Here is a 288,358-nt window from a genome sequence, read left to right on the forward strand (position 1 = left end):
GATTTCCACACTCATTAACATCCGTGGACCCACTGTTTCCGATTTGATAGTGAAGTGGAAACGAGAAGGGACACGTACAGCACAAAAGCGTACAGGCCGACCTCGTCTGTTGACTGACATAAACCGCCAACAGCTGGAGAGCGTCGTAAAGTATAATAGGCAGACATCTATCCAGACCGTCACACAGGAATTCCAAACTGCTTCGGGATCCATTGTAATTACTATAACAGATAGGCGGGAGGTAAGAAAACTTGGATTTTAATGGTCGAGCAACTGCTCATAACCCATACATCATGCCGGTAAATGCCAAACGACGCCTCGCTTGGTGTAAGGAGTGTAAACATAAGACGATTAACAGTGGAAAAACATTGTGTGGAGTGAAGAATCATGGTGCACAATGTGGCGATCCGATGGCAGGGTGTAGGTATGCCGAATGCCCGGTGAACGTCATCTGGCAGCGTGTGTAGTGCCAACAGTAAAATTCGTAGGCGGTGGTGTTATGGTGTTGTGTTTTTCATGTAGGGGGCTTGCACTCCTTGTTGTTTTGCGTGGCACTATCACAGCACAGGCCTACATTGATATTTTAAGCAGCTTCTTGCTTCGCACTGTTGAAGGGCAATTCGAGGATGGCGAATGCATCTTACAACACGATCGAGCACTTGTTCATAATGCACGCCCTGTGGCGGAGTGGTTACACGGCAATAACATCCCTGTAATGGACTGGCCTGCACAGAGTCCTGACCTGAATCATACAGAACACCTTTGGGATATTTTGGAACGCCGACTTCGTGCCAGGCTTCACCGACCGACAGCGACATCTCTCCTCAGTGGAGCGCTCCATTAAGAGTGGGCTGACATTCCACAAGAAATCTTCGAACACCTGACTGTACGTATGCCTGCGAGAGTGGAAGCTGTCATCAAGGCTAAGGGTGGGACAAACACCATATTGAATTCCAGCGTTAGCGATGGAGGGCGCCACGAACTTGTAAGTCATTTTCAGGCAAGTGTCCGGATACTTTTGATCACATAGTGTATGCGGTTCGGAGACAAGGGTACAACATCTGCTATAACGCTGGTGGTCGCCACATCGAGCCGCTGCTGTAAAGCATCAACAGTACTGCTCTGTACATACAGTGTGCTGGCTTCTTTCTTGTTCTGGAATAATTTAAACAAGTAATGTTTAAGTGTTAAGGCAAAGAAATTTGTTTAAGTGATAAACGGATGTTCATTTTTAAATGTCACCTAAGAAGTATACTAATTCACAATTAATTCAGTTCCTCAGGCAGAAGTGGATGACTTAAGCATTTTAACTGAAACCGTAGTAGAACGCAGACGGTACATTTCCGGACATGGGTTCTTATACAAGCTATCATCTACTCACTCCCCTCCACAAATCCTAGGAACTTCTAACGGGAATTTCCGTATACCCTGTACATGCAATGGTCGCATGTAACTTCACAGCCGCCTGAACTGTGAGACGAAAATATTCCAATGAAAACATATTAATACTGTGATATGTGGTGAATTTCTGTTTTTTTATTTTTCTGTGTAAAATGCGTTTTGTAATTAAAACCATAATAAAAACGTTTGGACCGAGGCTTTTGCTGAAGAAGTCGAACTGAAACGAAATGTGCATATCTTTTGCTGTAAAACAAATGAAACTGCGCTTCTCTTATTGCCGTCATTGTGTGCCTCTTGCAGAATACGCACACGCTTCTATGAACCGTAACTTTAGATAAAATGTAATTTTTTTTAACGAGGAAGTGGAGTTTAGTTGCAGTATCAGAACTGATCATGTACCATGATAATAACAATAAGTTTACTAGAGGTTGAAAATACCGCTTTAGTTGTAAATTTCTTTTAGTATCACGATTGGTTTCGGGCTCTCATAAGCCCATTCTCAGTGGTCGCACTGAAAATAGCAAGAGGCGGGAGATAATTTATACACGCCGCAACACAAATAAAAAACATAAATTTCATAATAAGTTTCATATCGCTTAACGGTTTGTACACTAGTGGCCATTAAAATTGCATCACCAAGAAGAAATACAGATGATAAACACGTATTCATTGGACAGATATATTATACTAGAACTGACACGTGATTACATTTTCACGCAATTTGGGTGCATAGATCCTGAGAAATCAGTACCGAGAACAACCACCTCTGGCCGTAATAACGGCCTTGATACGCCTGGGCATTGAATCAAACAGAGCTTGGATCGCGTGTACAGGTATAGCTGAACATGCAGCTTCAACACGATACCACAGTTCATCAAGAGTAGTGACTGGCGTATTGTGACGAGCCAGTTGCTCGGCCACCACTGACCACATGTTTTCAGTTGGTGAGAGATCTGGAGAATGTGCTGGACAGGGCAGCAGTTCAACATTTTCTGAAACCAGAAAGGCCCGTACAGGACCTGAAACATGCGGTCGTGCATTATCCAGCTGAAATGTAGGATTACGCAGGGATCGAACGAAGGGTAGAGCCACGGGTCGTAAAACATCTGAAATGTAACGTCCACTGTTCAAAGTGCCGTCAATGCAAACAAGAGGTGACCAAGACGTGTAACCAATACCATACCATCACGCCGGGTGATATGCCAGTATGGCGGTGACGAATACACGCTTCCAATGTGCGTTCACCGCGATGTCACCAAACTCGTATGCGACCATCATGACGCTGTAAACAGAACCTGGCTTCGTCCGAAAAAATGACGTTTTGCCATTCGTGCACCCAGGTTCGTCGTTGAGTACACCGTCGCAGGCGCTCCTGTCTGTGATGCCGCATCAAGGGTAACCGCAGCCATGGTCTCCGAGGTGATAGTCCATGCTGCTGCAAACGTCGTCTAACTGTTGCTGCATGTGGTGGTTGTCTTGCAAACGTCCCCATCTGTCAGGGATCGAGACGTGGCTGCACGATCCGTTACAGCCATGCGGATAAGATGCCCGTCATCTCGACTGCTAGTGATACGAGTGCTTTGGGATCTAGCACGGCGTTCCGTATTACCCCCCTGAACCCACCGATTCCATATTCTGCTAACAGTCATTTCAGCAGGATAATGCACGACCACATGTTGCAGGTCCTGTACTGGCCTTTATGGATACAGAAATTGTTCGACTGCTGCCCTGACGAGCACATTCTCCAGATCTCTCACCAATCGGAAACGTCTGGTGAATAGTGTCCGAGCAACTGGCTCGTCACAATACGTCAGTCACTACTCTTGATGGACTGTGGTATCGTGTTGAAGCTGCATGGGCAGCTGTACCTGTACACGCCATCCAAGCTCTGTTTGACTCGATGCCCCGGTGTATCAAGGCCGTTATTACGGCCAGAGGTGATTGTTCTGTGTACTTATTTCTGAGCATGTATGCACCCAAATTGGGTGAAAATGTAATCACATGTCAGTTCTAGTATATAATATTTGTCCAATGAATACCTGTTTATCGCCTGGATTTCTTCTTGGTGAAGCAATTTTAATGGCCAGTAGTGGATATCGGTGATTTTGGCACGTGCAAAATATGTACCAAATTACACTGTAGCGCAGAAAGAAACTGTTATAGGCATGTGTATTGAAATAAAGAGATATGTAAACAGGCAGGATACTGCGCTGCCGTCAGCAACGCCTATATAAGACAAGAAGTCTCTGGTGCAAATTTTATATTGGTTACTGCTACTACAATGGCAGATTATCAAGGGATAAGTGAGTTTGGGCGTGGTGTTATAGTCGGCGCAGGAACGATGGGACATGGCGTCTCCGAGGTAGCGATGATGTGGGGATTTTCTAGTACGGCCACTGCACGAGTGTACTGTGAATATCAGGAATACGGTAAAACATCAAATCTCCCAGATCGGTACGGCGGGAAAAATATTTTGCAAGGACGGGACCAGCGACGACTGAAGAGAATCGTTCAACGTGACAGAAGTGCAACCCTTCCGCAAATCGCTGGAGATTTCCATGCTACGCCATCAACGAAATATGATCGATATGGGTTTTCGGAGCTGAAGATCCAGTTGTGTACTCCTGATGACTGCACGACACATGTTGACTGGTCGGACGACTCCCGTTTCAAATTGTATCGAGCGGATGGAGACAACCTCATGAATCCATGGACCTTGCATCTCAGCTGGGGACTGCTCAAGCTGGTCGAGGCTCTGTAGTGGTGTGGGGCGTGTGCAGTTGGAGTGGTATGGGACCACTGACACGCCTAGATACGACTCTGACAGGTGGCACGTCCGTAAGCATCCTGTCTGATCACCTGCATCCATTCGTGTCCATTGTCCATTCTGACGGACTTGGGCAATTCCAGCAGGACAATGCGACACCACACTCGTCCAGAATTGCTACAGAGGCGCTCCAGGAACACTCTTCTGAGTTTGAACACTTCCACTGGCCACCAAACTCCCCAGACACGTTGAGCATATCTGGGATGCCTTGCAACGTGCTGTTCAGAAGAGATGTCGACCCCTCGTACTCTTCGGGGGTTCATGGACAGTCCTGCAGAATTCATGGAGTCAGTTTTCTTCAGCACTACTTCAGACATTAATCGAGTCCATGCCACGTCCTGTTGCGGCACTTCTGCGTGCTCGCGGGGTTCCTACTCGATTAAGGCAGGCGTACCAGTTTCTTTGGCTTTTCAATGTAGATACGGAAGGTGAAGCTTGCAACAGAATGGCCTGTCTTCTCCAGCCGGGAGGAGATAGAGAAAAGGGAGAGAGAGAGAGGGAGAGGGAGGGTAGGATGGAACGAGAGTGCGGGGAGGAGGAATGAAGAGAGAGAAGGGGAGATCAAGACGTACATCCAGCTGTTACTTATTTAGCAATTGCGATGCTCTGCCGCTGGTCACGCGTATTGGCAACGGTCCATTAGTTTCATAAGCAGCGCTCTTTATTATGTGCACCGCCTTCTCAGCGTGTACACTTGACTGGAGTCGGGCGGGTCGGCAACAGAGCATGAATGAAGACGCGGCCCTGGGGGACGCACCGCTGCAGAACGGGAAAACCGGTTTCCGACGCGCGGCCGGCAGCGCAGAACGGGACGATGGAACTCGCTGTCCGACCTTCGCCGGCGGACGCCTCAGATCTTATCTCTCGCCTGGAGCAGCGACTTGTTTACAAACCGTCCTTCTGCTGCTCCGTGCGTGAGTCACGGGCGGTGGATCCCCGTTCCTCTACCACAGCTGCGAAGCTCCCCAGTGGGCGCTGGGAAGTGAAGGATACTACTGGTGTTCCGCAGGGTTCAATGTTAAGGACACTTCTTTTATCCCTATACGTGCATAAACGTCCCTCTACCTTACACAGATAATAAGAAATAGTGCTGATAGATATACAGGTCTCTCCTAAGTGTCGTCAGTTGCATTTCCTCTGATATTTTGGCAGATATTTGAATTTTATTTTTGCGCGCACACACACACACACACACACACACACACACACACGCACGCTGTTCCATTTGTCGCAGCCATCGTGGATTTTCCGTTGCCCAATAGTGCGTACGAGGGCAGTTAAATAAGTAATGCAACACATTTTTTTTCTGAAACAGGGGTTGTTTTATTCAGCATTGAAGTACACCAGGTTATTCCCCAATCTTTTAGCTACACAACACTATTTTTCAACGTAATCTCCATTCAATGCTACGGCCTTACGCCACCTTGAAATGAAGGCCTGTATGCCTGCGCGGTACCATTCCACTGGTCGATGTCGGAGCCAACGTCGTACTGCATCAATAACTTCTTCATCATCCGCGTGGTTCCTCCCACGGATTGCGTCCTTCATTGGGCCAAACATATGGAAATCCGACGGTGCGAGATCGGGGCTGTAGGGTGCATGAGGAAGAACAGTCCACTGAAGTTTTGTGAGCTCCTCTCGGGTGCGAAGACTTGTGTGAGGTCTTGCGTTGTCATGAAGAAGGAGAAGTTCGTTCAGATTTTTGTGCCTACGAACACGCTGAAGTCGTTTCTTCAATATCTGAAGAGTAGCACAATACACTTCAGAGTTGATCGTTTGACCATGGGGAAGGACATCGAACAGAATAACCCCTTCAGCGTCCCAGAAGACTGTAACCATGACTTTACCGGCTGAGGGTATGGCTTTAAACTTTTTCTTGGTAGGGGAGTGGGTGTGGCGCCACTCCATTGCTTGCCGTTTTGTTTCAGGTTCGAAGTGATGAACCCATGTTTCATCGCCTGTAACAATCTTTGACAAGAAATTGTCACCCTCAGCCACATGACGAGCAAGCGATTCCGCACAGATGGTTCTCCTTTGCTCTTTATGGTGTTCGGTTAGACAACGAGGGACCCAGCGGGAACAAACCTTTGAATATCCCAACTGGTGAACAATTGTGACAGCACTACCAACAGAGATGTCAAGTTGAGCACTGAGTTGTTTGATGGTGATCCGTCGATCATCTCGAACGAGTGTGTTCGCACGCTCCGCCATTGCAGGAGTCACGGCCGGCCCGCACGCGGGAGATCAGACAGTCTTGCTTGACCTTGCGGCGATGATGACACACGCTTTGCCCAACGACTCACCGTGCTTTTGTCCACTGCCAGATCACCGTAGACATTCTGCAAGCGCCTATGAATATCTGAGATGCCCTGGTTTTCCGCCAAAAGAAACTCGATCACTGCCCATTTTAACAGCTCCCTACAGCGCTGCCACCTGTCGGAAGTCAATGAAACTATACGAGACGAAGGGGGAATGTTTGAAAATATTCCACAAGAAATTTCCGGTTTTTTCAACCAAAATTGGCCGAGAAAAAAAATGTGTTGCATTACTTATTGAACTGCCCTGGTATTATGCCGGTTTACGTTACCGCTGTTGGTGAATGACGGTTCGTTGCTAAACAGAACGCGTGCCAAAAATCTGTCATCGTCCCGTAATTTCTCTTGTGCTCAGTGGCAGGACTGTACACGACGTTCAAAGTCGTCGCCGTGCAATTCCTGGTGCATAGAAATATGGTACGGGTGCAATCGATGTTGATGTAGCATTCTCAACACCGACGTTTTTGAGGTTCCCGATTGGCGCTCAGTTTGTCTGCTACTGATGTGCGGATTAGCCGCGACAGCAGCTAAAACACTACTTGGGCATCATCGTTTGTTGCAGGTAGTGGTTGACGTTTCACATGTGGCCGAACACTTCCTGTTTCCTTACATAACGCAACTATCCGGCGAACGGTCCGGACACTTGGATGATGTCGTCCAGGATACCGAGCAGCATACATAGCACACGCCCGTTGGGTATTTTGATCACAATAGCCATACAGCTACACGATATCGACCTTTTCCGCAATCGGTAAACGGTCCATTTCAACACAGGTAATGTATCACGAAGCAAATACCGTCCACAGTGGTGAAATGTTACGTACTTATACGGCTGTGACTATTACAGCGCCATGTATCACAAAGCGAAAAAAGTGGTCCAACTAAAACATTCATATTTCTTTACGTACTACAGGAATATGTAATAAGAAATGGGGGTTCCTATTTTAAAAAAACGCAGTTGTTATCCGTTTGACCTATGGCAGCGCCATCTAGCGGGCCAACCACAGCGCCATCTGGTTTCCCCCTTCCAACTAGACAAGTTTCGTTCTTTGTAGTTTTTTCGTTTGATGCTTATTTCGTGAGATATTTGGCCCGGTCACTATCAATGGACCACTCTTAAATCTATTGACGGAAGAAAACCGCAACGCCAAGAAGGAACTGTCGACGTAACCGAAGACGATGTCTACCCACACATTTCGCGCTATTAGGATTCAAATCACGTTTGCTTTAAATATAAGCTGTGATGGTAGTGAGCATTAGTTATCTCTGAGACTGGAAATGGTGAGTTGGTGTTAGTCAAGACTGCTTTAAGGCGAGAAAGATGCCGTTGTCAGCACCTCACTGAGTTTGAATTACGTCGCGTGATAGGACCACAAGTAGCTCAATGTTGCTTCTGGGATATTGCAGCAAGACTTGACAAGAATGTAGCGATTGTCCAACATTGCTGGCACGGTGATCATGAGAATGTACGGTCTCAAGAAGACCGGGTTTCGGACGGCCACGTGGCACTACCGAGAGGGGGTTGGGTTGTTTGGGGGAGGAGAACAAACTGCGAGGTCATCGGTCTCATCGGATTAGGGAAAGACGGGGCAGGTAGCCGGCCGTGCCCTTTGAAAGGAACTATCCCGGCATGTGCCTGGAGCGATTTGGGGAAATAACGGGAAACATAAATCAGGATGGGCGGACGCGCGATTGAACCGTCGTCCTCCCGAATGCGAGTCCAGTGTCTAACCACTGCGCCACCTCGCTCGGTCTACCGAGAGGGAAGACCATCATGTTGGGCGTATGGCGCTGGCGTGTCGTACTGCATCTGGAGCAGCACTCTGAGCAGGAATCGGCACTAGAGTGGCACAAAGAACTGTAACAAGTCGGGTATTTCAAGCAGTTTCAAGCCAGACGCCCTGTAGCGTGCACTTCACTTACCCAAAAATTTGCGTCCATTGCGTCTTCAGTGGTGTCAAGCAAGAGCTCACTGGAGGGCAAGGTTGTTTTTTGATGAAAGATGGTCCCGCCTCAGTGCCAGCGACGGCCGTGTGTTCATTAGGAGGAGGCCAGTTGTGGACCTGCAGTCAACCAGTCTGCCTGCTAGACGCATTGGTCCCACACTTGGAGTTACGTCTCGGGTGTGGTTTTGTATGACAGCAGGAGCTCTATCGTGGTTATCCCGCGCACCCTGACTGAAAAACTATACATTAGTATGGCGGTTCGATCTGTTGTGCTCCCATTCATGAACAGCTCTTTAGGGGGTGTTTTCCAACAGGATAACGCTCACCCACACACCTATGTCGTAACACACCATGCTCCACAGAGTGTCGACATGTGTTGCCGTGGCCTGCTCAGTCACCAGATCTCTCTCCAGTAGAGCACATACGGGACATCATCGGACGAGAATTCAAGCGTCATCCACGACCAGCATTAACTGCCCCTATATTGACTGACCAAGTGCGACATCCCGCCCTGTACGACACAATGCATGCACGTTTGAATGCTTAGATTCGCATTGTAGCAGTTACACCGCTTAGTAATGTACCAACACATTTATTTTTTTGGTGTTGCTATTCTTTCCGTCAGTGCGCGCGCGCGCGCGCGCGCGCACACACACACACACACACACACACACACACACACACACACACACACCCATATTTGATTGTCAGAAACAGTACGAGATGCTTGTAAGGGTGTTGTAAGCCCGCCCGGTTAGCCGTGCGGTCTAACACACGGCATTCCGGACTGGGAAGGAGCGCCTGGTCCCCAGCACGAATCCGCCCGGCGGACTTGTGTCGAGTTCTGGTGAGCCGGCCAGTCTGTGGATGATTTTTAGGCGGTTTTCCATCTGCCTCGGCGAATGCTGGCTTGTTCCCCTTATTCCGCCTCAGCTACAGTATGTCGGCGATTGCTACGCAAACAAGTTCTCCACGTACTTGTAAACCACCGTTACTCTACCACGCAAACATGGGGGTTACACTCGTCTGATGTGAGACGTTCCCTAGGGATTGGGGGGGGGGGGGGGGTTCCACAGGGGGCCGAACCGCACAATAACCCTGGGTTCGGTGTGGGGCGGCGGAGGGGTGAAGTGGAGTGCGGTAGTCGTCGGGGGATTGTGGACCACTGCGGCTGCGGCGGGGACGGAGCCTCTCCGTTGTTTCTAGGCCCCCGGTAACATACAATACAATACAAGGGTGTTGTAGGGTAGGTTGTGCTAAGAAATAATTGTTACAAAGGAAATTCGATACGTCGTGCCGTTTCCGAGTTAATTAACGTAGAAGTTAGTCAATCGGGGCGTTGCGAGCTCAAACTCCAGGGCTCGTTAGAGACGGTGTCGCTAAACTCGTTCTTCATTTACTTTGCCAAATCCGAACAAGAGAGCGACACAGAAATTGAACATGGGACGGTAGTAAGGATCGAACCCGAGACAAAGGCTGGGCAGTCCCGTGCGCTATGAGAACAACTGACATAATCTCATCTGGCGGGCCACTCGAATCTGCGCTCCAACGACCTGATTGGCTAACTTCAACGTCAGTTAACTCGGAAACGGAGCAACGTACCGAATTTTTTTTTCCTAACATTTATTTATCAGCACAACCTACGCTGAAACAAGCTTACAAGCTTTTCAGACTGTTTCTGACCACCATCTACATATATATTTCTCAATGTAACGTAGGTGACAAAACCTGTCATGCTCCTTCCTGCATTGTTCTACAGCGTGTACTGTTCCACCGACGTAAGACAGGTCACAATCGCAAGGTACCTTGAAGACCACATAGGTGTTCTGAGAGCGGCTGCATCTGTAACTGGCCTCAGTAACTGCCGGATTTTTAGCTGCAGGGCAGAAGATCGATTTTATCTCTTTTTAGCCGTCAGGTTATCTTGTCTGCCACGGAGCCACATAACGGGAAGAAACCAGGTTTCTTTTCCTGTTCCTCTTCGGTGGTCTTGTTATGATTCTTGCTTTAAATCACATTTACTTGGTGAAAATTGTAGCCGTTGCTCCTGAAGACATTGCGTAGGTGGCTCAGCTCTTGGGGCAAGTAATCAGTTTCTGGCATCATTCTTGCACGATGCACCACTGTTGTAAAACAGGGAGATTGTGTGTGTGTGTGTGTGTGTGTGTGTGTGTGTGTAAATCTTATGGGACTTAACTGCTAAGGTCATCAGTCCCTAAGCTTACACACTACTTAACCTAAATTATCCTAAGAACAAACACACACACCCATGCCCGAGGGAGGACTCGAACCTCCGCCAGTCTGAGTTAGTATACACGTAGTAGCTAAAAAAAGTTTTTCCGGGGGGATAAAATTTCTGGATGCGTATTTGTTCCTAGGACACACACACACACACACACACACACACACACACACACACACACACACTGAAATAGTTTGTTGACTTCTGGTTGGGGAGGGAGTCAATTTCTCATCGAAACCCAGACGCTGTTGCATGTGTGGTGAAGGTTGTAGGAACAAATAGACACAAATTTAAGTACTTCTATAGAGTATGATGCATCCAAAACGGGTAGTATCCTAGAGTGGGGGTCCATCTCTTTTGGAGGTATCTCAGAGTGACATGGAGCGAGGTGGCGCTGTGATCAGCACACTGGACTCGCATTCAAGACGACGACGGTTCAAACCCGCGTCCGGCCATGCTGATTTAGGTTATCCGTGGTTTCCTAAAATCGCTTCAGGCAAATGCCGGGATGTTTCCTTTGAAAGGGCACGGCCGATTTGCTTCCCCATCCTCCTCTAATCCGATGGCGCCGTTTGGTACTCTCCCCCCCCCTCCCCAAAGCAACCAAGCAACCAATCAACCAGGATGGCGATGCATGCATCACACACTTTAATGACAACATGTGTGATGACGAATGCTGTGTTGGATATTATAATGGTATGCGTCATGTTACACGACGTGACGTCACGTGTCATTTTGCTTTCCTTGACACGATGCATTGTCTTACATGACACATGTACTAATACTAGCAAATAAAAAGGAGCGAATATGACAAAATGTTTTAAAAATGGCTCTAAGCACTATGGGACTTAACATCTGAGGTCATGAGTCCCCTAAACTTAGAACTACTTAAACATCTATGCCCGAGACAGGAATCGAACCTGCGACTGTAACAGCCGCGTGGTTCTGGACTGAAGTTCCCAGAACCGCTCGACCAAAGCGTCCGGCCAAAATGTTATGATTGAAATGTCCTTGAAGCTGGCACGAGTGTCAAAAAGCTAGTTCTCTTCTTTTAAACCCCCATTTGGCCCAGGACATATTTGCCTTTTTTGTGCTGGTTTCGTAGTGTTCGAGTACAGTTTTTGTTCCATACGCTGGCGGCAGCAGAATTGCCCCACAGCCTTCTTCGAATAGAATTTGTCGAAGTTCGCTCAACTGCGTTTCGCGACAAGTACGCCGCCTCTCTGGCGAGGATTCCCGTTTAACTCCGCCGAGTTAACGCTTTTTGCTGGACCTCCGGCGAAACCGAGAGCTAATGCAGGCGATCAGTTTTCGCCGCTGCTCTCCGCACTGCTTGCTCCGAGGCGCGCCGGCTCCACGCCGCCCGCCGTTTCTCCCTGGAGCGGAGGTCGGCTCTGGAAATCGGATCGGTTTCCACAGAGGCGGCGCCGCCCGCCGAAAGCGCCGCTCGCTAGAAACTCGCCTAAAAACCACCGGCCGTGGCCCCCTGATCTCGCAATTAGTTCCCTTTTTGTCACTCTGCTGCCGGCTGCAGGTCCCACGGCGACCGACCGAACACTATACTGGAATGCGCTACACTACCGTCGTCATCGCCATAGGCATTTACTCGTTGACGAGTTTGAAACGTCTTTTGGTAGCGCCGGCCGGTGTGGCCGAGCAGTTCTAGACACTTCAGTCTGGAACCGCGTGACCGCAACGGTCGCAGGTTCGAATGCTGCCTCGGGCATGGCTCTGTGTGATGTCCTTAGGTTTAAGTAGATCTACGTTATAGGGGACTGATGACCTCAGATGTTAGGTCCCATAGTGCTCAGAGCCATTTTTTTCTTTTGGTAGCGTTATCTGTGCGTTCTTTGCTGACTAAACAGTCCTATTCTGGAGCCACAGATACTACCGTAGTAATGCCATACCCAATTGCTGTCAACTGTTCCTCTCAAGAGCTCCTGTTCTCTTCTACTATCTCTCTTCCTATTCTCCTGCAATTGTCTGTGCTTTTCCAAACTGTTCCTTGAAGAACAATGTGTCGCCATTTGAATCTATCTAGGGCTGAAGTTTCCCAATCATTTATGTTTATTAGACATATTTGACTTGAGGACATCTTTATAACGTTATGTTTGTCCTCCATGATTGCGTTGGCCATTCTTCAATTGGGAGAAATGATTTGCAATGGGAGTTCGGCATTCAGATGATATGACCAACCCAGCGAAGTTGGTGTATGACAATTTTTGCTCCAATGTTCGGGTATAAGGACTTTTCTGGAGACTAAGAATCTACTCTGCAGGAATCAGCATAGCTTTCGAAAAAGACTATCGTGTGAAACCCATCTCGCGCTATTCGTCCACGAGACTCAGAGGGCCATAGACACGGGTTCCCAGGTAGATGCCGTGTTTCTTGACTTCCGCAAGGCGTTTGACACAGTTCCCCACAGTCGTTTAACGAAAAAAGTAAGAGAATATGGATTGTGTGATTGGAAGAATCCTAAGGAAATGGAGTCCGAAAGGAAAGGAAGTAGGTTACAGTACACTTGTTCGCCCACTGCTTGAATACTGCTCACAGGTGTGGGATCCGTACCAGATAGGGTTGATAGAAGAGATAGAGAAGATCCAACGGAGAGCAGCGCGCTTCGTTACAGGATCATTTAGTAATCGCGAAAGCGGTACGGAGATGATAGATAAACTCCAGTGGAAGACTCTGCAAGAGAGACGCTCAGTAGCTCGGTACAGGCTTTTGTTGAGGTTTCGCGAACATACCTTCACCGAGAAGTATATTGCTCCCTACAACGTATATCTCGCGAAGAGACCATGAGGATAAAATCAGAGAGATTAGAGCCCACACAAAGGCATACCGACAACACTTCTTTCCACAAACAATACGAGACTGGAATAGAAGGGAGAACCGAAAGAGGTACTCAAGGTACCCTCCGCCACACACCGTCAGGCGGCTTGCAGAGTATGGATGTAGATGTAGATGCTGGTGGAGGTGGTTTCTTCAAAAATACTGTTGTCTGATCGTTGATCCTGCCACTTTACTTTCAACAGTCTCCTTAGGCAGCGTTGGTGGTATTTTTCTAAGGGCTATCGTAAGAACCGAGTGGTGGATGGCAGTTGGACAGTCGGAAAGTAATTCTTACCAACGGGTGTCCTCACAGTTCGATTTGCGGCCCCATCTTCTGGGACTTAACAGTTTAACCCCTCCCACAACTTCCAGATGAGGATGACAAGTCAGATGGAATTGTCGCTTACGCAGATGACCTTTTAGCTCTACTCACTGCAAACAGAGCCCCGCTACAAAAAATCCAGTGGAATACTGCAACCAATCACACATAGGTATCACAACAACAAACTCGGGATCGCTCCAGAGGTATCCATTAGGGGACGCAAACATCAAACAAGCATGTACGCACAAGACGCTCTCTGGAGTTACTCATAGACGAGAAATTCAATTTCCACGAACACGTACACTGTGACAAAAGTCGTGGGATCGCGGTGGTATCGGATACAAAAGGTATGAAAAGGCCAGTGCTTTGGCGGAGCTGTCTTTTGTATTCGGGTGATGGTTTCCCACGTGATTATGGCCGCACGACGAGTATTGGTTCAAATGGTTCAAACGGCTCTGAGCACTATGGGACTTAACATCTGAGGTCATCAGTCCCCTAGAACTTAGAACTACTTAAACCTAACTAACCTAAGGACATCACACACAACCATGCCCGAGGCAGGATTCGAACCTGCGACCGTAGCGGTCGCGCGGTTCCAGACTGAAGCGCCTAGAACCGCTCGGCCACTCCGGCCGGCACGACGAGTATTAACAGACTTTGTACGCGAAATGAGCGTTGGGGCTAGGTGCGAGGGCTTTCCATTTCGGAAATCGTTAGGGAATTCAGTATTCCGAGACGCACAGTGCCAAGAATGTGGCGAGAATACCATATTTAAGGCGTTACCTCTCATCACGGACAACGCTGTGACCGACGACCGTCACTTAACAAACGAGAGCAGCGGCATTTGCGTAGAGTTGTCAGTGCTAACAGACAACCAACACTGCATGAAATAACCGCAGAAGTCAATTTGGGACGTACGACGAACGTATCCGTTTGGACATTGCGGCGATATTTGGCGGTAATGGGCCATGGCAGCAGACGACCGACGCGAGTGCCGTTGCTAACAGTACGACATCGCCTGCAGCGCTTCTCCTGGGCGAGTGACCATATCGGTTGGACCCTAGACGACTGGAAAACCGTGACCTGGTCGGATCAGTCCCGATTCCAGTTAGTAGTAGCTAATGGTAGTGTTAGAGTGTTGCCGAGGCCCAACGAAGCCGTGGACCCAAGTTGTCAACAAGGTTCAAAAATGGTTCAAATTGCTCTGACAAGGGAACCTCCCCATCGCACCCCCCTCAGATTTAGTTATAACTTGGCACAGTGGATAAGCTTTGAAAAACTGAACACAGATCAATGGAGAAAACAGGAAGAAGTTGTGTGGAACTATGAAAAAAATAAGCAAAATATACAAACTGATTAGTCCATGTGGAAGATAAGCAACATCGAGGACAATGTGAGGTCAGGAGCGCCGTGGTCCCATGGTTAGCGTGAGCAGTTGGAGGTTCTTGGTTCAAGTCTTCCCTCGAGTGAAAAGTTTAATTTTTTATATCAACTTCGCTTTCCAAAATTCCAGGACATGTTCAGATTTGCTTGGACATATGTAGGATTTGACGGTCTACACACGGAAAAGTTTGAAAACGTTAAAGACACATGTTTTGACAGATCACAGGGAAAACTGTGCGACTGTGAAACTGTTGCATTCATTTGTTGCAGTTTATGTGACAAACTCTTATATTTTCATCATTTTTTTGGGAGTGATTATCACCTCCACAAGAAAACCTAAATCGGGCAAGGTAGAAGAATCTTTTTACCCATTCGCCAAGCGTACAAGTTAGGTGGGTCGACAGCATATTCCTGTCATGTGACGCACATGCCGTCACCAGTGTCGTATAGAATATATCAGACGTGTTTTCCTGTGGAGGAATCGGTTGACCTATGACCTTGCGATCAAATGTTTTCGGTTCCCATTGGAGAGGCACGTCCTTTCGTCTACTAATCGCACGGTTTTGCGGTGCTGTCGCAAAACGTAGACACTAAGCTTATTACAGTGAACAGAGACGTCAATGAACGAACGAACAGTTCATAACTTAGCGAAAATAAAGAAAGTAAACTTTTCACTCGAGGGACGACTTAAGCCAAGGACCTCTCGTTCCCCAGCTGCTCACGCTAACCACGGGACCACGGTGCTCCTGAGCTCTCATATTCCTTGATGTTGCCTATCTTGCACGTGGACTACTCAATTTGTATATTTTTCTTATTTTTTTCATAGTTCCACACAACTTCTTCCTGTTTTCTCGATTGATCTGTGTTCAGTTTTTCAAGGCCTATCCACTGTGCCAACTTATAACTAAATCTGAGGGGGGTGGGATGGGGAGGTTCCCTTGTGAGCACTACGGGACTAAACATCGGAGGTCATCAGTCCCCTAGACTTAGAACTACGTAAACCTAACTAACCTAAGGACATCACACACATCCATGCCCGAGGCAGGATTCGAACCTGCGACCGTAGCATACATGGAATGGATTGTGCCCTCTTGTCTAACTGAAGCGATTATTCACTGGAAATGGTTATGTATCGCTACTTGGAGGCGATTTGCAGCCATTCGTGTTCCCAAACAACGACTGAATATTTACTGATGACAGTCTGCCACAATTGTTCGCGATTGGTTTGAGGAACATTCTGGACTATTCGGGCGATTGATATCCACCCAGAACGTCCGACGTGTATCCAGTCACACATTAATGGAGATATACGGAGTATTTAAGAAGTCTGTCCGCAGTGCCGTATGATTGTTAGCCGCGCGTGCCGTATGCCACAGTGAATATACCGAAATAAAAACGTAAATGTCGTGTGACTAGGTCCTCCCGTCGGGTAGACCGTTCGCCGGATGCAAGTCTTTAGATTTGACGCCACTTCGGTGACTTGCGCGTCGATAGGGGATGAAGTGATGATGATTAAGACAACACAACACCCAGTCCTTGAGTGGAGAAAATCTCCGACCCAGCCGGGAATTGAACCCGGGCCCTTAGGACCGAAATGAAACTCAGTGAAATACAAGTTATTAATTTACTGAATATTCATGTTTACTTACAAATTTTAACATTAAATGTTGAAAGTGCCCCCCCCCCCCCCTCCGCCCCCATGTTGTTGAATACACAATTCAATTTGTCTAATCATGTTTCCAAACACAAGCTGTGACATTTTTCTGTAACAGAAGCAGTGAAAGTGGATATTGCAGTTTTCAGTTCATCGATGGGTTCTGCACGGTTTTTGTGCACAGTTGCTTTCGCTGCACCCCAGAAGAAAAAGTCGGGTGGTGTTAGGCCAGGCGATCGTAGAGGCCAAAGTCCCTGCGAAATTATGCGATCACAAAAATCATCGGTGAGTAGTGTCATTAAAGCGCGAGCAGTAGACTTGGCCACTGTTTCTATGTTTCGATGCAGTGTATCGATACGTGGAACTGTTTCAGTGTTTCGGAACGGCTACGGTTCACTGTTTCGAAACAGTGGTGTTTCATTCCGTCCCTGTCTCGGATAACTGGACCAGATTCGATCTCGAGCCAGACACAGAAACTGTATCGTTGCTTCAAAATAAGGCTGTTTCAGTCCACCTGTGCTAGGAACGGACTAATTGTATCGAAACAGTGATGTTTCATTCCCCTCTGTGTCGGACGAGATTCGGGCTCGGCACAGGTACTGAAACACATTTAACATAACACTTCATGAAACACTTTCAAGAGTGTCGAAATCTTTTTGACAAGCAATAGTATGAAGCTTAAGATATCAGAAAATAAAGCTTCGTTTCTAGCTGACTTTCATATTCCAAATGGCGTTAACAAAAAAATGGCTCTGAGCACTATGGGACTCAACTGCTGAGGTCATTAGTCCCCTAGAACTTAGAACTAGTTAAACCTAACTAACCTAAGGACATTACACACATCCATGCCCGAGGCAGGAGTCGAACCTGCGACCGTAGCGGTCTCGCGGTTCCAGACTGCAGCGCCAGAACCGCGCGGCCACTTCGGCCGGCAATGGCGTTAACATCTGCTTTATAAACACTAACCAAACAATAAAACAACGCATACTATTCACATTCAAAATAATAAATATGTGAAAATCATTCAGTTAAGTTACACTTTTTGATAACATACGCTTCTCTGTTCATGTACAGCAATCATATTAAGAAACGTATGTAAGTCTACAACATTCTGAATAAAAAAAAAGGCGTAGAGTGACAGTTATTAGACATATACATAAATTTGATGTAGGTATAATTGCAAGCAATCTGTTTGACATATCACTGATAGACTAATTGTGAACGGGAAGGAATAATAAGGATGGTGAATTTATAGTAACGGTTCGAAACACCTTGAAAGACAAAATTTTTTTCTGTTATATTTTGTTATTTATTCGAATTATTTGGCGTTATTTGTGAGTCTATAGTCACTGTGCCTATTATCCACAATGATTCCTTTTGTGTGCATGGAAATTAGCAGGATGGGTATATTAACCATACTAACGGAATGTGGGAATCCCAGTAGCATATCCGTTGTTTCTGCAGTTTGCTCCCACCTCCAGTTCCGTTCGTGGTGGTTCTTCTGTCTTCAGCTATGGCTGTCCTCAGCCAATTGAAAAGAATGAAAGTCACACGACACGAAAGCAGCGCATTTGCTGCAGGAAATACGAAACTGCCAAGACGCCTAAGTGATAATTTCATACTTTCTGCGATATGATCAGCGCTCCCGCACCTCATTTGTGTTTATGTGGACATACTTACACAGTAGACAGTCAAGATGCCCTCCTTTACTTTGGAATCACTTAAGTAAGGGAACTTTTGCCGTAAGTTCTTAAACGCGTCACCATCTTTGTTCATTTCCCTTAACAAAATTTTTCATGAGACCCAGCTTGATATGCAAGGGCGAGAGCAGAATCTTTTTAAGGTCTACGACGTTCACATTATATCTGGTTGAACAGATTTTGTGGTGGACCATTCGTGTTTACTGTAATGAAATGAAAGGGCTCGGGCCCGCATCTCGTGGTCGTGCGGTAGCGTTCTCGCTTCCCACGCCCGGGTTCCCGGGTTCGATTCCCGGCGGGGTCAGGGATTTTCTCTACCTCATGACGGCTGGGTGTTGTGTGCTGTCCTTAGGTTAGTTAGGTTTAAGTAGTTCTAAGTTCTAGGGGACTTATGACCACAGCAGTTGAGTCCCATAGTGCTCAGAGCCATTTTGAACCATTTTGAAAGGGCTCGGCTATCTCATTCATAGAGAAAGCAGCAATATTTAGTATAGCCTAACTCCATTCGTAATAGCAGTGCAACCACTTTAAAGTCACGAAGAATCCGCCATTGAGAGTCATTATACTTGATGGCTTCTAGTAAAATTTCCATTTATTGAATGACCCTCGTACATAATATTCAGTGACTAATTGGAGAATATTATACATAGTATCATTAGTAAAACAAATGGTTGGACTGAACCTACGCTAATACTGAAAAAGAAAAAGCACTCCGTCGTCAGGCCGCCAGTGGCCCATCGGGACCATCCGACCGCCATGTCATCATCTGCTGAGGATGCGGATAGGAGGGGCATGTGGTCAGCACACTGCTCTCCCGGTCGTTATGATGGTTTTCTGTGACCGAAGCCGCTACTATTCGGTGGAGTAGCTCCTCAATTGGCACCACGAGGCTGAGTGCATCCCGAAAAATGGCAACAGCGCAAGGTGGCCTGGATGGTCACCCATCCAAGTGCCGGCCACGCCCGACAGCCCTTAACTTCGGTGATCTGATGGGAACCGGTGTATCCACAGACATATATAATGTATTACATGAAGATTAATAATGAACTAATACGGCAATTTATTAGTTTTACTCTTAGTTTATTCTTAATCTTTATGTAATTTGTTATAAGGGTCTATTCGTATCCATGTGTCTAGGAAATGCAGAGTTTTTAATTATGAAGGTTTTTTTTTCTCCATAGATGTTCCAGTGCTAGTGTAGGCTGAATGCAACCACTTATTTTACTAATGATACTATGTATATATTTTCCAATCAGCTTTTAAAATTGACGCGTAAGTCAGGTCTAATCAACTCCGTTTTAAAATGTCACCTTGGTTTTCTTTAATGCTTGCTCGTTCTTCAGACTGATTAACGTTGGGGATAGGCTACAGCCGTGCCTCACTCCCTTCTCAACCTCTGCGTCCCTTTCACGACCTTCGACTCTTAGAATTACAGTCCGGTTTCTAAACGAGTTGTAAATAAGCTTTCACTCCAAGTACTTCATCTCTGCTACCTTGTGTGTTTAAATTAGAGCACACGTATTAAATTTTATTTTCATAGTCGAACTGTTTGGTCTTGAAAGAGATCCCGCGTTAATTCATAGGCGCACAGAATTTTTGCTGTGCCAATTAGGCGAGATTTACCATTCTTAACACTCTTCTGTATTAAAATCCGATAGCAAAACTAGAACCTAAACTAAAAGGTATAAAAGAGGGACCTACAATTTTACTTCAACCCCGGAACGACTCGCAGATTCTTTGTCTGGCAGACGGTTCATCGAACCACCATCAACTTCTCTTTCCTCCCATTCTCGAAAAGCGCGTGAGTAAAATGTGCTCTTTAATCTTTCCGTACGAGCTCTGATTTATTTTGTTAAGATGATCGTTCTACACCTACATGCATACTCCGCAAGCCACCTGACGGTGTGTGACGGAGAGTACTTTGAGTACCTCTTTCGGTTCTCCCTTCTATTCCAGTCTCGTATTGTTCGTGGAAAGAAAGATTGTCGGTATACCTCCGTGTGGGCTCTAATGTCTCTGATTTTATCATCAGGGTCTCTTCGCGAGATATACGTAGTAGGGAGCAATATACTTCTCGGTGAAGGTATGTTCGCGAAACCTCAACAAAAGCCTGTACCGAGTTTATCTATCATCTCCGTAACGCTTTCGCGATTACTAAATGGTACTGTAACGAATCGCGCTGCTCTCCGTTGGATCTTCTCTATCTCTTCTATCAACCCTATCTGGTACGGATCCCACCCCGGTGAGCAGTATTCAAGCAGTGGGCGAACAAGCGTACTGTAACCTACTCGCTTTGTTTTCGGACTCCATTTCCTTAGGATTCTTCCAATGAACCTCAGTCTGGCATCTGCTTTACCGACGATCAACTGTATATGATCAATCCATTTTAAGTCACTCCTAATGCGTACTCCCAGATAATTTATGGAATTAACTGCTTCCAGTTGCTGACCTGCTATATTGTAGCTAAATGATTAAGGATCTGTGAATCTTCAGGTTTCCGCGGCGCAAAGACTGCTCCATTAAATTTCGGGAATGCAGCCGCATAAATTCTGCTTCTTCTTCTAATATTTCGACTGAAAGATATACAGCCGATATATTAGAAGAAGAAGCAGAATTTATGCGGCTGCATTCCCGAAATTTAATGGAGCAGATTAAGGATCTTTCTACGTAATCGCAGAACATTACACTTGTCTACATTGAGATTCAATTGCCATTCCCTGCACCATGCGTCAATTCGTTGTAGATCCTCCTGCATTCTAGTACAATTTGCCATTGTTACAACCTCTCGATATACCACAGCATCATCCGCAAAAAGCCTCAGTGAACTTCCGATGTCATCCACAAGGTCGTTTATGTGTATTGTGATTAGCAACGATCCTATGACACTCCCCTGCGGCACACATGAAATCACTCTTACTTCGGAAGACCTCTCTGCATTGAGAATGACATGCTGCGTTCTGTTATCTAGGAACGCTTCAATCCAATCACACAATTGGTCTGGTAGTAGATATGCTCTTACTTTGTTCATTAAACGACTGTGGGGAACTGTATCGAAATCCTTGCGGAAGTCAAGAAACACGGCATCTACCTGGGAACCCACGTCTATGGCCCTCTGAGTCTCGTGGACGAATAGCGCGAGCTGGGTTTCACACGATCGTCTTTTTCGAAACCCATGCTGATTCCTACAGAGTAGATTTCTAGTCTCCAGAAAAGTCATTATACTCGAACGCAATACGTGTTCCAAAATTCTACAACTGATCGACGTTAGAGATATAGGTCTATAGTTCTGCACATCTGTTCGACGTCCCTTCTTGAAAACCGTAGTTTTAATAACTGCCAACCAAACTCGCGTCTGCATCTACATCTACATCTACGTCTACATACATTCTTCGTACGGTGCGTGGTGGAGGGTACCCTTTACCAAACTAGTCGTTTCCTATCCTGTTCCACTCGCAGACAGAGCGAGGGAATAACGACTATCTATATGCCTCCGTATGAGCCCTGATTTCTCGTAACTTATCTTCGTGATCCCTACGCGAAATGTATGTTGGCGGCAGTACTGCAGTCAGCTTCGAGCGCCGTTCCTCCAAACCCTCTCAGCAGTGTTATTTGAAATGAATGTCTTCTCTCCTCCAGCAATTTCCATATCAGCTCCCGAGGCATCTCCGTAATACTTGCATGCTGATCGAATCTACCGGTAACAAATCAAGCAGCTCGCCTCTGAACTGCTACGGTGTTTTCCTTCAATCCGACCAGGTGCGGATCCCAAACACTCGAGCAGCACTAACGTCCTATATACGGTCACCCTCCACACTTCCCTAAATTCCTCCCAATAAACCGACCATTCGACTTCCCTTCCACAATCCTCACTTCTTGTTCCATTTCATATCGCTTCGCAAAGCCACGCCCAGATATTTAAACGACCTGACTGTGTCAAGCAGGGAACTAATAATACTGTATCGGAACATTACAGGTTTGTTCTTTCTACTCATCCGCATTAACTTAGATTTTATTACATTAAGAGCCAAACTATACATTTTGTCTTGTATCAACCTACAATCACTTATGATCGCCAACTTCCTATGCATCATAGCATCATCAATCAGCGAACAACCGCAAATGACTACCTACACTATCTGCCATATCATTTATGAACTGTATATACAAAATATCACACTTTGCTGGGGCACTCCTGATGCTACCCCTCTCTGATGAACACTCGCCGTCGAGGACAACATACTGGGATCCATTATTTAAGAAGTCTTAGAGACAGACATATCTGGGAGCCTTTCCGTATGCTCGTGCCTTCGTTAGAACTCAGCAATGGTGCACATCCGCGGCAGTCTCACTCATATTTCGCTACAGTACAACACGAGCTGCCCTTCTTTGGAATTTTTCGATGTCCTCTGTTAATCCTATTTGGTAAGAATCCCATACGGCAGAGCAATATTCGAGTAGAGGACGGACAAAGGTGGTGTAGGCAGTCTCTTTAGCAGATATATTGCATCGTTTAAGAGTTCTCCCAATATAACGCAGTCTTTGGGTCGCCTTGCTCACAACATTAGATATGCGCTCGTACCACTTAATCGCTAAGTAGTTGGTTGAATTCACACTCTTTACATTTGTATGATTTATATTGTAAATGAAAGGGATTTTTTTGCTACTCATGCGCATGACACTACACTTCTCCCTGTTTAGAGTCAGTTATCACTTTTCGCGCCATTCAGATATTGTGTGTAGACCGTTTTGCAATTGCTTTTTATATTCTGATGACTTCATCAGACGGTAAATGAAAGCGTCGTGTAGAAACAAGCTAGGAACAGCACAGGCCCTGTAACACTTCCGTGGCGAGCGCCACTTTTACTCGATGACTTTCCGTTGATTTCTACGAACTGTGACCTTCCTGAGAGGAAACCACGTCTATATAACACTCGCAGGACACGTAATGGTGTGTGGCGGACGGTACTTCCGGCACCACTGATTCCCCCCTCTCGTATCCCACGCCTCGATGGCGCATAAGAAAAAAGATTGTCACCAAGCCTCTGTATTAGCTCTAATTTCGCGAATTTTCCCGCCGCGGTCATTGCATTGCCAGACTCTTCGCGGAAACTACTCCCTCGAAATGTGAAAATTAAACCTCTCAGTGACGCACAACGTCTCTCTTGTAACGTCTGCCAATAGAGTTTGTTCAGCTTCTCTACTGTAGTCGCACCGTCTAAACAATCCCGTGGAGAAACGCGCCGCTCTTCTTTCGATCTACTCTGTCATCATTCCTCTGCAAGTCACGAACCCAGTCGCACAACTGATACGATAGTCCAGGCATACAATTTTACTAGAAATGTTTTATGAGGAACAAAACGGCTGAAAGCAAAATACAAACTAAACTCCGTCCGAACAGGCTTTCAAGGCCCAAGAGCACCGACAGACCGCCGTGTAATAAAACCCCACAGGCGCTACTGGATGCGGATACACCAAGAAGAAATGCAGATGATAAACGGGTTTTCATTGGACAAATATATTATACTAGAAGAGACGAATGATTACATTTTCACGCAATTTGGGTGCATAGATCCTGAGAAATCAGTACCCAGGACGACCACCTCTGGCCGTAATAACGCACTTGATACGCCTGGGCATTCAGTCAGACAGAGCTTGGATGGCGTGTACAGGTACAGCTGCCCATGCAGCTTCAACACGATACCACAGTTCATCAACAGTAGTGACTGGCGTATTGACGAGTCAGTTGCTCGGCCACCGTTGACCAGACGTTTTCAATTGGTGAGAGATCTGGAGAATGTGCTGGCCAGGGCAGCAGTCGAACATTTTCTGTATCCAGAAAGGCCCGTACAGGAGCTGCAACATGCGGTCGTGCATTATCCTGCTGAAATGTGGGGTTTCTCAGGGATCGAATGAAGGGTAGAGCATCGGGTCGTAACACATTGGAAATGTAACGTCCACTGTTCAAAGTGACGTCAATACGAACAAGAGGTGACTGAGACGTGTAACAAATGGCACCCCATACCATCATGCCGGGTGATACGCCAGTATGGCGATGACGAATACACGCTTCCAATGTGCGTTCACCGCGATGCCGCCAACACAGATGCGACCATCATGATGCTGTAAACACAACCTGGATTCATCCGAAAGTATGACGTTTTGCCATTCGTGCACCCAGGTTCGTCGTCGAGTACACCATCGCAGGCGCTCCTGTCTGTGATGCAGCGTCAAGGGTAACCGCAGCCATGATCTCCGAGCAGATAGTCCAAGCTGCTACAGACGTCGTCGAAATATTCGTGCAGATATTTGTCTTGCAAACGTCCCCATCTGTTGACTCAGGGATCGAGACGTGGCTGCACGATCCGTTACAGCCATGCGGATAAGATGCCTGTCATCTCGACTGCTAGCGATACGAGGCCATTGGGATCCAGCACGGCGTTCCGTATTACCCTCCTGTACCCACAGATTCCATATTCTGCTAATAGTCATAGGATCTCGACCAACGCGAGCAGCAGTGTCGCGATACGATAAACAGCAATCGCGAGAGGCTACAATCCGACCTTTATCAAAGTCGGGAACGTGATGGTACGCATTTCTGCTCCTTACACGAGGCATCACAACAACGTTTCACCAGGCAACGCCGGTCAACTGCTGTTTGTGTATGAGAAATCGGTTGTAAACTTTGCTGATGTCAGCAGGTTGTAGGTGCCGCCACCGGCGCCCACCTCGTGTGATTGCTCTGAAAACCTAATCATTCGGATATCACAACATCTTCTTCCTGTCGGTTAAATTTCGCGTCTGTAGCACGTCATCTTCGTGGTGTAGCAATTTTAATGCCCAGTAGTGTATGAAGGGGCATGTGCTCAGCACTCCGCTGTCCCGGCCGTTGTAAGTTTTCGTGACCGGAGCCGGTACTTCTCGGCCAAGTAGTCCCTCAATTGGCATCAAAAGGAGTGAATGCTCACCGTTTGCTTACAGCTCTCGGCCAACCCGGACAGTCGCCCATTCTTAGGCTACCTAAGCCCGACATCGCTTAACTTCGGTGATGTGACGAGAACCGATGTTAACACTGCGGCAAAGCCGTTGGCGAAGAAAAAGGCAGCGATCCAAAATTCCGCGGTAATTCCAGCTCCAATAGCGTATATTAAAGTTGTTGCGGTTAAAAAGCTCGTAGTTGGATTTGTGTCCCACGCTGTTGGTTCACCGCCCGTCGGTGTTTAACTGGCATGTATCGTGGGACGTCCTGCCGGTGGGGCGAGCCGAAGGCGTGCGACCGCCTCGTGCGTGCTCGTGCGTCCCGAGGCGGACCCCGTTGAAATCCTACCAGGGTGCTCTTTATTGAGTGTCTCGGTGGGCCGGCACGTTTACTTTGAACAACACCTGTAGCTCTGTCAGTCTTTTGAGTGGAACGAACCATAAGGCTGTCTTCCAGTATTGGAGGTACCTAGATGACCCGATCTAGTTCGGGAGGACGAAAACAACTTCCATAATGACTCGGCTGTTTGTGCTCGCGCTAGTTTGTGAGCGATAGATTCGTATCGATTCTGAAACGGCTGAGTCAGGTGCAGCGGCATACCTCTGTGTGTGGCGGAGCAAATAACCACACGAGCCGTTGTGGGTCCACACAATGAGTCCGCGCTTTCCTTTCCCCGCGGGACGGACATTCACTGCCCAGCCGGCGCCTCAAGGGCGCAGGTCCGCGGATACAACGGGCGCTGAGTTTAAACGGCGCACGTTTTCAAGGGGAAAAAAGGGTACCGTGAGGACGGTGCAAGGTTTCAGCAGAAATGTAGTATAGTCACGCTAAGCAGGAGACAGGTGACAATGTGAAGGTCTCTGGTTCATTCCTTCTGAATGGGAGACCAGTATTTTTTACTGGTCTTCCACAGGGGTCAATAATGGGACCTCTGGTGTTTTTTTAATTTCCGTCTTATAGTGATAAAGCAGAAACCTCCTCACCAATGATGCAGATATCGCAATCAATCATGGCGAGTGTTCTGAGAGGGGGCAAATACTGTCGCCGCAGGACACGCGTTCACTGGACAACTGGGCACCCCAAGGTCACAGGGCTAAAGATACAGCTGTTTCGGAGTTGTAGACGGAATCACTGGTAATGGCGCAAGTGTTCAAGGGAAAAAAAGGGTACTGCAAGGGCGGTGCAAGGTCTGAGCAGAAATGTAGCGCACAGGTTGGCAGGCTCCCGCTCAGACATTGCAGGCAGGTGACAATGATGTTTGGTTCATGGGGTGCCCAAATGTGCGGTCATCAGTGCCTGTACAAAGCCCCAAGGTGTGAAAGTGGAAATGCGAAATTTACTGCTGATACTGAATCATGACAAGATTTATTGGCCATCTCTAAGGAATATGGAAATGAAGTCTGAAGTATTTAGTACAAGATGGGGTCCTCATGGACAGAGAGGAGCGGAAGGCCCAAACTTGGCCATGGAACCCGTTCGGAAGAACGGACTCCCCGTACTGTGTAAGAGGACAGGAAGATGATGTTAACCATGTGGTATTTGTGTCTCAACGAGGGAGGCAAGCTACAGACGCCCTACTCCTGCAACTGAGCAGCGTGGGACGTACCGGAACTTTCAGCGTGAAAAAGATCCTAGCAACAAAGAACATCAAAATTTTCAGATGGTTGTCGAATTATCCTGCAAGTCGTACTTTGGCTGCGCGTAGCTCTTCCACTGAAGACAGACTAGATCTTATGGAGTTTTAGTTGATTAATTCATTCACATATCATTCAGATATTATTAAGTGTATGCAGGCTGAAGCGACGAGTGAAAATTTGTGCCAAGACTGGGAATCGAACCCAGGTCTCTTACTTACGGGGTAGGTGGCTTAGACTCCCCTTAAAGATTACCCTGGTCCATCTCCCTCCTCTATCCAAATTCTCATTGCTGCCGCAGTCTACTTTAAATTCCTCCTTACACACGAACAGAATTGCGGAGGCTCTCCACGTTCTGAAATAGCATCTCAGCATCAAACGTTAATGGGGCGTCCAACCTGAAACCAAGGTGCAGGTACTTACACAAATGAAACTATACACGTGATGTGTGAGAGAGTAATCCGTGAAATTGTGTGAATCGCTGTGCTGATGCGCCTGCCCAGTAAGCAGGCGACTCGGGTTCGATTCCCGGCCTGGCCAAAAATTTTCTCTCGCAGCTTCAGCCTGTACATATAAAAGTTTAATCCATTGTGAATGTATGCGATATTCTAGTCAGCAGGAGACCCACGTTTGATTCCCGGCCTTGTTACACATTTTCACTCGCAGCTTCAGTCCATACACATAAGAGATTAATTAATTCTGAATGTATACGATATTCTGTGATTTAGGACCGTGTAATTATCAACTCGCCATAAGAATTTGTGAACGGAATTATGTTTTATGACTTGAATATGTGATAATATCGTATTTTAACCAGCGTTGTTCAAGCTGTCATGCCAAACTCGCCGTAAAAATTTATGAACGGAATGATGTTTTCTGGCTTGAATAGCCGACACTGTTAGCGAGTAAACTAGAGCAATAATGACACATCTGCAGGATCGTAAAACTCAAAGCCAACAAAAAAACAAACTGCCTAGATTGTTTGTATAGCTGGTAGTGCTTTATATGCCAAGACACTGAATCCACAACATTCTGGTGTGTAGCTTATTGTTATTGTTGTTGTTGTGGTCTAGAGTTCAAAGACTGGTTTGATGCAGCTCTCCATGCTACTCTCTCCTCTGCAAGCCTCATAAATTTCTAATAACTACTGCAATCTACCGTCAAGTGAACTTTCTTACTGTAGTAAAGCCTTCGTGTCCTTTTACAATTTTTACCAGCCACACTTCTCTCCTCTACAAAATTGACAATTCGTTATCTGACGATGTGTAATCTCTTCTTTTAGTCAAAGTCTGTGTCGTAAATTTCTTTTCCCTCCGATCTGATTCAGTATCTCCTCGTTAGTCATACAGTCCACCCACTTAATCTTCAACATTGTTTTGTAGAAACAGATTTCAAAGCTTTCTAACCTTTTCTCGTCTCAAATGTTTGTTGTCCACGTTTGACTTTAGTACTAGGTTAGATTAAAAAACAAGTACCTTCAGAAAAGACCTAAAACATTTGTATTGAATGTTACCAAATTCCTCTTCCTCAGAAGTGCTTTCCTTGTTTTTGCCAAGCTGCATTATATACACTCCCTGTTACGGTTCACATAAGTTATTTTACTGCCCAAATAGCAAAACGTATCTATACTATTAGTGTCTCATTTCGTAACCTAATTCCCTCCGTATCACCCGAATTTAATTGGACTGCATTATTTGTGCACTTTTACTTTCGTCAACCTTCAGCTTACAAGCGCCAGAGAGACTGATATAACCATGCGTATTCAAATAAAGAGATATGTAAACATGCAGAATACGGCGCCGCCGTCGGAAACGCCTACACCTGCATCTATTCAAATCCATTGTGGATACCGATGGACTAAGGAAATTCCAGCAGGACAATGCGACACCCCACACGTCCAGAATTGCAGCAGAGTGGCTCGAGGAACACTCTTCTGAGTTTAAAAACTTCCGCTGCCACCAATCTTTCCAGACCTGAGTATCGTGAGCAGGGATGCCTTACAACGTGCTGTTCAGAAGATCTCCACGCCCTCGTACTCATACGGATTTATGTACCGTCCTGCAGTATTCATGGTGTCAATTCCTTGCAGCACTACTTCAGACATTAGTCGAGTCCATGCCACGTCGTGTTGCGGCACCTCTGCGTACTCTCGGGGGCCCTGCACGGTATTAGTCAGGTGAACCAGTTTCTTTGGCTATTCATTCTTCAAAATGGTTCAAATGGTTCCAAGCCCTATGGGACTTAACATCTGAGGTCATCAGTCCCTTAGACTTAGAACTACTTAAACCTAACCAACCTAAGGACAACACACACATCGATGCCCGAGGCAGGATTCGAACCGGCGACCGTAGCAGCAGTGCGGTTCCGGACTGGAGCGCCTGGAACCGCTCGATCACAATGGCCGGCTCTTCAGTGTATATACTCGTACTCTGCAGCAACCCCCTCAGACGGAAACTTTTTGATCAGCACTTACACTACTGGCCATTATAACTGCTACACCACGAAGACGACGTGCTACAGACGCGAAATTTAACCGACAGGAAGAAGATGCTGTGATATGCAAATGATTAGCTTTTCAGAGAATTCACACAAGGTAGCCGCCGGTGGCGAACCTACAGCGTGCTGACATGAGGAAAGTTTCCAACCGATTTCTCATACACAAACAGCAGTTGACCGGCGTTGCCTGGTGAAACGTTGTTTTGATGCCTCATGTAAGGAGGGGAAATGGCTACCATCACGTTTCCGACTTAGATAAAGGTCGGATTGTAGCCTATCGCGATTGAGGTTTATTGTATCGCGACACTGCTGCTCGCGTTGGTCCAGATCCAATGTCAGTTAGCAGACTATGGAAATGATGGTTTCTGGAGGGTAATACGGAACGCCGTGCTGGATCCCCCTCCTATCACTAGCAGTCGAAATGACAGGCATCTTGCCGGCCGCGGTGGTCTAGCGGTCCTAGGCGCGCAGTCCGGAACCGCGCGACTGCTACGGTCGCAGGTTCGAATCCTGCCTCGGGCATGGATGTGTGTGATGTCCTTAGGTTAGTTAGGTTTAAGTCGTTCTAAGTTCTAGGGGACTAATGACCACAGTAGTTAAGTCCCATACCGCTCAGAGCCATTTGAACCATTTTTTGACAGGCATCTTATCCGCATGGCTGTAACGGATCGTGCAGCCACGTCTCGATCCCTGAGTCAACAGATGGGGACGTTTGCAAGATAACAACCATCTGCACGAACAGTTCGACGACGTTTGCAGCAGCACGGACTATCAGCTCGGAGCCCACGGCTGCGGTTACCCTTGACGCTGCATCACAGACTGGAGCGCCTGCGATGGTGTACTCAACGGCGAACCTGTGTGCACGAATGGCAAAATGTCATATTTTTCGGATGAATCCAGATTCTGTTTACAGCATCATGGTGGGCCCATTCGTGTTTGGCGACATCGCGGTCAACGCACATTGGAAGCGTGTATTCGTCATCGCCATACTGGCGTGTCACCCGGCGTGATGGTATGGGGTGCCATTTGTTACTCGTCTCGGTCACCTCTTGTTCGTATTGACGTCACATTGAACAGTGGACGTTACATTTCCAATGTGTTACGACCCGTGGCTCTACCCTTCATTCGATCCCGCCGAAACCCTACATTTCAGCAGGATAATGCACGACCGCATGTTGCAGCTCCTGTACGCGCCTTTCTGGATACAGAAAATGTTCGACTGCTACCCTGACCAGCATATTCTCCAGATCTCTCACCAATTGAAAACGTCTGGTCAATGGTGGCCGAGCAACTGGCTCGTCACAATACGCCAGTCACTTCTCTTGATGAACTGTGGTATCGTGTTGAAGCTGCATTGTCAGCTGTACCTGTACACGCCATCCGAGTTCTGTTTGACTCAATGCCCAGGCGTATGAAGGCCGTTATTACGGCCAGAGATGGTCGTTCTGGGTACTGATTTCTCAGGATCTATGCACCCAAATTGTGTGAAAATGTAATAACGTGTCAGTTCTAGTATAATATAGTCGTCCAGTGAATGCCCGGTTATCATCTGCATTTCTTCTTGTTGTAGCAATTTTAATGGCCCGTAGTGTATATTTTATGACCCTGACTTATTAAACTGAACTGGCAGTTGCAAGTCACCTCGGGGGACAATAATATTTTGGGTAAACATTCCCCCTCTCATGCTCTGTCCGTTTAGATAATAGGCAATAATGATCACCAACCAATAGCGGTAGCAGGAATTTCAACCAATAACCCTTTTCCAGCGTAAGTGTGGAATATTGCTTTTCTATCCAATGACGATGGGCCGCCAATGGTATCCACAGGAGATGAGCTACCAACTCCCATTCTTCTGAATCAGAGCGGGAATATTAGGCTATGACTATGGCCCACCAATGGTAGCCATATGAATGTTAACCAATACTATCACTTCTCCAGCACGAACGCGTGAAAACCTCCCTTTATAAGAGGACGCGACACTCGTCTCTTACAGTGTTCCAGCAGTAGTGGACATCAGAAGATCCTGAGGAAGATCCCAGCAGAGGGGTCGAAACGTCGCTCATTTTAAAAGATACATGACGCGGCCTAATAACCCATAAGATTTTAACTTCAGTTCAATAATACTTTGAAGCGAGAGCAACTGCTATTTTTGGAATTCTACGTTCTTCTTGAGGTCTAATTGTCTTTCGCCTTGCCGGTGCAAACCGCGCAGGCAAGGACACGAACCAGCGACCTCGGTGCCCACAGGTGGAAGCTTTCAGCAGTCGCCGTCGCCCACTCGTTGCCAGTGGGAACTGTTACACGGTTCCGTTGCTCGAGGCTAGATCAAGAGGTGTCCCCGACTCCATGAGCGATGACTATCGACCCAGAACTCCGACTTTCGCCACGGCGCTCGATTGTCCGGCCGACCGGACTCTGTTGTATAACCGGGCGGTCACAAAGCGAAAGCAGGGTCGCCGTACGGACGTGGAAGTCGTAAACAAGCCCGACTACGTTCCAACTGAGTGACGCGTTCCGCACTATATTTAATGCCTGGCTGAAACAAATGACATAAATTTCGTAATACGAGCTGGAAATTGCTGGACGCCGTAACACGCCAGGAGAAGCGCAAGGGCAGTCTGGAGTAAAGGAAACCAATGACCTGTTCGAGTTTTCCTCATTTTGTAGAGTATGGAGGTCCCGCTCACACAAGAGCAGTGAATAGTGCAGCGGTCTGATTCCTGAGGGACATCTGTAAGACTTTTTTGTTCGACGTCTGCATCTACACAGATACTCCGCAAGCCACCGTGCGGTGCGTGGCGGAGGGTACATTGCACCACTACTAGGCATTCTATATCTACATCTACATTGATACTCTGCAAACCACATTTAAGTGCCTCGCAGAGGGTTCATCGAACCCCCTTCGCAATTCTCTATTATTCCAATCTCGTATAGCGCACGGAAAGAACGAACACCTATATATTTCCGTACGAGCTCTCATTTCCCTTATTTTATCGTGGTGATCGTTCCTCCATATGTAGGTCGGTGTCAACAAAATATTTTCGCATTCGCAGGAGAAAGTTGGTGATTGGAATTTCGTGAGAAGATTCCGTCGCAACGAAAAACGCCTTTGTTGTAATGATGTCCACCCCAAATCCTGTATCATTTCAGTGACACACTCGCCCATATTGTGCGATAATACAAAACGTGCTGCCTTTCTTTGAACTTTTTCGATGTACTCCGTCAGTCCTATCTGGTAACAATCCCACACCGCTCAGCAGTATTCTGAAAGAGGACGGACAAGCATAGTGTAGGCAGTCTCCTTAGTAGATCTGTTAAATTTTCTAAGTGTCCTGCCAATAAAACGCAGTCTTTGATTAGCCTTCCCCACAACATTTTCTATGTGTTCTTTCCAATTTAACTTGTTCATAATTGTAATACCTAGGTATTTAGTTGAATTTACGGCTTTTACATTAGACTGATTTATCGTGTAACCGAAGTTTAACGAATTCCTTTTAGCACTCATGTGGATGACCTCACACTTTTCGTTAATTAGGGTCAAATGCCAATTTCCTCACCATTCAGATATCTCTTCTAAATCGTTTTGCAGTTTGTTTTGGTCTTCTGATGACTTTATTAGTCGACAAACGACAGCGCCATCTGCAAACAACCGAAGACGGCTGCTCTGATTGTCTCCCAAATCGTTATCTATATAGATAAGGAACGGCAAACACTTCCTTGGGGAACGCCAGAAATCACTTCTGTTTTACTCGACGACTTTAGGTCAATTACTACGAACTGTGATCTCTCTGACAGAAAATCACAATTCTAGTCACATAACTGAGACGATATTCCATAAGCATGCAATTTCACTACGAGCAGCTTGTGTGGTACAGTGTCAAAAGCCTTCTGGAAATCCAGAAATACAGAATCGATCTGAAATCCCTTGTCAATAGCACTCAGCACTTCATGTGAATAAAAAGCTAGTTGTGTTTCACTGGAACGATGTTTTCTAAACCCATGTTGACTCTGTGTCAATACACCATTTTCTTCGAGGTAATTCATTATGTTCGAACACAATATATGTTGTAAAATCCTGCTGCATATCGACGTTAATGATAAGGGGCTGTAATTTAGTGGATTACTCCTACTACCTTTCTTGAATATTGGTGTGACCTGTGCAACTTTCCAGTCTTTGGGTAAGGATCTATCGTCGAGCGAACGGTTGTATGTGTTAAGTGTGGAGCTAATGCATCAGCATACTCGGAAAGGAACCTAATTGGTGTACATTCTGGATCAGAAGACTTGCTTTTATTAAGTGATTTAAGTTGTTTCGCTACTCCGAGGATATTTACTTCTACGTTACTCATGTTGGCAGGTGTTCTCGATTCGAATTCTGTAATATTTACTTCGTCTTCTTTTGTGAAGGCATTTCGGATACTGTCTTCGATAGTATCTCCATTGCTATCGCGCAGAGAAGTCATTGATTGTTCCTTGCCGCTAACATACTTCACATACGACCAGAATCTCTTTGGATTTTCTGCCAGGTTTCGAGACAAAGTTTCGTTGTGGAAACTGTTATAAACATCTCACATTCATGTCAGCGCTAAATTTCGAGCTTCTGTAAAAGATCGCCAATCTTGGGGATTTTTCGTCTGTTTAAATTTGGAATGTTTGATTCTTTGTTTTTGTAGCAGTGTTCTAACCCGTTTTGTGTCCCAAGGAGGATCAGCTCCGTCGTTTGTTACTTCATTTGGTATGAATCTCTCAATTGCTGCAGATACTATTTCTTTGAATTTAAGCCACATATGGTCTACACGTATGTTATTAATTTCCTGTTCTGTCAAATAGAGCGAGGGAAAAAAGACTGTCTATATGCCTTCATATGAGTCCTAATTTGTCTTATGTTCGAGACCCTAACGTGAAATGTACGTTGGCGGCAGTAGAATTGTTCTTCAGTCAGCTTCAAATCCCTGTTCTCCAAATTTTTCCATCAGCACTCCTCGGAAAAAATGTCTCCCTCCCTCCACGGATTCCCATTTCAGTCCGCAAAGCATCTCCGTAAGGTTTACGTGTTGACCGAACCTTCTGATAACAAATCTAGCCTTCCTTTAATACGACCTCGTGGGGATGGCTGACACTCGAGCATTACTCAAGAATGGGTCTTATTAGTGACCTATACGAGGTCCCCTTTACAGGTGCATCACGCTTTCCTATAGCTCTCCAAATAAATAGTTGCCTACAGCGGGCTGTGGAAGAACTAAGGCGATTATCTTTCACCATCTGTGTGTAATGGCGACCACCCTCTTATGTAACAGACTGCACGTTGCGCGAACTGTGGAGGACAGAACAAAAACCGTGTTGTATCGGGAATGTTAGTGGCATTGACTGACTTAAACCGGTCTGACAAAATGGAACACTATTTCCCGGTCACTGGACATTCCTTTCTACTCTGTGACAAGGATTTCAACACAGTCAAACGAGAACTTAGAAAGCATGACAGGTTGTATACGATACACGACCTAGCAGAGCTCATAATAAATTCCTCAAAAATGTATTGAGGTCAACTTTGTAATTACTGGTCATTATTAAATCAACTGTTGAACGCATTTATGAAGAGAAAAAACAGTATCTGCTATAAGGAACCCCGAAACCAGCTAAATGATTCTAAGTCACCGAATCTGAAACTTATTTACGTGCACGATTTTTACTTTTTTATGTGAAACGAGCCCTGATATTCACATCGATAATTTGCGTTACTGATCTTTTTTTCAGGAAAAAAAGAAAGAATGGCTTAAGTGTAATTACGTTTTTATTAGTTTGCTCGAAAGTAGGTTGGATTGAATAAGGCCCATTTAGCGTCTGTCGATTCCTTTGTAGGCACCAGGTAAACTAAAAACGGAAAGAATGGAAACCAGCGCTCCTGTCAGTTACAAGGTGGACAGACTGTTTGTTGCAGTGTTCACAGTACGTGACTTCCTTATTCCCTCGTTTCAAATCTACAGATGCTCTACAAGTCGCAGAATTCTTCAAGTAACGCTCCTGGCTTCTCTTCCATTTCTGTTATCTCTCCCTTGTGTAACTAGCACTTATTACCATAAGAGCTGGCCGCTGTGGCCGAGCGGTTGTAGGCGCTTCAGTGCGGACCGCGCTGCTGCTGCGGTAGAAGGTTCGAATCCTGCCTCGGGCATGGATGTGTGTGATGTCCTTAGGTTAGTTAGGTTTAAGTAGTTCTAAGTTCTAGGGGACTGATGACCTTAGATGGCAAGTCCCATAGTGCTTAGAACCATTTGAACAATTACCAGAAGTAGCGATTTTATGGGGGTGTCAGGAGAAACTTGTGACTAGATTGAGAATTTTTTTGGTAGGGATGAGGCAGCAACCTATCTCGGTTGGAAGGTCATCGACAGATGTAGAAGTAACTTAGGGTGTGCCCCAGAGCAGTGTGTTGGGACCCCTGCTGACGAGCCAAAACATCACGACCACCTGCTTAACAGCTTGATTGTCCGTCTTTGGAAGAAAATATGTCACCGATTCTCCGTATCAAGAATCCGACAGTTTGTTGCTAGTTTTGTGGAGGTGTGTGGCAGTAGATGTCTACGTACAGTTCATATAATTCGCGTAAATAACGGGATGGTGATTTGCGTCCGAGGTGATGGCGGCCGATAGCTACCCAGATCGGTTCCATAGAATTTGCATCAGGCGGATTTGGTCGCCGAGGCATTAATGTGAGTTCACTATGATGCTCCTCAAACCACTGTAGCACGGTTCTGGCTCCGAGACACGGACAATAGTACTGCTGAAAGACCACATCGCCGTCGCGGAAGACATCAAACATGAAATGATGCACGTTTTTCCCATCTGTCAAAGTGTATCTGCTACCACAGATCCCTTGCAAGTGCAGGAGAATGTCTGCTATAGCATAATACAGCTCCCACGAGCCTGCGTTCGTGGCGCGCTTCACGTTTCGAGCCACCGTTCCAGTGTTTGTGAAATCTTATGGGACTTAACTGCTAAGGTCATCAGTCCCTAAGCTTAGACACTACTTAACCGAAATTATCCTGAGGTCAAACACACACACGCCCATGCCCGAGGGAGGACTCGAACCTCCACCAGGACCAGCCACACAGTCCATGACTGCAGCGCCTGAGACCGCTCGGCTAATCCCGCGCGGCGAGCCACCGTTCCGTCGATGACGGAGTTTGTGGAGACGACCAGCGACCTAGAGTAGTAAAAATGTGATTCACCCGAAGAGCCGACACGTTTCCATAGATCGAATCCCGAAGGTCCCGTGCACATTGCAAACGTAACTAACGATATCACTGGGTCAATATGTTTACACGTGCTGGTGGTCTGCTCCGTAGCTCCATGTTCAACAATGTACGGGGAATGGCGTGCTCTGAAACACTTGGGCGTGCACCAGCATTGTGCTCTTTTGTCACGGTCCGTGCGTCTCCCCCGTAGGAGATTCGAGTCCTCTATCGGGCATGGATGGGTGTGTTGTCCTTAGCGTAAGTTAAAGTTTGATAAAGTAGTGCGTAAGCTTAGGGACCGATGACCTCAACAGTTTGGTCCCTTAAGACCTTACCACAAATTTCCACTTGTCCAGATCACCATCTATCCTACTCTACAGAACAGACATGCGTCCGAATCCCACGTTCTGTGAAGAGTCGTCGGCGTCCAACCAAGTAGCACCTACTGGTAGTTTCACTGTCCTTCTACCTCTTTCCGTAAATGCTCACGACAGTAGGACGTGAACATTCGGCCAGCTTAGCCGTTTCCGAGATACTGGTTCACAGGCTATGCCTAATACTAACCTGCCCTTTGTCTAAGGTGCTTCCCTCAGTGGATTTCCGTCAGTGTCTGCTCCGCTTACGATCTTTTGTTAGCCTGTCACGAGCCCGCAACGAAACCAGGCGGCATACACCGTCGCGGTGGGCAGTGATCATAATGAAACTTCCTGGCATGGCAGATTAAAACGGCGTGCCGGACCGAGACTCGAACACGGGACGTTTGCCTTTCGCGGGCAAGTGCTCTACCAACTGGACTACCCGAGCACGACTCACGACCCGTTCTAACAGCTTCAATTCTGCCAGTACCGCGTCTCCTACCTTCCAAAATTTACAGAATCTCTCCTACGAACCTTGCAGAACTAGCACTCCTGAAAGAAAGGATATTGCGGAATCATGGCTTAGCCACAGCCTGGGGAATGTTTCCAGAATGAGATTTTCACTCTGCAGCGGAGTGTGCGCTGATACGAAACTTCCTGGCTGAATAAAACTGCGTGCCGGACCGAGACTCGAACTCGAGACTTTTGCTTATCGCGGGCAAGTGTTCTACCAACCGACCTACTCAAGCACGACTCACGCCCCGTCCTCAGAGCTTTACTTCTGCCAGCATCTCGTCTGCTACCTTCCAAACTTTACAGAAGCTCTCCTGCAAACCGGTCCGGCACACAGTTTTAACCTGCCAGGAAGTTTCATATCGTCGCACGCTCCGCTGCAGGGTGTGGCTAAGGCATGTATCCGCAATATCGTTTCTTCCAGGAGTGCTAGTTCTGCAAGGTTCGCAGGAGAGCTTCTGTGAAGTCTGGAAGGTAGGAGACGAGGAACTGGCAGAAGTAAAGCTGTGAGGACGGGTCGTGAGTCGTGCTCCGGTAGCTCAGCCGGTAGAGCACTTGACCTCGAAAGGCAAAGATCCCGAGTTCGAGTCTCGGTGCGGCACACAGTTTTAATCTGCCAGGAAGTTTCACATCAGCGCACACTCCGCTGCAGAGTGAAAAGCTCATTCAGTGATCATAATGTTTTGGCTGATCAGTGTATTAGTTGGCTCTGAGCACTATGGGACTTAAAATCTGAGGTCATCAGTACCCTAGAACTTAGAACTACTTAAACCTAACCAACCTAAGGACATCACACACATCAATGCCCGAGGCAGGATTCGAACCTGCGACCGTAGCGGTCCCGCGGATCCAGACTGTAGCGCCTAGAACCGCTGGGCCACCCCGGCCGGTAGTGTATTAGTTACCTTGCGGACAATATTATTAGTGACCTCATACTTTTTCCTGTTACCATGAGCAGGAAAACTTGAGCTGGTTCCCAAATAATTCAGGATAGCGATTTTAATTGCTTACGGTTTCTATCTGAAAAATGTAAGATCATCATACTATTCTGCCGAGTTGTTCTGCACTATGTGAGAATTCTCTGTACAATGTCTGATAAGTCGCAAGTTCTCTGATTACGGATTTGAAGGTGGCCATTGAACAGGCTAAAACTGGTTATCTACTCGTATGCAACGAAACACGTGATCTGGACGATAAAGTGTTCAAAATGATACTAGAGTCTCAATTACTGAAAGGAAGCTGATTTTCTCCTACAATGTTCAACGGACTCGCGGATCTTTGGAGTTAGATTTCTCAGAATCGGTTGCGCAGCACAACACACTACAGTAGTATTTGTTGTGTCTACGTAAGGATGTAGTACAGTCGTCATACAAATGTGCAAAACCGGTGACGCGTTGAGTTTGTGCTCCCCCTGGGAGCCTTCGGGTCATACTGCAGATCTGAGGTTTGTAAGACTATTGCGCAGCTCAGAACACGGTTTCGACCTCGCAGGGTCCGTCCGGCGTGACGCAGAGGACGAGGGAAATTTTGTGAGCGGCCGCCGCCTTCCCTTCATACCGAAAGGGCGCGGGACCTGCCAGGTGTTTGTTCCCACGGCCAGAATATCCCAATGGTATGTACGCCCTCCTGATTCGAAGCGCAGAGCGCCGTTCGCACTGTGGGGTCAGGTCAAATCCGACCACTCGCTACGTTGGCGGCCTTTTATGCTTTTACAAAAACGATGCAAAAAAAACTTTTTATACAAATCGTTTTATTGTTTCTTAGAATGTTCGCCTTTAAATGAAATACTATTTTGTATGCTTTAGAAGCAATCCTGGAAGTATTATCATCTCTGTGAAGCAGCTGCCCCAAATCGAAGACGAACAAGGTTTATTTAATCGTATGGTGATTTTATACAATATACAGTTGATATAAGGCAAATGAGTTTATACCATGTACATATGATATAAGACAAGATTAAACCTTAAAGTCCGTGTTTTTCAACCAGTTAATTAAGCTGGGTGTGAGAGTGAACAGGTCATCGGGAATTCCAGGGTATGAATGAAGTGTACAGCGTTGGACTGAATGTTCATTTGTCTGCTCTTCTTGATTACATTCACACATTGGTGAACTGATCCAGCCCCATTTGTACCTGAAGTAGTTAGAACAACCATGTGCAGTCCTTAACCTGTTGAGGCGGCACCAAAGTTTCCTCGGTAGGTCAAAACCTTTTGGCTTCTTTGTGGGATCAAGATGATGGGCTCTTGGTCCCAATGTTTTTGTTGACCATTCATGCTTCCAGCTTTCATTTAGATCAAAACTATCCGCGATGAGTTGTCCTGCAGTAACACTTGCTGGTCTTCTTGATCGCAATCGTTGCTGTGGCGGATGACAGAATTCCTGGTGCAGTGGTAGGGAGGTTGATGCAGAGATTTTCTTGGCCTCTCTCAGTAGAGCTTGTCTCCACCTTAAGTGAGGTGGAGGGATGTGACTCAGTACAGGTGATTAGAGGTAATGGTTTTGTGTGCTCTTTAAGGGCAGCTAGAACGGAATTTTTTTTTTCCACATTTTCAGAGTTTTATCTTATTATAAAATTTGCAATTTTCGGAATAAATTGAATATATATATATCACTTATAAACTCAAATGGGAAGCATTTTATTTTATTTGTTAAATATGATCTACGCCGGTTGAAAATGTTAAGATTTTTACGTGCATTACTTCAAGATCTAATAAAATGGGTAATTTTTTATATAGAAGGCTGTGGGTTGCTGGTCATGTGCGGAAAAGGATGGGCCCCAGGTTGAGGAAGTTGAAACAAGGTTTGAGAGACAAGACACTTTCTGATGGTAAAACCATAAGAGGCAGGCTGACAGACAAAATGATGAACTACAGAAGTATTATGGGATGGCCATTAGAAATAATCAAGGATTTGTTGAAAATGGAGCAGGCAGTATGGGCTACCTTCTTCCACAGACTGTGAACTGATGAAAAACAGTCCGCAGCTCGTGGTCGTGCGGTAGCGTTCTCGCTTCCCGCGCCCGGCTTCCCGGGTTCGATTCCCGGCGGGGTCAGGGATTTTCTCTGCCTCGTGATGGCTGGGTGTTGTGTGCTGTCCTTAGGTTAGTTAGGTTTAAGTATTTCTGAGTTCTAGGGGACTGATGACCATAGACGTTAAGTCCCATAGTGCTCAGAGCCATTTGAACCATTTGATGAAAACCCAGTACACCACCTTTTGCCCTCCTGGACCTGATTCATGGTGCAATTACCGCAATGCCCAGTACTCAAACAGTCCGTACAGCCATAAACATTCCATCCCAGCAGCAGTCATGGATATCATAAAAACTATTTACAGAGACTTGGCAAATCCTGAATTACTGAAGAAGTGTCTGCATGGTCAGACTCAATATACCAATGAGACGTTCAATATTCTTATATGGACCCGCTTCCCAAAAAATGTTTTTGTTGCAATGAAGTCTCTAAAGTGGGGGGCCAGTGATGCTTTTAATGATGGCAACATTGGTAGGGTGAAATTGCTACAGCATATGGGAATTAATCCTGGAGCAAACTGCATCAGAGAACTTGAGCGCATTAATAAAGCAGAGTATGCAGCACAGTTTGCCACTAAGGAGTCGAGAAAGAAGAAAAGAAGAAAAAACTTGTAGAAAGATCAAGAGGATGATATACAGCATGGTACAGGGAGCTTCTGAGTGACTAAAAACAAAAAAATAAGTGAGTTACAGTATCCTGAAACTATAGAAACCATTCCTGAAAATTTATATTTTCCGTTGCATTTTTCCCTAAATCTCTGAAACCACTTAGAGTAGAATATTCAAATTTTCAGAGAGTAATAACATACGTATGCTGAGTCTACTTTACTAAAACAAGAACATAATGTTTTGTATAATTAAATTTGTTTAGGATAACGTACAAAAAAAGTAGACAAAATTTTAGCCGTGTAATTAGAAACTATTTCCGAAAGCAGTCGCTGAAATGCAATTATGTAGTTCAGTAGACTGAGAACAAACAGTGTAATGTGCTGTAAAAGTCCGCAGCTCGTGGTCGTGCGGTAGCGTTCTCGCTTTCCGCGCCCGGGTTCCCGGGTTCGATTCCCGGCGGGGTCAAGGATTTTCTCTGCCTCGTGATGACTGGGTGTTGTGTGATGACCTTAGGTTAGTTAGGTTTAAGTAGTTCTAAGTTCTAGGGGACTGATGACCATAGATGTTAAGTCCCATAGTACTCAGAGCCATTTGAACCATTTTTTCCTGTAAAAGTTTCATTTCAATGGCTACAGTGGTGCCAAGTGACATAAATTTAGCATTGTCGGGATAGGGCGTTCCAACTCCCCTTAACGCGCCAAACGAAATGATAAATCAAGCTTATCCATTACGAATACTGTACACCACATTATTGTGTAAATCTGACATACACTGACGGAAAATAGTCGTAGTACCGAGCAATAGTTAATGTAGAGTAATCAAATTTCGGGAACACTTTTGTCTAGATATTATACGTGGTTGACATTGCGAGATCACAGGTTAATGCAAGCGCGAGATAAGCCATTCAAAACGCGAAATTCTGATACGTTAATAACCGGTGTAACTGCCACATTGTTGAATGCAAGTCTGCAAACGCGCATGCAATGTGTTGTACAGGGGCCGGATGTGGGACGGAGTTCTATTCCCGTTGTATTTGGTCGGTCAATAGACAGACAGCGAAAGCTGTTCTTGGATGACGCTGGAGTTGTCGTGCGATGGTATCTCATATGTGCATCAATGGAAACAGATCTGTTGATCGAGCATGACAAGGCAACATGTCGACACTGTGTAGAGCATATTGGGTTACAACAGCGGTATGTGGGAGAGCGTTATCCTGTTGGTAAATACCGCCTGGGATGTGTTCATGTACGTCAGCACAACACGTGTCCGCCCCCGGTAGCTGAGTGGTCAGCGTGACAGAATGTCAAATCCTAAGGGCGCGGGTTCGATTCCCGGCTGGGTCGCAGATTTTCTCCGCTCAGGGACTGGGTGTTGTGTTGTCCTAATCATCATCATTTCATCCCTATCGACGCGCAAGTCGCCGAAGTGGCGTCAAATCGAAAGACTTTCATCTGGCGAACGGTCTACTCGACGGGAGGCCCTAGTCACACGACATTTATTTTAACTCGTCAGTATTGTGGAGCCGCCGCGAGAAAATTTTGCCCTTGAGATGGCCGCCGAGAAAAAATGGGAGTCTGTAAGGTAATGGGATACGGTCGAACTGGGAGAGTAATCGACGTGGAAAATGGCTCATCAGTCTTGTCATGCATTACAGAACGTATATGCTTAGATCCAGTTTGTTGAAACCTTTGGACGGCAATGTCCGTGGAGCAGTGGAATGAAGAAATTGGTAGTCGTGTCCACTATTCTTTTGGAGCTGAGACTCACTGGCCGGCTGTTACTGTCTTAAAAAAAAAAAAATGCTCCAAAGATTGCAATGGACAGCCCACTAGCTCACCAGACGACGATCTTTGGGCTACACTCTTTTCATGAAGGGTGTGTTTCCGAGTGGTATAGAAAGCTTTATTTACCGTCGAACTCTATCAGAGGAAAGTTTTTCACCGGACATTACAAGATTTAACAAAAATGCGTCATCCTGGTGCGTTCTGTCAAATAATGTGTCGGCATTGCATCTACCTACTTAGTCTCTTGACCGTAACAGTTGAGCCACCTGCAGGTAATAAAGATGAAGCTTTAAAACTGTTTCATAATGCGCTGTGAAGACGTGGGAGAGACTAGTAATGTTCTGGAAAGCAGACGGACAGATTGCTACACGAACTCGTGTGCTATTTTCCGGCGTTAGAACAGTCGTTTCAGGTCCCTGCTGCAGAACCCATTTCGTGCTGTTGTTTCGTTCAGCTGTGGCCTCTTCCACAGTACGTTGCACAGCATGCGACATAGTTCCTCCACTGGTTCAATACTCACCCGCACTGGACGACGTTCTCTCTGAACTAAATGTCATACCTTGTGGAAACGATTAGATGCGGTACCGCACGTCATGCGAGCACATCTACACCTTACCAGGATGGCCATCGAAAATTGACTTTCTCGTGGACCACCCTGTACTAGTAATAATGATAATAATAGTAGTAGGTTCGTGTGTAAGTTGATAGCGTTTTTTCCCTGAACACAACAGACACAATTAACAGATTTTAGTCATCAATAATACATTCTCCTTCACTATTTACAACATTCTCCCAAAGCCGGGGTAACTTTTCGACTCCACGAGTATAGGAATCACATGGTTTTGAGGCGATGAACTCGTCGAGCTACGTTCGGAGCGCATTTTCATCCGCAAAGGTACACTACTGGCCATTAAAATTGCTACAACACGAAGATGATGTGCTACAGAAGCGAAATTTAACCGACGGGAAGAAGACGCTGTGATATGCAAATGATTAGCTTTTCAGAGCATTCACACAAGGTTGGCGCCGGTGGCGACACCTACAACGTGCTGACATGAGGAAAGTTTCCAACCAATTTCTCATACACCAACAGCAGTTGACCGGCGTTGCCTGGTGGAACGTTGTTGTGATGCCTCGTCTAAGGAGGAGGAAAGCGTACCATCACGTTTCCGACTTTGATACAGGTCGGATTGTAGCCCATCGCGATTTCGTTTATCGTATCGCGACATTGCTGCTCGCGTTGGTCGAGATCCAATGACTGTTAGCAGAAGATGGAATCGGTGGGTTCAGGGGGGTAATAGGAACGCCGTGCTGGATCCCAACGGCCTCGTATAGCTAGCAGTCTAGATGACAGGCATCTTATCCGCAAGGCTGTAACGGATTGTGCAGCCACGTCTCGATCCCTGAGTCAACAGATGGGGACGTTTGAAAGACAACAACCATCTGCACGAACAGTTCGACTACGTTTGCAGCAGCATGAAATATCATCTCGGAGACCGTGGCTGCGGTTACTGTTGACGCTGCATCACAGACAGGAGCGCCTGCGATGGTGTACTCAACGACGAACCTGGCTGCACGAATGGCAAAACGTCATTTATTCGGAGGAATCCAGGTTCTGTTTACAGCATCATGATGGTCGCATCCGTGTTTGGCGACGTCGCGGTGAACGCACGTTGTAAGCGTGTATTCGTCATCGCCATGCTGGCGTATCATTCGGCGTGATGGTATGGGGTGCCATAATTACACGTCTCGGTCACCTCTTGTTCGCATTGACGGCACTTTGAACAATGGACGTTACATTTCAGATGTGTTACGACCCGTGGCTCTACCCTTCAAATGGTTCAAATGGCTCTGAGCACTATGGGACTTAACATCTATGGTCATCAGTCCGCTAGAACTTAGAACTACTTAAACCTAACTAACCTAAGGACATCAGACAACACCCAGTCATCACGAGGCAGAGAAAACTCTACCCTTCATTCGATCCCTGCGAAACCCTACATTTCGCAGGACAATGCACGACCGTATGTTGCTGGTCCCGTACGGGCCTCTCTGGATACAGAAAATGTTCGACTGCTGTCCTGGCCAGCACATTCTCCAGATCTCTCACCAATTGAAAACTTCTGGTCAATGGTGACCGAGCAACTGGCTCGTCACAATACTCCAGTGACTACTTTTGATGAACTGTGGTATCGTGTTAAAGCTACATGGACAGCTGTACCTGTACACGCCATCCAAGCCGTGTTTGACTCAATGCCCAGGCGTATCAAGGCCGTTATTACGGCCAGAGGTGGATGTTCTGGGTACTGATTTCTCAGGATCTATGCACCCAAATTGCGTGAAAATGTTATCAAATGTCAGTTCTAGTATAATATATTTGTCCAATGAATACCCGTTTATCATCTACATTTCTTCTTGGCGTAGCAATTTTAATGGCCAGTAGGGTAGTTCCTTGAAGGTTGTACGATGGAGAACGGAAAAGATGATAATCTAAGGGCGGAATGACTTTATAACCGAACTCCTGTACAGTATTCTTTGTCAGTCTGGCAGAATGTGGGTGCCGCGCGGGGTGTCCGCGTGGTCTCGGGCGCCTGCCACAGTTCGCGCGCCTCCCGCCGTCGGAGATTCGATCCTCCCTCGGGCGTGGCCGTGTGTGTTGTCGTAAGTTAGTTTAAGTTAGATGGAATAGAGTGTAAGCTTAGGGCCCGATGACCTCAGCAGTTTGGTCCCTTAGGCTCTTACCGCAAATTTGCAAATTTTCCAGAATACGGGCGGATGTTATCGTGTGGTAACATCACTTCACGCAGTGTTCCTGGCCGTTGTAGTTGGATTGTGTCTGGAAGACGTCTCAGATGTTGACAATAAATATCAGCTTTGATGGTTGCACTTGGGGGAAGCAATTCGTAGTACACCACCATACCGCCGCTGTTCCACCAGATGCGAAACATTATCTTTGGTGGGTGCGCGCGGGTGTTTGTACGGGAAGTTGCTGCTTTGTTTGGCGCTCAACCATTCCTTTCTTTTCCTTATTTTAGCACAAAGATACTATTTCTCGTTACTAACAAAGACACTGTATAGGTATCGGTGTTGTTCACGATCCAAGAGCAAGCAGAGATTCCACCCGCTGATTTTTGTGATTTCAGCTTAAGAGTATACAATATCCGCACAACTAACTTTTGAAGTAATTAATTAAGTTTTTATACCTGAGCTTCACAGTCATGTAGAACTTTATAAAAGACATCATATTTGCGCCAGTGACTATAACACTTTCATTATTTCACCATCGCAATTTCGGCCTTAGGCCATTATAAAGTGCAGGTATTTGTGGCTGAAAGCCATGTCAACTGAAAATGAACTGACACATTAATATGTCGTTCTCATTACTATTAAATACATTCGTGATGCTGTTACATATTGCGAGCACACATATCATGTCTATATCTCAATTATGACATAAGCCGCAAAAATCTGCACTTGATAATGGCCTAAGACCGAAATTGCAATCGTGAAATAAAGAAAGTGTTACAGTCACTGGCGTAAATATGATGTCTTTTGTAAAATGACTTTTGTAGCTACCCCGTTGCATGCAAATATCGCACGATTGTGGAATAATCATACTTTATCAGTTCTAGAGTACACTTACATGGATAATTGTGAATTAATGCGTCCAAACGATCTTTATCAAACGCCAAAGGTCTTCCCGAACGTGGGGAGTTACTAATCTCAAAACGATGCTCCTTAAAACGAGAAGATTTTCTTGCCGTGGTCTGTCTAACGGCATTATCCTCATCCATGACGCAAACGTTTCTGGGTTCCTCCGCTGCTGTCAGCCCTCTAGTGAATCGGAACAGAAGAAATGTCGGAAATGTTCAGATTTCTCCACTTGGCACTCCATTTTCAACATCCACAGCTCCAGTCGCTACATCCAACGGTCAAAATGACAATATGGGAGCTCAAATAGCAGCAGTGAACTACAAATAAAGAATGACAGCCGACAGATGAATCCACAGCAACCGGAATACCAACATGCAAAATAAAAACGCTACGAACTTTCACACCAATCTAATGCCGGCCAGTGTGGCCGTGCGGTTCTAGGCGTTTCAGTCTGGAACCGCGTGACCGCTACGGTCGCAGGTTCGAATCCTGCCTCGGGCATGGATGTGTGTGATGTCTTTAGGTTGGTTAAGTTTAAGTAGTTCTAAGTTCTAGGGGAGTGATTACCACAGCAGTTGAGTCCCATAGTGCTCAGAGCCATTTGAACCATTTTTGAACCAATCTAACAATAATAATAACAATAAATGAAAGGAGAAACGTTTATCGTCCGCTGTTTATGCGTTAAAACTTCAGGACCAATGGTTCGACATATTATTTCTTTACTAGTCCGCCCCCCTTAGTTAAGTGGTCAGCCACTCTGGCTGCCATGCAGCAGGCCCGGGTTCGATTCCCGTCCGAATCGGAAATTTTCTCCGCCTGGGGACTGCGTGTTGTGGTCTTCTCACCATCATTTCATCGCCATCGACACTCAAGTCGCCCAATGTGACTTCAACTGAAAAAAAAAATAATAATTCGGCAGCACAACTTCCCCAGGTGGAGACTCCCAGCCATCAAATTCACGTATGTTACTGAAGGTAACGTATGTTACTGAAGATATTAGCCTTGTGAAAAAAAAAGAAAGAAAGAACTGAGTTGGGAGTTTCGATTTCAAACATCCCCTTGGAAAAATTATAATTGACTGTACTTAAACTGACACACAATATTTTTGGCGCAACGCAATCTGAATTTCAATAATCCCTACAAAAGAATGGCCCTGACTAACAATAACCTATACCTTTCACAAATCACTTACCTCACAAAAATCTTCGTTACTCGAACTGCTGCAATACAGCGAGCGCCACTACTGCCAGCTGAATAAAAGATTCTAGCTACTGAAGGCACTAACTACTGATAGGCATAGTTAGCAAATGAAAGATTTTGATAGAGAACAAACGATGTATTTACCTTACGAATGTTCAAAATTCATTATATATATATATATATATATATATATATATATATATATATATATATATATATATATATGATCTGGACGTGTGTCCATCAGAAAGAGTAAATTTGTTAGACTGGATGTCATGAACTGATATATATATATATCAGTTCATGACATCCAGTCTAACAAATTTACTCTTTCTGATGGACACACGTCCAGATCATCCGCTCTCAAAACTCCGCCATCTCTCTCCCCACATCCACCACTGCTGGCGGCTCACCTCCAACTGCTTAACGCTACGCGCTGTTAACAGCCAACTGCCAAACACTACAATAGCAAATTCCAACAATGTAAACCAACCACAGACAGCACACAGCACAGTCAGTGATTTTCATATAGAGCGCTGCATGGCGTTACCAACATAAAAACCTAAACAGCCTACTTACAGATTTTGACTTTTCATTACTTGATGGGTGAATAATCCGAACGTAATAATACCAACATAATTGGGATATTTTCGTCTTCAGTTACAAATTACATGCATTAATATGCAAAATATTTAACACATTAACTCATTTACAGTCAGACGTTTGAAGCTGTTTTATACACGGGAGCTCGCTTCGTTAACGAGCTGACTGTGGCTTGGGGGTTACTCTTACATTCTAAACGTCCCTAGTATTGTCACTGTAGTGCTAGTTTAGCAAGGTATTCACCAGTCTCGCCGACGTTTAGCCGGCCACTGTGACCGAGCGGTTCTAGGCGCTTCAGTCCGCCACTGTGCTACTGCTACGGTCGCAGGGTCGAATCCTGCCTCGGTCATGGATATCCTTAGGTTAGTTAGGTTTAAGTAGTTCTAAGCCTGGGGTACTGATGACCTCAGATGTTAAGTTTCATATTGCTCAGAGCCATTTGAACCACTTTTCGGGTGCGAGGGCTTGCATTGTCATGGACAAGGAGACATTCGTTTGCATTTTTGTGGTGACTAACACGTTGAAGTCGCTTCTTCATTTTCTGAGGGTAGAACAATAACTCCAGAATTGAGCGTTGCACTATGAGGAAGGACGTCAAATAGAAGAACCTGTTTGGAGGAGAGGTGGTGTCTCGCCACTCGATGGACTGCCGTTTTTTTCCGGTTCGAAGTGATGAACCCATTTTTCATCGCCTGTGACGATGTTCGACAAAAAAATTGTCACCGTCAGCCTCGTAACGCGCGAGCAATCCCGCACCGTTGAACCCCATTGTGGTCTTCCATTACGGGTACACACCTCCGAGTATCCCATCTGGTGGACGAGTGTTTCAGCGCTACCAACACAGACGTCGAGTTGAGCAGCGATGTGTTTGACTGCGATCCATCGATCACCTCAAATGTGAGAGTCCACACGTTCCAGCATATCGCAGTCACAGCTGTGTGTAGCAGAGGATCAAGTAGGTAAAAAGACGAGGGCTAGTAGAAATCCTTGGGTAACAGAAGAAATATTGAATTTAATTGATGAAAGGAGAAAATATAAAAATGCAGTAAATGAAGCAGGCAAAAAGGAATACAAACGTCTCAAAAATGAGATCGACAGGAAGTGCAAAATGGCTAAGCAGGGATGACTAGAGGACAAATTTAAGGATGTATAGGCCTATCTCACTAGGGGTAAGATAGATACTGCCTACAGGAAAATTAAAGAGACCTTTGGAGAAAGGAGAACCACTTGCATGAATATCAAGAGCTTTGATGGAAACCCAGTTCTAAGCAAAGAAGGGAGAGCAGAATGGTGGAAGGAGTGTATAGAGGGCCTATACAAGGGCGATGTGCGTGAGGACAATGGTATGGAAATGGAAGAGGATGTAGATGAAGATGAAATGGGAGATACGATACTGCGTGAAGAGTTTGACAGAGCACTGAAAGACCTGAGTCGAAATAAGGCCCCGGGAGTAGACAACATTCCATTAGAACTATTGACGGCCTTGGGATAGCCAGTTCTGACAAAATTCTACCATCTGGTGAGCAAGATGTACGAGACAGGCGAAATACCCTCAGACTTCCAGAACAATATAATAATTCCAATCCCAAAGAAAGCAGGTGTTGACAGATGTGAAAATTACCGAACTATCAGTTTAATAAGTCACCGCTGCAAAATACTAACGCGAATTATTTACAGACGAATGGAAAAACTCGTAGAAGCCGACTTAAGGGAAGACCAGTTAGGATTCCGTAGAAATATTGGAACACGTGAGGCAATACTGACCTTACGACTTATCTTAGAAGAAAGATTAAGAAAAGGCAAACCTCCGTTTCTAGCATTTGTAGACTTAGAGAAAGCTTTTGACAATGTTGACTGGAATACTCTCTTTCAAATTCTAAAGGTGGCAGGGGTAAAATACAGGGAGCGAAAGGCTATTTACAATTTGTACAGAAACCAGATGGCAGTTATAAGAGTCGAGGGACATGAAAGGGGAGTAGTGGTTGGGAAGGGAGTAAGACAGGGTTGTAGCCTCTCCCCGATGTTGTTCAATCTGTATATTGAGCAAGCAGTAAAGGAAACAAAAGAAAAATTCGGAGTAGGTATTAAAATTCATGGAGAATTTGAGGTTCGCCGATGACATTGTAATTCTGTCAGAGACAGCAAAGGACTTGGAAGAGCAGTTGAATGGAATGGACAGTGTCTTGAAAGGAGGATATAAGATGAACATCAACAAAAGCAAAACAAGGATAATGGAATGTAGTCTAATTAAGTCGGGTGATGCTGAGGGAATTAGATTAGGAAATGAGACACTTAAAGTAGTAAAGGAGTTTTGCTATTTGGTGAGCAAAATAACTGATGATGGTCGAAGTAGAGAGGATATAAAATGTAGACTGGCAATGGCAAGGAAAGCGTTTCTGAAGAAGAGAAATTTGTTAACATCGAGTATAGATTTAAATGTCAGGAAGTCGTTTGTGAAAGTATTTGTATGGAGTGTAGCCATGTATGAAAGTGAAACATGGACGATAAATAGTTTGGACAAGAAGAGAATAGAAGCTTTCGAAATGTGGTGCTACAGAAGAATGCTGAAGATAAGATGGGTAGATCACGTAACTAATGAGGAAGTATTGAATAGGATTGGGGAGAAGAGAAGTTTGTGGCACAACTTGACCAGAAGAAGGGATCGGTTGGTAGGACATGTCCTGAAGCATCAAGGGATCACAGATTTAGCACTGGAGGGCAGCGTGGAGGGTAAAAATCGTAGAGGGAGACCAAGAGATGAATACACTAAGCAGATTCAGAAGGATGTAGGTTGCAGTAGGTACTGGGAGATGATGAAGCTTGCACAGGATAGAGTAGCATGGAGAGCTGCATCAAACCAGTCTCAGGACTGAAGACCACAACAACAACAACAACAGCTGTGTGTAGCCGGCCGAACGCGGGGCATTAGGCAGGCTTAAGCGACCGTCTTGCGGTGATGGCAGACGCCTCGCCCAAAGACTCACCGTGCTCTTGTTCAATGCCAGGTGTCCGTAGATATTCTGCAACCGTTTATGAATACTGAAACGTCTCTGTGAAGTCGTTTCATAAGACAACTTATTCACTTTATTATCTGATTTTAGCTCAGTTCATGAACTCCTGGAGAAAGACTGAACACTCAGATAAGGCCTATTGTAAGTAGGCTGATTACATTTTTATGGTGGTAACACCACGTAGCGCTCTGTATGAAAATCACTGGCTGTGCTGTGTGCAGTCTGTGACTGGTTGGCGTTGTAATATTCGCTATTGTAGTGGTGGGCAGTTCGATGTGAACAGCGTTATAGCGTTGCGCAGTTGGAGGTGAGCCGCCAGCAGTGGTAGATGTGGGGAGAGAGATGGCGGAGTTTTGAGAGCGGATGATCTGGACGTGTGTCCATCAGAAAGAGTAAATTTGTTAGACTGGATATCATGAACTGATATATATATATATATATATATATATATATATATATATATATATATGATGACTTTGGAACATTATTAAGGTAAATACATTGTTTGTTCTCTATCAAAATCTTTGATTTGCTAACTTGGCCTATCAGTAGTTAGTGCCTTCAGTAGTAAGAATCTTTCATTCAGCTGGCAGTAGTGGCGCTCGCTGTATTGCAGTAGTTCGAGTAACAAAGATTTTTGTGAGGTAAGTGATTCATGAAAGGTATAGGTTATTGTTAGTAAGGGCCATTCATTTGTAGGGATTATTGAAAGTCAGACTGCGTTGCGCTAAAAATATTGTGTGTCAGTTTATTGATGATGAGAATAAGTAAAGAGAGAAATGTCTGAGCACGTTCAGTTTTGCTCAGCTGTTTGAAAATGAAATAACGTAAGAGGTTTATCAGCACAGTTCAAAAAATGGCTCTGAGCACTACGGGACTCAACTGCTGTGGTCATCAGTCCCCTAGAACTTAGAACTACTTAAACCTAACTAACCGAAGGACAGCATACACATCCATGCCCGAGCCGGCCGCGGTGGTCTAGCGGTTCTAGGCGCGCAGTCCGGAACCGCGCGACTGCTACGGTCGCAGGTTCGAATCCTGCCTCGGGCATGGATGTGTGTGATGTCCTTAGGTTAGTTAGGTTTAACTAGTTCTAAGTCTAGGGGACTCATGACCTCAGGTGTTAATTCCCATAGTGCTTAGTGCCAATTTTTTTCGGCAGATGTTTATACCGACGGTGTCACGTTTTCGTCTCAGAACTGCGGTCGCAGCCTCTGCCTTAATCGGATCGCGAATCACATAACGAGCTTTCGCCGTACTCTCCTGCGTCCAGACCGGCCGGCCAGCTACCGCCAGTCGGCTCCTGTCATTAAAAAGCGAAAACCACTTTCCAGCTGCCGGATATCTCCGAAATCTCCGCCCGCAGGCGAGCCTTATATGGCGGCGGTAGCGCTGGATGGAACGCACGTGAACGACGTAAGAAACCCGAAATACACCACAAAGGGGCTTTGCGATATGCCGACGCGCGAAGCAGCACGGGACATGCCGCACCATTCCACAATAATAGCATTAGTGAGACATGTTGCTTCATGCACGTTCTTCATTTTCCGATCGATTTCTACCGGTGTTAATCCTTTGGCAGGCAAGAAAATAATGTCAGGACTTTGGTCCTGTTTGGTAATAACGTCGGCATTGCTCACGTTTCGTCATCTACCGCACGCACATTGGAAAGACACGAATGCCATACTCACCTAAATGTCGGTGCTTATACACAATGGTTCATTGATCGTGACCGGGCCAAAATGAACTTGTCATTTCTGAGAACGCATGCTGTTACAGCGTGATTACCTGTAAATACGACATTAATGCAATAAATGCTCAAAATAAAGTCCGTCAACCACAATGCATTTGGCAATACGTGTAACGACATTCCTCGAGTAGTTCGCCTTCCGTAATGTTCGCAGACGCATTGACAATGTTCTGACGCATGTTGTGAGGCGTTGTCGGTGGATCACGGAAGCAAATATCCTTGAACTTTCCCCACAGAAAGAAATCCGGCGACGTCAGATCCGGTGAACTTGCGGGCCATTGTGTGGTGCTTCAACGACCAATCAACCTGTCATGAAATATGCTATTCGATACCTCTTCAACCGCACGCGAGCCACGTGCCGGACATCCATCATGTTGGAAGAACATCGCCGTTCTGTCATGCAGTGAAACATCTTGTAGTAACATCGGTAGAACATTACGTAGGAAGTCAGCATACCTTGTACCATTTAGATTGCCATCGATACAATGGGGTCCAATTACCCTTCCTCCCATAATGCCGCACCATACATTAACCTGCCAAGGTCGCTGATGTTCCACTTGTCGCAGCCATCGTGGATTTTTCCATGCCCAATAGTGCATATTATGCCGGTTTAAGTTACCGCTGTTGGTGAATGACGCTTCGTCGCTAAATAGAACGTGTGCAAAAAATCTGTCATCCTCCCGTAATTTCTCTTGTGCCCAGTGGCAGAACTGTACATGACGTTCAAACCCGTCGCCATGCAATTCACGGTGCACAGAAATATGGTACGGGTGCAATCGATGGCGATGTAGCATTCTCAACACGGACGTTTTTGAGATTCCCGATTCTCGCGCAATTTGTCTGCTACTGATGTGCGGATTAGCCGCGACAGCAGCTAAAACACCTACTTGGGCATCATCATTTGTTGCAGGTCGTGGTTAACGTTTCACATGTGGCTGAACACTTCCCGTTTCCTTAAATAACGTAACTATCCGGCGAACGGTCCGGACACTTGGATGATGTCGTCCAGATACCGAGCAGCATCCATAGCACACGCCCGTTGGGCATTTTGATCACAATAGCCATACATCAACACGATATCGACCTTTACCACATTTGATTAACGGTCCATTTTAACACGGGTAATGTATCACGAAGCAAATACCGTCCACACTGGCGGAATGTTACGTGATACCAGGTACTTATACGTTTGTGACTATTACAGCGCCATCTATCACAAAGCGAAAAAAGCGGTCCAACTAAAACTTTCATATTTCTTTACGTACTACACGAATATGTAATAGAAAAATGAGGGTCCTATTTGAAAAACGCAGATGATATCCGTTTGACCTATGGCAGTGCCATCTAGCGGGCCAACCATAGCGCCATCTGGTTTCCGACTTGAAGCTAGACGAGTTTCGTTCTTTGTAGTTTTCGCGTCCGATGTTTATTTTATGAGATATTTGGCACGGTCACTATCAATGGACCACACTGTATACCCGAATCTGAATCACGCCGCGTTGCGTAATCGCTGCAGCAACGCCCTGAACGGAAGATTTTTGATTGGCCCTATATATTTTCAAAAATGGTCCAAATGGCTCTGAGCACTATGGGACTTAACTGCTGAGGTCATTAGTCCCCTAGAACTTAGAACTAGTTAAACCTTACTAACCTAAGGACATCACAAACATCCATGCCCGAGGCAGGATTCGAACCTGCGACCGTTGCGGTCTTGCGGCTCCAGACTATATATTTTCCTTCGCTCATTACACTAATGGGACGTAGGAAATTTTGGTACGAGGCACCCTCCATCACGCACTTTGGAGTGTATATACAGACGTGAGCGATGCTGGCTGGCTCTCGTTCTCAGCAGAAAGTCGGTAGGCCAGCGGGGATATCATTAGTCCACTCATGGCTACCCTTCAATCAGGCGCGGCCCCAATACGCTACTTTTTTTTCCCCTTTGTCAGAAGGCGCAATTACAGATTTGCGTAAACTTTAGCCGGCGGCGTCGCCTTTCCACATCGACCGTTTTTTGCCTGTTTTCCCAGCCACTACTCCCCGTCGAGTGGCCCCCTCGAAACACAGCCGTTCCGGCGTTGCCCGCCTCTCATAGAGGACAAGCTGTGGTCAGTGGGAGCGGCGGTGTGTTGCCAAACAGATCTCGCGCCGGTGGTCTGGAAATATCCGCGGGAAAAAATTGTGGCCCCTAGCTCCAAGGGGAACACCCGCCGACTCATCCGCGCCTGCCCACATCTCAGGGGCCGCCTGACGAAGGCCGCCTCAGACAAGTTAGAGTTAATTTTATTTTTTTACTTTGGGTCATTAGTCGTATGACTGGTTGGATGCCGCACGCCACGGTTTTCTCTCGCCTGCCTCTTCGCCTTGCACCCGTAGTCGCCAACTAATTGATGTGTATATATCCGAATCTCTACCTATCGCTGCACGTTTTTGCCTTCTAGGTTCCTTCAACATCTACACAAACCCAAAGATAACAAGAGCAAATAAATGTGAGAATTATCGCACAATTACCGTAATGGCTCATACGTGCAAGTTCCTGATAAAAATAATATATGGAAGAATGGAAAAATCTTTAAGATGGGGGTTAGTTTGGGTTTCGGAAAGATAAGGCCGAAAACAGAGGCAGTTCTGACGTCGCGATTGATAATAGAAAAAAAAGGCTAAAGAAAAACAAAGACCCTTTCGTGGGATTTGTGGACGTGGAAGAAAACACTGGACGAAGTAAAATGGCGCAAGGTATTTGAAATCCTAGGAAAAATATGAGAAAACTACAGGGAAAACCAGGTAATGAGTAATATTTATCTCAACCTAGAGCGAACAATAAGAATGGAAGATCAAGTACAAAATTCTCGGGTTAAGACGGGTGTAACACATGGAGTTAGTCTTCAGCCCCTATTGTTGAGCATACTGGGTGTTTCTGTTCAAAAAATGGCTCTGAGCACTATGGGACTTAACTGCTGTGGTCATCAGTCCCCTAGAACTTAGAACTACTTAAACCTAACTAACCTAAGGACATCACACACATCCATGCCCGAGGCAGAATTCGAACCTGCGATCGTAGCGGTCGCGCGGTTCCTAACTGAAGCGCCTAGAACCGGAGATAAAAATAGTAGAGGAAGACAGAGATTGGAATACACCCATCAGATAATAGAGGACGTAGGTTGCAAGTGCTACTCTGAGATGAAGAGGTTGGTACGGGAGGGGAATACGTGGCGTGCCGTATCAAAGTAGTCAGACTGTGATGAACGAAAAGTGAATAAATAAAGAGAACAATCGGCTTCCTCTGGTAACACGGCAGTTATTCCCTTCTGTCTTAAACAGAGTCCGCTATGACTCTGTCCTGTTTTCTTCTCAGTGCTTTTGAGGCATTCTTTTCCTCGCCGATTCTGCGGAGAATCTCATTTCTCGTCCTATCAGCCCACCAAATTCCATAATACTTTTACAGCACCTCATCTCAAACGCTTCGACTCACTTCTTTTGTGGTTTTCTCCACAGACCTGGGTTCAGTACCAAACAATGCTATGTTCGAAACGCACATTCTCAGGAATTTCCTCCTGGAATTAACGACGATATTTGATATAACATCTTCTGACCAGGAATGAGCCGTTTGCCTGCGGTAGTCTGGTTTCTAACTCTCAGCGTTAAGCCCGTAGGTTCTAAGGGCCGCACTGCCTTCCAAAAGCAACAAGTCCGTAGGTTCTATGTGGCAGCGTCTTTTGTTGATTACACTACTGGCCATTAAAATTGCTACTCCAAGAATAAATGCAAATGAAAAACAGGTATTCATCGGACAAATATATTATACTAGAACTGACCTGTGATTACATTTTCACGCAATTTGGGTGCATAGATCCAGAGAAAACAGTACCCAGAACAACCACCTCTGGCCGTAATAGCGGCCTTGATACGCCTTGGCATTGAGTCAAACAGAGCTAGGATGGCATATACAGGTACAGCTGCCCATGCAGCTTCAACACGATACCACAGTTCATCGAGAGTAGTGACTGGCGTATTGTGACGAGCCAGTTGCTCCGCCACCATTGACTAGACGTTTTCAGTTGGTGACAGATCTCGAGAATGTGCTGGCCAGGGCAGCAGTGGAACATTTTCTGTAGCCAGAAAGGCCCGTACAGGACCTGCAATATGCGGTCGCGCATTATCCTGCTGAAATGTAGGGTTTCGCAGGGATCGAATGAAGGGTAGAGCCACATGTCTAACACATCTGAAATGTAACGTCCACTGTTCATAGTGCGGTCAATGTGAACAAGAGGTGACCGAGACGTGTAACCAATGGCACCCCATACCATCACGCCGGGTGATACGTCAGTATGGCGATGACGAATACACGCTTCCAATGTGCGTTCACCGCGATGTCGCCAGACACGGATGCAACCATCATGATGCTGTAAACAGAACCTGGATTCATCCGAAAAAATGACGTTTTTCCATTCGTTCACCCAGGTTCGTCGTTGAGTACACCATCGCAGGCGCTCCTGTCTGTGATGCAGCGTCAAGAGTAACCGCAGCCGTGGTCTCCGAGCTGATAGTCCATGCTGCTGCAAACGTCGTCGAACTGTTCATGCAGATGGTTGTTGTCTTACAAACGTCCCCATCTGTTGACTCGATCGAGACGTGGCTGCACGATCCGTTACAGGCATGCGGATAAGATGCCTGTCATCTCGACTGCTAGTGATACGAGGCCGTTGGGATCCAGCATGGCGTTCCGTATTACCCTCCTGAAACCACCGATTCCATATTCTGCTTACAGTCATTGGATCTCGACCAACGCGAGCAGCAATGTGGCGATACGATAAACCGGAATCGCGAGAGGCTACAATCCGACCTTTATCAAAGTCGGAAACTTGATGGTACGCATTTCTCCTCCTTACAGGAGGCATCACAACAACGTTTCACCAGGCAACGCCGGTCAACTGCTGTTTGTGTATGAGAAATCGGTTGAAAACTTTCCTCATGTCAGCACGTTGTGGGTGTCGCCACCGGCTCCAACCTTGTATGAATGCTCTGAAAAGCTAATCATTTGGATATCACAGCATTTTCTTCCTGTCGGTTACATTTCGCGTCTGTAGAACGTCATCTTCGTGTGTAGCAGTTTTAATGGCCAGTAGTGTAGTTGCTTCCCAACAATCACGTAGTGATGCTGTATCTCTACTGACTTGGAACAGGCATAATATACTCCTACCGACACACAGTGAAATGTTTTACAGAATGCAACTTACTTGCTTCAACTTCTGTAGTAATACAGGGTGCGGCAGCGTTCTTAGTAGGATATTAAAAACACACCATCAGGCAGTAACTGTAATTGATTTATTACCTCTTATGTCAATCAATAGTTGACGGTATGCCATTTACTAATGTGTAAGTTATTGTCCATTGCGTGCATTACTTTTTGAATATGACTCCTGTCAAATTATGCCCCCTCTGCACTACACATTCGTCTAGGCGCCGTTGGAAGCTTCCCATAACTCGGCGTAACGTATTCCCTGGGACATTGCCGACGGCAGTTCTGATGCGATCCTTCAACTCAGGAATGGTGGCCAGAATTTGCATGGATTCCTTGTAGCAGAAATTCCCGGTAGGTTAATTTCCCGTTTTGGTGACAATTCCTGGCCGCCTCGCTTACCTGACCTCTCATGTGCAGACTTTTTCTCTTGGAGCTACCTGAAGCAAGAAGTGTTCCGAACACGTTGTGCCACCGTTCCTGTATTACGCATCAAGAAAAATCTTCAGTCAACACGAGCCATCGTGGAAAGTGCACTACATGGAGCTTACAAAGCCTGTTCCAGACATCAGGGGCATACAGATCTAGAGAAGAGTCGAGGGCAGCGACAGGATAACACAAGGAAAAAGGAGGACTTACTGGATATGGTAGACATTTTGCCAGAAAAAAAAACAAACCACCAAGAGTCTTATCGTAAACTTTGAACGTAACTCGGTGTACCGGTTTTCAGTGCAAAATGTCATGAGGCATTCATTTTAGTAAGAAAAAAATGAAAGATGTGCTATAACTGAAGACTTTACATTAGATTGAAGAACATAGTTGCAAGAGGTAATCTATGACACTTAGCAACTTTCACAAAATTTATTTTTGATATTGTCATAACGGGTGCTGCTTGCTGGTTCATATGATTTTTGATGATAATTTCCTTGGAACAGCTACATGTTGAATATATAGAGAGTCAGCTATGTGCATAATCCATACAATAACTAATTAAGCAGTTTTTCTCGAATAACTCGATTTCTTGTTTCGGCACATAGGCCCTGTGATAATTCAGGGCTTCAGTTACAAAGAACTGCATCCTTTGCGGGTGAGATTAAGTGCCAGTGGAAACCATAAAAATGCGAATGCAATGTTAAGCGATGCAAGAAGAGTTTTTATACTCTAAACAAGCATTAAAAGGTGACGCTATAATTTTCAGTGAAGCGGTGTAGTAGATGCCGCCACAGACCGCTGAATAGAGCGGATTGGAGCGCGACGATAGCGAGTGAAATCAAGAATGCTCGAAGAAAATGGCAAAAAATGGCAAAAAAATTGCCGTGACTCACCTCGGTGAACTTGTTATTGTAGTCTGCGCTAACAGCCACCAGCGAAGCGAAGAAAAGTTCACGCCTGCGAACAACAAAATTCAATATATTTTGACGCAGTGTTTTTGTTGTGTGAGAAACGGTAATACAGAATGATCAAAATACACTACTGGCCATTAAAATTGCTAGACCAAGAAGAAATGCAGATCATAAGCGGGTATTTATTGGACAAATATATTTTACTAGAACTGACATGTGATTACATTTTCACGCAATTTGGGTGCATAGATCCTTAGAAATCAGTACCCAGAACAACCACCTCTGGCCGTAATAACGGCCTTCATACGCCTCAAACAGAGCTTGGATGGCGTGTAGAGGTACAGCAGCCCATGCAGCTTCAACACGATACCACAGTTCATTAAGAGAAGTGACTGGCGTATTGTGACGAGCCAGTTGCTCGGCCACCATTGACCAGACTTTTCATTTTGTGAGAGATCTGGAGAATGTGATGGCCAGGATAGCAGTCGAACATTTTCTGTATCCAGAAAGGCCCGTACAGGACCTGCAACATGCAGTAGCGCATTATCCTGCTGAAATGTCGGGTTTCGCATGGATCGAATGAAGGATAGAACCACGGGTCGTAACACATCTGAAATGTAACGTCCACTCTTCAAAGTGCCGTCAATGAGACCAAGAGGTGACGCGAGACGTGTAACCAATGGCACCCCATACCATCACGCCGGGTGATACGCCAGTATGGCGATGACGAATACACGCTTCCAATGTGCGTTCACCGCGATGTCGCCAAACACGGTTGCGACCATCGTGATGCTGTAAACAGAACCTGGACTCATCCGAAAAAATGACGTTTTGAGATTCGTGCACCCAGGTTCGTCGTTGAGTACACCATCGCAGGGGCTCCTGTCTGTGATGCAGCGTCAAGGGTAACCGCAGCCACGGTCTCTGAGCTGATATTCCATGCTGCTGCAAACGTCGTCGAACTGTTCGTGCAGATGGTTGTTGTCCTGGCGTTCCACAAGGTAGTGTCATAGGCCCTCTGCTGTTCCTGATTTACATAAATGATGTAGGTGATAATCTAAGCAGCCTCCTTAGACTGTTTCCAGATGACGCTGTAATTTAGCGTCTAGTAAAATCATCAGATGATCAATTCCAATTACAAAATGATCTAGAGATGAGTTCTGTATGATGCGAAAAGTGGCTGTTAGCACTAAACAAAGAAAAAAGCGAGGTCATCCACATGACTACCAAAAGAAATCCGATAAATTTTGGGTATACGATAAATCGCACAAATCTAAGGGCTGTCAATTAGACTAAATACCTAGGAATTACAATTACAAGCAACTTAAATTGGAAATATCACATAGGTAATATTGTGGGAAAGACGAAACAAAGACTGCGCTTTGTTGACAGAACACTCAGAAGATGCGACAAACCCACTAAAGTGACAGCCTACATTACACTTGTCCGTCCTCTGCTGGAATATTGCCGCACGATGTAGGAACTTAGCAGGTAGGGTTGACGGAGGACATCGAAAAAGTGCAAAGAAGGGCAGTTCGTTTCGTGTCATCGTGCAATAGGGGTGAGAGTGTCATTGATATGATACGCGAGTTGGGGTGGCAGTCACTGAAACAAAGGCGGTTATCTTTGCGGCGAGATGTATTTACGACATTTCAATCACGACTTCTCTCTTCCGACTGCGAAAATATTTTGTTGACGCCCACCTACGTAGGGAGAAGTGATCATCATAATAAAATAAGAGAAATCAGAGCTCGAACGGAAAGATTTAGGAATTCCTTTCTCGTATGCGCCATTCGAGAGTGGAATGGTAGAGAGGTAGTATGAAAATGGTTCGATGAACCCTCTGCCAGGCACTTAAGTGTGAATTGCAGAGTACCCATGTAGATGTAGATGTAAATATGAAACGTTCCCTTAGAAAATTTAATGAATTACTGTGCTGGAAAAAGTCTTACTATATTTGATTTTCAAACAGCTGAGCAGAACTGAACGTACTCAGACAGTTCTCTCTTTACTTATTCTGATCATCACTAAACTGACGCACAATATTTTTTGGCGCAACGCAATCTGACTTTCAATAATCCCTACAAAAGAATGGCCCTGACTAACAATAACCTATACCTTTCATGAATCACTTACCTCACAAGTCTTCGTTACTCGAACTACTGCAATACACCGAGCGCCAATACTGCCAGCTAAATAAAAGATTCTAACTACTGAAGGCACTAACTACTGATAGGCATAGTCAGCAAATGAAAGATTTTGATAGAGAACAAACAATGTATTTACCTTAACAGTGTTCAAAAGTCATTTTATATATATATATATATATAATGTCATGAACTGATATATATAATGATTTTTGAACACTGTTAAGGTAAATACATATATCAGTTCATGACATCCAGTCTTACAAATTTACTGACTCTGATGGACACAAACGTCCAGGTCATCCGCTCTCAAAATTCCGCCATCTCTCTCCCCACATCCACCACTGCTGGCGGCTCACCTCCAACTGCGCAACGTTTCAACCAGCTTTCTGTTCCCAATACTATCTGTGCTAGAGATGGGCAAACTGAAACACGTAACTGTTTCGAAACAAATGAAACAGTACAACGTAATGTTTCGATACGCTGTTTCGAAACAGTGAAACAGTTTGTGTTTTGTAATCTAATAAACCTAGACATTTTATCATCTTGAATGTCTACTGTATAGGTATGTCCATATAAACACAAATGAGGTGCGAGAGCGCTAATCATATCGCAGAAAGTATGAAACTATCACTTAGGCGTCTTGGCAGTTTTTTATTTCCTGCAGCAAATGCGCTGCTTTCGTGTCGTGTGACTTTCATACTTTTCAATTGGCTGAGGACAGCCATAGCTGAAGACAGAAGAACCACCACGAACGAAACTGGAGGTGGGAGCGAACTGCAGAAACAACGGATATGCTACTGGGATTCCCACATTCCGCTAGTATGGGTAATATACCCATCCTGCTAATTTCCATGCACACAAAGAGAATCATTGTGGATAATAGGCACAGTGACTATAGACTCACAAATAATGTCAAATAATTCGAATAAATAACAAAATATAACAGAAAATTTTTTTGTCTTTCAAGGTGTTTCGAACCGTTGCTATAAATTCACCATGCTTCCCAGGCCTTCCCGTTCACCATTACACTATCAGTGATATGTCAAACAGATTGCTTGCAATTATACCTACATTAAATTTATTTATATGTATAATAACTGTCGCTCTACGCCTTTTTTTTTATTCAAAATGTTCTAGGCTTACTTGCGTTTCTTACTGTGATTACTGTACTTGAACAGAGAAACGTATGTTATAAAAAAAAGTGTAATTTAACTGAATGATTTTCACATATTTATTATTTTGTATGTGAATAGTATGCGTTGTTTAATTGTTTGGTTAATGTTTATAAAGCAAATGTTACGCCATTTCGGAATAGGACAGTCAGCTAGAAACGAAGCTTTATTTTCGGATATCTTAAGCTTCATGCTATTGCTTGTCAAAACGATTTCGACACTCTTGAAAGTGTTTCATGAAGTGGTACGTTGTGTTTCAGTACCTGTGCCGAGCCCGAATCTCGTCCGACACAGAGCGGAATGAAACATAACATACAATCAGTCCGTTCCTAGCACAGGTGGACTGAAACAGCCTTATTTTGAAACAACGATACAGTTTCTGTGTCTGGCTCGAGATCGAATCTGGTCCGGATATCCGAGACAGGGGCGGAATGAAACACCACTGTTTCGAAACAGTGAACCACAGCCGTTCCGAAACACTGAAACAGTTCCACGTATCGATACACTGTATCGAAACATAGAAACAGTGGGCAAGTCTATAGAATAGCAAATTCCAACAATGCACACAGCACAGTCAGTGATTTTCATATAGAGCGCTACGTGGCGTTACCAATATAAAAATCCAAACAGCGTACTTAACAAATGTCCGCGGTTGCGTGTGGAGTACTCCCCTGTTCGATATGTCGGAGGAATACAACGTTGCGAATGGGGATCCCAATTAGAAGTTACGAAGTACTGGCCTGTCCTACACTCGCAGCGTAGGACTGGAGTCCCATTTCCCATTGGATATTCCAGGGCCATTGAGAAGCATGTCGTAAATTACGATTGTCTACCGATTTCTTTTTCTGCAATTGCAGCGCCATCTGTGGCGAAACCAAAAAATTCGTTCAGACAAAACGCATGTAGATTTTGCCGCAGAATCGTAATCTGCAATAAAAAATCGGAGGTTCCCATCGAAGATTTCAAAGTTGCCCACCACCAGCCACGTAGCAGTGGGGTGGCGGATTGAGTGTGGCATCGTTGGAATTATAACTTTTTTTGATCCGATGTGTAGTCCTCGAGACGTTTCACTGTCTTCAGTTAAACTGAGCACCCCGTATATACTTAGAAATGACTTACCCAACTTTCGGAGACAAAAGTAGTAAAAAAAAAACAACGAGTCGCAAAAATGACAATTGATTCTGAAAAACTGGAAAGCTACTTTTCGGTTTCTCGCCCACGCTGATGGCGTAGCGCGCTGACGGCCTGCGGAGAATGTTCCAACCGGTGACGTCACCAATCACAGGCAGACAGTAGCTGCTGCCCGGTGACAAGTTCGACGTGGCTAGGTCCGGGAGACGATAGAAAGTGAGCAAGGTGTGGCAGAGAGGGAAAGAACCCCCCTCCAAGGAAAAGCTTAAATAAAAGCTGGCTTCTGGAACGCGTGATGACGCAAGAGAAACCATACCCGCAGGTGGGCATGAAATAAATGCAAAGCTGCAAGTGAAAATTTGTGCCGGTCCGGGACCCGAATCCGGATTTCGCGTTTTACGTGAGCAGTCGCCTTTAACCGCTTCTGTTATGCGAGCACGCTTTCTCTCCAACCCAAATTCACAACTTGTCACAAAGTGCACCCGTAGCGTCCATCGTCCATTATCCACATTTCTCGCAGCTTCACCTGATACCGGTAAGACGAGGATATATACTGAAGCCAAAGAAACTGGTGCGCCTGTCTGATATCGTGTACAGCCCCCGCAACACGACGTGGTTGGACCGACACCGACTCAAAGGAAGGCCTCGGCGCTTGTTGGTGACGTCACGTCAGCTAGGCACGGCCAACGCTAGGTCTTCAACACACAGTTCTGAGAGATTTCTGCAATCAATTAACTGTGCAATTCACTACACTTCTTAACAAATAGTGTACTCCTGAACTTAAATTTCCACCTGTTTTAAGGGCTGACATACAAAAACAACTTCATGGTCCAGCAGCAACAGAATTCGTGCTTCTTAACCTTATTTGTAAATCTGAAGAAGTTACGTTTGTACTGGGTTGCTTTTACAGAAAACTGTGAACATATTGGTGCTCTTCTTTAGGTATCTTAGTTGACTATGGGGTGAGGAGCACTGAATGTTAATGAAATATCTTGGATTGTACACAATGGGGGAGGGGTGGGGGACAAAAGATGAGGCAAAAGAGAGATACTTGTTTTATCAAATAAAATTTTTTTACCTTATAAAGTTTCTCCTTTCAATTGCAAGAGGGGAATATTAATATTTTCTAATGTACATGTTTAAAAAAGTTTAAGCCCAGCAGTATTTTAAATGTATGAAGCTATTTTGTTTCCTGTTTAGAACTACTTTCGTTGAAAACGACTGTAATCTAATGACTGGCAACAGTTGGACATTTACACATGTAAATTAGTTCACATTTCCAGTGACGATGTCAAACGAAAATAAATAAAAGAAACGAGTTCATTGTAAGGGGATTGGGGTAAGTTTCGATAACACAATGGATCAAGTAAATATAGTTACTTGAATGTAAAATTTCCCGAAGCTTGCAATGGGGCAAAGCATCTTCTCATATTGATCTACGTTTGTTTCGACAGAATTCAGTAATACAGAACTATGATCTTCATTTGTAGCTTTACGATAGTACGAAAATCTTTCATCTAAATAAAACTGCAGATTCCAAAACAATACCAAACATTTGGTCCAAAGATAAGAGATTTATAGTAATAAGCACGCACAGGCGTTTCTACCTGCAACAGACCTGGCGTTCCCCGTGCCTATCTGACGTGACGTCACCAACAGACGCCGAGGCCTTCCTTTGAGTCGGTATCGCATGGACTCGACTACCGTCTGTAGTGCTGGAGGGAACTGGCACCATGAACCCTGCAGGGCTGTCGGTAAATACGTAAGAGTGCAGGGGGATGGAGATCTCTTCTGAACAGCACATTGTAAGGCATCCCAGATATTTTCAATAATGTTCCTGTCTGGGGAGTTTGGTGGTCAGCGAAAGTACAGGGTGATTCAAAAAGAATACCACAACTTTAAAAATGTGTATTTAATGAAAGAAACATAATATAACCTTCTGTTACACATCATTACAAAGAGTATTTAAAAAGGTTTTTTTTCACTCAAAAACAAGTTCAGAGATGTTCAATATGGCCCCCTCCAGACACACGAGCAATATCAACCCGATACTCCAACTCGTTCCACACTCTCTGTAGCATATCAGGCGTAACAGTTTGGATATCTGCTGTTATTTCTCGTTTCAAATCATCAATGGTGGCTGGGAGAGGTGGCCGAAACACCATATCCTTAACATACCCCCATAAGAAAAAATCGCAGGGGGCAAGATCAGGGCTTCTTGGAGGCCAGTGATGAAGTGCTCTGTCACGGGCTGCCTGGCGGCCGATCCATCGCCTCGGGTAGTTAGCGTTCAGGTAGTTACGGACGTTTAATACACCACCTGTCAGGAGGTTTAACACCACACTTCGTTCGAAATGCGCGCTGAACAACTATCGTCGATTCACTTCTGCCGTACTCAATAACACAAAAAGCTTTCTGTTGAGCGGTCGCCATCTTAGCATCAACTGACGCTGACGCCTAGTCAACAGCGCCTCAAGCGAACAAATGTACAACTAAATGAAACTTTATAGCTCCCTTAATTCGCCGACAGATAGTGCTTAGCTCTGCCTTTTGTCGTTGCAGAGTTTTAAATTCCTAAAGTTGTGGTATTCTTTTTGAATCACCCTGTATTTAAACTCTGAAGACTGTTCCTGGAGTCACTCTGCAGCAATTCTGGACGTGTAGGGCTTCCCATTGTCCTGCTGGAATTAATCTGTCGGAATGCTCAATGCACATGAATGGATGCAGGTGATCAGACAGAATGCTTACGTACGTGTCACCTGTCAGAGTCGTATCTAGGCATATCAGGGGTCCCAAATCACTCCAACTGCACATGTCCCACACCAGAGCCTCCACCATCTTGAGCAGTCCTCTGCTGAAATGCAGGGTGCATGGATTCGTGAGGCTGTTTCCATACCCGTACACGTCCATCCGCTCGATACAATTTGAAACGAAACCCGTCCGACCAGGCATCATGTTTCCAGTCATGAACAATCCAATGTCGGTGTTGACGGGCCGAGGCGAGGCGTAAAGCTTTGTGCCTTGCAATCGTCAGGGGTACACAAGTGTGTCTTCGGCTCCGAAAGCTCATATCGATGATGTTTTGTTGAATGGTTCGCACACTGACACTTGTTGATAACCCAGCACTGAAACCTGCAGCGATTTGCGGAAGGGTTGCACTTCTGTCACGTTGAACGATTCTCTTCAGTCGTCGTTGCTCCCGTTCTTGCAGGATGTTTTTCTGGCCGCAGCGATGTCGGAGATTTGATGTTTTACCGGGTTCCTGATACTGACGGTACACTCTTGAAATGGTCGTTAAGGGAAAATCCCCACTTCGTCGCTACCTCGGAGATGCTGTTTCCCGTCGCTTGTGCGCCGACTATAACACCACATGCAAACTCACTTAAATCTTGACAACCCACCATTTTAGCAGCAGTAACCGGTCTAGCAACTGCACCAGGCACTTGCTGTCTTATACAGGCGTTGCCGACCGCAGCGCCGTGTTCTGCCTGTTTATATATCTCTGTATGTGAATACGCATGCCTATACCAGTTTCTTTGACGCTTCAGTGTACAAGGAATAAGGAGGTATACTGTAAAGATATACAGGGTGGTCACAGTCCGAAAAGCTTGTAAGCGTGTTGCAGAGAAGGTTGTGCTGAGAAATAATTGTGAAGAGAAAAATGTCGATGGGTTGTACGTTTTCGAGTTATTTAGCATTGGAGTTAAGCAATCAGGCCATTGTGAGCGCTGAAATACAGGTACTCGCACGTGTTGAAAGGCGATATTGCTCAGATCTCTATGAGTTAATCGTTACCACTTGTTAGAATGCAGATTACCAGTTAAAACGTTCCTTCTCCGGAAGTGATGATTTTTAAGCTAGGTGAGCAGATGCCACGTTTGTTCTCTTTAATGCGACGAAACGAAGAACACGTTTGGAGACACCGTCCCTGGGAGGCTGCTTGAATTTGGCCGGCCTTGGTGGCCGAGCGGTTCTAGGCGCTTCAGTCCGGAACCGCGCGACTGCTATGGTCGCAGGTTAAAATCCTGCCTGGGGCATGAACGTGTGTGATGCCCTTAGGTTAGTTAGGTTTGAGTAGTTCTCAGTTCTAGAAGACTGATGACCACAGATGTTAAGTCCCATAGAGCTCAGAGCCATTTAAACCATCTGCTTGAATGTTCGCGCATCGACCTGATCAATTTAAGCGGTAAATCGAATTTTTTTCCTGACTTTTATTTCGTACCACAACCTCCCTTGCAGCACCCCTAAAAGCTTTGCAGACTGTTTCTGAGCACCGTGCATAGACATATTAACCAATGGTATTTTTGTCTGCGTCCAGTGTTCTTCCTGGTAGGCCGAACGTGGCTAAGTGAGAACGCTACGCACTTAGTAGTCATCAGAAGATCAAATCAAATTGCGAAACAATGTAGAAAAGATATCTGTATGGGGCGAAAACTGGAAATTGATCCTAAATTTAAAAAAAGTGTAAGGTCATCCACATGAATGCTAAAAGAAATCCGTTAAACTTCGGTTACATGATAAATGAATGAAATCTGAAGTCCGTGAACTAAACTTAATTACAATCACGACCATCTTAAATTGGAAAGAACGCATAGACAATCCTGTGGAGAACGCAAAGCAAAGACTGCGATTTATTGCCAGAAAATGTAACGGATCTACTAGAGAGACTGTCCACAACGCGCTTGTCCAACCTCTTTTGGAGTAATGCTGCGCGGTGTGGAATCCTTACCAAACAGGACTAAAGGACTACATCGAAAAAGTGCAATGAAGGGTAACACGTTTTGCAGTGCCCCGAAATAGGAGAGAGAGTGTCGCGGACATAATACAAGATATGGGGTGGACATAATTAAAACAAAGCCGTTTCTCGTTGCACCGGAATCTTCTCACGAAATTTCAGTCATCAACTTTCTCCTCCCAATGCGAAGATATTTTGTTAAAGCCGACTTACATAGGGAGAAACGATCTTCATGATAAAAAGGGAAATGAGAGCTCGCAAAGAAATATTTAAGTGTTCATTTTTCCCCTACGTAGCGTTAGAAAATGGTTCAAATGGCTCTGAGCACTATGGGACTTAAAGCTGTGGTCATCAGTCCCCTACTTAAACCTAACTAACCTAAGGACATCACACACATCCATGCCCGAGGCAGGATTCTAACCTGCGACCGTAGCAGTCGCGCGGTTCCGGACTGCGCGCCTAGACCCACTCGGCCACTGCGGCCAGCGTAGCGTTAGAGACTGAAACGGTAGAGAAATACACTACTGGCCATTAAAATTGCTACACCACGAAGATGACGTGCTACAGACGCGAAATTTAACCAATAGGAAGAAGATGCTGTGATATGCAAATGATTAGCTTTTCAGAGCATTCACACAAGGTTGGCGCCGGTAGCGACACCTACAACGTGCTGACATCAGGAACGTTTCCAACCGATTTCTCATACACAAACAGCAGTTGACCGGCGTTGCCTCGTGAAACGTTGCTGTGATGCCTCGTGTAAGAAGGAGAAATGCGTTTCCGACTTTGGATTGTAGCCCATCGCGATTGCGGTTTATCGTATTGCGACATTGCTGCTCGCGTTGGTCGAGGTCCAATGACTGTTAGCAGAATATGGAATCGGTGGGTTCAGGAGGGTAATACGGAACGCCGTGCTGGATCCCAATGGCCTCGTATCACTAGCAGTCACGATGACAGGCATCTTATGCGCACGGCTGTAACGGCGAAACCCTACATTTCAGCAGGATAATGCACGACCGCATGTTGCAGGTCCCGTACGGGCCTTTCTGGATATAGAAAATGTTCGACTGCTGCCCTGGCCAGCACATTCTCGAAATCTCTCACCAACTGAAAACGTCTGGTGATGGTAGCCGAGCAACTGGCTCGTCACAATACGCCAGTCACTACTCTTGATGAATTGTGGTATCGTGTTGAAGCTGCATGGGCAGCTGTACCTGTAGACGCCATCCAAGCTCTGTTTGACTCAATGCCCAGGTGTATCAAGGCCGTTATTACGGCCAGAGGTGATTGTTCTGGGTACTGATTTCTGAGCATGTATGCACCCAAATTGGGTGAAAATGTAATCACATGTCAGTTCTATTATAATATATTTGTCCAGTGAATACCCGTTTATCATGTGCATTTCTTCCTGCTGTAGCAATTTTAATGGCGAGTAGTGCATTTTTGAGCTGGCGACCCTAGGAGCAACAGGTGTTGCTCAACATGTGTGTGTATGGGGAGCTGCGCCGCGGTAACCGTGTGATGTCATCCAGCCGGCTAACAGTGAGGCGTCCGCCCCTGAAGCAAGTAGCCGGTTACGTCTGCCGCCACACCAGGAAGTGACCTCTCTCTGCAGCAGATCGGCAAGTCGGCACAGACAGGACCCAGCAGGACCACTCTGCCCGAATTTCTTTTCGGCTTCCTGGAGCGACCAACGAGCGACCCCTGGGTCGGGTATAGCGACTGAACACCACAATGGACCTCATTATAGACACCTTGATGGCGAGATTCTTTTGTGAGAAATCTGTCTTCTGAGCGGTTTGATGCAGGTCGCCACACCTTCCTCTCCTGTCTCCTTTCAACATTCCACGATTTGGGCCCACTTCGTTCAAACGCCGCGCACGTGAAACCAGCATGTTTATTTCATTATTCTCGTTGATGGACGGTTGTCCTTCCTTGTACATCACGATGATTAGTGTGCTGTGGACATTCCCGTCTCACAAGGTAACAACAAGAGATTTATTGGTTTCACTAATACTTCGATTCGTATCGCAGCTCGATTAGTTTCCTAAATTACCTGATTTTATTAACGAGTAAGCTATCCGAGAGCATTTGAACAACTTAGCAAACGTAGTGATAAACATCGCGACAGTTTGGTATGTCTGTGGGATCTAATCATCAAGGAGTTGCTTCAGCTAGATGTCGTGTACCTGGAGACATTTTTGTACCCTCTTCTTCACCGATTTGATGGCAAGGCTGTTACACGGTACCAGTGTGACGAAACCGGGAGGGACTAATTTGTCTGGGTGCTTTGTCAAGTGAAATCACAGACAAGAGAGCTTCAACGGTCGCTACAACACCTTCAGCAATTCTACGCGTAATGTGTAAAGCAACTTCCAGCGACTGGCACTCGCAGGATATTCTAGCCGGTAAATCGCTGCTTCTCCATACGCGTAACCGGTTTCGACTTAATTGCGTGATCGGCAGACGCTATTTCGCCGTTATTCTAGTCGAACCAGCATGCGTCTCGACGTGTAAAGTATGAGAAATTCATGTACTATCTTGTGAATTGGCATGAGCCAATTCACGGGGTTTGGAGGAAGCCGAAAGGCACGCGTTTAAGCTCACGCAGGCTGGCGTGAGGTCTGGAACAGGTAAAGTAATTATACTATCAAGAAAAGTACGTAGCTTCAGGAATACTTAACTTTAATCCATAACTGGTAAACATCGCTCGTGACGGTACATATTTTACAGCAACAATAGTGACTGGTAATGGCGCCTTGCTATGTCGTAGCAAATGACGTAGCTGAAGGCTATGCTAAACTATCGTCTCGGCAAATGAGAGCGTAATTTGTCAGTGAACCATTGCTAGCAAAGTCGGCTGTACAACTGGGGCGAGCGCTAGGAAGTCTCTCTAGACCTGCCGTGTGGCGGCGCTCGGTCTGCAATCACTGATAGTGGCGACACGCGGGTCCGACGTATACTACCGGACACCGGCCGATTTAAAGGCTACCACCTAGCAAGTGTGGTGTCTGGCGCTGACACCACATACTGCACACATCAAAAAAAGTTTTGCATCACCCCAGTTCCCGTAACTCCTGAAGACAGACGTTGACTTTGGATATTGTATTACAGACACAGTCCCTTTGACTGCTTAGATATGTCGCTAAATCAGCCCAAAGATGTAACGTTAATAATATCTATGTGCTGCTTTTTTAAGTGCAGATTTTCTTGCTTAACGAAGACCTCCCAAAAAGCAAATATACATACAAAATTTAAAAATAAACTGTGTTTAAGAATAAATGGAAAAACGTGAGCCTTTTACAGTTCTCTTTGACAGATCGGACCCCTCCACTCTCCCCTCCCCCCCCTCACCCTCTCCTCATCCGCCCCTCGGCACAACAATCCAGGCTACTTCGTCGCTGGAGCCGCTACTATTCAGTCAAGTATCTCCTCATTTAGGATCACAAGGCAGAGCGCACGCCACGTTCCAGACCTCTCACAAAGGAAAAATCGTTGGCAGTACCGGGAATCGAACAGAGGCCAGTCTCATTGCAGTTAGCAGCCGTGATGACTTTTAGCTACGGACAGAGCCAGACAATTATTTAATACTTCCTTTGTTTGCTTCGACGAGCAGTATAAGATGAAACGATTCCGCTGAGGCCACACATCGTTAGAATAATATGCTTCATTCACTATTATTGGATATTTTCAAACTTACGGTGACAATCATTAGACTGAAATCGGGCAGTGTTGGTGAATAAAGTATCATTAATCTCTTCTGGGGTAATCAGACCAGTGCCGATACTTGGGCAGAGTTTTATTGACATCCGGTGATAAGGATGAATATGATACCTTCACTTTGTACTCGTATAATTTTTTTTATGAACCATGGAGCGTGATAAGGTGGGTTTGGCTTGCGTGTTGCAATGATATGGGGTAACCGTATTGTAGACGCAGTCACAACTCCAAGGGATGTCAGTGGAGAGGGACGGCAGCCTTCTTAGTAGTTTCCGGGACCGCAGTCTCAATGACCGATCTGGCCTTCCAACATCGACCAATATAGCCTTGCTGTGTTGACACTGCGAACGGCTGATATCAAGGGGAAACTGCAGTCGTTAGTATTTCCGAGTGCGTGCAGCTCTACAGTATGGCTATTTAACATCAACAATAGCATAACAAGGATAGTGCAATATACTCGAATTAAATAAGATGATACTAAGGCCATGTAAGGGGCAGTCAAATGAAAATGAGACACATGAAAAAAAAATTGCTTAAACTCTTTATTATTTCAAAAGTAATCAGTATAATTCTTAATACATTTATCCCACTTTCTGACAAGACGGTCAGTGGCTTAACGAAAAATTTTAGTAGTTGTCTCACGTTTCCATTTTACATATATTTATATCCCAGACATCTTTAAAAATATGGCCTTCCGATTGTCTATTAGACTATCGCATAAAAAATGTGAAGTAAATCGGTCAAGAGCATTACGTGATTTTTATTGACAACGTTTTCTCTTTATATACAGGGAGATCCATTGATTGTGACTGGGCTAAATATCTCACGAAATAAGCATCAAACGAAAAAACTACAAAGAACGAAAATCGTCTAGCTTGAAGGGGGAAACCAGATGGCGCTATGGTTGGCCCGCTAGATGGCGCTGCCATAGGTCAAACGGATATCAACTGCGTTTTTTAAAAATAGGAACCCCGTTTTTTATTGCATATTCGTGTAGTACGTAAAGAAATATGAATGTTTTAGTTGGACCACTTTTTTCGCTTTGTGATTGATGGCGCTGTAATAGTCACAAAAGTATAAGCACGTGGTATCACGTAACATATCGCCAGTGCGGACGGTATTTGCTTCGTGATACATTACCCGTGTTAAAATGGACCGTTAACCAAATGCGGTAAAGGTCGATATCGTGTTGATGTATGGCTATTGTGATCAAAGTGCCCAATGGGCGTGTGCTATGAATAATGCTCGGTATCCTGGACGACATCATCCAAGTGTCCGGACCGTTCGCCGGATAGTTATGTTATTCGAGGAAACAGGAAATGTTCAGCCACATGTGTAACGTAAACCACGACCTGCAACAAATGATGATGCCCAAGTAGGTGTTTTAGCTGCTGTCGCGGCTAATCCGCACATCAGTAGCAGACAAATTGCACAAGAGCCGGGAATCTCAAAAACGTCGGTGTTGAGAATGTTACATCAACATCGATTGCAACCGTACCATATTTCTACGCACCAGGAATTGCATGGCGACGACTTTGAACGTCGTGTACAGTTCTGCCACTGCGCACAAGAGAAATTACGGGACAATACAGATTTTTTGCACGCGTTCTATTTAGCGACGAAGCGTCATTCACCAATAGCGGTAAAGTAAACCGGCATAATATGCACTATTGGGCAACGGAAAATCCACGATGGCTGCGACAAGTGGAACTTCAGCGACCTTGGCGGGTTAATGTATGGTGCGGCATTACGGGAAGAAGGATAATTGGCCCCCATTTTATCGATGGCAATCTAAATGGTGTACTGTGTGCTGATTTCCTACGTAATGTTGTACCGATGTTACTACAAGATGTTTCACTGCATGTCAGAATGGCGATGTACCGTACTTCCAACGTGATGGATGTCCGGCACACAGCTCGCGTGCGGTTGAAGCGGTATTGAATAGCATATTTCACGACAGGTTGATTGGTCGTCGAAGCACCATACCATGGCCCGCACGTTCACCGGATCTGACGTCCCCGGATTTGGTATGGTGATCCACCGACAACGCCTGACAACATGCGTCAGCGCATTGTCAATGCATGTGTGAACATTACGGAAGGCTCGTTGTTGAGAGGAATGTCGTTACACGTATTGCCAAATGCACTGAGGTTGACGGTCATCATTTTGAGCATTTATTGCATTAATGTGGTATTTACAGGTAATCACGCCGTAACAGCACGCGTTCTCAGAAATGATAAGTTCACAAAGGTAGACGTATCACATTGGAACAACCGAAATAAAATGTTCAAACATACCTAGTTCTGTATTTTAATTTAAAAAACCTACCTGTTAGCAACTGTTCGTCTAAAATTGTGAGCCATATGTTTGTGACTACTAAAGCGCCATTTATCAGAAAACGAAAAAGGTGGTCCAGCCAAAACATTCATATTACTTTACGTACTACACGAATATGTAATAAAAAATGTGGGTTCCTATTTTAAAAAACGCAGTTGATAAAACACAGTTGATATCCGTTTGACCGATGGCAGCGCCATCTAGCAGGTCAACCGTAGCGCCATCTGGTTTCCCCCTTCAAGCTAGACAAGTTTCGTTCTTTGTAGTTTTTTTGTTTGACGCTTATTTCGTGAGATATTTGGCCCGGTCACTATCAATGGACCACCCTGTATACACTCTTCCACTGCACTTATACTCTGATGAGCGGAAACTTTGTATGCGCTTAATAGCTTGTTGGTCCGTCTTTCGAATAAAATACATCACTGGTTGTGTGTGTCAGGTATCCTGGTGTTTGTTGGTAGATTTGAGGATATGTTTGACATTAGATGTCAACGCAGAGGTGATGTAATTGGTGTAAATTCCGGGCCGCCGATTTGAGTACGCTGTGAAGGCGCCCATAACCACCCAAATGGGTCCATAGTCGCAGAGACATCAACATGAGGTCACTACAATGCTTCTCAAACCAATGTAGCACGGTTCTGGCTCAGAGACATGGACAGTTATAATGCTGGGTTCGAATCGTAGCTGTGGCACAAATTTTAGTTCATTGCTTCAGTTGAGACTCAGATATCTTCAAAAAATTTTATTTCGTCTTTTTTTTTGTGGTTGTGCCAACGATCTTGCCGCAGTGGTAACACCGGTTCCCGTCAGATCAGCGAAGTAAAGCGCTGTCGGGCTTGGCTAGCACTTGGATGGGTGACCATCCGGTCTGCCGAGCGCTGTTGGCAAGCGGGGTGCGCTCAGCCCTTGTGAGGCAAACTGAAGCCGACATTGCCGGGAGAGCGGTGTGCTGACCACACGCCCCTCCATATCCGCATCCAGTGACGCCTATGGGCTGAGGATGACACGACGGTCGGTCGGTACCGTTGGGCCTTCATGGCCTGTTCGGGAGGAGTTAATTTCAGTTATTTTGTTTGTGGTGTGTGTGTGTGTGTGTGTGTGTGTGTGTGTGTGTGTGTGTGTGTGTGTGTGTGGGTGTGGCTGTGACAGCTGTAATTATTTACATACCCGCCGGTGGTATGTTCATATGCAAAGCCACATTTGGGCCCCGCCTTGCCTTCTGGATGCTTCGTAAGGCAGTACAATACGATCGCAAGTGGTGCTGGAGTAGACAAAAGCCGCGGCAGGTCTAGGTGTCACCGCGCGGCTGGTATGCTAACGGCCAGGAACGGCGCGGCGCGACAGATCGGCGTTCTAGGCGAGGTCGGGGAAAGGTGTGTGTTGTGTGCGGGTATCAAGGCCGACGCCGACACAGCGGCCGGCCGCGGGTCGTAAAGACCAGAAACCGGCGCTGGCGGAAGCTGGGCGCGCGTGTCTCCCGTAGAGAGAGAACGGCGCGCGCTGCGATAAAGCACCGACCGTAGCGTCCAGCCGCTGGTTCCCGAGTGGGGTCCCACACAGACCGGAAAGTTACAAACATTCCGCCGTATTTCCGTCATGTTATCGAATGTCTTGGAAAGATATTATAGGCTCCACGACTACGTCATTACACTGCAGTGCACAGTTGTTTGACAGAGGGTTCGAATGTACTCAGCTCCCACAGGAAAATAACTGAGAACAGTTAGTTTATGAAGACATTTCAGAGCAGACGGCTTCTATTTTGCATTCCGAATTCATTTGAAGAGGCGCACGTTCTACTGCTGATTGCACTTACTTAGTTTCTTGGAGGATGACTCCTTCGGTTGACCTGGTCTTAATTTCTACTACTTTACAGCTATTAACCCATGACGTTGTTTAAAATTGTCACCAAAAATCTCGAAACGTTCTTGACCGATTTACTTCAAATTTTTACACGTTTACGGTGGGAGATAGGCTACATATTTTGTAAAGTATATCGTATCTAAACATACATAAACTACGTAACTGGAAAAAGTTTTAGCAAAAATTTCGAAAAGTTCCTCATCGATTTACGTCAAATTTGACACACACACACACACACACACACACACACACACAAAGTAGGAAAATTTATTAGCCAAAATCTCACAAATTTCTTGAGCGATTTACTTCAAATTTTGACATGATAGTCTAACAAACATTCGGACACACTGAAACGTCCCCTTAGAAAAATTAATGAATGACTGTGCTGATAAACCTCTTACGTTATTTGATTTTCAAACAGCTGAGCAGAACTGAACGTACTCAGACATTTCTTTCTTTACTTATTCTCATCATCACTAAACTGACACACAATATTTTTTAGCGCAACGCAATCTGACTTTCATAATCCCTACAAAAGAATGGCCCTGACTAACGATAACCTATACCTTTCATGAATCACTTACCTCACAAAAATCTTCGTTACTCGAACTACTGCAATACAACGAGCGCCAATACTAAATAAAAGATTCTAACTACTGAAGGCACTAACTACCGATAGGCATAGTTAGCAAATGAAAGATTTCGATAGAGAACAAACAGTGTATTTACCTTAATAGTGTTCAAAAGTCATAATATATATACACTCCTGGAAATGGAAAAAAGAACACATTGACACCGGTGTGTCAGACCCACCATACTTGCTCCGGACACTGCGAGAGGGCTGTACAAGCAATGATCACACGCACGGCACAGCGGACACACCAGGAACCGCGGTGTTGGCCGTCGAATGGCGCTAGCTGCGCAGCATTTGTGCACCGCCGCCGTCAGTGTCAGCCAGTTTGCCGTGGCATACGGAGCTCCATCGCAGTCTTTAACACTGGTAGCATGCCGCGACAGCGTGGACGTGAACCGTATGTGCAGTTGACGGACTTTGAGCGAGGGTGTATAGTGGGCATGCGGGAGGCCGGGTGGACGTACCGCCGAATTGCTCAACACGTGGGGCGTGAGGTTTCCACAGTACATCGATGTTGTCGCCAGTGGTCGGCGGAAGGTGCACGTGCCCATCGACCTGGGACCGGACCGCAGCGACGCACGAATGCACGCCAAGACCGTAGGATCCTACGCAGTGCCGTAGGGGACCGCACCGCCACTTCCCAGCAAATTAGGGACACTGTTGCTCCTGGGGTATCGGCGAGGACCATTCGCAACCGTCTCCATGAAGCTGGGCTACGGTCCCGCACACCGTTAGGCCGTCTTCCGCTCACGCCCCAACATCGTGCAGCCCGCCTCCAGTGGTGTCGCGACAGGCGTGAATGGAGGGACGAATGGAGACGTGTCGTCTTCAGTGATGAGAGTCGCTTCTGCCTTGGTGCCAATGATGGTCGTATGCGTGTTTGGCGCCGTGCAGGTGAGCGCCACAATCAGGACTGCATACGACCGAGGCACACAGGGCCAACACCCGGCATCATGGTGTGGGGAGCGATCTCCTACACTGGCCGTACACCACTGGTGATCGTCGAGGGGACACTGAATAGTGCACGGTACATCCAAACCGTCATCGAACCCATCGTTCTACCATTCCTAGACCGGCAAGGGAACTTGCTGTTCCAACAGGACAATGCACGTCCGCATGTATCCCGTGCCACCCAACGTGCTCTAGAAGGTGTAAGTCAACTACCCTGGCCAGCAAGATCTCCGGATCTGTCCCCCATTGAGCATGTTTGGGACTGGATGAAGCGTCGTCTCACGCGGTCTGCACGTCCAGCACGAACGCTGGTCCAACTGAGGCGCCAGGTGGGAATGGCATGGCAAGCCGTTCCACAGGACTACATCCAGCATCTCTACGATCGTCTCCATGGGAGAATAGCAGCCTGCATTGCTGCGAAAGGTGGATATACACTGTACTAGTGCCGACATTGTGCATGCTCTGTTGCCTGTGTCTATGTGCCTGTGGTTCTGTCAGTGTGATCATGTGATGTATCTGACCCCAGGAATGTGTCAATAAAGTTTCCCCTTCCTGGGACAATGAATTCACGGTGTTCTTATTTCAATTTCCAGGAGTGTATATCAGTTCATGACATCCAGTCTTATAAATTTCCTTTTTCTGACGGACACACGTCCAGATTGTCCGCTTAGATCTCTGGCATCAGTCTCTCCCGACATCCACCACTGCTGGCGGCTCACCTCCAACTGCGCAACGCTACGCGCTGTTCACATCCAACTGCCCAACACTACAATAGCCAACAACAATGCAAACCAGCCACAGACTGCACACAGCACAGCCAGTGATTTTCCTACAGAGCACTACGTGGCGTTACCAATAAAAAAACCTAAACAGCCTACTTAGAAGACATACTGTACCGAACGTGGGGTTCGGAGGCTTTTCTGTAGGATAGATGGTGATCTGTACTTGTAGGCGTACGAAGTTACAATGAGACCAGACCGTCTCCTCTGCGTGCTTCAGTTTTGTCGCATGGCAATAAATACGATCGAGAGTGTCACTGGGATATATATGCCAAAAATAGACTTGCAAGACGTCATATTGGTTGAAAAAAAATAAATTACATATACACTGAACAACAAGAACATTGTGAAAACTGCCCATCGCAACGTTGGATGCCGCCTCGTAGAGTTGCGGCCACGTGACGCAGTAAACAAAAGAACGTAAGCGGATCAGACGCGGACGGGGGACCACCGTACAGAAGATATGGACCAAACATTCTTCTTGTTGTTGTTGTGGTCTTCAGTCCTGAGACTGGTTTGATGCAGCTCTTCATGCTACTCTATCCCGTACAAGCTTCTTCATCTCCCAGTACCTACTGCAACCTACATCCTTCTGAATCTGCTTAGTGTATTCATCTCTTGGTCTCCCTCTACGATTTTTACCCTCCACGCTGCCCTCCAATGCTAAATTTGTGATCCCTTGATGCCTCAGAACATGTCCTACCAACCGATCCCTTCTTCTAGTCAAGTTGTGCCACAAACTCCTCTTCTCCCCAATCTTATTCAGTACCTCCTCATTAGTTACGTGATCTACCCACCTTATCTTCAGCATTCTTCTGTAGCACCACATTTCGAAAGCTTCTATTCTCTTCTTGTCCAAACTAGTTATCGTCCATGTTTCACTGCCATACATGGCTACACTCCATACAAATACTTTCAGAAACGACTTCCTGACACTTAAATCTATACTCGATGTTAACAAATTTCTCCTCTTCAGAAACGCTTTCCTTGCCATTGCCAGTCTACATTTTATATCCTCTCTACTTCGACCATAATCAGTTATTTTACTCCCTAAATAGCAAAACTCCTTTACTACTTTAAGTGTCTCATTTCCTAATCTAATTCCCTCAGCATCACCCGACTTAATTCGACTACATTCCATTATTCTCGTTTTGCTTTTGTTGATGTTCATCTTATATCCTCCTTTCAAGACACTGTCCATTCCGTTGAAATGCTCTTCCAAGTCCATTGCTGTCTCTGATAGAATTACAATGTCATCGGCAAACCTCAAAGCTTTTACTTCTTCTCCATGAATTTTAATACGTACTCCGAATTTTTCTTTTGTTTCCTTTACTGCTTACTCAATATACAGATTGAATAACATCGGGGAGAGGCTACAACCCTGTCTCACTCCTTTCCCAACCACTGCTTCCCTTTCATGCCCCTCGACTCTTATAACTGCCATCTGGTTTCTGTACAAATTGTAAATAGCCTTCCGCTCCCTGTATTTTACCCCTGCCACCTTCAGAATTTGAAAGAGAGTATTCCAGTCAACATTGTCAAAAGCTTTCTCTAAGTCTAGAAATGCTAGAAACGTAGGTTTGCCTTTTCTTAATCTAGCTTCTAAGATAAGTCGTAAGGTTAGTATTGCCTCACGTGTTCCAACATTTCTACGGAATCCAAACTGATCTTCCCCGAGGTCCGCTTCTACCAGTTTTTCCATTCGTCTGTAACGAATTCGCGTTAGTATTTTGCAGCTGTGACTTATTAAACTGATAGTTCGGTAATTTTCACATCTGTCAACACCTGCTTTGGACCGAACATAGGGAAATCGATTGAGACAAGCGCGCAGATTATTGTTATTACGCAGAGCCTTTGAAAATGGAAATTTGTGGTAACGTCTTATGGGACAAAACTGCTGAGATCATCGGTTGCTAAGCTTACGCACTACTTTATCTAACTGAAACTAAGTTACACTAAGAACAACACACACCCGTATCTCGGAAACGGTTGAGCTGTCGAATGTTCACGTGCTACTGTCGTAAACATCTACAGAAATAGGTAGGACAGTGAAGCTACCACCAGCTAAATGGTTGGACGTCCATGACTCTTCACAGAATGTGGTGTTTTGTGGCTTTTCTGTAGGACAGATGGTCATCTGTGGTATATCTGCCGGAAAAGCACATTGCTGGTGCAGGGACAAATGTTTCGGAGCACGCCGTTCGTCGTACATTATTGCACGTGGAGTACCGCAGCAGACCACCCCTACGTGTTCAATGTTGGCACAACGACATCAGCAATTACGTTTGCGGTGGGAGCAGAACCATCTGGATCCGACCGTCAACCAAAGGGAACGTGTCGGATCTTCGCGTGAATCACATTTTTGCAGCACTAGGTCGATGGTCGTCTCCTGAAAGGCCGTCACTGAGGTGAACGGTGGCACACTGAGCGATATGTCCTCGCCCTAAAAAAAAAAAAAAAAAAAAAAAAAAAAAAGGTATGTGTCCTCGGCGTCATACGCGGTGGCACGCCTGAATAAAATCGTTTCGACTTTCAAACGCGGGAATGCATCGACAGAAATTACGAAGCAGAGATTCTCAGGGATGGAGGGGGACGAGCAGCAGCTGACCTGCGACTGGATGCCACAAACAGGTTCCGCAGACCGGCGGAGTGGCACGCAATGCCAGGGACGGTAAGGGGCTGCCCGCTGCCGCAACTATACTGCCGGCTGTTGGCGGTTGGCAGTGCTGGACGCCACCAGCAAGCAGAAACGCTGTCATTGTTCCCCACGACGGGCCCAAAGCGCGACTGTTGAGCAGTTGTGTCTCTGCCGGGGCAATTAACCACTCAATCACGGAACCGTTTTTGTCGGCCAGTATGGCCGAACGGTTCTAACCGCTTCAGTCTGGAACCGCGTAACTGCTACGGTCGCAGGTTCGAATCCTGCTTCGGGCATGGATGTGTGTGATGTCCTTAGGTTAGTTAGGTTTAAGTACACTACTGGCCATTAAAATTGCTACACCAAGAAGAAATGCAGATGATAAACGGGTATCCATTGGACAAATATATTATACCAGAACTGACATGTGATTACAAAAATGGTTCAAATGGCTCTGAGCCACTGCTGTGGTCATCAGTCCCCTAGAACTTAGAACTACTTAAACCTAACTAACCTAAGGACATCACAAACATCCATGCCCGAGGCAGGATTCGAACCTGCGACCGTAGCAGTCGCACGGTTCCGGACTGCGCGCTTAGAACCGCGAGACCACCGCGGCCGGCATGTGATTACATTTTCACGCAATTTGGGTGCATAGATCCTGAGAAATCAGTACCCAGAACAACCACCTCTGGCCCTAATAACGGCCTTGATACGCCTGGGCATTGACTCAAACTGAACTTGGATGGCGTGTACAGGTACAGCTGCCCATGCAGCTTCAACACGATACCACAGCTCATCAAGAGCAGTGACTACCGTATTGTGACGAGCCAGTTGCTCGGCCACCATTGACCAGACGCTTTCAATTGGTGGGAGATCTGGAGAATGTGCTGGCCAGGGCAGCAGTGGAACATTTTCTGTATCCAGAAAGGCACGTACAGGACATGAAACATGCGATCCTGCATTATCTTGCTGAAATGTAGGGTTTCGCAGGGATCGAATGAAGGGTAGAGCCACGGGTCGTAACACATCTGAAATGTAACGCCCTTGCCGTCATTGCGAACAAGAGGTGAGCCACACGTGTAACCAATGGTACCCCATATCATCACGCCAGGTGATACGCCAGTATGGCGATGACGAATACACGCTTCCACTGTGCGTTCACCGCGGTGTCGCCAAACTCTGATGCGACCATTATGATGCTGTAAACAGAACCTGGATTCATCTGAAAAAATGACGTTTTTTCCATTCGTGAACTCAGTTTCGTCGTCGAGTACACCATCGCAGGCGCTCCTGTCTGTGATGCAGCGTCAAGGGTAACCGCAGCCACGGTCTCCGAACTGATAGCCCATACTGCTGCAAACGTCGTCGAACTGTTCGTGCAGATGGTTGTTGTCTTGCTTAAGTCCCCATCTGTTGACTCAGAGATCGAGACGTGGCTACACTATCCGTTACTGCCATGCGGATAAGATGCCTGTCGTCTCGACTGCTAGTGATACGAGGCCGTTGGGATCCAGCACGACGTTACCTTCCTGAACCCACCGATTCCATATTCTGCTAACAACGCGAGCAGCAGTGTCGCGATACGATAAACCGCAATCGCAATAGGCTACAATCCGACCTTTGTCAAAGTCGGAAACGTGATGGTACGCATTTCTCCTCCTTACACGAGGCATCACAACAACGTTTCACAAAGCAACGCTGGTCAGCTGCTGTTTGTGTATGAGAAATCGGTTGTAAACTTTCCTCATGTCAGCACGTTTTAGGTGTCGCCACCGGCGCCAACCTTGTGTGAGTGCTCTGAAAAGCTAATCATTTGCATATCACAGCATCATCTTCCTGTCGGTTAAATTTCGCGTCTGTAGCACGTCATCTTCGTGGTGTAGCAATTTTAATGGCCAGTAGTGTAGTTCTAAGTTCTAGGGGACTGATGACCTCATATGTTAAGTCCCATAGTGCTCAGAGCCATTTGAACCATTTGAACGGAACCGTTTTCCTCCTGCTTCGCTCAACGGCACGTGGCCTTGCGTATCCGCTGAATCCTTCATCTTGTCCCCTCTTCTCCACTCCTCGTCGATTCTGCGGAGAACCTCCTAATTCTTGTCTTATCTGTACTGTTGTTATAGGACCATCAGCTTCGGTTCAGGAAAAGTAAAGACATCAGAGAGGCGGTTCTGATCTTGTGCTTGACAATACGAACAAGACAAGTAAGATCGGGACACGTTAGAAAGCGTTCGTCGATCTAGAAAAAGCCTTGAGAGTGTAGGCTCGAGCAACAAATTCAGAATTCTGAAAGAAATAGCAGTACGTTACAGGAAAAGATGGGTAATCGGTACTTTTCACGATTGTGCATGTTTCAAAAAGCTGCTCGCAAAAATACTATGTTTCACGGGGTCATATTTCGTGTTCTGTTGATGACAGACATAAATGGTCAAGTGTTTTGGATACCTACGTACTTAACATATGTCATCAGTCCCCTAGAACTTAGAACTACTTAAACCTAACCAACCTAAGGACATCACACATGTCCATGCCCGAAGCGGGATTCGAACCTGCGACCGTAGCGGTCGCGCGATTCGAGACTGAAACGCCTAGAACCGCTCGGCCACAGCGGCCGGAGAATCGAAGCATTTGAGATTTGGTGCTATAACGGCACGTTGAAAATTATTTGCACTAATTAGATAAAGAATGAGGAGGTTCTCTGCAGAATCGACGAGGAAAGGTCCGTAAGAAAAACACTGACAAGGAGGAACAGGATGATAGGATATGTGTTCAGATATCAGGGAATAGCCCCCTTGCCACTACAAAAAGCTGCAGGGGGAATAAAAATTGTTGTGGCAGACAGAGAGTGGAACACACCCAACAAATAATTAAGGATAGAGAGTGCAAGTGTTACTCTGTCGCTCTCCCACTAGCCATGAGCAGTGGTTAGGCACTGGACTCGCATTCGGGAGGACGACGGTTCAATCCCGAGTCCGGCCATCCTGATTTAGGTTTTCCGTGATTTCCCTAAATCACTCCAGGCAAATGCCGGGATGGTTCCTCTGAAAGGGCACGGCCGACTTCCTTTCCCATCCTTCCCTAATCCGATGAGACCGATGACCACGCTGTCTGGTCTCCTCCCCCAAACAACCAACCGACCAACCAACTAGCCATGATTAACTTCCAAACACCGTTTTGCATCCTCAGAAAAATCTTCCTCAGGTTATAGACAGGCGTTTGATACAAGTACACTTCTTCTGCCCAAGAATGTCTTCTGGGCTTTTGCTAGTCTGCTTTCCATGTCCTGCTTGCGTCGTCAGTCACGTATTATTTTACTTCAAAAGTAGTGGAATCCCTTTACTTCCTCTACTTCGAGTTGGACAACTTTGATGTGAAGTTTGCTGCCAGTCTCATTTCTGCTTTTCTTCATTACTTCCGTTTTTCTCCGGTTTACTCTCAATCCATAGTTCGTGCTGATTAGGCTGTTCATTCCATTCCGTATGTTCTTCAATTCTTCCTCACATTTCCTGGTGATAGAAGTGTTATCAGTGAATCTTATTTCCTTTTACTCTGAATTTTATTCCCACTCTTGAACGTCTCTTTTATTTTCATCATTGCACCGTGTTTAATCCGAGCCTTCATGTTTTGCTTCTTGGTATTCTAGTTGCTATAGGTTTATTTATCGACTGCCGTTTTTTCTGACATTTATTGTCAAAAGTGAGACGTCTTGCAGACACAATCCAAGGACAACGACCAGGAAGACTGGCTGAAGTGATGCAACGATTACGCCCGCCATCATTCTGCTACACAAGCAAAAGACGCCATACAGGAGTTGGGTTGGGAGGTCATTCCGCACCCACATTATTCGCCTGATCGCGCGCCCTCAGATTTTCACCTTTTCCGCTCTCTATCGAAAAAAATTCAAGGAACTTCGTTCCCGGATGAAAATGCACTCCGAATATGGCTCGAAGAGTTCTTCGCCTCATAACCACGTGATTTTTACAGTGGCGGAATCGAGAAGTTACCTCAGCGTTGGCACACTGTTGTAAATAGCGAAGGGAAATATACACTCCTGGAAATTGAAATAAGAACACCGGGAATTCATTGTCCCAGGAAGGAGAAACTTTATTGACACATTCCTGGGGTCAGATACATCATATGATCACACTGACAGAACCACAGGCACATAGACACAGGCAACAGAGCATGCACAATGTCGGCACTAGTACAGTGTCTATCCACCTTTCGCAGCAATGCAGGCTGCTATTCTCCCATGGAGACGATCGTAGAGATGCTGGATGTAGTCCTGTGGAACGGCTTGCCATGCCATTTCCACCTGGCGCCTCAGTTGGACCAGCGTTCGTGCTGGACGTGCAGACCGCGTGAGACGACGCTTCATCCAGTCCCAAACATGCTCAATGGGGGACAGATCCGGAGATCTTGCTGGCCAGGGTAGTTGACTTACACCTTCTAGAGCACGTTGGGTGGCACGGGATACATGCGGACGTGCGTTGTCCTGTTGGAACAGCAAGTTCCCTTGCCGGTCTAGGAATGGTAGAACGATGGGTTCGATGACGGTTTGGATGTACCGTGCACTATTCAGTGTCCCCTCGACGATCACCAGTGGTGTACGGCCAGTGTAGGAGATCGCTCCCCACACCATGATGCTGGGTGTTGGCCCTGTGTGCCTCGGTCGTAAGCAGTCCTGATTGTGGCGCTCACCTGCACGGCGCCAAACACGCATACGACCATCATTGGCACCAAGGCAGAAGTGACTCTCATCGCTGAAGACGACACGTCTCCATTCGTCCCTCCATTCACGCCTGTCGCGACACCACTGGAGGCGGGCTGCACGATGTTGGGGCGTGAGCGGAAGACGGCCTAACGGTGTGCGGGACCGTAGCCCAGCTTCATGGAGACGGTTGCGAATGGTCCTCGCCGATACCCCAGGAGCAACAGTGTCCCTAATTTGCTGGGAAGTGGCGGTGCGGTCCCCTACGGCACTGCGTAGGATCCTACGGTCTTGGCGTGCATCCGTGCGTCGCTGCGGTCCGGTCCCAGGTCGACGGGCACGTGCACCTTCCGCCGACCACTGGCGACAACATCGATGTACTGTGGAGACCTCACGCCCCACGTGTTGAGCAATTCGGCGGTACGTCCACCCGGCCTCCCGCATGCCCACTATACGCCCTCGCTCAAAGTCCGTCAACTGCACATACGGTTCACGTCCACGCTGTCGCGGCATGCTACCAGTGTTAAAGACTGCGATGGAGCTCCGTATGCCACGGCAAACTGGCTGACACTGACGGCGGCGGTGCACAAATGCTGCGCAGCTAGCGCCATTCGACGGCCAACACCGCGGTTCCTGGTGTGTCCGCTGTGCCGTGCGTGTGATCATTGCTTGTACAGCCCTCTCGCAGTGTCCGGAGCAAGTATGGTGGGTCTGACACACCGGTGTCAATGTGTTCTTTTTTCCATTTCCAGGAGTGTATTATTGATGACAGTCTCTGTTGTATAGCTAGAGAAGGCCGAAATGCACGCGTTAAACTCAAGCAGGCTGGCGTGAGGTCTGAAACAGGATACGTAATGAATGCTATAAAGAAAAGTACGTAGCTGCTGGAATACTTAACTTTAATCCATCATTTGAATACATCGTTCTGGACGGTACGTTCAAGACTATAAACTGTCAATGGCGCCTTGCTAGGTCGTAGCCATTGACTTAGCTGAAGGCTATTCTAACTATATTCTCTGCAAATGAGAAAGGCTTCGTCAGTGTAGTCGCTAGCAAGTCGGCTGTACAACTAGGGCGAGTGCCAGTACGTCTCTCGAGACCTGCCTTGAGGTGGCGCTCGGTCTGCCATCACTGACAGTGGCGACACGCGGGTCCGACATGTACTAATGGACCGCGGCCGATTTAAAGCTACCACCTAGCAAATGTGGTGTCTGGCGGTGACACCACAGTCTCTGTCTGTTACGTGTTAATCGTATGGAAAAAGGATACACCAACTTGTACACCAACCTGATAAATTGCCTGTCTTTCCCTATAGCTTACTCCTATTTTTCTTTGAAATGCGATCATCTTCAGCCGTTTTACATTGTGTGTCTTTTTCCTAGGTTGGTAATAAATCGTATGAACATGTCTTGATTTTTCTTCAGTCTTGCTTCCATTATCAGCCGCAACGACAGAACTGCCTCTCTGGCGCCTTTGCCTTTCCTAAAGCCAAACTGATCGTCGTCTAACATACATCCATCTTTTTTCCCATAATGCTGTGTATTAGTCACGTCAGCAACTTGGTTTGATGAACAGTCAAAATGATTCTGCCATAATTCTCGCAGTTACCTGTCCTCGCCATCTTTGTCCTATGGGTATCGTTCTCACAACCCCAGTGTTACGAAAAGTGCCTTCCAACAAACACAGTAGCTTACCGCGGCTTGCGGCTGTGTCCAGATGCAGATCGTGTGCGAAGCGGGTTACGTCAGCTACGTTGTTGCTCTACACCACCGTTAGCCGCGGCTGCCGGTATCCCACAAACGAGATAACTATCGCCTACGTTCTCCACTGTAGTAAACACCATTTGCAGGGAGCGGGCAGCACGCAGACGCCCGTACTTCCTTGTCGGCCGCAGTCTCTGTTGGTTACTACGCGGAAGAGATCGAACCTACTTAGTTACTCACATGTCCCATACATTATTTACACCGTTTCCATGGAAATAACGTGGAAACTAGTCAGTTTACACGCTCTTTGTTATTTATAAGCCTCAATAAATGTTTAAAAAAGTATGTTCGTAATCGTCTCAGGCACCACAATTCCTATCTTGTACAGGAGTATTCTTGTAAAGATTCCTTAGAGCAGTTACGCCACCTGTTTAGCAGTTTATGACGTCACTGGCTGTCTCTCTTCTTGCATACTTGATCTATTCTAAATCTACATCTACATGTATACTCTGCAAATCATACCCAAGTGCCTTGCAGAGGGTTCATCGAACCACCTTCTACTATTACTGTACTCTCAAACAGCGCGCGGAAAAAATTATCCCTTCGTGCGATCACTGATTTCCCTTATTTCATTATGCTGATCGTTTCTCCCTATCTAGCTCGGTGTCAACAAAATACTTTCGCATTTGGAGGAGAAAGTTCGTGACTGGAATTTCGTGAGAAGATCCCGTCGCAACGAAAAACGCCTTTGTTTTGATGACGTCCACCCCAAGTCTTGTATCATGTCACTGACACTCTCACCCGTATTTCGCGATAATACGACACATGTGCTCTTCTTTGCACATTCTCGATGTACTTCGTTAATCCTATTTGGTAAGGATCCCAGACCGCCCAGCGGTATTCCAAAGTGTAGGCTGTCTCCTTAGTACATCTGTTATATTTTCTAAGCGTTCTGCCAATAAAAGGCAGTTTTTGGTTTGATTTTACCACAACCTTTTCCGTGGTTTATTTCCAATTTATTTTATTCGTGATTGTAATTCCTAGGTATTTAGTTGAATTTACGGCCTTTAGATTTGACTGATTTATCGTGCAACCGAACTTTAAGGGATTCTTTTTAGCATTCATGTGCATGACCTCACACTTTTCATTATTTAGGGTCAATCGCCAATTTTCACACCATACAAGTATCTTTTCCAAATCGTTTTGCAATTTGTTTTGAGCTTCTGATGACTTTAGTAGGCAATAAACGACAGCATCATCTACAAACAACCTAAGACGGCTGCTCAGATTGTCTCCTAAGGAACAGTGTGTGTGTGTGTGTGTGTGTGTGTGTGTGTGTGTGTGTGTGTGTGTGTGTGTGTGTGTGTGTGTGTGTGCGTGTGTGTTTGTGTGTGAAATCTTATGGAACTTAACTGCTAAGGTCATTAGTCCCTAAGCTTACACACTAAGTAACCTAAATCATCCTAAGGAACAGCAGAGGACCTATAACACTACCTTGGGGAACGACAGAAGCCACTTCTACACTCCTGGAAATGGAAAAAAGAACACATTGACACCGGTGTGTCAGACCCACCATACTTGCTCCGGACACTGCGAGAGGGCTGTACAAGCAATGATCACACGCACGGCACAGCGGACACACCAGGAACCGCGGTGTTGGCCGTCGAATGGCGCTAGCTGCGCAGCATTTGTGCACCGCCGCCGTCAGTGTCAGCCAGTTTGCCTTGGCATACGGAGCTCCATCGCAGTCTTTAACACTGGTAGCATGCCGCGACAGCGTGGACGTGAACCGTATGTGCAGTTGACGGACTTTGAGCGAGGGCGTATAGTCGGCATGCGGGAGGCCGGGTGGACGTACCGCCGAATTGCTCAACACGTGGGGCGTGAGGTCTCCACAGTACATCGATGTTGTCGCCAGTGGTCGGCGGAAGGTGCACGTGCCCGTCGACTTGGGACCGGACCGCAGCGACGCACGGATGCACGCCAAGACCGTAGGATCCTACGCAGTGCCGTAGGGGACCGCACCGCCACTTCCCAGCAAATTAGGGACACTGTTGCTCCTGGGGTATCGGCGAGAACCATTCGCAACCGTCTCCATGAAGCTGGGCAACGGTCCCGCACACCGTTAGGCCGTCTTCCGCTCACGCCCCAACATCGTGCAGCCCGCCTCCAGTGGTGTCGCGACAGGCGTGAATGGAGGGACGAATGGAGACGTGTCGTCTTCAGCGATGAGAGTCGCTTCTGCCTTGGTGCCAATGATGGTCGTATGCGTGTTTGGCGCCGTGCAGGTGAGCGCCACAATCAGGACTGCATTCGACCGAGGCACACAGGGCCAACACCCGGCATCATGGTGTGGGGAGCGATCTCCTACACTGGCCGTACACCACTGGTGATCGTCGAGGGGACACTGAATAGTGCACAGTACATCCAAACCGTCATCGAACCCATCGTTCTACCATTCCTAGACCGGCAAGGGAACTTGCTGTTCCAACAGGACAATGCACGTCCGCATGTATCCCGTGCCACCCAACGTGCTCTAGAAGGTGTAAGTCAACTACTCTGGCCAGCAAGATCTCCGGATCTGTCCCCCATTGAGCATGTTTGGGACTGGATGAAGCGTCGTCTCACGTGGTCTGCACGTCCAGCACGAACGCTGGTCCAACTGAGACGCCAGGTGGAAATGGCATGGCAAGCCGTTCCACAGGACTACATCCAGCATCTCTACGATCGTCTCCATGGGAGAATAGCAGCCTGCATTGCTGCGAAAGGTGGATATACACTGTACTAGTGCCGACATTGTGCATGCTCTGTTGCCTGTGTCTATGTGCCTGTGGTTCTGTCAGTGTGATCATGTGATGTATCTGACCCCAGGAATGTGTCAATAAAGTTTCCCCTTCCTGGGACAATGAATTCACGGTGTTCTTATTTCAATTTCCAGCAGTGTATTTTACTCGATGGCTTTCAAATGGTTCAAATGGATCTGAGCACTATGGGACTTAACATCTGAGGTCATCAGTCCCCTAGAACTTAGAACTACTTAAACCTAACTGACCTAAGGACATCACATACATCCATGCCCGAGGCAGGATTCGAACCTGCGACCGTAGCGGTCGCGCGTTTCCAGACTGAAGCGTCTAGAACCGCTCGGCCATTCCGCCCGGCCTTCGATGGCTTTCCATCAGTTACTACGAATTGTGACCCCTCTTACAGGAAATCACGGATCCAGTCGCAAAGAAAAAAGAATGTGTGACGCCTTAGGTTTACAAGAAATCTAATTTTATTTTCAGCCCTGACGGTTTGCCTATTCGGAAAATAAGATCCGATTTCTTGTAAACCTAAGCAGTCACACATTTAAATAAACTGCTTTTATATAATTCCTTACATGTTTCTCTATCTTTCTACACAGTTTCCATATGTGATTAAACTTTGGCCTTGAAGTTCTACAAGCTTTTGTATCCTTAAGTTAGATATGTCTGCCGTCTGTGAGGATAAACAGCATACTGCTTTTTTTACCTCGTTATTTTCCGCCGAGAAACTCCTTTAACGTGGCGAAACAAGGAAAAATCGCTGGAACATCTGAGGTCAGTGATGGTCGGCCTGATTGCGGTTCATCGCGGACATTTTCCCGTCCGTCCTTGGAAGCTCTCACCTATTTACTCCTTTTGCAGTAGGGCCATACACCACTCTCATCCGTCGATGAACTTCCGCTGCTGAAACGTTTCTCGCTCTCAGAGAACGAATCACTGCCAGTGTTTAGCAGTCAAGAGGCTGATGAATTGTTCTAAGCGTTTTGAAATGTCACGGTAGAAAGCACGCTGCGACAAGACCACTGTAAATGGCGTGGTTTGACGAGCAAGGCATGCCGGGATTCGGTGCGCATGCGCGTTCAATGTTGGCGCGACATTCGATTAGCCACGGACCTTACTTTCCGCATAACCCCAGAACGAATCATTTTCGCAGTTTCTACAGTTTTGCTGTTGATTTGGGCCACGTAATACTGAGAGTTGTCATATTGGAAAATTTTATTTCAACATAAAACCTTCAAAACTACGACATGGGTGTCCTCACACTTTGCTCTTGCATTGCTTGTGGCATTTAATCTTCATCCCCGCCTTTCGCCCCTTTCTCTATGGGGTCGGCCTTGTTGTACAGGTTTTGGCAATGTTATCGTTAGTGCGTGATCTATTGCTGTTTGTGACGCCATCTGTCCCGCCAGAACCGTATCTGTGTGCCTAGAAAGTACGTACATGTTCCTAATTGTTTATATAGCGTGTATGTGAGATGTGACGTGGATACCACCCTGGCATTCACCTATTAGGCTGTGGGTAACCACTTAAAATCACATCCAGCCCTATTCATCATTTCTCATGGCAAATTGCTTCCGGGGCTGGTTCGCCTTCCCGAATGCCACTAGCGGCCATACGGAAGGACATCACACAGAACAGTGTCTTCAGAGTCCAGAAGATGGTAGCCATGACTTTAGCAACTGAGGGTGTGTCTTTGTACCTTTACTTCGGAGAGGTGTGGCGCCACTATACGGATTGCTATTTTGTTTCCGGTTCGAAGTGATGAACCCAAGTTTTACCGACTATGACGATCATTGACAAAAAATTGTTACGATCAGCTTCGTAACGCGTAAGTAGTTCCGCACAGGTGGTCCTTCGTTGTTCTTTATGATCTTCCGTTAGGTGGCGAGGAATCTAGTGGGCACACAACTTTCAGTACCCCAGCTGGTGGACTATCAACAGAGACATTCACTTGTGCAGCGAGATGTTTGATTCTGATCCGTCGATCACCCCGAATGAGAGTGTCCACACGTACCAACATTGCAGCAGTTATAAATGAGTGCGGCCGGCCGGCACACGAGAGATTGGACGGGTTTGTGCGACCCTGTTGCGATGATGACAGACACCACACCCAACGACTCACCGTGCTTTTGTTCACTGCCAGGTCTCCGCAGACGTTCTGCAAGCACCTGTGAGTATTTGCGATACTCTGATTTTTCTCCATGAGAAACTCAGTGGCAGCCCTCTGCTTGGAACGTACCTCCGCTACAGACGCCATTTTGAAGGCTGCATATAAGGCCGCCACCTGTCGGAATTTCATGAAACGAAAGGGGCTGAAGCGGGAATTTTTTCGCCATACCCCTCAACCGAAACTTGCTGAGAAACAAATGTGTTGAATAAGAATAAGAATCTTTATCAGCCGTTCAGTATTATAGAATGGGCTTTGTCAATAAGTTCAAGATGGTTATATTCTCAAAACAATCTATATATAAATCATATGAATGTTAGTGTAGTACAACAGCACACATTTGGAATTTTACATATCGTTAATTTCACAATAAAAAAGAAAACATTATACAAATTTATATTAAGCGGGGAGTATTCATGTTGATGACACAATGTCATTATCATATACATGTTGATAACACTATGTCATTATCCTAAGATATTGATACAAATATAGAGCACTCGAAATAGGTCTATGCCTATATGTTAGATATTGTTTTTCCAAATTAGGTTCTACTACAGGCAGAGGTGACTTTCTCTATGTTAAAACAGCAAATCTGTCATATTACAATTTTTATATTCATCGTTACTGCATCACCATATTAATGGACCTTGTCGTTGGTGGGGAGGCTTGCGTGCCTCAGCGATACAGATGGCCGTACCGTAGGTGCAACCTCAACGGAGGGGTATCTGTTGAGTGGCCAGACAAACGTGTGGTTCCTGAAGAGGGGCAGCAGCCTTTTCAGTAGTTGCAGGGGCAACAGTCTGGATGATTGACTGATCTGGCCTTGTTAGAGTAGATTAGATTAGATTAGATTAATACTAGTTCCATGGATCATGAATACGATATTTCGTAATGATGTGGAACGAGTCGAATTTTCCAATACATGACATAATTAGGTTAATTTAACAACATACTTAAGTTAATATAACAACTTTATTTTTTTGTGTTTTTTTGTTTTTCTTTATTTTTTTTTTTATTTTTTATTTTATTTTTTTTAATATTTTTGGTTATTTTTCTTAATTTATATCTAAAAATTCCTCTATGGAGTAGAAGGAGTTGTCATTCAGAAATTCTTTTAATTTCTTCTTAAATACTTGTTGGTTATCTGTCAGACTTTTGATACTATTTGGTAAGTGACCAAAGACTTTAGTGCCAGTATAATTCACCCCTTTCTGTGCCAAAGTTAGATTTAATCTTGAATAGTGAAGATCGTCCTTTCTCCTAGTATTGTAGTTATGCACAATGCTGTTACTTTTGAATTGGGTTTGGTTGTTAATAACAAATTTCATAAGAGAGTATATATACTGAGAAGCTACTGTGAATATCCCTAGATCCTTAAATAAATGTCTGCAGGATGATCTTGGGATCTGGCCTTGTAACATTAACCAAAACGGCCTTGCTGTGCTGGTACTGCGAACGGCTGAAAGCAAGGGGAAACTACAGCCGTAATTTTTCCCGAGGGCATGCAGCTTTACTGTATGGTTAACCAAGAGATGAATACACTAAGCAGATTCAGAAGGATATAGGTTGCATTAAGTACTGGGAGATGAAGCAGCTTGCACAGGATGGAGCAGCATGGACAGCTGCATCAAACCAGTCTCAGGACTGAAGACCACAACAACAACAACACATATTCATCAACTGAACAAAATGCTTTATCTTTAAACCATTGACCCAATGTTGGCTTAAATATATTTTTAGATACTGTTTGCACAATTTTAGGGAGCTTATTAAACAGTTCAAGGCCTACATATTTATAACTATTATGTATCTTGGACAATCTAGAGTATGGCAGACCAATTATGTGGTTTCGTCTTGTATTATGGGTTTGGACAGATGATGTAAGGGGATATTGAGCTATGTTTTCTTTTACGTGTAATAAGCAATAATAGATGTACAAACAAGAAACTGTCATGATGTTAAGTTTTTTGAAATGTTCCCTGCATGTATCCTTAGGAGATAAAGCCACTATACATCGAAGAGCTTTTTTTTGCGATATGAAAATTGATACTGAATTGGGATAATTTCTCCAGAGCAGAATACCATATGAAAGATGGTGTGCTTATTGAGTGCCCCTCGTAGTTTGAGAGCCAGGTGCGAACGCGTAGCAGTGCAAAGGTTGCCCGAAGCGATGGAAAGCAGAGCTCGCCGTGCGAGGCACGGGGTTTGGCTGTTCTCTTGTTGCTGCTCTGCGGAAGGGCGCCACCCACTGTTGCCTGGTGCCGGGACGTACGCCGCCCCCATCGTGGGGAAAGCGCCGCCAGTTCGGCTCAGTTCAGGGCGAGGTAAATTCCGGCCGATGCGAGTGTGGTGCGTCCACAACGCAGAAGCGTTAAGCGCCGACACTTAGCTTTCCCTGCGGTACCACCCGCCGGCGGGAGCCGCGTCGCCAGGGGGGAAGCGAAACGAGGAAAAAAGAGAACACGGCGGGCCCGACAGCTGAGCTGTCTAGCCTGCGGTTCTGCTTCTTACGGGGCGCTCACAAGAGCAAAAGTGACTCGGCAGGAGTACACTGCTACATGCAGTTCCGGGCAGACTTGACACTGTCCGGAATGGTACGTAGCGCTGAGCGCGTTACAGTGTGACAATTGCTGAACTATATGAAAAATAAACGTAAATTATTTACAAACTACGTAGTGCACACACTTTATTCAACATGTAAACGTCACTACAGATATTCCGATTTAGGTTATGACATGTTCGACATTCCTGCCATTTTTGGCGATGTAGCGCAGACGAGTACAATGGCTCTCAGCACTATGGGACTTAAGGGGCTCCGGAACGCCCTATACTTGCAATGTTAAAATAACGCTTATAAATTACATCTTTCCTCACAAAGTATTTGAGGTAGGAAGTTGAACTTTTTACAGATTATTTATTGGAATATGGGCTACAACTTAACACAGGGATTTTACAAAATTTTAGTTCAGTTATTAAAGATGATTTTTTTTTTCAATTGTAATGAAAATTCAGAACATTTTTTTGCAATTTTTTATTTATATATTCAAAAATATACAGTTTTTTGGAAAAAGGCTGTGTTACATTATGCAGAAGGTACTGTGTAACATTTACTGAAAGTTTGAAACAAATATGTTTGGAAGATCCTTAGAAAACATGTAATTAGTATGAGAAAATAAAAGTTTTGGGAATCGAGCGACAAAGATTGGACTAACTTTTTAGTGCATTCCAGGTCCATAGGATGGATTATCTTCATCCTCTGCAAACTCCTCCTCCAGCTTCCTCTTGTTCCTCCTCCTGTTTACTCTTGCTTGTATTTCTAGACTCTTTACAGCCCTGTCTGCAGCCCGAAGGCATTCCTTGTCTAAAGCAAGCATTGCTCGTTGTTGTGTTCGTAGATTTTGCTACCATTTTCTTCAGTTGCAGTTACTGCAACACTGTTCCAAAAGGTGGTCATGTATGAACACTTATCACATTTCAGTTGTATTTCACTAGCAAGTCCTACGTGCTTTATTATGGAGAGGTCCAGACCAACTTCACTACAATGAATACATCTTACACAGTTTGAAAAAATTCCTTTGAGAACCGACAAAACAAATATTTCATTCACATCCGATTCGCCCATAAAACATTCATAGTTTTCACTATTGAACCAAGCTTCTTCTGTGAAGTATTTTGTTTCCCACTTTGACTGCTATGGGCAGGTGTACTTGAGAGGTTAGGTTCACTCACTTGGCTATCGTCTTTATTGTTTACAGTAATAACACATACCTTTGTCTTTCCAACATTTCTCCTTTTCTTAAAAGCCTTCAGAGGATTTCTAATAACTTTACTTTTACTCATTATTATACTTCAACGAAACAGAGACTCAAGAAACAGAATTAATTACGAATATTTTCGAGATAACGACAGAGTAAATAAACATGAAACAATCGACAATCACACCAGCGATATGTATTGAACCATCACAGGTTAGCCACAACACATACTTTATCTCACATCACTAAAATGTACCTGATGAACACGGACGTTAATAATAACACCATTTGACAGCAGTTTAACAGCGCCCATGTAGAACACATTTGAAAAAAAATTTAAAAATAGTTGTAGTCTTCGGAATTGAACAAATTATATATCTATTAAAAGGTAATAGTCTGCAGATTCAGAAAACGCAAAGAGGTAAAAATTGAACTTTTCATGATTTTGAGCCTTTCCGGAGCCCCTTAACATCTGTGGTCATCAGTCCCCTAGAACTTAGAACTACTTAAACCTAACTAACCTAAGGACATCATACACATCCATGCCCGAGGCAGGATTCGAACCTGCGAACGTAGCGGTCACGCGGTTCAAAACTGAAGCGCCTAGAACCGCACGGCCACACCGGCCGAGACGAGCACAGAAATTCTGCGTGTCCCGCTGAAGTGTCGGAACATCGATGCTGTCGATGACCTCCTGAATGGCTGTTTTCAGCTCAGCAATGGTTTTAGCGTTATTCCTGTACACCTTGCCTTTAATATAGCACCACAAATCGGATGTGTTCAGCCCTTGCCACTGGCCTCTGTGTACCCCGGAGCCAGAACGCGGTCCCCAAAGTGTTCCTCCAGAACATCAAACACTCTCCTGCTTTGATGTGGTCGAGCTCCTTCTCGCATGAACCACATCTTGTCGAAATCAGGGTCGCTTGGGATAACGAGGATGAAATCATCTTCCAAAACCTTCAAGTACCGTTCGGCAGTCACCGTGCCATCGAGAAATATCGCGCCGACTGCACATTGCACACCACACTGTCACCCGTTGAGGGTGAAGAGACTTCTCGATCGCGAAATGCAGATTCTCAGTGCCGCAAATGCGCAAATTTTGATTCTTGACGAACACATCCAAATGAATGTGTGATTTGTCGCTAAAGCAAACTATACTAATTCCTATCATGCACGGCAGCCAACCATGCAGTTTGAATTTCTTAACGCAAACCGTTCAGAAGTTATGACGATTTTATTTCACATAGTTCAATAATTGTCACCCTGTATCTTGGATGGAGAGTCGCCGACAGAAACACAAGGTGATTCGAAAAGAAAGAACGATTTCAGTGTTTATCACAGACAGACTGTGAAATACAGAAATACGTCTTTGAATTTCCGTCAATTGTCGGGGGCGATCTGAACGTTATATTATTCTTGAAGAATAATTATTTTTATTAATAATACTAGCTTCCACAGATCTACGCAGTCGTCATTGGATCTCGCAAAATTATTAGACGTACATGCTTCTTGCTACATCGGAAGTCACATAGCGACGTTACGTCAAATTTTAATAAAAAAGTGACAGGGAATACCAGCATTTCACAAATAAAATACTACATACTTAAAACATACAACATGTCATATGATTAGTGTATGCTGGGAGATCAGTAAAACATGTTGTATGGTACTTTATTTGCGACTTGTTAATATACTCCTCTAATTTTTATCACAAATTGACGCAATATCACTATGTGACGATCAGTGTTGTAAAAAGCATGTAAATCTAGTAATGTTACAAGATCCGATTATGAAGGCGTAGATCTGTCGAAATCGATAACAGTAATAAAACGAATTACTAGCGATCTTGGCAAAATTGATTCTTCAAGAATAATAGAAAGATAGAAACTCTTTGCGCATATCACTCGCTAGAGGAAGTTCCAAGGTATTCCGTTCGCACAGACCCTATATCACACACTAAACACGACACCATGCCCGCTGCTACAGAAATATTCGAAACAGTACACTATTTCATTCCACACAGTAATCAACATGTCTGTGTTTACTGAATCGACAGCTTCAATAATTCAACACACATCAAAAAAGGTTTAGCATCAGCCCGGATCCCAGAACTCCTGAAGATACACATTGACTTTGGTTATTCCAAAAAAAAAAAAAAAAAAAAAAAGACAAATGGTTCAAATGCCTCTGAGCACTATAGGACTTAAGGACTTAACTTCTGAGTTCATCAGTCCCCTAGAACTTAGAACTACTTAAACCTAACTAACCTAACGACATCACACACATCCGTGCCCGAGGCAGGATTCGAACCTTCGACCGTAGCGGTCACGCGGTTCCAAACTGAAGCGCTTAGAACCGCACGGCCACACTGGCCGGCGGATATTCCATCACAGACACAGTCCCTTTGACTTTTCAGAGATGTCACTAAACCCGCCCAAAGATGTAAACAACCATGCATGAGCAGCGTCTATTAGACGGATGGGGTCCGACAGCCGATCAGTTACAGTCATTCCATGACGAAGGAGGTACACACCTCGTGTTGTCTGTAGTTCAACCATGCCTAGGCGGTCAATATCGCGGTCTGATTGCGTCCGCATTGTTACTTTGTGCCAGTAAGCACTCAACAAGGGAAGTGTCCTGGCGTCTCGCAGTGAACGAATGCGATGTTGTTCGGACATGGAGGAGATACAGAGAAACAAGAACTGTCGATGACATGCCTCTCTCAGGGCACCCAAGGGCTACTACTGCAGTGGATGACCGCCCTACGGATTATGGCTCTGAGGAACCCTGACAGCAACGCCACCATGTTGAATAATGCTTTTCTTGCAGCCACAGGACGTCGTGTTACGTCTCAAACTGTGCACAATAGGCTGCATGATGCGCAACTCCACTCCTGACGTCCATGGCGAGGCCCATCTTTGCAACCACGACACCATGCAGCGCGGTACAGATGGGCCCAACAACAAGCCGAATGGACCACTCGGGTTTGGCATCACGTTCTCTTCTCCGATGAGTGTCGCATATGCCAACCAGACAATCGTCGGAGACGTGTTTGGAGGCAACCCTGCCAGGCTGAAAGCCTTAGATACGCTGTCCTGCGAGCTCAGCAAGGTGGAGGTTCCCTGATGTTATGGGGTGGCGTTATGTGGGACCGAGGTACGCCGCTGGTGGTCACGGAAGGCGCCGTAACGAATGTACGATACGTGAATGCCATCCTCCGGCCGATAGTGCAACCATATCGGCAGCATATTGGCGAGGCATTCGTCTTCGTGGATGACAATTCGCGCCCCCCATCGTGCATGTGAACGACTGCCTTCAGGATAACGACATCGCTCGACTAGAGTGGCCAGCATTGTCTCCGGTATGAAGCCGGTCGAACTTGCCTGGGATTGACTGAAAAGGGCTGTTTCTGGATGACGTGCCCCACCAACAACTCTGAGGGATCTACCTCGAATCGCCGTTGAGGAGTGGGACAATCTGGACCAACAGTGCCTTGATGAACTTGTGAATAGTATGCTACGACGAATACAGGCGTGCAAGAATGCAAGAGAACATGCTACTGGGTGTTAGAGGTAGTGGCTTGTACAGTAATCTGGACCACCACCTGTGAAGGTCTCGCTATATGGTGATACAACATGCAATGTGTGGTTTTCATGAGCAAAAAAGGGCGGAAATAATGTTTACGTTAATCTCTAGTACAGTTTTCTGTACAGGTTCCGGAACTCTCGGAACTGAGGTGATGCAAAAGATTTTTTGATGTGTGTATATTCATGTTCCTCATTTCGCAGCGAACAAATGTGTGTCAACACAGGCTGTTCGGTATGCCACCCGTCTTTAATAGTTGTTTACCTAACAAAAACTCATCCCAAAGTGTTCCCTTGGGTTCACGTCAGTCGGCCTGGGTGGCCGAGCGGTTCTAGGTGCTGCAGTCTGCAACCGCGCGACCGATACGTTCGCAGGTTTGAATCCTGCCTCGGGCATGGATGTGTGTGAATAGCTTAGGTTTAAGTAGTTCTAAGTTCTAGGGGACTATGACCTCAGCAGTTAAGTCCCATAGTGCTCAGAGCCATATTTTGGTTCACGTCGCGACTATGGGCAATCCAGACCATTTCAGAAACCTTAGTGCATTGTCATGCTGATAAAAATCATTATCTTTACTCCGGTTTTCCGCTACTTCGCAAAATGCTATAAAATATGTTTATGTCCTTCCGCAAGTGATGTTTTCGAAACGGCAATAAGGTGTCCAGACGCTAAACTCCCCTATACCCTAACAACGCCTCTTCCATGCATCATTGTTGGAACTGGACACAATGGCAGGTTACATTCTGAAGCCATTTCCCAATCACATTCGTTTCTATGAAACTGCCACAGAGTACAGCATGATTCATAACTCCAAAAATACGGTTTTCCACTCATCCACTATCTACGGCGTCGTTCTTCGTCATATCAAGCGTCACTTGTCCCAGAAAGCAGAAATGCATCGATTATGAGGAACTGCTCGATCCTTGTACCCCATTATTTTTACCTCCCTACGCTCAGTCACTGTGCTAGCTGAACTTCTTGATTCCTTCCGCTGACTCTATGCGATTTTTTTTACAACCAACCTTCACAATGAAACTTCCTGGCAAATTAAAACTGTCTGCCGGACCGAGATTCGAATTCTGGACCTTTCGCGAGCCAGTGCTCTACCATCTGAGCTATCCAAGCACGACCAGATCTCACAGCCTCAATTCCGTCAGTATCTCGTCTCCTACCTTCCAGACTTCACAAAAACTTTCCTGCTGACGGCAGAGTACTTGCCCACGAAAGGCAAATGTCTCTAGTTCGAGTCTCGGTCCAGCACACAGTTTTAATCTACGAGGAAGTTTCATATCAGCGCCCACTCGTCTGCAAAGTGAAAAATTTCATTCTGGAACTTCCATAACGTTAGACAGTTGTTCACCTGCAGCACAGGAGGTCTGCCTGGTCACGTTTCGGGTGTGACTGTTCCTTCGCGTTTCCACTTCTGAATCACAACTGTTGACCTGGGCAGTTTTAGAATTGTTGAAATGTCCATCATGGATCTGTTACTCATGTGACATCCAACACTCTCTCTGCCACCATTTATACTGCCGGGACCGTCTCTCACGACATGTAGTGGTCAATTTCGCCACACATGGGTCTTCCCAGATACTTTTGTTTGGGGAGCGTATACAAAGAAGGGTAGCACAGATGATGATAACGTCACGGTCACGCCGATCAAGCTAATTAGCAGATATTTAAACACAGAGGCTACATATTGGACCCAGGCCTGTCCAACAAGTTTCCAATAAAGTTGACTCTACGAGGAGCGATTAGTAAGTAATGCAACACATTTTTTGTCCGCAGATTTCGGTTGAAAAAATGCGGAACTTGCTGTGGGACAGTCCCGATTCGGCCCCTATGAAGTTTCATGAAGTTCCGATGGGTGGTGGTACTATATGTATCCTTCAAAATGCCGTCTGCGACTGAAGTGCATTGCAAGCAGAGAGTTGTCATTGAGTTCCTTTTGGCGGAAAACCAGAGTGTCGCAGATATACATAGGCGCTTGTAGAATGTCTACGGAAGCCTGACAGCGAACAAAAGCACAGTGAGTCGTTGGGCAAAGGCGTCAGTCATCATCGCAACAAGGACACGCAGACCTGTCCGATCTCCCGCTTGCCTGCCGGCTACACACCGCTGTGACTCCTGCAATGTTGGAACGTGCGGACACTCTCATTCGAGGTGATCCACGGAACACGTTTGGTGATGTCTGCTGCACGTCTCTGCTGGTGCTGCTGACACACTCGTTCACCAGTTGGGTTACTCAAAGGCGCCACACTACCTCTTCTCCGTAGAAGTAGTTCAAAGCCGCGCCCTCAGCTGGTAAAGTTAGGGCGTCGGTCTTCTGTGACGCTATGTTTTAATGGCCTTACTCATGGTGCGACGATGACCTGTGCAGTATACCGTGCTACGTACAGGGTGCTAAAGAAGGTATTTAAAAATTTGTAATAGTTTTAACATAAAAATTCGGAGGCCTCAATTTTTAGCACGGCCTTGTAATTACTAAACATTTTTTCGTTTGGTGATGTCAAATAATTTATTTTTGACTTATTATAACTACGAGTATTGCTAGTCATACCTTATGATGAGTAATAATACTAGAAACTGTAATAAATGAAAAATAAATTATTTCACAGCTCTAAAAACCTCATGAGTCAGCACCGCTACTAAGTAGGATTTAGAGAAGAACTAGAGAAGATCTCAAGAAGAGGAGCCCGTTTCGTCATAGGTTCACGTAGAAGGCGCGAAAAAGTCTGGGATATGTTCTCCCAGTTCTAGTGGCAGATGCTGCAAGAGAGGCGCTACGCATCACAGTGTGGTTTACTGTTATAAGTTCGAGAGCATACGTCCCTGGAAGAGTGAACAAGTATAACGCTCCCTACAGCGAATATCTCCCGAAAAGACCATGAAGGTAAAATTAGAAGGATTTTACCCCAGACAAAGGTTTACCAGAAATCGTTCTTTGGCGTACTATTCCCCACTGCAACAGGAAGTGGCGGTTGACAGTGGCACACGAAGTACCCTCCGCCACACACCGTAGGGGGACTTGCAACGTATGGGCCAGAAGTGTCGCCTCGTCAACTCCAAGATCATTTGAGTCGATATCTTGCGAAAGGATACAAACGTCTCAAAAATGAGATCGACAGGAAGTGCAAAATAGCTAAGCAGGCATGGCTAGAGGACAAATGTAAGGATGTAGAGGCTTATCTCACTAGGGGTAAGATAGATACAGCGTACAGGAAAATTAAAGAGACCTTTGGAGAAAAGAGAGCCACTTGCATGAATATCAAAAGCTCAGATGGAAACCCAGTTCTAAGCAAAGAAGGGAAAGCAGAAAGGTGGAAGGAGTATATAGAGGATCTATACAAGGGCGATGTACTTAAGGACAATATTATGGAAATGGAAGAGGATGTAAATGAAGATGAAATAGGAGATATAATACTGCGTGGAGAGTTTGACAGAGCACTGAAAGACCTGAGTCGAAACAAGGCCCCGGGAGTAGACAACATTCCATTAGAACTACTGACAGCCTTGGGAGAGCCAGTCCTGACGAAACTCTACCATCTGGTGAGCAAGATGTATGAGACAGGCGAAATACCCTCAGACTTCAAGAAGAATATAATAATTCCAATCCCAAAGAAAGCAGGTGTTTACAGATGTGAAAATTACCGAACTATCAGTTTAATAAGTCACGGCTGCAAAATACTAACGCGAATTCTTTACAGACGAATGGAAAAACTGGTAGAAGCCGACCTCGGGGAAGATCGGTTTGGATTCCGTAGAAATGTTGGAACACGTGAGGCAATACTGACCCTACGACGTATCTTAGAAGCTAGATTAAAAAAAGGCAAACCTACGTTTCTAGCATTTGTAGACTTGGAGAAAGCTTTTGACAATATTGACTGGAATACGCTCTTTCAAATTCTGAAGGTGGTAGGGGTAAAATACAGGGAGCGAGAGGCTATTCACAATTTGTACAGAAACCAGATGCCAGTTATAAGAGTCGAGGGGCATGAAAGGGAAGCAGTGTTTGGGAAAGGACTGAGACAGGGTTGTAGCCCGTCCCCGATGTTATTCAATCTGTATATTGAGCAAGCAGTGAAGGAAACAAAAGAAAAATTCGGAGTAGGTATTAAAATCCATGGAGAAGAAATAAAAACATTAAGGTTCGCCGATGACATTGTAATTCTGTCAGAGACAGCAAAGGACTTGGAAGAGCAGTTGAATGGAATGGATAGTGTCTTGAAAGGAGGGTATAAGATGAACATCAACAAAAGCAAAACGAGAATAATGGAATGTAGTCGAATTAAGTCGGGTGATGCTGAGGGAATTAGATTAGGAAACGAGACACTTAAAGTAGTAAAGGAGTTTTGCTATTTGGGGAGCAAAATAACTGATGATTGTCGAAGTAGAAAGGATATAAAATGTAGACTGGCAATGGCAAGGAAAGCGTTTCTGAAGAAGAGAAATTTGTTAACATCAAGTATAGATTTAAGTGTCAGGAAGTCGTTTCTGAAAGTATTTGTATGGAGTGTAGCCGTGTATGGAAGTGAAACATGGACGATTAATAGTTTGGACAAGAAGAGAATAGAAGCTTTCGAAATGTGGTGCTACACAAGAATGCTGAAGATTAGATGGGTAGATCACATAACTAATGAGGAAGTATTGAATAGGATTGGGGAGAAGAGAAGTTTGTGGCACAACTTGACCAGAAGAAGGGATCGGTTGGTAGGACATGTGTTGAGCATCAAGGGATCACCAGTTTAGTATTGGAGGGCAGTGTGGAGGGTAAAAACCGTAGAGGGAGACCAAGAGATGAATACACTAAGCAGATTCAGAAGGATGTAGGCTGCAGTAGGTACTGGGAGATGAAGAAGCTTGCACAGGATAGAGTAGCATGGAGAGCTGCATCAAACCAGTCTCAGGACTGAAGACCACAACAACAACTTGTGAAAGAATTGCACCCGTAGTTGGTTGGGAAGTTACAGGAAATCAGTAACCTCGCCTACATTATTTCTGGGGCTAATCAACAACTCACCTAGTGGTATTCTCACCCATTTGGTTCTCATCGCAGAAAAAAGAATTTCTCGCCACTTGTCGAAAAAATGATGTTCGCAACTTGAACTGTTTATGAAATACTATCACCGCCGGAGTTACAGAGGGCGTCCTGTAGGCCTTGTCGTGATCACGTCATAGTAAAGGCGGCCCCTGCTTTCCCCCGGGAGAAACCAGGACGTGATAGTTCGGTGGTTCACGCACGCAGTTCTGTGGGCCACGTGTTGTCAAAACGTAATTCCCCCGCGTGTGAAGAGAAAGACATTCGGGACATGTGACGCAAACATTTACAGCACCGCCACGCGCTGAGAAAGTGGATAGCATCGTAACAGGTTTGGGAAATGCGGTACAATTCTTTGCAAAACACCACCCCAGAGTCGCAGGCACCCGGTAAAGGAGCATTTGTAGATAATTTACTTTTATTCCTTAAGAGTCAATTAGAAGAATTGTATGCAGTCTTCGGTTTAACCCTCTGAGTACCAGTTGTTACTGCCTGAAACCACCATTTCATTACTTTTGTTTTGAAGAATCAGTGCCGGCTGGAGTGGCCAAGCGGTTCTAGGCGCTTCAGTCTGGAACCGAGCGACCGCTACGGTCGCAGGTTCGAATCCTTCCTCGGGCATGGATGTGTGTGATGTCCTTAGGTTACATAGGTTTAAGTAGTTCTAAGTTCTAGGGGACTGATGACCTCCGATGTTAAGTCCCATAGTGCTCAGAGCCATTTTGAAGTATCAGTGCCTTACACGTGAAACAACTGGTGTTGTTGCAACACAGAGACATATAGTGGTACACAGAGATATTTCTATGAATGTAGTACACTGAAGCAGTTACTTACAGCATTCAAAGCTACAGTTGGCAATAATTGTAGAATATAAGTGTGTTTTTTGTTTTGTTTTTTACTTTGGTGATCATATTGAGGAGATCATAGAAATGAAAGTAACGTATATCTTAAGTTATTCTACTGCCTTTATAAGTGGTTTCGAATTGGAATCACTAATGCAGTACGTACTTCCGATATAAATTTATTAAATTTTAGACTGGTTTTTGCTTGTTATTTTGTTTTAGGCATTATAAATTCATGGAGGTTTCGAGATGTGGGATTGTGTATAGGAAAAATGCAAAATTGCTTCCAAATATATCTCATAAAATGATGGGTAGTTGAAAACGGTGTGTCCAAGTGGTTCTAGAGTGAAACTACGTCCTTGAAACAACTGACGTTTTAGTTTTGCCAATTTCTTCTTTTATTAGTTGCTTACTCTGATGATAAAGGTTTACTTTGCGAAACATTTTAAAATTATATACCGAAGTGAAACTATCTCCTTCAAACAGTTGATTTTTTTCTTTTTGACAATTTCTTCGTGCAATCATTACTTACTGTGGTGATAAGTCAATTTTGTGAAAAATTTTAAAATGTATTTTTTGTATATACTGGGTGGTTATAATTAAATTACATCTACTCAGAAAGGTTCAGTGTGGCCTGTAATTACGGTGTGGCAGCGAAATTTGATAGATATCTTAATGCATTAATACCGAAACGGTTTACATTGCGAAAAGAATTAGTTACAAATTTGGCCACCAGGTGCGAATCTGGCGCTGCACAGGATCACGTTGACGTCCCCGGTGCTCATACTGAACAAACCACGTAAGTGGCAGTTAATAATAAAATCAAGATTGTGCCTTTATCACTTGTTTCACCTTTCCGCCCTCATTCCGTTCCAAAGTCATTACGTAAGGCAACGTTTCTATACGTCTTTCTGGCATTCACAGGGCCAGATTTGCCCCTGGCGGCCAAAATTGGAGCTAAATTTATTTCCAGCGCAAATATGTTCCGTATTAACGCATTAGAATATCCAACAGGTTTCGTTGCCATGCGATAATTACGACCAATACTGGATCTCTGTGCGTAAGGCACTTTAATTATAACCACCACGTATTATCGAGACTCCGTCGTGTCGACCACGCCATACTTTTGCAGTGAAGTACAGCTTGTCAGAGACTACTTTTGTATCTAAAAACTACGAATATGATCGCGAGTGCTACCAGTTAGTGGGAAAGATCTCAGTAGGGCACGGGTGGTATGAAGTGAGTGGTGTTCCATAGCAGATCTATCTCGAAACATGCAGGGCGTTCCATTCATCTAACAAATCTAAATAACTTTTTGGTGAGAAGCAAAATAAAAAAATGTTTAAACTAAATGTTGTTTAGCTGCCAGGGGGAACTAAACAGTATTACTACCTTTCTTACAACTTTGTTCGTTACGAAGATATGAAGACCAGAACGTCATTTTTAAATACGAGGAGCGTTCATAAGTAATGCAACACTGTTTCTTCGCTAGCTGCGGTTGAAAGAATGCAGAATTTGTTGGGGAGCACCATGGAATATGTTGTGGACTGGCAAGACAGCCAATCCACAGTGACGGGTAACCGAATGGCACGCGCTTAAACTCCCGCAGGCTGGCGTGAGGTCTGGAACAGGATACGTAATGAATGCTATAAAGAAAAGTACGTAGCTGCTGGAATACTTAACTTTAATCCACAATTGGTGAACATTGGTCTTGCTACTGTACATGCTTCATGAGATACATAGCAAAGAATAAATGGCGCCTTGCTAGGTCGTAGCAATTGACTTAGCTGAAGGCTATGCTAACTATCATCTCGGCAAATGAGAGCGTAATTCTCAGTGAACCTTTCCTAGCAAAGTCGGCTGTACAACTGGGGCGAGTGCCAGGACGTCTCTCTAGACCTGCCGTGTGGTGGCGCTCGGTCTGCAATTACTGACAGTGGCGACACGCGGGTCCGTCTTATACTAGCGGACTCTTATACTAGCGGACCGCGGCCGATTTAAAAGGCTACCACAGAATATTTCTGCTTCAGCCCCTACAGTTTAATGAAGTTCCTATAACTGGCGGCGCAATACATATTCAAAATAGCGTCAGTAACGGAGGTCCATTCCAAGCTGAGAGTTGTCATTGTGTTTATTTTGGCGGAAAACCAGAGTGTCTCAGTTATTTATAGGCGCTTGCAGAATGTCTACGGAGACCTGACAGTGAACAAAAGCACGGTGAGTCGTAGGGCGAGACGTCCGTCATCTTCGCAACAAGGTCGTGCAAACATGTCCGACCACCTGCGTTCCGGCCGGCAGCACAACTGTAATGTTGGAACGTGCGGACACTCTCATTCGAGGTGATCAACGGTTCACAGTCAGACAACTCGCTGCAGAACTAGACGTACATGTTGGCAGTGCTGACACACTCGTCCACCAATTGGGGTACTCAAACGTGTGTGTCCACTGAGTTCCTCGCCGCGTAATATAAAACGATAACCAGCAACGAAGGACCATCTGTGCGTAATTGCTTGCTCGTTACGAGGCTGATCGTGTCAAACTTTTCTCGAACATCGTCACAGGCGATGACACACGGGTTCATCGCTTGGAAACGGAATCAAAACGGCAATGCACCACACCACATCTTCTCCGAATAAGAAGTTCAAAGCCAAACCCTACAGCCTGTATATCGCACCTTCCGACTTCCATCTGTTTGGCCCAACGGAGAACGCACTGCGCGCTAAGCAGTACGTGAATGATGGGGAGGTCATTGATGTAGCAGGACTTCGGCTCCGACGTCGAACTGTGCGTCGGTACCATAGGTCCTCCCAGTAAGGTGGAGTAAGGCCTTCGCACTGAACAGAGATTATGTTAAAAAAAAACAGGGTTTTCTAGCCGAAAGAATGGGAAATAATATGGTATATCGGAATCTTGAATAAAACCATCCTGCTTTCAGAAAAAAAGTGTTCCATTACTTACTAAGTGCCTCTCGTAGTACTTTTTATTTTTTATTCGATAATATGTAAGAAGATGTATTCAAAAACGTGTCACAGTGTACCAATCACGTGAACATGGCGTTATCGAAAACGAAACTCAAAATTGACATTGACTGTCGCGTTCTAGCGTACATTGTAGGTACACAGAGTAACGTAACAAGTCCACACACTGGAGTTGACGGTAAACAAATGGGAACGCAAGCTGTCGTGTGGACACGTGTGGATTCATTGCAACTGTGGAGGCTTCGCCTGTGCGAGATGTACAACGATTGGGTTGCGTCGGGTTGAAACTTCCGGGTTTTCTGAAGAGCCACAGCAAGACGAGAAAATATCCGGGGAGGAGGTGGGTTCTTGTCAGTGCATCGCTCTGTGTAGAGTTTCTTTGACTCAGTAGTTTTCCGCCTATCCTCTACCACAATAAAAGTAATGATAATGCAGTTTTTAATGATGGACTGTATTCACTGCACACAACACATCGTTTAAAAGTACTGGATACTATACGAGATGTATCATATTGTAAGTAAGAAAACAGTATTACAGTTGTTGTTTTGCTACCTTTCGTTCTGCATAGACGACTACCTGTTCTCCGTTGGTGTAGAATGCATCGGAGGAGATGATGTGGTGGGCATATGCTGGTGTTACTTTATAACGGTATAGCCTCCCCCAGGACTCATATGAAATGTCCGATACCACCTTTTTTACATCCATCCGGATAGTTATCAGACAATTCAGTGCTTCCTAAGACCTGGTATGTGTATGTGTATTTGATAAAAAAACTTCATATTCATTGTGAAGAGATGTGGAATGCTCTGGAAGTACGTGCGTTGTCGTAATTATCGGTGGATTGTTGTCATTGATAAAATTATGTATGTATACTAAATTAAGTAACTAATCAGGAAATTGAGGTAATAAGTCCTTAGAAATAAATAACTAGAGACTGCACAGATGTTAGCATGAAAAATAAATGCTTCTAATTATCAAAATGTTAATCTAAAAATTTAGTAACCTTAGACTTCACTATCTTGAGAAACAGCTTAAAAGTTATTACCGAGCGATGTATTTTCATTTGTTATTTATTTTTATGTCTCCCTCTGTAATTAATATTCTTTGTAATTACATTTCTAATTAACTCTCCAATTGTTTACATCTCACAGTTATCTAATTTCCAGAATGAGGCATTATTTGAGCATTCTATGTATCGGATAAAGTACATGCCCTATACTACCATTACATGTTAGTACCCAATTCCGAACTGTAATTAATTACGTAACCAAAATAATATGAGAGACATTATTGTCTCTCATATGGTCTCCTCTATTGTTCTTGTAATTAGCGACACCTTCTGCCAAGTGCGAGTCTCATTGTTCGCAAAGTTCCCTGCCCTGCGTGCAGATGCATTTCCTTCTGGTGGCAGTTAGCGGTGGAGGACAGTGCACCCATCTCGACTAGTCTGAGGAGGGCAAGGTCGCTGTCACGTTCTCTCAGCCTATCTCTCGCACATTTTGTTGCCTCTATACCAGGAAACCAGTCCGTCTACGAACACTGAAGCTCAGATAGGCAACAACATCAGGAATTGGGCAGATTCCGAGTGCAGTTATGAGCACGTGAAACTGTAATCGCCCGCATCTCGTGGTCGTGCGGTAGCGTTCTCGCTTCCCACGCCCGGGTTCCCGGGTTCGATTCCCGGCGGGGTCAGGGATTTTCTCTGCCTCGTGATGGCTGGGTGTTGTGTGCTGTCCTTAGGTTAGTTAGGTTTAAGTAGTTCTAAGTTCTAGGGGACTGATGACCATAGATGTTAAGTCACATAGTGCTCAGAGCCATTTTAAACTGTAATCAAAATACACTACTGGCCATTAAATTTCCTACACCACGAAGATGACGTGCTACAGACGCGAAATTTAACCGACAGGAAGAAGATGCTATGATATGGAAATGATTAGCTTTTCAGAGCATTCACACAAGGGTGGCGCCCGTGGCGACACCTACAACTTGCTGACATGAGGAAAATTTCCATCCGATTTCTCATACACAAACAGCAGTTGATCGGCGTTGCCTGGTGAAACGTTGTTGTGATGCCTCGTGTACGGAGGAGAAATGCGTATCATCACGTTTCCGACTTTGATAAAGGTCGGATTGTAGCGTATCGCGATTGCGGTTTATCGGATCGAGACATTGCTGATCGCGTTGGTCGAGATCCAATGACTGTTAGCAGAATATGGAATCGGTGGGGTTCAGGAGGGTAATACGGAACATCGTGCTGGATCCCAACGGCCTCGTATCACTAGCAGTCGAGATGACAGGCATCTTATCCGTAGGGCTGTAACGGATCGTGCAGCCACATCTCGATCCCTGAGTCAACAGATGGGAACGTTTCAAGACAACAACAATCTCACGAACAGTTCCATGACGTTTGCAGCAGCACGGACTATCAGCTCGGAGACCGTGGCTGCGGTTGCCCTTGACGCTGCAGCAGAGACAGGAGCGCCTGCGATGGTGTACTCAACGACAAACCCGGGTGCACGAATGACAAAACGTAATTTTTTCGGATGAATCCAGGTTCTGTTTACAGCATCATGATGGTCGCATCCGTGTTTGACGACATCGCGGTGAACGCACATTGGAAGCGTGTATTCGTCATCGCCAAACTGGCGTATCACCCGGCGTGATGGTATGGGGTGCCATTGGTTACACGTCTCGGTCACCTCTTGTTCACACTGACGGCACTTTGAACAGTGGGCGTTACATTTCAGATATGTTACGACACGTGGCTCTACCCTTCAGTCGATCCCTGCGAAACCCTACATTTGAGCAGGATAATGTACGACCGCATGTTGCAGGTCCTGTACGGGCCTTTCTGGATACAGAAAATTTTCGACTGCTGCCCTGGCCAGCACATTCTTCAGATCTCTCACCAATTGAAAACGTCTGGTCAATGGTGTCCGAGCAACTGGCTCGCCACAATACGTCAGTCATTGCTCTTGATGAACTGTGGTATCGTGTTGAAGCTGCATGGGCAGCTGTACCTGTACACGCCATCCAAGCTCTGTTTGACTCAGTGCCCAAATTGGGCGAAAATGTAATCACATGTCAGTTCTAGTAAAATATATTTGTCCAATGAGTACCCGTTTATCAAATGCATTTTTTCTTGGTGTAACAATTTTAATGGCCAGTAGTGTATGTAAGTGGGTCACAGACGAATGGCGAATGATTGTAGTGAAGATACGGGCCGCGCTACTGTAGTGAGCATCTGTGGAAAGAGATTGAAGTATGGTGAAACCACAAATAAGAGACAGTACGTGGAAAGTCCACGCCTCATGACAGACGTGGAGGTCGGAGGATCGCCAGCTCTCTGGAGCTGGTTGGCAGCCGTGTGTGACGATAGAGTACGGCGCTGGCACAGGCAAGATTGGTTCAAATGGCTCTGAGCACTATGAGACTCAACATCTGAGGTCATCAGTCCCCTATAACTCAGAAGTACTTAAACCTGATTAACCTAAGTACATCACACAACACCCATGCTCGAGGCAGGATTCGAACCTGTGACCGTATAGGGGCACAGGTAAGAGTTCAACGCAAACTGTTGAACATGTGGCTTCGCACCAGACACCTACATCTATATGGACACTCTCCTAATCACACTTAAATGCCTCGCCAAGTGTTCATCGAAGCACCTTCAGAATAATTCTCTATTATTCCAGTCTATAACAGCGAGCGGAAAATGCGAACACCTACATCTTGCCGTGACAGCTGTGATTTCCCTTGATTTATTAGAATGATTGTTTCTCCATATGCAGGTCGGGGTCAACAAAACATTTTTGCATTCGAATGAGAAAGTTGGTGACTGAAATTTCGTGCCGAGATTCCGCCGCAACTAGAAACGCCTTTGTTTCAATGTTGCCCACCCCAATCCCTGTATCATGTAAGTAACACTCTCTTCCCTATGTCGCGATAATACAAAACGTGCTGCTCTTCTTCGAACTTCCTCGATGTATTCCGTTAATGTTATCTGGTAAGGATTCCACACCGCGCAGCAGTACTCGAAAACAGGACGGACAAGCTTATGTAGGCAGTCTCTTTAGTAGATCTCTTGCATCTAAGTGTTCTGCCAATAAAACAGTCTTTGGCTTGCCTTCCCCACAACATTCTCTGAACTATGTGATCAAAAGTTCAAGCGGCATAAGTTCAATCAGGTGCTGGAAGGTTTCTTGGGGAATGGCAGCCCATTCTTCGCGGACTACTGCAATGAGGAGAGGTTCCGATGTCGGTCGGTGAGGCCCGGCACAATGTCGGTTTTCTATAGGATTTTGGTCAGGACTCTGTGCAGGCCAGTCCATTACAGGGATGTTAATGTCGTGTAACCACTCCGCCACAGCCCGTGCGTTATGAACAGGTGCTCGATCGTGTTGAAAGATGCAATCGCCATCCCCGAATTGCTCTTCAACATTGGGAAGCAAGAAGGTGCTTAAAACATCAATGTAGGCCTGTGCTATGACAGTGCCACGCAAAACAACAAGGCGTGCAAGACTCCTCCACGAAAAACACGACCACACCATAACAGCATCCCTCCGAATTTTACTGTTGGCACTACACACGCTGGCAGATGACGACGTTCACAGGTCGTTCGCCATACCCACATCCTGCCATCGGATCGCCACATTGTATACTGTGATTCGTCACTCCACACAACGTTTTCCCACTGTTCAATCGCCCAATGTTTACGCTCCTTACACCAAGCGAGGCGTCGGTTAGCATTTACCGGCTTGATGTGTGCCTTATGAGCAGCCGCTCGACCACGAAATCAAAGTTTTTTTCACCTCCCGCCTAACCGTCAAAGTACTTTCAGTGTATCGTGATGCGGTTTGGAATTACTGCGTGACGGTCTCCATAGATGACAGCCTATCACACATTATGACCCTCTTCAACTGTCAGCGGTCGCTGACAGTCAACAGACGAACACGGCATGTACGCTTTGGTGCTGTACGCGTTCCTTCACGTCCCCAGTTCACTATCACATTGAAAACAGTGGAGCTAGAGATGTTCAGGAGTGTGGAAATCCCGCATACAGACGTATGACACAAGTGACACCCAATCACCTGATCACATTCGACGTCCATGAGTTTCGTGGAGCGCCCCTTTCTGCTCTCTCACGATGTCTAATGACAACTGAGGTCGCTGATATGAAGTAACAGGTGGCAGCAGAATGCACCTATCATGAAAAAGTATGTTTTTGTGGGTCTCCAGATACTTTTGATCACATAGTGTATGTGTTCTATTTAAGTTGTTCGGAATTGTAATTCCTAGGAATCTAGTTGAATTTACGACCTTCAGATTTGACTGATTTATCATATGACCGAAGTGTAACAGGTTTCTTTTGGCACTCATTTATAGTAAATTGCCATTTCTAGCACCGTACACATATCTAAATCGGTTTTACAGTTGCTAATGATGTTCTGATGACTTTACTAAACGATAAACGGCAGAATCATCTGCAAACAATCTAAGGCTGCTGCTCAGATTGTCTGCTAAATCATTTATGTAGATAAGAAACAGCAGAGTGCCTGTACCACTACCTTGGGGAACGCATGAATTCATTTCTGTGTACTCGGAGACTTTACGTCAATTACTACGAACTGTGACCTCTTTGGCAGGAATCGACGAATCCAGTCACATAACTGAGACGGTATTTAATAAGCACGCAATTTCACTACACGACGCTTGTGAGGTTGGCCCAGGACAGAGCAGTGTGCAGAGCTGTATTCAGGTAGTCCACGAACTGAAGGAAGGAAGATTAGAGTTTAACGTCCCGTCGACATCGAGGTCATTAGATACAGGATACAGAGCACAATTTCGGATTAGGAAAGAGTGAGGAAGCAAATCGGCTGTGACTTTTGAAGGAGCCATCCCAGCATTCGCCTGAAGAGATTTGGGGAAGTGAGGTAAATGCGAGTCCATTTTGCTGACCACTGCGTCAAATCGCTCTGTTTTCGGACTGAAGAACACAGCAACAAGAACAACAATAGCGTCAAATAATGGCTGCCGCCCAGGATATGCATCAAATATGGGTTTAGGTTCCGATGTGGCACGAGTTTCGATCATGCACGCCATGTTCATAACAGACAATGGGTTAACGTAGTGGCAGATCCCATGCCGTGTCTCCGTAGACGCGGTCGAGTCAGCGGAAGAGCTCAAGTGCACGGTGATCGGACAGAATTACGAAACAACTGGCTCTTGGTTCACACAAAGTAACCAGTGCTATGGACAGGCAAAAAATGCATGATTGTATTCGTTTATTACTACTATCGCCGGCCAATGTGGCCGAGCCGTTCTAGGCTCTTCAGTTCGACACCGCGCGGCTGCTACGGTCGCAGGTTCGAATCCTGCCTTGGGCATGGATGTGTGTGATATACTTCGGTTTAAGTAATTCTAAGTCTAGGGAACTGTGACCTCAGATGTTAAGTCCCATAGTGCTTAGAGCCATTTGAACCAGTTTGTTACTACTATCAGTTTCTGTCATAAACGATCATCTTGGTATTTTAGCACGAACAATACCATTGACATGTCACATAAGTAATAAATGTAAACGCATTTCCCGAATATTCATTACAGCTGTGTGCATAAACCGAAGCGAAAATTGACAAATATGAATGTGAGCGACATTTAATAGAAACAGATTAATTAATTGTAATGAATATCCAATAACTCCTTCCCATTTCCAAAGAAATCAGATGTTAACAGGTGTGAAAATAACCGAACTATCAGTTTAATAAGTCACGGCTGCAAAATACTGACACAAATTCTTTATAGGCAAATGGAAAAACTGGTAGAAGTCGACCTCGGTGTAGAGCATTTTGGATTCCGTAGAAATATTGGAACACACGAGGCAATACTGACCCTACGACTTATGTTAGAAGGTAGAAGATAGATTAAGGAAAGGCAAACCTACGTTTCTAGCATTTGTAGACTTAGAGAAAGCTTTCGACAACGTTGACTGGAATAGTCTCTTTCAAATTCTGAAGGTGGCAGGGGTCAAATACAGGGAGCGAAAGGCTACTTACAATTTGTAAAGAAACCAGATGGGAGTCATAATAGTCGACGAGCATGAAAGGAAAGCAGTGGTTGGGATGAGAGTGAAACAGGCTCGTAGGCTATCCCCGATGTAATTCAATCTGTGTATTGAGCAAGCAGTAAAGGAAACAAAAGAAAAATTTGGAGTAGTAATTAAAATCCATGGAGAAGAAATAAAAACTTTGCAATTTTACGATGACAAGGTAATGCTCTTAGAGATAGCAAAGGACCTGGAAGAGCAGTTGAACGGAATGGACAGTGTCTTGAAAGGAGAATATGAGATGAATATCAACAAAAGCAAAACGAGGATAATGGGATGTAGTCGAATTAAATCAGATGATGCTGAGGGAATGAGATTAGGAAATGAGACAGTTAAAGTAGTAAATGAGTTTTGCTGTTTGGGGAGCAAAATAACTGATGATGGTCGAAGTAGAGAGGATATAAAATGTTTAGTGGCAATGGCAAGGAAAGCGTTTCTGAAGAACAGGAATTTGTTAACATCGAGTATAGATTTAAGTGTCAGGAAGTCGTTTCTGGAAGTATTTGTATGGAGTGTAGCCATGTATGGAAGGGAAACATGGACGATAAATAGTTTGGACAAGAAGAGAATAGAAGCTTTCGAAATGTGGTGCTACAGAGGAATACTGCAGATTAGATGGGTAGATTACGTTACTAATGAGGAGGTACTGAATAGAATTGGGGAGAAGAGGAATTTGTGGCACAACTTGACTAGAAGAAGGGATCGGTTGGTAGGACACATTCTGAGGCATCAAGGAATCACTATTTATGTATTGGAGGACAGCGTGGAGGGTAAAAGTCGTAGAGGGACACCAAGAGATGAATACACCAAGCAGATTCAGAAGGATGTAGGTTGCAGTAGGTACTGAGAGATGAAGAAGCTTGCACAGGATAGAGTAGCATGGAGAGCTGCATGAAACCAGTCTCTGGACTGAAGACAACAACAACAATCACCAATACTTTAGTTTCTAGAATGAAATTTTCACTCTACAGTGGAGTGTGAGCTGATATGAAACTTCCTGGCAGATTAAAACTCTGTGCCGGGCCGAAACTCGAACTCGGAACCTTTGCCTTTGGCGGGCAAGTGCTCTACCAACTGAGCTACCCAAGCACGACTCACGCCCCGTCCCCACAGTTTTACTTCTGCCAGTACCTCGTCTCCTACCTTCCAAACTTTACAGAAGCTCTCCTGCGAACCATGCAGAACTAGCACTTCTGAAAGAAAGGATATTGCGGAGACATGGCTTAGCCACAGCCTGGGGGATGTTTCTAGAATGAAATTTTCACTCTGCAGCGGGGTGTGCGCTGATATGAAACTTCCTGTCAGATTTTCACTCTCGTGGAGTCGTGCTTGGGTAGCTCAGATGGTAGAGCACTTGCCCGTGAAAGGCAAAGGTCCCGAGTTCGAATCTCGATCTTGCACACAGTTTTAATCTGCCAGGAAGTTTCAATACTTTAGTTATTCTGTTATTATTGAATGAGCCTCGGTTTCATATTTATGAATTTTCGCTTTGCCACATGCCAACAGCTGTAATAAATATCCCGTAAATCAATTTGTGTGAAATGTGAGTTACGTTGATCATTGTTCCCTACCAAAATGATTCTTTATGATGGAAACCGGTACTGATGATAAAAGAATACAGTAGAGCTTCGTGTCATGAGTTTTTGATAACATATTACGTCTGTTGGCAGCCGCATGAAAGAAAATGTTTGATCCCAGTTTGGTTCCATGTTTCCAGGTTTTCCGGAGACAGTTGACACCGTTCCTCAAAAGATGCTTTTAATCAAATAGCGCGCCTATGGACTATCGTCTCAGTTCTGCTACTGGGTTCGTGGATTCCCGTCAGAAAGATCACAGTTTATGGTAACTAATGTAAGTTATCAAGTAAAATGGAAGTGATATGTGGCGTTTCCCGAGCAATCTGTTTTTAATCGATATAAACGATTTAGGAGGCAATATGATCAGCCTTTTTAGATTGTTTGCAGACGATGCCATTATTTACCGTATAGTAAAGTCAGTCTCGCGGGAACGTGGGAGGAGGCTAAAGAACAAATCGCCGAGTTACAAGAGCAGGCAGGGAAGACAGTAATTAAGATTTCTCACGAAAAACGAAGATTATGACGAATAGACGAGATACTCCTAAGAGACTTAAAGTAGGAGCTCAAAAAATAGAGGTGGTTAGGAGTTTCAAGTACCTAGGGGAATAGATTGAATGGAACAACCTTGAAGGGAAAGCAATGGGAGCAAGAAGGAGCAAAAAAGAACTAGCTTCCAGAAAACCAAAACACATACAATAAGAAAGCCCTCCCTTGCAACACCAAAATAAGTCATTATAACGCAGTAATTAAGCCGGAAGCATTCTATGCAGCAGAAACACTAGTCACGAGGAGGAAAGGGAAAATGGCGAAATTGGAAATCAAAGAGAGGAAAATTTTGAGAAAGATCATGGGTCCCAAATTCCAAAATAACAAACAAGTTTTCTATACAAACGAAGCCCTCTATGCAAAGTTGGAGAGACTCTCGGAAACCATGAGGAAAAGGAGGATTGATTTCTATGGGCACGTACTCGAAAGAATCCCAACAGACTAACTAAGCAAATCTTTGAATTATTTTTTTTAAAAAAAGATTAAACCCAATGGCTTAAGAAAGTGGAAAAGGATTTGAGAGAACTCCAGATTACAGGAGTCATGTTAAAGAATGGTACAGCCAAGACCGTGACCAAAGACAAAACTAAGAGGTTCCAAGTTAAGATCAACACCAGGGAACCGATTCAGATATCAGAGTAGGAAAGAAAGAAGAGATGAGACAGAACGAAGAACAATTGGGAGGAAAAGAAGTGCACAAGCATCTAAGAAGTGATTGATCTGACTTACTCCAAAGATGGGTGATTGGAAACGAAAAAATAGTCATCAGAAAATCGAAACGAATTACAAAATTATTTAGACAAGATACACGCTTGTTGTAAAATGATGTGAATTACCTCTTAGGAACAGAAAGACTAAGGTCCTCATCATGAGTACTAAAAAATAACTCCGACAAATTTCAACTACACGATAAATGAACAAATTTAAAGTTTGTCGACTTCATTAAATACGAAGCGTGAACAATTACGAAAAAATTGAAATCATCACATAGAAAATGTGGTAATGGCGAATGAAGCATTATGGTTTTTAGTGGCAGAACACTTGGAAGGTGCAAAAGATCTATTAAAGAGACGCAACTACCTTCACTACGCTTTTCCATCCGCTTGTGGATTATTGCTGTGAAATATGGACCCGCATCATATAGTATTGGTGAAGGACATGGAAAAAGAAAGGGACAGCTCGTTTGCTAAGTCGGGGAGTCACGGATACGATACGCGAGTTGGGGTTGCGATCTTTAGAACAAAGGCGTTTTTCGTTCCGGGGAGATTTTATTCACTAAATTGGTCTCGATCTTTCTCCTCCGAATGACACGGTACTGGGTGGTCAAAAAGTCACGAAGGAGCTATAACTGAATAACTATTTTATTTGTTCTTGTTTCCATTTTTTCCTGAGATCGTATTACATACATATGTGTACACTATTTCTCATCCTTGGTTTTTAAGTAGGTGAAATATCGTTAGATACTAAAATCAAACCTCTTTATGACTTTCGGCCCACCCTGTATTTTGCTATCTCCAAGCTACACAGGAAGAAATGGTAATGAAATAAGAGAAATCAGAACTCACGTAGTAAGACATTGACGTTCATTTTTACCACATGTTGTTAGAGTGTGGAACGGTAAAGAAATACTTGTAGAGCGAAGGTGGTTCTTGGAACTCTCTGACAAATACTTAACGTGTGAATTGCAGAATAGTGACGCAGGTACAGATGTTGATTTTTCAGAGGAGGTTATCACCGTCCATACCGTTCTATGATTAGTTTCCATTGATATTCGACAGAATTAAAGACCGAGCATGGGAGATTATTTACACTTTTCTGTGGGATAAAATGTCAGGAAAGATAGCAGAAAAGAATAAATAGTTATTCAGGGTTCGTGACTTTTGGACCATTCTGTATTATGGCGTTCAGAGAAGAAAGCAGGTGATTGAAATTTCGTGAAAATTACAGCCACGAATAAAGTGAGAAATGTAGGCTAGTGTGAGCAGCTGACCTGAGATGTAGTCCAGGCGTGCGGCGCTGGTCTTGTGGTTCGGACGAGATCGGTCACTGTGCGGCGTGTGGTGGCGTGCGACCGGCAGCGGGTGGAGTGGGCTAATGCGAGCGCCCGGCTCAACCAAGGCGTTTATATAGCGCGCCCACCTGCGAGCAGTCGGCGGCGGTGGCCGCACAAACAGCGCTCGGGGGAAAAGGCGGCTGCGCTGCGGGCCTGCCGACATCCAGGCGCTACCTGCCGCGGGAGCTGTGCCTACGTCACGCTTACGTCACCGCTGATGGGCGAGCGTGGAGAGCGATGAAAGAGGGGGGCTCCCTCACCAACCTCCTGCCACCTGATAAACCTCTCTCGCAGTCCTCATCCTTCCCATCTATCAATCTCACATCATCTACATCTACATCTATACTCCGCAAGCCACCCACCGGTGTATGGCGGAGGGCACCTTACGTGCCACTGTCATTACCTCTCTTTCCTGTTCCAGTCGCGTATGGTTCACGGGAAGAATGACTGCTGGAAAGCCTCCGTGCACGCTCGAATCTCTTTAATTTTACATTCGTGATCTCCTTGGGAGGTATAAGTAGGGGGAAGCAATATATTCGATACTTCATACAGAAACGCACCCTCTCGAATCCTGGACAGCAAGTTACACTACGATGCAGAGCGCCTCTCTTGCAGAGTCTACCACTTGAGTTTGCTAAACATCTCCGTAACTCTATCACGCTTACCAAATAACCATGTGACGAAACGCACCGCTTTTCTTTGGATCTTCTCTATCTCCTCTGTCAACCCGACCTGGTACGGATCCCACACTGATGAGCAATACTCAAGTACAGACCGAACGAGTGTTTTGTAAGCCACCTCCTTTGTTGATGGGCTACATTTTCTAAGGACTCTCCCAATGAATCTCAACCTGGCACCCGCCTTACCAACAATTAATTTTATATGATCATTCCACTTCAAATCGTTCCGCACGCATACTCCCAGATATTTTACAGAAGTAACTGCTACCAGTGTTTGTTCCGCTATCATACAATAAAGGATACTTCTTTCTGTGTATTCGCAATACATTACATTTCATCTGTCTATGTTAAGGGTCAGTTGCCACTCCCTGCACCAAGGGCCTATCCGCTGCAGATCTTCTAGTACTTCGCTGCAATTTTATAATGCTCCAACTTCTCTGTATACTACAGCATCATCCGTGAAAAGCCGCATGGAACTTCCGACACTATCTACTAGGTCATTTATATCTATATTGTGAAAATAAATGGTCCCATAACACTCCCCTGTGGCACACCAGAGGTTACTTTAACGTCTTTAGACGTCTCTCCATTGATAACAACATGCTGTGTTCTGTTTGCTAAAAACTCTTCAATCCAGCCACACAGCTGGTCTGATATTCCGTAGGTTCTTACTTTATCAGGCGACAGTGCGGAACTGTATCGAACGCTTTCCGGAAGTCAAGGAAAATGGCATCTACCTGGGAGCCTGTATCTAATATTTTCTGAGTCTCATGAACAAATAAAGCGAGTTGGGTCTCACACGATCGTTGTTTCCAGAATCAATGTTGATTCCTACAGAGTAGATTCTGGGTTTCCAGAAATGACATGATACACGAGCAAAACACATGTTGTAAAATTCTACAACAGATCGATGTCAGAGATATAGGCCTATAGTTTTGCACATCTGTTCGACAACCCTTCTTGAAAACTGAAATACCGGTGCTCTTTTCCAATCATTTGGAACCTTCCGTTCCTCTAGAGACTTGCGATACACATACATTAGTGCCGTGTCTATACCGGATGTTTCAGCAATAAATACAGAATTTTGGTGTGTGATAGAGGCACTCATTTTAAGTAATCGAACATGGGGTCGCTGATGCATATTTACGATGGTAGGCAAACTCAAAAAGTCATCCGTCGGCATGGTGGTCCCATAACCACTGGTATCTATAAGTCTGGATGTCCAGTGTCATCTGTTTTCATTGGTACCAGCGCCCTAGAGAGGAAACTCTGTAATACACTACTGGCCATTAAAATTGCTACACCACGAAGATGACGTACTACAGACGCGAAATTTAAGCGACGGGAAGAAGATGCTGTGATATGCAAATGATTAGCTTTTCAGAGTATTCACACAAAGCTGGCGCCGGTGGCGACACCTACAACGTGCTGACATGAGGAAAGTTTCCAACCGATTTCTCATGCACAAACAGCAGTTGACCGGCGTTGCCTGGTGAAACGTTGTTGTGATGCCTCGTGTAAGGAGGAGAAATGCGTACCATCACGTTTCCGACTTTGATGAAGGTCGGATTGTAGCCTATCGCGATTGCGGTTTATCATATCGCGACACTGCTGCTCGCGTTGGTCGAGATCCAATGACTGTTAGCACAATATGGAATCGGTGGGTTCAGGAGGGTAATACGGAACGCCGTGCTGGATCCCAACGGCCTCGTATCTCTAGCAGTCGAGATGAAAGGCATCTTACCTGCATCGCTCTAACGGATCGTGCAGCCACGTCTCGATCCCTGAGTCAACAACAGATGGGGACGATTGCAAGACAACAACCATCTGCACGAACAGTTGGACGACGTTTGCAGCAGCATGGACTATCAGCTCGGAGACCGTGGCTGCGGTTACTCTTGACGCTGCGTCACAGACAGGAGCGCCTGCGATGGTGTACTCGACGACGAACCTGGGTGCACGAATGCCAAAACGTAATATTTTGGGATGAATCCAGGTTCTGTTTACAGCATCACGATGGTCGCATCCGTGTTTGGCGATATCGCGGTGAACGCACATTAGAAGCGGGTATTCGTCATCGCCATACTGGCGTATCACCCGGCGTCTCGGTCACCTCTTGTTCACATTGACGGCACTTTGAACAGTGGACGTTACATTTGAGATGTGTTACGACCCGTGGCTCTAGCCTTGATTCGATCCCTGCGAAACCCTACATTTCAGCACGACAATGCACGACCGCATCTTGCAGGTCCTGTACGGGCCTTTCTGGATACAGAAAATGTTGGACTGCTGCCCTGGCCAGTACATTCTCCAGATCTCTCACCAACTGAAAACGTCGAGTCAATGGTGGCCGAGCAACTGGCTCATCACAATACGCCAGTCACTACTCTTGATGAACTGTGGTATCGTGTTGAAGCTGAATGGGCAGCTGCACCAGCACTCGCCATCCAAGCTGTGTTTGACTCAATGCCCAGGCGTATCAAGGCCAGATGTGGTTGTTCTGGGTAATGATTTCTCATGATCTATGCACCCAAATTGCGTGAAAATGTAATCACATGCCAGTTGTAGCATAATATATTTGTCCAATGAATACCCGTTTATCATATGCATTTCTTCTGGCCTTGATAAACCTGCGCAGTGTGTCAAACAGAGCCTGGATGGCGTGTACAGGTACAGCTGCCCATGCAGCTTCAACACGATACCAAAGTTCATCAAGAGAAGTGACTGGAGTATTGTGACGAGCCAGTTGCTCGGCCACCAGTGACCAGACGTTTTCAGTTGGTGAGAGATCTGGAGAATGTGCTGGCCAGGGCAGCAGTAGAACATTTTCTGTATCCAGAAAGGTCCGTACAGGATCTGCAACATGCGGTCGTGTATTATCCTGCTGAAATGTAGGGTTTCGCAGGGATCGTAACACATCTGAAACGTAACGTCCACTGTTCAAAGTGTCATCTATGCGAACAAGACGTGACCGAGACGTGTAACCAATGGCACCCCATACCACCACGCCGGGTGATACGCCAGTATGGCGATGACGAATACACGCTTCCAATGTGCGTTCACCGCGATGTTGCCAAACACGGATGCGACAATCACCATGCTGTAAAGAGAACCTGGATTCATGCGAAAAAATGACGTTTTGCCATTCGTGCACCCAGGTTCGTCGTTGAGTACACCATCCCACGCGCTCCTGTCTATGATGCAGCATCAGGGGTAACCGCAGCCATGGTCACCGAGCTGATAGTCCATGCTGCTGCAAACGTCGTTGAACTGTTCGTGCAGGTGGTTGTTGTCTTGCAAACGTCCCCATCTGTTGACTCAGGGACCGTGACGTGGCTGCACGATCCGTTACAGCCATGCTCATAAGATGCCTGTCATCTCGACTGCTAGAGATACGAGTTCGTTGGGATGCAGCACGGCTTTTCGTATTACCCTCCTGAACTCACCGATTGCATATTCTGCAAACAGTGATTGGATCCAGACCGAGGCGAGCAGCAATGTCGCGATACGATAAACAGCAATCGCGATAGGCTACAATTCGACCTTTATCAAAGTCGGAAACTTGATGGTACGCATTTCTCCTCCTTACACGAGGCATCACAACAACGTTTCACCAGGCAACGCCGGTCAATTGCTGTTTGTGTATGAAAAATCGGTTGGAAACTTTCCTCATGTCAGCATGTTGTAGGTGTCGCCACCGGCGCCAACCTTGTGTGAATGCTCTGAAAAGCTAATCATTTGCATATCACAGCGTCTTCTTCCAGTCGGTTAAATTTCGCGTCTGTAGCACGTAATCTTCGTAGCAACTTTAATCGCCAGTAGTGTACATACTTATTTTCTGCTGAGAAAAAAATGTGGTGCATTCGTTTCTGGACAACTCTCGTAGAAAAGTTGTTTACTCTGTGTTATCATGCGTAGGGCGTGGAACGCTTCACGTGAAATGAAATTGCAGACAGGCATTTGGTCAATGGTGCTGCAGGCTCTATGAAACGACAATGGCATTTGTCACAGATCGTTATCCAAACAGACGAATACCAAATCAGAGGACATTTGCTGCTGTGGATCGTCATGTGCCGTGTGTGCGCAGTCCTGGTTTTGCGGAGCGTGTACTGCAAATGTTCGTCAAGAATCCAGCATATAACGTACTCTCCGTTGATCATGCTCTAAATGCTAGTTCTAGCAGCGTTTAGAAAACTTTGCGTAGTGATTATCGCCATCCCCAGAAGTTGTGTAAGGTACAAGACCTTCCACCCACTGATTTTACAATTCGAAACATCTTCGCCGTATGAAATTTGTAGCAAAGAATGCTACATCTACATCTACGTGATTACTCTGCTATTCACAATAAAGTGCCTGGCAGAGGGTTCAATGAACCACCTTCAAGCTGTCTCTCTACCGTTCCATTCTCGAACGGCACGCGGGAAAAACGAGCATCATTTCTCCCTATGTAGGTACGTGCTAACAGAATGTCTACGCAATCGGAGGAGAAAACTGGTGGTAGAAATTTCATGAGAAGATCCCGTCGCAACGAAAAACGCATTTGTTTTAATGATTGCCACTCCAATTCGCGTATCATGACTCTGACATATCTCCCCTATTTCGCGATAATACAAAACGAGCTGCCCTTCTTTGTACTTTTTCAATGTCATCCGTCAGTCCCACCTGATGCGGATCCCACACCGCACAGCAATACTCCAGAGTAGGGTGGACAAGCGTGGTGTAAGCAGTCTCTTTAGTAGAACTGTTGCACCTTCTAAGTGTTCTGCCAATGAATCGTAGTCTTTGGTTTCCTCTACCCACAATATTACCTATGTGATCGTTCCAATTTAGGTTATTTGTAATTGTAATCCCTAAGTAGTTAATTGAATTTACAGCCTTCAGATTCGTGTGACTAATTGCGTAATCGAAATTTAGCTCCTAACTCACAACTTCGCAAAACACTATTCGGTAATTTCTAAAAATGTTTGCCTATCAACGCTGAGGGCTGCAAATGATAGCTATCGAACGTGCGATTCAAAATCGATCACGCGACTGTGGTGGCGGGCATTATGAGCATGTTTACAGAAGTCATTACAGCAACGACAAAATTCTAATTGCAAACTTCTAATTGCAAAGAAAACGACTTACCCCACTCGACATCGACGTTGTCATCATGTGAAAGTCCATTTGATGTGTATGCTACGGGAAGAATTCCCGTTTTGCTGTAACCTGGGTAGACTCTGCCAATTTTACGCAAAATTATGGGCATAGTGTCAGATGCGTCAACTTTTCCTTGCCATCGCAAGTTATGTAAATACAGAAACTGGAACAAGTATATTTGGTCTCTTTCGCCTGGACCCCCTTCTCTTGTAATGGAAGATTTGACAGATTTCCACAGCAGCTTGATGTTCTGCGTGTGCACACTGAGATAATCGGAAGACGCGAATTCTACACGGTGGTCCACGAACTCATGGTTGAATCCTTCTGCTTTTAGTGTGTTGTAGGATGGAAAGCCGTCTGTAATCACTTTGCTACCGAGCGGTATGAAGTGCTTTATAAAATTGACTAAAGTTACCTTGTCTCTGTAGGACACTCTTACCACAAAGCACTTTCGGAACTCCCGTTCTATACCACCGAATACCCAAATATGTTCGATTTCATTCTTTCTCTCTGGTTTCTCCTTCTTGCAATGTGCGACTCGTCCACTTCAATAACTTTATTTGGTCCTCCGATGGTTACACTGTCGTTCGTCACTATTACATAACAAAACCCGAAATGAAACTTCCTGGCAGATTAAAACTGTGTGCCGGACCGAGACTCGAACTCGGGACCTTTGCCTTTCGCGGGCAAGTTCTCTACCAAATGAGCTACTGAAGCACGACTCACGCCCCGTCCTCACAGCTTTACTTCTGCCAGTACCTCGCCTCCTACCTTCCAAACTTCACAGAAGCTGTCCTGCGAACCTTGCAGAACTAGCACTCCTGAAAGAAAGGATACTGCGGAGACGTGGCTTAGCCACAGCCTGGGGGATGTTTCCAGAATAAGAGCACTTGCCCGCGAAAGGCAAAGGTCCTCAGTTCGAGTCTCGGTCCGGCACGCAGTTTTAATCTTGCAGGAAGTTTGATATCAGCGCACGCTCCACTGCAGAGTGAAAATCTCATTCTGAAAACCCGAAATAGTCGCACACGATATTGGTAGCTAAGTCAGTTTCCGATGACGTTGCTTGCAGAGTGTAGTCCCAGAAAGATACAAGAACGATGCTGGTTTGGATCGATAATTTAAACTGTCAGACCATGTATTCTTCCTGATAGTCGTTTTTTTTTACCACAGTTTGCACAATGAAATTGTAAAGGTATTTCACTATCAAAACTCTTCTTACGAACATTTATAGACTTCGCCCCACCGCATTCTACACAGCCCCTTCTTTCGTCATTCGGTATTGGTCCATATTTTCAACAAAACTTCGAACAATTTTCTACGTTGCACAAACATGGAACTAGATTCTTTCACGTGATGCAATCGGCTGAGGACACGTTTACGCCGGCCGGTGTGGCCGAGCGGTTCTAGGCACTACAGTCTGGAACCGCGCGACTGCTACGGTCGCAGGTTCGAATCCTGCCTCGGGCATGGATGTGTGTGATGTCCTTACGTTAGTTAGGTTTAAGTAGTTCTAAGTTCTAGGGGACTGATGACCTCAGATGTTAAGTCCCATAGTGCTCAGAGCCATTTGAACCATTTGACACATTTAAGACACCAGACATCCCAACTCACTATCGATATAAATCGTTTCCAGCAACTCACAAATAATTCATCATAACGCCCGCCACCACTGTCGTGTGGTCGATATAGAATCACACGTTTGATATCTATCGTTTGGAGCAAACATTCTGGGAAATTACCCATTGTTCTGTTGACTAATGAAACGACTTTCACCCTCCAATGAATGTTCAACAGTCGCAACTCCCACGAATGGTCCTGTGAAAACCCTCGAGGTACGGTTGTCCACCATTTTCAGAAATGATTTTCTGTTAATGTTTGGACTGGAATTAAACTCAACCAAGCAGTCTTCCACACCGTCTAATGGTTGTTACCGTGTATTTCTCGAACACGTACTTTTCTGTCCTGTCGAAGATATGCCGCTTCAAACAGGAAGATGTATGTTCTTTCAGCATGATTGGGCACGTCCTCATTTCCCAAATCGAGTGTGAAGATTCTTGGGCAGACAATACCCTGAACGCCGCTTTGGACGTAATAGACCTGTTCACTGGCCTGCAAGATCCTCAGATCTCACACCATTTGACTTTTATTTTTGGGGCCACGCGTTTTCTGTATCAAAGTTCTGTAAACACAGCGGACGAACTCGTAGCCGCATTGCTGTTGTTGCACGAGACGTCAGAGGCCAACGAAGTGAAAGATTACCCAGTATCCACCGCTTCGTTTTCGGATGGCTTGGCTTCTGCCACCAAGTCAATGGGGCACACTTCGAGTTTTTACTGCAGTAACGAAGGCGCACAGCGAGGTTTCCTCCAAGGTAAACCGAATGTGGTTTGGCGCTGGTTAGCGCACTAACTATGAGTCAAAGACTCCATGTACGTCCACTTAAAATTATTGTCTATGTCCACCCTATGACCCCACGTTCTTCAACATATGACAGTGTTAAGTTCGATATAACGTCCCTTCGGACGTGCAGGAACTGCTGACGTTTTGTAGCCGATTAACTCGGGAAACGTATTCAGAAACTGTGAAAACAGTACCACCACAGCTACAAAATTTAATGGAAATATGAAATTTATTCTCTTTTGCGAATATGTACAACTATCCGTTGTGTAATGGAATGACGACAGAGAAAATTTGTGCCCGACCGAGACTCGAACACGGATTTCCGCCTTATTGCGAAAATTTCAATTAGAATGTCTCCCCTGAACACGAATATACATAATGAATGTAGTAGACACATGATTGACGACATAATAGAGGGGACCCAAAACAAAAGGGGAAATTCGTCATAACGTCTTTATTTCTTAATATTTTTGCACCAAATTTTGATCACCTTCAAAGTATTCTCCATTGACCATGATGCAGTTAATAAAACGAGCCTTCCATTGTTCAAAACAGTTTTTAAATTCACTTATCGGGACGTTTTTTATGCCTTCCAGCGATTTTTGTTTTACCTCCTGCACAGTGGGAAAATGCTTTCCTTTCATGTCCCTTTTGAGTCTGGGAACAAAAACAAACCACAGGATATAAGATCCAGTGGGTAGGAGGGGGTGGACAATCGATGTTTTGGTCAAACACGTCCCCTTTGAAAAATTATGAATGACTGTGCTGGTAAACTTCTACGTTATTTGATTTTCAAACAGCTGAACAATACTGAACGCACTCAGACATTTCTCTCTTTACTTATTCTGATCATCACTAAACCGACACACAATATTTTTTAGCGCAGCGCAATCTGATTTTCAATAATCCCTACAAAAGAATGGCCCTAACAAAAACCTATACCTTTCATGAATCACTTACCTCTCAAAAATCTTCGTTCCTCGAACTACTGCAATACAGTGAACGCCAATACTGAAACCTAAATAAAAGATTCTAACTACTAAAGGCACTAGCTACTGATAGGCATAGTTAGCAAATGAAAGGTTTTCATAGAGAACAAACAATGTATTTACCTTAACAACGTTCAAAAGTCATAATGTGGATATCAGTTCATGACATTCAGTCTTACAAATTTCCCTTTTCTGATGGACACACGTCCAGATCATCCGCTCTCAAAACTCCGCCATCTCCCTCCCCACATCCACCACTGCTGGCGGCTCACCTCCAACTGCGCAACGCTACGCGCTGTTCACATCCAACTGCCCAGCACTACAGTAGTGAATATTCCAATAATGAGTTCAACCAGCCACAGACTGCACACAGCGCAGTCAACGATTTTCATACAGAGCGCTACGTGGCATTACCAACATAAAAACCTAAACAGCCTACCTGCAACTGCTTACGGAGAGGGCGGTGTGGATCGGCGCATTGTCGTGATGGGAGAAACAGTCGCCTGTGCGCCAAAGATCTACCCTTTTCTTCCAGATACTCTCCCTCAATCTTTTCAAAACCTCCAAGCAGAACTGCTGGTTGTCAGTTTGGCCCGGGGGAACTAACTCCGAGTGCACAACACCTCTGCAATCGAAGAAACAGATGTTTGACTTCACTTGGCGAGATTTTATGGAACTAGAGGAGACACTTGTCTCGCACTGGCTCGATAGCTGCTTCGTTTCGGGATCGTATACATAGCACCACGATTCATCACCAGTAATTCAGGGTCCTCTTTGAGCTGATTCTGAAGGTTAAAACATCCCTGAAGTCGGCACTCTCTTCGGTCCGTGAGGAGACGAGGGACACATTTGGCTGCAACCCTCCACATGTGCAAAACTTCGGATAAAATCCTCTGAATTGAACTCCATGACATCGCAGACATCTCACAGAGTTGATCAATGGTTCGTCGACAGTCTTCACGAACGAGGACATTGTTTGTCGACGTTTTCGTCACTTCTTCATCTTGAGAGTCATCCTAAACGGGGTTGGTCTTCAGTTGACATTTCTCCATTTTTAAAGTAGGAAAATCACTCTTAGACTCTGGTTTTACTTCGCGAGTATCCCAATAAGCAGTCTTGAGCATTACAATAGTTTCCGCGGCCGATTTCCACTAGGAAACAAAATTTCACAGCCGGCCTCCGTGACCGAGCGGTTCTAGGCGCTACAGTCTGGAACCGTGCGACCGCTACGGTGGCAGGTTCGAATCCTGCCTCGGGCATGGATGTGTGTGATGTCCTTAGGTTAGTTAGGTTTAAGTAGTTCTAAGTTCTAGGGGACTGATGCCCTCAGGTGTTACGTCCCATAGTGCTCAGAGCCATTTGAATCATTTTTTTGAAATTTCACAGCCGCGCGTTGCTCTCGACAATCTGCCATCACGTTTTCGCCGAAATGGAAAAAGTTTTACTAAAAAGACACTACCGGCGAACCGATATACTCACAATGACCGTAGACACCTGATCGAACAATGGGCTCCTCCCCACTGCAACCCAATTCCCGTTACTTTTGGGTATGGAAGTATCTGGCTATCAGTCGCGCTCAGATAGCCTAAAGGTTGGTTGGCTGATTTGGGAGGGGGGGGGGGGGGAGGCCGGGTGGGGGCGGGGAGGGGAGGGGAAAAAGTCCAAACAGCGAGGTCATCGGTCCCATCGGATTAGGGAAGGATGGGGAAGGAAGTCGCCCGTGCTCTTTCAAAGGAACCGTCCGGGCATTTGCCTCAAGGATTTAGGGAAAGCACAGACAAACTAAACCAAGATGACCGGACGCGGGTTTGAACCGTCGTCCTCCCGAATGCGAGTCCAGTGTGCTAACCAATGCGCTACTTCGCTCGGTAGCCTAAAGGTAAGGCGAAAATCGTGACAAACACAAATTTTAAGTGCCGTAATTTCATTCTACAGTGCATATACAGTCCATATTCGCAACTGCGAATACCTCTCATGTACTCCATGATGGCTCTAGTCACCGCACTGTTTTTCCTCACCTGCAAACATCTTCTGAACAACACAGGCACTACAATATCGTCCTAGCGGAAATAAATGAAAATTTGCCCCGGACCAGGATTCGAACCCGGTCGTCCCGCTTTACGCTGCCTTAACTGCTTCTGCTATCGCAGCAGGCTTCACGGACAGACTCAGACTTCCACATGTTCCAGTGTCTTCCATCCACAGTGCTCGCACAGTTATGTGAGTCCCATACAGGGAGAGACTTATTTAGTTCTCTCGTCAGGTTGCCTTGGCTTTGGCATGAAATACGTTAGTGCAGTGTCTGCTGTTTCGTACATGCGTGGAATGTCCGAAGGAACATTGCAGGGTTCTTCGTTACAACGCAGACACTGCAGTATCGTATGTATTCGCCACTACTGGCACTGACTTTCAATTAAAATGTCCTCCCCTGAACGGGAATTACATAATGTGTGCACGTGGACAGGTTGGCAGGAACGACGATATGTGGAAGCTTTGCTCTGGCCGTGCTTCGTGCACGGCTAGTCAAAGCAGTTAAGGTGACAGCTAGCGTAAAGCGGGAAATCCGAGTTTGACTCCCGGTCTGGCACAAATTTTCATTGTCGTCATTTCCTTATATAACTGAAGGTTGTCCATAGTGGCCACTGCGAATACATTTCACGAATATGATGTATTTCATGCCACAGCCAAGGTAACGTCACGAGAAAAATAAATAAGTCTCTCACTGTGTGGGAGTGACATAACTGTGTGATGTGATAGATTTTGTTCCCTTTGTTTAAAGTTGTTGTGGTGGTGTGTACGTGTTATTGTAAAACGTATGAAAATGTAGCAGCAAGAATAACAATCCTATTTAAAAGAAATAAATAATCTCTGATAATTCTTATTTATGTGCTGCTGAGACCGACTGCAATGGATTATTTTCTCATACCTTATCACTACAAATAATTATTGAAATGCTGTTTCATTAATTCAGTGAATGACATTGAAATGTATGCACCAAATAATTAATGACTCACTCCACAACCTGTTCCCATAACACACTGGTGTCGTAAATATTTTTTTTTAAAGTCACTGATAAATTACTGTCAGAAAAATTAATCTTACGTACCAGCCACGGAAGTTATTTCATTTGCGTAAAGTCTAAGAGTGTTCTACTGAATGTTATTTTCACTGTTAGAATAGAAAAATAATAAATTCCTGTGGGTTCTTGTCCTCGGAGTTCAAATATTGTAATATCGATCGAAAGAATTAATGTCTGATTATTTCTGCAGTTTGAAATTGCCGCTCCATACGCTCACGTAATGGCGGGAGACAAAACACAATCTGGACTGGGTATTCTTACCAACGTAATTTTTCGTAGAAAATCAGTAACATCAACGTTTCCCTTTATGCTGGATTAAATGTCATAATCCAACACCGTTCTGACAGTTCACAATATCAATATTATTCACCAGTTACCAATAATTCAGTATCGCCGTACCAGGCGCTAATACCCGCTTTCCTGTTTGCTGCGGGCGCAAAACTTAACATTCATACTAGGTAATCTAGTTACAAATAAAGTTCGTACACTAGAATTCCATTTCGTAAATTGTACGTTATATTTTAGATTTCTTGAACCTCATAGAGCACTGTTATTTTCTACAGTATTTAAGAGAACAGACCTCAGCATAATCTTTGATCTCAACCGCTTCATACTTCATAGAGGATAGCATAAGGAAAAAAATTTCACAGACAATAAAATGCAAATACATTCTTTTAGTGTTATTATCTTTTGTTATATAATTACTCTTTATAGAAAATTATTTGTAAAAATAATAAAACATATTGTTGTTGGAAATTAATTACATTTTACAATATAACAATAAGTCTTTTCTTTATCAGTTTTCACATATAGGCTTAAAAGTTATTTCTGGAAAAATTTTCATCACTTCATAAATCTCGCGCACTGTCGCATACACTGGTGATTCAAAATACTTACTTGACATTACAGAGAGCACTAGGGATGGCAGACACTGGGACACGTGGAAGTTTGTTACCCTCCGTGAAGCGTGCTTGGATAGCAGAAACGGTCAATGAGACTGCTCGCATAAAGCTGAAACTATGGTTTCGACTCCAGGACCAACAAAAATCGTCGTTTGTTTCCAGTAAATTCTACAGCAGTGAAGGTACCATATTCGCAGTTTGCGAAAACATTTCCTGAGTCTCACGTCAGTCACCAGCAAGACCCTTCAAACCATCCTTGCCCAATGAATCCATCAGCAGCTTTCAGCATACCTACAGATAGCTCAATTTCTTACATCTCTGACATTATCTCCTATCCACTAAATGTTCGCAAATCCGCATTATTTGTCACCCTGCACATGCAAATAGGTTTGTAGAACATAAAATTATAAAAAAATTTAAAAATTTTCGATTAACTTTTTAAAAATTTCACAAGTTTTATACATATTATCTCAATCGATTTGAACATTAATTTTTGTCCATAGTGATGACGAGTTTAGGTAACTTAACTACCATCTTCACATCACACGTAGTATTATAAATGCAACTAGCAGTGTACAACACCAGTGCATTGCTCAGACCATTCTTATTTAAACTCTTCAGATAAAATCTATTATGTACAACGACGTTATCTGTCACAACAATCGAAACAAACAGGCAGTACAGTTTATAAATTGTATACATTGAAACGTCTATGTAATTATTCTCATTACACTCAGTATCTGCAAACAGAGATTTTGCCATGTAAGTTTGCAAAACATAGTATTTTTCCTATATCTAGGTAAATTTAGAGAAGAAAGAAAAACCAGGTGTGTAAGTAGGCTGTTTAGGTTTTTATGTTGGTAACACCACATAGCGCTCTGTATGAAAATCACTGACTGTGCTGTGTGCAGTCTGTGGCTGGTTGGCATTGTTGAAATATTTGCTATTGTAGTGTGGGGCAGTTGGATGTGAACAGCGCGTGGCGTTGGGCAGTTGGAGGTGAGCCGCCAGCAGTGGTGGATGTGGGAGAGAGAGATGGCAGAATTGTGAGAGCGGACGATCTGGACGTGTGTCCGTCAGAAAAAGGAAATTTGTAATACTGGATATCATGAACTGATATATATATTATGACTTTTGAACACTATTAAGGTAAATACATTGTTTGTTCTCTATCAAAATCTTTCATTTGCTAACTATGCCTATCAGTAGTTAGTGCCTTCAATAGTTAGAATCTTTTATTTAGCTGGCAGTAGTGGCGCTCGCTGTATTGCAGTAGTTCGAGTAACGAAGATTTTTGTGAGGTAAGTGATTCATGAAAGGTATAGGATATTGTTAGTCAGGGCCATTCCTTTGTAGGGATTATTGAAAGTCAGACTGCGTTGCGCCAAAAATATTGTGTGTCCGTTTAGTGATGATCAGAATAGGTAAAGAGGGAAATGTCTGAGTACGTTCAGTTCTGCTCAGCTGTTTGAAAATCAAATAACGTAGAGGTTTATCAGCACAGTAATTCATTCATTTTTCTAAGGGGACGTTTCAGGTGTCAATAAGAAGTAAACACAACAGTGTTGACTGAGTATTGCAGGTTTACTTCGGAAGGTCAAGATATTTGTATCGACCTACTATTGTTCAATTTCAGTACCTATAATCAGAACTCTCTTCGCAGTAACACAAAGAATAATCACCAGTCGAAGAGTTTGTAGAAATGTGGAAAGACAGATGATATACGAACTAAAATTCTCAGAGCTAATAATAGTATTATTATTAATACAAAATAATGCAACATGGAACATCAGATATGTGGAACAAAACTAGTAAGTGCTGCAAAGATACCCTGCCTTGTAAAAAGTTACCCTGATTTATTGTACGACTTTTGGTCGATCTTGTGTTGTTGTGGTCTTCAGTCCGAAGACTGGTTTGATGCAGCACTCCATACTACTCTATCTTGTGCAACCCACTTCATCTCCGAATGACTACACTCCTGGAAATGGAAAAAAGAACACATTGACACCGGTGTGTCAGACCCACCATACTTGCTCAGGACACTGCGAGAGGGCTGTACAAGCAATGATCACACGCACGGCACAGCGGACACACCAGGAACCGCGGTGTTGGCCGTCGAATGGCGCTAGCTGCGCAGCATTTGTGCACCGCCGCTGTCAGTGTCAGCCAGTTTGCCGTGGCATACGGAGCTCCATCGCAGTCTTTAACACTGGTAGCATGCCGCGACAGCGTAGACGTGAACCGTATGTGCAGTTGACGGACTTTGAGCGAGGGCGTATAGTGGGCATGCGGGAGGCCGGGCGGACGTACCGCCGAATTGCTCAACACGTGGGGCGTGAGGTCTCCACAGTACATCGATGTTGTCGCCAGTGGTCGGCGGAAGGTGCACGTGCCCGTGGACCTGGGACCGGACCGCAGCGACGCACGGATGCACGCCAAGACCGTAGGATCCTACGCAGTGCCGTAGGGGACCGCACCGCCACTTCCCAGCAAATTAGGGACACTGTTGCTCCTGGGGTATCGGCGAGGACCATTCGCAACTGTCTCCATGAAGCTGGGCTACGGTCCCGCACACTGTTAGGCCGTCTTCCGCTCACGCCCCAACATCGTGCAGCCCGCCTCCAGTGGTGTCGCGACAGGCGTGAATGGAGGGACGAATGGAGACGTGTCGTCTTCAGCGATGAGAGTCGCTTCTGCCTTGGTGCCAATGATGGTCGTATGCGTGTTTGGCGCCGTGCAGGTGAGCGCCACAATCAGGATTGCATACGACCGAGGCACACAGGGCCAACACCCGGCATCATGGTGTGGGGAGCGATCTCCTACACTGGCCGTACACCACTGGTGATCGTCGAGGGGACACTGAATAGTGCACGGTACATCCAAACCGTCATCGAACCCATCGTTCTACCATTCCTAGACCGGCAAGGGAACTTGCTGTTCCAACAGGACAATGCACGTCCGCATGTATCCCGTGCCACCCAACGTGCTCTAGAAGGTGTACGTCAACTACCCTGGCCAGCAAGATCTCCGGATCTGTCCCCCATTGAGCATGTTTGGGACTGGATGAAGCGTCGTCTCACGCGGTCTGCACGTCCAGCACGAACGCTGGTCCAACTGAGGCGCCAGGTGGAAATGGCATGGCAAGCCGTTCCACAGGACTACATCCAGCATCTCTACGATCGTCTCCATGGGAGAATAGCAGCCTGCATTGCTGCGAAAGGTGGATATACACTGTACTAGTGCCGACATTGTGCATGCTCTGTTGCCTGTGTCTATGTGCCTGTGGTTCTGTCAGTGTGATCATGTGATGTATCTGACCCCAGGAATGTGTCAATAAAGTTTCCCCTTCCTGGGACAATGAATTCACGGTGTTCTTATTTCAATTTCCAGGAGTGTACTTCGACCTACATCTATTTGAGTCTGATTACTATGGTTATCCATTGGTCTCCCTCTGCAACTTTTACCACTTACACTTCCCTCTATCACCTAACTGATGCCACAGGATGTCCACTACCATTAGGTCCATTTTTTAGTTAAATTCTGCCATAAACTTCATCTTACCTCATTTACATTCCTCCCAATCAATATGTCTGCACTCCAAATCTTGTGTCCTTCTTCTATGGCTCCACATTTCAAGAGCTTCTTCTCTGTTCTTATCTGAACTAAAAGTCTTGAATGCTTTGTGCCCCATAGCTTTCCAATATTTATTAAAATACATTTTCTATACACCATGAGCTGCTCTAGAAATGTTTTTATTTGTAAAAACCTGTTTTTGGTTTTATAATCCATCATCAATGACATCTGATAAAGAGGAGCAAACAACTATATGTTCACTGTTTTCTATAAAATAATAAGTGTACAGACATATCAATAATATAAGTCGAACTACATCATGCACTTTATGGCAATGATGTGCTTGTCAATTAATACGACAGGAATATGAAATTTGTTCTGTAACATAGTATTCAGTTTGTCATGTACGTTACTGCCGTCATATTTTAGACAGCAATAATTCCTGATAATGTTTGACATAACTGTCACATGTAGTAACATGGAGCTGACAGATCAAAGTATCCACTTTACCTGTCGTCTCTCATTTCTAAGATCATATGTATATATGTGTGTGACTTGCATTCATATAATCACGTAAATTACAATTTGTTTAACAACTGGCATGTGTAGCTAAAATATACAAAAGATATAAGATTACAAAATAATTGTCAGTAAAAATTATAATTTACATAATTATACGAATTCATGTCACCGATGTATATAAATATGATCTTAGAATTAACAAACATTATTAAGAATTGTCTCTGCCTAAAATATGACAGCAGTAATGCACATGGCAAATTGTGTATTGTGTTATAGGGCATATTTCATATTCCTGTCGTATTAAGTAACATGCATGTTGTTGCTACAGAACTGCATAATGTACATAGACTTATTTTTACTGCTATATATGAACAGTTACCATTTGTAGAAATCATTGCACATATACACTCCTGGAAATGGAAAAAAGAACACATTGACACCGGTGTGTCAGACCCACCATACTTGCTCCGGACACTGCGAGAGGGCTGTACAAGCAGTGATCACACGCACGGCACAGCGGACACACCAGGAACCGCGGTGTTGGCCGTCGAATGGCGCTAGCTGCGCAGCATTTGTGCGCCGCCGCCGTCAGTGTCAGCCAGTTTGCCGTGGCATACGGAGCTCCATCGCAGTTTTTAACACTGGTAGCATGCCGCGACAGAGTGGACGTGAACCGTATGTGCAGTTGACGGACTTTGAGCGAGGGCGTATAGTGGGCATGCGGGAGGCAGGGTGGACGTACCGCCGAATTGCTCAACACGTGGGGCGTGAGGTCTCCACAGTACATCGATGTTGTCGCCAGTGGTCGGCGGAAGGTGCACGTGCCCGTCGACCTGGGACCGGACCGCAGCGACGCACGGATGCACGCCAAGACCGTAGGATCCTACGCAGTGCCGTAGGGGACCGCACCGCCACTTCCCAGCAAATCAGGGACACTGTTGCTCCTGGGGTATCGGCGAGGACCATTCGCAACCTTCTCCATGAAGCTGGGCTACGGTCCCGCACACCGTTAGGGCGTCTTCCGCTCACGCCCCAACATCGTGCAGCCCGCCTCCAGTGGTGTCGCGACAGGCGTGAATGGAGGGACGAACGGAGACGTGTCGTCTTCAGCGATGAGAGTCGCTTCTGCCTTGGTGCCAATGATGGTCGTATGCGTGTTTGGCGCCGTGCAGTTGAGCGCCACAATCAGGACTGCATACGACCGAGGCACACAGGGCCAACACCCGGCATCATGGTGTGGGGAGCGATCTCCTACACTGACCGTACACCACTGGTGATCGTCGAGGGGACACTGAATAGTGCACGGTACATCCAAACCGTCATCGAACCCATCGTTCTACCATTCCTAGACCGGCAAGGGAACTGCACGTCCAGCACGAACGCTGGTCCAACTGAGGCGCCAGGTGGAAATGGCATGGCAAGCCGTTCCACAGGACTACATCCAGCATCTCTACGATCGTCTCCATGGGAGAATAGCAGCCTGCATTGCTGCGAAAGGTGGATATACACTGTACTAGTGCCGACATTGTGCATGCTCTGTTGCCTGTGTCTATGTGCCTGTGGTTCTGTCAGTGTGATCATGTGATGTATCTGACCCCAGGAATGTGTCAATAAAGTTTCCCCTTCCTGGGACAATGAATTCACGGTGTTCTTATTTCAATTTCCAGGAGTGTAGTTGTTTGTTCCTCCGTATCAGATGCCCCTGACGAAAGACTATAAACCTGAAAACAAGTTTTGGCAACCAAAACATTTCTATTGTAGCTCACAGTGTATAGAAGATTTCTTTTAATTAATACTTATCTGAACAGTTTATCGTCCACGTTTTACTTCCGTACAAGGCTAGGCTCTAAACCAATGACTTCAGAAAATACTTTGTATCCAGTTTATATTCGATTTTAACAACTACTATTTTTCAGAAACGCTTTTCGCCACATCACCAGCCTACATTTTATATTCTCTCTTCTATAATCATCATCATTTATTTTGCTGCCATAATAACAAAATTTCTCTACATTTCATATCTTGTTCCTTAATCTTATTCTCCTAGCATCGCCTGATTTAATTCATCTACATTACATCACTCTTGTTTTACTTTTACTGATGTTCATCTTATAATCTCTTTTCAAGACGCTTTCCATTCTGTTCAATTGCTGTTGCTAATACTTTACCGTTTCTGGCATTATTACATGGTCATCGACAACCCCAAAATTTTCATTTCTTCTTCCTTTCCAAATATGTGCTTGGTTGCCTTTACTGCTTGTTCATTGCACAGATAAATATCATTGGGGACAGGCTATTATCCTATATGATTCCATTCTCAATTACTCCTTCCATTTCGTACCCATCGACGCTTATAACTGCCGTGCGGCTACTGTATAAATTGTAGATAACTTTTTGCTGTCCGTATTTTGTCCCTAATAGTTTCCGAATTTCAAAGGTGATAGTCCAATCAACAGTGTAAAAATCTTTCCCGAGAGCTACAAATGCCTTTTCTTAACCAATCTTCTACGGTCAGTCGTATGGGCAATAGCGACTACAATCGCTTAGTAGTCGAAAGGCATCAGTACCGGATGAGATACCAGTGAGATTCTGCAAAGATTACGTGAAAGAAATTGCTCTACTTCCAGCAGCAGTTTATCGTTGATCGCTGGAGCAACGAAGGGTACCTAGCTACTGGAACAAAGCCCAGGTCATTCCCCTTCTCAAGAAGGGTCGTGGAATAGATGCACATAATTATATACCTATATCGTTGACGTCAGTCTGTTACAGAATTATGGAACACAAGATTTCCTCTATAAAAATCAACAAAGATTCCGCAAATAGAGGTCCTGTGAATCTCAGCTCGCTCTGTTCCTTCATGAGATACTTAGCGCTGTATACCATGGCGTTAAGGTTCATGACGTGTTACTTGACTTTAGAAAGCATTTCACACCGTCCTGCACTGCCGTTTACTGAAAAAAAAACGTGCATACCGAATATTGGACCAGATTTGCAACTGGATTCAAGACTTTCTTGCAGACAGAACTCAACACGTCGCTCTCTTATTATTATTACAGGATTAATCAGTACAAAGATCAATTAATAACATCTTGTTGTATTCCTGTTATCCTCCGCCAAGCCTATTTATCTAGCGCATCTTCCTTGTCGATGCTAGAATTTGGATTCAAGTAGAGAAACCTCCACAATCTTGGGAGTCTCCAGTGACTTGGGTTCGTGTTACTGCTCGTAGCGTTGCCGCGGTGAAGAGCAGCGAGTGGAGTGCTTGGGGAAGAGGATCTGATTAGATTTCCTGCACTTCTAATTACTATTTATTGTGTTTAGGTTGTTACTATTTGTTAAGTTCAACCGGCGGTATTTTTCCTGCCTGGTGGCCGCTAACGCCCCAGTTACCTGCCCTGGGGGTTAGTGTATGTAACGGCAGTGTACGTTTCCTCGCCTTCCAGCTGCCGTCCGGTAAGGCGTGTAGTTTTGACAGCTTTCTTCATTGCAGGTTGGTTAGCGATTCTTCTACTCTGGTGGTAGTGATTCATTTCTGGTTCTGGGCACTCTAAGCACAGTATTCTGCGGGCGGAGTCCAGACCGCCGGTTCCGGCTTTGGCTTATTTTTTACATCTTTGCATTTGGTTTATTGGACGTGAGGTAGCCTCAGCAAGATTATTATTAGTGATTCGTTAGACTGCCACTACTCTGAGTTACCATCTTGTGAAGTGAATGCATCTCTTGGCTGTCTACCTCATCCCTCGCGAAAGTGTTTTTTGCCGGACCTACTCAGAGGTCGATTCATGCTGCACCGTCTGTGACTGCCCCTTGTGTCTTATTATTGTATTTGGTGTTTTATTGTGTGTTTCTAAATTTTTTATACAATTGCCTTTCTTGGCGTTACAGTAGCTTTAAATGGTTGCGCTACCAAGTTTACCATCATTTTGTCACACCCATTTGGTGATCAGTTGCCTGTCTTTAAATTAACCTTTTTACAGTATGTTTGTTAAATTTTTTATAATTGTCGTTCTTGTCGTCAAAGCCCTTCAGCCGTGACTGTGGTTACTTGCCTTAAAATTCTAATTGAGATCACATTGGCTTGTTTTTAAAACATTATTTGCTGTGTCTGTGTTTGTAACGCACTGAATGCACTATAACACAGTTGTTAACTCCTTAATTAATATCATGTGATATCATTAATTACTGCTGAGTCTGGAATTATTATAAAATAAATGTGTGTAAGTGCAGAAAGGGACCAATAGTAACTGATTACGGCCCCGTCCACAATTGTAACCGAATCCTGCCTTCCTTGACTACCAGGTTACAATCTTCGTAGACGGTTCTAAATATCGAAACGAGATGGAGGTGTAATACTCGAAGGTGCCACGACATTTCTGGTTCAAAATGGTTCAAATGGCTCTGAGCACTATGGGACTCAACTGCTGAGGTTATTAGTCCCCTAGAACTTAGAACTAGTTAAACCTAACTAACCTAAGGACATCACAAACATCCATGCCCGAGGCAGGATTCGAACCTGCGACCGTAGCGGTCTTGCGGTTCCAGACTGCAGCGCCTTTAACCGCACGGCCACTTCGGCCGGCGACATTTCTGGACTACATGAATATTGCACTACTGGCCATTAGATTTCCTACACCACGAAGATGACGTGCTACAGACGCGAAATTTAACCGGCAGGAAGAAGATGCTGTGATATGCAAATTATTAGCTTTTCAGAGCATTCACACAAGGTTGGCGCCGGTGGCGACACCTACAACGTGCTGACATGAGGAAAGTTTCCAACCGATTTCTCGTACACAAACAGCAGTTGACCGGCGTTGCCTGGTGAAACGTTGTTATGATGCCTCGTCTAAGGAGGAGAAATGCGTACCATGCATCCCAACGGCCTCGTATCACTAGCAGTCGAGATGACAGGCATCTTAACCGCATGGCTGTAACGGATCGTGCAGCCACGTCTCGATCCCTGAGACAACAGATGGGGACGTTTGCAAGACAACAACCATCTGCATGAACACTTCGACGATGTTTGCAGCAGCATGGACTGTGAGCTCAGAGACTACGACTGCGGTTACCCTTGACGCTGCATCACAGACAGGAGCGCCTGCGATGGTGTACTCAACGACGAACCTGGGTGCACGACTGGCAACACGTCATTTTTTCGGATCAATTCAGGTTCTGTTTACAGCATCATGATGGGCGCATCCGTGTTTGGCGACATCGCGGTGAATGCACATTGGAAGCGTGTATTCGTCATCGCCATACTGGCGTATCACCCGGCGTGATGGTATGGTGTGCGATTGGTTACACGTGTCGGTCACCTCTTGTTCGCATTGACGGCACTTTGAACAGTGGACGTTAAATTTCAGATGTGTTACGACCCGTGGCTCTACCCTTCATTCGATCCCTTCGAAAGCCTACATTTCAGCAGGATAATGCACGACCGCATGTTCCAAGCCTTGTACGGGCCTTTCTGGATACAGAAAATGTTCGACTGCTGCCCTGGCCAACACATTCTCCAGATCTCTCACCAATTGAAAACGTCTGGTCAATAGTGTCCGAGCAACTGGCTCGTCACAATACGCCAGTCACTACTCTTGATGAACTGTGGTATCGTGTCGAAACTGCATGGGCAGCTGTACCTGTACACGCCATCGAAGCTCTGTTTGACTCAATGCCCAGGCGTATCAAGGTCGTTATTACGGCCAGAGGTGGTTGTTCTGGGTACTGTTTTCTCAGGATCTATGCACCCAAATTGCGTGAGAATGTAATCACATGTCAGTTCTAGTATAATATATTTGTCGAACGAATACCCGTTTATCATCTGCATTTCTTCTTGGTGCAGCAATTTTAATGGCCAGTAGTGTATTACAGACCACCTCCGTCCCTACATGTCTGATGCCCTGCAGGATGGTGCTGGCATCTTCCAGCAGGATAACTGTCCGTATCACAAAGTCAGAATCGTTATACAGTAGTTTGAGGAACGTGATGCACGCTGATGTCTTGGCACGAAAATTCGTCTGATTTAAGCCCAACAGAAGACATCAGGGATGCTATCGGGCACCACAAATCACCTGCCTATGACTCACAGGAACTACGTGACCTGTGTGTAAGACATCTGGTGGCACATAATCGGTGCTTGTAAGTGAACTGACGGTGTTTCGAGTGCTGCAGTGAAGGCTGTATAAATCGGAGGGTGCTGAAACATCGTAGGTATGTTCATTAATTGGTGCACTGACGGAGTACGCTGAAAAAATGAATAATTTCACTTTCTCCCACCTGTTGAAAATATGGCTTGTAAGTAGTCAGAATCTGTAATGTTTCCTGTTTTGACGTCAGTATGCTATTTGTAGCTTACTAACGCGTGTTGATCTCTTTTCTGAAGTGATCGTTGGCGTAAAGGATTTAATTAATTAAAGCTTTCTGTACGAAATGAATTGGTTGTTTTATCAGAACGCCAGCAATAGCACAGCCACATTGCGGAAATATCGCCGACAGGAACAGTTGTGAGGATCCCCCAAATCCATAAATGGGCTAAAGTATATGACCTGGAAATCTGAGGAAACAAGTGAATTAGACGTTGCAAGGGGGGGGGGGGAGAAGGAAGTGGCCCATTCTCATACCAGTTGTTGATTAATTTGCTGTAGCTACATATACCGGCCATCGACCTTACTGCAGTGGTAACACCGTTTTCCGTCAGCCCACAGAAGTTAAGCTCTGTCGGGCTGGGCCAGCAGGTGGATGGGTGACCATCCCGTCTGCCGAGCGCTGTTGGCAATCGAGATGCACTCAGACCTTGTGAGGCAACTGAGGAGCTACTTGACTGAGAAGCAGCGGCTTCGATCTCGTAAACTGACATACGGTCGGGAGAGCGGTATGCTGACCACACGCCCCTCCACCTCCACATTTAGTGACGCCTGTGAGCCGAGAATGACACGGATACCGTTGTGCCTTCGTGGCCTGTTCAGGTCGAGTTTCTTTCTTTATTTACAGGGTGGTCCATTGATCGTGACTGGGCCAAATATCTCACGAAATAAGCGTCAAACGAAAAAACTACAAAGAACGAAACTTGTCTAGCTTGAAGGAGAAACCAGCTGGCGCTATGGTTGGCCCGCTAGATGGTGCTGCCATACGTCAAACGGATATCAACTGCGTTTTTTAAATAGGAACCCCCATTTTTATATCATATTCGTGTAGTACGTAAAAAAATATGAATGTTTTAGTTGGACCACTTTTTTCGCTTTGTGATAGATGGCACTGTAATAGTCACAAGCATATGGCTCACAATTTTAGACGAACAGTTGGTAACAGGTAGGTTTTTTTAAATTAAAATACAGAACATAGGTACGTTTGAACATTTTATTTCGGTTGTTCCAATGTGATACCTGTACCTTTGTGAACTTATCATTTCTGACAACATATGCTGTTACAGCGTGATTACCTGTAAATACCACATTAATGCAATAAATGCTCAAAATGATGTCCGTCAACCTCAATGCATTTGGCAATACTTGTAACGACATTCCTCTCAACAGCGAGTAGTTCGGCTTCCGTAATGTTCGCACATGCATCGACAATCCGCTGACGCATGTTGTCAGGCGTTGTCGGTGGATCACGATAGCAAATATCCATCAACTTTCCCCACAGAAAGAAATCCGGGGACGTCATATCCGGTGAACGTGCAGGACACGGTATGGTGCTTCGATGACCAATCCACCTGTCATGATACATGCTATTCAATACCGCTTCAACCGCACGCGAGCTATGTGCCGGACATCCATCATGTTGGAAGTACATCGCCATTTTGTCATGCAGTAAAACCTCTTGTAGTAACATCGGTAGAACATTACGTAGAAAATCAGCATACAGTGCACCATTTAGATTGCCATCGATAAAATGGGGGCCAATTATCCTTCCTCCCATAATGCCGCACCATACATTAATCCGCCAAGTTCGCTGATGTTCCACTTGTCGCAGCCATCGTGGATTTTCAGTTGCCCAATAATGCATATTATGCCGGTTTACGTTACCGCTGTTGGTGAATGACGTTTTGTCGCTAAATAGAACGCGTGCAAAAAATCGGTCATCGTCCCGTAATTCCTCTTGTGCCCAGTGGCAGAACTGTATACGACGTTCAAAGTCGTCGCCATGCAATTCCTGGTGCATAGGAATATGGTACGGGTGCAATCGATGTTGATGTAACATTCTCAACACCGACGTTTTTGAGATTCCCGATTCTCGCGCAGTTCGTCTGCTACTGATGTGCGGATTAGCCGCGACAGCAGCTAAAACACCTACTTGGGCATCATCATTTGTTGCAGGTGATGGCTGACGTTTCACATGTGGCTGAACACTTCCTGTTTCCTTAAATAACGTAACTATCCGGCGAACGGTCCGGACACTTGGATAATGTCGTCCAGAATACCGAGCAGCATACACAGCACGCGCCCATTGGGCATTTTGATCACAATAGCCTTACATCAACACGACATCGGCCTTTTCCGCAATTGGTAAACGGTCCATTTTAACACGGGTAATGTATCACGAAGCAAATATCGTCCGCATTGGCGGAATGTTACGTGATACGATGTACTTATACGTTTGTGACTATTGCAGCGCCATCTATCACAAAGCGAAACAAGTGGTCCAAATAAAATATTCATATTTCTTTACGTACTACACGCATATGTAATAAAAATGGTGGTTCCTATTTTAAAAGAATGCAGTTGATATCCGTTTGACGTATGGCAGCGCCATATAGCGCCATCTGGTTTCCTCCTTCAAGCTAGACTTGTTTCGGGCTTTGTAGTTTTTTCGTTTGTCGCTTATTTCGTGAGATATTTGGCCCGGTCGCTGTCAATGGACCACCCTGTATACTGAGCGATCTGGCGTAGTGGTTAGCACACTGGGCTTGCATTCGGGAGGACGACGGTTCAAACCCGCGACCACCACTCAGATTGATGTTTCCCATGATTTCCCTAAATGGCTCTAGGCACATACTGAGATGGTTCCTTTGAAGGAGCATGGCTGACTTCCTTCCCCATCCTTGACAGGTGATGGTGGTGGTTAGTGTTTAACGTCCCGTCGACAACGAGGTCATTAGAGACGGAGCGCAAGCTCGGGTTAGGGAAGGATTGGGAAGGAAATCGGCCATGCCCTTTCAAAGGATCCATCCCGGCATTTGCCTGAAACGATTTAGGGAAATCACGGAAAACCTAAATCAAGATGGCTGGAGAGGGGTTTGAACCGTCGTCCTCCCGAATGCGAGTCCAGTGTGCTAACCACTGCGCCACCTCGCTCGGTCATCCTTGACAGAATCCGAACTTGTGCTCCATCTCTAATGACCTCGATGTCGACAGGACGTTAAACCCAATCTTTCTTCCCCCTTCCTGTAGCTATAGCTGACCGTGCAGAACATGCCTCAAATTCTGCAGGCGGTATTCGAGGTGTGTCACGTGAATTGTTTCTCCCCTCATCAAAATATTCTGCGGGGCGATTTACACTGGTATCGCTGCAAGATTCAGAATGTGTACCAAATGAAGCCCCAAAACATGCTACAACGCTGTCATTTTGCACTTCGTGTTTTGGCACGCATGGAAATGGATGACATGTGGCTGGGGAATATTCTTTGGATGGGCGATGCTCATATTACGCTGCACGGTGCTGTGAATGCACAGAACTGTCGCTTATGGGGTTCTACTCCTCCACGAGTTGTGCAAGACTATCCACTGTGCTCAGCTTATGTGACCATATGGTACAGTTTCGCAAGCTCTTTCGTTCTCAGTCTGTTTTTCTTCGAGGAGGAGAAACCTCGTGCGCCTGCTAGGTGTGAGGTGACTTCTGCACGTTATAAAGATCTTGTGCAACAGTGATTCAGACTTTGTAAGAGCGACACAATGTCCACACCACTGTTTTCGCACAAGATGGGGAGACACCTCATATCGCATGCCAGGTAAAAGATTTGCGTCGAGAGACCTTCGGTAACCAGCATATTGTCTCTAGTCTGTTTCAAGATGTGCGGCCTTCCAGACTCTCCCAACCTAAATCCATCTGACCTCTGGATCTGGGGATATCTGAAAGATCAGATCTATCAGGGATGTATCCAGACTACTGCTGATCTGAAGCACAGAATACGACGACATACCACTCTGATTACACTAGATATGCTGCGAGCAACTGTCGACCATGTGGTGATACGGATGCAGCATGTTGCCGAGTTAGGAGATAACTCTGATCACATGGTGTAACTTGTGACCATATCCTAATAAACGTGCAAGAACCACTGTGGTCGCGTGTTTGATCGTTCTTCTCCTTTTCCTGCACTCACATCACATTCTGACTGCTTACAGCGCCGTATTTTCACCTGGTGGCAGAAAGTGGAACTATTACATTTTTCAACGTACCCCATGAGCGCCCCAGGTAACAAACATACGATGTTTCAGTGTCATGCGACTTATACCACCCACAACGTAACACTCGAAACACCATCAGTTTAATTATAACTGCAGAGTTTTAAACATGGATGCTTGGTTCGGCGACCGTTGATAAATTAATGTTGGACTAAATAAGCCCTCGGTCACAATTTTTAGTCTTTTTTGACCAGGTTTCAACACTTCTAAGAGTGCTTTCATCAGAATTTAAATATTTAAAGTGGCCTATAACATAATTACAAATTTATGGGAAAAGAAACTTTTTTATGTAAGAGTGTAACTTCTGACTAACAGTACAAGAAAGAGACAGGTACTTCCACGCATTTTACCTTAAAATTGTGACTAAAGCTCTATCGCTTAATATTTATTTTACACGTGACATGTAAGTACTGCTTTGTTTGTGCTGTTAATCAGTTTCCAGTTTTCAAACTGTATTTCTATGCTTTTACATAAGCAAAAAGTTACCATGACTGCTGTTGTCATATAAAACTTTGCCTGTGAATTCACGTGCTACAGATTGTTCGTTTTAAAATTTAGCTGTCTATATTTGAAATGTTAGTTAGCCACGCGGTTCTAGGCGCTGCAGTCCGGAACCGCGCGACTGCTACGGTCGCAGGTTAGACTCCTGCCTCGGGTATGGATGTGTGTGATGTCCTTAGGTTAGTTAGGGGACTGATGACCTCAGATGTTAAGTCCCATAGTGCTCGGAGCCATTTGAACCTTTTTTTGTAAGTTTCACCTGCACGCACTTGCCAACGCGGGCGCCTCAGTCTGTTGCTACTTGTGGCTTTACATGTATGAGCAGCCCACAGTGGCTCGCCTTTGATGTTGTTGTTGTTGTTGTTGTTGTGGTCTTCAGTCCTGAGACTGGTTTGATGCAACTCTACATGCTACTCTATCCTGTGCAAGCTTCATCATCTCCCAGTACCTACTGCAGCCTACATCCTTCTGAATCTGTTTAGTGTATTCATCTCTTGGTCTCCCTCTACTATTCTTACCCTCCACGCTGCCCCACAGTACTAAATTGGTGGTCACTTGACGCCTCAGAACATGTCCTACCAACCGATCCCTTCTTCTAGTCAAGTTGTGCCACAAACTTCTCTTCTCCCCAATTCTATTCAGTACCTCCTCAATAGTTATGTGATCTACCCATCTAATCCTCAGCATTCTTCTGTAGCGCCACATTTCGAAAGTTTCAATTCTCTTGTTGTCCAAACTATTCATTGTCCACGTTTCACTTCCATACATGGCTACACTCCATACAAATACTTTCAGAAACGACTTCCTGACACTTAAATTTATACTCGATGTTAACAGATTCCTGTTCTTCAGAAACGCTTTCCTTGTCATTGCCAGTCTACATTTTATATCTTCTCTACTTCGACCATCATCACTTATTTTGCTCCCCAAATAGCAAAACTCCTTTACTACTTTAAGTGTCTCATTTCCTAATCTAATTCCCTCAGCATCACCCGATTTAATTCGACTACATTCCATTATCCTCGTTTTCTTTTTATTGATGTTCATCTTATATCGTCCTTTGAAGACACTGTCCATTCTGTTCGGCTGCTCTTCCAGGTCCTTAGCTGTCTCTGACATAATTATAATGTCATCGTTAAATCTCAAAGTCTTTATTTCTTCTCCATGGATTTTAGTTCCTACTCCGAATTTTTCTTTCGTTTCCTTTACTGCTTGCTCAATATACAGATTGAATAACATCGGGGAGAGGCTACAACCCTGTCTCACTCCCTTCAATTCACTGCTTCCCTTTCATGCCCCGCGACTCCTATAACAGCTATCTTTTTTAAAAAAATTTGTGACGAAAGCCCTTCTGGCTTGTTATTTATTTTATATGTGACATGTAAGTACTGTCTCTTTCTTGTACTGGTAGTCAGTACTGGCAATTTTATATAAAAAAGTTTCTTTTCCCATTAATTTGTAATTATGTTATAGGCCACTTTCAATATTTAAACTCTGATGAAGACACCCTTAGAAGTGTTGAAACCTGGTCAAAAAGACTAAAAATTGTGACCGAGGCCTTATTTAGTCCAACATTAATTATAACCGCCCATTGCCTCCGGAAATCTGGTTCAAATGGCTCTGTGCACTATGGGACTTAACATCCGAGGTCATCAGTCCCCTAGAACTTAGAACTACTTAAAGCTATCTAACCTAAGGACATCACACACATCCATGTCCGAGGCAGGATTAGAACCTGCGACCGCAGCGGTCGCTCGGTTCCAGACTGTAGCGCCTAGAACCGCACGGCAACTCCAGCCGGCTTCCGGAAATCTACCAAGGACTTGTCGGATACATGCCCCACAAAGTTACAGCTGTAGAGCATTCCGAAAGGGGAGCAACTCGCTATTATGGAGGTGGACATAATATTTTGGCTCTTCAGTGTAAAACTTAGTAGCAAGGGCGTGTGTCGTACTATGGTACACTTCTCAGAATTTCGTATCTAGCGAGATCTGTAATGGGTTTATTATATTTTCTAACTTCGTTTTTAAATTATGGCATTGACTTTTTGTGTGCTGCAGCTTTTTCTGAAATTAGAAAAATACTCCAGAAAATTAAGATTGCCCACATGTGAAAACACTTTACAAGGTACAACGAGGTCATGTACTTAGAAACAACTATTCCACTGAAATTTAAAAACCTTCCAATCGAGAAAATCTTGCAAATACTCTACTGAAACGACTATCTATTACATTATTACTCTGCTGCAGACAGTCATATAGTGTGGTCCCATGGGCACCGTGGTTATTCTGTAAGTTCGCATTACTGGCAAGGATAACGTGACCATTTGGGCTGACTTGGTCCTCCCAGAGATACAATGTTTTTTTTTCCGGTGGTGATATTATATTCCAAGACGCCAGGACCCCTGTTAAGACAGCCGACATCGACCAGGAATGGTTTTGTGAACACGTGGATGAATTTCCACATGACCTCTGACCTCGACAGTCAGCGATCTCAATATTATTGATCCTGTGTGGTCCGCTTTGGCGAGATGAGTTCGTGATCGCTATCCACCTCCATCATCGTTAGATCAACTTGTCACTGTTTTGTGGGAAGATGGTATAAGATTCCTTTGAATACGATACAGTGTGTTTATCGATTCCGAGACGGCTGGAAGCTATTTTGAATGCTAACAGGTTCCCTCGCCATATTAGGCATGGTAATATATCGGGTTTTCGGTGTTTCCATATGTCTGGCCATCACGTGTGTGGCGAGTAAAAGCAAAAAGAAGATTACCACCGATATCTAAAGTTTTCTGACTCCCACTTTTGATTCCCGCCCGGGCCGGATTTTTTTTTTTTTTCGCTCGGGGTTTGCGTTTTTGCGTTGTCCTAAACATTTCATATTAACAGAATCTTCCGTCGCTTCTTGGTAGAACAACATTATAATAAATTAAAAGCGCCAGTTTGCTTTTGTTCTACAATATTACTTTTATTGTTAACCGGTTTTCGGGTTACAAGGCCATCTTCAGACATTTACTGAGTAAATGTCTGAAGATGGCATTGTAAGCCGAAAACCGGTTAACAATAAAAGTAATATTGTAGAACAAAAGCAAACTGGTGCTTTTCATTTATCCTAAACATTTCATCTCAACTATTTGCCAAAATGCCGTCAAATAGAAAGACTTTTGAACCTGACGGCTGAACTACCTCAGATGGGATCTACCGGCCAAGAAGCAGTCATTTCATTTCAACAGGTGATGGAAGTTTTTTTTATAATAAAGAGAAAAAGTACTTAGTCAGGAGTGTAATTCATTATTTGTAAACCATTCAGCTGTGTCACGTCAAAAACCGGTTGAAAGTCTCTATTTTTTCGTGCAGTCACTCCGGGTTTGTAGCAGAATTTTCTGTGGTTGGAGTGTCATTTCCCTTGTAAATGTTGGCAACTATACCGTCTTTTGACTTTTATTTTTTGTTTTCCTGACTGTGTGTGTGTGTGTGTGTGTGTGTGTGTGTGTGTGTGTGTCCTTACATTATACTTAGGAGAGGAACGTTATTTTGTTATTTGTGATCATGTTCCAAAATGCTTCAACTGGCTCTGAGCACTATGGGACTTAACATCTGAGGTCATCAGTCCCCTAGACTTAGAACTACTTAAACCTCACTAACCTAAGGACATCACACACATCCATGCCCGAGACAGGATTCGAACCTGCGACCGTAGCGGTCGCGCGGTTCCAGAATGAAGCGCCTAGAACCGCTCGGCCACTGCTGCCGGCTGTGATCATGTGTTGGGATGTTTGTCTACTATATAATCAATTGGCGTAAACAGTGAGTGGTTAACTCTATACTCACTTGATCAGTTAGTAGTAGTTTGTTTTCTGTCTTTCTTTGTGCACAGTCCAGTCACATTAACGTATCACCGCCTATGTTCGAGTCAACGTGCAATAACTACACAAATGGCAGGTGGCATCACTAGCAATGGATGATACACACTAAATAGCCAAAGAAACTGGTACACCTGCCTAACTTCGTGTAGGGCCCCCGCGGGCAGGCAGAAGTGCCGCAACACGACGTGGCATGGACTCGACTAATGTCCGAAGTAGTGCTGGAGGGAAGTGACCCCATGAATCCTGAAAGGCTCTCCATAAATCAGTAAGAGTACAAGGGACGTTGCAAGCCATCCCAGATGTGCTCAATAATGTTCATGTCTGGGGAGTTTGGTAACCAGAGCAGGTGTTTAAACTCAGAAGAGTGTTTCTCGAGCCACTGTAGCAATTCTGGATGTGAGGGGTGTCGCGTTGTCCTGCTGGAATTGCTCAAGTCCGTCGGAATGCACAATGGACATGAATGGATGCAGGTAATCAGACAGATTGCTTGCTACGCACGTGTCACCTGACAAAGTCGTATCCAGACGTATCAGAGGTCCCTCCCCCCCACACACCATTACAGAGCCTCCACGAACTCGAACAGTCCCTGTTAACATACAGGATCCATGAGGTTGACTCCATAGCTGTACACGTCCATCCACTCGATACAATTGGAACTGAGACTCGTCCGACCAGGCAACACGTTTCCAGTGATCAACAGTCAAATGTAGGCGTTGACGGGTCCAGGTGAGGCGTAAGCTTTGTGTCGTGCAGTCATCAAGGGTACACGAGTGGACCTTCGGCTCCAAAAGCCCATATCGATAATGTTCGTTGAATGGTTCACACGCTGACATTTGTTGATGGCCCAGCAGTGAAACATGCAGCAATTTGCGGAAGAGTTGCACTTCTGTCACGTTGAACGATTCTCTTCAGTCGTCGTTGGTCCCTTTCTTTCAGAATCTTTTTCCAGCCGCAGCGAAGTCGGAGATCTGACGTTTTACCAGATTCCTGATATTAACGGTACACTGATGAAATGGTCGCACGGGAAAATCCCTACTTCATCGCTACCTCGGAGATGCAGCGTCACATTGATCATGCGCCGACCATAACACCTCTTAAATCTTGATAACCAGTCATTGTAGCAGTAACCGATCTGCTCAATAGTGCATCGTCTGACGTGACAGTGTTTACTATTCCACATTCGCAACAACTTCGCTAGAAAGAAGCCTGCTGCCACATCTTTGGACTGGCGTTTATCCTCACCATGGCAATCACTAGTTTGCCTATCGACTTTACAATTTCAGTGGAAAGAAGCCTGCTGCCTCATCTTTGGAACGGCGTCCAGCTTCACCATGGCAACCATTGGTTCCAAATGGTTCACTAACAGGCCTTGAGAGGGCAACCCATGTACTGTCAAACCGAAGCTCATTTATCCTAGACGTTTAAATATTTGTAATGCTTCTTAATTGACAATACCTGTTAAACAAGCTAAGTTTAGTGTGTGTTTATTTTTCTTTCTTTCCAGTCTTCTTTTAACTAAGAAATTTTACATTGTTATTCGACCTATAACTCATTGGTTAGTAATCACATCATTCCGTCAGAAATGGGCGGAGCCTCCATTATGTATAGTAAGACGTGCACTGGTTTCTCCAGTAGCGATTTCCCGCCAGAAGGAGGTTCTGACTCGTTGGTAATTCGTAGTTTTATAGCTTTATAACTTTATGTATTTTCTTTAATGTATGTAGCCCTCTCATTAAAACTTTGTATACGACTTGTAGGTCTGAAGATAACTACAGCAGTGGTCGAAACCGGTCGCCGTAATAGATAAATTGTGATCAAGACTGTTTTTTATAGTAAATATTTGTAACACATTGATCACTTTTCACTCCCACAATGTACCCTCCGACACACATCGTCAGGTGGCTAGCGGAGTATGGATGTAGATGTAGATGTACTCAAAAGTAATTAAACAGTGAATAGTTAAGTTGATCATTTGGTAGTGATTTTTTTCTGCTTTTGTTTCATATATCTCATAATATTCTGTTAATGTTTGTAGGCGTCTTTCATTATATATTCTAGCTATTTTGTTGTCCTCCTCTTATGTAGATAGCTTGTGATTCATTTCTCTTAAGGGGGGTAGGACGTGAAACGGGCAGACTTGGTGGAATTGAAAATGTTCTGTGGTGCCTCTCCTGCTCCTTCTATACTTTTACAAATAAATTCATAAAACTTTGCCAGCATGACCGGTAGAATTCAGGATTCACACTCGTACAGTGGAAGTTCAAAAACACAACATAATAAATTTTTTTATATGTGAAATTTCATCACTGTTTCACTTGCTACTGGCTGCATTTGTTGCTATAGGTACACTTTTCTTCATAAGTAAGAGAGATTCTTCGATGAATTCTGCACAGCACACAAACCATACCTACAGGTGTATGAAAGTCCAGAATTTTCTAAATCTATTAAACACTGTGGCAAAAATTGAGATAATTAACTATAAAAGTTGAGTTTTTTTTCTAAACATGAAGTTTAAAATGTAACACCTCATTCATTTTTTCATAAATTAAATAAGTTCTAGACTTTCATACACTTTTAAGTATGGTTTGTATGCTGTACAAAATTCATCGAAGAATCTCTCTTGCTTATGAAGGCAAGTGTACCTACAGCATCAAATTCAGCAAGTAGTAAGTGAAAAATCAATGACATTTCACATGTAAAAAAAATTATTCTGTTATGTTTTGAACGTTCACTGCTATGAGTGTGACTCCGGAATCCTTCCTGGTCACGCTGAAAAAGTTTATTGAATTTATTTGTAAAAGTTGTTGTTGCTGTGCTCTTCAGTCCTGAGACTGGTTTGATGCAGCTCTCCATGCTACTCTATCCTGTGCAAGCTTCTTCATCTCCCAGTACCTACTGCAGCCTACATCCTTCCGAATCTGCTTAGTGTATTCATCTCTTGGTCTCCGTTTACGATTTTCACCCTCCACGCTTGTAAAGGTAAGACAGTGGAAATTAAAATGTCCTGTGATGCCTCTCCCGCTCGAAGTCGGCCCGTTTGACGTCCTACCGGTCTTAAGTGTTCTGCGAAACTCGAGTGGCTCTTCCCATGTTTGCAGGCTCTGACATGTTCTTTGTATTGGGTGTCGAATGTCCTGCGTTCTGTCCTACATACCTATATTTAGTTGGGACACGGTTGGTATTTCCTTGTGTTGTGTTTAAACTGTTAGAGGAACAATTACTTCGTAGCGTTTTTCTGCAGATGCTATGTCAATCTAGACCAATCTTTTTTTCTGTCGCTGTACAGCAGGTGTTCGGATTCGTTCCACAGCCACGTCACGCCCTGCCTCCCCTGTTTTACTTGTCACCGTGACAGTTTAACATTTTGGAGCCGCGTCCAGTCGAATCTTTTGTCGCGACTTTCTCTTCTGGTCGTCAGCTGGCGTAATAACACGCCCACGGTTCGCCGTCGTTACCGCCTTTCAAGGCGTTTCCTGTGATTGCATTCTGCACCACCGTGTTATCTACCGCCGTATTGTCTGCTTCTTACAGATCCAGCTCAATCAAGTAGTTGTATTAGGTGGAGTTATATCAACAGAACTAGCGTTCTTCGACACAATTTAAAACTGTACCCCATTTATCTGGTCTTGAGCCGACAGTAACATTAGGCCAAACTAATTTCGAGTCCTGTAGTCTTTTAGTGGAAACTTTTGAGACAGAAGGGGCAGTTGTTGCTCTCCCATACTCCCTCGCAGAAAGAGCTGTCTTTTCTTTAGTCATCTTACTCAGTTAATCACCGTTGTACACGCACAACCACGACGTCAGATGGCGCCATTAATTCTAGTGCCTACATTTCAGAGATCTCTTATTGACGGCGTCCTGGAGAAATAGATAATCCTTCCCGAGAATCGCTTGGAGATTTTTTAATAGCATATTTAGTTTGACATATTCGTGTCATTTATCTTTATTTTCGCTATTCATGTGTACGATATGTTATGGGTATGAGATTTCCTCTTCAGACATCTATACGACTCTCCAGTCAAACGAATATCGAATGCAGCAACCAAACCAAATAGTGCACGTAGAAGATACAATGAGCAATCCCACTTTATGTGGATGTTGGTAAAGGAGGCATCACAAACTGTCAGATTTTCTCTCAGACAGAACTTCGTATTAAAAGAGCTTTTCGTTCTGACTCCTTGACACTGCAGTTTGTCTGGCAGGCGTGCACACCTTGCCATATCACGTGAACGTAACATCAACCATTTTACACTACTGGCCATTAAAATTGCTACACCAAACAGAAATGCAGATGATAAACGGGTATTCATTGGACAAATATATTATACTAGAACTGACATGTGATTACTTTTTTACGCAATTTGGGTGCATAGATCCTGAGAAATCAGTACTCAGAACAACCACTTCTGGCCGTAATAACGGCCTTGATACGCCTGGGCATTGAGTCAAACAGAGCTTGGATGGCGTGTACAGGTACAGCTGCCGATGCAGCTTCAACACGATACCACAGTTCATCAAGAGTAGTGACTGGCGTATTGTGACGAGCCAGTTGCTCGGCCACCATTGACAAGACGTTTTCAGTTGGTGAGAGATCTGGAGAATATGCTGGCCAGGGCAGCAGTCTAGCATTTTCTGTATCCAGAAAGGCCCCTACAGGACCTGCAACATGCGTTCGTGCATTATGCTGCTGAAATGTAGGGTTTCGCAGGTATCGAATAAAGGGTAGAGCCACGGGTCGTAACACGTCTGAAATGTAACGTCCACTGTTCAAAGTGCCGTCAGTGCGAACAAGAAGTGACCGAGACGTGTAACCAATGGCACCCCACACCATCACGCGGGGTGATACGCCAGTTTGGCGATGACGAATACACGCTTCCAATGTGCGTTCACCGCGATGTCACCAAACACGGATGCGGCCATCATGATGCTGTAAACAGAACCTGGATTCATCCGAAAAAATGACGTTTTGCCATTCGTGCAGCCAGGTTCACCGTTGAGTACACCATCGCAGGAGCTCCTGTCTGTGAAGCAGCGTCAAGGGTAACCGCAGCCACGGTCTCCGAGCTGATAGTCCATGCTGCTGCAAACGTCGTCGAACTGTTCGTGCAGATGGTTGTTGTCTTGCTAACGCCCCTGTCGATTCAGAGATCGAGATGTGTCTGCACGATCCGTTACAGCCATGCGGATAAGATGCCTGTCACGTCGACTGCTAGTGATACGAGGCCGTTGGGATCCAGCACGGCGTTCCGTGTTACCCTCCTGAACTCACCGACCGATTCCATATTCTGCAAACGGTCATTGGATCTCGACCAAAGCGATCAGCAATGTCCCGATACGAAAAATCGCAATCGCGATAGGCTACAGTCCGACTTTTATCAAAGTCGGAAACGTGATGGTACGCATTTCTCCTCCTTACACGAGGCATCTCAACAACGTTTCACCAGGCAACGACGGTCAACTGCTGTTTGTGCATGAGTAATCGATTGGAAACTTTCCTCATGTCAGCACATTGTACATGTCGCCACCGGCGCCAACCTTGTGTGAATGCTGTGAAAAGCTAATCATTTGCGTATCACAGCATCTTCTTCCTGTCGGTTAAATTTCGCGTCTGTAGCATTTCATCTTCGTGGTGTAGCAATTTTAATGGCCAGTGGAGTATTTTATCGCTGTATGTCAGGGACTACTGACTGAACAGTCGTGCGGGTCTCTGTAGGAATCGGTTATTATGAAAAGGTCATAAGGCTATAAAACATGATTTTGAGATATTCAAAGAAATCTGTTTTATGCATCAATTGTAGAAGATATGAAGTGCTTGGATTTTTATCCTTTGGTGTACCTGGAAACCATTAAATCTACGTATTCAAATCATCAATTTTTATTTTCATGTTCTTCAAATTAATTTTTTTTTATCTTGGACTCATGACCTTTTCTAACCAAATTAATATAAATAATAGTACAGCTATAGAAAATTTATTAATAAACGCAAATTACAAATAGTATTTTAACATAGTCATGATTACAGATAAGCACCGTTGCAACATTTTTTCTGTAGGTTTCATACGTTTTCCTCTTCTTCAGCTGTTGTAGGCCAAGTAAATAAATCAGTATAAAAGTTTTTTTGCTCCTCTGGGATGTACTGTTCCAGTTTTTTTATATCGTCTATCTTTACTTTGGTTATAGGACATTTCTCTCCATGTTCTAAGGTTGTTGGGAGTCTGATATTTGGTAGGGGTTTTATAAGTCTGGAACAGTTCTGAGTCAGTCCATCAATGAATGACCGGGTTGCTAATACCCCTGGGTTGTGGCTGTCATACTCAAACGTATTGTACTCTGAAACACTGAAGTCGACTTTCATTGAACTGTCTTTTCCCATTGTTTCTAAACTCTGGGAATTGCGTTTAAGAAGATCTGGCCGCCAGTCCTTATTGTTATTAACAATGTTGTTATCCTCAAGGTAGTCGACAATGAATGAGTTCTTTTTATTGGCGATTGAAGAATAAGTTGAATATATATTTCACAATGTAAACTATCAGTTTGTAGTGACTTTCTTCGTATACCCCAAAACACCGTATCACAAGGTAGGAAAGACTGCCCCCAGATAGGAAAGTATTGAAAATTTTTTGCAGACATTCCAAGCCATACAAATGCCATTCGGAATCTGACTACTTTGTTATGGTTTTGTCATGGGCAACCATCAGAGAAAATGTCGATGTCCTTAATATTTTTATCAAAGTAATGTTCTTCGAAGAAAGCAAGCAAGAAACTATAAATCTCATTAGCTCCCTTTTTGGCTATTCCTTCATGGAATACAAAGAAATGAGGTTTGCCAGTCCTAAGGTCGTAAATACAGAAAGTAAAAACCCAGAGCTGACGTATTTTAAAACACTTCCAGCACTGGAATGCAGGGAGGTGGTACGTTATGCATAAAATCCATACATATTCCTTCGATATCGTCGTTTTGCTTGCACTTTTCCTGTACAGCTTGTATCTTTTTATAAAACTTTTTGGTCCCTTGAATATGAACCATTTGCTCAGAAAGAATCACTCCTTTAGATGAAACGCAAAGGTAAGTGTTTTTTTAGTTTAATTTTAAGTTCCATACAGTAACCACAAACATCTTTTTGAAGTCTATCAATTCTATAATTATAATTTTCGTGGGAAAACTTTAAATAAAATGCATATTTTACATTCAAATCAGGGAACGTCTCTAGAAATAGCGAATGCATGATCTTTATATTTAAACCGGCCTTCAAATACTTAATATCTCTGTTTGCATAGTGAGTAACTTTTACCTCCAACAATTCAGTGTGATACTTTATTTTATCAATAACATTACCATCTATAGCTCTGACTCTGCTTTCCATGCTCTTACCCCTGTTACCTACAGATTTTCCTAAAACCTGCAGGTCTCCTAATCTTCGAATCCTACTGTTACTCTTCAGGCCATGAATACTAATGAATGCAGTTTTACATACGAGTATTCTCTTTCCCTGAACTTCAACATGATATTTGAAGTTCTTCTCTCTACTTTTTGGATTATCCTTCCTGGGGCGTCTGCGGGTAATTCCCGTAACTTCCATAAGACCTTGTAGATATCCATCCTGTGCATCGTTGCTTTCGAGTTCCTTGAAGATTTCCAGGATCTGGGCTTTGTCGATCTCATCAATGGCGTCAAAACAGCTTACAACTGCAGTAGAGGAAATCAATGTTTAGAATAAACAAGGGAAACATAGGATTTGTGTTTTACTATGCATATACAAAACATCTATTCGACATTTAGTTTTTAAATTCATACTTGCAATTTTTCCCCGTTGCAGCTGCAGGAGTATTTTGCCCTTTGTAGTTAATGTACCCTTCTCCTCGTAATCTAGCCTTCTTTATCATGATGTGTTTATATTTATCATAATGGTGTATGCCTTTGCTCTTGTTATGGCTGTTACCTTCTTCATTTGAGTCCATGCTCACTTTTCTGATTAAATTGCCGCTACTAATTAAAGATTAGATAACAATCACACATTTGTCTTAGAATGTGGTGCCAACAATATGTCATGAAATCGGTACTGGTAAAATCTGATATAGGGACATAAACCGAAGGCTACTTCCGGTGATTTAACAAATATGACATAAAACTAATGAGAAGACGTAGTATGAAAACGCGATGAGTACTGGACTCATGACATTTTCGTACCAGCTAAATACTTTGGCAACAACTTTCTTGGCTTTAAAGGCAGAAACTCATGACGTTCTCAACACAGATACATGCATCTGCAGATGGAGAATGCAGAAAATATTGAAATCTGAATTTGTGAAACATTGGACTCGTGACCTTTTATAATAACTGGTTCAATTTGCAAAGAGACTCGTTCGACCAGGCAACAAGTTCATATACCTCTGAAGTCCATAATATGATGTAAACATACACAGGAAAAACAGACAGCCTCTACATCCACATCTACACCCTGTAAACCACCGTGCGGTTCGTGGCAGAGGGTACATCCCATTGTACCAGTTCAATTCGCGCATGGAGCGCGGGAGGAATTATTGTTTCAATGCCTCTGTGCTTCCAGTAATTATTCTGATCTTATCCTCACGATCCTCATGTGATCGATACATAGGGGGTTGTAGTATATCCCAAAGCCAGTTCTTGAAACTTTGTTAATACCTTTTCTCGGGATAGCTTACGTCTATCTTCAAGAGGCTTCCTTTCAGTTTCTTCAGTATCTCTGTGACACTCTCGCTCCTGTCTAGAGCCTGTGTATCGGGAGAAAGACTCAGATGATCTGAAGTGGGTTCAGTCGAGTGCGTAGTTTTAATTTCCATCTGCTAGAGGACAGTAGTGCACAGAGACATTCAAGAAACAGGTCAAGACAATGTTTTTTTTAATTGTTATGTTTATTTATTGAAAGCTTTTTTGTTTATTTATGTTTGCACAGTTTTGTATAAGCTTTTGGTAGTGTGAATGATGCGTGAATGTGGTCTAAAGTAAATATGTAGATCATTGCTGTACTGATAAATGTGTACGGCTGGGGATTTTGTATTATAATATGTTAAGTAAGGTTATGGTAAAAGGAAAGCTAATTCGAGCGCAAATGAAAATAGTTAATAACGTAAAGTACAAACAAAATATTTGTTTCGGGAAAAAGTACAGTTCGAAAGTATGTTATTTGTTGATTGGTTAGTCATGAAAAGCGCGTACTAATGCGGGAGGAAAATGTTTTTCTATTGGCCTTAAAGAAAACTGACCAATCAGAACGGAGTATTCTTCGCGCGTCTTTTCTCTCGGAGACATAGAATGCTTACAGCAGACTAAGGGAGCCGCAGACGAGCCTTTCAGTGGTGCGGTAGTGTGTAGTGTGAGCTCCGCAGGAAGTTATAATTTGCCGGTTTTAGTTGTGCTACATGTTTCAAAAGTGTTTTAAGGTGAAGGCATATTTACGCCGTTGTTCAAATGGCTCTGAGGACTATGAGACTTAACTGTTGTGGTCATCAGTCTGCTAGAACTTAGAACTACTTAAACCTAACTAACCTAAGGACATCACACACATCCATGCCCGAAGCAGCAATCGAACCTGCGACCGTAGCGGTCGCGCGGTTCCAGACTGTATACGCCGGTGTGTCTTTTTTTAAATAAGTACGGATTTTTTAAATTCAAAATGGCTCTGTGCACTATGGGACTTGAGATCTGAGGTCATCAGTCCCCTAGACTTACAACTACTTAAACCTAACTAACCTAAAGACAGCACAAACTTCCATGCCCGAGACAGGATTCGAACCTGTGACCGTAGCAGCAGCGCGGTTCCGGACTGAAGCACCTAGAACCGCTCGGGCACAGCGGCCGGCGTGTTTTAAGTTATTTTGAAACACGACAGTAATTCTGCGTGGCATATTGAGCAGATCGGTGACAAAAACCTTGAGTGCATTAGACACACCGATAAACTTAATAGTATGGCGAACATTTTCGTTCGAGGACAATCCGTGCTTAGCAGCTGTTCAAATTTCGGGAAATACCTCACCGTAAATTTGCTAACGTGAATGAAAGGGTTTGTGCGTGACTGTGTTAAGATAGCAGGAGCTTGGCAGTGAATGTGTACATTATCAGGGTTCAGAATATACCGAAGTTTTGCCAGTATTTCCACTTTACATTCAAAACTAAGACCTTTTCCCGATTCTTGGAATAATTACGTTGTATGCAGTCTGGTGCGCGTTTCAGTACGGTAGGTTTGTACTCGGCTTTCCTACCGGCGATCTGCCGCAACGAGGTCACTGGTAGGTGCAGGTAATGGACGAACGAAACAGCGCCGTCGCACTGGACAACCCAAAGCATTGTGTTCCACAGTGTTCCTGGGTCTATTACGTATTCCCACCACTTGCCATATGACGGCATGTCAGGCACTATCCGAAAGATCGCCATATGCAGTTTTAACCGTTTCCTAAATTTTTTGTTGTTGTTAGACATGAGATTGTGTTCTGTGTAGCGCTTATAATTATTTCGAGATCTACACGTTAAGTGCTGTATTATACACTATTTGTAATACAATGTTAATTATACAGTTACAGAGTCTTATCGACGGTAATGATGGAAGATAAACTAAAATTTGTGCCGTTGTGGGACATGAACCCAGGCTGTCTTGCTCACTAGGTAGGAATGCTAGCCATTACACCACCACAAGTCTACAGCTGACTATGTGAAAAATTAACGTAAATTAGTTACAAAATACGGCGTGCACACACATTATTAATCGTGTAGACGTCACTACAGATATTCGGATTTAGGTTACGACGTATTCGATGTGCCTGCCATCACTGGAGATGATAAGGCGCAGACAAATAGCGAAATTCTGCATGACCCGTTGAAGTGTCGGAACATCGATGCTGTCGAAGACCTCCTGAATGGCTGTGTTCAGCTGAGCAATGGTTTTTGGGGTTATTCCCGTACACCTTGTCTTTAATATAGCCCCACAAAAAGGAGTCGCATTCTAGTGGGTACCCCAGAGCCAGAATACGGTCCCCAAAGTGCTCCTCCAGGACATCAAACACTCTCCTGCTCCGATGGGGTCGAACTCCGTCTTGCACAAATCACATCTTGTCGAAATCAGGGTCACTTTCGATAATGTGGATGAAATCATCTTCCAAAACCTTCACGTAGTGTTCGGTAGTCACCGCGCCATACCGCACCGATTATTCCGTGACTGGACATTGCACACCACGGAGTCTCCCGTTCAGGGTGAAGAGAATTCACGATCGCGAAATGCGGATTCTCAGTCCCCAAGATGCACCAATTTTGCTTATTGACGAACGCATCCAAATGAAAGTGGGCTTCGTCGCTAAACCAAACAATGCGCGTACTAATTCCCATAATGCCCCCGCGGCCAACCGTGAAGTTTTCAACCTCTTAACGCAAACCGTTCAGAAGTTACGACGATTTTATTTCAGATAGTTCAAGAATTGTCTCGGTCTACCTCTCGCCTTGCAACGAGAGATATTTCTTCGACGTTTTCCCAAACGATTCTGTGTTCTTCAGTATCTAAAAAATTGCACTTCATACGCTCTAGGCCACGAATTGCGGACCATGAACAGTTTTTACAACTATAACTAATACATGAATCGAAAAACTCATGTAATGGTCCGCTACACAAAATGAAGATATCCTGTGAACGGGCGAAACGCATCTGGGTTGATCAATAAAACACAGTGAAATAATTTGCGGCATGTAAAAGACGTTTTTCATGCAGACATTTGCAACTGATAGAGGGTGATTCCGTGATGATGGTGCAGACTTTCAGAGATGATGGAGAAGAGGAAGTACCGGGTTATCAAAAAGTCAGTATAAATTTGAAAACTTAATAAACCACGGAATAATGTAGATAGAGAGGTAAAAATTGACACACATGCTTGGAATGACATGGGGTTTTATTAGAACCACCCCATATTGCTAGGCGCGTGAAAGATCTCTTGCGCGAGTCGTTTGCTGATGATCGTGTGCCCAGCAGCCACTTTCGTCATGCTTGGCCTCCCAAGGTCCCCAGACCTCAGTCTGTGCGATTATTGGCTTTGGGGTTACCAGAAGTCGCAGGTGTATCGTGATCGACCGACATCTCCAGCCATGCTGAAAGACAACATCCGACGCCAATGCCTCACCATAACTCCGGACATGCTTTTACGTTATACCTCGACTACAGCTATTGTTGAGGAATGATGGTGTACATATTGAGCATTTCCTGTAAAGAACATCATCTTTGCTTTGTCTTACTTTGTTATGCTAATTATTGCTATTCTGATCAGGTAAAGCACCATCTGTCGGACATTATTGAACTTTTGTATTTTATGGGTTCTAATAAAACCCCATGTCATTCCAAGCATGTGTATCAATTTTTACCCCTCTATCTACATTATTCCGTGATTTATTCAGTTTTCAAATTTATACTGACTATTTGATCAACCGGTACATCGAGGTAAGATCCATAGTCCGGAAACGACAGTGTAGAAAGCTATAAACTAAAATCGTTCTATTACCTCTGACAGTAAATCTCTTCTACAGCCAGCTCTATGCTTTCCATATTTTGGAACCACGTAGTACCGATCAAAACAAAAAAAAAAACTAGTAAACATGGCTTCTAAAACCCATTCCATAAGAGCTATGAGCACTTGTTGATGTTTGATATTGTAAAATACATCACTTGTACTGCAAGTTATTTGGTTTCCATATTTCTGGAGGAAGTAGTCTGTACCAATACAAAAAAAAGTCCAATATACAGGGTGAGTCACGTAAAACGTAACACCGCTTTTATTTCGTGAACGGTTACACATATCGAAACGCAGTTTTCGGCAAATGTTAGAGCCTAAACGCGAATTTTTTTTGTTTGCCTAATGTTTTTGCCGTAGATAATGAAATAAATGTTTTTTTTTGAAAAAAAAGAATTGTATGGTTTTTATAACTGCATTCGATAGCTCTTGAGAAGACAATTGCGGTGATATAGCGCTTGTTAGCTTTGACGTTGAAACCTGTCGTAAAAAAAATTCGAGAAATGTCCTAGAATTTGAGAGCACGATGGCTGAAAATGGGATTTGCGGAGCAAACACTGCCATGCAGGCGTCCCGGACCGGGCTGCGTAGTTGTATACCATAAGGCAGACCTGTGCTACGAGAATAAAGCTTTTGTATTTAGTCTTGAACCAATTTACGAGCGAGATTCAGGTTGTATATGGAAATACTACATAGCTTAAAATCTAGCGCATCACAAAGGACTTAGAAAAACTATTTCACATTTATGTATCCTCCCAGATTTACGTGAGCTGAAACAGAGAAGTGAGCTGTCTATTCTTCAAAAACAGAGAAGTCTAAATACGCTTCAAAAAGCAACTACTGTATTAAATATCTAAATTTCAGAAGGAAGATGTGACCTGTCTTTTCCTGTACCTGGTTGCGGGCTTCTTAGAGGTTATAACACTGTTTGTTTATGTTTTTAATAATTTTTTGCTTTAAAATTTTCGCATATTGATTCTGTATTTTCTGTATATGTAAAGTGTACTATAATGAAGGTTGAAGTACTTTGCATTGTATGTGAGTAATGTTTGTAAAATACTACGTAAATTGTTTAATACGTTAAATAATTTTCTGATGACGTTTTGTGTAAATGTATTTGTGTGTATAAACTGTTCATGTTGATGTAAATTTGACAATTGTAAGAAATGGTCACGCTTAGGAACAATGTAAGAAATAGGTGTTATGTGAAAGCCAGAGTGCTTTCGTTTGAAACGAAAGTGGCTCTGGGGAGTGGAAAAGGTGGTAAAGGGGAATTGGCGCTCTACCTAGAGCAAGCGAGGGAAGTAAGTCACACAGTCTGTTGGCAGCAGTGATTGAGGCAACACGCTTGTGGAACAGGAGAAGCTCTGCCTGAAAATTTGCACAAGAATGCCTCGGATGAAGACTGCAAACGGCTTACGGCATAGCTGCGAGTTGTTGAGCTGCTGTATGTAAAACTGAACGACGGAAAGAAGAGAAACTGAGCCCACACAGCAAGATACTTGCAGACGGTACTGTGGGTAGTGTAGCCGCCATAACTGTTCGCCACACCCAAGCCCACAGCCACCAGATAAGATTTTTCTTTGGTATTTTACTTTTGTACAGCGTGAACCATTAATTTAAACTGTGTTTTATTAGTGAATAATTATTGGTCAACTTTAAAGAAACTGGTTCTCCCTGTTATTTCATCCTAATCATACACCTATATAGGGTTTCTTCCTGGTGTTTGATTAATTCGAGTATCCTGTTTTACAGGGTTATGAAGTACCAAGTTAATATAAAGAGGCACCATTTAAATTGTTTCTGTGTAAATAATAAGATGAATGTATGAGGGTAATGAAATTACGTCTCAGTAGTGGAAGAGTGTAATTTTGCATCATAAAGTTAGAGAGTTCATAAATATTTTTATTTTGAGCAATAGTTAAAGAAAAGTTCTCTTAGTTGTTTCACTGAAAGGCGTAATGAAAATTTTAGAGTAAGAACACATCCATGCTTTAGTACATTGCAGAGAAATAAAGTCAAACTATTCTTGTTTAAAAAGTTTTCCTAACTACTGCAAAGAGTTATAGTAAAAGTTTGCTTACGTAAAATTCAGTCAGAGTGGAACAAAGTCACTAGAATCTGTTAAATGAGTATACAGAGTTAGTTCAAAGAGTAGTAGAGTCCGCAGCTCGTGGTCGTGCGGTAGCGTTCTCGCTTCCCACGCCCGGGTTCCCGGGTTCGATTCCCGGCGGGGTCAGGGATTTTCTCTGCCTCGTGATGACTGGGTGTTGTGTGATGTCCTTAGGTTAGTTAGGTTTAAGTAGTTCTAAGTTCTAGGGGACTGATGACCATAGATGTTAAGTCCCATAGTGCTCAGAGCCATTTGAACCATTTGAGTAGTAGATTTTGAAATTAAATTCCAGTAAGTAAGTGGTTTTCTTGAAGTGAAATGTTCAGTTTAAAAAGTGTGTGCTTTAGTATCTAAGTACTTTAGCATTTAAGTTTGTTAGTTATAGAAAGTGCTTTTCTATAGGTCCCCCGCTGGTCAATTTTTTTTTAGCTTCCTTCAAGTTATCTATTAGGCTTTTTCTCTTTTAAAAATTCCAGTGTCTACACAAACCTTGTTTACGTGGAGTAACATTTATTTGAAGAAGCGACTTAAACTGTAGCAAGAAAGTAGGCAAAATTCATACTTCTGTTTTTCCAATACTTCATTGTTTCATTGCCTGGATAGGCTGGCTACCGTCAGTTCATATTTTAAACCACTAAATGAACTTGGAACTGAGATGTCCTAGCTTCAATATACTCGTAACACTATTCATACTGCGTTTATTTCCAACTACTGCGTTGGATCTTAGGAAAAGAATTGAATAGTCTGACTTATTTCTTCATTAGACATAACACACGGTCAAATCCTGTAAAAAGGGTAACTCTATTGATTAGTTTTTCCTATTAAAAGGACTATCTTCCCATAGTGTACTTTATTTGGAAACTAAATTCAGTAACAGGGCCTCCCGTCCGGTAGATAGTTCGCCTGGTGCAAGTCTTCGAGTTGACGCCACTTCGGCGACTTGCGTGTCAATGGGGAAGAAATGATGATGATAAGGACAATCAACAGCCAGTCCCTGAGCGGAGAAAATATCCGACCCAGCCGGCAATCGAACCCGGGCCGTTAGGTGTGACATTCCGTAGCGCTGACCACTCAGCTAACAGGAGCGGACATTTACTTAGAGGGTTATAGCTGACAACATGAAGACTGGGTTTTCTGTTATTTAGGTAAAAGCATACTAAATTACAGGAGTAGTGGTAGGGTTACAAGGCAAAATACATGCTGTCAGACAACTGTCTTTATCCACACTGTTCTAAATTATATCAGAATGGATGCATTCGTTGATCTAAACATTTTGCTAAAAATACTTTGGTGATCATCTGTACGCGGCAGAATAAATATTCTTCTTAACGGAACGTCTTTTCACATTGAACGTAAGCGCCTTATGACAGTGTCACCAGCTACGTGCAGTACACTCTTTCGTCTTATTTAACAGTGCAATGTCGTAACACGTAAATGAAATAAACAATCTACTAAGAATGAGTTGGTAACCTTACAAATCACGTAACATAAATTTTGTCTTCCAAAAATATAACTTTATCCTTTATTTAAACACATGTTCAAACTGTTGACCATGGACTTGAAAGGCACATTTGCACTCGCCGTTCGAAAGAGTGATGAACAGAAGTAATCACAGTGGATGACAAAGCAGAGCACGCACTGGCGATTCGACGACACATATCATCTGGCGTAGCTGGGGATTCGCCACAAACAGCGTCTCTGAGTGCTGTCCAAAGAAAGAAATGGAGAGGAGACAAATCGGGGGACCTCGCAGGCCGTTTGAGAACAGAAATCCGTCATTTCCAACGTCCAGAAATGTTGTCATTCACTATTTGCGTTGCAACACGGGACGTGTCGGCTGGACAACCGTCGTGTTGCAGCCACGTACACTGTCGAATATCAAGCGGTACATGTTCTAGAAGAATCGGCAGGATGTTCGTCAGGAAGTGAGCATGCGAATGTCCATTTAGAACGCCTGAGATGAAGCGAGGTTCCACAGTGTAGTTTCCTACGGTGCTCCACCATACGTTTACGGTCCATGGCCGTTGATGTTGTATCTGACGACGCCAGTGTGGATTTTCTGCTGCCCAGTAGCGCATCTTATGAAAATTTATACTAGCGTGGTTAGTAAACGTTGCTTCATCGGTAAATAGCTGACCTGGGGAAACCGTAGTTCGTCACGCAATTGCTGAAGAACAAACCGACAAAATTCTGTACGACGTTCGAAATCACAGTCGTTGAGCGCCTGAGTAGTGACAGATGATAAGGATGGAAATTGTGTCGATGAAGGATGCGAATGACAGTCATCTGGATGATTTAAATTCCTTGGCAAGATGTCTCGTACCACTGTGTGGATTCACTAGCGTCATAGCCAGAAGAGTCTCTCCCTGTTCTCTGTCAGTTGCAGCCTGCTTTCTTGTCCTCTTTTCGACGTTCGAGCAGCCTGTCCGCACTAGCGTCTTAATACGAGGATCACTCCAAAAGAAATGCACACTATTTTTTAAAAAATCCATCTTTTATTCTACATGTTTGAAAGTTTTACAGTGTATAGATACATCCTTTAGGAACAATATTTTCATTTCTCCACATAATTTCCATCCCTCTCGACTGCCTTACGCCATCTTGGAACCAGCGCCTGTATACCCACACGGTAAAATTCTGGACCAACCTGTTGGAGCCACTGTTTGACAGCGTGCACAAGGGAGTCATCATCTTCAAACCTTGTTCCACGAAGAGAGTCTTTCAGTTTCCCAAAGAGATGATAGTCACATGGGGCCAGGTCAGGGCTGTAAGGCGGGTGTTTCAGTGTGGGCCATCCCAGTTTTGTGACCACTTCCATGGTTTTTTGACTGACATGTGGCCGTACATTGTCGTGCAACAGCAAAAATATTCTGCTTTTGCCGATGTGGTTGAACACGACTCAGTCGAGCTTGAGGCTTCTTCAGTGTCGTCACATATGATCAGAATTTATGGTGGTTCCACTTGGCACAATGTCCACAAGCAAGACTCCTTCGGAATGGAAAAACACCGTAGCGATAACTTTTCCAGCAGAAGGTGTGGTTTTGAATTTTTTTCTTGGGTGAATTTGCATGAGGCCACTCCGTATATTGCCTCTTCGTCTGTGGTGAAAAATGATGGAGCCATGTTTCATCACTTGTCACGATTCTTCCAAGAAATTCATCTCCACCATTCTCGTACTGTCCCAAAACTTCGCTGTATACCGTTTTTTAATTTTTAGTTTTTATTTTTTTTAGCCACTGTCAACATCCTGGGAACCCACCTGGAACAAACCTTTTTTAACGCCAACACTTTCATTATTCTGCAAACACTTCCTTCCCCTATCCCAACGTAGCGTGACAATTCGTTCACTGTGATGCGTCTGTCAGCAGTCACCAATTCGTTAACTCTCTGCACATTGTCTGGAGTGTGTGCAGTACGAGGCCTGCCGCTGCGAGGACAATCCTCAATATTTCAGTGCCCACTTTCATCACGTAACCTGCTTGCCCACCGACTAACTGTACTGCGATCGACAGCAGCATCTCCATACACCTTTTTCAACCTCTTCTTGAGGTATTCACAGCAATTCTGTGACAACACGTTGTTTCTGACGAACGTCAAGTGTAGCAGCCACCTTGAGGGCAAGCTGTGACGGCGCCACTCACGGGGACAGGTTGAACTAAGTTTGGAAACAAGCGGGAAATATGTATCTGCACAGTGTAAAACTTTCACACATGCAGAATGAAAACTGTATTTTTACAAAAATAGTGTGCATTTCTTTTGGAGTGACCCTCGTAATTCGTGCAATTTCATGGCGCAGCGGACGATGGCGGTCCGGATAGAAACCCCCATATCGCTGCACTGTTTTTACTGAATTTATTTTACATTCGGCATATAAAAGTAGTACATCCATCTTCTCCTCATCGGGGCACGTGTCTGCACGCAACGAAGCAGAAATGAGCGGCCAGCAATGCAGACAAGGAAACAGGCAGGGGATGTGTTGACACTCTGACGCAGCGTTCTGCTTGGCGGTGTTTGCACCGCTAATACCGATTCCGGCCACTGTGCCCTCAAATTCTAGGACACTTTTCGAATTATCTTGCGACAAGTTTCAACGTCAAAATTATAAACGCTGCATCGCTGTAATTGTCTTCTCAAGAGCTATCTAGTGCTTCATTATCTCCGTCGATTAAAAAAAAAGTTAGTGTCGCTCGACGCCCCAACATTTGCCAAAAACTGCATTTCGATATTTGTAACCGTTCACGAAATAAAAGCGGTGTTACTTCTTACGTGACTTACCCTGTAAGTGGGCTCCAAAATGCGTAACTAAAGAGCTATGGGCAGTTGTTCGGTAGAAGAGATATGTTTAACAAAAGCGGAGATGAGTAAATGCTGATACCTCTGAAGGTATACATTTTAGAGGACATGTTACTAAACAGTTTTTCCTTGTTTTCGTCCATACTACCACCGCTCAAGATATCGAAAACGAGGAGACTGCAGTAGAACAGATCATCACTGACAAGTATCAGAAAGACTCCGTCGTTTCCGGACCATCTCCGTTAACCAACATGGCTTCTATATTGTCCATGAAAGTTTGTAACATCATCACAGATTCACACTGTACACAGTTGCGGCAGAAAGTGACTGAGATTTTCACTCTGCAGCGGAGTGTGCGCTGATACGAAACTTCCTGGCAGATTAAAATTGTGTGCCGGACCGAGACTCGAACTCGGGACCTTTGCCTTTCGCGGGCAAGTGCTCTACCAACTGAGCTACCCAAGCACGACTCACGCCCCGTTCTCATAGCTTTACTTCTGCCAGTACCTCGTCTCCTACCTTCCAAACTTTACAGAAGCTCTCCTGCGAACCTTGGTAGAGCACTTGCCCGCGAAAGGCAAAGGTCCCGAGTTCGAGTCTCGGTCGGGCACACAGTTTTAATCTGCCAGGAAGTTTCATATCAGCGCACACTCCGCTGCAGAGTGAAAATCACATTCTGGAAACATCCCCCAGGCTGTGGCTAAGCCATGTCTCCGCAATATCCTTTCTTTCAGGAGTGCTAGTTCTACAAGGTTCGCAGGAGAGCTTCTGTAAAGTTTGGAAGGTAGGAGACGAGGTACTGGCAGAAGTAAAGCTGTGAGTACCGGGCGTGAGTCGTGCTTCGGTAACTCAGTTGGTAGAGCACTTGCCCGCGAAAGGCAAAGGTCCCGAGTTCGAGTCTCGGTCGGGCACACAGTTTTAATCTGCCAGGAAGTTTCATATCAGCGCACACTCCGCTGCAGAGTGAAAATCACATTCTGGAAACATCCCCCAGGCTGTGGCTAAGCCATGTCTCCGCAGTATCCTTTCTTTCAGGAGTGCTAGTTCTACAAGGTTCGCAGGAGAGCTTCTGTAAAGTTTGGAAGGTAGGAGACGAGGTACTGGCAGAAGTAAAGCTGTGAGTACCGGACGTGAGTCGTGCTTCGGTAGCTCAGTTGGTAGAGCACTTGCCCGCGAAAGGCAAAGGTCCCGAGTTCGAGTCTCTGTCGGGCACACAGTTTTAATCTGCCAGGAAGTTTCATATCAGTGCACACTCCGCTGCAGAGTGAAAATCTCATTCTATCCCAGGCATGTTCGATAGGGTTCATGTATGGAGAACATGCTGGCCACTCTAGTCGGACGATGTCGTTATCCTGAAGGAAGTCATTCACAAGATGTGCACGATTGGGGCGCGAATTGTCGTCCATGAAGACGAATGTCTAGGCAATATGCTATCGATATGGTTGCACTATCGATCGGAGAATGGCATTCACGTTTCGTACAGACGTTAGGGCGCCTTCCATGACCACCAGCGGCGTATGTCGGCCATACATAATGGCACCCCAAAACATCAGGGAACCTCCACTTTGCTGCACTCGCTGGACAGTGTGTCTAAGGCGTTCAGCCTGACCGGGTTGCCTCCAAACACGTCTCCGACGATTGTCTGGTTGAAGGCATATGAGGCACTCATCGGTGAAGAGAACGTGATGCCAGTCCTGAGCGGTCCATTCGGCATGTTGTTGGGCCCATCTATACCGCGCTGCACTGTGTCGTGGTTGCAAAGATGGACCTCGCCATGGACGTCGGGAGTGAAGCACAGTTTTAGTCGTAACACGACGTCCTGTGGCGGCACGAAAAGCGTTATTCAACATGGTGGCGTTGATGTCAAGGTTCCTCTGAGCCATAGTCCATAGGTAGCGGTCATCCACTGCAGTAGTAACCATTGGGCGGCCTGAGCGAGTCATATCATCGACAGTTGCTGTCTCTCTGTATCTCATGTCTGAACAACATTGTTTTGGTTCCTCCGAGACTCCTGTACACTTCCCTTGTTGAGAGCCCTTCTTGGCACAAAGTAACAATGCGGACGCGATCGAACTGCGGTATTGACCGCGAAGGCATGGTTGAACTACAGACAACACCAGCTCTGTATCTCCTTCTTGGTGGAATGACTGGAACTGATCGACTGTCGGACCCCCACCGTTTAATAGCGCTGCTCATGCATTAATTTTTACACCTCTGGTCGGGTGTAGTGACATCTCTGAACAGTGAAGGGACTGTGTCTGTGATACAAAGTGCACAGTTAACGTCTGTCTTCAGAAGTTATGGGGACCGAGGTGATACAAAAGTCTTTTGATGTGTGAACAATAGTGTTTTTAGCCATGGCTGTAAAAGCGTGTCCGGAATTATTAGAGAAATCACAACTACCGGAAGCAAAAAGAAAGAAACAGAAAGCAATTCCTCGGTTAGAGCAAGATCACATAGACCACCACACTCGAAGAAAGCAGAATGTTTGCCAGAAACATGAGGCAAAGGTGCTCAGTACCTCGGAATTACATGGGCTGGTGCTACTGGAACAATTGAACCTGAGAAGGATGGAAATAGAAAAACAAGCTATGATAATGAACATCCTTAATGCAACTATGAACTACGAAAACAATGCTCAAGAGCAGGAAAATGAAAATGAAAACAACTTTATGTAGTCCTTGAGACTAAGTACGCTGCCAATAGCTTGTTGTATAAGATAAACATTTTTGTACGTTTTCATAAAAAATTCAGAATCCTGCATTTTGTATTAGAGGTGCAATTTGTTGTCCTTTTTTACGTCCTCTCCTAAGAATTTCCCTCTCAGTCATAGGCTCCTCTTCTTTAATTCTGTGCAGTGTTTACAAAATCTTAATGCTTTAGGTGTTTCGTAACCTTATCCAGTACAAAGAAGAAAGCTGTACTATTGAAAACTTACTAAGGAAACTCCACACACGCTAAATAGGAAACTGCCTCTGTTGCTGACCAACACAACACTCCATTACGACACAATTATTTTTTTAAAAAGCCTAGTGGATGATTTGTGACTCTGTTGTACTGCGATCGGAGGTCACGAATTAGGACTCTAGGCCATAATCTTCATAACTCAAAAGAACAGTGTTCTTGAATTCAATCAGAACCTCCACAACACATGAATTTAACCGTATTCGAATGACCAGGGCAATTTAGCATCAATGCTAGTGAACTGTTCCTTTATTCTTCACATTTATCCTAGAGTAACACCTTTCCATTCATACACCGAAGCGCCAAATAAACTGGTATAGCCGCGAGGAATGGCCGCGAGGTTTGAGGCGCCATGTAACGGATTGTGCGGTCACTCCCGCCGGAGGTTCGAGTCCTCCCTCCGGCATGGGTATGTGTGTTGCTCTTAGCGTAAGTTGGTTTAAGGAGTGTGTCAGTCTAGTGACGGATGACGTCAGCAGTTTTGTCCATTAGGAATTCACACACATTTGAAGATTTTTTGAAACTGGTATAGGCATGTGTATTCAAATGCAAAGATCTATAAACAGGCCGCCTATATAAGACAACAACTCTGACGCAGTTGTTAGATCGGTAACTGCTGCTACAATGGCAGGTTATCAAGATTTAAGTGAGTTTGAACGTGGTGTTGTAGTCGGCGCACGAGCGATGGGACACAGCATCTCCGAGGTAGCGATTAAGTGGGGGTTTTCCCGTACGACCATTTCACGAGTGTACAGTGAATATCAGGAATCCGGTGAAACATGAAATCTGTCATCGCTGCGGCCGGAAAAAGATTCTACAAGAACGGGACCAACGACGACTCAAGAGAATCGTTCAACGTGACAGAAGTGTAACCCTTCCGGAAATTGCTATAGATTTCAATGCTGGGCCATCAAGTGTAAGCTTGCCAACCACTCAACGAAACATCATCGATATGGGCTTGCAGAGCCGAAGGCCCACTCGCGTACCGCAGATGACTTCACGCCACAAAGCTGTTTTGCCTGGCCTGGGCCCGTGAACGTCGACATTGGACTGTTGATCACTGGGAAAATGTTGCCTGTTCGGACGAGTCTCGTTTCCAATTGTATCGAGCGGATGGACGTGTATGAGTAAGGAGACATCCATCATTTTGATTTGCAGCTCCTTGTATTGGTCGTGTTTGCAGTTAAAATTATTGGATGTGAGGTCCGTCAGTTATGCAAAACACCGTTTTTCTCAGTACCAAAACATGTTTCGGCACCACTGTGCCATCATCAGTGGATTTTCGTTTTTATTTATTCTTTACATTTGGTGTGCTTCAATTTTCTGGATCACTTGCGTGTTAATTTGCACAGGTAGCTTGTCGCGTTTTCGTGTGGCAAGTACTTCCATTCTCCGCGTAATGCCGAGGTGTTGTGATGCTAACGTAACTATAGCAAGTATTTTTCACAAATAACGTAGTAAAACAGTTTTCACTTTACCAGAACACAGTGTGGAGACAACCTCATGAATCCATGGACCCCGCATGTCACCAGGGAATGTTCAAGCTGGTGGAGGCTGTGTAATGTTGTGGGGCGTGTGCAGTTGGATTGATATGGATTCCCTGATACTTCCAGATACGAGTCTGACAGGTGACACATACGTAAGCATCCCGTGTGATCACCTTCATTCATTCAAGTCCGTTGTCCTTTCCGTCGGAGTTGGGCAATTCCAGCAGGACAATGCGACACTCTACATGTCCAGATTTGCTACAGAGTGGCTCCAGGAATACTCTTCTGAGTTTGAACACTTACGCTGGCCACAAAACTCCACAGAAATGAACATTATTGAGCAATCTGGGATACCTTGCAACGTGCTGTTCAGAAGAGATCTCTACTCCCTCGTACGCTTGAGGATTTATGGACAGCCCTGCACGATTCATGGTGTCAGTTCCCTCCGCCACTACTTGAGACATTAGTCGAGTCCATGCCACGTCGTGTTGCCTCACTTCTGCGTGCTCGCGGGGGCCCTACACGATGTTAGGCAGGTGTACCAGTTTATTTGGCTCTTCAGTGTATATCGGCGCGTGCGTAGACGCAGTTGCACCTATAGCACTTGACATACAAATTTTATAGCCACTAGTTCTGTGCCACAATCGTGTGGTGACGACGGCAATTTGATCCACAAGCCTGTTTTTTTGCATTATCTTCTTAGAACTTTCACTGCTGATTGATGAATGCCTATATTTAATGCTATGTCGGACTGGAATTCTGGATCAGGTGCATACGGAAGCAAAATCTTCATCCTCAGGTCTGAAGATAGTGATGTACCTATTCCCCCCCCTCCTCCCCCCCCCCCCCCAGCGTCTGGCGGAAAAAGATTCGGAATGTAATAAATATTTTCATCATAGAAAGGATATACAGTGTTTTACTGCTCTCCAGGTTGTTATCGGCGTTGTCCGTACGATTTTTCATGCCGTACACATGCTTCTAATTGAGCCATATCTGCACCCTGCAGACGCATCTCTATCGAGCGAGGTGGCGCAGTGGTTAGCACACCGGACCCGCTTTCGGGAGGACGACGGTTCAAACCCGCGTCAGGTCATCTTGATTTAGGTTTTTCGTGATTTCCCTAAATCACTTTGAGCAAATACCGTGATGGTTCCTTTGAAAGGGCATGGCCTATTTCCTTCCCCCTCCTTCCCTAATGCGATGAGACCGATCTAGTTTGATCCCCCCCCCAAACCAACCAATTAACCAAACGCGAGTCTACTACTGACTAACCATCACGTTTTAGAAGCTATAGCTTCCAGATTGAAGTCAAAGCTGCTCTTTACTCATGCAGTTTATCTAACGGCAAAGCCAGAGCTCAAGGCGAAGCAACAGGTTTTTTCTCCGTTTTGTCCCCACAAGCTAAGGCTCTTGCTTCACACTCTATTCATAAATTCCAAAGCTTAAGCGTCTGAATTAGAAGCAAAGGAGTTTGCTTCAACATTATTCATACGACTCATGGCCAGAGGAGGCGAAACAAAACAAGAATGCGACGTCCCGGAAGGGGAGCGGTCTCTTTAGAGTCACTTCTGTTGCGTAGCCTTTTAAACGACAGAGTCACAATTAAATCGGAATTCCTCATTAGACAAGCACGTCGTTCTGTCTTCTCTGGTTTTTCACGTTCTCTTTTCATTGCGCGTCCGGTGACGCGGCGCAGTGCTGGGAATACCGCCGGCAACGTTTTTATCACCACTCAGATGAACACATGCATTCTTTAAAACGACTACGTTTTCCACATTTGGCTGTAACTATTTAAAACGACGTCGTTTAAGGAGTACATGGAGCGTACGGACGCTTATTACAAGAAGTTCATATATTTTATTACTGGCGAACCCGGCAGTGTTTCGCAATTGCCAAATACAGGGTGGCGCACGAAATGTTACCATTTTGTTTTTGAATATAAACTTTATTGTCAATACAGTGTGAAAGGAACATATACTTCAATGAAGAGCCGTCCATGGAGATTTGTTCTAACTCAGCACATGCTCAATATGTCCGCCATTTCGTTTCCTAGCTTCCTTCAAACGAACACTGAAGTTAGTGATTACCCTACGGCACATGTCTTCCGTAATTTCACTGCAAGCTTGAAGAACAAGTCCTCTGAGCTCCATTAAATCACGTGGACGTTTCGGGAAAATTTTTTCCTTTAGATATCCCCAAGGAAAAAAGTCACACGGATTGAGGCCTGGACTATTGGGGGGCCAATTTTGTCCGTCATTGAAGCGACCTGTAAATCTGAGTGAAATGATCCGCATGTCGAAATGCTCGTGTAAAAACTCCAACACAGTGTTTGCAGTATGTGGCCTTGCTCCATCTTGCATGAACCACTGCGTGTTGAAGGGCAAGGCAGTAGCAAGAAGCTGTGGAATGAAGCTATTGCGAAGCATGCTCAAACAACGCTCGCTGTTCACAGGTTCTTCAAAGAAAAAGGGTCCAGTAAGTCCGTGACTGGGAATTGCTGCCCACGCTGTAATCCTCGGAGCATAATGTTGTCGTTCATGAAGCACTTGTGGGTTTTCAGTGGCCCAAAAGCGTACATTTTGTTTGTTAACCACACCGTCTAAATGAAAATGCGCCTGGTCTGAAAACCACACGTTGTTGAGAGTTTCTTCCCTATCCTCTGCCCACTGAGCAAACAGTAGTCTATGCTGTGAGCTTCTGTGCACAGGTCATCTTGTATGGGTACATATGGAGGTCACTTTTAAGAATGCGTTGAACGGAGCGTCTGGGTATTCCCAGTTGAACTGCTGCCTTTCTACACGATTTCCCGGGACTTCTCTGTACAGCAACTCGTACCGCTTCAATATTCTCCGGCGAACAAACAGGCTTAGGCCGAGGTCACTTCGCTTCCAATACTGTTCCTTCCTGTACAAATTTATCGTACGACCTGTGGGTGGTCTTCTTGCAAGGGACCCATCGTGTGTTAAACTGTTGTCGAAAACGCCTCTGAGTCACAACAAGGCTTTTCGTTTCATGGAAAAATAACACAATTGCCGATCGTTGCTGTGTCGTCAGTCTTCCATTGTCAGCCATTGCTGCTTACTAGTCTCCCAGCGGCAGTATCGTAACTCATTTGTTTTTCCAAGCTCTGCTGGTACTGCTGTAGAGATCCCAGCGGGATATCCAATGTGCGTCGTAAATTGTGAAAGAAACAATTGGTAACACACCCTGTACGTATGGGAAATGGATATATGTCCTCCTTACCTCTCTATCCGTCTTCTCTTCCCCCTGTTCGTCCATCTCCTCCTCCTCCTCCGCCTCCTTTCTCCGTCAATCATCCTCCTGCCGCTCTCTGTGCATCTCTTATCCCACTCTCTCTCTGTTCATCTCCTTGCCCCTCATCTTTCTATCCATACCTCCTTCCCCCTAGTTATATTCATTTCCTTCCCCCTTCTCCGTCCAGTTCCTTTTCTCCCATAACTTTGACACCATTTCAATCCCTGCAACACACAAAAGATACACTGAAGAGCCACAGAAACTGGTACACCTGTCTAATATCGTGTAGAGCCCGCGCGAGCACGCAGAAGTGCCACAACAAAACGTGGCATGGACGCGACTAATGTCTCAAGTAGTGCTGGAGGAAATTGACACCATGTGTCCTGCAAGGCTGTCCACAAATCCGTAAGGGTACGAGGGGGTGGAGATCTCTTATGAACACCACGTTGCAAGGCATCCCAGATATGCTCAATAATGTTCATGTCTGGGACGTTTTGTGGCCAGCGGAAGTGCTTAAACTCAGAAGAGTGTTCCTAGAGCCACTCTGAACCAATTCTGGACGTGTGGGGTGTATTGTCCTGCTGGAATTACCCAAGTCCTTCGGTAAGCACAATGCACACGAATGGATGCAGATGATCAGACAGGATACTTACGTACGTGGCACCTGTCAGTGTGTGCGCCTCCAGTAGCCGAGTGGTCAGCGCGACAGAATGTCAATCCTATTGGCCCGGGTTCGATTCCCGGCTGGGTCGCAGATTATTTCCGCTCAAGGACTAGGTGTTGTGTTGTTCTCGCCATCATCATTTCATCCCCATCGACGCGCAAGTCGCCGAAGTGGCGTCAAATCGAAAGACTTGCACCAGGCGAACGGTCTATCCGACGGTAGGCACTGGTCACACGACTTTTACGTTTTTACCTGCCAGAGTCGTATCTGGACGTATCAAGGGCCTGATGTCACTCCAACTGCACACGCCCCACACCATTACAGAGCCTCCACCAGGTTGAACAGTCCCACGCTAACATGGAGGGTCCATCGATTCATTAGTTTGTCTCCATACCTGTACACGTACAACGGCTCGATAGAATTTGATACGAGACTTGTCCAACCAGGCAACATGTTTCCAGTCATCAAGAGTCCTTTGTCGGTGTTGACGAACCCAGGGGAGGCGTAATGCTTTGTAATAAGTTTCCTTTAATTTACGTCTATGGTCACAAACTTTTTGTTAACAGATTACCGGTTTCGATCTTTAATGATCATCATGAGATCTGTTTCATAATAAACGAAGTCCTAATGTACTGCAGCTTGTTTTAAACAGTAGTTTTACTGACAACATGACTCGTGCATGTGATGTTGTTTATATGTATTTGACGATGCTGGTGCTGATTCCGCATTTAACATTTGACGATGCCACCATGGCTGCAGTACAGACTTTGTTTTTATGAAACAGATCTGATGATGGTCATTAAAGAACGAAACCGGTAATGTGCTAACAAAAAGTTTGTGACCATAGACGTGAATTAAAGGAAACTTATTACATATACGGGTCACTGTTTTTTCATGACGATGTCGCAGCTTGGGTAATGCTTTGTGTCGTGCAGTCATCAAGGGTACACTAGTGGGCCTTCGGCTCCGAAAGCCCATATCGATGATGTTTCGTTGAACGCTTCGAACGCTGACACTCGTTGATGGTCCAGCATTGAAATCTGCAGCAATTTGCGGAAGGGCTGCACTCCTGTCTCGTTGTATGATTCTCTTCAGTCGTCATTGATCACATTCTTCGAGGATCTTTTTCCGGCCGCAGCGATGTCGGAGATTTGATGTTTTACCGGATTCCTGATATTCAGGGTACACTCCTGAGATGATCGTACAGGAAAATCCCCACTTCATGGCTATCTCGGCGATGCTTTGTTCCATCGCTCGTGCGCTGACTATAGCACCGCTTTCACTTAAATCTTGATAACCTGCCAGTGTAGCAGCAGTAACCCACCTAACAACTACGCCAGATTCTCTGCCTCGTGATGGCTGGGTGTTGTGTGCTGTCCTTAGGTTAGTTAGGCTTAAGTAGTTCTAAGTTCTAGGGGACTTATGACCACAGCAGTTGAGTCCCATAGTGCTCAGAGCCATTTTTTGAACTACGCCAGACACTTGTTGTGTTATATAGGCGTTGCCAACCGCAGCGCAGTGTTCTGCCTGTTTACTTATCTCTGTAGTTGAATACGCATGTCTATATCAGTTTCTTTGGCGCTTCAGTGTATGATCACCAGCAATACATTCTGAAATATCGCTTTCAGTTGTATTCCTTTTAGCAAAATATCAGTGGTCAACGCTGAATTTGTTGTCGTTACGAAAGCTAGCGACAGCAGAATATCAAACTGAATGTCACATCTTTTATTTTTATTTTTTTTTAATTTTGAAAACATGTTACAGCAGAATGGTGAAAGCTATCGACACGTTTCTTCCATTGAGATCCACATTTCCGACTTTTCCAAAGATTTTCTTTCGTACAAACCTTGTACTGACCATTACGAACACACCAACAACGACAACAGCAAGATCAGACAAATCAGTCGACCCGTACTCAAGTGATGAACTTTCATATATGCTGAAACTCATTTTTATTTTTATAGATTTAGGATAACGGGTGATTCAAAAGGAAAGCACAGATGTCAGTCGTTCATTGCACAGAAACTAGTTGACTTACACCTTCTAGAGCACGTTGGGTGGCACGGGATACACGCGGACGTGCATTGTCCTGTTGGAACAGCAAGTTCCCTTGCCGGTTTAGGAATGGTAGAACGATGGGTTCGATGATGGTTTGGATGTACCGTGCACTATTCAGTGTCCCCTCGACGATCACCAGTGGTGTACGGCCAGTGTAGGAGATCGCTCCCCACACCATGATGCCGGGTGTTGGCCCTGTGTGCCTCGGTCGTATGCAGTCCTGATTGTGGCGCTCACCTGCACGGCGCCAATCACGCATACGACCATCATTGGCACCAAGGCAGAAGCGACTCTCATCGCTGAAGACGACACGTCTCCATTCGTCCCTCCATTCACGCCTGTCGCGACACCACTGGAGGTGGGCTGCACGATGTTGGGGCGTGAGCGAAAGACGGCCTAACGGTGTGCGGGACCGTAGCCCAGCTTCATGGAGACGGTTGCGAATGGTCCTCGCCGATACCCCAGGAGCAACAGTGTCCCTAATTTGCTGGGAAGTGGCGGTGCGGTCCCCTACGGCACTGCTTAGGATCCTACGGTCTTGGCGTGCATCCGTGCGTCGCTGCGGTCCGGTCCCAGGTCGACGGGCACGTGCACCTTCCGCCGACCACTGGCGACAACATCGATGTACTGTGGAGACCTCACGCCCCACATGTTGAGCAATTCGGCGGTACGTCCACCCGGCCTCCCGCATGCCCACTATACGCCCTCGCTCAATGTCCGTCAACTGCACATACGGTTCACGTCCACGCTGTCGCGGCATGCTACCAGTGTTAAAGACTGCGATGGAGCTCCGTATGCCACGGCAAACTGGCTGACACTGACGGCGGCGGTGCACAAATGCTGCGCAGCTAGCGCCATTCGACGGCCAACACCGCGGTTCCTGGTGTGTCCCCTGTGTCATGCGTGTGATCATTGCTTGTACAGCCCTCTCGCAGTGTCCGGAGCAAGTATGGTGGGTCTGACACACCGGTGTCAATGTGTTCTTTTTTCCATTTCCAGGAGTGTATTTTGTGTGTTGGTATTTGATTAAGTGCAATGTGCGTTATCCCACTGATTCAACAAGAAGTCGCCTCTGCACAGGGACATTTATGACTGACATAAAAAATTGTTTTAAGTTGGTTGCAAATGCAAAGGGAAGAAAACTGGTCGACCACGCACGGCTGATGAAAATGTCGTGCGTATTGGAGATACGTTCAGACGGAGCCCAAAGCCAACAAGATGGACAGATCAGTAACTTCAAGTTGCTCAAACAACGGTGTGCCTGGTCTGAAACGGCGCCTGCGTATGGACCCTTAGAGGCTGCAGCTACTGCGTCCCGGCTACCATAACAGAAGGTACACGAATTTTGGATTTCAGTTCTTCATGACATGGCACAGGACGCTTTTTCCGAACGACTCATCTTTTCGGGTGAATCGACATGTCGGATAAAGTAAATCGCCATAATGTAAGAGTCTGGGGTCACAAAATCGTGGCGTCATCTTCGAACATGAGAGAGGCTCACCGAATCTAAACGTGTTTCGTGCCGTTTCTATTCACATAGTTTATGGACCTCTCTTTTTTGTGGAGGAAACTGTTACAAGAATGTCATTCCTGGAAATTCTGCAAAACTTTCGTGACCTTCACACGAAGATTCCACTGATTTCATTTTTACGCACGACGGCGCCCGACCATGCTTGCACCATGAGTTGCGGTGCTTTCTTAACTACAGCATCAAGCAACGTTGGACTGCAAGATATGGACGACAAGATCTTGTTCATTGCTTTTGGTCTCCCGAGTCACCAGACCTCACACCTTGAGGTTTTTTTTATGGGGGCAGATGGAAGACAGACACTTTGTCCCGTCTATGGCAGCTATTCTTCAATAGCTGAGCAATCGAGTTGTTGAAGCTGTCGATTCAGTGAACAGGGACCTGTTGATTCGTATATGGAATGACATGGACTACCGTTTCGATGTTTCTCGAGCAACGCCTGGGGCTCATGTTGTGTATATGGTAAAGTGTCTGTGCGAACATAAAACCTTCAACTTTCCTCTATCCAGCGAAGTGCGCAATGAGTTTCTTTCATAGTTTGTGTGCAATGACGACTTATATCAGTTTTTTTTTCGTTTCGTATCACCCTGAATATTTACGTTAACTACACTCACTAACAAGAAAAGTGAAACACGTTGAAGGGTCGGTAGGATCGAAATGAAAACTGTTCGGGTTGAGAGTGTATGTCATGGTATTTCAGTGATCATAGAATCGAGACACATTTTCAAAGAAGGTGGCAGTATGCGTCCACACTTACCAGTATCACTTTGCATCCCCTCTCTGCCATGGAACCATACACTGATTCGACAGGTGAGGGTGTCATGAAGCGAGTGAATCATCTCCTGAGGCAAGATGGTCAGCAACTGTTGTAATTGGTCTTTGATATCCTTGATGTTTAAACGCAGATGAGAGTGATACTCGGTCGGACTGTGAAATAGTCTGGATAAAGCTGTCAATCAGACAAAGGATTGACCATTGTATTAGGATGTTTTTATAGACCACCAGCATCCGCAACAAACGTCGCAGAACGTTTCAGGGAAAGTCTTGAGTACATATGAGGTAAATAACCAAATTATCCATTAGTTATAGGTGGAGACTTTAATCTAGCATCCATTGACTGGGAAAATTACACGTTTATCACAGGGGGCAGAAGCAAAGATTCGTGTGAAGTTATTCTAGGAGCGCTCTCAACATACAACCTTCAGCAGTTGGTTAGAAAACCAACTGTAGATGGGAAAACATTAGATATCTTGGCGACAAACGACCTGATCTTTTTGATGAAATTAATCTAGAAGAAGGTATTAGCGACCATGATGTCGTTGTGGCTTCTATGTCAGTGGAAGTTGCAATAAAACGGAAGAAACAGTGCAGAGTTTTCTTGTTTGGAAAAGCAAATAAAAGGGTCATTAATGAATATCTTCATAGTCAGCTCCAAGCATTCACCGCGGGACACAAAGATAATGAGCACTTTGGTCGCAATTTACAGGTATTGTCCACTGTGTGCTAGAGAAGTACGTGCCTAGCAAAAGTATAGGGGAGGGAAAGGAACAGTTCGTGTTGACTCCTCTGTTTTTATATTTCTGCAAACGCCTCCCACCCAGAAGTTGTAGTGTCAAAATGCGCGGTGAAATTAAAGGTTGCAGTATATGTTGTTATTTAGATTTTTGTTCATCATTTTCAGCAACTGTTTTTAAAGAACCTTGATATGAGGAAATACCATACTAGTTGCGTTGAAAATCGTTTTAACGCGACTGGTGTGCTAATTCTTCACATCGAATATCTTCTTAAATTCCATTCACCTCCTCCCCCCCCTCGCCACCAGTGCAATCGGACTTGACTTCTTCTTTGGGCCACCTATACTTGCTTCACAAAGTCAAAGATAGAGACTGGACGTGATGAAAGATCAAAAAGCACTAAGACTCCTTCACAAAGTGAAAGTAAAATTATGTTCCGCTACAATTTCAAAAGAACAACTTCAAATATTTATCAAAAATTGCGAAAAAAATATAACATAAAATAAAAAATATTGGCACTCGATATCTACATCTACATCCATACTCCGCAAGCCACCTGACGGTGTGTGACGGAGGGTACCTTTAGTACCTCTATCGGTTCTCCCTTCTGCTCCAGTTACGAATTGTTCGTGAAAAGAAGGATTGTCGGTATGCCTCTGTGTGGGCTCTAATCTCTCTGATTTTATCCTCATGGTCTCTTCGCGAGATATACGTAAGAAGGAGCAATACACTGCTTGACACCTCGGTGAAGGTATGTTCTCGGAACTTCAACAAAAGCCCGTACCGAGCTACTGAGCGTCTCTCCTGCAAAGTCTTCCACTGGAGTTTATCTATCATCTCCGTAACGCTTTCGCGATTACAAAATGATCCTGTAACGAAGCGCGCTGCTCTCCGTTGGATCTTCTCTATCTCTTTTATCAACCCTATCTGGTACGGATCTCACACTGCTGAGCAGTATTCAAGCAGTGGGCGAACAAGAGTACTGTAACCTACTTCCTTTGTTTACGGATTGCATTTCCTTAGGATTCTTTCAAAGAATCTCAGTCTGGCATCTGGTTTACCGACGATCAACTTTATATGATCATTCCATTTTAAATCACTTCTAATGCCTACTCCCAGATAATTTATGGAATTAACTGCTTCCAGTTGCTGACCTGCTATATTGTAGCTAAATGATAAGGGATCTTTCTTTCTATGTATTCGCAGCACATTACACTTGTCTACATTGAGATTCAATTGCCATTCCCTGCACCATGCCTCAATTCGATGCAGATCCTCCTGCATTTCAGTACAATTTTCCATTGTTACAACCTCTCGATACACCACAGCATCATCTGCAAAAGCCTCAGTGAACTTCCGATGTCATCCACAAGGTCATTTATGTATATTGTGAATAGCAACGGTCCTATAACACTCCCCTGCGGCACACCAGAAATCACTCTTACTTCGGAAGACTTCTCTCCATTGAGAATGACATGCTGCGTTCTGTTATCTAGGAACTCTTCAATCCAATCACACAATTGGTCTGATAGTCCATATGCTCTTACTTTGTTCATTAAACAACTGTGGGTATCTGTATCGAACGCCTTGCGGAAGTCAAGAAACACGGCATCTACCTGTGAACCCATGTCTATGGCCCTCTGAGTCTCGTGGACGAATAGCGCGAGCTGGGTTTCACACGATCATCTTTTTCGAAACCCATGCTGATTCCTACAGAGTAGATTTCTAGTCTCCAGAAAAGTCATTATACTGGAACATAATACGTGTTCCAAAATTCTACAACTGATCGACGTTAGGGATATAGGTCTATAGTTCTGCACCTCTGTTCGATATTGCCATTTCGATATCGGTATTTCGGACAAAAATAGCCGGCCAAAGTGGCCGATCGGTTCTAGGCGCGTCAATCTGGAACCGCGTGACCGCTACGGTCGCAGGTTCGAATCCTGCCTCGGGCATGGATGTGTGTGATGTCCTTAGGTTAGTTAGGTTTAAGTAGTTCTAAGTTCTAGGGGACTGATGACCTCAGATGTTAAGTCCCATAGTGCTCAGAGCCATTTGAACCATTTTTTTGACAAAAATATCGCCGGTATTGATATGTATAGATATATCTACATTTTATCAACAGCCGAAATTGGTACTGTTCACTGTCGTGCATGAGGGGACATTTACTTAGGTTTATATCAAACGCCTGATGGTAATCGAGAGCATCGATAACAGGTGTGACGTGAAGTCACTTCAAAGGTATACGCTCATTTTTCGTGATTTGCGTCAGTGCTTTAATAGACGCTACAAAAAATACGTGGAAGTCCCAGGATGCGTGGTGACAATTTTCTGTTATGATGAGTTTCGATTTATGCAGGGTGTCCCACATAAAACCGGTGCGGCTCACGTACGAGTTCTTCATCTCTAGTCCAATTGCTTGTGAAGTGACAACACTGTTTCCAAAGCTGGCTACACTGCATTTCATCGGAAAGCTGCGTTCGTGCATCGGTTGTTGTGAGAAGCTCGTATTACTTTTTTCTCATGAACGGGTACACGCATCAGGATCAAATTTATGTCACATATTACGGTCTATGGTTCCGGAGCAGTGTAAAAATGTTAAGCTTCTAAATCAACGCAGTCAACAGATACGGCCATTTATGTCGCATTTTGATACTTGAAAACTCATTCATCAAAACGTATAGGGTACTTCCTGTTGATCTGGAGACATGAAATTTGGTTAAAAAATGGTTCAAATGGCTCTGAGCACTATGGGTCCTAACATCTATGGTCATCAGTTCCCTAGAACTTAGAACTACTTAAACCTAACTAACCTAAGGACATCACACAACACCCAGTCATCACGAGGCAGAGAAAATCCCTGACCCCACCGGGAATCGATCCCGGGAACCCGGGCGTGGGAAGTAAAGGAAAATAACCGAAAACTGTCAATGTGTAATTATACAGAGTTAGCCACTAGCTATTGCCACCTAGAATAACTCGGAAAGTATGATAGGAGCTTTAAAATTTGTGGGACACATGTTTTGCATGGAACAACGTGGCAATAATATGACGTTGGGTTTTTGTTACTAGGGGGGGGGGGGGGTCGCGTCAGAGATATGAAGGTCAACTTTATTTTTTTTAAATGGGGTGCTATAGTTTTGTACTTATTTTCTGATAGCGGCTATCGAGACGAATCCAATGATGTGTAACAGTAAAGTCTTTGAGGGACAACGAAAGTAATAAAGGTGGCATGAACATCCATTTACAGAAGGTGTTCGAAGTAATGACCATTGGTATAAACAGTGCTGCAATCTTCTTACCATGGATCGAGTGGTATTCCTTATCACTTCAGTGCTTATCGAAGCACATGCTCTGACAATTCTCTCTCGTATATCGTGCAAATAGTAAATATTCGCCGAATATGGCGTATCTATCTAAAGCACCATTGACATGTAAACACCATTCGACGGTTTAGCAACACAACACTAATAGGAACGGCAAGACTAGTATCGTCGAATCAAGCGAATGTGAATGATGTATTTCTTCGAAGAACAAGTCGATTTGTTTCTCATTTACGGAGAATGCCTATGAAATTCAGTGAGAGCTAGAGACTTATACACTGAAAGATATCCTCAACGTACGCTACACGTCGTACATTAAATATGTGTATGATAAATTGAGAACAACTGGATCTCTAACGCATCGGAAACATATAAGGCAAAGGAAAGTTACTAACGAGGAAACGGAAATTGGTACGCTTGCCACTGTGGTTCGAAATCCTCGTGTTAGTTCGCGTCAAACCGCAAGGGAATCTGGCATCAGCCAGAGTAGTGTTGTTAGTGTTCTGCATCGCCATTAATATCATCCTTGCCATATCAGTCTCCACCAAGAATTAATTGGTACGGATTGTATGAGTCGCACTGAATTCTGCCGATGGGCTCAACTTCAGATTCAGAGGGATGACACATTTATTAATTTGATTTTATTTACTGACAAGACTGCATTCACGGACCATGAAAATCCATTTTGGCTTCGACAGGTTGCACATCAAAAACAGTGGTCGGTGAATATGGTGTGGGATTCTGGAGGACAGAATTATAGGCCCCTATCTCATCGAAGGAGATCTTAATGGTACGAAGTACATCGCATTCCTACATGAAACATTAGGTATGTTGTTGGAAGTAATACCTTTAGGAACAAGGAACAGAATGTGGTATCAATACGGTGGGTGTCCAGTACATTTTTCACTAATGGCTAGATGTGAGTTGCAGAGAGAATACCCAAATCGTTGGATTAGACGTTGAGGATATGTGTCGCGGTCGGATCTGAATCTTTTTTTCTGGGGTTTTGTAAAAGACGTTGTTTAAGATGTTCCAGCTACACCTTAAGATACGCGAGAGAGAATTGTCAAAGCATGTGCTTCGAGAAGTGCCGATGTGATAAGGAATACCACTGAGTCCATGATAAGGAGATCGCAGCACTGCATTGAAACCAGTGGTCATCACTTCGAAAACCTTCTGTAAATGGACGTTCATGCCACCTTTGTGACCTTCGTTGCCCCTCAAAGACCTTAGTGTTACACATCGTTGGATTTGTCTCGACAGCCGCTATCAGAAAATAAGTACCACAATATAGCATCCAGTTTAAAAAGCAAAGTTAACCTTCATATCTCAGAAGCAACAAAAGCCGGCCGCGGTGGCCGAGCGGTTCTAGGCGCTTCCGCTACGGTCGCAGGTCCGAATTCTGCCTCGGGCGTGGATGTGTGTGATGTCCTTAGGTTAGTTAGGTTTAAGAAGTTCTAAGTTCTAGGGGACTGATGACCTCAGATGTTAAGTCCGATAGCGCTCAGAGCCATTTGAACCATTTTAGCAACAAAATACCGACGTCATATTATAGCCCCTGCTGTGCCATTCAACTTTTGGCCCACATACGTTTCAGCTCCAATCATGCTTCCGGAGTTATTCTAGGTGGCAATAGTTAGTGATTCACCCTGTATTACACCAAAAAATATTTTTTGTAATTTTTTGTCTAGTTCTCTGTCTGTCCGACCTTAAAAACCCTTTTTTAGGAATAGATAGACGAATCAGTGTGAAATGTATGTCACGTACTTAGGTCGATGGTTCCTTGGCGGGCTTATGAGTCAATGCGACCAAAAGTAGGCCATTTATGTCATATTTGGACAGTCGCGAACTCACTCATCAAAATCAGTAGAGTGCTTCCCCTTGAAATACGATCATGAAATTTGGCAACAAGCAAAATTTCACAGGACAAGCACATGGAAAAAATAAAAAATCTGCTACTCTGTAATTGTATTACACGAAAAATATTTCTTTTGTCATTTGTTTTCTGATTTTAAACTTGAGAGTGAATTAATTACTATTTCTGCATTCAGGCTGACTGGTTCGCAATGGTGAAAGTCAAACATCAGGCAAGGAATGACTTTATTTATCATATTACACATTTCGGAGTTTATCCATCTTTGGATATCCAGGAGCTATTACTGCGTAGAGATATGGTGTATCGAGTTGTTTGTGACAGAAACATCGGCACAGTAGTGTGATACTGGACTACTAGACTAGTCTGTAGTGAGCAGTGAAGTCATTCCATGCTTGATGTTTGACTTTTTCATTTGCGATCCAGTCAGTCAGTATGCAGAACTACTCATTATTACAAAAATGGTCGTCTGCCTCTTGCATGACCGTATATCACAACAATATTATTCAAAACATCTTCGAAAATCTTGGAATCCCTAGGTACGGTATCTTGTTAATGTCAATGTCGATAGCAGTCAAAAAGCGCCCATATTGTCGATTCCTGGAATAGGTGAGCTGTCTACATACACAAGTAAGTTTGTACAGAACCTTGAGAGCGCGATTCCCATTTTGTTCTTAAAATTAATGCCCCACATGAAAAGAGCAAATGGGTTTATTCACTGTACTGTGTCAGCCTCTGCTGTAACAAGGTCCATTTCAGGTTCTGAAGAAGGTAACTTTAAAGTTATAGAATCCTAGGTCAATGGTTCCAGTAAACCTTTATTTGCAACAAATTCACTGATTTTCTTTCAACATTTTAAAGTTTACTGTCGTAGAGTTGCTGAATTTGCTGACATATTTCAAATTTTCATTTCCTGAGCGTCGTCTGATTCGATTCGATTCCATTCCAACGCCCTTGTTTTACTTCTGCTGATATTCAACTTACAACGTCTTTTGAAGACGCTATCCACTCCGTTCAGCTGCCCTTCCAAGTCCTTTGCAGTCTCTGGCAGTATTACGTCATCCGCAAACCTCAGAGTTTTTATTTCGTCTCCCTAAACTCCAACCCCCTTTACAAATTTATCCCCAGTTTCATTTACTACTTGCTCAATGTACAAGTTGAACAACATCATATCTTAAACCCTCTCCCACCCCCTTCTCAACCAATGCCTCCCTTTCATGTCCTTTGACTCTTCTAGATGCAGTCTGGTTTCTGTACCAGTTGTGACCAAGCTTTCACTCCTTTTATTTTATCCCTACTACCTTCAGTATTCACCCGCCAGTGTAGCCGAGAGCGCTAATGCGCTGCATCCTGGACTCAGGTAGGCGCGTTGGCCCCGGTTCGAATCCGCCCGGCAGATTAACGACGAAGGGCTGGTAGGTCAGCCAGCCTGGTTGTGGTTTTTAGGCGGTTTTCCACATCCTGCTAGGTGAATACCGGGCTGGTCCCCACGTTCCGCCTCAGTTACAAGGCTCACAGACATTTGAAACACGTTCGCACTATTTCCTGGTTTACACTAGATGCAGACAGCTTTGGTACACTAATTCTGTCCCTGGGGGTTCGGGCTGGCGTCAGGAAGGGCATCCAGCCACCCCTTACCTTAACCATGCCACATCTGACCTTAACACCCAGAGCCGGCAACGCTGGAGTGGGATCTGGATACATTACATTACATTGCCTTCAGTATTCCAAGGAGTGTATTTCAGTCAGAATTGTCAAAACCATTCTTTAACTCTTCAAATGATATAAATATAGTTTTTCCTTTGTTGAATCTACTGAGATAAGTAATTTTTCCTTCGCACAACTCGCGACTGGAATATGGAAGAAAATCTATACCGAAACTTCCTGGCAGTTTAAAACTGTGTGTCGGGCCGAGACTCGAACTTGGGACCTTTGCCTTTCGCGGGCAAGTGCTCTACCATCTGGGCTACCCAAACACGACTCACGCCCCATCCTCACAGCTTTACTTCTGCCAGTACCTCGTCTCCTACCTTCCAAACTTTACAGAAGCTCTCCTGCGAACCCTGCAGGACTAGCACTCCTGAAAGAAAGGATATTGCGGAGACATGGCTTAGCTACAGCCTTGGGGATGTTTCCACAATGAGATTTTCACTCTGCAGCGGAGTGTGCGCTGATGTGAAACTTGCATTTGCCCGCGAAAGGCAAAGGTCCCGAGTTCGAGACTTGGTCCGGCACACAGTTTTAATCTGCCAGGAAGTTTCACATCTGCGCACACTCCACTGCAGAGTGAAAATCTCATTCTGAAAATCTATAATGTTGCTACAGTGTATCCTCTGCTATATATTGTACACTGGATCACCCATCTGGAGGGAGTAGGGACGAATCGTTCAAAAATTGTTTTGTTACATGGAAAACGAAAACGGACCTCTTGTCGGAAAAGCGCTCGATAATGTCTGAAATAAGTTTTTTTTTTATTTCATAGTAATTTACTTCACTGTGTACACGCTTCTATCAATTTGAAATTTGTTTGAATGCAGCAGGAGTCAGTAATGTCATTAAAAGTAATCGATGTCAGTCTCTTGTCGTTATCCGAAAATAGCATTGGCCCCTTTCCTAAATCTCGCAGCTGCGTATGCAGTGCTTCACAAAATAGCATCCCCTAAAGGTTGTATCCGATTATGGGGCGCAGAGCAGCTTTGTATAAAAGGAGAACGTTTTGTGGATACAATAATGCCAAATAAGACAAGTGGGCCCTGCTTACATAGTAGTTGTAAATGCGTAAAAATGGTACCAATTTGCAGTTGGTAGCCCTGAAACGCCAGCTGACACCTAACGTTACTGTAGCAACAAAAAGCTATACCTACAATACATGGTAACTCTGCTGTTGTTGCTAGAAATGAGAAAGGTGAAGTTGCTGTGAATACGTAAGACTGGCTAAAAATCTTGAAGAATAGTACTGCTAACAAAGTACCTCGCATAACTAAGTATACCCCTGTCAGTTCATAGTCAGCTACAAGGGTAGTGTACATTACAAAACGGGTGCTGATGAAAATGTATGGGTCTAGTGTAGCAGGGGATACAACCCGTCGGCTTTGAACAATGACGTCACAAGTCGCCAGAGAGCATGTATTACAAAGATGAAAGAGCTGAGGAGAATGTTGAGAAACAAAGGAATGCGAGAGAGATAAACATTGATCTTGTCAAAAGCCGAGAAGCGATTCTTCTTAGTGTTGTAGCTCCCTTCAGTAGCTGATAAGTGTTTTTTGGCTTTTTTTTTTAAAAAATCTCACGAGATGGAATAAACTGATCCTACTTCATTAAGCAATCAATAAGAAAACTAAACTAAAACATAACAGCTTTTGCTGTTATGTTTTAGTTTAGTTTTTTAATTGATTGCTTAATAAAGTAGGATCAGTTTATTCTATCTCGTGAGATTTTTTTTTTTTTAAAGCCAAAAAACACTTATCAGCTACTGAAGCATCTGTATCTTAGGCTCAGTTTATTCTATCTCGTGAGATTTTTTTTAATAAGCCAAAAAACACTTATCAGCTACTGAAGCATATTGGTGGAATAAGAAAGTGAAATATGGTAAAATAGTGAAATATAGATAAACGATCGCTTTTAGATTCACATTCAATTATTTTAATGATAATGCTTATTATAACACAGAACTGCTTCATTATCTATGCCTCGAAGTGAAGACATTACTATCTATGACTAAGGAATGACGTCATTGTTCAAAGCCGACGGGTTGTATCCCCTGCTTCACTACACCCAAATGTATTTGTGCACCTCGTCTTTACCGAAGAAAAATGACCCGTGGTGTTTCCTGGGGCAGCAATTCCAGCTGGCATGGTAAGACAACGAAAATGTTATCTTTTTGAAAACGTCAGGATCTATCTCAGAGAAGAATAGAAAGACATTCACTGGCCTGAAGTAGAAGCAGATCCTGAAACAGAACATCAGGTCATTGATATTTAGGATCCGGAGGAAGTACCTTACCGGCATCTAACTAACGAACAAGAAGCGAAAACGCTGTCTGCGAACGATCTTGAACCCCTTTAAACGCAAGCACGGATTTTAGAAGTAGAAAATCAAATACTTTGGCCACAATAAAATATGGGATCTCAGTAATCTGTTCTTGTTGGTTTTGTGAATTCACAATTTTACATGGTTGTAGGCCCGTTAATGACTTCAAAATTTGGTCTAAAAGACATAAAACAAAAGTATCAACATGTTTCCCATAAAAAGCTGAACAGGCTATGGTAATTTTTCTACAATCTGGGGCCAATTTGTCTGGTTTAAAATTTTTGTATTTTGTAATCTGCTATAGGTACGAAGGAGTTACCCATTTAATGTCTAACGTTAACTTAAAAAGTCTGTAACATTTGACAGTGGATATTTCAAGGGTAATATATACGTAGAATTTATTTTTTAATTGTGCCAAATTAAACAATGGTAATAAGAGAAGCATTAAAACGCTTTATCTCAAAACTTCTAATTCCCTGCATCAATATTCGCCCTATTATATCTCACTCCAACCTTTGTCAAATCATTGTGTTACGTATTTGGAATTTCAGGCCATGCTGAGAAGACATTCGAGACAGTAGGGGTTACATATGAAAGCACGGGATTCGGCGATGGGCCGGTGTTACAATATCACATTTCTTTGACAAAGAAATATGACCAAACATTCGTCAAATTCCTTTGACAGACAACTTTGACGTGGCGCTAAAGGAGGTATTGCACTATCGTCATATTTTTCATCACATTCAACATGGCGACCAACAATTTGTTATCATGTGCTTCAGTTGCTAGTAACATACTTGTGTTGTGTGTGTTATTCGAAGAGGAGCGGCGGAAAAAAAGGAAATGTAGTTGGATTAAGCCATAGGTATTACGTCGAGATAATAAAAACAATCAGCAAAATTTATTATAAACGCTGCAAGTGGAGAAAGTTCAGACTTAACATACGAATTACTTACGAATGGATGAGAGTGTATTTCAGTATTTGCTCAGTAAAGTGGCTACTCATATTACAAAACAGAATACTCACTTAAGATATGCTATATATATGTAGAAAACAGGCGAATTGTGACACTGCGATTTTTTAATATATGAGAGAGGTATTCTAATTTAAAACACAGCATTCGAATATCACATTGCACATCAATCAAAAGAATTGCAGAAACGCTTGAAGCGACTTATAAAACACTGAACGGCGAGTATGTGAAGGTAAATAAATGTTTAGTACACTGTATGGGCTATAAGAATTGTTTTTATTTTTGAATAAATTAATTAATGGAATTAGTGTTCCAACAACTACAAAATTAATAAGAAGTACGAAACAGATGAAGCGCTTGTTAACTTGTGGCATACAGAGTTAAAAAATACACAAAGTAGAATGGAAAACTAAGAAAGAATGTTTGTTTTACAGCGTGAGCACATCCATTATTCCGGCTTGCTGAAAAGCCGCCTGGATGTTTTCAGATGTAGAGGTGGATGGCTGTAACTGTGACTGTGGACATGAAGTCGCCTGCAGCGTATTCCACCTGCCCATCAACACTATCTTTTGTATAAAAAATCGATTTTTTAAAGAAACTGCAATTTTCGATCCGTAAAAGTGTTTAGAATCCCCCCTGAAACGGTTTTTCCGAATACGGAACGGAAATGTTTGTTATTCGCGGTTGAACAAAAAAATGCGCCGGCCTGAAATCGGTCTTTTTCACGCACCAGTTGTTTTCTTTCGGAGAACGAGTTATTGTACCGGTGCTTGGGAGGAAACACACAAAATTCAAATGAAAGTTTGAACGCGTGTGTTAGGAAATTAGCCCCCAAGCATTTGCATTCTGGTGCAAAGACTGTGGAGATTGCGACTTTCCTGGCAGTGAGCAGCTTCAACGAAGGGTATTCAGCAATTCTGAAGACTGTGACAACGATGGACGTCACCCTAGAACTCTATTCGACGCAGTTCGCCAAGCGTTCGGACGACCACCGGATTCAAGCGGCCGAAAACCGCTTGTCACCGGCCGAACGAGAACGCCCTCTATGAGGAAGAGGAAGGACTAGTTTATGGACCCGGAATAGCGGATTGAACGTAAGGTGCATAATATTGCATTTATATCTGGTCAAAACTTCAAACGCGTTTTTCTCGAAATGAATTTTTTTTATCGCGCGGTATGGTAACTTCAAATCTACTGAACCGATTGGCATGATTCTTTGTTTCGGACGAAGCTCACTAAATTGTCTAGGAGTTGTACCACTTTTATTCCGATCCATCAACTACAAATATTTTTACTTGGCCGACGAAGTAGAAAAATCGATAACAAAAACCCCATTTTTTTTCAAATGACCGCCACTTTGTTTCCTATGGTCCAAATAACTTAGGCGTGCTACAACTCCGAAAGAATCTTATATACTTCGCTAACGTCAACTCAGTTTTGATTTCAGATGAGCCGGCTGACCTGTGATATACCGCGCGTCGAGGTCTACATCGAAATTTTGTTTCGTTCCGACGGCACTTCCGCCCTTGCTCTTAGCCATTTCCAGTCGAAAAAAAATTCCAGTTTGTAAAGGAAATATCAATAAACATTTTGACCAAATTTGGCATTGATATCTATAGCACATTCCGAGAAAAAAGTTCTCAAAAAACATGCTTTTTCCGGACCAAAGATAGTAAACCTCCACTTAATAGCATGCATAATGCCCGTCGGTCACCCCCCCTTCCCCCACCCTAGTCGCAGCAAGTTTGTTAAAAAAAAAAGTCGACAGAACACACCAACTTGAAGCCATGTTGACAAACACACTACAGAGACGTCAAATAGCTGCAGCGACACTAGCGCTCCAACCGTTTACATTTCACACTACAGTGAACAGAAGACGAGCGACTTTTATGATCAAATCTACGGCGAGGTCGTAGGTTTGTTCATATACAGGGTCAAAAGAATTCAAACCGACAAACTCCGGGAGGTTGTAGGGGAGATCAAAACAAATATTTTTCCCTAATGTCATTTTTTCCTATGAGGAGTATTTGAACCGGTAGAGGAAGATTTCTCTGGTGGCAAATTAATTAAACAAACAAACACTTTTCCATCATTCTTTTATGACCAAGAGACAACACATTAACACAACATAATTTCAATTACAGTAGATTTTCAAAAATACCTCCATTGACACGTAAACAAAGGTTACACCGTCAGATCATGTTCTGTCTGACACGGACAAAAACCCCAGGAGCATCCTGAATTGTTCTTACTGCTACCATTATCCGGGCAACCAGATCCTCTTCTGATGCAACAGTAGTCGCGTAAACAAGGTTGCGCATCTCTCCCCACACAAAAAAGTCCAGAGGGGACATATCTGGGGATCGAGCAGGCCACGGTACAGGACCACCTCTGCCAATCCACGTTTCTGGGAACCGTCGGTCCAGGAATCGACGCACACGACGACTCAAATGTGCCGGCGCCCCGTCATGTTGGAACCACATCCGTTGTCTTGTAGGGAGCGGGACGTCTTCCAGCAATTCTGGCAATGCTCTGGCGAGAAAATTATAGTAGTGCCTGCCATTTAATGGCCTAGGTAGCAGATACGGGCCAATTAAACAGTCCCCAACAACACCGTGTCACATATTAACGAAGAAGCGCACTTGATGAGCGCTAGTAGCTGTGGCATGTGGGTTATCCTCACTCTAAACATGCGAATTGTGCATGTTGAAGACTCCATCACTCCCGAACGTTGATTCGTCGGTAAACAACACAGAGGATGGAAATATACGATGCATTTCACACTGTTCCAGGTACCACTGCGAAAGCTTTGCTCTGGGTGGATAATCAACTGGTTCCAGGTTGTGGACACCCTGTAAGTGAAATGGACGTAACATCTGCTCTCGAAGGACTGTTCTTACATTCGTCTGATTCGTCCCCATGTTACGTGCAATTGCACGATTGTTGATTGAAGGATCGCGCTCCACATGCTGCAAGACAGCTTGCTCAAATTGCAGCATTCTTACCGTGCGACGGCGTCCCTGTCCAGGTAATCTGCTAAATGACCCGGTCTCACGGAGACGTTGGTTCACAGCAGCAAAGGTCGTATGATGCGGGATACGGCGATTAGGATATTGTTGTTGATAAACCCGCTGTGCAGCTCGTCCGTTGTGGTGAGCTACGTAGTACGCACCAACCATATCAGTGTACTCACTCCAGGTGTATCGCACCGTTAGTAACGGAGACAATGCACTACTACACTGGTCGACAGCAGTTGCTTACAACCTAAGAGCGTAATGCGCCCTCTAACAACTGAAGATCGTAATGCGGCCTCTAACAACTGAAGAGCGTAATGCGGCTATAACAACTGAAGATCGTAATGCGGCCTCTAACAACTGAAGATCGTAATGCGGCCTCTAACAACTGAAGAGTGTAATGCGGCCTCTAACAACTGAAGAGCGTAATACGCCCTCTAACAACTGAAGATCGTAATGCGGCCTCTAACAACTGAAGAGCGTAATACGGCCACTAACAATTGAAGATCGTAATACGGCCTCCACCGGTTTAAATAACCCTCATAGGGAAAAATGATATTGGGGAAAAATATTTGTTTTCATGTCCTCTAAAACCTCCCAGAGTTTGTCGGTTTAAATACTTTTCACCCTGTATATTTGACGACAGGCGAGATTTGGTGGTGGTGGGTAGTGTTTAACGTCCCGTCGACAACGAGGTCATTAGAGACGGAGCGCAAGCTCGGGTTAAGGAAGGATTGGGAAGGAAATCGGCCGTGCCCTTTCAAAGGAACCATCCCGGCATTTGCCTGAAACGATTTAGGGAAATCACGGAAAACCTAAATGAGGATGGCCGGAGACGGGATTGAACCGTCGTCCTCCCGAATGCGAGTCCAGTGTGCTAACCACTGCGCCACCTCGCTCGGTGCGAGATTTGGCAAAGTTCCCTACTACACCACCAAATTTCTTTGACATTGATATTTGACATATCAAGTTTGACAAAGAAATATGGTAGTTTAATATCGGACCCAGCAGCGCTTCTGTTGCAGTTGAAATGTGACGGCCTCAGTAAGGATAGCACAGGTAGTGAGAGAGACAGCAGTAACGTGACGTGGGGTGACGTGGTGTGGCAGACACTTGCGGCGTGTTTCCGCGTCCTTGGCCGGAGAACCGATCCGCCTGACCGCCCCCGCTGATTGCAGGAAACCGCCAGCCCCACGGGAAATGGACTCGGCTGCCGGCGAGTTTCTGCAAAGTAGGATAGATAGGACGAGGGACTCCCGCCACCAGCACGAAACGGTCGCTGGAAGGGGAACGCCGTCTCTCAACCACGCCGCATCCACCCCAACACCTGTACTGCCGTATCCTCAATACGCACGAGCGGAGAATTGGATAGCTAACACCTTGCAGCGATGTTAACCAGATTATCACACACTCGTACTCTTTTGCGAATAAAGATCGCTTAATATACACTGAAGCGCCAAAGAAGCTGTTGTTGTTGGGGTTGTGCTCCTCAGTCCTGAGACTGGTTTGATGCAGATCTCCATGCTACTCTATCCTGTGCAAGCTTCTTCATCTCCCAGTACCTACTGCAGCCTATATCCTTCTGAATCTGCTTAGTGTATTCATCTCTTGGTCTCCCTCTACGATTTTTACCCTCCATGCTGCCCTCCAATACTAAATTGGTGATCCCTTGATGCCTCAGAACATGTCCCACCAACCGATCCCTTCTTCTAGTTAACTTGTGCCACTAACTCCTCTTCTCCCCAATTCTATTCAATACCACCTCATTAGTTATGTGATCTACCCATCTAACCTTCAGCATTCTTCTGTAGCACCACATTTCTAAAGCTTCTATTCTCTTCTTGTCTAAACTATTTATCGTCCACGTTTCACTTCCATACATGACTACACTCCATACAAATACTTTCAGGAACCACTACCTGTCACTTAAATCTATACTCGATGTTAACAAATTTCTCTTCTTCAGAAACGCTTCCCTTGCCATTGCCAGTCTACATTTTATATCCTCTCTACTTCGACCATCATCAGTTATTTTGCTCCCCAAATAGCAAAACTCCTTTACTACTTTAAGTGTCTCATTTCCTAATCTAATTCCCTCAGCATCACCCGATTTAATTCGACTACATTCCAGTATCCTCGTTTTGCTTTTGTTGACGTTAATCTGATACCCTCCTTTCAAGACACTGTCCATTCCGTTCAATTGCTCTTACAAGTCCCTTTCTGTCTCTGACAGAATTTCAATGTCATCGGGGAACCTCAAAGTTTTTATTTCTTCTCCACGGATTTTAATACCTACTCCGAATTTTTCTTTTGTTTCCTTTACTGCTTGCTCAATATACAGATCGAATAACATCGGGGAGAGGCTACAACTGTCTCACTCCCTTCCCAACCACTGCTTCCCTTTCATGTCCCTCGACTCTTGTAACTGCCATCTGGTTTCTGTACAAATTGTAAATAGCCTTTCGCTCCCTGTATTTTATCCCTGCCACCTTCAGAATTTGAAAGAGTGTATTCCAGTCAACATTGTCAAAAGCTTTCTCTAAGTCTAATGCTAGAAATGTAGGTTTGCCTTTTCTTAATCTTTCTTCTAAGATAAGTCGTAGAGTCAGTATTGCCTCACGTGTTCCAACATTTCTACGGAATCCAAACCATCTTCCCCGAGGTCGGCTTCTACCAGTTTTCCCATTCACCTGTAAAGAATTCGTGTTAGTATTTTGCAGCGGTGACTTATTAAATTTTCACATCTGCTTTCTTTGGGATTGGAATTATTATATTCTGCTTGAAGTATGAGGGTATTTCGCCTGTCTCATACATCTTGCTCAGCAGATGGTAGAGTTTTGTCAGGACTGGCTCTCCCAAGGCCGTCAGTAGTTCTAATGGAATGTTGTCTACTCCCAGGGCCTTGTTTCGACGCAGGTCTTTCAATGCTCTGTCAAACTCTTCACGCAGTATCGTATCTCCCATTTCGTCTTCATCTACATTCTCTTCCATTTCCAGAATATTGTCCTCAAGTACATCGCCCTTGTATAGACCCTCCATATACCCCTTCCACCTTCCTGCTTTCCCTTCTTTGCATAGAACTGAGCTCTTGATATTCATACAAGTGGTTCCCTTTTCTACAAAGGTCTCTTTAATTTTCCTGTAGGCAGTATCTCTCCTACCCCTAGTGAGACAAGCCTCTACATCCTTACATTTGTCCTCTAGTCATCCCTGCTTAGCCATTTTGCGCTTCCTGTCGATCTCATTTTTGAGACGTTTGTATTCCCTTTCGCCTGCTTCATGTACTGCATTTTTGTATTTTCTCCTTTCGTCAATTAAATTCAATATTTCTTCTGTTACCCAAGGATTTCTACTATCCTTCGTCTTTTTAGCTATTTGATCCTCTGCCGCCTTCACTACTTCATCCCTCAGAGCTACCCATTCTTCTTCCACTGTATTTCTTTCCCCCATTGTTGTCAATCGTTCCCTAATGCTCTCTCTGAAACTCTCTACATCCTCTGGTTCTTTCAGTTTATCCAGGTCCCATCTCCTTAAATTCCCTCCTTTTTGCAGTTTCTTCAGTTTTAATCTACAGTTCATAACCAATAGATTGTGGTCAGAGTCCCCATCTGACCCTGGAAATGTCTTACCATTTAAAACCTGGTTCCTAAATCTCTGTCTTACCATTATATAATCTATGTGAAACCTGTCAGTATCTCCAGGATTCTTCCATGTGTACAACCTTCTTTTATGATTCTTGAACCAAGTTTTAGCTATGATTAAGTTATGCTCTGTGCAAAATTCTACCAGGCGGCTTCATCTTTCATTCCTTACTCTCATTCCATATTCACCTACTACGTTTCCTTCTCTTCCTTTTCGTACTGTCGAGTTCCAGTCACCCACGACCATTAAATTTTCGTCTCCCTTCACTATCTCAATTATTTCTTTTATCTCATAATACATTTCATCAATCTCTTCATCTGCGGAGCTAGTTGGCATATAAACTTGCACTACTGTAGTAGGCGTGGGCATCGTGTCTATCTTAGCCACAATAATGCGTTCACTATGCTTACCCGCGCTCCTATTTTTTTATTCATTATTAAACCTACTCCTGCATTACCCCTATTTGATTTTGTATTTATAACTTTGTATTCACCTGACCAAAAGTGTTGTTTCTCCTGCCACCGAACTTCACTAATTCCCACTATATCTAACTTAACCTGTCCATTTCCCTTTTTTAGTTTTCTAACCTACCTGCCCGATTAAGGGATCTGACATTCCACACTCCGATCCGCAGAATACCAGTTTTTTCTCCTGATAACGACGTCCTCTTGAGTAGTCCCCGTCCGGAGGTCCGAATGGGGGACTATTTTACCTCCGGAATATTTTACCCAAGAGGACGCCATCATTATTTAACCATACAGTAAAGCTGCATGCCCTCGGGAAAGATTACGCTGTAGTTTCCCCTTGCTTTCAGCCGTTCGCAGTACCAGCACAGCAAGGCCGTTTTGGATAGTGTTACAAGGCCTGATCAGTCAATCATCCAGACTGTTGCCCCTGCAACTACTGAAAAGTAGCATCGCTGAGGCGCACAAGCCTCCCCACCAACGGCAAGGTCGATAGCCCAAGGGGGGGGGGGGGGGGGGGGAGAGAAACTGGTGTAGGCATATTCAAATACAGAGACATATAAACGGACAGAATAGGGCGCTGCAGTCGGCAACGTCTATATACGACAACAAGTGTCTGCCGCATTTGTTATATCGGTTACTGCTGCTACAATGGCAGGTTATCAGGATTTATAGTCGGCGCACGAGCGATGGGACACAGAACCTCCGAGGTAGCGACGAAGTGCGAATTGCCAGTACGACCGTTTCGTGAATACTAGGAACCCGGTAAATCATCAAATCTCCGACATCATTGCGGCCGGAAAAAGATCCTGCAAGAACGGGACCAACGACGGCTGAAGAGAGTCCTTCCGCAAATTGCTGCAGATTTCAGTGCTCGGCTATTAGCAAGTGTCAGCGTGCGAACCATTGAGCGAAACGTCATCGATATGGGCTTTCGTAGCCGAAGGCCCACTCGTGTACCCTTGATGACTGCACGACACAAAGCTTTACGTCTCGGCTGGGCCGGTCAAACCGAGCGAGGTGGCGCAGTGGTCAGCACACTGGACTCGCATTCGGGAGGACGACGGTTCGATCCCGTCTCCAGCCATCCTGATTTAGGTTTTCCGTGATTTCCCTAAATCGTTTCAGGCAAATGCCGGGATGGATCCTTTGAAAGGGCACGGCCGATTTCCTTCCCCATCCTCCCCTAACCCGAGCTTGCGCTCCGTCTCTAATGACCTCATTGTCGACGGGACGTTAAACACTAACATCCTCCCCCTCCTCCTGGGCCGGTCAACACCGACATTGCAATGTTTATGACTGGAAATATGTTGCCTGGTCGTACGAGTCTGCATTCAGCGCATGGACGTGTACGGGTGTGGAGAAAACCTCATGAATCCATGGACCCTGCATGTCAGCACGGGACTGTTCAAGCCGGTGGAGGCTCAGTAACGGTGTGGGCGTGTGCAGTTGGAGTGATGTGGGACCCCTTATACGTCTAGATACGACTCTGACAGGTGGGATGTACGTAAGCATCCTGTCTGATCACCTGCATCCGTTCATGTCCGTTGTGCATTCCGACGGACTTGAACAATTCCAGGAGGACAATGCGACACCCCACACAGTTAGAATTGCTACAGAGTAGCTCCAGGAACACTCTTCTGTAAGTCCCCTGACATGAATATTATTGTGCATATCTGGTCTGCCTTGCAACGTGCTGTTCAGAAGAGTTGTCCACCCCCTCGTCCTCTTACGGATTTATGGACGGCCCTGCAGGATTCATGGTGTCAGTTCCCTCCAGCACTACTTCAGACATTAGTCGTGTCCACGCCACGTCGTGTTGCGGCACTTCTGCGTGCTCGCGGGGACCATACACGATATTAGCCAGCTGTACCAGTTTCTTTGACACTTCTGTGTATATTTCAGATTATTATATTTACTTCGATCATCAGATCAATAGTTACAAATAGGAACACAAAGTTCAATTTCTGTAGATCCAATATGTTGTTGCCAGAAGAACCAGCTACTTAGATTTGATAATTTTTTATTTCTGTTTGTGCCACAGTTGCTTGTAATTTATACTGGTAAACAACGAACTGGTAAATACTAGTAAAAACAAAATTATCGAATGTAACATGCTGATCCTTTCCAAGATAATGTTGGAGCTTCATAAATACACTGACAGAGAAAAAATCGCAACACGAAGAAGGAGTTGTTCGACATAAAGGGAAGGTGGTAGGCGTGTTTCTACATCTGAAAGATTATGTTTGTTTCAGTTTGGCGCCATTCGCATAAGAGTCACTATGAGGGTGAAAATCAGGTTTGCTTTAAATACACACTGTAACAATCGTCAGCGTTAGTTACCTTTGAGGTCGGACATTGGGTTCAAAATGGCTCTGAGCACTATGGTATTTAACATCTGTGGCCATCAGTTCCCTAGAACTTAGAGGTACTTAAACCTAACTAACCTAAGGACATCACACACATCCATGCCTGAGGCAGGATTCGAACCTGCGACCGTAGCGGTCACGCGGTTCCAGACTGAAGCTCCTAGAACCGCACGGCCACAGTGGCCGGCTCGGACATAGGGAATTGATGTTAGTCGAGGACACCTTCAAGGCGACTAAGACGCCATTATCTTCACCTCACTGAGTTTGAATGACGCCGCGTGATAGGACTACAAGAAACTGGATGTTCTTTCTCTGCCTCGTGATGACTGGGTGTTGTGTGATGTCCTTAGGTTAGTTAGGTTAAAGTAGTTCTAAGTTCTAGGGGACTTACGACCACAGATGTTAAGTCCCATAGTGCTCAGAGCCATTTGAACCATTTGAACGAAACTGGATGTTCATTCTGTGAATTGCAGGAATGTAGCCAGTGTGGACGATTGCTGGCAGTGGTGGTAACGAGAATGTACCGTGGCAAGATGACCGGGCTCTAGACGGTCACGTGACACAACCGAAAGAGAAGACCATCAAGTTTGGCCCATGGTTCCCGCGCACCGCACAGTATCTGCAGCAGTAGTATTGAGCAGCAGTTGGCTGCACTGTGACACAACGAACTGTCACAAATCGGTTACTTCAAGGACAGTTCCAATCCAGACGCCCTGTAGCGCGAGTTTCACTGAGCCCAAAACACCGACTTCAGTAGTGTCAGGCAAGAGCTCATTTGAGGGCAGTCTGGATATCTGTTCTGTGTTCTGATGAATGCTGGTTCTGCCTCGGTGGTTGTGATGGCCATGTGCTGGTTTTGAGCGGCCCAGCAATCAACGTGTCTGCGTGCTAGACAGAGTGGACCTAGATTTCCAGAAGGCTTTTGATACCGTTCCTCACAAGCAACTATTAAATTGCGTGTATATGGAGTATCGTCTCAGTTGTGTGACTGGATTCGTGATTTCCTCTCAGAGAGGTCACAGTTCGTAGTGATAGACGGTAAATCATCGAGTAGAACAGAAGTGATAACTGGCGTTTCGAAATACCCTGGGTTGTTTTGCTTTTATGTTCATTTATTTACAAAATACTGTCAAAAAATTGAGTGTTTGGAAAAAAAAGGTAACATGCCCCACCATACAATTTTACTAATAATGCTAGTTCAGTGAATCTAGAATGGCGCATTCAATAATTATGGAAAATTGTAAGTTGGTGTCTTAAAAAGTTTCCAAGATAATGGGTCACAAAATTCGATAATTTAACATTGACAGCATAGGACATAGAATGTCCCCTTAACTAGTTTGGGAAATCGTGCCCAGTTATATCGGACGCCCCTTATGCTACCATCTACGGACTCATCGGGTGAACTGCGACATTTCTGGAAATTTAGGACGAGTTGGGAGTTTTGGAACCTGTAGCAGACCCGTCTACAAACTGAACACCAAAAACAGCGGATATATCTAACTCGTTTGCATCTTCTCTCTTTTGTGCAATCAATGCTTTCTTCCTAGATATGAGTTACCACGCAGCCTAATGCTACACCATAAAATATTAATGGGTGGAAATACGGAAAATGCCCTCTGCTGTTCCTGGTTTACGTAAGCGATCTATGTGATAATCTGAGCACCCCCTTAGATTGTTTGCAGATGACGCTGTAATTTACCGTCTAGTAAAATCATCAGACGGACAACTCCAATTACAAAATGATCTAGAGAGAATTTCTGTACGGCGCGAAAAGTGGCAATTGGCGCTAAACAAAGAAAAGTGAGAGGTCATCCACATGGGTACTACAAGAAATCTGATAAATTTTGGGTATACGATAAATCGCACAAATCTAAGGCCTGTCAATTCGACTAAATACCTAGGAATTACAATTACGAGTAACGTAAATTGGAAAGACCACGTAGATAATATTGTGGGGAAGGCGAAACAAAGACTGCGCTTTGTTGGCAGAACACTTAGAAGATGAGACAAACCCACTAAAGAGACAGCCGACACTGCACTTGTCCGTCCTCTGCTGGAATATTGCTGCGCGGTATGGTATCCTTACCAGGTAGCATTGACGGAGGACATCGAAAAAGTGCAAAGAAGGGCAGCTCGTTTCGAGTTATCGCGCAATAGGGGTGAGTGTCACTGCTATGATACGCTAGTTGGGGTGTCAGTCACTGAAACAAAGGCGGTTTTCTTTACGGCAAGATCTATTTACGAAATTTCAATCACGAACTTTCTCTTCGGAATGCCTAAATATTTTCTTGACACCCACCTACGTAGGGAGAATGATCATCATAATAAAATAAGAGAAATCAGAGCTCGAACGGACAGATTTAGGTGCTCCTTTTTCCCACGCGTCATTCGAGAGTGGAATGGTAGAGAGGTAGTATGAAAATGGTTCGATGAACCCTCTGCCAGGAACTTAAGTGCGAATTGCACAGTAATCTTGTAGATGCAGATGTACCTGGAGGTATGGTCTGGGGTGCGATTTCGGATGGCAGTAGGAGTACACTTTTGTTTATCCCGCTCACCATGACTGCAAATTTATGTCAGTCTGGTTATTTGACCTGTTGTGCTGCCATTCATTAACAGCATTCCAAGGAGACAAAGCTCGCCCACGTACCACTGTTGTAACCCAACATTCTCTAAAGAGAATTTCACATTTGCAATGCCTTATCTCTCGCTTGCATTAATCTGTGATCTTGCAATGTTATCTAGACAAATCTGCTCCCGAAATTCCGTTCCTCTACACTGATTATTTTTTGGTGTTGCGATTTTTTTCAGTCAGTGTATGTGCCTGGTTAGGCATTACAGGACACCATGCCAAGAAGAGAATCCATACAAATAGATCCTGCGCCAGAATGAAGTTCAACTGTGTCTGCTGGACGCAATTACACTGGCACATGCAAAGGTAAACATACGTAAACCACAATAAACTACACGCAATTGTGGCAGAAATTTACATATTGAATTAACAAAAGTTCACTGTTGGTTGCAATGAAACAGAGGTCGATCTAGACGATTTTATTCAGGAAAAGTACTAATGATCGTTAACACATTTAGGAATTTATTTCTATTAGTAAGACACACGCTGTCAACTAAAAAGATATGCAAAAAGCAGGTGAATAAATCAGGACAGTCTGGTGGCTGTGGGCAACTTAGTAATTGAATCCCTGAGGATTTAGTTTTCGCAGCCGGCCGAAGTGGCCGTGCAGTTCTAGGCGCTGCAGTCTGGAACTGCGAGACCGCTACGGTCGCAGGTTCGAATCCTGCCTCGGGCATGGATGTGTGTGATGTCCTTAGGTTAGTTAGGTTTAAGTAGTTCTAAGTTCTAGGGGACTAATGACCTGAGAAGTTGAGTCCCATAGTGCTCAGAGCCAGCCAGCCATTTAGTTTCGCACCCACTTGTAGTCTTAATATATCTGAATGACGTTCCACTTAACAGGCATCAAGAAGAGCCGGTACTTTCTGCAGATGATACAAGTGCTATAACTAATCCAGTTAAAAAGAATCAGCGACGTAAGAGGTGATTAACAGTGTCTTCCAGAGCTACTAAGTGGTTCTCTGCGAATGAGCACTCCACTAATTTCGGAGAAAAGTAGTATATTCAGTTCTGTACAAAAAACAGAATAACCTCAGTGCGTAGCACATAAATCAGGGTAAGTAAACGCATAGCTTACTTCAAATAACAGGGTGTACTAATTGACGGAAGTTCTGATTAAATGAAATGCTTCATGAAACTCAAACTGCCAGCGTCAGCGAGTTCCTAATTTCAAAACAAAGGAAATAAAAATGTGAATATATTTTCCGTATTTCCACCCATTAATATTTTATGGTGTAGCATTAGGCTGTGTGGTAACTCATACCTAAGAACAAAGCATTGATTGCACAAAAGAGGGGGGGTACAAAGGAGTTAGATATATCCGTTGTTGTTTTTGGTGCTCAGTTTGTAGACAGGTTTGGTGTAGATACCAAAACTCCCAACTCGTCCTAAACTTCCAGAAATGTCACAGTTTATGCGGTGAGTCCGTAGATGGTGGTATAAAGGGCGTACGATATGACTGGGCACGCTTTCCCAAACGAGTTCTGAGATAGTTAAGGGGACTTGTACATCCTATGCCGCCAATGTTAAACTATCGGATTTTGTGACCCATTATCTTGGAAACGTTTAGACACCAACTTACAATTTTCCACAATTATTGAATGCACCTTTCTAGATGCAATGAACTAGAATTATTACTAAAATTGTATTGTGGGGCATGTTCTCTTTTCTTTTTCAAACACTCAATTTCTTGACAGAATTTTGTAAGTAAATGAACATAAAAACAAAAGAGGATATTTTAATTATTCTGGTTCCATATGTATTCAATCTCACACTTGGAAAGATGTGAAAATTTCATGTCTCTACCATCAGTACTTCTTCAGAAAACGGGTCTCTTATTGCAAAAAATGTAGTTCAGAGATATTGAGGTTTAAAACTCCTTTTATTACAAATTCTTATACAGACTTACATTTCTGCGTCCTTTATGCACTAGAATTGCACTGGCCCACAGTCTGTGACTTCTTCAGTGTCACAACAGCCTAGTGCTTGCCTCCTCCTTTTCTTTCTTGCCTCGTTTGTCACTTGCTGAGCAGCTAACTCTGCCTCACGTACACGAAGCTCATCTAATTCCCGCAGTCCTTTAGCTGTGTTCTGTCCAAAACTTACCCCATAACTTCTCCAGAACCTTAAGTCTTTCATAGTTCCCACCATTAAAAGTTATTACAGCATCAGACACTTTAGAATCATAAGGCCAACAAGTACATTTTTAGGCACACGGCATCACACAACATTATTGAGGGGCTCATTCACGTTCTGGGTCTTCCCATGTAAACACTTCCTTAGTAGCTCAGGATTTGCCAATTCTCTGTGAATAGGTTTGATTGCCTCCATCACTGCCAAAGGAAGAGAATGTTTATGTGTAAATGCATGCAGGGTGTCAGAAAATACAGCTTGCTTATATTTACACCAAGTGTTTGGAGGTGGACGCAAAGCATGACATGGCTTTTCATCGGTTGATACTCACATATCTGTTGCCAGCAATTTTGTGTTTGTTGAAGTCACTTTTGCACTTAGTCATTTCATTTACGTATAAAAAGCAATAGAAGTTAGCTTACTACAAAAATATCCGATAATCACACTACTTTCAATGAAAACTAGTATCAGAAACAGAGGACTGATTTGTTTATTCGTAATGCAAACTCATGAGACGTAGCAGTAGGCATAAAACAAAGCAATTCACAGCCTTGTAGACTGTGTAGTTGCCAAGATATGACTGCTCAACTGTGGCAGTATATGCGTAGCCGCGAAATTTGGCAGACACACGTCGACATTCAAAACATCATTTAAAGGTCTCACTATTGTCTGATTTTAATGTATTATACACCGAATTGTTCAGAAAAGTCTAAAGTATATTATGCAGTAGAAAAAAGAAAATGACAAATGTCAACGAATTTCACGTACAATGTCTCCTTAAGCCAATCCGTTCCTGAATTCACTTATAGAGCCGCCGCGTAGGAATTCTCCCTACCTGTTATGTGGAGATGCTCTCGTATTTTGATGCTCCTTTGCAGAGCCGTAGCAGCGCCGTCGGATTCTGAAATTGCAATACTACTGTCTGTTTTACGTACTGAAGCTGGAAGAACTTTTTGTTCAAGTAACTTTTGTTTAAGAAACACCGCAAAACGAACTTGTTGACAGTGATTGTAAGCTAACTATTAACGGTTCGGGAGCATGGTCTATCGCTTGACTAAATCGAAGTGCGTCCTATCTATGACTGCTGACTATGGCTCACAGTCTGTAACTTGAGCGTACAGTCGGTATATTTCGTATAAGATCGTACATCTTCGGGTACGCCAAAGTTATTGATTTATTTATTAATATCAACGATCTTTGGCGTTGTAAAATTGCTGAAATATAGTATTTATGACCAGTAGATTTCTCCTAATGTCTCGCAAAAGGCAATTTTTGTTAGCAAATGTTTATTAATTACTTGATTTGCGCTAGAATAAATGTACTTTGCCGACGTATTTCTTTCTCAGGTCGCTAGCGATTCCTGCCTCGGCACCTAGTCCCACAGCCTGTGAAGGCGCCGGATGGCCAACCTTCTCTGCTAGCCACTCGCTCCTTACTCCCTACGTACTGCAGCGCTGATACATTCACTTCGTGTGTGTCAAATAGAAGAACTGAAAATAAAGGAAAATGCGCTCTTATCTGCAAGTAAGGGTGAGCCGTGGTAAAAATTGCTGTTTTGAAGAGCGCGCCGCAGCGCGTAGTGTGAAGCAGTCGCCCTCCGTTTCTGGCGGGGGCGCCGCTGTGGCGATCGCAGCTTTGGTGTCTCCCTCTGGTGGGAAAGGGGAGAGGTTGCCTGTTCACGTGCATTTAAGGGGCGCTATGAGCTCAGTCAGTCTGCGCCAGTCTCTCGTCCTCTGCTTGATAGTCTCTCTCTCGTCCGCATTTGTTAGGCAGTTAGTGTCTGTCTTTCGGAGTGCTAGTATGTCTGTCGTTCGGATCAACCTTTAAAGCTGGCAAAATGAGTCTTTTCACTCCGCCAGTAAGAAAACTCAGCGAGTGGTCGCCCGGTCGGGGCTTAGTTCCTGCATCTGGATTTGCGCATTAGGCCGCCAGTCTGCTCGAGTTTGCTCAGGCAATGGGCATTGGCGGTTGGATCGATCGGGTTGGTCGGTCGCGCACTGAGACACAAGACGACTTGTCCGTCTTGAGCGTCGGCGCATGTGAGGTCGCCACGTCAGTCCAGTGGGCCGCGCCGTATAGCGAGGGGTAGTGACTTCGCGGCCGACACGAGAGCGACAGGAGTCAACCCACGACTTCGTTCTGGCCGGTGTGAGCTGGAACGCCGTGAGACGGGAGATCGGCGCGCCTTCCTGCGTCCGTTGAAGCGGCTGGCAGCGGACGGTTCGGGAGAGCGATTTGGGGGTGCTGCGCCAGGTCTTCTCGAGAAATGCCAGGTTATTAGAAGTTAAGTGGTTGGTGATATCTTGTTTGATTTACCCTTGTTAAATTCTACTTGTTTTCTTGGTGAGGTCACCAGCCGTTTTGCTTTGGGGTCGTCCCATGATTCTTCTCCGTTTGCCGACCCGCGGGAAGCTGGTTGTTTTTCCCTTGTGGAGTAGGGGCGGGTTGTTCGGTAATCTCCCTATCAATCTACTGTACGTTAGTAGCTGCCTCTGTCATGTTTGTCGGATTTGGTGTGTTAACGAATTTATTGCTTGGAGTGTAACGGCCTAGTATCTGAAATATGTTTTGATCTTTGGAAGCTTTGATATTATTGCCTATGATCTTGAGAGGCGGTATCTGTGTACTGTAGAGCATCTTAACTATTGTTCGGCCAACCTTGTAGAATTTTATATAAGATTGCATTTCATGGGCTTTTATTTAAATGATCATTTTAATATATAAAGTTGCCACCCTTTCACCGTAAGACTTTTCTTGGAAGTTAAAATAAAGTTGCACCTTCGGTGGCAAGGTTTATATTTTAACTGAGATTTTCACTCTGCAGCGGAGTGTGCGCTGATATGAAACTTCCTGGCAGATTAAAACTGTGTGCCGGACCGAGACTCGAACTCGGGACATTTGCCTTTCGCGGGCAAGTGCTCTACCAACTGAGCTACCCAAGCACGACTCACGTCCCGTCCTCACAGCCTTACTTCTGCCAGTACCTCGTCTCCTACCTTCCAAACTTAACAGAAGCTCTCCTGCGAGTTGACATCTGCTGCATGTTGGTGACACTGTTTTGTTAATCTTCCGCAAAGATAGGTGATCGCGTGGATGTGCCAGTGATAGCTATAAAGTAGGAGAAAACGTGGACGATACTGGGTGGCCCGAAGTAGCTAATGATTTGGTAGGTACTGTCAAATAATGGACAAGACCAGCGGTTGATTGAGTATGGGCTATAAAGAGCACCATTCCCCCCGCCCCATGACATTTTGGTAGGAGCAATATGACGTCTGTTCAAAAAGTACCGGAACTTGGTCCACCAAATTTTTATAGGCATACCTTTTAGTTACTGTGCGTGGTTTCCTTCGAGATACTCTCCCCCACAATTGATACACCACACCCAACACCGTTACTATACTTCCGGAAGCATCTGGTTCTCATTTGCGCGATACAAAAGCTCTTCACAGATTGCGAGGTGAAGGTCTTTCTGGTCTTAACTCATGAGCCGTGGGACGAACTTGGCGGCAACACGATGCACTCCAAGATGCTGTGCCAGGATTTCATGACACGATCCAACTGAAACGTTAAAAGTCCGCAGCTCGTGGTCTCGCGGTCGCGTTCTCGCTTCCCGAGCACGGGGTCCCGGGTTCGGTTCCCGGCGGGGTCAGGGATTTTCACCTGCCGCGAGATGACTGGGTGTTTGTGGCAGACTGGACTGAGCAAAGGTTGGGAATTTGTACGGGCGCTGATAACCGCGCAGTTGAGCGCCCCACAAACCAAACATCATCATCATCTGAAATGTTACGTTCTTCTGAAATCTCTCTGATAGCGTCATCGATAGACGTCGAAAGGCATCTTGAACGAGGGTCATTTTTAACTTCCTTCCGGCGATTTTTAAGCCGTATGAACTATTCGTAACGCCGAGTACGGCTTAAGCACTGATCCCCGCAGGCTTCCTGCATGATTTGATGTGTCTCTGCAGAGGTTTTCTTGAGTTTCACGCAAAATTTAATGTCGATGCGTTGCACCTGCAACTCTGCCCTCTCGAAATTCGCAAACAGTGCGGCACATCCTTCTACTCAATACAGCGCTGAATAACAACTTAAGAATGAAACTTCCGGCAGTTACACATTTAAACACAGGCGTGTACAGGGATGCCAACCGATTTTCGTACCAACACACCATTCGCGCGAAATTACGAATGTTCCGGAATTTTTTGAGCAAACCTCGTATGTTGACCTTCCCACGGCAGAGACGTCCCATATCTTTACCCATAAATCCATAACACGTTCTCTGAGATGTGATAATTCTTGTGAGGTCTAAATATTATGTTTGTGTCATGAGCCGCGCCCGCGGTGTGTGTGTGTGTGTGTGTGTGTGTGTGTGTGTGTGTGTGTGTGTGTGTGTGTGTCGTCGGTTCCTAGACTTACACACTACTAAACTAAGTTAAACTAACTTATGCTAAGAACAATACACACACACACACACACACACACATGCACGAGGGAGGACTCGAACCTCCGGGCGGGAGGGCTTCATGTGATCCGCTTTTCTTTATTCCGTAGGCGGCTGCTCGTCCTCTGACACGAACGTCAAACGTCCTAGACGCAACTTGGATCGACTCATTTGACATTGTTGCAAACGTACACGAGCAACGCAAGGAACTGCGGAATGCCCCACTCCCCCTAACAAACGTAATTTCAGCTTAAGCAGTCAAACATTAACGTTTTTGCAAAACGATCCTCTGATAGTTCTAGTGAGATGTGACATTACGGTTGTCCTCAAAGTGGTTCAAATGGCTCTGAGCACTATGGGACTTAACTTCTGAAGTCATGAAAAAATGGTTCAAATGGCTCTAAGCACTATGGGACTTAACATCTGAGGTCATCAGTCCCCTAGATTTAGAACTACTTAAACCTAACTAACCTAAGGACATCACACACATCCATGCCCGAGGCAGGATTCGAACCTGCGACCGTTGCGGTCGCGCGGTTCCAGACTGAAGCGCCTAGAACCGCTCGGCCAGCCCGGCCGGCACGGTTGTTCTCAAATTTATCATTTTTTTTTGTTACTGTTAAAACACTGGCAGTTCAGAAACTGGCCGAGCAATTTGCTTACAATGAGTGTTTAAAGAAACAGTTTTGTGATAAAAACGGACCTATCACATGAAGGTATTCATTGGACACTTTTTTACAATTTTCTTAAAATTCCAACCTCAGCAATGCCTTTAATCGCTTTGTTCAACTATAGTAGTAGTGAAAACACGACGTTTCTTCCAACATTTTGATGATACTATTTTTCGAAAAAATTTAACTATGATTTCTGAGTTATTAGTTATGGTTCAAAACTAATTACTGAATATAACAAGTTTTCAGAATGTGTGTCGGACCGAGACTCGTTTCCAGAATGAGACGAGGTACTGGCAGAAGTAAAGCTGTGAGGACGGGGCATGAGTCGTGCTTGGGTGGCTCAGTCGGTTAGAGCACTTCCCCGCGAAAGGCAAAGGTCCCGAGTTCGAGTCTCGGTCCGGCACACAGATTTAATCTGTCAGGAAGTTTCATAACAAGTTTTCATCATTTTAATAATATTATTAACCTGCAAAGGAAACAAGGTGTTTCATCAGAGCATCAAGATTCTCAAAGTGTTCCGCCAGAGCCGGCCGCTGTGACCGAGCGGTCCTTTAGTCTGGACCTGCACTGCTGCTACGGTCGCAGGTTCGAATCCTGCCTCGGGCGTGGATGTGTGTGATGTCGTTAGGTTAGTTAGGTTTAAGTAGTTCTAAGTCTAGGGGACTGATGACCTCAGATGTTAAATCCAATACTGCTTAGAGCCATTTTTTTTTTTTTTTTTTTTTTGGTTCGGCCAGAGGAAAACTTGGGAAACCCTGTGTTACACCAGCACCCTCCACAACCAAAAGCCGTTATGGACTTATGTTAGAATGTCGAGTACCACACACACACACACAGACAGACAGAGAGAGAGAGAGAGAGAGAGAGAGAGAGAGAGAGAGACGTTGGCCACCAGCAGGCTGGGCGGAATGGTCAAACAGGAGGTATTCATGTGACACACTTGTGTAGCCTCTGGCTGGCAGAGGGTTGGGTAGAAGCACGTGTTGTTTGACGGGAGCAACTAAAGCACGTCCAGAGTGGTTTCAGTAAACCAGTCTGAAGTGTACGAACAGGTATCAGGCTTGTGTTGTGTGTGTGTGTGCGTATGCGTCTCTCTCTCTCTCTCTCTCTCTCTCTCTCTCTCTCTCTCGTGTGTGTGTGTGTGTGTGTGTGTGTGTGTGTGTGTGTGTGTGTGTGTGTGTGTGTGTACCTGCTTTGCATGCAGCTCTCCACAGCCTCTGCCACATGTCTTAAGCCCGCCTCCTGCGGCAAGGATAGTGCCGTATTTACAGAAAGATGAAGGCAGAATTCTACGGTGGAAACATGCAGTCGCAGTGTGACCTTGACAACATTTGATTTACACTGCTGTTAAACAGCATCTTTAAGTTGGACTGTAGATTTAGATGACCATGATCAGTGAATTAAACTGGCAGTGTCTCACACTTGGGTATGTATTAGAGTAATACGGGCTTGCTGAAAACTAATGCCTCTGCATTTTTTAAATTCTGTTCTCAACATCTGTTGACATATTATACTGGAGATCCAAAGAAATTGGTACACCTGTCTAATATCGTATAGAACCCCGCGACCAGACAGAAGTGCCTCAACACGGCATTGCATTGATTCAACTAATTTCTGAAGTAGTGCTGGAGGGAACTGACACAATGAATCCTGCAGGACTGTCCATAAATCCGTAAGAGTACGAGTCGGTGGACATCTCTTCTGAACAGCATGTTGCAAGGCATCCCAGATATGCTGAACAATGCTCATGTCTGGGGAGCTTGGTGGCCAGCGGAAGCGTTTAAACTCAGAAGAGTGTTCCTGGAGCCACTTTGTAGCAATTCTGGATGTGTGGAGTGTCACATTGTCCTCCTGGAATTGCCCTACTCCATATGAATGCACAATGAACATGAATGGATGCAGGTGATCAGACAGTATGCTTACGTACGGGTCACCTGTCAGAGTCGTATCTAGACGTATTAGGGGTTCCATATCACTCCAACTGCTCACGCCTCCACCAGCTTGAACAGTCCCGTGTTGACATGCAGGGCCCACACATTCATGAGGTTGTCTCCATACCTGTATACGTCCAACGGCTCGATACAATTTGAAACGAGACTCATCCGACCAGGCAAGATGCTTCCAGTCATCAACAGTCCAACGGCGGTGTTGACGGGCATAGGCGAGGCGTGAATCTTTCTGTCGTGCAGTCGTCAAGGGCACACGAGTGGGCCATTGGCTGCGAATGCCCATATCGATGAAGTTTCGTTGAACGGTTCGCGCGCTGACAGTTGTTGAAGGCCCAACATTGAAATCTGCATTGATTTGCGGAAGGGTTGCACTTCTGTCACACTGAACGATTTTCTTCAGTCGTCGTTGGTCCCGTTCTTGCAGAATCTTTTTCCGGCCACAGGGATGTTGATTTGATATTTTACCGAATTCCTGATGTGTACATTACACTCGTGTAATGGTCGTACGGAGAAATCCCCACTTCAAAGCTACCTCATAGGTGCCGTGTCCCATCGCTTGTGCGGCGTCTGTAACACCTCGTTCAAACTCACTCAAATCTTGATAACCTGCCATTGTAGCATCAGTAACCGATCTAACAACTGCGCCAGACACTTTATTCTCCTATACAGGCGTTGCCGACGATAGCGCCGTATTCTGCCTCCATGTCTATACCAGTTTCCTTGGCGATTAAGTGTACATGTCATGCATATTACTCGATCGACTTTTCCCGCGTCGCTGACGCAGGTTGCAACACTCTGCCTCTACAGGGCCCCGAATTGCAACGTGTAACATGGCGGTGCGTAACGTAACGATGTCAGTACTTGAGAATCAGGTTGCGACGTGGAACAATCCAGACTGGACATCTGCTGATAATTTCTTTTGCGTTTCTAGCGTCAGCGTAGTGGATATCTTAACAACATTGTGACAGATGATGAATGATTGGTTCACCATGTTCACCTATAAAACAAGAAAGCATCAATGAAGTTCCGCCAAAAAGGATCACCGACGAAATCAATTCAAATCCCAGCCATCGACAGGCAAAATCATGCTCACAGTGTTGTGTATTGCTAAAGGTTTGGTTCATTTGGAATTCATGCCCGAACGCACCTCCATAAATTCTGCTAGATATATCGAGAGTCTCAGAAAACTGGAAGCACGTATTCGAAGAGTTCGTCAATACATGGCTCACTCTATCCTTCAGCATGACAACGCAAGACCACACACGAGCGCTGCGACCATCTGCAACAATTCAATGTCTCGGGTTCACTGTGATCGATCATCCCCCATACAGCCCCGACTTGGCCCCTTCCGATTTTCATATAACTTAAAGACCACCTTCGAGGATTTCACTTCGATAGCATTGAAGCGGAGCAAGCAGAGGTTAGGTTATGGTTCCGTAAACGAAGTCAACTGTGTCAGGACCAACAAACTCTTGTCTCATCGACAGAAACGTGTTGGTCGCCAGGGTGACTATGTTGACAAATAAATACGTACACATAAACAATAAGGGTATACAATGTTAATTTTTATTTAAAAAGCCCTAAGAATTTTCACATAAAATTTCGGAGGCTCTATTTTCCAGCGCGCCCTCGCAGAGTGTTCGCCAATGTCAGGCATAGTGGTAATTCTGATTAATTCATAGTCTACAATTCATCAGGGCTGTGGCCTCTACCAACTGATACTTTCCTTTCTGTCTGTTCGATTGGCTGATGTTAATTGGTTCACTGGTTTCAACTGCGTTCACTGTATTAGTGTAAATTTATTTTCCGCTTTTAATGTTTTAATTAATGGTGGGTATTGTACAGCAGAGAACCACTTGTATGAATATCAAGAGCTCAGATGGAAACCGAGCTCTAAGCAAAGAAGGGAAAGCAGAAAGGTGGAAGGAGTATATAGAGGGTCTAAACAAGGGCGATGTTCTTGAGGACAATGTTATGGAAATGGAAGAGAATGTAGGTGAAGCTGAAATAGGAGATATGATACTACGAGAAGAGTTTGACAGAGCACTAAAAAACCTGAGTCGAAACAAGGGCCCCGGGAGTAGACAACATTCCATTAGAACTACTAACAGCCTTGGGGGAGCCAGCCCTGACAAAACTCTACCATCTGGTGAGCAAGATGTATGAGACAGGCGAAATACCCCCAGACTCCAAGAAGAATATAATAATTCCAACCCCAAAGAAAGTAGGTGTTGACAGATGTGAAAATTACGGAACTATCAGTTTAATAAGTCACGGCTGCAAAATACTAACGCGAATTCTTTACAGACGAATGGAAAAACTGGTACAAGCAGACCTCGGGGAAGATCAGTTTGGATTCCGTAGAAATGTTGGAACACGTGAGGCAATACTAACCTTACGACTTATCTTAGAAGAAAGATTAAGAAAAGGCAAACCTACGTTTCTAGCATTTGTAGACTTAGAGAAAGCTTTTGACAATGTTGAATGGAATACTGTCTTTCAAATTCTAAAGGTGGCAGGGGTAAAATACAGGGAGCGAAAGGCTAGTTACAATTTGTACAGAAAGCAGATGGCAGTTATACGAGTCGAGTGGTATGAAAGGGAAGCAGTGGTTGGGTAGGGAGTGAGACAGGGTTGTAGTCTCTCCCCGATGTTACTCAATCTATATATTGAGCAAGCAGTAAAGGAAACAAAAGAAAGATTCGGAGTTGGTATTAAAATCCATGGAGAAGAAATAAAAACTTAGAGGTTCGCCGATGACATTGTAATTCTGTCAGAGACAGCAAAGGACTTGGGAGAGCAGTTGAATGGAATGGAGAGTGTCTTGAAAGGAGGATATAAGATGAACATCAACGAAAACAAAACTAGGATAATGGAATGTAGTCAAGTCAGGTGATGCTGAGGGAATTACGTTAGGAAACGAGACACTTAAAGTAGTAAAGGAGTTTTGCTATTTGGGGAGCAAAATAACTGATCATGGTCGCAGTAGAGGATATTAAATGTAGACTGCCAATGGCAAGGAAAGCGTTTCTGAAGAAGAGAAATTTTTTAACATCGAGTATAGATTTGTCAGGAAGTCGTTTCTGAAAGTATTTGTATGGAGGGTAGCCATGTATGGAAGTGAAACATGGACGATAAATAGTTTGGACAAGAAGAGAATAGAAGCTTTCGAAATGTAGTGCTACAGAAGAATGCTGAGGGTTAGATGGGTAGATCACATAACTAATGAGGAGGTAATGAATAGAATTGGGGAGAAGAGGAGTTTGTGACACAACCTGACTAGAAGAAGGGATCGGTTGGTAGGACATGTTCTGAGCCATCAAGGGATCATCGATTTAGTACTGGAGAGCAGCGTGGAGGGCAAAAATCGTAGAGGGAGGCCAAGAGATGAAGACGCTAAGCAGATTCAGAAGGATGTAGGTTGCAGTAGGTACTGGGAGATGAAGAAGCTTGCACAGGATAGAGTAGCATGGAGAGCTGCATCAAACCAGACTTCAGACCGCAACAACAACAGAGCAGTTAAATTTTTTTACACTACTACAACCTACATTCTTCTGAATCTACTTAGTGTATTCATCTCTCGGTCTCCCTCTACGATTTTTACCCTCCACGCTGCCCTCCAATGCTAAATTTGTGATCCCTTCATACCTCAGACTGTTGTCAATCAATCGGTCCATTCTTTTAGTCAAGCTCTGTTTCAAATTTATTGTCTCCTGAATTCTATTCAGTATCTCCTCATTAGCTACGCGATCTAGCCATCTAATCTTCAGAATTCTTCTGTAGCGCTACAATTCATAAGCTTCTGTTCACTTCTTGTCTAAACTGTTTATTGTCCGTGTTTCACTTCCATACTTGGCTACACTTCAAACAAATACCTTCAGAAAAGGCTTCCTAATACTTAAATCTATATCCGATCTTAGTAAATTTCTCTTCTTAAAGAACGCTTTTCTTGGCACTGCCCGTTTACGTTTCAGACTCTCTCTACTTCGACCATCAGTTATTTTGCTGTCCAAATAGCAAAACTCATCTCCTGCTTCAAGTGTCTCGTTTCCTAATCTATTTCCCGCAGCATCACCTGACTTAATTCGACTACATTCCATTATCCTTCTTTTAATTTTGTTGAAGTTCATCTTATACGCACCTTTCAAGACACTGTCCATTGGGTTCAAGTAATTTTCCATGTCTTTTGCTGTCTCTGATAGAATTACAATGCCGTCGGCAGCGCTCAAAAGTTTTTGTTTTTTCTCCATAACTTCAATTCCGACTCCAAATTTTTCTTTGGTTTCCTTTAGAGGCTGCTTAATATACAGATTGAATAACATCGGGGATACTTTGCAACCCTTCTTAACCACTGCATCCCCTTCATGCCCCTTGACTCTTATACTGCAATCTTGTTTCTGTATAAGTTGTCAACAGACTATCGCTCCCTGTATTTTACCTTGCTACCTTCAGAGGTCCAAAGTAATTGTTCCAGTCAACGTTACCAAAAGCTTTCTCTAAATGTACAGATGCCTTAAACGTAGGTTTGTCGTCCCTTAACATATCCTCTGAGGAAAGTCGTAGGATCAGTATTGCCTTGCCGATTCCTACATTTCTCTGGAGTCAAAACTGCGGAAATGTTACTATTTTTCAAGTTGGCACTCCGTTCTCTAGCGTCCACAGCTCCACTCACTACGAGTTAATGACAACATGTAAACTCATATAGCAACAGTGAACTACAATATAAATGACAATGGATAAATAAACCCATAGAAAACGGAGTACCAACATGCAAAGCAAAGACGCTACGAACTAATCTAGTAAGAGCACTATTTGTGCAACTGTCAATAATAATGGCCGTATGCTGTGTAACGAGCACATATTATAGATATATAGCATCCTGCTTTTGTAAAGTTGTACGAGGCAGCTGTCGTGCAATGATTCAAATGTTCCAATGTGTGTGAAATCTTATGGGACTTAACTGCTAGGGTCATCAGTCCCTAAGCTTACAGACTACTTAACCTAAATTATCCTAAGGACAAACACACACACCCATGCCCGAGGGTGGACTCGAACCTCTGCCGGGACCAGCCGCACAGTCAATTTCTGCAGCGCCTGGACCACTCGGCTAGTCCCGCGCGGCTGCAATGATTCCGTGACCAACTATGGACCATACTGCAGGGGAGGAGGGCCGTTACTGTGCAACACGAGGCTGCATGTTGGACCCCGGATGAGGAAGTGGGGAAGCCACAGTGGGCAGGAGGCAGCTGGGACAGTCCCCGTGATGTCTACGTGGTGCTAAGAGGCCGGCTTGACACACGTGGTGACGTAGCAGTAGCAGGTGTTGCCTTTTCCGCCTGTTCTACGGTCACTCGCCAGCCGCACATCACGTACTGTGGCGCGCGTCAGCGGCTGCTGGTTCCTGGTTGTCATTAGCGGCCCACGATCTATCTGCTCTGGTGACTGACGTCCGAGATGTGGACGCGCTTCCGTCTGTAATCTGGTAGCAGCCCGAACGTCGTCGCTGATAGCCAACTAATGGTGGTCGGTACCTACTCGCACGCACCAGCCTATTATCCGGTACACTAATGGCCTTACAGGCAATATTAACAGGAGCCTTTTTCGCTACCTGCCTGGATAGATGTGCGCGTTAGAGCGCCACTTCCGGGATGAGGTGGTGCCCCGGCCCGGCCGGCCGGAGTGACCGAGCGGTTCTAGGCGCTAAAGTCTGGAACCGCGCGACCGCTACGGTCGTAGGTTCGAATCCTGCCTCTGGCATGGATGTATGTGATGTCCTTAGGTTAGTTAGGTTTAAGTAGTTCTAGGTTATAGGGGCTGATGACCTCAGAAGTTAAGTCCCATAGTGTTCAGAGCCATTTGAACCAATTTGCCCCAGCCCGGATCGAACCCGCCAGGCGCACAATGGACCAACTCGCTTCAAAACCCGGACGTAATTGAAAACGGCATGTAAAATCCCACGGCACTGTGCGATGTCAGAATTACAAAATTCTGATCGCAAATCCATTTTGACTAGAAAAAAATTTGTAAATTTAGCGGATTAGAGTAAAAGTTCGGGTATAGAGTACTTTAAGGTCTCCGGTAACGAATCAGAAGTGAAATGTCCTATTCGATACTTACGTTTTTCAACTAAAACCGTATTTACATTCCTCGCTTGCGTTATTATCTACGCATCAGTATCCATATCTAAAGTGTCGCTGTGGGGTTGTCCAGTGGGAGATATTTAGAACAAAAGAACTTTTACGCAGCGCGGGATTAGCCGAGCGGTCTGTGGCGCTGCAGTCATGGACTGTGCGGCTGGTCCCGGCGGAGGTTCGAGTCCTCCCTCGGGCATGGGTGTGTGTGTTTGCCAAAAAATGGTTCAAATGGCTCTGAGCACTATGCGACTTAACTTTTGAGGTAATCAGTCCCCTAGAACTTAGAACTAATTAAACCTAACTAACCTAAGGACATCACACACATCCATGCCCGAGGCAGGATTCGAACCTGTGGCCGTAGCGGTCTCTCGGCTCCAGACTGTAGCACCTAGAACCGCACGGCCACTCCAGCCGGCGTGTGTTTGTCCTAAGGATAATTTAGGTTAAGTCGTGTGTAGGCTTAGGGACTGATAACCTTAGCTGTTAAGACCCATAAGATTTCAAACACATTTGAACATTTTTGAACTTTTACAACAGATGACATGTGTTTATGTTACTACGTTGTCATTTCCTGGAACCTCGAGATGGGTGTATCCAAAGAAGTCGGAATCCGATTGAATACGTCATGCATCGTTTTCTCACGGAAATATTTGAGAGTAACGCCGGATATCCTTATTCCGAGCTTCCTGTCCATCTTTACATAGGCGACGAAAGGGCAATAGAACAGCTTCAATTATAGAATATCTGTGCATCAAAACTATATGGACTGATTTCGGCATCGGGTATTGTTGCAGAGCACTGTGCATATATAAATAAAAATGTAGATGTTCACAAAGTTTTAAAGATGGCTGCATTTTTCAGTGACCGTATATAAATTAAAATTGAAGCAAATGAGACCTCGGTCACAAGTTTTAGTCTTATTAACCAGGTTTCAACACTTCTAAAGTACATTCATCAGAATTTAAACCTTTAAAGTTTCCTGTAACATTATTACAAATTTATGGGAAAAGAATTTTTTTTATATAAAAGTGTATGTACTAACAATACAAGACAGAGACAGTACTTACATGTCACGTATAAAGAAAATAACACGCCTAAAGGGCTTTAGTCACAATTTTTTTTAAAAACAATACATGAAGGCGGTCCACTGTTAGTGAAGCAAACTAACTCTGCGTTTGTCACCAATCATACTACTTCGAAGGTTCTGCACAAAGAAGGTTTAAAAATAAAAAAAATATACGAAGTCTCAGGCACAGCTATAACTAAACGCCAGGTTTCCCAGCTAGTGCTTAATATGAATAACACCAAAATTTTCACTTATGATTCACCACAATCACAGCGCAGTTGATATTGTAACTATAGATGGTAGGGCTGCTACTGTACTGCGTCAATTAGTACTGTCTCCACGTTTATATTACCTGATCTCAATTGCTTTATATTGTAAATTAAAGATCTTGTTGTCACTTAAATCATTGGTGCTATTAATACGTACCGTAATTTTCCAGGTCAGGACAGTTATTGCTTTCTTCTATTCCGAAAGTATCCACTTATCGATGATAAATTTATTTTATGATTATACTGGATATCCAGATATATTAGTAACCTTGCACTCTTTGTAGTATATGCTATTTATACTTCTGTTTTTCAGATTAATTAATTGTCATTTCAGTACTCGGGACAGTACAAAGTGAGTGCTCTGAGTGCTAGCTGCTTTCATAAAAAGACACCAACACTGTAGATATTTTTCTCTATAACTGATTCACACTTATTAACCACAGGTTACAGAATATGACACATATTGCAAAACTTGAAGTCAATATACATGTTAATTAGAGCGTGGCGTGTACAAAAACTCAATGCAGACTTATCATATACAGAGGGGTCCATAAAAATGTAGACATTCATTATAGTCAGCATTAATGGAACAAAATGACATACCGCTACAATTGTTGCATGAGGGGTTATTTTGTGTGTTCAAACTGAACCCCATTATTGGCCAAGCAACATGGATGTCGCTGAACTGCTGACAGAGCTACCAGACAGTGTTGTCGTCGTGATAGTCGCACAGGACGCCCCGAGAGTTCCTCGTGCGTAGCTCATTCAGTGTAACTGGCTTCTGTTGACAAACTTCAGTTTTAAAGTCAAGAATTGTGAGGTCTGGAGAACGCGGTGGGGACTCAGCAGCTCCGCTTCGACCTGTTAGTAATTATGTTTGTACTTAGTTCAGCTTCCGAGTAACAAGGGCAAGCAACTGTAAGAAAACTAGAAGTGCCTTGAACTATTAGCATGTTTGAAGCTCATGTAACTAGTAGTAATAAAAGTGTTCTGAAACGATTGTTAGCACACTTTTAAATTAGTTTTATTCGAATTAACAAATCCGAGATCAGATTGATGCAAAGATCCATAAAATAACTGTATATTGGTAATATTGTAGCTTGCCTTTGGCACACTACACAGTTCAATGTAGTTTTCTCACATGTAGTTCCGTTGTAATTTAAAAGCATTATGTAAAATTGCACTGCACACTTGTAGGATCACGCCTATGTGGCATGTGTTGCTTTGGTTTAAAGCCTTAATCCCATTATTTGGGCTCACAATTTCACAAAAGATATACATCAAATAGGACGATACGTGTATAACTTCATGATAGAGCGTGCAAATATGGAAGTACCATCACTTAAAACTCACAAAAGGCACAGATGTTGCCTGTTCTTACGTGCTTTCTAGGTATTTTATGACTACTTGTGTATTGTGTTGTGTACTTAGATAAGTATTTCCTTGTAAAATGTAATTAATATGTGTTCCGTATCCCTGAAAGTAACATATAATTAATATGTCAACATTGTTTTTAGCAGGTATACAATGTATCAAAGTATAATACTTCAGATACACGAAATCAGTCTAAGGTGCAGGACATGTGATAAATTATCTAGAAATAGAGAGTAGGACTTTGCTGTGGTATACAGTCCAGAGGCTAGCAGTAAGAACAGACGTAATTATTGGAAAAGTGTAGTATATGTGTCCATCAGCAGACATCACCAATATAAATCCTTTAGTAAATGTGTATGTCAGTAATATGCTAAAAACACAATATAAAATAGAACGCAGCACATTTGCAGAGCACAGACACAGTACTATGTAAATTTTTCTGCAAATGGCATGAGCACATGAGTACGATACGCTCACACTTTCGATCTATCGTACCTTTTTTTGGGAAAGGGAACCCGTTACTTTCTACATTTCTCTACATAACTCTAGATCTCTCTCTCTTTCCCATAACCACTACAAATCGATTGCTAGCTCGTTATTTCAATCCTCACTTTATATCTAAAGTAATTTTGTCTTCACTCTTCTCTGCAGAACTGCTATCCACCTATCGTTACATATCTTCCTCCTCCTTCAAAATTTATAATTTTTTATTTTTAATGTGATATCGATTTTAATTCACTATGTTCCATATTTGTTGTTTTCACTCGCTTGTTAAAAATTTATTAACACTGTAATACTTTTCTAATGTAACACTAAACCACGTATGCAGCATGTGATAACGAAGACCTGGTCCGCTTCCTCGTGGCTAGGGACAACGGTGCAGTCACTCGCAAACAAAACATTTGTGAGTGGCTGCAACGGCTAAGAAACCATGAACTGCTGCATTTATACTGAAAACAGTAAGCTTACAAACCACCTTAGTTGTCAAGGCGGTGGGTTTCACATGTGGTTAAAAGTAAAAAAAAAAAAATAAAAAATAAAGTAAAATAAAAAAATGTTCGTCACCCAGGTAGATTCTCATCCAAGGAGACTCTGACATCTCTGTGGTTGTCAGGCGGAGCGCCATCTTGTTTCATTTCCAAACACCTCAAGTTTATCCCGAGTACGATAAATTGTTATACCTGTTGGTTGCTGAGTTCCGTACAAATTACAGCATTGCCGATGTATCTCCATCATGTTTCCCTATTTGTAGTACCACTTCAATACGGCCTTCAGCAGCTCGAACGAAAATTTTACTTCATTCATTGCTGCACTGCAGTCTGCTGGAAAAGGCGCTTATTTAGTAACCTTGACACGCGCCAAGATCTGTTGAGAAAACAATGGACTACGCCACCGCGCAAAATTGCAACCAAAATGTCGCTTTGTTCCAAAGATCTTAACTGTGAAAGAGTGACTACATTTTTCTGGAGCCCCTGTAGACTGGTCATATCTGACGGCACAGAATATTATTTTTTTAAATTTTACATTATTATGGCAATTAACACACAATGAAGTCCAGTTTCAGGCACGTTTCTACGATGCACAGTCGTCGACCCTGGGTAAATTTCATTCACTGGTGCAGACTCTTCATGCAGCTTGGAGAACTGCCACCAGCCGACGTTCGGTTGTTGGTTGCATCGTTCATTTAACGAAAGAAAGGTATACAGAACATTTTTCTGTCGTTTTTCATTTAAATTGCTACTCCTACTCATTCACTGAATAGCACAAAAACAAATGATAAACGTGACTTACCACTACTGAATGACACACCAAGGTAGGATGTACCTTTACCGCATGATACATTATTTATCACACATACAGGAGTTGTTCCGATTATTTGAGTTTTGAATTGCTTAGTGTAGAATAGAAATGTCTGTAAAATACCGAGGATGTCTGACGATACAGTTGAGATTTCTTTGCATGTCTCTTACGCTTTCCGTAACATCTTCGATTTCCTTACTTGCTCTAACAATACGCTAAATGCAAGTACAATGAGAAAAATCGTGCAGCACTCATCAAGAATTTAACACTGACCGAGAAACCAACTGAAACCATCAGGCGTGGCGGTTCACTTATACGTCATCTTTAGAGTGTGTGCGGAATAACGTAGCCGGTGGAGATGTAACCGACAGGACAAACGTGGGGAGAACAGGGGTGGTAGCGGCATTTCTCTTGCCGCCATATTAAAATTTGCTTCTTTTGCGAAAACACTGCGGAGTGTTACACAATGTCACCTCACTGACATGTTGTGCGCACGGAATTGCGATATAATTCAGAAACACTGCTTTCTTAAGTCAGGGCCGGCCGGTGTGGCCGTGCGGTTCTAGGCGCTTCAGTCTGAAACCGCGCGACCGCTACGGTCGCAGGTTCGAATCCTGCCTCGGGTATGGATGTGTGTGATGTCCTTAGGTTAGTTAGGTTTAAGTAGTTCTAAGTTCTAGGGAACTGATGACCACAGATGTTAAGTCCCATAGTGCTCAGAGCCAATCTTAAGTCAGGAACTGTGGGAAAGTAGAGTAAGTAGTTGATGAAAAAGCACATCCTCAGAACAAAATAAACGTATATTTTTTTCACTTGTGTTCTTCCAAAACCGATGGCAGTTCTCGTTTTTATCAGCAATCGATGGCCTTTAAAATCTACATTCTTTCGCTGTAGTTAGTGTACTTACATGGTAGACAGTAAAGATTGCCATAATAACCTTACGGCTGCCATTTCCCAAAATCTCATTTCGATATCTCAAACCGTTTATTAAAATATTGGGAATGTTGTGGATATTTCATTCTGACTTTATTACTGGCGCCCGATTGCAAATGTGTCTGCTACACCACTGGCCATTAAAATTGCTACTCCAAGAAGAAATGCAGATGATAAACGGGTATTCATTGGACAAATATATTACACTAGAATTGATATGTGATTAAATTTTCACGCTATTTGGGTGCATAGATCCTGAGAAATCAGTACACAGAACAACCACCTCTGGTCGTAATAACGGCCTTGATACGCCTGGTCATTGAGTCAAACAGAGCTTGGATGGCGTGTACAGGTACAGCTGCCCATGCAGCTTCAGTGCGATACCACAGTTCATCAAGAGTAGTGACTAGCGTATTGTGACGAACCAGTTGTTCGGCCACCATTGACCAGATGTTTTCAATTGGTGAGAGATCTGGAGAATGTGCTGGCCACGGCAGCAGTCGAACATTTTCTGTATCCAGAAAGGCCTGTGCAGGGCTTGCAATATGCGGTCTGCATTAACCAGCTGAAATGTAGGGTTTCGCAGGGATCGAATGAAGGTTACAGTCACGGGTTGTAAGACATCTGCAATGTAACGTCCACTGTTCAAAGTGCCGTCAGTGCTAGCAAGAGGTGACAGAGACGTGTAACCAGTGGCACTCCATACCATCAGGCCGGGTGATACGCCAGTATGGTGATGACGAATACACGCTTCCTATGTGCGTTCACCGCAATGTCGCCAAACACGGATGCGACCATCATGATGGTGTAAACAGAACCTGGATTCATCCGAAAAATAGACGTTTTGCCATTCGTGCACCCAGGTTCGTCGTCGAGTAGACCATCGCAGGCGCTCCTGTCTGTGATGCAGCGTCAAGTGTAACCGCAGCCGTGGTCTCCGAGCTGATAGTCCATGCTGCTGCAAACGTCGTCGAACTGTTCGTGCAGATGGTTGTTGTCTTGCAAACGTCCCCATCTGTTGATTCAGGGATCAAGATGTGGCTGCACGGTCCGTTACAGCCATGCGGATAAGATACCTGTCATCCCGACTGCTAGTGATACGAGGCCGTTGGGATCCGGCATGGCGGTCCGTATACCCTCCAGAAACCATCAATTCCATAGTCTGCTAACTGACATTGGATCTGGACCAACGCGAGCAGCAATGTCGCGATACGGTAAACCGCAATCGCGATAGGCTACAATCCGACCTTTATGAAAGTCGGAAACGTGATGGTATGCATTTCTCCTCCTTAGACGAGGCGTCACAACAACGTTTCACCAGGCAACGCCGGTCAACTGCTGTTTGTGTATGAGAAATCGGTTGGAAACTTTCCTCATGTCAGCACGTTGTAGTTGTCGCCACCGGCGCCAACCTCGTTTGAATGCTCTGAAAAGCTAATCATTTGCATATCACAGTATCTTCTTCCTGTCAGTTAAATTTCGCGTCTGTAGCACGTCATCTTCGTGGTCCAGCAATTTTAATGGCCAGTAGTGTACATCAGATCAATTTTCTCGAGGTTGGTGACAGATAGAGACCTCCACCCAAGTATTAAGAAAAATCTTAGTTAAATTTCACAAGCAGCAACATTGTATGTAATATGTACGAAATGCGAACTCTATTTTTCAATGCAAACTTTTGCGCATTTCGCACTGTGTCTTACTCAAACGAAAATATCAGAAAATCTATGACCATTAACGAAGAGATGGGTATGTCATCACGAAGTTGATATATAGATCTATAACTAACGCAAAAATGAATTTTATTTACCAATTAGTTAGTGAAAATCGTTTGAGAGAGTTTTCAGAGCGTGCGCCCCTGTTCTGTCAGCGCAGCAAGTCGCCGGCTGCTCGAAAGCTGGCACAGACTGTCGGCCTCCCCTTCGGAAAAAAACGAAGAGACTCGCCAGCGCTTTGAACAAAAATTGTTTACTGCGCACCAACCACCGTATTCTATGAGGACCCCAGTGTCATCCATTTTCAGACAGATAAATAAGCATCGATGTATCAAGTGCTTACCTCGACATTATTATGAAGCAACTTTTAAGACCAATTCGTTCAAGTTAAAACTAGGCAGTGCTCTGTCACATTCTGGGATTACTGGCAAAAGGGTTTTCAGTAGACTTTATTACCTAGAAAATAATGAATGAAAATTCACATGACAAGTCTGAAGCTGCACATATATTGTTTGTCAGGTTTAAATACCTTGATTATACACTCCTGGAAATTGAAATAAGAACACCGTGAATTCATTGTCCGAGGAAGGGGAAACTTTATTGACACATTCCTGGGGTCAGATACATCACATGATCACACTGACAGAACCACAGGCACACACACAGGCAACAGAGCATGCACAATGTCGGCACTAGTACAGTGTATATCCACCTTTCGCAGCAATGCAGGCTGCTATTCTCCCATGGAGACGATCGTAGAGATGCTGGATGTAGTCCTGTGGAACGGCTTGCCATGCCATTTCCACCTGGCGCCTCAGTTGGACCAGCGTTCGTGCTGGACGTGCAGACCGCGTGAGACGACGCTTCATCCAGTCCCAAACATGCTCAATGGGGGACAGATCCGGAGATCTTGCTGGCCAGGGTAGTTGACTTACACCTTCTAGAGCACGTTGGGTGGCACAGGATACATGCGGACGTGCATTGTCCTGTTGGAACAGCAAGTTCCCTTGCCGGTCTAGGAATGGTAGAACGATGGGTTCGATGACGGTTTGGATGTACCGTGCACGATTCAGTGTCCCCTCCACGATCACCAGTGGTGTACGGCCAGTGTAGGAGATCGCTCCCCACACCATGATGCCGGGTGTTGGCCCTGTGTGCCTCGGTCGTATGCAGTCCTGATTGTGGCGCTCACCTGCACGGCGCCAAACACGCATACGACCATCATTGGCACCAAGGCAGAAGCGACTCTCATCGCTGAAGACGACACGTCTTCATTCGTCCCTCCATTCACGCCTGTCGCGACACCACTGGAGGCGGGCTGCACGATGTTGGGGCGTGAGCGGAAGACGGCCTAACGGTGTGCGGGACCGTAGCCCAGCTTCATGGAGACGGTTGAGAATGGTCCTCGCCGATACCCCAGGAGCAACAGTGTCCCTAATTTGCTGGGAAGTGGCGGTGCGGTCCCCTACGGCACTGCGTAGGATCCTACGGTCTTGGCGTGCATCCGTGCGTCGCTGCGGTCCGGTCCCAGGTCGACGGGCACGTGCACCTTCCGCCGACCACTGGCGACAACATCGATGTACTGTGGAGACCTCACGCCCCACGTGTTGAGCAATTCGGCGGTACGTCCACCTGGCCTCCCGCGTGCCCACTATACGCCCTCGCTCAAAGTCCGTCAACTGCACATATAGTTCACGTCCACGCTGTCGCGGCATGCTACCAGTGTTAAAGACTGCGATGGAGCTCCGTATGCCACGGCGAACTGGCTGACACTGACGGCGGCGGTGCACAAATGCTGCGCAGCTAGCGCCATTCGACGGCCAACACCGCGGTTCCTGGTGTGTCCGCTGTGCCGTGCGTGTGATCATTGCTTGTACAGCCCTCTCGCAGTGTCCGGAGCAAGTATGGTGGGTCTGACACACCGGTGTCAATGTGTTCTTTTTTCCATTTCCAGGAGTGTATATAGGCTGGTCCATTGATAGTGACCGGGCCAAATATCTCACGAAATTAGCATCAAACGAAAAAACTACAAAGAACGGAACTTGTCTAGCTTGAAGGGGGAAACCAGATGGCGCTATCGTTGGCCCGCTAGATGGCGCTGCCATAGGTCAAACGCTTATCAACTGCGTTTTTTTTTTAAATAGGAACCCCCATTTTTTATCGCATATTCGTGTAGTACATAAATAAATATGAATGTTTTAGTTGGACCACTTTTTTCACTTTGTGATAGTTGGCGCTATAATAGCCACAAACGTATAAGTACGTGGTATCACGTAACATTCCACCAGTGCGGACGGTATTTGCTTCGTGATACATTACCCGTGTTGAAATGGACCGTTTACCAATTGCAGAAAAAATCGATATCGTGTTGATGTATGGCTATTGTGATCAAAACGCCCAACGGGCGTCTGCTATGTATGCTGCTCGGTATCCTGGACGACATCATCCAAGTGTCCGGACCGTTCGCCGGATAGTTACGTTATTTAAGGAAACAGGAAGTGTTCAGCCACATGTGAAACGTCAACCACGACCAGCAAGAAATGATTATGCCCAAGTAGGTGTTTTAGCTGCTGTCGCGGGTAATCCGACAAATTGGGCGAGAATCGGGAATCCAAAAAACGTCGGTGTTGAGAATGCTACATCAACATCGATTGCACCCGTACCATATTTCTATGCACCAGGAATTGCATGGCGACGACTTTGAACGCCGTGTACAGTTCTTCCACTGGGCATAAGAGGAATTACGGGACGATGACAGATTTTATGCACGCGCTCTATTTAGCGACGAAGCGTCATTCACCAACAGTAGTAACGTAAACTGGCATAATATGCACTATTGGATTTCGGAAAATCCACGATGGCTGCGACAAGTGGAACATCAGCGACCTTGGCGGGTTAACGTATGGTTTGGCATTATGAGAGGAAGGATAATTGACCCCTATTTTATCGATGGCAATCTAAATGGTGCAATGTATGCTGATTTCCTACGTATTGTTCTACCGATGTTACTACAAGATGTTTCACTGCATGACGGAATGGCGATGTACTTCCCACATGATGGATGTCTTGCAGACGGCTCGCGTGCGGTAGAAGTGGTATTGAATAGCATATTTCATGACAGGTGGGTTGGTCGTCGAAGCACCATACCGTGGCCCGCAAGTTCACCGGATCTGACGTCCCTGGATTTCTTTTTCTGGGGAAAGCTGAAGGATATTTGCAATCGTGATCCACCGACAACGCCTGACAACATGCGTCAGCGCATTGTCAGTGCATGTGCGAACATTACGGAAGGCGAACTACTCGCTGTTGAGAGGAATGTCGTTACACGTATTGCCAAATGCATTGAGGTTGACGGACATCATTTTGAGCACTTACTGCATTAATGTGGCACTTACAGGTAATCACACTGTATAACAGCATGCATTCTCAGAAATGATAAGCTCGGAATAAAATGTTCAAAACGTACCTACGTTCTGTATTTTAATTTAAAAAACCTACCTGTTACCAACAGTTCGTCTAAAATTGTGAGCCATATGTTTGCGACTATTACAGCGCAATCTATCACAAAGCGAAAAAAGTGGTCCAACTATAACATTCATATTTACTTATGTGCTACACGAATATGTAATAAAATATGGGGATTCCTATTTAAATATAACGCAGTTGATATCCGTTTGAGCTTTGGCAGCGCCATCTTGCGGGCCAACCGTAGTGTCATCTGGTTTCTCCCTTCAAGCTAGACAAGTTTCGTTCTTTGTAGTTTTTTCGTTTGACGCTTATTCCGTGAGATATTTGGCCCGGTCACGATGAATGGACCACCCCGTATATATAGGGCCTGCCCCCTGCTCCGTCACTAATGACACCGTAGTCGCAGTGACGACAAACCCTGATCTCCCTTCCCTTCTCTGAAAACGTGTCAGATGTGGTCAGGAACGTCGCACTTTTGCGCCCCTGGTGTTGGCGCTACTGAGAAATGTACCGGATTCCTCATTGCAATAGCTGGGGGAATTCGCGGTAGGTTGGCCACACAGAAGGACTGGCGCTGAAAGCCGGGTGCAGTGACCGAGCGTGGAATTGCACGATTACCGAGAATTTAACTACGCGTCTGAACGAATCACGCAGACGGCGGGGCTTTCCGGGCAAACCCAAACTTTTCCTCTCGTCCGACAGAGCGCGAAGACACTTTTGTTTTGTTTCCATATACTCGCAGTGAAACATCCGGGCAGGTTACACAAGGTGTTAAAAAGTGTCGATTACTGAAAGCACAATACTGCCCACCTCCTTTTATTCTGACTGGTCCGACTATCCATACACCTAGCGGTCAATTCCGCATTACGTACGGATGTTTGGATGCTTCCTATCACACAGTTAATCAGTAGAATTAATGGCACACTACACACACCAAAAAAAGTTTTACAACACCTCCGTTCCGAAGGTTCCGTAACCACCACAGAAAATTGGAACAGACATCAATGGATTCCGGAAACAGAGATCGTGTGAGACCCAACTCGGTTTATTTGTTCATGAGACCCAGAAAATATTAGATACAGGCTCCCAGGTAGATGCTACTTTTCCTTGACTTCCGGAAGGCGTTCAATACAGTTCCGCACTGTCGCCTGATAAACAAAGTAAGAGCCTACGGAATATCAGACCAGCTGTGTGGCTGGATTGAAGAGTTTTTAGCAAACAGAACACAGCATGTTGTTATCAATGGAGAGACGTCTACAGACGTTAAAGTAAACTCTGGCGTGCCACAGGGGAGTGTTATGGGACCATTGCTTTTCACAATATATATAAATGACCTAGTAGATAGTGTCGGAAGTTCCATGCGGCTTTTTGCGGATGATGCTGTAGTATACAGAGAAGTTGCAGCATTAGAAAATTGTAGCGAAATGCAGGAAGATCTGCAGCGGATAGGCACTTGGTGCAGGGAGTGGCAACTGACCCTTAACATAGACAAATGTAATGTATTGCGAATACATAGAAAGAAGAATCCTTTATTGTACGATTATATGATAGCGGAACAAACACTGGTAGCAGTTACTTCTGTAAAATATCTGTGAGTATGCGTGCGGAACGATTTGACCTGGAATGATCATATAAAATTAATTGTTGATAAGGCGGGTACGAGGTTGGGATTCATTGGGAGAGTCCTTAGAAAATGTAGTCCATCAACAAAGAAGGTGGCTCACAAAACACTCATTCGACTTATACTTGAGTATTGCTCATCAGTGTGGGATTCGTACCAGGTCGGGTTGACAGAGGAGACAGAGAAGATCCAAAGAAGAGCGGGGCGTTTCGTCACAGGGTTATTTGGTAAGCGTGATAGCCTTACGCAGATGTTTAGAAAACTCAAGTGGCAGACTCTGCAAGAGAGGCGCTCTGCATCGCGGTGTAGCTTGCTCGCCAGGTTTCGAGAGGGTGCGTTTCTGGATGAGGTATCGAATATATTGCTTCCCCCTACTTATACCTCCCGAGGAGATCACGAATGTAAAATTAGAGAGATTCGAGCGCGCACGGAGGCTTTCAGACAGTCATTCTTCCCGCGAACCATACGCGACTGGAACAGAAAAGGGAGGTAATGACAGTGGCACGTAAAGTGCCCTCCGCCACACGCCGTTGGGTGGCTTGCGGAGTATAAATGTAGATGTAGAATTTCCGTCCTTTTTATTGCTCATGAAAACCACACATTGCTTGTTTTACCACCATACAGCGAGACCTTCAGAGGTGGTGGTCCAGATTGCTGTACACACTGGTACCTCTAATACCCAGTAGCACGTCCTCTTGCATTGATGCATGGCTGTATTCGTCGTGGCATACTATCCACAAGTTCATCAAGGAACTGTTTGTCCCATTCCTCAACGGCGATTCGGCGTATATCCCTCTATCCCTCAGAGTGGTTAACGGGTCACGTCGTCCATAACAGCCCTTTCGAATCTATCTCAGGCATAAATGATGATATTAGTTACTTACATCAATAAATGGGGCACATGTTCTGTTATTCAGTTTGGAAGAGTTTACTTAATGTCATATATAATTTCAATGAATTTTACAGTACAACAATTTAAATTACGCCTCAGTTAATTATCAACAAATCACTTTGAATTAAAATATGGTTAACAGTATTTCGGTTTGATCTCAAGTAGAGCTATCGTTTTAAGTAATCACAATGAATAAGTGTCGTCGCTTTCCAGAAATAGGACAGAAATAAATTTTCAAGAATATGTGGTGCAACATGACTGCACAGTTCATATCGCGGAATTTCAAATTTGGATAATTAACAAAAGGCTAATATAAATCGGATAGTATATTAATGTGAAATTTAATCTGAGATAGGAAATTCATTTGCACTAATTTTTTAAAGGTCAGTTTACTACTGGAACTGGGTATAGACATACTGTGTAAGTCCAGATAGTTAAAAATTCGAGCTAAATTGATCTCTTCAGAGAATGATGACATGAGGAAGGAATTTCAGATAGGGAAGGCAGGGTAGTCCCATTTCAGTAGCACGGTTCTCGCTCCGAGACAGGGACAATTGTACTGTTGAAAGACGACATCGCTGTCGGGGAAGACATCAAGTATGACGGGATGCAGGTGGTTCGCAGCTTTCAGCGTGTCTTCGATTACTACCACAGGTCCCTTGCAAGCGCAGGAGAATGTCTCCCATAGCATAATACTGCTCCCACCAGCCCTGCGCCCGTGGCGCGCTGCATGTTTCGAGCTGTCGTTCACCTAGATGACGGCGTTTGCGGAGACGACTATCGACCTAGTGAAGCAAAAATGTGATTCACCCGAAAAGCCGACACGTTTCCATTGATAGACAGTCGAATCCCGACGGTCCCGTGCCCACTGCAGTCGTAACTGACCATGTAGTTGGGTCAACATGTGAACACACAGGGGTGGTCTGCTTCGGAGCTGCATGTTCAACAATATGTGATGAACGGCGTGCTCAGAAACACTTGCGCGTTCACCAGATTTATGCTCTTTCGGCAGAGATGCCACAGATTACCATCTATCCTTCTTCACAGAGCAGACAAGCCTTGGAACCCCAAGCACGTGAACATTCGACGAGGTTCGCTTTTCAAGATACTTGGTGACAGGCTGCACGTAATAATAGTCTGTTAAGGTTACTTATCTCAATAGATTTCCCTATTTCCAGCGCATATCTCCGCTAGGGTGATCCCCCGTCCGTGTGCGCTCCGCTTACATACACACATCAAAAAAAGTTTTGCATCAGCTCGGTTCCGAGAGTTCTGGAACCTGTACAGAAAATTGGAATAGAGATCAACATAGACATCATTTCAGGCCTTTTTATTGCTCATGAAAACCACACGTTTCATCTTGTACTACCAAACAGTGAGACCTTCGGAGGTGGTGGTCCACATTGCTGTACACGCCAGTACCTATAATACCCAGTAGCACGTTCTCTTGCTTTGATGCATCCCTCTGTTCGTTGTGGTATACTATCCACAAGTTCATCAAGCCACTGTTGGTCCAGATTGTCCCACTCCTCAACGGCGGTTCGGCGTAGATCCCTCAGTTGGTGCGCCACGTCGTCCATAAACAGCCCTTTTCAACCTATCTCACGCATGTTCGATAGCGTTCATGTCTGGAGAATATGCTGACCACTCTAATCGAGCGATCTCGTTAACCTGAAGGACGTCATTCACAAGTTGTGCACGAGGGGGAGCGCGAATTGTCGTCCATGAAGACGGATGCCTCGCCAATATGCTGCCAATGTGATTGCACTATCCAGCGGAGGATGGTATTCACGTATCGTACAGCCGTTACGGCGACTTCCATGACCACTAGGGACGTATGTCGGCCCCACATAATGCCACCCCAAAACAGCAGGGAACGTCCACCTTGCTGCACTCACTGGACAGTGTGTCTAATGCGTTCAGACTGACTGGGTTGCCTCAAAACACGTCTCCGACTATTTTCTGGTTGAAGGCATATGCGACACTCATCGGTGAAGAGAACGTGATGCCAATCCTGAACGGTCCATTCGGATTGTTGGGCCCATCTGTACAGCGCTGCATGGTGTCGTAGTTGCAAAGATGGAGCCGGTCAGAGTGGCCGAGCGGTTCTAGGCGCTACAGTCTGGAACCGCGCGACCGCTACGGTCGCAGGTTCGAATCCTGCCTCCGGCATGGATGTGTGTGATGTCCTTAGGTTAGTTAGGTTTAAGTAGTTCTAAATTCTAGGGGACTGATGATCTCAGCAGTTAAGTCTCGTAGTGCTCAGAGCCATTTCTTTGCAAAGATGGACCTCGCCATGGACGTCGGGAGTGAAGTTGCGCAGCCTATTGCGCACAGTTTGAGTCTTAACACGACGTCCTGTGGCAACACGAAAAGCATTATTCAACATGGTGGCGTTGCTGTCAGGGTTCCTCCGAGCCATAATAACTAGGTAACGGTCATCGACTGCAGTAGTAGCCCATGGCCGACCTGAGCAAGGCATGTCATCGACAGTTTCTGCGTCTCTGTATCTCCTCCATCTCCGAAAAACATCGCTTTGGTTCACTCCGAGACGCCTGGACACTTGAGAGTCCATCCTGGCACAAAGTAACAATGCGGACGAGATCAAACCGCAGTATTGGCCGCTTAGGCACGGTTGAACTACAGACAACACCAGCCATGTACCCCCTTTGGAATGACTCCGTCTAATATGCGCTGATCATGCATAGTTGTTTATATCTTTTGGTGGGTTTAGCGACATCTCTGAACAGTCAAAGGGACTGTGTCTGTGATACAATATCCATAGTCAATGACTGTTCAGGAGTTCTGGCAACCAGGATGATGCAAAACTCTTTTTGATGTGTGTACTTTTTTTAGTTCGATACTTGTCTGCAATGCCACTAGGCGTCATCCAACGTCGCGATGGGCAGTGGTCGTTATGTTATTGCTCGTCGGTGTATGCAGCAGAAACCAGAGGTCGATAAGGGAACTGGGAGGATTAAAGACAAGAGCTGCAGTACGGGAGTTGGTCACCCTGCCACCACGTCTTGGGCTCCAGTGAGCTGGCGGTGAAATCGCTGCCAGCCACCAACTGCCCAGTTGGACAGAGGATCCCCTGACCGGCAGCGACTACCGCGGGCGAAATTCGGCGCCCGGCGGGGCTTTGTTTGGCGGCGTGACTGGCAGGAGCTGTGGCCATGTGGAGGCCGTTACACACGGGCTGCCTCGTCTCTTCTCTCGTGCCCATTAGGCAGGCTGCGTGGCCCTGAGATTCGGGGAGAAAGCTGGCAGCGGTCATACCTATACACACCGGCAATTACGTCTGTACACCGCTGTAGCAGGCCGGCAGACGCGTGGTCCGTCGTACAGGACACTGCTTCCTGGCTCCACCTAACAAGGGAAGCGTGCCTATTCGTCATCACTGATTTCGTCCGGTTTTTTGGTACATGCCCCGGCGGAGGTACGAGTCCTCCCTCGGGCATGGGTATGTGTGTTTGTCATTAGGATAATTTATAAATGTAGACAGGAGTGACACCACCAGCAGTCGACCAATGGTGTAAACGCCCAGAAGATGACCTCTACGCCGGTACGTCGGGTTGAAACCGATTGGCGGTATTATAACAATAATAACTGAGATTAAGACTGTTCTTGAATTAATGGTTAATCATACTAATCGCTGCTTCTCTCCACAACCATGTTGTCCAAAAAAAAAAAAAAAAAAAAAAAAGATAATTTAGGTGGAGTAGTGTGTAAGCTTAGGGACTGATGGCCTCAGCAGTTAAGTCCCATAAGATTTCACACACATTTGAACTTTTTTTTTTTTTTTTGGTACATGCAGGGTTTGGACGGAAATGAAAGTGGCAGAAGCAGCAACTCCACATCTAGGAAAAATCGCCCAAGTGCGAGTAGGTTTCGCCAACTGAGGGTTACGCGCAAACCTTAGCTCTATGTACAAAAATCATTGTTCTGACTGAGTGACTGAATGACTGACACATCATCGCCCAGCCCAAACTGCTAAGGATAGAAACTTGAAATTTGGACAAGGTGTGGGTCCTACATTCTAGGTGTCGTTTAAGAAAGAATATTTCGAAATTCCAACTATAAGGGGGTGAAACAAGGTACGAAGTTTTTCCTTTTTTTTGCAAAAATGTCGTTGTTAACTCAATTTTGAAGCTAGACCTACGAAAGTTGGTATTTGGTTTTGTAATGTCAACGCCAATATTTTGTGTCACCATTGTATAAGACGGTGTTCGAGAGTTATGAAGTGACGAATATTTTTCTAGAAACGACTTCTAAGCCTATATGTGAAAACTGATAAAGATGCTGGTGCTGATTTTTCAATTAATATTTGACGATGACACTATGGCTGCAGTACATTAGGACTTTGTTTTTATAAAATAGATCTCATGATGGTCATTGTAGACCGAAATCGGTAATCTGTTAACAAAAAGTTTGTGACCATAGACGTAATTAAAGTAACTTTATTGATAGAGAAAATACTTACTATTATATTGCGAAATGGAAATAATTTCGAACAACAGTATGTTTTATTATTGTCATAAACAGTTTTATACAAAGAATAATCATTTAACGAAAGATAATACCACTAAAAGAACGTATTGGCATTGTATTGTCTGTGAAATTATTTCCCTTGTTTTGTAACCAATGATGTATGAAGCGGCTGAGATTAAAGATTAAGCTAGGGTGTCTTCTTTTAAATCTTGTGAGGAATGATCATGTTGTGTGAGGTAAAAGTAATCTAAAATATAACGTATAATTTACTAAATGGACTCCTAGTGAACAGACTTTTATCTGTAACTAGATAACCCACTATGAATGTTTTACGCTTTGCGTCCGCAGCAAACAGGAAAGCGGCCATTAGCGTCCAGTACGACGATACCGAATTATTGGTAACTGGTGAATAATATTGATATTGTGAGCAGTCGGAACGGTGTAGGATTCTGACATTTAATCCAGCATAAAGGGAAACGTTGATGTTCTTGATTTTCTACGAAAAATTACGCTGGTAAGAATACCCAGTCCAGACTGTGTTTTGTCTGCCGCCATTACGTGAGCATATGGAGCGGCAGTTTCAAACTGCAGAAATAATCAGACACTAATTTTTTCGATCGATATTACAATATTTTAACTCCGAGGATATGAACCGGCATGAATTTATTGTCTTTCTATTCTAACAGTGAAAATAACATTCAGTAAGACAATCTTAGACATTACGTAAATGAAATAATTTTTGTGGCTGGTGCGTAAGATTAATTTTTCTCAAAGAAATTTATCAGTGACTTTAGAAAAAAATATTTAAAACACCAGTGTTGTTATGGGAACAGGTTTTGGTGTGATATATTAATTATTTGGTGCATACATTTTAATGTCTCTTACTGAATTAATGAAACAGCATTTTAATATTAATTATTTGTAGTGATAAGGTATGACAAAATAATTCATTATAGTCGAGCTCAGCAGCACATAAATAAGAATTATCAGAGATTATTTCTTTCTTTTAAATAATACTGTTATTCCTGCTGTTTCATTTTCATACGTTTTACAATAACACGTACACAACACCATTACAACTTCAAACAAACAAAACAAACCCATCACAGTTTCGTGGTCAGAATGAAAGAAATACGTGTTTCAGCATTTACGGAAATTTAACCTTATGGGGACAAAATATCAGGTGAAAGTTTTTTTTGATAATGTATCGTTATTAAAGAACTTCTAAAGGATTTTTAAAGCTACATCTATGAACACTGGTGTTTGAATTCTCGGTTACAAATAAAAAATACGTGTTTCATTGTTTTTGGAAACTGAATCCCTAAGAGAGTGAAAAGGTGGATGAGATTTTTTTATGAAAATATTTTATTATTAGAGCATTTTGAAAGCTAAATCTATAAAAATTTAAATTTGGTCTCTCAGAAATAAAGAAAAATACGTTTCACTGTTTTTGGAACTAAATAATTATTAAAAGATTCTTAAGAATACCTCTATGGCAATTAGAATTTGACTTATCGGTTTGAAATTAAAAAATATATATGTTTCAGTGTTTCTGGAATTTCAAACGTTAAGGGTGTGCATTAGGGGAGGAAAATTCTTAAGAAAATATTTCGTTACATTACAAAAATTTTAAAGCTAAATTCATGAAAATTGGTATTTCACTTCTCGGTTGGATATAAAGGAACATTTGTTATAGTGTGGAAGTTGCTATGGAAACATCTCCACAAGAACGTAAAAGGCATGATTAACAAAAACTTTGGACTCCATGTATCACAATCGCTTTTGGTCAGAAGTACATTCGAAAAAGACTTGCTTCTATGGCCTCAATTAGCGTGAAAAGTTTAGAAGATGTTGCTATCTGGAAACAACACAAAAATTCGATTAAATAAAAACGAAAACAAAAAAATTCTGCAGGCCAAACAGTCTACGTGAGCGAAGCTAGTTACGTACATAGAAAGTTCGCACATACCGGTATCGATACTTAACAGACGGACAGACAGATAATAACAAAATGATAGAAAAACTGTTTTTCGTCTGATACAGTTACAAACCAGGGGACCCGTTTGAAACTTCCACACTTTTATAGCTTTAGATAATGACAAGTATGTGGTATAAGTGTAGTATTTGGAATAAGGGTAGTTGTGGGAATGGAGAAAAAATATCTTTAAATATGAACGGGATAACATGAAATAATAACTATGAGTTTATGATACATCCCCGCACATAATTTTAAAGAAAATTTCCTTCAGAGCGGTACAGTATCTCAAACTAAACTATATTTGATGTAAGAATTTAATCTTCGTGTACTTTTTGTTTTTATTTTCTTCAAGGGATACACCCCAGGAATATACGTTTTTCATATTAGGTGCATTGTGCTGCCACCTACTGCTAGGTACTCGATGTCAGCGACCTCAGTAGTCATTAGACAACGTGAGAGAAGAATGGGGCGCTTCGCGGAACTCACGGACTTCGATCGTGGTCAGGTGATTGGGTGTCTCTTGTGTCGTACATCTGTACCCAACATTTCCAAACTCCTAAACATCCAAAGGTCCGCTGTTTCCGATGTGACAGTGAAGTGGAAACGTGAAGGGACAAAAGCGTACAGGTCGACCTCGTCTGCAGACTGACAGAATACGCCGACAATTGAAGAGGGTCGTAATGTGTAATAGGCAGACATCTAACCAGACCATCACATAGGAATTCCAGACTGCATCAGGATCCACTAGAAGTACTATGATAGTTAGGCGGGAGTTGAGAAAACTTGGATTTCATGGTCGAGCGTCTGCTCATAAGCCACACATCGCGCCGGTAAATGCCAAACGACACTTCGCTTGGTCTAAGAATGTTAAACATTGGACGACTGAATTGTAGAAAAACATTGTGTGGAGTGACGAATCATGGTACACAATGTGGCGATCCGATGGCAGGGTGTGGGTATGGCGAATGCCCGGTCAACGTCGTATGCCAGAGTGTATAGTGACAACAATAAAATTCGGAGGCGGTGGTGTTATGGTGTGGTCGTGTTTTCCGTGGAGGGGGCTTGCATCCCTGGTGGTTGTACGTGGCACTATCACAGCACAGGCCTACATTGATGTTTAAAGCACCTTCTTGCTTCCCGCTGTTGAAGAATGGAGCACCTTTTCATAATGCACGGCCTGTGGCGGAGTGGCTGCACGGCAATAACATACTTCTAATGGACTGGCCTGCACATAGTCCTGACCTGAATCCTACAGAACACCTCTGGGATGTTTTTGAACGCCGAGTTCGTGCCAGGCCTCACCGACCGACATCGATACCTCTCCCGAATGCAGCACTGCGTGAAGAATGGGCTGCCATTCCCCAAGAAACTTTCCAGCAATTGATTGAACGTATGCCTGCGAGAGTGGAAACTGTCATCAAGGCTAAGGGTGAATTCCAGAATTACAGGTGGAGGGCTTCACGAACTTGTAAGTCATTTTCAGCCAGGTGTAGGGATACTTTTGATCACATAGTGTACCAAATATGGTTGGCAGAACAAATAGAGATGATCCAAAGAAAACCATCGTTACGTGACATTTTCGTTTATTAAATGCGAAAGTGTCAGAAACGCTCATCGATCTCGACGACAAGAGACGCGCTCTGCGATATGGTGTGCTTTGCTGTTGAAGTTCTGAGAGCGTATGTTCATATAAGAGATAATTACACTCCTGGAAATGGAAAAAAGAACACATTGACACCGGTGTGTCAGACCCACCATACTTGCTCCGGACACTGCGAGAGGGCTGTACAAGCAATGATCACACGCACGGCACAGCGGACACACCAGGAACCGTGGTGTTGGCCGTCGAATGGCGCTAGCTGCGCAGCATTTGTGCACCGCCGCCGTCGGTGTCAGCCAGTTTGCCGTGGCATACGGAGCTCCATCGCAGTCTTTAACACTGGTAGCATGCCGCGACAGCGTGGACGTGAACCGTATGTGCAGTTGACGGACTTTGAGCGAGGGCGTATAGTGGGCATGCGGGAGGCCGGGTGGACGTACCGCCGAATTGCTCAACACGTGGGGCGTGAGGTCTCCACAGTACATCGATGTTGTCGCCAGTGGTCGGCGGAAGGTGCACGTGCCCGTCGACCTGGGACCGGACCGCAGCGACGCACGGATGCACGCCAAGACCGTAGGATCCTACGCAGTGCCGTAGGGGACCGCACCGCCACTTTCCAGCAAATTAGGGACACTGTTGCTCCTGGGGTATCGGCGAGGACCATTCGCAACCGTCTCCATGAAGCTGGGCTACGGTCCCGCACACCGTTAGGCCGTCTTCCGCTCACGCCCCAACATCGTGCAGCACGCCTCCAGTGGTGTCGCGACAGGCGTGAATGGAGGGACGAATGGAGACGTGTCGTCTTCAGCGATGAGAGTCGCTTCTGCCTTGGTGCCAATGATGGTCGTATGCGTGTTTGGCGCCGTGCAGGTGAGCGCCACAATCAGGACTGCATACGACCGAGGCACACAGGGCCAACACCCGGCATCATGGTGTGGGGAGCGATCTCCTACACTGGCCGTACACCACTGGTGATCGTCGAGGGGACACTGAATAGTGCACGGTACATCCAAACCGTCATCGAACCCATCGTTCTACCATTCCTAGACCGGCAAGGGAACTTGCTGTTCCAACAGGACAATGCACGTCCGCATGTATCCCGTGCCACCCAACGTGCTCTAGAAGGTGTAAGTCAACTACCCTGGCCAGCAAGATCTCCGGATCTGTCCCCCATCGAGCATGTTTGGGACTGGATGAAGCGTCGTCTCACGCGGTCTGCACGTCCAGCACGAACGCTGGTCCAACTGAGGCGCCAGGTGGAAATGGCATGGCAAGCCGTTCCACAGGACTCCATCCAGCATCTCTACGATCGTCTCCATGGGAGAATAGCAGCCTGCATTGCTGCGAAAGGTGGATATACACTGTACTAGTGCCGACATTGTGCATGCTCTGTTGCCTGTGTCTATGTGCCTGTGGTTCTGTCAGTGTGATCATGTGATGTATCTGACCCCAGGAATGTGTCAATAAAGTTTCCCCTTCCTGGGACAATGAATTCACGGTGTTCTTATTTCAATTTCCAGGAGTGTAGTACACAGGACGGTTATAATTAAACTTTCGCTACGTGAGCCAGTGTAGACAGAAAAGTATTTATCGTGTGTGTACCCAGCTTCATAGGAATGATGTTCAGTCTGTGCGTTGCAGGATTTGAAATGTTAATGGCGTTAGTGTCGTGATTTTCCATTAGATGCCGGTACTGGTTCGGCGACGTAGGGTTGAAACACAAGCTTGAGCGTGCATTACAGTTGCAGACAGTCAACACGGGTCTGGACAAAGCGAGCAGGGCTTCACTCGTGAAGCTGTTTTACCAAAACAACAGCAACAAATGGTTCAAATGACTCTAACCACTATGGGACTTAACATCTGAGGTCATCAGTCCCCTAGACTTAGAACTACTTAAAACTAACTAACCTAAGGACAGCACACACATTCATGCCCCAGGCATAACAGCAACAGCCTTGCTGCTCTTCGCACGTATCGATGCAGTATAGGAAGACGGAAAGGTCCTCTTTTCGCAGCAGGCTAGAACTAACTGGTGATTTGGGAACTGCTCCTGGGAGAGGCCAACGTCCAATTTGGTCACAAATTGTTGAATCAGTTACTGTTCCCGTGGCTGAGAACGTTGGATGCTATATGCGATCTCTAAGCGTTCCACGAGCTGTGTTACGACAGCTGAACATTCCGTGGTCCACCGTTCGTAAAGTGCTCCTAACAATCATCAAATGGTATCCGTAAAAATTCCACATCAGTCAATTACTTTTGCCACGTGACGAATACATTTGAATACATACATGAGTTAATGTGCTAAATATTTGTCGTTAAGCATGTGAAACAGTAGTAGTTTAGAAAAGCTTGAAATTTTGATTACAGTTTGTTGCAAGTCGCTGAGTGCTCTCGTGTTTCTTGCAAGGATAGAAGTTGACCACATGTGGCCTTGGTTCATTTTGTGGCGTGATGAAGCACACTTCACGCTCACTGGCGCAGCTGTCTTATTTGGGGATCGTGACCGCCAACGAACGCTCCCCTACATAGGCATCGCGTGAGTGTACGGTATGGCTTCGCGACACACTTCATGACGGGTCCAATTTTCTTTGAGCAACTCGGACTCTAAGAACCAAGGAGATGCAGCGTGAACAATACACGTTAGTGTGATCTGCTTCGTCAAAATGTGATCCCTGATCTACAGGAGAGATGTTCTTTGGACTCAAGTGTTTTGATGCACGATGGAGCTCCGCCTCAAGTTGCTGGTAAGGTCACTCGGTTACTCCGTAACACATCTGGAGGAAACAGAATAGTTGGCCGATCATTCCGAACTTCTTGGCCACGGTGATCACTAGATTCGAAACCATTTGAACCGATGTGATTTCTGGCTGTGGGTTTACCTGGGGAACAGGGTTTATCTACGGGACACTGACACACAATGGAAGCTGAAGATGAGCATAATGAGGGAGGCAGCCATCTGAGGTGATTCTAGCAGCGGTACAGCAATCTCTAGTGCAGTTGCAAGCAGTCGTGGCTGTAGGTGGTCGACACATTGAGTAATGTTTGTAACATGGAACGTAAACATGGTATGCAATTAACAAATGTCACCCTCTCTTATGGAAAGTAAAATCTGTGTTTGTCAATTTTTCATTCGTTATTTATGTTCCCCAGGTCCTTGCAAAAGCTTAATTTTCTTACGATCACTCGTTTTCCATGGAGGCCCTGCGAAGTAGAGAAAGTTTAATTATAAAAACCCTGTAATGCTTCTTACTATGCATTTCTAGTGAAAAGACTAAAAAGGTAAAAAGTAGAGACGAGCAATCGTTTCTTCCGCGAACCTTTCGCAACTGACACAGAAAAAGGGCAAGTGAGAGCGTTACACACAATGCACCTTCCATAATCTACCGTAAGCGTTGTACAGATGTTGCTGAACATGTAGAAGAGATTAAAAGTAGGGTGCGCTTCCACACAGTGAGTGAAGGGTCACAAAACACAATTAGTTTAACTGAGGTTACACGATAAATCAGTCTAATCTAAAAGCCGTAAATTCAACTAAATACCTAGGTCTCCAGAATGAGAATTTCATTCTGCAGCGGAATGTGCGCTGATATGAAACTTCCTGGCAGATTAAAACTGTGTGCCGGACCGAGACTCGAACTCGGGACCTTTGCCTTTCGCGGGCAAGTGCTCTACCAACTGAGCTACCCAAGCACGACTCACGCCCCGTCCTCACAGCTTTACTTCTGCCAGTACCTCGCCTCCTACTTTTCAAGCTTTACAGAAGCTCTCCTGAGAACCTTGCCCGCTGAAGGCAAAGGTCCCGAGTTCGAGTCTCGGTCCGGCACACAGTTTTAATCTGCCAGGAAGTTTCATATCAGCGCACACTCCGCTGCAGAGTGAAAATCTCATTCTGGAAACATCCCTTAGGCTGTGGCTAAGCCATGTCTCCGCAATATCCTTTTTTTCAGGAGTGCTACTTCTGCAAGGTTCTCAGGAGAGCTTCTGTAAAGTTTGGAAGGTAGGAGGCGAGGTACTGGCAGAAGTAAAGCTGTGAGAACGGGGCGTGAGTCGTGCTTGGGTAGCTCAGTTGGTAGAGCACTTGCCCGCGAAAGGCAAAGGTCCCGATTTCGAGTCTCGGTCCGGCACACAGTTTTAATCTGCCAGGAAGTTTCTTAAATACCTAGGTATTACAATTACGAACAATTTAAACTGAAGGAACACATAGAAAATGTTGTGGGGAAGGCTAACCAAAGACTGCGTTTTACTGGCAGGACGCTTAGAAAATGTAACTGGTCTTCTAAGGAGACTGCCTACACAACGCTTGTCCGTCCTCTTTTAGAATACTGCTGCGCTGTGTGGTATCCTTACCAGATAGGACTGACGGAGTACATCGAAAAAGTTCAAAGAAAGGCAGCACGTTTTGTATTGTCGCGAAATATGGGAAAGAGTGTCACTGAAATGATAGATGATTTGGTCGGGAAATCATTAGAAGAAGAGCGTTTTTTGTTGCGACGGAATCTTGTCACGAAATTCCAATCACCAACTTTGTCCTCTGAACGCGAAAATATTTTGTTGAACCCGACCTACATAGAGAGGAACGATCACCAATATAAAACAAGGGAAATCAGAGCTCGTATGGAAAGATATAGGTGTTCATTCTTTCCACGCGAATTGTGAAGGTGGTTCGATGAACCCTCTGCCAGGCAGTTAAATGCGATTTGCAGAGTATCCATGTAGATGTAGATGAACAGAATAGTTTTGATCACATCCTTAGTGATTTCAGTTATAGAGCCGTTAGGCCGTCTCCAACCTCTCGTCTCCTGAGGTTTCCCAGTGCTGGAGACATCATCAGAAGCTATAAAGACTCACATCACACACCAGGTTTGAACTTAAACGAGGCGCCGTTTGTTTTATTTAGCCCAAAGGCCCAGCACTTGTCTAATTTCATTTCTTCATTGTTTTGCCGCTCTTGAATTTACGTATAATGATCGATCAAAAAGTTTCTGTTCGAAGGACGTATAGGCGAGAATCGGTAAGCCAATCAGGCAAAATCTCCGTGGGCACTGAGACAGTCATCTCGCCGACGCACCAGGCTGAAGATACCGGTGTGGTAAAACAACGTGTCGTGCTGTGTGAAGAAGTCCGTAGCTGCCTGCTTCACTTTCACATCCGACAGAGGTCGTCGACCCTTCGAGGCCTTTTTAAGGGACCGAAATCAGGACGGGGAGAGATCAGGACTACAGGGCAGGCGTTCGATTTCCAACTTGAGTTGGCGTAACGTATGAGACTCACCTCCCGCATGGACCGCCGTCTTACGTCGAATGGCGACCTGCACGAAACTCCTCGCAGCATTCCTCAACGCTGGTTTCCTACATGCATCCTGTCCCACACACATTCTTTATTGTGCATCAAATGTCTATCTGTGTTTGTCCTTCGGCACCCAACAAAAGAATAACGGCACGTTGGTCCTCTTTGGGCGCAACTGGTAATAACGTCACCACGTTGATAGCGGAACAAACACTGGTAGCAGTTAATTCTGTAAAATATCTGGGAGTATGCGTGCGGAACGATTTGACCTGGAATGATCATATAAAATTAATTGCTGGTAAGGCGGGTACCAGGTTGAGATTCATTGGGAGAGTCCTTAGAAAATGTAGTCCATCAGCAAAGGAGGTGGCTTACAAAACACTCGTTCGACCTATACTTGAGTATTGCTCATCAGTGTGGGATCCGTACCAGGTCGGGTTGACAGAGGAGACAGAGAAGATCCAAAGAAGAGCGGGGCGTTTCGTCACAGGGTTATTTGGTAAGCGTGATAGCGTTCAGAGATGTTTAGCAAACTCAAGTGGCAGACTCTGCAAGAGAGGCTCTCTGCATCGCGGTGTAGCTTGCTGTACAGGTTTCGAGAGGGTGCGTTTCTGGATGAGGTATCAAATATATTGCTTCCCCTACTTATACCTCCCGAGGAGATCACGAATGTAAAATTAGAAAGATTCGAGCGCGCACGGAGGGTTTCCGGCAGTCGTTCTTCCCGCGAACCATACGCGATTGGAACAGGAAAGGGAGGTAATGACAGTGGCACGTAAAGTGCCCTCCGCCACACACCGTTGGGCGGCTTGCGGAGTATAAATCTAGATGTAGATAGTTGTGGTTTTCACAAGCCGCCAGGGTAGCCAACGGCCTTGCCGCAATGAATACACCGGGTCCCGTGAGATCACCGAAGTTAAGCGCTGTCGGGCGTGGTCGGCGCTTGGATGGGTCGCCATCCAGGCCGCCATGCGCTGTTGCCATTTTTCGAGGTGCACTCAGCCTCGTGATGCCAATTGAGGAGCTCCTCGGCCGAATAGTAGCGGCTTCGGCCAAGAAGACCATCATAACGACCGGGAGGGCAGTATGCTGACCCCACGCCCCTCTTATCCACACCCTCCACTCAGGATCCCACGGCGCTCGGATGGTCCCGGTAGGCCACTCGTGACCTGAAGACGGAGTGCCAGGGTAGCCGAGAGCGCTAACGCTCTTGCTTCCTGGACTCCAATAGGCGCGCCGGCCCCAGGTCGAATCCGCCACTGGTCTAACGACGTGGGCCGGTGTGCTGGCCAGTCCGGATGTGGTTTTTAGGCGGTTTTCCACGTCCCACCAGGTGAATACCGGTTTGGTCCCCACGTTCCGCCTCAGTTACACGACTAGCAGACGTCTGAATCCCGTTCGCACTATTCCATAGATTACACTAGATGCAGATAGTTGGGGTATGCACATTCCGTCCTGGCGGTGTATGGGGCGCCGACAGGAAGGGCATCCAGCTACCCCTTCAAATTAACACGCCAAATCAGAACGACAACAACAGCAGACCCCGCAAGTTGGGATTCATGCTTGGAAAGAGAGAGATCAGGTTTTCACAGTTATTTCACACAAGTCGGAAAGCAACGAATGCCACATTAATACCCTGCTTACATCTAGAAAGTTGTCAGGTTTTAAAAGACGCACGGAAATGAGTGACGTTCCATCTCTGACAAAAACAGAATGATTGACTGAGAGATGAGAACGAAGAAATAGAAGCTGTTACGGCGTAACGACAAGCGCCGAGTCGAAGAACGCAAGAGCTGAGAGGACTATGAGACGACGGTAGCCAATAGAACGCTGACAAGGACCGCACCACGACAAGAACGGCCTCTGTCTGAAGAGAATACACTACTGGCCATTAAAATTGTTGCACCAAGAAGAAATGCAGATGATAAACGGGTATTCATTGGACAAATATATTATACTACAACTGACATGTGATAACATTGCCGGCCGAAGTGGCCGTGCGGTTAAAGGCGCTCCAGTCTGGAACCGCAAGACCGCTACGGTCGCAGGTTCGAATCCTGCCTCGGGCATGGATGTTTGTGATGTCCTTAGGTTAGTTAGGTTTAACTAGTTCTAAGTTCTAGGGGACTAATGACCTCAGCAGTTGAGTCCCATAGTGCTCAGAGCCATTTTTGTGATAACATTTTCACGCAATTTGGGTGCATAGATCCTGAGAAATCAGTGCCCAGAACAACCACCTCTGGCCGTAATAACAGCCGTCAAACAGAGCTTGGATGGCGCGTCCAGGTACAGCTGCCCATGCAGCTTCAACACGATACCATAGTTCATCGAGAGTAGTGACTGGTGTATTGTGACGAGCCAGTTGCTCTGCCACCATTGACCAGACGTTTTCAGTTGGTGAGATATCTGGAGAATGTGCTGGCCAGGGCAGCAGTCGAACATTTTCTGTATCCAGAAAGCCCCATACAGGAGCCGCGGGTCGTAACACACCCGAAATGTAACGTCCACTGTTCAAAGGTGACCGAGACGTGTAATCAATGGCACCCCATACCATCACGTCTGGTGATACGCCAGAATGGCGATGACGAATACACGCTTCCAATGTGCGTTCACCGCGATGTCGCCAAACACGGATGCGACCTTCATGATGCTGTAAACAGAACCTGGATTCATCCAAAAAAATGGCGTTTCGTCATTCGTGCACCCAGGTTCGTCGTCGAGTACACCATCGCAGGCGCTCCTGTCTGTGATGCAGCGTCAAGGGTATACGCAGCCATGGTCTCCGAGCTGGTAGTCCATGCTGCTGGAAACGTCGTCGAACTGTTCGTGCAGATGGTTGTTGTCTTGCAAACGTCCCCAGCAGTTGACTCGGTGATCGAGACGTGGCTGCACGATCCGTTACAGCCATGGGGATAAGATGCCTCTCATCTCGACTGCTAGTAATACGAGGCCGTTGTGATCCAGCACGGCGTTTCATATTACCCTCCTTAACCCACCGATTGCATATTCTACTAACAGTCATTGGATCTCGACCAACGCGAGCAGCAGCGTCGCGATACGATAAACCGCAATCGCGATAGGCTACAGTCCGACCTTTATCAAAGTCGGAAACGTGATGGTACGCATTTGTCCTCCTTACACGAGGCACCACAAAAACGTTTCACCAGGCAACGCCGGTCAATTGCTGTTTGTGTATGAGGAATCGGTTGGAAGCTTTCCTCATGTCAGCACGTTGTGGGTGTCGCCACCGGCACCAACCTTGTGTGAATGCTCTGAAATGCTAATCATTTGCATGTCACAGCATCTTCTTCCTGTCGGTTAAACTTCGCGTCTGTAGCACGTCATCTTCGTGGTGCAATAATGTTAATGTCCACTGGTGTATAAGCGACACTCCTGCCAGCCTCGGCCGGACAGTAGAAGACGGACACGAGCAGACCTGGACTAGAAACCACGCACTAGAAGAGAGGCACTAGAAAAGCCGTGGCGTGTGATCCACTTGAACATGTGTGAATTAGTTGTATGGACATTGCTGGCCGCTGTGGCCGAGCTGTTCTAGGCGCTTCAGTCGGGAACCGCGCGGCTGCTACGGTCGCAGGTTCGAATCCTGCCTCGGGCATGGATGTGTGTGATGTCCTTAGGTTAGTTAGGTTTAAGTAGTTCTAAGTTCTAGGGGACTGATGACCTCAGATGTTATGTCCCATAGCGCTCAGAGCCATTTGAACCATTTTTCAAAGACTTGGATGAATAAAATGATCACTATGGTGTCAGCTGTGGATCTTACGAGACACTTTTGTACGAGGTTGCTTCTGACCGCACTATTTTGTAAATTGTACGTAAGTTTTTTCAGAATATATGTATGAAAGACATTTGTCCTGGTAATGTCGTTTCATGTCTCTCCCTCCACCTCAATGTAATTAAGTGCAGATAATTAACTATCGCTAGAATTAAAATTGGCTCTCTGCCATTCTTTTGTCGTTGTGGCGCATTGGCAGCCATTACGTGAAATATAATTAGTCACGTCATTTCCGGCGTTCACCGACGAATTAACAGAAAAAAATTACTTGAAATATCTTTGATATCTGTAAAATTTATAATTAATCACATCATTTCCAGGATTCACCCACGAGATAACAGAAAAAATCACTTTGAATATCTTTGATATCCGTAAACCTTTTCGCAGAAAAGTTTTCATTAAATATACATGACGAATGCGAAGATAATAAATAATAAAACGAGGCTCAGGCTTGAAATGAGTAAATCGCTCACTGGTAAAAATCTCGTTTTCACTGGCTTAAATATTATTCAAATCACAATTAACACTATAAAAGATCAGTGTTTAACAAAGAATTTACGTAACGTTGAGAATAGTAGTGCAGCTACATAGATGATTATGTCGTGTCTCTCTCTGCAACAATATTTATTTATCGGCCATTAACTACTATAGTTTTAAACAAACCACGAGTATTTTTGAGCTAGCCTTGTGTGTTGACAACATAAGTAAATTGTTACAAACCAACCCAGCACGTTTACTCAGAATTATTAGTTTTCGCGTATATTTCAGCCGCTACTACGAATGTGTGAAATATAAATGACGTCACAGCTTATAAATATTTTCATCCAGGATTCCGAACGTAACAAACCAATGCTTTATCACTCAGAAATGAACTTTTTTCAGCTGAACTTCCTTGTTTACAGGAGCACGACCGGTTTCTCGCGACACCAGATCATGCGTACATACTCAGCCGTGGCGCCATTGAGTTAGTAGACTGTTCAGTCTGGCGCCACCGGATCAGGTGGAGCATCGACTACCCTTGTTGCGCCTCCATTGCCAGTATCTATGAGGAAGAGTTGGTATCTGTGGGTTGTGTCCTTAGAAGGTCTTTGCTCGAAGATACACTCCTGGAAATTGAAATAAGAACACCGTGAATTCATTGTCCCAGGAAGGGGAAACTTTATTGACACATTCCTGGGGTCAGATACACCACATGATCACACTGACAGAACCACAGGCACATAGACACAGGCAACAGAGCATGCACAATGTCGGCACTAGTACAGTGTATATCCACCTTTCGCAGCAATGCAGGCTGCTATTCTCCCATGGAGACGATCGTAGAGATGCTGGATGTAGTCCTGTGGAACGGCTTGCCAAGCCATTTCCACCTGGCGCCTCAGTTGGACCAGCGTTCGTGCTGGACGTGCAGACCGCGTGAGACGACGCTTCATCCAGTCCCAAACATGCTCAATGGGGGACAGATCCGGAGATCTTGCTGGCCAGGGTAGTTGACTTACACCTTCTAGAGCACGTTGGGTGGCACGGGATACATGCGGACGTGCATTGTCCTGTTGGAACAGCAAGTTCCCTTGCCGGTCTAGGAATGGTAGAACGATGGGTTCGATGACGGTTTGGATGTACCGTGCACTATTCAGTGTCCCCTCGACGATCACCAGTGGTGTACGGCCAGTGTAGGAGATCGCTCCCCACACCATGATGCCGGGTGTTGGCCCTGTGTGCCTCGGTCGTATGCAGTCCTGATTGTGGCGCTCACCTGCACGGCGCCAAACACGCATACGACCATCATTGGCACCAAGGCAGAAGCGACTCTCATCGCTGAAGACGACACGTCTCCATTCGTCCCTCCATTCACGCATGTCGCGACACCACTGCAGGCGGGCTGCACGATGTTGGGGCGTGAGCGGAAGACGGCCTAACGGTGTGCGGGACCGTAGCCCAGCTTCATGGAGACGGTTGCGAATGGTCCTCGCCGATACCCCAGGAGCAACAGTTTCCCTAATTTGCTGGGAAGTGGCGGTGCGGTCCCCCACGGCACTGCGTAGGATCCTACGGTCTTGGCGTGCATCCGTGCGTCGCTGCGGTCCGGTCCCAGGTCGACGGGCACGTGCACCTTCCGCCGACCACTGGCGACAACATCGATGTACTGTGGAGACCTCACGCCCCACGTGTTGAGCAATTCGGCGGTACGTCCACCCGGCCTCCCGCATGCCCACTATACGCCCTCGCTCAAAGTCCGTCAACTGCACATACGGTTCACGTCCACGCTGTCGCGGCATGCTACCAGTGTTAAAAGACTGCGATGGAGCTCCGTATGCCACGGCAAACTGGCTGACACTGACGGCGGCGGTGCACAAATGCTGCGCAGCTAGCGCCATTCGACGGCCACCACCGCGGTTCCTGGTGTGTCCGCTGTGCCGTGCGTGTGATCATTGCTTGTACAGCCCTCTCACAGTGTCCGGAGCAAGTATGGTGGGTCTGACACACCGGTGTCAATGTGTTCTTTTTTCCATTTCCAGGAGTGTATATAGGCACGAAGTTTGGGGATTGGCGGTAGCGTCGCAACAGGAGGTGGTCATGAGGTCCGAGCGGCCATAGCTATGAGCTGCGTAAGAAAGGCCTGCACAGAGCGAAGATACTGGAGTACCTCGCCGGGGTCAGCATCGGTTACAGAGTAGAAGGCTGACATCCCCTCGGTTGGTTGGCAACATTCCTGTCGGACGACCGCTCGTGGCTTGGCTGCCCTCTTCCACCTGGCTTTCATCGCCACCACTCAGTAACCGCTGGGATGTACCGTGGATCCATGGAGCTGCTTGTTGACAAAGGGAAGTAACATTCTGTAATCCTCGTGGTGATTTGTGTCATTGTCTACCTGCCCTCCTTATTATTTTCTGGTTTGTACCCGACCCTCAGAGTTTTACTCTGTCGGCTAAATATAGGCCGTAGTATTGTACTGAGACACTAGTCGTCATTTGAAAACTTTTCCCGCTATTACACTGCCATTCCTTTCTGGTTGTATCCTAGCATTAATGTTCTAATGAGTCAACTCCTGGTCGTAAACACAGCCATAACAGTTGTACTAAGGCTCAGGATGCCATTAAACAAAAGAGGGACCTTGCGGTTAGATTTGGATGTTAACCGGCTCAATTCTTTGATTGTAATTGCATTTCTCAATTATTAGATATAATCCCAACAACCTGTTGTACTAAGCTGTGTGTTGCTGTGTTTTAAAGGTGTATTTCTGTATTTTAGCTGGGTCTGGGTGTTTCGCCGAGTTAGTTCCCTTTTAATAAGTGTTCACAAGTAATGTTTTAAGGCGTTTCTTCAGAGCGGTCTTAATAACTGACAGCCATATGAACAATAGTAACTGTTCCGAAAGAACAGATACCAATGATGACCATGCATCTTCTCTAGAAAGAAATTCCCTGCCCTGTTGGCAGCTGAGAGTTTCGATTAACTATCATTTCTTTCTAGAAAACCTGCATGGTCATCATTGGTATTGGTTTTTCCGGAACAGTTACTATCTTCGTATAGTTAAAGGCTACCCGTCCATTGACCTCCTTCTGTACGAATACGCACACTTTGCCCGAACTCTTACGGAAATCGTTACCTTAGTTGGCGCGAGTACCGTGTGAATGAGCAAATATCCCTTAGGAACATTACGAATGTAGGTTGTGGACAGTTGAGAGTGTCTCACGGAAAGCGTGCAAGGGATAGGTCTCTGCAGTTGCGCTATCCTTTGTGCTTTCGGTGGTTCAGATGGATGGAGCGTCTGCCACGTAAGCATGAGATCCCGGGTTCGAGTCCCGGTCGGGGCACACATTTTCAGCTGTCCCCATTGAGGAATATCAACAGCACCTGTTGGCAGCTAGCTAACAATCAGTCTAACTTTGAAAGTATTGACAGCCAACTGTCACCGGGGCATTAGTCAAAATAAAATTGTGAAAAGAGACCGGTTGGAATCCAGTCGCACCTTGGTTGCCGATTGAAATTAAGAGGTTGGTTGTTTTGAAGTATGCCTTATCATTGTGATATTGTTTCCTAATCTGTTTAACAGGTGCGCGTCTTAACCCCGAGCTTCTCGACATACAGCTTTCAAATTAAAAGTTACGTCATCTATTTTGAATAATTGAATCACTCTTGTCATCAATGGTGCTTATATAGTTTTCATGTGTTTCAGAAGGGCATTAAATAAGTCAGACTGTGTCCAGCGCGGTAGTAAACACCGATAGCGGGCGGGCTGCAGGTCCTGCCGTTTTGTTCAAAATGGTTCAAATGGCTCTGAGCACTATGGGACTTAGCATCTGAGGTCATCAGTCCCCTAGAACTTACAACTACTCAAACCTAACTAACCTAAGGACATCACACACATCCATGCCCGAGGCACGATTCGAACCTGCGACCGCAGCAGCAGGGCAATTCCGGACTGAAGCGCCCAGAACCGCACGGCCACGGTCGTTTTGTAATCATTGTCATATTGTTTGCTGTTTTTAATTCTTTTGCAAAGGCTTATTCATGTTATTGTCAAAAGAATTTCAGAAATTTGTCCATTTTGTAAAAAAAAAAATTTTGTCGTATATACACTACTGGCCATTAAAATTGCTACACCACGAAGATGACGTGCTACAGACGCGAAATTTAACCGACAGGAAGAAGATGCTGTGATATGCAAATCATTAGCTTTTCAGAGCATTTACACAAGGTTGGCGCCGGTGGCGACACCTACAACGTGTTGACATGAGGAAGAATTCCAACCGATTTCTCATATACCAACAGCAGTTCACCGGCGTTGCCTGGTGAAACGTTTTTGTGACGCCTCGTGTAAGGAGGAGAAATGCGTACTATCGCATTTCCGACTTCGATAAAGGTCAGATTATAGCCTATCGCGTTTGCGGTTTATCGTATCGCGACATTGCTGCTCGCGTTGGTCGAGGTCCAATGACTGCTAGCAGAATATGGAATCGGTGAGTTCAGGAGGATAATACGGAACGTCGTGCTGGATCCAAACGGCCTCGTATCACTAGCAGTCGAGATGACAGGCATCTTATCCGCATGGCTGTAGCGGATCGTGCAGCCACTTCTCGATCCCTGAGTCAACAGATGGGGACGCTTGCGAGGCAACAACCATCTGCACGAACAGTTCGACGAAGTTTGCAGCAGCACGGACCATCAGCTCGGAGACCACGGCTGCGGTTACCCGTGACGCTGCATCAAAGACAGGAGCGCCTGGGTGCACGAATGCCAGAACGTCATTTTTTCGAATGAATTCGGGTTCTGTTTACAGCATCATTATGATCGCATCCGTGTTTGGCGACATCGCGGTGAACGCACATTGGAAGCGTGTATTCGTCATCGCCATAGTGGCGTATCACCCGGCGTATTGGATGCCATCGGTTGCGCGTCTCGGTCACCTCTTGTTCGCATTGATGGCACTTTGAACAGTGGACGTTACATTTCAGATGTTACGACCCGTGGCTATTCCCTTCATTCGATCCCTGCGAAACCCTACATTTCAGCACAATAATGCTCGACTTCATGTTACAGGTCCCCTTACGGGACTTTCTGGATACAGAAAATGTTCGACTGCTGCTCTGACCAGCACACTCTCCAGACCTCTCACCAATTGAAAACGTCTGGTCAATGGTGGCCGAGCAACTGGCTCGTCACAATACACCAGTCACTACTCTTGATGAACTGTGGTATCGTGTTGAAGCTGCATGGGCAGCTGTACCTGTACACGCCATCCAAGCTTTGTTTGACTCAATGCCCAGGCGTATCGAGGCCGTTATTACGGCCAGATTTGGTTGTTCTGGGTACTGATTTCTCCGGATCTATGCACCCAATCTCTGTGAAAATGTAATCACATGTCAGTTCTACTATAATATATTTTTCCAGTGAATACCCGTTATTCATCTGCATTTCTTCTTGGTGAAGCAATTTTAATGGACAGTAGTGTATTTTAAATAAACAGGTTGAGTGAAAAGAAAGTTTACATTGGTGGGTCCTCCATTCCACGTTTTCCTTAATTCCATTCGCCTATAAAACATTAAGCCCTGATAATGTACAATTACTCCTGGTGCTCACAAATCCAGTCCTGGACGATGCTAGCTGCCTGAACAGGGCCCTTGTCGTCTTGGGACGCAGCATCACCATCAGGAAATAAACGTTTTAAAATGGGGCTGACTTGGTCAGCCAAAATGCTCACACAGTCCTTGGCAGTAATGCGACCTTGCAGTGTACCCATGGGACCCATGGGCAACCATGATATGGCTGCCCATATCAGCGAACCGCCGCCACGTTTCTCGTTTCAGATGTAAACTCTTCCAGAAATTGGAAACTGTGTGATAAAAGATTTTTTTTGAGTCATTAGTCTTCTGATCTGATGCCGCCCACCACTAATTCCTCTCCTGTCCTAACCTCTTCATCCCAGTGCAGTACTTGCAACCACTACCCTCAGTTATTTGTTGGATGTATTCCAATCTCTGTCTTCCTCTTCAGTTTTTGCACTCTACAGCTCCCTCTAGTACCATGGAAGTTATTCCCTGACTTGTTAACAGACGTCCCTTCTTCTTGTCAACGTTTTCCACATATTCCTTTCCTCACCGATTCTGCGTAGAACCTCCTTACTCCTTACCTGATCAGTCCACTTAATTTTCAACATTCTGCTGGAGCATACGCAACATCTCGAATGCTCCGAGTCTCTTCTGTTCCAGTTTTACCACAGTCCACGTTTCACTACCACACAATGCTGTGCTCCAAACGTAAATTCTCAGAAATTTGTTCCTCAATTTAAGGCCTATGTTTGATACTGGTAGACTTCTCTTGGCCAGGAATGTCTTTTTCTCCAGTGCTAGTCTGCTTTTTACGTCCTCCTCCTTGCTCCATCCGTTACGGGTTATTTTGCTTCCTAGGTAGCAGAATTCCTTAATTTTATCTACTTCGTGATTACTAATACTGATGTCTATTTCTCACTGTTCTCATTTCTGCTACTTCTCATTATTTTCATCTTTCTTCGATTTAGCCTCAATGCATACTTTGTACTCATTAGACTGTTCATTCCATTCAGCGGATCATGTAATTCTTCTTCACATTCAGTGAGGATTGCAACGTCATCAGCGAATCTTACCATTGATATCTTTTCACCGTAATTTTAATCCGACTCTTGAACCTATTTTTTTTTGTTTGCTTCACTGGTTTTTCATTGTATAGACTGAACAATAGGGGGGAAAGACTACATCCCTGTCTTACACCTTTTTCAATGCTAGCACTTCGTTCTTAGTTGTCCACTCTTATTATTCCCTTTTGTGTCTTGTACACAGTATATTTACCCGTCTTTTCCTATAGCTAACCGATATTTTTCTCAGGTTTTCGAATATTTTGCACCATTTGACTTTATCTGACGCTTTTTCCATGTCGACAAATCCTATGAAAGTGTCCTGTTTTCTCTTTAGTCTTGCGTCCATTATCAGTCGAAACGTCAGAATTGCCTCTCTGGTATCCCTATCTTTCCTATAGCCAATTCTCTTTTGCATTCGTTTGTATATTATTCTTGTCAGCAACTTGGATGTATGAGCTGTTGAGCTAAGTGTGCGGTAGTTCTCCACTTGTCGGCTCTTACAATCTTCGGAATGGTGCGGATGATATTTTTCCGAAAGTATATCGCCAGACTCATCCAACCTAATGACTTCCATTGCACCACAGCCCAGATTTTGTGTCTTCGGCAGCAGATTTTCCTTTTTGAGAAGGGTAGTCACCACACTTCCCGTATTAAGGCTTAATGTTTTACTGATGTACGTTCACCCGAAGACTGATATCATGGCCGGCCGCTGTGACCGAGCGGTTCTAGGCGCTTCAAAAAGTGGCTCTGAGCACTACGGGACTCAACTGCTGAGGTCATTAGTCCCCTAGAACTTAGAACTAGTTAAACCTAACTAACCTAAGAACATCACAAACATCCATGCCCGAGGTAGGATTCGAACCTGCGACCATAGCGGTCTTGCGGTTCCAGACTGCAGCGCCTTTAACCGCACGGCCACTGCGGCCGGCCTAGGCGCTTCAGTCCGGAACCGCGCGACCGCTACATTCGCAGGTTCGAATCCTGCCTCAGGCATGGATGTGTGTGATGTCCTTAGGTTAGTTAGGTTTAAGTAGTTCTAAGTTCTAGGGGATCGATGACCTCAGATGTTAAGTCCCATAGTGCTCAGAGCCATTTGAGCCATTTGAACTCATATTATGATGCGAAACCCGTCGTGCTCCTGTAAACAAAAAAGTTCGTATACAGCTGAAAGAGATTTACTTCTGAAACATTGATTACCTCAGTTACGGTTAACCTCAACAGAAAACTATTTACCGTTAATAATCTTTTACCGTGAATTTTAATGTTGTCTGAAACTTCGCATTTATAGATAGCGTAGGCGGTCCCAGAGAGGAAAAAGCATCCTCCATTGTGACGTAGACGTAAGACACTGCCACGTTTTCATTATTTGATTGTGGGACTTGGTAGTGTCAAAATGGGTCTGAATCTGGCACCGTATTGCAAGCGGCTCAGACAAGTGGATCTGCAGCGTCCCTGCAATAAGGGAAACGGCAAGAGAGCGTAGATAACGGAGAGCGAATCGCGGCCCACGGTGGCGGCGGCAGACGCGGGGCGTCTTCCAGCGAGTGTCTGCTGGAGCCTACTGGAGCGTACAGTAGCCTGGAAAAAGCGAGCGCGCATGTTGGCCGGCGCGCCGGTCCGTTCTCCTTTCTTCTCGCGCGCGCCGTCAGCTCAAGTGTATTCGTTTTGTGGCACCGCTTCCGGTAACAAGTGACGGCGGTTTACACCGGAGCGGATCGAAGCGAACAATAGCGAACAAGCGTTGGCGGACAATTCGCCAGTGTTCACTGCCATTCGCTCGTATCTATGATCCAGCCTTTACACTAGAGGCAGTGGAACAGTACAACAGATTACGAACATAACCTATGAACGTTTCATTATTGTTTTTGGCGCTGATAATCAACACTACACAGGTACAACCACGGTAGAGAGCTTTGGTATCGAGAAAGGATTATTTGCATTGCGAGGACACTGTTTTTGACCAAATAAGAAAAACTGGCTAGGAAAACAAGAATTAAGGTTTCTAAATTGGTACGTAACCGTGAAATGCGTAGCTGTAGTCCACTTAATACTGAATTGCAGCTCCAGCATCGCTTAGCACTAATCCAAAACTCTGTAAGTATCTCAGTCGATGCTCTCTGATGGCTTGTCATTACAGTTCCGGGCGAATTCAAAGCACAGTACTAATTACGAACGACCAACATAATTTACAGGCAGGCTAGCATTTACGCTCTGGTTATTGGCAACCAGAGATATTTCTGAAACTTCCTGGTAGGTTAAAACTGAGTGCCGGACCGAGACTCGAACTCGGGACCTTTGCCTTTGGCGGGGAAGTGCTCTACGAGTGCTGGTAGAAGTAATGCTGTGAGGGCGGGGCGTGAGTCGTGCTTGTGTAGCTCAGTTGGTAGAGCACTTGCCCGCGAAAGGCAAAGGTCCCGAGTTCGAGTCTCGGTCCGGCACACAGTTTCTATCTGGCAGGTAGATTCACATAAGCGCACACTCCACTGCAGAGTGAAAATATCATTCTAGAGATATTTATGTTAGTGACTGTTCAACTTTCCAGTAGCTACTAAATGGTTCAAATGGCTCTGAGCACTATGGGACTCAACTGCTGTGGTCATTAGTCCCCTAGAACTTAGAACTAGTTAAACCTAACTAACCTAAGGACATCACAAACATCCATGCCCGAGGCAGGATTCGTACCTGCGACCGTAGCGGTCTTGCGGTTCCAGACTGCAGCGCCTTTAACCGCACGGCCACTTCGGCCGGCCAGTAGCTACTACACAGGGGTTGGACAAATAAATGGAAACTCCAAAAACAGAACATACAGCTTCTGACTTTTATGTTCGGTCAATGAAGTCAGAACGGGGGATCGGGCAACACTGGACACTCATAACGATGCACCTGCTTAGCGGCTGGTGTTGACAAACTGCCCCCACCGTAGCTCAGTTGAGCATTGTGTGTGTTCCGTGTTAGGCCTGTTGTACGAAGTGCTCGTGTAGAGTGTTGGTTCGGAACCGAGAACAGGACAATGAACGAGGAAAGGATCAATTTAAAGTTTTGTTTTAAGCTTGGCAAGACACCGAAAGAAACGCATGAAATGCTGGTACGTGTTTATGGGGATCAAGCACTGTCCATGAAGTGTGTGTACGAGTTGTCCGAGGACATTAATCACGAACGACCGTCGATTAACTGTGCGCATGATAGCGGATGAACTGCAGATGTACCGTGGATCGCCGGCCGGGGTGGCCGAGCGGCTTTAGGCGCTTCAATCTGGAACTGCGCTACCGCTACGGACGCAGGTTCGAATCCTGCCTCGGGCATGGATGTATGTGATGTCCTTAGGTTAGTTAGGTTTAAGTAGTTCTAAGTTCTAGGGGACTGATGACCTCAGAACTTAAGTCCCATAGTGCTCAGAGCTATTTGTACCGTGGATCCGTGCGACAAATCCTTACCCAGGAGTTAGGGAAGAGGAAAACATTTTGTCTTGCGCCACATCACTTGACTGACGGCCAGAAGCAGGCACGTTTAGAGGCTTCACAGATCTTTGTCGAAAAGGTGATGCGACACCAAATGTCTTGAACCGTATTGTCACTAAGTATGAAACCTGGTGTCTCCGGTACGATCCTGTAACGAAACGGCAAAGCATGGAATGGCGTTCTCAGACATCACCTTAGGAAAAGGTCAGAGCCGAAAAAACGCGCATCAAAACGATGCTCATCACCTTTCTCGACAGTCAAGGCATAGTCCACAAGGAATGTCTACCTAAAAATGGACGACGTTGAACGCTGCACGGTATGTTGAGATTTTGACCCGTTTCATGCAACGCTAGGCAGGATACGATACCAGTACGCACAAGGTTCCTGGTTTTTTGTTCACGACAACGCTCGCCCGCACACGGCCAACATCATCAAACAGTTCCTGGCAAAAAGGGGGTGGTGCAACTTCAACATCCACCGTACTCGCCGGATCTCAATACTACAGACTTCTTCCCATTCCCTCGACTCAAACTCGCCTTGAAAGGAAAGAGATTTGACGATATTCCTGACATCCAACGAAACGTGACGCGGCTTTTGAGCACCATGCCAAAGGAACACTTCGCGCAAGGTTTCCAGGACATGAATCGCAGAGTTCACCAATGCACAGTTATGGGAGGTGACTATTTGGGACAGTAAGGTAACTGTAGTTCATGACTTATCTACGTTAATGTTACAGGACTGTTCACCGAACTTTGTCAGAGGTTGTATTAACATAGCTATAACGGTGTAGGAAAACCATATGCGTTCAAAACAGCTTCTAGTCCTCTCGCTAAAATGTCCTGCCTACAATACTCTTATATTAATTAACCCGGTTTCAAATCTGTAAATAAGTGAATGCTCCTTTCCTCGATGTACCTGCAAATAAATAAAATAAAATAAAAGGGGGAGGTTAGTTGCGGCCAGTGGACTACATTCGGTACAAGGTGTATCCCGATATGGACGTCGTCGTTGACGTAGCGGCCTAGAGGAATATAATCGACCTATCACCGCAGGCTCGTTTCACTCAGCTGACGTCTCCCTACCACGCCCGTGCCGTCGATCTGGAACTTTTATGTGTATTTTGTGAAATGACCAGGGGTAGAGCTGAAATTTATTTTCACCAGCAGTGGAGCTCTGGAAACATTTATCGGTCTTTCAATTGTTGCATGCAAATAATTCCAGACGCAGCATTGGGCGTAGTTCTTCATTCTCCTTCTTACAACTCCTTTCCATGCTTTAACGTACAACTTAGTTCGGAAACCAATATCCCTTAAGACAGAACATAACTCAGATTTATCTCCATCCAAAATAAAACCAAGTGATACCCGTCCTTCAAGCAAAGAATATCATATGGAGGGTCTATAACAGTACAGATCCAATGTTCATTATATTTCTTCTAAGTAACTAGCTTTTGACACTTGTACTTAATTACTATGAAAGTTCTTTTTATACAATATTAGAGCTTGGTCACAAAAGGGGTAACATATCGGAAATGATAAATACAGGTAGAGGGAATCGTGCACCATATTTTCCGCAAAATTGTGCCAAGCTGAGGTGACGGTGAAGGAAGTGATAGCTATCGCGCACCTTTCCCTCCTAAGCAGATCACAGGGAGCTCCGCAACAAACCACCCATACATGTGCACATGTTGACCCAGTGACATCGTCAGTTACGATTGCAGTGGGCATGGGATCAGCGGGATTTGACCGTGCCATATGCTACACTACCGACGTCTCCTAATGGTCGCAACATTACTTTTATTCCCGCAACGCGGTTAACCAGACGAAAGTGTAGACGGTATGGCATATGGGGCTTTGCATTATCCGTGAAGCGTGCACATATAGCCGAAATAGTTACAGTGAGCACTCGTAATAAGCGTAAAATACGGATTCGGTTCCCTGTCTGGCACAAATTTTCATGTTTCAGTAATAGGTAGTATATCTAATACAGTAATCTTAAAGAATTGCGCATAATTTCAGATACCTGCGGATCGTCAGCACTGTCTGCTCATTGAGATATAGCATGCATGTTTGAAGGAACTGAAATTGTAAAATTATGATTTTATTAATGTGCGTGTAATATGATTTCTGAAACGTGCGATATACACTGATCAGCAAGCCCGCCGTTGTGGCCGAGCGGTTCTAGGCGCTTCAGCCCGGAACCGCGCTACTGCTACAGTCGCAGGTTCGAATCCTGCCTCGGGCATGGATGTGTGTGATGTCCTTAGGTTAGTTAGGTTTAAATACACTACTGGCCATTAAAATTGCTACACCACGATGGTTACGTGCTAGAGACGCGAAATTTAACCGACAGGAAGATGATGCTGTGGTGTGCAAATGATTAGCTTTTCAGAGCATTCACACAAGGTTGGCGCCGGTGGCGACACCAACAACGTGCTAACATGAGGAAAGTTTCCAACCGATTTCTCATACACAAACAGCAGTTGACCGGCGTTGCCTGGTGAAACGTTGTTGTGATGCCTCGTGTAAGGAGGAGAAATGCGTACCATCACGTTTCCGACTTTGATAAAGGTCGGATTGTAGCTTATCGCGATTGCGGTTTATCGTATCGCGACATTGCTGCTCGCGTTGGTCGAGATCCAATGACTGTTAGCAGAATATGGAATCGGTGGTTTCGGGAGGGAAATACGGAACGCCGTGCTGGATCCCAACGGCCTCGTATCACTAGCAGTCGAGATGACAGGCATCTTATCCGCATGGCAGTAACGGATCTTGCAGCCACGTCTCGATCCCTGAGTCAACAGATGGGGACGTTTGCCAGACAAGAACCATCTGCACGAACAGTTCGACGACGTTTGCAGCAGCACGGACTATCAGCTCAGAGACCGTGGCTGCGGTTACCCTTGACGCTGCATCACAGAAAGGAGCGCCTGCGATGGTGTACTCAACAACGAACCTGGGTGCACGAATGGCAAAACGTCATTATTTCGGATGAATCCAGGTTCTGTGTACAGCATCGTCATGGTCGCATCCGTGTTTGGCGACATCGCGGTGAACGCACATTGGAAACATGTATTCGTCATCGCCATACTGGTGTATCACCCGGCGTGATGGTATGGGGTGCCATTGGTTACACGTCTCGGTCACCTCTTGTTCGCATTGGCGGCACTTTGAACAATGGACGTTACATTTCAGATGTGTTACGACCCGTGGCTCTACCCTTCATTCGATCCCTGCGAAACCCTACATTTCAGCCGGGTAATGCACAACCGTATGTTGGAGATCCTGTACGGGTCTTTCTGGATACAGAAAATGTTCGACTGCTGCCCTGGCCAGCACATCCTCCAGATCTCTCACCAATTGAAAACGTCTGGTCAATGGTGGCCGAGCAACTGGCTCGTCACAATACGCCAGTCACTACTCTTGATGAACTGTGTTATCGTGTTGAAGCTGCATGGACAGCTGTACCTGTACACGCCGTCCAAGCTCTGTTTGGCTCAATGCCCAGGCGTATCAAGGCCGTTATTAGGGCCCGAGGTGGTTGTTCTGGGTACAGATTTCTCAGGATCTATGCACCCAAATTGCGTGAAAATGTAATCACATGTCAGTTCTAATATATTTGTCCAATGAATACCCGTTTCTTCTTGGTGTAGGAATTTTGATGGCCAGTAGTGTAGTTTCAACTTCTAGGGGATTAATGACCTCACATGTTAAGTCCCATAGTGCTCAGAGCCATTTGCACCATTTTGAACTGATCAGCGAGAACATTATGATCAACTACCTGATGCCCCGTATTTCCACCTTTGGCATGGGTAAGAACGCCGACGCGTCGTGGTATGGAAGCAGTAAGATCTGTGGAGGGAGTTGGAACATCCTCACACCCAAAGGTCCCGAGTTCGAGTCTCGGTCGGGCACACAGTTTTAATCTGCCACGAAGTTTCACCCTCACACCCAGATCACCTAATTTCTGTGAATACCGGGAAGGGGGCGATGAACTCTGACGCCACGTTCAATCTCATCCCAGATAGGATCCATCGGTTTCAGATGGGGTGAGTTCGGGCGCCAGCACATCAATTGCAACTCGTCAGTGTGTTCCTCTAACCACTTCATCACACTTATGCCTCTGTGGCATGGCGCATAGTCTTGCTGAAAATTGCCACAGCCGTCGGGAAACATGATCGTCATGAAGGGGTTTACATGCTCTGCAACCAATGTACTATATTCCTTGATCGTCATGGTGCCTTGCCCAAGCTGCTCTCCGTGCCGCAGTACAAGTGTCAAGGAACCGTTCCCCTGGAAGACGTCGGATTCGCGTCCTCCCATCGGCATGATAAAGAAGTTATTGGGGCTATCAGACCATGCAACGCTCCGCCACTGCACCAACGTCCAGTGTCGATGGTCACATGCCAATTTCAGTCGAAGATGCCCAGGTCGGGGTGTTAACATTGGCACATGCAAGGGTCGTCGGCTGCGAAGGCCCATTGTTCGGAGTGTTCAGTGCACCATGTCTTTTCACACACTTGTGCTCTGTCCAGCATTAAAGTCTGATGTCAGTTTCGCCACAGTTCGCCTCCTTCCTGCTTTACCACTCTGCCCAGCCTACCACGTCCGACATTTGTATTGAGGGATGGCCGCACAACTCCACGACCTCTGGAGGTGGTTTCACCACGTGTTGAAGACACTCACCACAGCACTCCTCGAACACACGAAAAGTCGTGCAGTTTCCGAAATGCTAGTGCCGAGCCTCTGGGCCATCAGAATCTGCCCTGTATGAAACTCAAATATACTCATGCTCATAAATTAAGGAATGTGGTGCCACACAACGTGCTACTACACAAAACTGGCGCTAATAGCATAGGCACATAGGGAACACACACGACACATATCTGTAAGTCCACAGTATTGGTGATAAGTTGAGAAAACCGTCCCGAAACACGTGTGCTACAAAACGTCACCGTTTCCTGCGCATGTACCCCGACATCAATATGGGTTATGATCACCATGCACACGTACACAGGCCGCACAACGGGTTGGCATACTCTGGATCAGGTGGTCGAGCAGCTGCTGGAGTATAGCCTCCCATTATGGCACCAGTGCCTGTCGGAGCTCCTGAAGTGTCACAGGGGTTTGGAGACGTGGAGCGATACGTCGACCGACAGCATCCCAACGTGATGGGATTTAGGTCTGGAGAACAGGGAGGCCACTCCATTCGCCTGATAATTTCTGTTTCAAGGTACTCCTACACGATGGGAGGTCAGTGGGGCCATGCGCTGTCATCCATCAAGAGGATGGTGGGACCCACTGCACCCCTGTCAAGCCGGACATACTGGTGCAAAATGACGTCCTGATACACCTGACCTATTACAGTTCCTCTGTCAAAGACATGCAGGGATGTACGTGTACCAATCATAATCTCACCCCGCACCATCAAACCACAACCTCCATACAGGTCCCTTTCAAGGACCTTAAGGGCTTGGTATCTGGTTCCTGCCGGAAGTGGTGGCCGAGCGGTTCTAGGCGCTACAGTCTGGAACCGTGCGGCCGCTACGGTCGCAGGCTTGAATCCTGCCTCGGGCACGGATGTGTGTGATGTCCTTAAGTTAATTAGGTTTAAGTAATTCTAAGTTCTAGGGGACTGATGACCTCAGAAGTTAAGTCTCATTGTGGTCAGAGCCATTAGAACCATCTGGTTCCTGGTTCGCGCCAGATGAAAACCCAGCGGGAATCACTGTTCAGACTATACCTGGACTCGTCTGTGAACATAACCTGGGACCACTGTTCCAAGGACCATGTACTGTGTTCTTGACACCAGGCTTTACGGGCTCTCCTGTAACCAGGAGTCAGAGGAATGCACCTTGGAGGTCTCTGGGTGAATAAACCGTGTCTGTTCAGCTGTCTGTAGACTGTGTGTCTGGAGACAATTGTCCCAGTGGCTATGGTAAGGTCCCGAGCAAGGCTACCTTCAGTAATCCGTGGCCGTCTGCGGGCACTTATGGTGAGACATCGGTCTTCTTGTGGTGTTGTACAATGTGGACGTCCCGTACTGTAGCGCCTGGACACGTTTCCTGTCTGCTGTAATCGTTGCCATAATCTTCAGACCACACTTTGTGGCACATGGAGGGCCCCTGCTACGACCTGCTGTGTTTGACCAACCTCCAGTCGCCCCAATATTCTACCCCTCATAACTTCATCAATATGTGTTCATTGAGCCATTTTCAACACACAGTCACCATTAGCACGTCTGAAACCGTCTCCACACTTACTCGCTGCACCGTACTCTGACATGCACCAACACAGCTCTGCGTACATGGACTGCTGCCAGCGCTACCATGCGACGACCGCAGTCAACTGCACCACATAGTCATACCGTGATGCGATTTAAACCCGCAAACTGCCCACCAGAGTATTTTTTCACCATGTATCAGCATTATCCTTAATTTGTGAGTATGAGTGTAGCTCGCGCGCTTTCCCCATTCCGCACACAGACATCTCGCTCACTGATACTACAAGCACAGTGCGTGTGTCTGACCAGCGGTCATTCCTCGCCAGGTGACGCTGCTATCGCCCTGACGGGTTTATATCGACAGTACGTCGGTGGTCATAATGTTCTGACTGATCAGTGTACATACGAGCTGTCACACAGGCAACTTGATAAAATCATCTATATGGGTTGTTATAGAGCAGACAGCGTGATAGGCCGGCCGGAGTGGCCGAGCGGTTCTAGGCGCTACAGTTTGGAACCGCGCGACCGCTGCGGTCGCAGGTTCAAATCCTGCCTCGGGCATGGATGTGTGTGCTGTCCTTAGGTTAGTTAGGTTTAAGTAGTTCTAAGTTCTAGGGGACTGATGACCTCAGAAGTTAAGTCCCATAGTGCTCAGAGCCATTTGAACCATTTGAAGACAGCGTGATACGAGGTAAACGATTTTTATTCAGCGCCATGAATCTCTTAACAGTGGTACAACAGCCATGAAGTTAGTCATACCATGGGCCACGCCGGATTAGCCGAGCGGTCTTAGGCGCTGCAGTCATGGACAGTGCGGTTGGTCCCGGCGGAGGTTCCATTCCTCCCTCGGGCATGTGTGTGTGTGTGTGTGTGTGTGTGTGTGTGTGTGTGTGTGTGTGTGTTTTTGTCCTTAGGATAATTTAGGTCAAGTAGTGTGTAAACTTAGGGACTGATGACCTTAGCAGTTAAGTCCCATAAGATTTCACACACATTTGAACATTTTTTGAACATACCATGGGCGTAGGCACCGAGAACGAACAAGTCTTCCGTAAATTACTAACTTTAACCAGCCTGATGGACATCAAACGCATTAGCACTTGCTTGCTTTCAAGGTAATTTATTGTGCTTCTCCTTTTCATTAAAAATAAATACCGAACTTGTGCTTATTCAATCGATTTCCGCCTGATGCAAGCATCAACCGTTTATCGTCTTTCTCACGTCCCCAGTTGCGCTTGTTACTGCTTTGGCCGCTTTCTAGCAGTAAAAATTTGCCTTCGGCATTTCTGCTGCTGGGTTCCCAAAGCACCATATCTTTGTTATTCTGTCAGCGACGCTCCATTCTCTTCGGGCCATTCCATCACTCACGCAACTCGTCTCAACAATAAAAGTAGGTACGAGAGCAGACGAAGGCTTTCTGCACTGCTGCCACCGAAGCGGAAAGGACGCGAAACTTTGAGCGTTCGCTAAAAGACCGACCGCTAGCGGAACGCGAGCGACCACGGGCGAATGCGAAACGAAGATGACCGAATGCCTTTCGCTCGCGCTCGCCTACCGTTTGCAACAGAGGTTTCGCAGATGTTCGCTTGTGCCTCTGGAACCGCTCACCCTTGCGCGATGTTGTCATGACAGAAACAAAATGGTTCAACTGGCTCTAAGCACTATGGGACTTAACATTTGAAGTCATCAGTCCCCTAGACTTACAAGGGAACCTTCTCATCGCACCGCCCTCAGATTTAGTTATAAGTTGGCACAGTAGATAGGCCTTGAAAAACTGAACACAGATTAATCTAGAAAACAGGAAGAAGTTGTGTGGAACTATGAAAAAAATTAGCAAAATATACAAACTGAGTAGTGCATGTGCAACATGTGCAACATCAAGGAAAGTGTGAGATCAGGAACGCCGTGGTCTTGTGGTTAGCGTGAGTAGCTGCGGAACGAGAGGTCCTTGGTTCAAGTCTTCCCTCGAGTGAAAAGTTTACTTTCTTTATTTTCGCAAAGTTATGATCTGTCCGTTCGTTCATTGACGTCTCTGTTCACTGTAATAAGTTTAGTGTCTGTGTTTTGGGACCGCACCGCAAAACCGTGCGATTAGTAGACGAAAGGACGTGCCTCTCCAATGGGAACCGAAAACATTCGATCGCAAGGTTATAGATCAACCGATTCCTCCACAGGAAAACACATCTGATATATTCTATACGACACTGGTGACGGCATGTGCGTCACATGACAGGAATATGTTGTCGATCCACCTAACTTGTACACTTAGCGAATGGGTAAAAAGATTCTTCTACCTTGCCCGATTTAGGTTTTCTTGTGGATGTGATAATCACCCCCAAAAAAGTGATGAAAACGTAAGAGTTTGTCACATAAACTGAAAATAAAAAATAAAAGTTTTCACTCGAGGGAAGACTTGAACCTAGGACTTCTCGTTCCGTAGATGGTCTCGCTAACCACGGGACCACGGCGCTTCTTCAGTCCCATTGTCCTTGATGTTGCCTACCCTCGGATGGTCTACTCAGTTTGTATATTTTACTAATTTTTTTCATAGTTCCACACAACTTCTTCCTGTTTTCTTAATTGATCTGTGTTCAGTTTTTCAAGGCCTATCCACTGTGCCAACTTATAACTAAATCTGAGGGGGGTGCGATGGGGAGGTTCCCTTGTTAGAACTGCTTAAACTAACCCATGACAGATACACATCGCACTACATACTCTCTGTAAGCGGCACTCATCAACATCAATACGCTCAAAAAACTCCTTTGTTAACTATGGAAAAGTACAACAATGTATTCTTTAATTTGAACACTAGTTCTTCTCAAAGATTCTTCTTCAGTGGACCTATAGAGAAACAGAAACGTGTAACGCTGTCTGGCAGGCTCTATATACAAGTTCTCGATGACAATAAGTGCCAATAAGTACGTTTTTTATGATTCTCAACTCCAAGGAATCTTTCATGGAAGCGTTCATCTACATCTACATGGATATTCTGCAAATCACACTGAAATGCCTGGCAGAAGGTTCATCGAACCATCTTCACAAATTCTCTATCATTCTACTCTCGAACAGCTCGCGGAAAAAAAGGAACAAAAAATTGGTTCAAATGCCTCTGAGCACTATGGGACTTAACATCTGAGGCCTAACTAACCTAAGGACATCACACACATCCATGCCCGAGGAAGGATTCGAACCTGCGACCGTAGCAGTCGCGCAGGTCCCGACTGAAGCGTCTGGAAACCGCTCGACCACAGCGGACGGCAAAAAAGGAACACTTATATCTTTCTGTGCGAGCTTAGATAAACCTTATTTTACTATGATGACCGTTTCTTCATATGCAGGTTTTTGTGGGGATTCGTGACATCGAAAAATTACACAGATGCTTAGAAAAAACAGAACACTTTGAACGACTAGAAATAGGAAAGCTTCTGTGAAGTTGGTAAGGTAGAAGATGAGTTACTGCTGGAATTAAAGCTGTGAGGACGGTTCGTGAGTCGTGATTGGGTAGCTCGGTTGGTAGAGCACTTGCCAGCGAAAGGCACAGGTCCCGAGTTCGAGTCTCGGCCCGGCACACAATTTTTATCTGCCAGGAAGTTTCATAGAGATACGAAGTTCATAGTCACAGGACGTGTATATTAGTACGTATGTTCTGCAGAAATGATTCGCGTTTCAGTGACATCGGTTCAGCTCGTGTCCTGCTGCCTAGAAGGCGCAGGGTCCGCCATGTGCCATGAGAACTGGTTCCATGCGTGATGGCATCGACGCATACAAGGCACGAATGGGGTCGTGTGGTATAGATATCCATGCTTCTTTCACCTGGTTCCAAACCTCATCTGTGGTGGTTGGCATTGGATCACAGTACTGTACCCACCGTTTCACCATATCCCAAACACGTTCGACTGGCTAGCCGGCCTGAGTGGCCGAGCGGTTCGAGGCGCTACAGTCTGGAACCGCGCGACCGCTACGGCTCGAATACTCCCTCGGGCAGGGATGTGCGTGATGTCCTCAGGTTAGTTAGGTTTAAGTAGTTCTTAGTTCTAAGGGACTGATGACATCCGAAGTTAAGTCCCAGAGTCCTCAGAGCCATTTGAACCATTTTTTTCGACTGGCGACAACTCTGGTGATCTGACGGGCCAGGGCAAAAGACTGACATCCTGTGATACCAGGAAGGCATGTGCTCGTGCACCAACATGTGGTCGTGCATTGTCTTGCTGAAAAATGGCGCCTGGGATGTTGTGGTGAAAGGGTATGGCTACGGGTCACAGGATGTCATTCACGTACGACGGACTGTTCACAGTGCTCTGGGAACTCCTTCCAAACCAACCAGGCGTACAGCCTTGACAACTCAAGGCAGTATTCCTGGTTGGTTAGGAAGGAGTTGAAGTTTATGATGTCTGAAGATGGGTGTAATCCCGAAACGCGTAACATATTCTAATAAAAGAGCCAATTGAACATGTCATGACTTTATTGCGATTGTACACCATAGGTTGCCAATTATTAGTGTACGATGTGTTCCACTGTTCCACCAGAACTGAGGAGGATGCAGTGCGATTCAGATGAGGTGACGGTGTTCTCGGCGGGTGGTCATGGTGGTGCGACCTAACCCACCTCGCGGTCTTCTACAGCATTCCGTGAAACGTTCTGCGCACACCTGTTACACTCCTGGAACTCTTCCTTCCAATCGAGTACCAATATCCCGGATGGGTGCATCAGATTCTCTCATGCCAATAATCCACCTCTTTCAAACTCGCTCATTTGACGGTATGGCTCATGCATACGTCTGCGAGGCTCCGTGCACGTCTGCTCGAGTCATACTGATCCATTACCTTCTGTTTACAGTGACAACGAGAGCAGCAGGCACATTTTACAGGTAGGTGGTGTCGCGCCGTGATATCGATGTTGACTTTGAATCCGCAGATTCGATTGCTTATCATTTCTGAAGAACATACTACTGTCATGTCTTGTGAATATGAACGTTCTATCACTAGTAGTTGGTCTGTTTTTTCTGAACATGAATCACCCTCTACATCTACACCCGTACTCCACAATCCAACTTACGGTGTGTGGCGGAGGGTACTTTGTGTCCAACTGTCAGTCCCCACTATCCTGTTCCAGCGCGTATGAGCGGCGGTAAGAACGATTGCCCTGCATCTGGACTAGGATTCGCAATACTGACTCACTCTCTGATCTCGATGATCCCATGCCCACTGAAATCGTAATTGGTGACCTCGTCGATTCAACATAGGAACTTGTAGGGGTGTGCCTGCGTTCAACTACGTGAGCCGAACGCTGTGCTCCGTAACACTTGTGCCCGGACCAGCACTGTACGTCGTCATCAGGCCTGCCACAGACCGCCGGCTCTCCTCCTTTACAGAGCGGGGAAGCCACCGGCCTCCTCGTCTTGTGATGAGGCGTGGAAGTCCAGCACCTTGATCCCCTACTAGTGGTTTCACAGTGCTTCAATCATTTTCCATAGATGCTCACTGCAGTACGCTACCCGAACAGCCGAACAGCTGCACCATTTCCGAGATTCTCGTTCCCAGACACTGGGCCACAACAATCTGCCCTTTCTCAAAGCCACCCATGTAAGTGGATTTCCCCATTTGGGGCCTGTTCGACGCCATTCGTCCCTCCTCCGCTTAGACACTTACACTATATGATCAAAAGTATCTCGACAAACCCAAAAAAGCACTTTTTCATATTAAGTGCATTGTACTGCCACCTATTGCCAGGTACTCCATATCAGGGACCTCAGTAGTCATTAGACATCGTGAGAGAGCAGAATGTGTAGCGATATTTCACTATAAAAATACAGCGACCAGCCACATTTTTTTATTGCGCTTTATTTATGCCAGTATGCATTTCGGGTTTGCACCCATCTTCAGCTGGCAAATTACATGTATCTTCAGTTTCTACAGTGGTAAAATATCGACAGCAGTTTGGATGCTGCAGCTGGCCTGTGTAGCTCCGCAGAACTCAAGGACTTCGAACGTGGTCGGGTGATCGGGTGTCACTTGTGTCATACGTTTGTACGCGAGATTTCGACATTCCTAAACATCCCTAGGTTGACTGTTTCCGATGTGATAGTGAAGTGGAAACGTGAAGGGACACGTACAGCACAAAAGCGTACAGGCTGACCTCGTCTGTTGAGTCACAGAGACCGCCAACAGCTGAAGGGGGTCGTAATGTGTAATAGGCAGACATCTATCCAGACCATCACACAGGAATTCCAAACTGCATCAGAATCCATTGCAAGTACTATAACAGTTATGCGGGAGGTTAGAAAACTTGGATTTCATGGTCGAACGGCTACTTATAAGCCACACATCACGCCGGTAAATGCCAAACGACGCCTCGCTTGGTCTGAGGAGCGTAAACATTGGACGACTGAGTGCAAAATGGTGTCACTGATGAGATACCCTAATGACATTGCCGTCTTCAGTGACAATAAAGAAGAACTACACCACGTGTTCAATGGAATGAATAATTTAATGAGCACAGAAAGCGATGGAGATTAAACCAAAGAGAAACGAAAGCAATCAGGAGTAACAGCAATGAGATTAGAGTTAAACTTCAACAAGAAAATTGAGGACCACGAAGTAGGTGAACTGGGGGAATTCTGCTAGACTGGAAGCGAAATAACACATTACGATCCAAGCAAGGAGGACATAAACAGCTGAAAATCGCGGGCAAGGAGGGCATTCCTGGCCAAGAGCAATCTGTTAATATCAAATATCGGCCTTAATATGAGGAAGAAAGTTATGAGAATACGCGTTTGGAACATCGAGTTGTATGTCAGTGAATCATGGACTGTGGGGAAAAATCAGAAAAGAAGAGAATCTAAGTGGTTCAGATGCGGTGTTATAGAAAGATGTAGAAATTTAGTTGAACTTGTAGGATAAGAAATTAAGTTCTGAGAAGAATCTTCGAGGTGAGAATCATAAGAGAAACAATGGCTAAAAGCAAGGCAAGTGGTATGGCATCGATCAGTAACTTCCATGCTACTTGAAGGAGCAGTAGAAGACAAGAAAACAGAGATTGGACTACATCCGCCAAATAACTGAAGACTTTAGATAAAAGTGCTAACCTGAGATGAATAGATTAACGGAGGAGAGGAAGTCGTAACTAGTCGCATTAAACCAGTCACAAGACTAATGACTAAAAAAATGGAGAAAGGCAGAGATGTCGCCCATTCCCTAGCTGACTTAAAGCAGAAGAGAAGCTGAGGCAGACGGCGTATCTGCCCTTTAGCAGAAGCCTATCACAGGGTGTTTCAAAAAGAATAACTTGATTTCAAAATGCCACTTTTATTGATAAAAACATACTACAAACATGGGATGTACTGCAAAATACAAAATCTTAAAGCTTAGCTATGCTGTTACAAATGTTCTAATGTGTCCACCAACAGCAGCACAAACAACACCTAGACAACAGCTAAATTCGTCATAAACTTTGTACAATATATCTGCTTTTTCAGAAGTTATGGCAGCTGTTATTCCGTTCTTCACTTCTTCTATGTGACGAGGTAAATGGGAGATGAACACACTTTCCTTCACATATCCCCGGAAGAAGACAGCGCATGTGGTTATGTGTGGCGATCTCGGGGGCTGAGAATGGCGAGGCAGTGCCTCAGGGTTCTGTGAGTATTATCCAGGGTTGAGGCAGAGTGTCATTGAGAATCTGACGTACGTTGTTGTGCCAGTATGATGGAGCTTGGTCCTGTTGGAAAATGAAGTCATTGGAGGCCTTTCAAAGTTGTGGAAAAAGCCAATTCTGGAGCATTTGAAGGTAGCTCAGCGCTGGATTGGTCGTATGGTGTCACGAGACTCTGCCCTGCATTCTTGGCCTCCAGGATCGCCAGACATGACGACATGCGAATTTTTCTGTATGAAGTGATGAACAGAGTAACAGCCGCTATAACTTCTGTAACAGCATATATAAAGTGCAAAGTTAATGACGAATCTAGCTATCATCAAAAAATGGTTCAAATGGCTCTGAGCACTATGGGACTTAACTTCTAAGGTCATCAGTCCCCTAGAACTTAGAACTACTTAAACCTAACTAACCTATGGACATCACACACATTCATGCCAGAGGCAGGATTCGAACCTGCGACCGTAGCGGTCGCGCGGCTCCAGACTCAAGCGCCTAGAACCGCACGGCCACACCGTCCGGCTCTAGCTATCATCCACATGTTGTTTGTGCTGCTGTTGGTGGACGCATAGAGCCACTGTAATAGTACAGCTAAGACTTTAAGATTTTGTGAGTATTGTGCAATCAGTCCTGTGTTTGTAGTACATTTTTATCAATAAATATAGAATTTTGAAATCAAGCCATTCTTTTTGAAACACCCTGTAACTGGCTTCTGGTAAAGGGCAGATACGCCATCTTTCTCAGATTCTCTTCTGCTTTAAGTCACCTAGGGAAAGGGTGACATCTCTGCCTTTCTCTACTTTTTTTTAGTCATTAGTCTCGTGACTGGTTTATTGCAAACGGCTACGACTTCCTCTTCAAAAATGGTTCAGATGGCTCTAAGCACTATGGGACTTAACATCTCAGGACATCAGTCCCCTAGACTAAGAACTACTTAAACCTACCTAACCTAAGGACATCACACACATCCATGCCCGAGGCAGGATTCGAAACTGCGACCGTAGCAGCAGCGCGGTTCCGGACTGAAGCGCCTAGAACCGCTCGGCCACAACGGCCGGCACTTCCTCTTCTCTGTTAATCTATTCATCTCAGAGTAGTACTTATTTGGTGGATATAGTCCAATCTCTGTCTTCTTGTCTTCTACTGCTTGTTCAAATAGCATAGAAGTTACTGATTGATTCCTTACCACATGCCTTGCCACACATTCTGCCCCTTCTTTTAGTCTCTGTTTCCCATATGCTTCTCACCTCAAAGATTATCTTGACTACGTCTTTACTATTGATCACACCATTTCGACTGATTTTTATAGCTTTCTATAGCACCATATTTGAAACACTTGGAGTCTCTCTTTTTTTGTTTTGTTTTATCATACAACATTCTGTTCCAAACGCATACTCTCATAAATTTCTTCCACAGATCAAGGCCAATAACTGACATTAAGAGATTTCTCTTGGCCAGGAATGCCCACCTTGCCTGCGATTTTTGTGTTTTACCATTTATCCCTTGTTTGTAGTTCATTTTCATCAATAAAAAAAGTGTTTTGATATCAGGACATTCTTTTTGAAAGACTCTGTGTGACAGAGCTACATTACAAGTGTCTCTTTGCAGTCAAGCACAGGAGGCAATGAAATGCTTAATATGGTGCTAAGATGCTCTGGCTTCATTGCCACAACTATCCTAACCTACCTAAAGAAAAGAGCAAGGAAAGAATAGGAGAATGAAAACCAAAATATCTTGCACCATATACACTTGACACACCGCGTGGGACGAGATCTTAGAAGGAAGAAAGGATGTGGAGTCCATTATAATTAGTTTAAGCATAAGTGGCTCTCTCCCACGGATCCCAATTGGTCAGTGAAAGAATGCTGGGCTGTGTTTCCTGTATTGTCCTCGGACTTTGATCTATCACATCAGCACTCATGAATAGGCATGCGAACCGCCTAGAAATACTGTGTAAGATTTGAATGTAGACTTTCCCAGCCTGATGGGGAAAAGCTGTTCAAGTGGTGTTGCGAAACAGTGGAGAATGTGGAGGCGTGATGTATCAATACTGGCTCAGCAGCATGTCACGATTGGTAAAAGGGCGTTATCTGCGTGCGTTTTGCAGGATACATAGGGTATATGGAAATGTGCAATATGCGGGAGGAGGAGGAGAAATATGATAAGTTTGTGCACAATGTATATGATATGAAAGATGGATTGTATGATGATCAAGAATTGGGAGAGAGTGGTAGAAGTTTTGTGAACTGCATATACAAGCTACATTGGCATAGAAGCTAGGTTTGATCAACATTTCGTAGCAGTGGAAGTTAGCGAGCCATGCAGTTCCTATTTTAGGCATGTCAGTAGTTTTCGTCTAGTCCACAATTTCTGTTGATGATTGGCGTATATGCTACCTACCAATCAATATTTCTCTTTGTAGTGTTTAACCCTGAGGTTCCTTTTGATTTTCGCATAAGTAGTCCATCCCACATCGTTCATAATATACTCCGTCATCCTCAGAGATTCCTTACCTCAATAGCTCCTTCTACTATTGTTCCAATGATGTTATTATGTCTTAAAACGTATGTTGTGTGTTCCCACATCGTTCATAATATACTCCGTCATCCTCAGAGATTCCTTCCCTCAGTAGCTCCTTCTACTATTGTTCCAATGATGTTATTATGTCTTAAAACGTATGTTGTGTGTTTGTCTCTTCTTCTCTTAGTGTGCCTCGGCAGAGATTTGGTTTTCTGTACTCTTCATTGTTAACTCTGTCTCTCCAGCTGAGCCGGCTGGGGTGGCCGAGCGGTTCTAGGCGCTACAGTCTGGAACCGCGCGACCGCTACGGTCGCAGGTTCGAATCCTGCCTCGGGCATGGATGTGTGTGATGTCCTTAGGATAGTTAGGTTTAAGTAGTTCTAAGTTCTAGGGGACTGATGATCAAATGGTTCAAATGGCTCTGAGCACTATGGGACTCAACATCTTAGGTCATAAGTCCCCTAGAACTTAGAACTACTTAAACCTAACTAACCTAAGGACATCACACACACCCATGCCCGAGGCAGGATTCGAACCTGCGACCGTAGCAGCCCGCGGCTCCGGACTGCAGTAGACCACCGCGGCCGGCCCGGGGGTGGGGGGGGGGGGGACTGATGACCTCAGAAGTTAAGTCCCATAGTGCTCAGAGCCATTTGAACCATTTCTCCAGCTGATCATCTTTCCATTGCACGAAATCTCTAAGTCTTCCATCTATCTTCTCTCTTGTTATCCTCGCTGTCCAAGGTTCACACCTGTTTAGTGTCACACGCCAAACAAATGCTTTCGTAAATTATTTCCTCATTTCTAGACATGTTCTTGGTGGTAAAGAGGTTCTTTCTTAAATTAAATTAAATTTTGGCCTTTTGTCTTCTGATCACAATTACTTTCCGGCTACAACCACCTCTTGAAATCCTCCTTTCCAAATAGGTAAAATTACTCTATCATTTCTAGTAAGTCTCGTCCAGTTCCTATTCTTAAAGGTTCATGTTCTTCTTCAGCACTGTATGTCGTTACTTTAGTCTTTGTAATCATACTGATTGCAGAAAATCCGTTCGATAGTGCTGAGAATCTTCTCTAGCTCTTCTTTCGTCTCTGTGACCACAGCAATAGCATGTGTATAATGCAACATGTCTACCTTCCGTTAGTCGAGGTCAGTGTAAGCTTAGGCTTCTGTGGCCATTGTCACTGTCAATAAAATTCTTCAGGTTATGTGACTAAATGGTCAATGTCTAAAAGTCTCGGTTTCAGTCAACGTTGCAAGTGGTCTTCCTCAGGGTGTTTTAGCTGTTCCTGTTTTTGACGTACGGCATTGAGAGGGATTCTTCTTGAGAACCCACAGGCTACATCAGAAGTACACTATTGGCCATTAAAATTGCTACACCAAAAAGAAATGCAGATGATAAACGGATATTCATTAGACAAATATAATATACTAGAACTGGCAAATGATTACATTTTCAAGCAATTTGGGTGCATAGATCCTGAGAAATCAGTACCCAGAACAACCACCTCTAGCCATAATAACGGTCTTGATACGCCTGGGCATTGAGTCAAACAGAGCTTGGATGGCGTGTACAGGTACAGCTGCCCATGCAGCTTCAACACCATACCACAGCTAATCAAGAGCAGTGACTGGCGTATTGTGACGAGCCAGTTGCTCGGCCACCATCGACCAGACGTTTTCAATTGGTGAGAGATCTGTAGAGTGTGCTGGCCGGGGCAGCAGTCGAACATTTTCTGTATCCAGAAAGGCCCGTATAGGACCTACAACATGCGGTCGTGCATTATCCTGCTGAAGTGTAGGGTTTCGCAGGGATCGAATGAATGGTAGAGCCACGGGTCGTAACACATCTGAAATGTAACGTCCACTGTTCAAAGTTCCGTCAATGCGAACAAGAGGTGACCGAGACGTGTAACCAATGGCACCCCATACCATCACGCCAGGTGATACGCCAGAATAGCGATGACGAATACGCGCTTCCAATGTGCGTTCACCGCGATGTCGCCAAACACGGATGTGACCATCATGATGCTGTAAACAGAACCTGGATTCATCCGAGAAAATGACTTTTTGCCATTCGTGCAACCAAGTTCGTCGTTGAGTATACCATTGCAGGCGCTCCTGTCTGTGACGCAGCGTCAAGTGTAACCGCAGCCATGGCCACCGAGCTAATAGTCCATGCTGCTGCAAACGTCGTCGAACTGTTCGTGCAGATGGTTGTTGTCTTGCAAACGTCCCCACCTGTTACTCATGGATCGTGTCTTGGCTGCACGATCCGTTACAGCCATACGGATAAGATGCCTGTCATCCCGACTGCTAGTGATACGAGGCCGTTGGGATCCAACACGACGTTCCGTATTACCGTCCTGAACCCACCGATTCCATATTCTGCTAAGAGCCATTGGATCTGGACCAACTCGAGCAGCAATGTCGCGATACGATAAACCGCAATCGCGATAGGCTACAATCAGATCTTTATCAAAGTCGGAAACGTGGCGGTACGCATTTCTCCTCCTTACACGAGGCGTCACAACAACATTTCACCAGGCAACGCCGGTCAACTGCTGTTTGTGTATGAGAAATCGGTTGGAAACTTTCCTCATGGCAGCACGTTGTAGGTGTTGCCACCGGCGCCAACCTTGTGTGAATGCTCTGAAAAGCTAGTCATTTGCATATCACAGTATCTTCTCCCTGTCGGCTAAATTTCTCGTCTGTAGCACGTCATCTGTGGTGCAGGAATTTTAATGGCCAGTAGTGTAGTTGAGATGAAGCTGGTGAACTCACTGGGATTCTCAACTAATGATGAAAGGCTCTTTGGTTTCTACCCAGATGGGAGAGTCGAGAATAGCTCCTAAGCTAACAGATGATGACTGACACTGAGCGAAACCTTGCAGTATATCAACACTGCCAGCCATCTGGAAACCTAAGAGCTTTTCATCAGCTGGGTACTTAGAATAATGACAGTTTCTAGGGTCGACGTCGAGACTGGCAATCACTGCAGTACTGGGGCCAGAAAGTGGCGAGTGAGATGTCGTAAGCGGGGCTTCGCGCTCATTGGCAGTCCTTGAGAAGTTACCCGTGCGGCCAGTGGGCTGGCGATCTCGGCGCCACCCGTGAACACTTTCACGCCAGCCGGCTGCCTGGCTACCTGCTACCTGGGACTCACTGGAGGCTCCGAATTCCAGCGCGCCGCTTTTTCGCGCGGTTTTTTCCTCGCCCAGCACCAGCGCCGCCGCTCTCTGGACAAAGCGCTCCGGGATACAAACGCCTCCAGGCGGGCAGACCTGCAGCGTCCGTTGCGTTTTCCTCCAGCGGAGGCACTCATCCGTCACTGGAGAAGCAGAGCAAACACCGAGCGCACCCACTTTCATCATCCCTCCCATTTCCTGACATTTCATTTCGTCAAGCACCAGTCTAACCGGTGAATGGTCCTCAACAGTGGCTGATCCTTGTAGTGGGTGCACTCTTACTGTGTGGTGTAGACCCACCAGCAGCAAACAGGATAGTGTGTTTCCTCCAGCAGACTGCTTTCCTAGCCCTGTGGTCTGCCCCACATGAATCTCAGCGGTTTTTCCAGCTCAATCCCGACCATTTCATCTCCTTGTGTGGCTTTGTGGCTCCTCAAGATCAAGCTCTCTAAAAATCTGCCAACAATTATACACACATCAAGTTTTGCATCACCTCGGTTCCGAGAGTTCCGGAACCTGTACAGAAAACTGGAATAGAGATCAACATAAATTCCGCCCTTTTTATTGCTCATGAAAACCACACATTGCATGTTGCACCACCATACAGCGAGACCTTCAGAGGTGGTGGTCGAAATCGCTGTACACACGGGTGCCTCTAATACTCAGTAGCACGTCCTCTTGCTTTGATGCGTGCCTGTGTTCGTTGTGGTATATTATCCACAAGTTCATCGAGCCACTGTCGGTCAAGATTGTCCGACTTCTCAACAGCGATTCGGCGTCAATAAACAGCCCTTTTCAATCTAAAATGGCTCTGAGCACTATGGGACTTAACTTCTAAGGTCATCAGTCCCCTAGAACTTAGAACTACTTAAACCTAACTAACCTAAGGACATCACACACATCCATGCCCGAGGCAGGATTCGAACCTGCGACCGTAGCGGTTGCGCGGTTCCAGACTGTAGCGCCTTTAACCGCTTGGCCACCACGGCCGGCTTTTCAATCTATGCCAGGCATTTTCGATAGGGTTCATGTCTGGCGAACATACTGGCCACTAATCGAGCAATGCCGTTATCCTGAAGGAAGTCATTCACAAGATGTGCACGATGGGGGCCCGAATTGTCGTCCATGAAGACGAATGCCTCGCCAATATGCTGCCGATATGGTTGCACTATCAGTCGGAGGATAGCATTCACGTATCGTACAGTCGTTACGGTGCCTTCTATGACCACCAGCGGCGTACGTCGGCCCCACACAATGCCACCCCAAAACAACAAAGGAACCTCCACCTTGCCGAACTCGCTGGACAGTGTGTCTAAGGCGTTCAGCCTGACCGGGGTGCCTCCAAACATGTCTCCGACGATTGTCTGGTTGAAGGCATATGCGACACTCATCGGTGAAGAGAATGTGATGCCAGTCCGGGGTGGTCCATTCGGCATCTTTTTGGGCCCATCTGTACCACGCTGTTTGGTGTCATGGTTGCAAAGTTGGGTCTCGCCATGGACGTCGGGAGTGAAGTTTCGCATCATGCAGCCTATTGGGCACAGTTTGAGTCATAACTCGACGTCCTGTGGCTGCACGAAAAGCATTATTCTACATGGTGGCGTTGCTGTCAGGGTTCCTCTGGGCCATAATCCGTAGGTAGCGGTCATCCACTGCAGTAGCAGCCCTTGGGCTGTCTGATCGAGGCTTGTTACCAGGCTCTGTATCTCCTCCATGTCCGAACAACATCGCTTTAGTTCACTCGGAGATGCCTGGACACTTCCTTGTTGAGAGCCCTTCCTGGCACAAAGTAACAATTGGGACGCGATCGAACCGCGGTATTGCTCGTCTAGGCATGGTTGAACTACAGACAACACGAGTCTTGTACCTCCTTCCTGATGGAACTGGTCGGCTGTGGGACCCCCTCCGTCTAATAGGCGCTGCTCATGCATGGTTTTTTAAATTTTTGGGCTGGTATATGGACATCTCTGGACTGTCAAAGGGACTGGGACTGTGACTGTGATACGATGTCCACAGTCAATGTCTATCTTCAGGGGGGTCTGGGACCCGTAGTAATGCAAAACTTGTTCTGATGTGTGTAGGATGAGTGATTCACAGTTTCTGTGTTAATGAGTATTACCTAACCATTTATGACAATCCTAACCAATTAACTCTCCACCGCTGTACCTGAGTGGCTGGCGTAGATATCTGCAGTGCAAAGGACCCAGTTTAGCTTCCCAGGACTTTCAGGGACTTTTCCTTTTTGGGTGCACTGGAACAGGGTCGACGTAATCTCATGATGTGAGCTGAGGAGCCTGCTGACTGAGTAGTGGTGGCTCCAGGTCTGATCTGACAATGACTGGAGGAGCAGTGTGGCGATATGACGCTCCTCCATACCACATCCAAGTAACGCCTTTGTCAGATGGATGACATGCCTGCTTTTGGCCCCAGCTGGCCCACCTGTGGCCAGAACGATGAAGCTTATCATTATACGCAATTAACTAATGCCCTAAACTACTGGCACTTATACCATCTACTAACAAATCAACAGGAACTCTGTGATGGGTTAAAACTATTGTCATGCCTAGAGTGGTGGAATAAAACTAATATGCCTAAAGCAGGGCTTGCCCCTCCCCTAACTTCCACGCCTACAAAACCTTAGTTGAGCATCACTTCTATCCAGTGAAGCAGGGATACCTGATCCACCAAATTTCTCTCTCCGTATTCTTAAACATCTTGCTTAGCACATCCACTTGCCATCTGCTGCTCAAGTTGCATACCCTCCTATCATATTTCCCTCTCTCTTTACCTACACTGAGCATTTCCACATAGCCTATATATCCTGCAAATGCTCTTTACTGAGACTGGGTCTGCAACTGAGATAAACTGTGTGAAACTTTGAATGATTTCGTGCTGCCTGCAGCTGCAATTTCTTCTTTATTAGTTGCATGATTGTACAGTTTTGGTGTTAGATCACTATCAAGTCTCCATAGAACAGATGGACTCTACTCAAAAATGTGTGTAAAATCTTATGGGACTTAACTGCTAAGGTCATCAGTCCCTAAGCTTACACACTACTTAACGTAAATTATCCTAAGGACAAACACACGCACCCATGCCCGAGGGAGGACTCGAACCTCCACCGGGACCAGCAGCGGATGGACTACACTTTCAATGTTTTTTCCATCTTATGTATAGAGACTGAAGCGGCGAGTGAAAATTTGCTCCAAGGCCTGAAATCGAACCTGGGTCTCCTGCAGCTGCATTAGCCACTAAGCCACCTTGGCACACAACTGCATGGATTACCCTACTATGCTTCCATCCTTGATCCAAATTCTCACTGCTATCCCAGTCTACTTTAAATTCCCCCTTACACACGAATAGAATTGTCGAGGTGCTCCATGTTCTGGATTAGCACTTCAACATCGAACATTAATGGGGGATCCAGCCTGAAACCCAGGAACAGGTATATGTACAAATGAAGTGAAGCAATTTCAGAGAATTTGAAACTGCAGGCGCAGATACTTATACAAATGAACTGACACAATCATATCTGTATGAGACAACTAAAGTCTCTGAAATTGTGGCATTTCATTTGCATAAGTACCTCCGCTGGGCTTCAAGCTGGAACCCCCATTTACGTTCGCCGAGGCGCTATTCCAGAACATGGACAGCCTTACGAATTCTGTTCCGGTGTAAGGGGGAATTTAAAGTAGACTGGAACGGCAGCGAGAATTTGGGTAGAGGAGGGAGGCGTGGCTGGGTAGTCCGTGCGGTTGTCTGAACCACTGTGGTAAGGTGGCTTAGTGGCTAACGCACCTGCCTACTAAGCAGAAGACCCAGGTTCGATTCCTGGCAGTTTCAGGCTATATATATAAAATCATATCTGTATGAAGCCATGAAACTATGTCATTTCATTCTTATACCAGTCTCTTAAGAATTAAATACAAAAACAGATCAGATCTTAAGATATGCTAGGGAAACTTAGCTTAATCAAAAAAAAAAAAAAAAAATGATGATGGCACCTTACACAGTATAGGCCTCTCTGCTCCTGTGTATTTTTAAATATCGTCCCCCATTATTATACCTGTGAGTTCGCGTGTCTTGGTTGTCATAGAAACACTAGCCCCATATGTAGGTATGGAAGCACATCCCAGTTTTAAGAGCTGCATACATTCCAAATCCCATCGCACTCTACAGCCACATTATGTTTGATATACATAGTTGCTGTACTCAACATACGTAGATGGTGCACACGGATGTTATTCCGTCATGTAAATATAAAAGTGGTTAAATTAAAAGATAAGGTCTATAGTTTACGAATCGAATTTCTAAAATGCTAATGCTTTTACAGTAACGTGATAAAATAAATATGAAAAATACAGAAAAGCAATAAAACTGCCACCTTTTGTCACATGGCAAAAAAGCTTTCGAGCAATTCTTTTGTTATTTAAACAGTATAAATCAAAAAATCCAGTTTACCATGGAAATAGAGAAAGACAATGCAATATCATTATTTGATGTCTTCGTCATGAGACAGACTGATGGCAGCTTGAAACATAATGTCTTTCGGGAGGTTACACATACTGACAGATACTTGTATAAGGATTTCAATCATGATCAACAATAGAAAAGAGATTTATTTAATAGTCTAGTGGACAGAGCTAGAAGGATTTGTACGCCGGAACACCTGGACGCCGAGTTAAAACATCTATAGCAGGCTTTTGAGAAGAATGGATACTCTAGTATGGAAATAAATAGTTCTGCGACCGAAAAACAGGAGGCCTAAGGACAACGATAGGACACAGCGATGCAAGAACACGG

This window comes from Schistocerca piceifrons, chromosome 10 (assembly GCF_021461385.2).
Source record: "Schistocerca piceifrons isolate TAMUIC-IGC-003096 chromosome 10, iqSchPice1.1, whole genome shotgun sequence".
NCBI lineage: Eukaryota > Metazoa > Arthropoda > Insecta > Orthoptera > Acrididae > Schistocerca > Schistocerca piceifrons.